Source organism: Lissotriton helveticus, chromosome 4_1 (genome assembly GCF_964261635.1).
Source record: "Lissotriton helveticus chromosome 4_1, aLisHel1.1, whole genome shotgun sequence".
Classification (NCBI taxonomy): Eukaryota; Metazoa; Chordata; class Amphibia; order Caudata; family Salamandridae; genus Lissotriton; species Lissotriton helveticus.
The window spans coordinates 371,156,530-371,444,887 of NC_136063.1; the positions used below are offsets into that span (position 1 = coordinate 371,156,530).

Here is a 288,358-nt window from a genome sequence, read left to right on the forward strand (position 1 = left end):
TGTTCGGGGCGCTGACCATACTTAAAATGCCAGCATACCGCTATTAATCAAACCCACCGACTATAACTCGGTACCACCCCGCATGCAGGCATGCAGTTACCCCTGAAAAAACATCATGCTTCAACCAGGGTGCTGGAAATACTCACCACTACTAAAAGAGCACCACCTACCCCCCATCTAGTTTCCGTGTGAATGCGCTTGATGTAAATGAGCTCTTAGTTGCTCAAGACAACCCGCCGGGCCTTCCTTCATGGCGCAGTGAACCGGCTATCAGTGATGACCTTTGAAATATGTGCGCCTTGTGCCGTGTGGTGTACAGGTTTCCCTGCAGTGTGCACTGTAATTAAAAGGAAGGGAAGGGGCAGGGGGCTTGCAGCGGCCTCAGCCTCCCCCCCCCCGTAATGCTCCCGATGCCTGTTTCTCCAGGCGGCCCCCAGCCGCTAATGCCGTTCAAATGCATTGTAACATTGTAGCCCCGCGCCTTATAGCCGGTCCCCGATCGTTTCAGAATACCACAAGCGAAGGATGCCGTGTGCTATACAGGTTACGCTACAGTGCTCGCTATAACTAAAAGGAAGGGAGGGGGCAGGGAACTTGCAGCGGCCTCGGACTCCCCCCCATTAAGCTCCTGATTCCTGTTCCTCCGGGCGGCCCCCGACCACTATTGGCACTCTGATGTATTTAAACATTGTAACCCCGTGCCTTGCAGCCGTTCGCCGATCGTTTTAAAACACCACGAGCGAAGGGTGCCGTGTGCTGCACAAGTTTCCCTTCAGTGCGCGCTGTGATTAAAAGGAAGGGAGGGGGCAGGGGACATGCAGCGGTCTCGGCCTCCCCCCCGTTATGCTCCCGATACCTGATTCTCCGGGCGGCCCCCCACCGTTATGACGACCTATTAAACAAAAACTTCATAAAACATTTTCCCCTTGTATCCTACGCTATTGTGAGGCCCTCTCACCTGCTGAAAGCGTGTGCGTCAGCTAATGCTTAACGCGGCTACCCCGCGTATAACTTTGTGCGACGCTCCTATCTGTTCGAGTGGACAAAGAGGGCGACATTATTGCCCCTTTGACTTTACAAACCCCTGCCAGTTTGTTACTCCCAGGGACCCCGTGTGACATGTTTCCGGTTGTGGGGTTTCCTGTGCTTGAGGCACCCACCCTCTTCCGGGTCTCCTGACCCGAAATGGGTTCCTAGCCATGTTCCTGCCCCTTGATGCCACTAAAGGCACCACGCCCCCTAAGTGGGGTGGTGCCCGTCAGTGCCTCTGCTCCAATTGGTAAACAAAGCGGTACAAAAGGGGGTGGTGATGGACGGAGCATCTGAACCAATCAAACACTCACACCCAGTCAACAGATCTGGGTTTAATCCATCACCGTTCTTTAGCCCACTCTGCCACCCCAGTTGAGACATGGCCATATACAAATCAGTCTGACCCTGTGACTCATGGGAACAGTCCAGCCCGAACTGCCGAGCCATGCCTTCCCTGGACCGGAAACAAGCTTCCTAGGACCGGTTTCTGGCATTTCAGCCGTCTTCAGCCAGGCTTGCTTGAATCCAGTGGCAAAGTGAGCAAGGGACTCACGTCTGAGCATACCCTGCCAACTTATGGCAAACAAAGCGGTACAAAAGGGGGTGGTGATGGACGGAGCATCTGAACCAATCAAACACTCACACCCAGTCAACAGATCTGGGTTTAATCCATCACCATTCTTTAGCCCGCTCTGCCACCCCAGTTCAGACATGGCCATATGCAAATCAGTCTGACCCTGTGCTTCATGGGAACAGACCAGCACGAACTGCCAAGCCATGCCTTCCCTGGACCGGAAACAAGCTTTCTAGGACCGGTTTCTGGCATTTCAGCCGTCTTCAGCCAGGCTTGCTTGAATCCAGTGGCAAAGGGAGCAAGGGACTCACGTCTGAGCATACCCTGCCAACTTATGGCAGGGACTCACGTCTGAGCATAACCTGCCAACTTATGGCGAACAAAGCGGTACAAAAGGGGGTGGTGATGGACGGAGCATCTGAACAATCAAACAATCACACCCATTCAACAGATCTGGGTTTAATCCATCACCATTCTTTAGCCCACTCTGCCTCCCTAGTTCAGACATGGCCATATGCAAATCAGTCTGATCCTGTGCCTCATGGGAACAGTCCAGCCCGAACTGCCAAGCCATGCCTTCCCTGGACCGGAAACAAGCTACCTAGGACCGGTTTCTGGCATTTCTGCCGTCTTCAGCCAGGCTTGCGTGAATCCAGTGGCAAAGTGAGCAAGGGACTCACGTCTGAGCATACCCTGCCAACTTATGGCAAACAAAGCAGTACAAAAGGGGGTTGGTGATGGACGGAGCATCTGAACCAATCAAACACTCACACCCAGTCAACAGATCTGGGTTTAATCCATCACCGTTCTTTAGCCCACTCTGCCACCCCAGTTCAGACATGGCCATATGCAAATCAGTCAGACCCTGTGCCTCATGGGAACAGTCCAGCCCGAACTGCCAAGCCATGCCTTCCCTGGACCGGAAACAAGCTTCCTAGGACCGGTTTCTGGCATTTCAGACATCTTCAGCCAGGCTTGCTTGAATCCAGTGGCAAAGGGAGCAAGGGACTCACGTCTGAGCATACCCTGCCAACTTATGGCGAACAAAGCGGTACAAAAGGGGGTTGGTGATGGACAGAGCATCTGAACCAATCAAACACTCACACCCAGTCAACAGATCTGGGTTTAATCCATCACCATTCTTTAGCCTACTCTGCCACCCTAGTTCAGACATGGCCATATGCAAATCAGTCTGACCCTGTGCCTCATGGGAACAGTCCAGCCCGAACTGCAAACCATGCCTTCCCTGGACCGGAAACAAGCTACCTAGGACCAGTTTCTGTCATTTCTGCCGTCTTCAGACAGGCTTGCTTGAATCCAGTGGCAAAGTGAGCAAGGGACTCACGTCTGAGCATACCCTGCCAACTTATGGCAAACAAAGCGGTACAAAAGGGGGTTGGTGACGGACGGAGCATCTGGACCAATCAAACACTCACACCCAGTCAACAGATCTGGGTTTAATCCATCACCGTTCTTTAGCCCACTCTGCCATCCCAGTTCAGACATGGCCATATGCAAATCAGTCTGACCCTATGCCTCATGGGAACAGTCCAGCCCGAACTGCCAAGCCATGTCTTCCCTGGACCGGAAACAAGCTTCCTAGGACCGGTTTCTGGCATTCAGCCGTCTTCAGTCAGGCTTGCTTGAATCCAGTGGCAAAGTGAGCAAGGGACTCACGTCTGAGGATACCCTGCCAACTTATGGCGAACAAAGCGGTACAAAAGGGGGTGGTGATGGACAGCATCTGAACCAATCAAACACTCACACCCTGTCAACAGATCTGGGTTTAATCCATCACCGTTCTTTAGCCCACTCTGCCACCACAGGTCAGACATGGCCATATGCAAATCAGTCTGACCCTGTGCCTCATGGGAACAGTCCAGCACAAACTGCCAAGCCAATGCTTCCCGGGACCGGAAACAAGCTTCCTAGTACTGGTTTCTGGTATTTCAGCCGTCTTCAGCCAGGCTTGCCTGAATCCAGTGGCAAAGTGAGCAAGGGACTCACGTCTGAGCATACCCTGCCAACTTATGGCGAACAAAGCGGTACAAAAGGGGGTGGTGATGGTCGGAGCATCTGAACCAATGAAACACTCACACCCAGTCAACAGATCTGGGTTTAATCCATCACCGTTCTTTAGCCCATCCTGCCACCCCAGTTCAGACATGGCCATATGCAAACCAGTCTGACCCTGTGCCCTATGGGAACAGTCCAGCCCGAACTGCCAAGCCATGCCTTCCCTGGACGGGAAACAAGCTTCCGAGGACCGGTTTCTGGCATTTCAGCCATCTTCAGCCAGGCTTGCTTGAATCCAGTTTTAAAGTGAGCAAGGGACTCACATCTGAGCATACCCTGCCAACTTATGGCAAACAAAGCGGTACAAAAGGGGGTTGGTGATGGACGGAGCATCTGAACCAATCAAACACTCACACCCAGTCAAAAGATCTGGGTTTAATCCATCACCGTTCTTTAGCCCACTCTGCCACCCCAGTTCAGACATGGCCATATGCAAATCAGTCAGACCCTGTGCCTCATGGGAACAGTCCAGCCCGAACTGCCAAGACATGCCTTCCCTGGACCGGAAACAAGCTTCCTAGGACCGGTTTCTGGCATTTCAGACATCTTCAGCCAGGCTTGCTTGAATCCAGTGGCAAAGGGAGCAAGGGACTCACGTCTGAGCATACCCTGCCAACTTATGGTGAACAAAGCGGTACAAAAGGGGGTTGGTGATGGACGGAGCATCTGAACCAATCAAACACTCACACCCAGTCAACAGATCTGGGTTTAATCCATCACCGTTCTTTAGCCCAATCTGCCACCCCAGTTCAGACATGGCCATATGCAAATCAGTCTGACCTTGTGCCTCATGGGAACAGTCCAGCCCGAACTGCCAAGCCATGCCTTTCCTGGACCGGAAACAAGCTTCCTAGGACCGGTTTCTGGCATTTCAGCCGTCTTCAGCCAGGCTTGCTTGAATCCAGTGGCAAAGTGAGCAAGGGACTCACGTCTGAGCATAACCTGCCAACTTATGGCGAACAAAGTGGTACAAAAGGGGGTGGTGATGGACGGAGCATCTGAACCAATCAAACACTCACACCCAGTCAACAGATCTGGGTTTAATCCATCACCATTCTTTAGCCTACTCTGCCACCCTAGTTCAGACATGGCCATATGCAAATCAGTCTGACCCTGTGCCTCATGGGAACAGTCCAGCCCGAACTGCAAACCATGCCTTCCCTGGACCGGAAACAAGCTACCTAGGACCGGTTTCTGTCATTTCTGCCGTCTTCAGACAGGCTTGCTTGAATCCAGTGGCAAAGTGAGCAAGGGACTCACGTCTGAGCATACCCTGCCAACTTATGGCAAACAAAGCGGTACAAAAGGGGGTTGGTGATGGACGGAGCATCTGGACCAATCAAACACTCACACCCAGTCAACAGATCTGGGTTTAATCCATCACCGTTCTTTAGCCCACTCTGCCACCCCAGTTCAGACATGGCCATATGCAAATCAGTCTGACCCTCTGCCTCATGGGAACAGTCCAGCCCGAACTGCCAAGCCATGCCTTCCCTGGACCGGAAACAAGCTTCCTAGGACCGGTTTCTGGCATTCAGCCGTCTTCAGCCAGGCTTGCTTGAATCCAGTGGTAAAGTGAGCAAGGGACTCACGTCTGAGGATACCCTGCCAACTTATGGCGAACAAAGCGGTACAAAAGGGGGTGGTGATGGACAGCATCTGAACCAATCAAACACTCACACTCTGTCAACAGATCTGGGTTTAATCCATCACCGTTCTTTAGCCCACTCTGCCACCCCAGGTCAGACATGGCCATATGCAAATCAGTCTGACCCTGTGCCTCATGGGAACAGTCCAGCACAAACTGCCAAGCCAATGCTTCCCGGGACCGGAAACAAGCTTCCTAGTACTGGTTTCTGGTATTTCAGCCGTCTTCAGCCAGGCTTGCCTGAATCCAGTGGCAAAGTGAGCAAGGGACTCACGTCTGAGCATACCCTGCCAACTTATGGCGAACAAAGCGGTACAAAAGGGGGTGGTGATGGTCGGAGCATCTGAACCAATGAAACACTCACACCCAGTCAACAGATCTGGGTTTAATCCATCACCGTTCTTTAGCCCATCCTGCCACCCCAGTTCAGACATGGCCATATGCAAATCAGTCTGACCCTGTGCCCTATGGGAACAGTCCAGCCCGAACTGCCAAGCCATGCCTTCCCTGGACGGGAAACAAGCTTCCGAGGACCGGTTTCTGGCATTTCAGCCATCTTCAGCCAGGCTTGCTTGAATCCAGTTTTAAAGTGAGCAAGGGACTCACATCTGAGCATACCCTGCCAACTTATGGCGCACAAAGCGCTACAAAAGGGGGTGGCGATGGACGGAGCATCTGAACCAATCAAACACTCACACCCAGTCAACAGATCTGCGTTTAATCCATCACCGTTTTTTAGCCCACTCTGCCACCCCAGTTCAGACATGGCCATAAGCAAATCAGTCTGACCCTGTGCTTCATAGGAATAGTCCAGCCCGAACTGCCAAGCTATGCCTTCCCTGGACCGAAATCAAGCTTCCTAGGACCGGTTTCTGGCATTTCAGCCATCTTCAGCCAGGCTTGCTTGAATCCAGTGGCAAAGTGAGCAAGGGACTCACGTCTGAGAATACCCTGCCAACTTATGGCGAACAAAGCGGTACAAAAGGGGGTGGTGATGGACGGAGCATCTGAACCAATCAAACACTCACACCCAGTCAACAGATCTGGGTTTAATCCATCACCGTTCTTTAGCCAACTCTGCCACCCCAGTTGAGACAAGGCCATATGCAAATCAGTCTGACCATGTGCCTCATGGGAACAGTCCAGCCCGAACTGCTAAGCCATGCCTTCCCTGGACCGGAAACAAGCTTCCTAGGACCGGTTTCTGGCATTTCAGCCGTCTTCAGCCAGGTTTGCTTGAATCCAGTGGCAAAGTGAGCAAGGGACTCACGTCTGAGCATACCCTGCCAACTTATGGCGAACAAAGCGGTACAAAAGGGGGTGGTGATGGACGGAGCATCTGAACCAATCAAACACTCACACCCAGTCAACAGATCTGGGTTTATTCCATCACTGTTCTTTAGCCCACTCTGCCACCCCAGTTCAGACATGGCCATATGCAAATCAGTCTGACCCTGTGCCTCATGGGAACAGTCCAGCCCGAACTGCTAAGCCATGCCTTCCCTGGACCTTAAACAAGCTGCCCAAGACCGGTTTCTGGCATTTTAGCCGTCTTCAGCCCAGCTTGCTTGAATCCAGTGGCAAAGTGAGCAAGGGACTCGCGTCTGAGCATACCCTGCCAACTTATGGCGTACAAAGTAGTACAAAAGGGGGTGGTGATGGACGGAGCATGTGAACCAATCAAACACTCACACCCAGTCAACAGATCTGGGTTTAATCCATCACCGTTCTTTAGCCAACTCTGCCACCCCAGTTCAGACATGGCCATAAGCAAATCAGTCTGACCCTGTGCTTCATAGGAATAGTCCAGCCCGAACTGCCAAGCTATGCCTTCCCTGGACCAGAAACAAGCTTCCGAGGACCGGTTTCTGGCATTTCAGCCGTCTTCAGCCCGGCTTGCTTGAATCCAGTGGCAAAGTGAGCAAGGGACTCACGTCTGAGCAGACCCTGCCAACTTATGGCGTACAAAGTGGTACAGTAGGGGGTGGTGATGAACGTAGCATCTGAACCAATCAAACACTCACACCCAGTCAACAGATCTGGTTATTTTAAACGCAGATCTGTTGACTGGGTGTGAGTGTTTTCTAAACCCAGATCTGTTGACTGGGTTTGATTGGTTCAGATGCTCCATCCATCACCACCCCCTTTTGTACCACTTTGTACGCCATAAATTGGCAGGGTATGCTCAGACGTAAGTCCCTTGCTCACTTTGCCACTGGATTTAAGCAAGCCTGGCTGAAGACGGCTGAAATGCCATAAACCGGTCTTCGGAAGCTTGTTTCCGGTCCAGGGAAGGCATGGCTTGGCAGTTCTGGCTGGACTGTTCCCATGAGGCAGAGTGTCAGACTGATTTGCATATGGCCATGTCTGAACTGGGGAGGCAGAGTGGGCTAAAGAACGGTGATGGATTAAACCCAGATTTGTTGACTGGGTGTGAGTGTTTGATTGGTTCAGATGCTACGTTCATCACCACCCCCTTTTGTACCACTTTGTACGCCATAAGTTGGCAGGGTATGCTCAGACGTGAGTCCCTTGCTCACTTTGCCACTGGATTCAAGCAAGCCGGGCTGAAGACGGCTGAAATGCCAGAAACCGGTCCTCGGAAGCTTGTTTCTGGTCCAGGGAAGGCATAGCTTGGCAGTTCGGGCTGGACTATTCCTATGAAGCACAGGGTCAGACTGATTTGCTTATGGCCATGGCCATTTTGTACCAATTGGTAAACAAGTAGGATGAGCTGTGAAACAAGGCAAAAAAGCTAACCCAACTCATAACATTAAGTGCTGCATAAAGTTTAAAACGAAGAGCAGGTTTGTGTTATCATTTGGACTTTTACTCAACAGTGCACAAGAAAATTTTCTAATGAGTCCCTCAGCACACCGTTTTACCGCAGTGTCTTCACATTTGAACGCAGGTTCACTTTGGGTGACTGGAAACGTCCCCAGACCCAAAGGATTGCAATGCAAGCCATCACATAATTCCGTTTTACTATTGTTACTATATTTAGTGAGGGGAACGCGTGCACTCTTTCGGCGAAAGTACATATCTGTTGCCCAATCAAATGCTGTAATCAAGCTGGAGCCAAAACACAACTCTCAGTAGTGCTTGTAAAAAATCGTTTTCTGGTTATCACATAAAGTCGAATGGCAACTGTGCTATAAAGCTAGACCTCGTAGTCCCTAATGCCAGAAAAGTAAAAAAACACAAACATTCTCTGTTCTCGAACGAAGGTTATGGAACCTTTTTCATATACATATCTGCCATGAACGCTCTATACTCGACAATAAAAAGCCAGTAAAACAGTGGGTCTTCGGCTGGACGGTTTTTGATAAAGGACAATTGTGTCTTTGATTGGTGCCTACATACGGTTAGGTCTGTTGAGTTTGTATACACATAATTTTTTTTACAAAAGTCATTAAACCATTGGACTTCTACTCCGGCTCTGTGCCACTCACCTGCATTTGCCCACCCCACTCTTCATCAGATACCACAAACGCGAATATCCCGTTGGCACGTGCTCGGAATATCATAGTCAGAGGGAGCTGTTAAGAAGGCTGTATGTCTCGGATTGGTGCACTGGCCCCACGTCACTGCAGGATCAGTGCTTCATGGTGAAGCTCATTTGCAGAAGGCCTCTGCATACATCACTGCTGGGTGTTATGAGCGTTCGGATGGGCCTTGCCACACTGTGCCACATCGATGCTCAGTAAGTCGTCGTAAATTCACCCTTATGTTACACCTCGGAGCCTCTGTATGTTGTTCCTTGAGTACAGTGCGGTATTCATACTTCTTAGTTTGCATATACAACTCAGTGGGTTTTTGATGCTTTCAGACGAATTATGCACGAGCACCTGTAACAAAGGGAGTTGGCGATACCCAAAGCAAACACAGATTCCTTGCCGTCGCGCACGTGACGGGTGCCAGGAGCAGTCCAATGATGGAGCGTGCCACCGCCGTGGTTGCATGGGCGAGGGCCTTCCGTTCCGTAGACAAGAATCCCAAGAAACACTTCATACAGGAGAAATGGGTCAGGACAAAGAATGTTTGTATCTGAAGTGTTAAAATGCGGGGGCGGGGGTGTTCCACGGGCTTCAGCCCAATCTCTCCTACATATGTATATACAGTGGTCAAAGTGGGCAGGAAAGGCAGGGCACGGCGTGCCCCTACTTCTTTAATTCTGTATATTCCGTTCCCCTACTTTTTTATTATGAACATGCGTCCCTGGACGTCAGAAAAATTCTGTTCGTGGACGGGCGAGGAGCAGAGAAGGAAAAGGTCTCTGTCTCTTACTTCCTGCCCAGACAAGACAAGGAAGGTGTCCGCTTCTGCTCTGCCGCTGGCAGCTGCCCCCTCTTTCTTACTCCTATTCCCTCTCCTTCTGTCTAACTCCTTCTCACTTTTCCAAAAATCATGAATCAAGAAATGGTTCTCACCGTCTCTTCCTGTCATCCATTTGTACCCCGGTGAAATGGATGCAAAAAAGAAAACCACTTTTGCTGGAAATGCCGTTTTGACATTTCTCTATTCCGAAGTGCAGCCTTGGAAATAAAATGTTCAAACTCTGAAAAATAATTAAATAAAGCAGGATGGAGTGTTCTTAAAGTGGCCAGACATTTGTTTTCAAAACCCAACACATTAGCGCCACTTGGCAGAGTTTGCCAGTAAAGCGCTACTTTTGTTTTCTTGTCTTTCTTTGAACAGCATTGTTTTCCTCCAGTACCTCCTACCTGGAGGCAGGGCCGGCGCTAGGCAGCTGCCCAGGGCCTGGCACTCTGCCTGCCAGGATGGGCCCCCCCACAATGGCCATTAATACCCCACTAGTCCTCGTGTATGTCTGCCGATCAGAGTGAAAAAATGCTGCATAAACGCGCTCATGGGAGGGGGCACCCCTCCTGGGGGGTCTAAGGGATGGTGTGGGAAGGCCTAGGGGAGGGTACACCTCTCAGGCAGCCAGTTCAGAGACTCGACAGGGCGCCCATTGTCAGCACTTTAGCCCACACAAGTTTAACTCAGCCCCCAAGCAATTCTCGCACCTTCAGTTTGAAATGGGCTGTACAAGAATTGCTTGGGGTGGCTGAGAAGAGGAGCTGCGGCCCAAGTGGAGTCTGCACAAAGCAGCTTCCCTGAGATCAGAAGGTGTCACTTATGTAGATTTCAGGGGCCTCCCACATTCCCTTTTGCCCAGGGCCCGGAAAATCCTAGGACCGGCCCTGCCTGGAGGTACTGCAATACCTGGTTGATGGGTGGATTGGAAAACGAAATGTGTACGGCGGCTTTGTATTAACAAATGTGGTCTTTTGAAACCATACTGCTTACGTTTTGCAAGCATATAAGCAGTGGACATTGAAATGGGTCCTTTCTGGGCCCTGTAGTTATGTCCTTAACTTTTCAGGCAAAAATGCTTGTTGATTTCTGAATAATGACTGTAAAAGTGTTAAGTTCACCATGTTCCTGCTTACATTTTACATGCTTTATTAAATCTTTCATTCCTTATGAGTGTTTGCTTTTTCCAGGATGTTACCTTTTCTTTTAGGCAGCATATTGCTCTTGCCTGGTGTGTAATTTGAATTGAGTCGCATCCAGTTATTTATAGCAGGTCAAATTGGATTGTAGCTGAAGGCAGTATGAGTTTCTCTCAGTGGGGCAGTATGGTGTTCAGTGAGTGAGCAGATGCAGCACTGGGGGCAGAGCTGCTAAATTTAGAACTGGGGAACCAGGTTCAGCCTTCATGAACAGTCCCCCAGACCACTCTCCTGAGGGAGCACATTCCCATGCCAGACCTTAGAAGGCACCAGAAAAGCCCTGGTGTGTTAGCACCAGCAGGTGGACCCTAGCAGTGGCAAGTGTGGGTTCACCTTGAAGGCTTGCCCACCACAAGCCATACTGAAGTTCACCTCCAGTCTTGTGGGCAGGCCTACGAAGTAGCAGACCATAGAGCAACAGTGACTCTGTCACTGAGGTCACAGGACCCCTGAGAAGAGCTGGCTCTAGGCCGGTGCGACATGTGAGACCGCAACGAGTGCTGACTTTGAGTGGGGGCGTCGTATACTATGGTTTTAAAAGCACTTGCTGCCTCCTTCCTGGCCGCCAGCAATTTTCGGCAATAATAATAATGTCATGATAACTCTGATGAATAAACTTCTTCCTAGAGCGAGAAAGGAGATTTGTCTAGTGGAAGTTTTGACTCATGGAAAGATAGCGCAGAGGGTTAATGTGCCTGCTGCAAAGAAAATGTACCAGGCCCATCACAAAGTGCACATATTGTAAATAGGTCAGTGGGTTACTGCTTTTGTCAGTGAGATCCTTTTGCTACTTGCAGTTTATAAGTTAAAATCCTAACAAAGAACGGTGAGCTATTAACTTTCATCTAAGAGCTGCATACAAACTGCAAGGTATAAACTAGAGCGTTATGGTTTTTTCCCTAAGCCTTTGATTATCCTAATGTTGCAAAAAGTGTTATTTTTGATACAAATCAATAATGATATTTAAAGAGAACCCCCAATCATGGTATTAAGTTTTAAATTCTGAGTTTATGTTTCTCCAGGCCAATCACTATTAAACTATACTGTCTACTAGTATGGTTATCATGTGACTCCTACACCTTGTAGTCCTTTGTCTTATGTAACATTTCCTATACAGTCATTTACACACGTAAAATTGATTGTCTCTGTGTATATTGCTGACGACAGAAACTCCAAGGCTCAGAAACAAATGGTTTGTGCTTCCACTTTTAAGCATTTTTGGGACATTCTGAGATTAAAATAAATTCACAAAGTGGAATATGTTTCTAATGTAGATAGCTCATATTAATCGTTAAATAATCAAGTGTATCCATTGGTTGAATTACATAACATAATAAGCTGTAACTGGTCAGTGAAATGCCACACAAATACTAAAGATTGGGATGTTTTGCGCATCCTGGCCACACCTCTAACTCCGCCCACTGATCCAATCCTCAGGTTATTCCCGCCCTCTGATTCTCCGCCCACAGTTCCCCTACTTTTTTTCCCCACTTCGACCACTGTGTATATATGGATGTCACACAATACCATCGAAATTAGAAATAAGGGCACAGACCAAATCATTCATTTTAAGGGTGAGATTGACTGAACAAATAAGGTAGAACAACCTGCAGCTTGCACCACAGTAACATCCATGCATCGTCGATGTAACTGCATTTGATTCATCACGAACTGCTCCTGGTCTGCAATTTGGCGGAAAAATATAATGCAGTGGAAACTCCTGTACGGTCCACCAGCCCGTTTCAACGTTTTGCTGAGCGAAGGGTAGGAGAGCATGTTAAAGTGTGAGCTGTCGCCGGGCCATCACAAGTCATCTCCCTACCGAGGAAGCAAAAGGACAGGATCTCCATTGGTTACAGTTAGAATCAGTGGAATGCATGTCATCGACCTCGGAAATATGAAAGGCAGAGCCAACCTTGCTAGATTCAAAACAGTGATTCGAAGGCTTGCAGAGACCTTGAGAACTCGCTTCCACATCTAAGCAGCTCAATAAAGTAATCTTATTTCCGCAGAAAATAGAATGAACACTGACTAGAATAAGTGATGCATTTTCAGTTGAGTTATCTAAATATTGTGAAATACACGCAGCCGGTGAGTTTTGCCGGAAATCCATACAGCTGCTGCTGGCTGTCATTTAAGACTTCGGTTTCTTTTTTTCTTTCAGATATGAAAAAAAATCTAAAAATGAATCTTTTCATAACACTTTTAGATTTCATCAAATTATTTAGTTTCGTTAGATCAACGTGCACTTAAGGGTACTGTCGGAGATAAATGTCAGATGTCACGACCTCACCATACCCTGGTACGAAATGACTTAATAATCACAGAACAGGTGAAGTGCGCTTGTGACACTGCAAAACGCCCCACAATTAATTCAACCGGACAAAACCTTCACATAATTATCGGGTTCTAATTTACACTTGTAAACATACATTTTCTCCTCACGCCATTACACTGCAGATTAATTATGCAATTAATTTGTGTTGGCAAAATATATGTGCCAGCTTCATAACCAGAAGCGGCTTGCCAGTGCAGAGGGATGCCAGAGGGATGCCAGTCTCGGGTACACATCTGCGCACTGATTTCTGATCAATTCTGTCAATAATACTTCTAAACATTTCTTGTGAGCTCTGGTACACATTGCCTGCCTCGGCGATGCATTCAGTCTGTTTCTGCGCTACGCCCCTCAAGTTACCCTTTTACAATTTGAATTAATAATGTAAAACACAATCTTGAATTAAATTACATGTGGCTTGTGTTAGGTGTCGTCTAAACACTCACGTTTAGCTGGGAACGGCCGTATTCTATCCTTTCATTCGTAAAATCTCCCCGTTTTTAATCCCAGTGCCTTTCCTCCGACGGCTCACGAAGAGCCGGACCTGACATTCATAAAGGACTACATCTCCCAGGGCGCCTTGGCTCCCGATGCTCGCCCCGCCCGCACAGTCCAGCACAGCCCATCCCAACTGCGAGAAGGAGAGGCAGACGCGGCGAGGAGCTCGCGGATTCATCCCAGGCTACAAGTGCTTCTCGCTCTGTCAGACTTTCACACCGCAGCACGTGACGGGCCGCCCTCTGCTGAATGAATGACAGCGCCTAGAAGAGGTAAGTGGTCCTCCGGATCAGAAATCAGTTCACAGATGTGTACCCGCTTGAGACTGGCATCCCTCTGCACTGGCAAGCCGCTTCTAGTTATGCAGCTGGTACATATATTTTGCCAACAGAAATTAAATTGCATAATTAATCTGCAGTGTAATGACGTCAGGAGAAAATGTTTGTTTACATGTGTAAAGTAGAATCCGATAATTATGTGAAGAGTTTGTCCAGTTTAATTAACTGTGGGACGTTTTGCGGTGTCACAAGCGCACTGCACCTGTTCTGTGATAATGACTATTAAATCATTTCGTACCAGGGTTTAGTGAGGTCGTGACATCTGACATTCATCTCCGACATTACTCTTAAGCATTCACCCCGCACACAGACCGCCAATTGTATTTATACTTGAAGTTTCCGCTGGCATTATTTGGATGTAGTAGTGACTGCTACTGCTGTCGTTGGATCACAATGTAATTATAAATGTTGTTCATCAACCCTGATATGTGCCTGTAAAGCACCCTTGCTCCTGGGGGTTATCACCCCCGCCGCTCTGCAGCCACGGTCCTATCAAGCAGAAGGGGGTGCCAACGCGAGCAGGGCATTCACTGCTCTTTGAAAAAGACACGAGGTCTTGCCCTGACCACTGCACACGCAGCCCTCGCTGTTACTAACATTCAGAACCTGCAATTATCCTATTTATTTTTTTCTGAATTCATCGTCTAATTGGTTCCCGAGTGAAAGCGTAATTGGGTGCCTCTGAGGTTCTCTGGCAGAATTCACAATTTGCAGTAATTTTTATACTTTCGTTTATTAGTGGCTGCTTGTGAGTTAGTTACTTTAAGTATAGCGTTCTAAGTTAAACCCCTGGATAGCTGTGCCACCCCACTACCGCGCCCCCCAGATGCGAGCACGAGTGAGAAGAAGGGGATACAGTTCCGGCTAGTAATGCAATAGTAAATCCAGTTACTGCTATGCTGGTTTGTCCGAAGTTTTGCTGTGTAATGTTAGGCCGTGTTATCCATTCACATTTGAATAGCGCTTATCACTATTGTTATGGCGTCGTAGCGCCTTCTCTGTTTGGGAACCATTTACACATATGCTTTAGGCTTTCTCTTATGCAATATATAGTATGTTGTAAATGTTGTTGATCAAGGGCACACAACTTGTAAAACCATCGTAGTGAATAGTTATTATTCAAATACAATAAGTCCAATAATAAAAAGACTCTATTAACATTAAAATCGTTGCCATTAGTATTTAAATATAAAAATTGGTGAGATGATAGCTATTTGACAGGAAGGTGAAGTGCTACGTTTCCTCGCCTCGCTGTGCTTGTCAGCACCTTGCAGATGATAAGAGCTTTGCAGATGTCTCTTTAGATATTTCTCATTTATCACGAGTGTTACATTGCATTTAATATTCCAATCGATCCTTCCATGCTTGGGCGTGATTTGTGTGGCGAAGCTCTACCCGCCTAAATTTTAAATGCCTTCTTTATATCTTGGAGTCAATTTCTCACTTGCTGTCCATGACTACTGACGGGAATAGTAAGGTGAAAATTCCCGCTGGAATGTGAAAAACGCGAGGGGTTTATCAAGCTGCTCAAGGTGATTACTATCGACAGCGAAGTTATTTTATTCTTTTTACCTCTCGAAATTTGGCTGAACAAACGTGAGCCAAAGCCGGCGTTATATGCTGATAATGAAATAAATTAAGCCAAGGCCACTGGTTCTGCCCTACACGAGCACCAACAGTTGAGTGCACTGATTTGGGACCACTTTGTTTGCGAATATATATATATATGTGTGTGTGTGTATATGTATATGCATAAATATGTGTATGTATGTAAATGTGTATGTACATATGTGTATATATTTATTTGTGTGTATATATGTATGTATATATAAATGCATACGTATATATACATATATTTATATAAAATATATATACACACATATATATTTTATGTATATATGTGTATATATATATATATATATATATATATATATATATATATATATATATATATTTGCATCACAATCCTTTCCAGTATGAAAGAAGGCGTCACACGAGGAATCTGCACCAGAAGGTTTATTGTGCATAAAGAACGACGCGTTTCAGCCTGTCGGCTTTCGTCAGGTTCAAAGGTCAGGCTGCAGCGTTGCCATTTTTAAAGACGTAACACATTGTAATCATAGAAACAGAAGACATACTTATCAAGTCCGCCATCAAACTTGTGTCACAACTGATTATAAATAAAGTTTTAGATACAATGCATAAATACTCAATGTATTTCCCAGAAAATATTCATAATACTACGTAAAACAATTATACATTGTAATAATAATATAAAGTGGCGGAAAGAATTTCAACAATTTCAAATTAATAGAAAATACATGTCATAAGGGCAAAGGTCCAATTCATAGCAAATGCATGTCTAAATGGCAAAGAGAGTATAAAGAATCCATTAAATACAAAATTATACCTCTATATATACATTTCTATCTATTCACATATGTACAATTGCATCCAACTGTAATGGAAAATTGACGTATTGGAGGTCGCGAGATCGTACCATCAGTAATTTATACGCAAGTGCTATAGTCACAAACACAGATGCCCAATATTGATGTAAACCACATTAACATATATATGAATCATAATATGCCGCCAAATGGCCTGATTGGTTCATCTGAGGATAAAGATCTCAGACAGTTGTTCAATCCAAGGAGACTACCGGCAAAGAACACTGGGCCAAATTAATGGATATCCTCAACATATAGCTCGACATGACATGGGATATGTTAGCCCTAGGTCCACTTGATAACCCAGATTTCTTTGACTTCAATTGATACAAAGCAGCAGAACATAGATCAATTACCTAGTGTATCAAAGTGGCAAATAGATAATATAAGTGAATTTGGACAAAAGTGCAAAATTAACAGTGCGATAAGAAAATTGATCAATGCAAAAATCAGAAATCTTCCATGGAACGGCGGGTCCAGCCGGTCCCACCTCCCCTAGATTTTAAGACACCTACGGTCTATAATCTGTCCCTAGTGGGAAATTATCGGCCACCGTAGAAATAGTACCTGAAAATACCCAAGAGCTTCACGGAGCATGTGCTCCAACTGGTGTCAGTAGTACCAAGGAAAATAAGTGCTATAGATTGCAAACACCCAATAACCCTATTCCCAATACTAAAATACATATTAATATATATTCACATACACAGAGACGGGGATAGCTAAGTCTATGTAGAGAATATACAGGACTGATCAGGGGAATGTCAAATCATACCCCTATATGTGTAGCTAGTTCTTCTTCTTCACTATTCATCCCAAAGGGGGCCATGGTATTGAGGTCAATTATGTACCTTGACTCAAGAATACGTAATTGCTTCTCTCTGTCACCCCTTCTGATATTTTTCAACACAGAATCCAGCCCTACATAGCTCAGGAGCTTGTTGTTGCTGTTGTGTGCACTGTAAAAGTGTCTTGCAACAGGATAGTTAAAATCCACAGAGTTGTGTTGCAGAGAGGTGTAAAAAGGCGCGTGGCCTTGGACCACCTCTCGGCAACACAGCTCTGTGGTGCTTATTGGAGGTACATGGTGGGCTAGTTGGCCCCCAGGGACCCTCAGGATTCTAGGGGAATTAATTCCCCAAATTAAAACCTGTCAGGGGCGCGTTTGCACCGTAGTGAAGGGAGGGGTCGGGCCTGGTGTTACATGTGTGTACTTGTACAATCACTCCACCAAAACCCAAGCACTTATAAATTCACCATGCACTCTCCTTGCAGTACTCTAATCATCCAGTCACTACCCATGCACTCATCTAACGGCCCATGCACTAACTCATGCACTGCTACAATACCCTGAGCAGTACCCATGCAGTCCAGCCATTGCCCTGTCACTACCCATGCACTCCTTTTATTTATTTATTTATTATTGCTATTTATTAAGCGCGAACGAAGACCCGTAGGCGTCTCGGCGCTAAACTAACTACGTTCATCTCCAAAAAGTATCGCCATAAGATTACTGGTTAAAAAGCCAGGTCTTTAGCCGCTTGCGAAAAAGAAAAAGCGAAGGACTTGTCCTAATTGAGTGTGGCAGTGTATTCCATAACTTGGGGGCCGAAACCAGAAATCGACGATCACCCCAAGAAACTGTTCTTGTACGTGGCACCACTAGTTGATCAGAGTGGTGGAACGGAGTTGTCTGGAGGGAGTATAGGGAATTAGTTGATCCTTGAGAAACTGCAGACTTTGGTTGTGAAGTGCTTTATAGACTATGCACAATGTCTTGAACTTGATTCTATTACGAATCGGCAGCCAATGATAGTTCTTTATTACATCTGAAATGGGTTTGTATTTAGGTGTTCTAGAAAGGCGTCTAGCAGCCGCGTTCTGTATGGTTTGCATTTTATTGGTCACGCGAATCTGAGCATTTAGAAATAAACCATTACAGTAGTCTAGGGAAGATAACACTAGGGAGCTTACTAGAGTTTTTCCAGCTGTGTCAGGTAAGAAAGGAAGAATTTTCCTTACTAATTTAAGTTTTTGACAAGCTATGGCTGCTATTTTATTGGCATGGGCCATAAAATAAAGGCCATCATCAAATGTCACTCCCAAGTTCCTCACCAGGGAAACCGGATTGGCAGGAAATCCTAAGGATGGGGGCCACCAAACTGAGGACCAGCCTGGCGAGAGAGGTCCGAAGATGACCACCTCCGTTTTCTCAGAGTTAAGCTTAAGACAATTGGAGGCCATCCAGTCTCCAATTGCTAGCATACCTCCTTGAAAACGTTCTGCCCACCTTGTTTCCATCGCTATTTATGGCCAGAACCAGCTGCGTGTCGTCTGCGTAGGAGGTTAGGCTCATCCCATAGGCTTTGATGAGTTTAGCCAGGTCCGACACATAGATATTAAACAGTGTCGGACTTAGGGATGAGCCTTGAGGAACTCCACATGGCAGAGACAACTGAGCCGATTGAAAAGATCCTAGGGTGACCAACTGAGTCCTCCCAGCCAGGAATGAGGTCAGCAAGTCTCTAGCCGCCAGTTGAATACCCATTTTTCCGACACAGTCGACCAAGATCTTATGGTCGACCGTGTCGAAAGCTGCGGATAAATCGAGCAGCACCAGGACAGCTGTTCCTCCCTGATCCCGCATGACTCTGATGTCGTCAGCTGCCTTAATTAGTGCTGTTTCCGTACCATGGAATTTTCTAAATCCGAATTGGGTACTGTCCAGCTGGTGATGTTTCTCAATAAAATCAGAGAGCTGTTGGTTCATGGCTTTTTCGGCTACTTTTGCTAGGAAAGGGAGGCTAACTATGGGTCGGTAATTCTTTAGCTCCTCCTTGTTCAAATTGGTTTTTTTTTACAGTGGTTTTAAAAGTTTTTTTTCAGTATATCAGGGTAAATCCCTGATCTAAACATGGAATTACATACCTGTGTGACCACCGTAACAATGGAGTCCATTACTGGAGGCAGGACTTTAAAAGGACAGGGGTCTAGGGCTGAACCCGTTTTAATAGATGTAATAATGTCCATTGTATGATCGTCCGTGAGGTCAGCAAATTGCGTTAGTAAAGATTCAGGAAGGATATTACCAATGGGATTTATGGTAACATCTGTTTTGGAGAAGAATGCTCGATACGTATCATTTACTTTTGCAAAAAAGAAGTGTGCAAGCGCATCGCAAAATAATTGAGAAGGTTTTGGGGCTAGATCAGGGGCATTTCCAGCAAGCTGTTTAGTGATCTCATAAAGTCGCTTACTGGAATTTTTCGCCTTCTCTATTTGTTCAGTGAAGAACTTCTTCTTTGCCTCAGCAATCATGGATTTATAGATTGCGAGCATTTCCTTGTAACCAGTTTTACTCTCCAAGCTATATGATTTCCGCCAGCGCCTTTCCCTGTTCCTACAGAGTTGTTTCTGTTTCCTTAAGTCGTCGGTAAACCATGGGGCCGAGGGAATAGCTATGTTTCTCGACAGAGTTTTAATGGGTACTAATGAGTGTGTAGCCTGCCCTAGCCAGTCATGATATTGCAGAATGGCGGCATTAGGGTCAATGGATAAGATAGGGTGAGTGCTATCCAGTAACTCTTTAAGGTCTGCTGTATTTATGTCTTTCCAGACTTTAAAGGAATCTGGTTTGGTGATGGTAGCCCTGTGAGTAGGGCTCTCCTTAACAGTAATTCTAGCTAAGATGGCATAATGGTCGGACCATGGCAAGGGGAGGATGTCTGTTATACGCAGGCCCTCTAGGTTTGAAAAAACGCCATCTAGTATATAGCCGGCCTCGTGGGTAGGGGAACTAACCAGTTGGTGAAGCCCTATCATTTCCATGTCTGTTAATAAGGAGCAGGTGTCTTTATCATCGCATTGATCTAAGTGGAAATTCCAATCGCCCATAACTGTGTAAGATTCTTCGGTTACCAAATATTCCAGTATCGAACCTAGGTTTGAGAGGAAGCCAGTGAGCACCATGTACTTATCCAATCACTCCGCCAAAACCCAGGCACTTATAAATTCACCATGCACTCTCCTTGCAGTACTCTAATCTTCCAGTCAGTACCCATGTACTCATGGAGGGACCCAGGCACTAACACATGCAGTGTTACAATCCCCTGTGCACTACCCTTGCAGACCTCTAACCACCTACACAGTACTGATTTACTCCTCCAATTACCCAGGTTGTACCCATGCACTCCAGAAATCCCTCTGTCGCTACCCATGCACTCCTCCAATCACCCATCCCCAGCATTATGTACTTATCCAATCACTCTGCCAAAAACCAAGCAGTTATAAAATCACCATACACTGTCCTTCCAGCACTCTAATCATCCAGTAACTACCCATGTACTCATGCAATGATCCAGGCACTAACTCATGGCAAATACAGAGGAGTTCATGTTCATTACAGGGGTACCCCAATGCATAGTGTTCCCTAGTGTATGTAGGAATGTTCACTGTATTCCAAGTGTCTTTTAGCATAGAACTGGCTCCAGTCCTGGTTAGTCAGAGTCAGTTACCACCAGTGCCCGTCACTAAAAAGTTGGGGGCACAGGAGGACTTTCCGCTCCTCTGTTGGTTTTTTCTGCACATCTCTTGCTTCTTCCTGCACTTTTCTTAGTCTTTCTGGACTTCTGTTGCATCTTTCTACATTTGTCTTTCTCCTTTCTGCGCTTTTCTTCCCCTTTATTCACATGTCCTTACTTTGTAGGCAGAGTTAGAAATTGGCATTTAAAAAAACCATTGACATTCACTGAAAAAACCATAGGTTTGAGGCACTTTATAGTTAGAAATGAGCATTTTAAAAACCTTAGAAGTTCACTGAAAAAAAACATAGGTTTCAGGGACGTTATAGTTAGTTGGACATTTCAGTCATGCAAAACCATAGAAATTCCCCCGTTAACTCACGCCCCCGCAATGCACTGCTGATGACGTCACATATTACATCATTCATGATGACGGTCACTGATGACATCTCAAATGACATCACTTATGACATCATCCACGTGAAAATCTGATATACTTCCTCACACTGTAATATAACCTTTGATACACCCAATGTACCAATTACTACATAAACACTCACTGATTTCTAAGTCTACATACACATCCACTCATTCACCCATAGAATCACTCATAGATGTAGTCATTCACCAATACAAATCTATCAAAAGCACTCATACATCTATACAGACACTCACACACCACCACTCAACCAGATTTACTAACACACATAGTCATGCAAAGAATCAATCACACTTCCAGTTACTGACCTATACAGTTATACACACACCACATCAGTTATTCAAACAGAAACAAATGCATACTTACTCTTTTCTACAATCACTGATACAAGTACACACTCATCCATGAAGCCACTCTCACAATCACTGACTTATGTATAGTCATTTATATATTTCAACTTTCACATACACTGCCTTTTATATATGTAGTTACTTGGAAATGTAACATTGAGGCATCCATTGTTTCACCAACACACCATACACACACTCACACTCATACAGCTGTTTCCACATGCACTCTTGAACCTGTACACACAGTGAATCTACCACTCAAACATCTATGCACAGACTCACCCACCTCCCACACACCCACACACACACCCAAGCACCCATTCAGATACTCAGACAACCAATCAATAACCCATATAGATCCTCATTTAGCTACTCACCAACCCATGCAACCGTTTTCACACCAACTGGCAAACTAAACTGTGTGAATGTCTGTATCAGTCACTAACTCGTGCATTTAGTAAGACACATGTAATTACTCACTTAAACAGTCACACACCTACTAAATCCTCCATCCAGGCACTTATACACCCACTCATTCTTCAATACACAATGGCATATATATAATACATATTTAAACTTTATAGAAACACACATTCACTGGATGATGTCATCAGTAATGTCATCAGTGATGTCAAGAAGCAGAGATCGGCCCGGGACCAGGGTTCAATTCCCGACGCGGCAGGGTCTTGGGTCAATGTCCGCGGACTCGATAATTCTCACCGAGGTGCCTACGCTAACCATTGGTCCCACTCTGCAACTCTGGGCAATAGCTTGCTTAATCTCCACTACGGCCCCATCAGCGCCGGGGATGCCTGGCTTCACCTTGGAGGTGCCCAGGAGGGACCATCTCACAGGGAAAGCCAGGACGGGTTCCCCAGCGGTATACAGCCCTTGGACACTCTGAGATGGAGTAACAGTGCGCTTTACAAGTATACTTACCCACCTACCATCAGTGATGTCATCAGTGATATCACTGGCCATGTCATTAATGATGTAATATGTGACGTCATCAGCAGTGCATTGCGGGGGCACGAGTTATAGTTAGCTGAACTAACTATAACGGGGGAATTTCTATGGTTTTGTATGAGTGAAATTTCCAACGAACTATAACGTCCCTCAAACCTATGGTTTTTTCAGTGAAAAAAAAAATATATATATATATATATATTTTAATCTGATGATTGATGTGTAGTGTACATGGCTAAACCATTGGTCCAGCATTGTGTATCATTATTTTGGCTTTGTTAATGCTTGCTTTCGTTTCTAATGTTTAAAATTTAAAAAAAAGTATGTTTGGGGAACAGCTCTGCCCAAACATTGGCTAAAATCAAAAATATTTTTTAACTTGCAAAAAGCATGCACTCTCTAGCGCTGACCTGCATCCTCATTGCTTTACCAGATAATTATACACTGATAAAGCAGGGCTGGGAATCAAAACCAGGAGGTGGAGTAGCAATTTCTTTTCAGGACGCTGTCAGAACAGAAATCCTTGATTCCTTACCCACCGACTTGGCAGAGATAGTTCTATTCAAAATAGAACCACCCTATTGCGGTACTTGGAAAAGGTGCGCTAGTTTACCATCCTCCCAGCATTAAAAAAAAGAGGTCAGTCATAAATTAGCAGAACAACTAGCACCATATGTACTGTCTACACAATTTATTCTCCTGATAGGGGACTTCAACAATCATGTTGACATTGCCACTGACACTGACATACCCATACTGATGTCCAATCTTGAAATGCTAGACCTGCATCTAACCAGGACCGGCACCACACATTTGTGAGGCCATACAGTGGACCTTATTTTTTCCACCTCCAAAATCTTTCAAGTTGACATCCCATCACCCCTAACCTGGATTGATCATTTTCAGATCAGTTTCCAGACCCTTACCATTACCCTCTCTTCAAAATCTACAGCCCAGACACACCCTAGATCAAGGCCATGGAAACAGATCACTTTGGAGTCTTTCTAATCAGCTTTCCTCAACTCTACGTTAGACAACATTAACAATATTAACTCGGCTTCAGCTCAGTTCCACAACACCTTCTCCCACACTCTACATACTGTTGCTCCCCATAAACAATATCCGCCCATTTTATGCAGACCTAATACTCCTTTGTATACTGATAAATTGAAAACTGACAAATCAAGCTGCAAAAGAATGGAACAAATATGGAGGGCATCAAAAACTAGCTATGACAAACAAGCATACACATTAGCACTAAGTGCATATCACTGCAAAATAAAGACAGCAGAAAGGCAATATTTTGTTAACTGGATATCCCAAGTAGGCAATTCCTCAAAGGAACTATTTAAAGTCTTAAACAACTTTACTTAACCCCAAGGTTGCTCCTCCGATTTTCCTGCCTCCCAGACAATCTGCGACACCTTGTCTAGCCACTTAAAAAAAAATAGACAACATCTGCCGTAGCTTTCCTTTCATGTCCAGTCTTTTAACATACTCCTGCACAATACACTGTTTTGGTAGCACTTGATAGGTTCAAGCCTATCTCTCAATTTCAGATGCTCAACTCATTAGCTGGAGTTAAATCCAATTCCCCCGAATTCGATCTCTGCCCTCTGCACACCATTGCTACCTCAATCCCTCTTTTTGCACCTGCCATCACAACCCTGTGTTACCAGACTCTGACCCTAGCCATAATTCCTCGGGTTTGGAAAGCAGCTCATGCCCACCTATCCTGAAAAAACCCAATGCAGATCCCAAGGAACCAATTGGCTGTCACCCCATAGCTCTTCTTCCTCTGCTGGGCAAAGTGATGGAGTCCTACATCAACAAACAGCTCTCCGTTTATTTAGAGAACTATATTTTGCTAGACGCCTCCAAATCAGGCTTCAGACCTTACCATAGTATCCAAACGGCGCTACTAGCGGTAGTAGATACAATCAGGCTATACCTGGATGCTGGCAAACCCACCATGCTGGTCTTGCTTGACCTGACAGTGGTGTGTGAAACCATCTCTTCTTCCATCTTGATACAGCATCGCTACCAGACTGGTATCCAGGGCACCACCCATGACTGCTTCAAAGATTTCCTTAAAGATAGTATCCAAACAGTGTCCATGGGCACTTAGCATCTCAAAATCATTTCCTTGAGCCCTACACTTTTTAACATTTATGTAGCCCTTCTACCCCCGTTAGTCAAGTACTGTAGGTTTGAAGTACTTTCTTATGCAGACGACACCCAGCTGGTCATCTCGTTTGGCCAGTACATTGAAAATGTCAAACAGAGATTTATCACTTGCATGAGAAAATTTGTCATCTGGATGTCCCTCGACTTTCTCCAATGAAATAGACACAAAACAAAGATCCTTCGGTTTGGCAGAGCCCACATCTACTGAATGGATGACTGGTGGGCGGCAGAGCTTGGCCCTTCCCCTTTGCCCAGTAGAACAGCCAGGAACTTGAATATATTATTAGATGACAAACTATCTATGAAAGAAACAGATTACTTCCAAATGCGGTACTTGCTTCAGCATACTGCACCTACTCAGGAAAATCTTTCGGTGGATTCCATTGAGCGCCTGTGAGACACTTACGCCAGCACTAATCTTTAGCCGCCTAGACTATGGTAATACCCTACTCCTTGCATCTATAGAATTCTTCGTATCCAAAATATAGGTGGTTGAAAACACAGCTGCCTGACTGGTCAACAACGTGCCTCCCTAGACACCTTCAGCCTCCTCACTCAGAGCCCTTCACTGGCTCCCCATTAGAAAGAAAGCATTGTTCAAGTTGCTTTGTCTGACTTACAAAACGGTGTCAGGATTAGAACTAAATTATTTACAGGGCATACTCACTTGTAGGTGTAGAAACTTTATTGTTTGATTAATAAAAATCATTACAATGGTAAACGTGCGAGCAATATAAAACGTGTATCATGAATAGTTATTAAAATATTTACATTTGGACCATCATAATGAAAATGAAGGATAACATTTCATCAGAGAAACAATTTAAAATCCTAAAAACCTTATTGGTAAAAGTAGTTGTAAACCTTAGTTCTCCATTCCGTTTTTTCCATCTATTCGAACCACATGCAGATGTTTGCTATTAAGAATTAACAATTAATAACTTTGATAATGTAGTTCAAAGTTTGTGGTGAGGATCCTGGGGTTGCAATCCATTTATGTAGTGAGCCCCCTGCATACAACGTTTCAGTGGATTCCAGAGATGCATACGAAGAACAGGTCAACTCTACACCGGGGCCATTGTCAGCTATTCTTGTGTAATACAGGGGACTATGCAAATCAGAAAGAATACATATGAGTGACCATTGGTGGCATACAGGGTCTCGCAGTTTGTACATTTTCTTGCTGTTCCTGTAGCAAACTTGGTGAACCTGATGTTAAGCTGTGGATTGTCCGGGTTCATTGATGCAAGAATAGCCTGACGGCGTATACGAATAGCAAGTTTGTTACATTTGTTCTTTAGCAATTTCCTACGGTCGTCATGAGCTGCAGGACAAAGGCATACCACATGCTTGATTGTTTCTGTACTGCTCCCGCATCCTCTGCACGTTACATTTGGATTTGTGCTTCACCATCTCGGCAAGTGATAAAGGAATGGCCATTCACCCATTCTGAGGGCCAAAAATCTTTTTTTCCACAGCACTGAGTAGGTACATGACAGGAGTGGACCCATGATCCCTGGCTTAAATCCTGATACAACTGTCCAGGCGTGATTACGTTCAACCAATTGTGCTCTGTCCGAGTGGAAGGACCAGAGATGGACGTTTCTTTTGATATGGGATTAAGTACCTGCTGTGATGGATTAGAAGCCCAGATTTCTTCTATATCGAGGAGTTGTAAAGAGTCCTGCAAGTAACGCCGGTGTGAGCTGCCGATTTGGCCAGCTGAACTTTCCAGCCACAGGAGGGCCTCCAGGTTTTCTTCTCTGGAGCTGCACAGCTTGTTGCACAGCCTGATGTAAGCTCCACGCCCTATTGCTTGGTGGTCTTGAAGACCAAATTCAAGACGTACTTGAGCGGGGGAGGAGGATTTAGGTAGGTCCAGGATCTGTTTAAATACTCTTGTTATTATTTTGTTCACGTGACTGTTGTCTTTCCCTTGCATGATCTCCTCGCTGTAGGTGAGGAAATTAATGATTTTTGCCTTCATTACAGTTATAAGTGGGGTTAGACTGGGACCTGTCAGACGTTTTGCAAGAGTCTTAAATGCCACCTGAATTGTCAGGGCTTTAGCTTCTGCCTCGTCTCTGTGTTTAGAGAATGTTCCCCTTCCGTCCAGGTGAACCCCCAAGTACTTATAAGAAATGGCTCTGTCAACGTTTTTGCCATTGTATTGCCATCCGCCACCTTGGTATTTCCTTTGCCCAAAGGTGATTGCCTTTGTCTTGGTTAGGTTCAGTTCCAGATGGTTTTCGATGGTGTATAAGGACAGCTGATCAAGGAGTCTCTGCAGGCCCACCCTGGAGTGACTAAGCAGGACCAAATCGTCCGCGTACAATAGGTTACTGACTCTTGTCCCAGCAAGTTTTGGAGGATGGGAGTTAACTTTGTCAAGTAACTCTGACAGATCGGAAATGAAGAGGTTGAAGAGTAGGGGCACCTGCACACAACCCTGCTTAACTCCAGGGGTTGTTTGTATTTTCCTAGAGAAGTGCGATCCATCCCCCAGTTTTATGCAAATCCATGTGTTGGAATGTAGTGCGATTATGGCTTGTAATAGCGTTGGTGGAATCCCCCATTTCTGCAGTTTGAGCCATAATCTGTTTCTGGGAACGCTGTCGAAGGCGGCCTTGAAATTGACAAAACAGCCATGCATCAGCGTTCCTGAGGTGGACACTTTATCCAACAAGACAGAGATTTTGCAATAGGTTTGTTATGGTGCCTGATTTTTGCACAAATCCTGTCTGGTTGAAGGGTATAAGATGTTTTTTTGCGGCCCAGGACGCCAGATCCTGAAGGAGCAAATTAGCATAGTATTTCGATTCCACGTCCAATAGGGTGATCATCCTGTAGTTTTTTCGGGTCGGATCTCTTGCCGCCTTTATAGATTGGGTGTATAATAGCTCCTTGCCACGATTCCGGCAAAACTGAGTTATTCCGGCAGTAGGAAAAAAGCTGAGCCAACTTGTTTGCCTAAAATTCTATGTCCTGTTTAAACAGAGACTGGGGTAGACCGTTTGGCCCTGGCGCTCCATCTGAGCGGCCCTCTGATATAGTTCGGGCGATTTTTCCCGTGATTGTTTCTAGGGTTATTGGAGCGCTTTGTGATTTTCTATGGGCTGTGGCAGAGATTTTGTGTCGGTTGTCGTTGATGCCCTTGTGTGTAATTCGGCGTGGATTCCTGGTGTCTTCACATCCATTATGCCTGATAATTGGCCAATTTTGGGTTGTAGAGCAATGACTGATGGTCTAACCAATGGGGTTTCTTTTTCTGGTTCGTCAAAATGACCCTGATAGGAATGTAAGACCCAAAAGTCACCTTTTTTTATGTCCCCGGCATATTCGAACATCTACATTTGGTGGTTGGGCTTTCTCCTATCTTGCTCTTTTCCACTGAAACAGGCTTCCTCTGTTTATCCCTGCATGCTCCAGTCTCTCAGGTTTTAAAAAACATCTCAACACCTGGTTGCTCTAATCAGCTGCCTCTTCACTTACCTGCTTGTCACAGTGCCAAGATGTCTCTTTGGGGCTGAGTCATTGCGGTATATGAAGAACCAGCGGCCAGATGTACGACTATTCCATTTTGGGTGTCACAAATTACATTTTTTTACCTTCCTCATCAATATTCATGAGGCAGGTCGCAATTTGATACCCAATGGCAATGGGCAAGAACACGGGTATGGTGGCCTGCTGGGGACAGCAGACCACACTGTCTGTGTTTGTTTTTAAATAAAGCACTTTTAGTTCTAATGCAGCCCATATTCCTGAAAAGAAAACTGGATGCATTTAAAAACAAAATGAACATTTTTCTCTATATTTTTTAAAGACAGTGAGTGGGACTACTGCCTGCTTTTACATTTTTTTCCGCATACATACACAAAGGAGAACCCGTCCCATTTACAATAGGCGTACAACCTACTTGAAGTAAGTAGTAACTGCGATTCATTTGTGACCACATTTGCGGTCACAAAACAATGTTGCATACCAGTGCAACTCACTTTTAGGACGGGATGCCCTTGGCACGCCCTTTCCTAATAGCGACTCGCAAACCCTATTTTGCACGTCGGTAATAGGTTACAGACTTGCAAAATAGGGTTTGTACATGCTACATCCCTTTTTAGTGGTTCCAAATGGCCCGATTTCTGGTTTGCAACTGCTAAAAATGGTCGTACATCTGCAAGATCCTATAAGTATAAAACTGGTATATTTTTAGTAAAATAAAAAGGTATTTGCCTAATATGACCTACAAATATGTTTTTTGCTGACCATTGTGCACAACTAATTTTATATGCACAAGTCAAGACTCATGCACACATATACGCCGTGATGATTCGGCATCCCAGTGTAATAATGCATTCACATACTTATGGCATGCCTGCCACAATTTGTTTTATTTTTCATTTAAAAGTAGTGGACGCCAACCATGGAATGGTAAATATAATATATAATTATATTTTAAATGTGTGTGAAGGTACATTTTGAAATGGGAGCACTCCAACAGCAAATTCCAACTTCTGAGCTTACCCGCCCCAAAAAATCTTTCTTTTAAAAGAAAGACAGCATCACAGCTGAGGACAGGAAAGCAACTGAGGGGTGATTCAGGGAAAAAGTCACCAAGAGGGATGGAGCAATGAGAAGTGGGGGAGGAAGAACAGAGAAGTTTGAAGCCAGGACGACAAGGGGTAAAAAATACAAAACAATTCAGGCAGGCAGTAGTAGGGGACAGATGTAAGGAACACTGAGCTTGGGATAGAAAGGGTAACCACACAAGAGTGAACAACAAACACATTACTTGCCTTTTGTAATGCTCTTTCTGGTGTATACTGCAGCGGCGACTCCTCCGCTATGGCAGAGAAGCGTCACCACCACTGCTTGCCAGCAGAGGGAAATATAAATAAAGTGATAATAACCCAGTATTATCATTATCTTTTTCTCTGGATGGATCGGAGTCTTTGGGGGCGGGGCCATGCCATGACAGGCATGGAAGGGGAGTGGTGGGCAGCACTACTCTCAGTGCACATGACGGTTTGGCCAGAGATTTAAGGATTTGGCCAGCCATCTTAGGACAGCCAAACCACCATGCACATCGACATCTCCGAACCCGAACTTTATTGCCAGGTGGCGAGAACAGCAGGCCAGGGCTACCAGTCTGTGGTAAATAAATAAATAATACCCTATTTTTGAATGAATAAATGAATAACAGATAGCTCAATAAATAAGAGTCAAGATTCGAGGTAGTAGGAGTTTGGCAGGTTTAATACAGCATAAGGACAGGAACAGGACCACCTGCACAGGAATAGGATGGCAGCTGCCGGGGACAGGATCGGGAATGACGGCGTAGCTTTTAATAACAGTATATGAGCATATATACATAACGCAAACACATAGCATTACATTGCAATAGGCGTAGCAGTGGGTGGAGCAATAGGCGTGACGCGTAGCAGCCGCGAAAGATAAGGGTGAAAAGAGGTGTAACAGGGCGTATACATAGACATGTGATGCAAACGTAACAGAATATGTCATGAATGGGGCGGAAACCATGGAGGGGGCTACCTAAGGAGCCGGGACCTCTAACCTGATGGTGCGCGCAAACTAGCAATGATGTATCACTAGGAGAAGCTGGGGGCTTCGAACTCTGTGCTAGGAGCAGAGACTGAAGTCTGGAGAGTCAGGGCGACATGTACCTAAGCAGTATCTAGTATCTGATGTTTAGGGAACATGTTGATATAAACTAGAAGTCAGGAGGGGAAAGGCTAACAGACACTAAGACTGGACCATGCATTATTCTACATGTAGTGCGTGATGAAGAATATTAAATGACCATTAATACAGTATTTCTCTAACGTGGGGCCGTAAAGGCTAGACAATGACGGTAACTATTGATGCGATTCAGTAGCTTAGGAATGCAGAGAAGGAGGGCTGTACTGATAACTCGAATCATAACATACTCTTGGCAGACTCAGAGGCAGGGCCAAGCTGAACCGGGCACTGCGAGGCAGGAAGTAAGTGAAGGGTCGAGGATACAGGTGGGGGTTGTATCGCTCCTCAGCGAGGCTTCAGGAGACAGGAGCCGAATCTGGTGTCCGGGCCCTTTTGAGGCCTAGAAACGGGGACTTTACAATGAAATAACGTGCACACTGAGAAACGTGGCAACGTAGCTTTACATAGGCCTGATATTTGTAGTATTCACGAGGACTGGAACTGACATACTAGAGGTGGACACAACTATAATTGCGTCTTGAATCGAACATGGGGAATACATATGCATATTTAATCATGCACACATAACATATGATGGATGACACGTAGGGACACAGAACATGGCAAAATTTACTTTTCCACATTCCCTCCTTGTCACTACGTTTCCATCAGGAAACATCAATATTCATGATACCATCTATCATTTCATACACTATCATTTGTTCGTCTCGAATTATCCTGGAACGGGATTTAGAACGGGGCTTGGGACTAGGAATACATGATGTAGCACAAATGCCGCAAATCGCAGGGCCACATTGTATACAGAGGCAGCAGCTGAATATGATCGCTACTGCAATACCTAGAAAGGACAAGACTTTCCATCCCCAGGCGGAAATTATATTCCAGAACCAACCGGACCATGTCCAGGTGCCTGGATCTTGGTGTAACAGATGGGCAATTTTATGGAGTCTGGTTATAGCTGAATAAACAGACGGCGCGTTATTTGGAATGAAAATGCAGCAACTAGATCCGATGACTCTACAGGCCCCGCCCCTATCGGCCAGTATGACGTCAAGGACGAGACGATTCTGTAAAACGACAAATCTCATAGCAGATTGCTCTTCAGTTAAGTTACCCAGAGCAGAGGCAGTCTCATTGACTACAGCTTCAAGGGTTCTGGTTAACCTACGGATTAGTTTACTATTCTGGATAGGTCCTATAAAGAAAAAGAAACCTCTATTGAAATCTGTATATTGTTCTAGAGCAGTTTCAGTATAATCGACAATTGGGGACTCCCTTCTATGTCTAATGTGGACTAGATGTGTGTTTCTATGGTAATCAGACGGGGCTAGGAAAACTGGTGGCAGTAGGAAGGCAATGTAACAGGTTCCCTCCCAATCGAGGGGCAGACGAACATATGCAGTTTGACCACAAATAAAATAAGAATGACGTGAAGCTTTGAAGATAGATTTCCCACTGTCACTATACTTGACAATAGTAGTACAATCACTATGTCCTACGTGTACGGAACCATTATTTCGGACACATAATTCGCCTTTGACTGGTAGTACTGAAATTGCAGGTAAATCTGGAGTGGAATCAGACTGAACATTCAGGACCATGAAATTCGAAGAATAATTACCTAAATTATACACTTCATTTTCTAGATCTAACCCGGTTCTGTGGGGGAGACCTTGCTTGTCTGGAAAACATGTACTGTTAAGAAAAGACATATCTGTTGAGGATGACGTTAACGTGGACCATGCTCCACACGAACCATTATGTGAAAACGGATAAGGAAAGAGTGGCAGAACTCCCTTCGGTGTCTGGAAAGGGGGGAGTCGACCACACACCCAACAATTAGTGGCATTGCTGGTCTGGTGTGAATAATGTAACATACGGATAAAAGAATTATTTCGCATAGGGAGGCGGTAAGAGAGTTCATGAGGAGGCAGATCACTAAACATATGCTCTACTGTAGCATTAGCAGACTTATTTACATGAGAAACTGGGAAACACAGGTAAAATGCATAACTGGTGCAGGAAATCATAATGCTGAGAAATAATATGAAACATAGAAAAATGATACATCGGATTGAGTTTTGACTAACTCTCTCACTATGGGGGTCTATTTTATACATGTCAGAAACAGTCTAACCGTTTCACCTAGGGGAGGACTTAGACAATCAAACTGGCTGACTTATTTTACTAGACCGGAGTTTCAACTTGTACTCCTGCTGCGGAGTATTCTCTAACGGGGAAGGGTTCGTAGCAATGTCTTTTGCGGGACAGTCCTTAAGAATAGTACTTTGGCAATCCTTCAAATCCTGGGAAATGTTCTTTGAGACGGGTTTCAGTCCATAAAACTTCTTTATATGTGAAAGGTGCACCCAGCCTTTGCGACCCTCCAACTTCACGGCTGTACGGGTGGCGAGGAGGACCTGTCGGGGCTCCTTCCAGCGTGGCTCCAGCGGACTTGAGCGGTCAAAATTCCGGACAAGGACCATGGATCCTGGAACGATTTCATGCGGTGCCACCTCGGTATTGTCTGGAAATGCGGCGGCAACCTGTGAACGACAAGAGTTGAGGGCAGACATCAAGGAAGCTAGGTAATCTGTCAGCATATTACTTGAAACATCGGTAATACTTCGGGGTCTAGGAGTACCCCACATGTTAGGGGGGCGGCCGAAAACGACCTCATACGGGGACAGACCTGATCTGGAATGTGCGACCATGCGCATATAGAACAAGGCAACTGGCAGAGCTACTAGCCAGTCCACACCTTTCTCTTTGCATACTTTGGCGATGCGGATTTTCAGAGTCTGGTTATGTCTCTCTACGAGACCGGCTGCTTCAGGATGGCGTACACAATGGAACTTCCACTGGTACCCTAACAAAAGGGAAACATGCTTCATCAACTCAGATGAGAATGGCTGGCCGTTGTCAGAATATACGACTCTAGGGAGTCCATAACGGGGGAAGAACTCACGAACCAACTGCTTGGCAGTGGTCGCGGCTGTGTAATCTGGGACTGGATATGCTTCTGTCCACCTGGACAAAGCGCATACAACTACAAGGACATACTTGAAACCTCGACATCGCTCCATCTGAATATAATCCATCTGGAGGACTTCAAAAGGGTGGTCAGGAGGCTGGAATCCACCTTGTTCCACCGGGACACTTTTACCTGGATTAAACTGACAACATATCATACAGGTACGGACTTTTTGCTTGGCTGCAGCTCGTAAATGCTTGTTGAACCAAATGTTCTGGATACTGTCTAACATAGCTTTTTCTCCTAAATGTGCTGGACTATGTGCGGTATTGATAATGACTTGAACCATAGAGTCGGGGAGAAACCATGTGGCTCTACCCTTCGTTAACCATCCTTGATCTGTCTGGACCCCTCCTTGTTCAGACCATTTCTTGATTTCATCGGGAGTAGCATGTAACTGGATATCTATGACATCTTGTGTAGGGTCCTTAACTGTCATGCATGTAGTCGGATCTGGAGTGTGTGTCATGTTAACTGGAATGTCTGGAGTCTGTGCTGTAAGCTTGGCTGTGCGATCTGCTAGATCGTTACCCTGGGAAATAGTGTCAGTAACTTTCGTATGTGCTTTGCACTTCATGATAGCAATGGATGTCGGTAAATGTATGGCATCTAACAGAGCTTGAATAAGGAGACCATGCTGAATCTTGGTTCCATGAGACGTCATGAAACCTCTCTCCTGCCAGAGCACTCCAAAGTCGTGTACGACTCCAAATGCGTAGCGCGAATCTGTGTAAACATTAACTTTCAAGTTCTTGGCGTGTAGGCAGGCTTGTGTCAGAGCAACTAGCTCTGCTGCTTGAGCGGACAGGGTGTCAATACGGTGTGTTTCAATAACCTCGGTGTCGGTAGTCACTGCATATGCGGCGACTAGTTCTCCTGTACTTGTTCTCATACATGAACCATCCACATAAAGTGTCAGGTCGGGATCTGGTAACGGAATATCTGTCAGATCTTGTCTTGGCTTTGTCGTAATGTTAACTACTTCCACACAGTCATGTGTGGCAGAATTCGAAGTAACTGATGGTAACAATGTAGCAGGATTTAAAACGTTGCAGCGTCTGATTTCTATGTGTGGCTGGAACAGTGTCAATTCATAACCTGTTAAACGTGCAATTGTCAAGTGCTGAGTCTGTGTTCGGTTTAAAAGAACTTCCACGGAGTGTGGAACTTGTACTTTCAGGGAGTGTCCTAAGACTATGGAATCACTTTGTCTGATAGCTAGTGCTGTGGCTGCAACTGACTTGAGGCACGCAGGCAGAGCCTGGGCTACAGGATCTAATGTGCTCGAAAAATAAGCACATGGCTTGTATTGTCCTGCTTGATCTTGTGTGAGAACAGATAATGCTGTACCTTCGCGTTCTGTGACGAAAAGTGTAAAAGGCTTACTGTAGTTTGGTGTAGCTAGAACTGGAGCTTGACATAGGGCTTTCTTTAACTCGTTGAAACTAAGTGTATGTTCAGATGTCCAAGGGAGGACAGTCGATACGGCTGCCTCCTGTGTCGTTAATTGTATCAGTGGCTTGGCTAGGAATGCATACTGAGGAATCCATTGTCTGCAATATGAAGTGAGGCCAATAAAAGCACGTACCTCCTTCTGGGTCTTGGGCTGAGGAAGACTCGCTATTAACTGGATACGGTCTGGTGTCAACTGCCTACCCCTCTTGGACAGTAAGTGTCCCAAGTAGACCACTTGCTGGACACAGAATTGAAGCTTAGAAGGGGACACCTTGTGCCCCATCTCGGCTAGGAAATACAAGACTGTAAGGGATGCTCGCTCGCAAGCACGTTCAGAACGGGCTGTGATCAGTAGATCATCGACATACTGGAGCAGGGCAGTGTCAGTTGGCATGTGAATGTTGTCTAGTTGTCTCTTGAGTGCTTGACTGTAAATACTAGGACTTTCTGTGAAACCTTGAGGAGCTCGTGTGAACATATAGCTCCTTCCATTTAAACAGAATCCGAAAAGAAACTGGCTGTCTGGATGAATGGGAACACTGAAAAACGCGTTCTTGAGGTCTATGACAGTGAAAAATGTGGCTTCAGAATCAATGGCTGTCAACAGGGAAGAGATATCTGGGACAACTGGGTACTGCGGAATAATACATTTATTAAGTTCTCGTAGGTCAATCACTAATCGATATACTGGGGGTGCATTTAGATCAGTACGTTTCATGACTGGAATGATCGGAGAATTGCATACATTGGAGTCAGTTTCTACAACTACTCCTTGAGCGATGAGCTCGTCAATAATTTTGGATAAGGCTGCTACAGCCTCAGGTGGCAATCTGTACTGTCTGATTCGTGGTAACACTACACCTGGCTTGAGAGTCACACGATGGGGTGTGATTTGCATGTAACCTACATCAGTTGGACCTTGCGCCCATAAATGCTGCGGAACATTGGACAATCTGGGATCAAAATCTCGTAATACATAGTGACCCTTAAAGTCACGTAGGAACAATCGTATTCCCTCTGGAGAACAGCATATAACTGCACCTAATTCTTTCAGTGTTTTAATGCCTAACAGATTTTCTGGACATGACTTAGTAAGTAACAGATCAGTGGTACGGGACAATGGACCTACTTCTAGAGTAACTGGCTTTGATATTTCATTTACGATAGGTTTTCCTGAAAATCCAAGGGAAACATTTCTTGAGCCTGAGAGCGGAGCCCCTGGAACTTCGGCGTGGCTAATTGTGGTCCTACTTGCCCCTGTATCAATCAAAAACTTTCTGTCTTTCCCTAATACTTGACTGTGGACATAGGGACCTTCTTGATCTACAGGTATCTCGATGAGAGGCAAGCCTACCTCCCTCTCTAGGCTGTTTCATGAATACTGCTGGTACTCTGGATACTCAGACTGTGCATACTGGTACATCTGCTGTGTAACATGCTGTGTTGCAGCGATGGGCTGCGGTGCGGTAACTGTCTGTGGTGCATTCTGTGGCTGAGGAATCTGTGAAACTTGTTCTTGTCTAGGCGGACGTGATCTTTCTTTAGTCTTACCGGTAGCTATGTTATGTTTCAGAACTGCACACTCATTTATAAAATGACCTGGCTGTTTACAATAATTGCAGTTCCCTTTAACGGGAGCTGCAGGATGACTGGCTTGATTTGGACCCCTCTTCTGACTGTCTTGAGGAACAGATTGTGCAACTAGTACTTTCATTTTCGTGTCTTTCATACGTTTTCTCTCGTGTTCTTGCTCTTCTCTGATTCTATTCTGGTGGTATTGGAGCATCTGCAACATCTGGGACGGGGTATTAGCTTGCCAGGTACTTTCGACTTTCAAAACTCGATTTTTAATTTGTGGGCTTGAATTCTCGACTAATTTAGTAACAAAAAGGTGAGGGTATGACTCACTACTTGTCTTGAGACCACTGTTGATGCTAAAACATTTCTCAAATCTAGAATAAAAATCACTAATGTCTTCATCCTGTTTCTGTTTACAGGCTGAGATTGCATCCCAGTCTTCTTTTCTAGTTGTCAATAACCTAGGCAAAACTTGTATTAATAATTCCGGTAATTCTTTACATTTCGCTCCAAGACCGGTACCTGGTACTCGTGCCTTATCTTCAGCTTCTAGAACTGCCCAATCGATCTTTTTCTCTCCCACCTCCCATTCTTTTTCCTTGAGCTTTTCATACACCCCTGCGGGCAGCAGAACTTTTAACATTTTAATTATATCTGGATACGTGTATTCTCCCATACGGAGCATGTCTTTTAATTCTCGATGGAACCCTGCTGGATCTTTATCATGACAGGGGATTAATTTCTTCATCTCTAGGAGTTCCATCTTTGTAATCGGAGTGTAAACAAACACTCGTTCTAGTTCGCCACCCGTTCCTCTAACTGGGTGGACTTCTCGTAACGGATTCTGTCTCTCCATGTAAAATGGTTTACTTTCTGGGGGTGAGACATGAACAAAATGCGGGTTCAAAAACGTTCTATATTTGTGACGCTGTTCTAGAATGACACTAATTAAATCGGTACCTAAACCTTTCCATCTATACTGGAGTAACTCGTTCAGGATATCATGTAACGGGCCTGGATCAGAGTGCTGACCCTCATACAATGTAATGAGGTGCTGAATCATATACATACCCGCCAGTCGTTGCTCGGCTGGGGGCATTTTCAGAAACATTTGTGCCACTATTTCGTCTGGAAAAGTGGTAGAATCAGTAATCCATCGGACTGCTGATCGGACTAGTTCTTGTTCATGCATAGTACTCAACTCACTGTAACCGATTCGTGATTTCAGAATGTGATCGGTAGCTTGGAATACTTGTTCTTGAGAACCTTGTTCTGGTGCTGGATGATGGAAAGTAGACTTGTGTTCTAGGCGTAAATGGCGATCTGGAAATCTAGATTTTCCTACATACGCTATTCTGTCGGGATTCTCGTCCTCTACCTCTTCAGTATCAGAGTTACTTTCTTTCTCGTTTACTTGTGCTGCTTTACGTTGTTCGTGTAACTTTATTATTTCTTTACGAATTTTCTTGTACATACTCTCCATAGCACTGATAGTCTTGTGCTTACCCTCGGCTATACTATTACTCCACTTCATCAGGGCTCTCATTTCGGCCTGATTTTTGGACGGGTAATCTTGTTCTCTTATTAGACAATTAATCAGAAACTTTAATATCATGAGCTGGGTCTCAGCTTTCCTTTGGGACATGACATCACTAATACTTTCTGGATCTTCCCCTGTACGGATGAAACGATATATTCTGTCTAGATCTTCCTTCATATCCGGTAGGGTGACTAGATACTCGGCCACATTCCTTACGCGTAATGAATATAAAACCATATCATCCTCGCCTGGGACTGGGTCATAGCAGCATTCGGCAAGGGATTTTCTTATTTCTGCAACAGACTGATGTCTGGGCGTACGTTGTGACGCTTGCATATGTAATTCGGCTGTCGTTAAACGCTTATGTGGCGGCGGGGTTTGAGGAGGACCTCCTCCTGCGGCCCCTAAACTAGAATCATCAACTGATGCTTTTCGTCTTTGCACCGCAGGAAGTTGAAATGCGGGCTGGACTTGTATGGCGGGCTGGACCGGGGGGACCGTAACAGGTACTCCGGTGTCTGGAGGAGCGGGAAGTGCCTGATTTACAGGGGCTGGCGGAGCGCGAACAGGATTTGCATATTCTGGGACTGTGTCGTCCAAATAGGACGAAATGAAAATATCAGCTGCGGTCTGTTTGTGACGTAGCTTGGTCGGAACTAATGGTGGCGGAAAGTTACTGGATGCCTCCGGGGTCGCTTTTGGCAGGCCCTCGGCAAGAAGAGGATACATACCCTTAATGAGGGCATGCCTCTGTCTGTCTGACTGTTCGGTTTTAACTTGTTCACCTATCTCGATTAATTCTTTTTCTTGTGCTCGTTCTGAGGATTCTCTACTTAATTCCGACTTTCTGATTTCTTTTTCGGTTCTTTTATGAGCTTCTTTGCGCCATAACTCGATGGCATCTTTCTGTGACTGTCTGGCTTTCTTTTTCCATAATGCCTCTTCTACTCGCATGATGCACTCGGCATCCCATGTACCCGATACGGGCCATCTATACTTTTCTTCCAACTGTTTGGTATACTCTACCCATAAATCTAGATATAGTATGGCACTTATGCCATGCTTCTGATACATAAAATGACCTGGACTGTCCCTAGGCGGAACCGGGACTGCTGCTTCCAGCAGACCCTTTCTGGTTTTTAACTGACGTAACTTAGAAAACAAGGGCATGACTGGACTGTAATCTAGACACAATACAATACACAATGAACACGATACTTATTCCCCATTCATACCACGACATTAAAATACATGAAGAACATTTAAAATAACAGTTCGAACAGAATACTACCTGGAATACGGAACACAGAATACATGAATTTTCTCGAGAACAGAACTGACTAGAACAGAAACCAGATGCACTGCTGAAACAGTACGAAACTTACCGGTCTCATAAAGAGACACGTCAGGACCGCATCCACCGAAGTGGACACTTCGTTTGTGGGTCTGTGTACCACCAACCCATGGACCAGAGTCAATTAAATTGACCCTGTCTAGATACTACCCCAGTAATGGTACTCACCGGGCAGCAAGAACGGAAGGCCTCAGACTGGACTGGACTGCTTCGACGACGGACGACGAACTTCGGACTTCAGTTACGGGTGGACCTCCGGATACCTCGGACCTTGGACTCTCGGCTTGGGCTCTGGTCGGGACTCGCCGCGTTCCTCCACCGTCTCGTTTGGATGCTGGACCGCCTCCTCCGTCTCCTCCGTGGGCCTGAGGGATACTTGAAGCAGAAATATCTGCCGGTGCGCAGAAGAGTTCCGTCACGACTGCAGAGGGTCAGGGGGTCGGCGTGGCTTCACCGACGCGTGGGGAAAGGGCAAGTCCCTATTCGGGCGCCATTATGTGGTAAATAAATAAATAATACCCTATTTTTGAATGAATAAATGAATAACAGATAGCTCAATAAATAAGAGTCAAGATTCGAGGTAGTAGGAGTTTGGCAGGTTTAATACAGCATAAGGACAGGAACAGGACCACCTGCACAGGAATAGGATGGCAGCTGCCGGGGACAGGATCGGGAATGACGGCGTAGCTTTTAATAACAGTATATGAGCATATATACATAACGCAAACACATAGCATTACATTGCAATAGGCGTAGCAGTGGGTGGAGCAATAGGCGTGACGCGTAGCAGCCGCGAAAGATAAGGGTGAAAAGAGGTGTAACAGGGCGTATACATAGACATGTGATGCAAACGTAACAGAATATGTCATGAATGGGGCGGAAACCATGGAGGGGGCTACCTAAGGAGCCGGGACCTCTAACCTGATGGTGCGCGCAAACTAGCAATGACGTATCACTAGGAGAAGCTGGGGGCTTCGAACTCTGTGCTAGGAGCAGAGACTGAAGTCTGGAGAGTCAGGGCGACATGTACCTAAGCAGTATCTAGTATCTGATGTTTAGGGAACATGTTGATATAAACTAGAAGTCAGGAGGGGAAAGGCTAACAGACACTAAGACTGGACCATGCATTATTCTACATGTAGTGCGTGATGAAGAATATTAAATGACCATTAATACAGTATTTCTCTAACGTGGGGCCGTAAAGGCTAGACAATGACGGTAACTATTGATGCGATTCAGTAGCTTAGGAATGCAGAGAAGGAGGGCTGTACTGATAACTCGAATCATAACATACTCTTGGCAGACTCAGAGGCAGGGCCAAGCTGAACCGGGCACTGCGAGGCAGGAAGTAAGTGAAGGGTCGAGGATACAGGTGGGGGTTGTATCGCTCCTCAGCGAGGCTTCAGGAGACAGGAGCCGAATCTGGTGTCCGGGCCCTTTTGAGGCCTAGAAACGGGGACTTTACAATGAAATAACGTGCACACTGAGAAACGTGGCAACGTAGCTTTACATAGGCCTGATATTTGTAGTATTCACGAGGACTGGAACTGACATACTAGAGGTGGACACAACTATAATTGCGTCTTGAATCGAACATGGGGAATACATATGCATATTTAATCATGCACACATAACATATGATGGATGACACGTAGGGACACAGAACATGGCAAAATTTACTTTTCCACAAGTCCACTCTGGAGTGGAAAACAAGCCCATTCAGGCCAATGCTTGCCAGAATGAGAGATTACCTGTGGAGAGTCTGGGAGCCTCAGCATATACACAGCAGGAAGGAGAAAAGCAGTAGAGTGGCGATCTGTGAGGACCAGATAAGTTATTTTCTTTTTTGTTGTTTATTTTGTCATCCGTCCATCCCCCACCCCAAACCCCTCCACCGCCCCATACCTCTCCCCCGCCTTGCCACTCTGCCACTAGATCAGCCACTACTGGTATGCTGTAACTGCAGATTGCTCACCCAGGGAGCCTTTTTCAGTGCTGCCCTTGTGTGCCTACAGGTGGTGCGCTGTGCCCCTTTTCAATGCCACTCTTCTCTGGAAGTGATGAATGGAGCTGCAGAAAAGCACCAAAAGGAATTATGTAGGCTACTCTGGACCCGTGATGGCCTGAACAACATCCTCGGATTGAGAACCACTCTGGCAAGTCACTAGAGTACCCATGGTCCTGCGTTTGGGATTGTCACATTAAGGAATATAAGCTTGATTTTATCAAATGGAAATGTAACCTTTACAATTATGCAATTATGCACTGGTCTTGACAGGGGCTATGGGCACAAGCACAGCCCAGCCTCCACTCGACCCCCCGGCCGCCCTATTAGGGCGCCAAGGAACAATGCTTCACCGATACCCCAACAGTTTCTTCTGGCACCCTCCTTCTCAACAGCCTCTTCTGGCCCTCGCCACCTCTGCCCACCAAAGTTATCCCCCAATCTCATTTCAAAATAGGGATCCACATGCAGGTTTAGATCCAGTAAGCCGGGTTTGTATGTTATGCCCTCTACCTGAAGGTTTTAATCATAATAGCTGAATTTAGGTGTGGGGATGGCGACCAGAAACATTAATTCAGTTTTGCTGGTATTCCAGCATCTAGATATGGTTGACTTGTCCTCAGACCTTTGCAGGGGTCACACTGGGAAGAGGTGACCTTTAACCAAGAAAAACATCTCAACATGGTGGTTCTTTATATTTTGGAAAACTATTCTTAGAATTGGTAGCTGTCTTGTTCCTTGCCATAACTGAAAGTCTTTAATACAATACAGACTGATAGGGTATTTTAATAAGTTGAGTTACTGGTACTAGTTCATGTAACATTGCGGGTGGCTTTGATAATGCAGTGTACAGTTGCTCAAAACAGGAGGTGATTCAGCATTATTCACAGGACGCCTTAGGCAAAGGGACTACCAAGCTCTTAGCATTAGTCTGTCTCTCATTGTGTCAGTGACAAGAGCCAGCCATGAAAATCAATAACAGTGACATTGTTTCTTGAGGAACCCCAAGACAAGTTACAGTATCTCATAACACTGTATTATTCATTATCTTGTAAGAAAGCATTTATGTGGGTGATCTCATAATAAAGCATCAATTTTGGTCTCTCAAAATTGCATTAATGCCAGTGACAGTTTGTCACAAGAGCCGTCAGTGCAACTTCATTTACCTCAGGGTGGCCTTAAGTAATAGGGTTAGGATTGTATAGTATCTGCAGTACCTGTGTGGCACCATGATCCCTTAATATTAATACACTCACTAGACACTGTAACTGCCAAAGCTCAGTGGACCCCAGACAATTGAGAACATCTCTGAAGTTCTCTGTAGTTCCCGTGACAGACAAGAAAAAGTAGATTTGTTATTGACCTTTTAAAATTTTTGTAATGTGGTTTTACTTGAGGCTGATGGATTAAATTGCACTCTGAGCTCCTGCAATGATTTTATTTGAAGTATCATGAACATTTTGTTTTACCAGTGGGAAGATTTGCCTTGAGGAACATATCTAGTAAATCTGCTTTTTGGTTTGACATGTTTGGCGCTTGTATTATGCCTGGAAAGCATATTGTACTTTATACTTCTTTTAAGGGGCAGTCTTCTTCCGAAGCTTTTACCTATTGGCTTGAGACATTATCAATCACAACATCGCTTAGCCTACAGAAGAATTTCAGTCTCGTCATTTTTCTAATGGCTGTTTGGTATGTCCTTCTATTTAATAGTAATGCATAAAGGGCTGTTTTACAGAAAGCAAATAGCCAGGTAGGTCTAAGGAACAAGCACTGACAGAAACATCTGAAATTTTTTTTGTTTTAGATTCTTTTGGCAGCACTAGTTGCTTTGTACCAAAACAACTAATTCAATAAGTGTTTTAAACAGGGAGTCTTTGAACTACTCTAAAATTGCATATGATATTAGCAAATAGGGAGTTTGTATGCAATTGCAAGTCTAAAGATATTTTAGTTGTCAGCTTTCCCGACCAGTCTCATTTTCTTACTACAGTCATTAATATCTAAATACCTTTCACATAGAGCAATATATGTATGCATGTACACACACACACACACACATATATATATACATACACATATGTACATATATTTTTATGTATTACCTACTGGCGGTCGCCAGTAGGTAGTTATAGTTAGGACCTATTTTCCATAGAAAATCCGCAACATTCTATTTGGAATAACTTTGGCGCTGGTTGAGGAATCTTTGTGAAATATTTAAAACTAGTGGGGCGCTCCGGTCTGCTTCTTTCCTGAAAGTCTCAGGGTGATTCCTGAAATGGGGGCTGAGAAAAATGGGAGGTCCCAAAACATGTTTTCCCCATGCAATGTTCCATAGGAACCGTTCATCGCGGCTACAGCTCGAACTGCTGAACGGAATTACACCAAATTTGGCACAGAGGTGGTCCTTGGTTCAGACTCGTGCCTTTTGCTTGAATTGTGTAAATCTATTCAGTAGTTCCTGAGACAATAACAGTTAAAAGTACATATATATCTATGGCTGCGGAGGACTCACGCATCCTGAGCGCACCCTAAGCGCACCGTCCCGATCACGCGCTGAATGCTAATTGGCTGTCAAGTGGTTGTCAACATTTGAAACCAGGAAGTGTTAGCAGCCATTTTGTGCCTCGGTAGAGGCGAGGGTCTAGAAATCAGTGGAATAAGTGTTCAAAATGTATAAAGGGGGCAGGTTGGAAATATTTTGACCCTCTAGACCTGCTAATGGGATCCCACAAGTAAAAAGTAAAGTAAATCCACATTTGTAAAGCGCACAATCACCCGTAAGGGTCTCTAGGCGCTGGGGGCCGTCGGGAAGATTAAGCAAGCTATTGCCCAGAGTCACATGGTGTTGGGCTAATCTGCCGCCGGTGCCGGGGATCGAACCGTGATCCCCAGATTCCGGAGTCAGTCGCCCTGGCCGCGGCGCCACACCTCTTCCAAGGACCCCTAGGGCCCCAAAAAAGTATTTTTTCTGGTTGAAAAAACTGAGAAATGTGCGCTGGGTGCATGGATTCCGCGAAAAAAAAAAAACGAATCGCGGGCTCCTGTGCTTGTTTAAAAATTAGCTACCTGGGGAGGTCAAATCCCGAGGTCCAAAATATTAAATTTGATGGTGGTCCAAGGGGACCCTGTAGCCCGGGGACCGCCATCCCTCGGTGCTACAAAATAAACAGGTGGGGGGGGGCTCAAAGGTACTCCCCATGTAAAATATTTGGGTAGGGGTGTTTAAAGGCCCTCTACAGCCCCGGGGACCGCTACTCTTCGGGGCTTGAAATAAATGGGTCACAGGGCTCAAAGGTTCCTCTAAGCCTCGGTGATCACCACCCTCCGGGCCTTTTTATATTGTGGGAAAGGGACCGCCTGGCCTCCACTCTCGAGCAGTCAAGGGACCGGGGGAACACCACTCCCCATGGCCAGCTCCGGCTGTGTATCGGGGTGCGTACCGCCAGGAAACTGCTGTTTGGTATGGCAGGGCGGGAGTCGAGGTTCCCGCTCTGTCAAAGAAAACTTGAGGGCATATTAACAAGGGCTATTTCATCGTATTTTAAAAAAAAGGCAAAAATGTGGTGAAAATTATATGGCCCTGTTTACTGTTTAGGCGTATATACAAGGTTGGGGATCGTGGGTGGAGCCCCAATGTCTCTATGGTCCTTCCCGCGTCCTTGTGAACCCGCCATTCCTTTTCCATACGGGGACCTGCTAATATGCAGTTCCCCATGGGGAACAGTAATCTGCTTTGCATTTTGAAAGAGTGAGCAGGTTTCCCTGTTCTCTCTTTCAAAATCCCAACCAAGGGGCATATTAGCAAAAACCTGGTTAAAATTATCGCCATTTTCGCAGCAGGAAACTGCCGCTAAAACGCAGATAATGGGCTTGCTAATATGCGATATAGATTTGCAATCGAAGCCCAGGTTAGATGCCCTGCACATCTAACCTGGGCTTGTATTGGAATTCTATAATGCATATTAGCAAGCCCATTATTGCCGTTTTAGCAGCAGTTTGCTGCCACTAAAGCAGCGATAATTTTAACCCCGTCCTTGTATATATGCCTCTAAGTTTTGGAATGTCGACAATCCCGTATTCCATTTAAGTAGCCACAAAGTAGTTAGTGAAGTACACACTGTGAAACATGAAGCAGCAGTTTGTGATTAGGATCGATAAAGAATTGCGCATTGTTGATTACTGAGTAGGCAAATTGTACATGGGGTTTTGTAACGCCAGTGGCTATTGCTCGCACTGTGTACTTCTTTTGTTGCTAATGTACACAGTATTCTGTCGTCTCTGTTTGCTTTCTCCTCTGTCACGTAGAGTACATTGGGTAAATATGTCGGGTTCTGTACAGCCAACACTTTTGAACCCTACCCCCAAACTGCTTACTGCCTGTCACTATAGTAACAGTTCATAGAATTCTTAATTGAGCACACAGGTCACAAGTTCAGTACACAATGTTGCTAATCCAAACAGCAAGTGTGCTTGACTTTTAAAACATTTCCATAGGAACCGTTAATCGCAGCTACAGCCTCTGGTAAAGAGTTAGCCCCAGGTATTACACTTCTAGTTATAAACATCATTCTTTTCTTAGTAAAACTTTGAGCCCCGTCAGTTATTCTTTTACAAATGAAGGGGTATCATTTTAACAGCTTCTTTGTAAATATGCCCCAAGTGTTAAAGTCACATGTGAATTGGGTGCGGAAGGGTACAGAGATCTTTTGTAGTATAGGAGATGGGCACCTTCCCAAGAAATATTTACTAATTGTTTGAGGAGTTCGAGGCAACTTAAGTCGGTGAATTGTCATACTCAGCATCTTCATTTTAATATGCAGGGTGTGCCTCTGCAGTCTCTGAAGCCTCGGTGGTGCTAGTCAAATGTTGTCAGAAGAACAAGACGTATACACTCAGTTATTTTTGTATTATCCTTTATTAAAGCAAAAATAAATAAACAGAAATGTGACTTTAATAGAAAAATATTATAAACAAAACGTGAGATGGACTCCAGTGGTAGCAGCGTAGGTAACCTGCAAAACAAAAATGAAATATAATTATGTGTGGTATGTCGAAGAGGTAAAAAAAGCTATTTCGAATGAAAGGATCATAGTGAAAATGGTAGGGAGGGTAGTGGGTGGAAGTGAGAAGGGGAGGCTGAGTTAAAAGTAGAGAGTCAGGAGGAGATAAAGCGTCTACTTATTGCACTCAGTCTTTAGTGTTTACTGTTCGTTATTCGTTTGTCTAGGACGCAGGGATCTGCGAGATAGAGTTTGGTTTAAGAAGTCCTTAAAATTAAATACATGAAGCCAGAGATCGCCGTTGTTTGATAATACACTCCTACATTATTACTTACTGGAAAATCGCTAGTATGCACCTGTGCACCCAGAGTGCTGCATCCCAGTCACTACCCCGCATTGTGCTCAATTGTAGGTCTTACACACTGAGGCTTCGAAGTTCACCTGCTACCACTGATGTGTCCCACGAGCAGGTCGTCACAATGGAACGGTGTCTTGATACTGTCATGAAAGGTGTTAGAATGCTCAGGGCATCATTGCAGGTGAGAGTTCCCGCTCATCTCCTCTCAGCCAATTAATTTATCTTTGTAAAGAGAGAATTACTTTAATGGTGGAAACATTTTCAGGTAAATGAATGTTTATTTTATACTTGGTAGAAAATAGGAGTTGAGTGCATCGTTCTTTTTGAAGTACGAATAATCGTTAGTGATAATCGTGGTTCAAAGGGGAGTTGGAAAGCACTAGAAAACACAAGGTTAAATTTTAATATATCATTTTAATGATAATATACATAGCAATAGAGCGTATACTAGAAGCTTAATGTTTGCGTTTAATGCAGTGGTGGGAGCCTGTGTCCATGTACACTCAGTAAGGAAGTAACTAAAGTGTCCTAAAAGCTAACGTCACATGCCTGTAGAGCAGCGGTTGTTGCTGGCTGATGTCTATAGTATGGTCCAGTAGGTCCTTAAAATTACATCGATGTAATTGAATGAGGTGAGAGATTACATCATTACGGCAACATCTCTTTTTCTCACATGCACATTCAGGGTAGTGCACCCCACCACTCCCGCAGAATCACCCTCAAGATGAGTCTGTAAGGCAGCGCTGCTTGTAGGATTAGGCCTATTTTATGTTATAGATGGTATTTAACCACTTGGATGCTAAGGTGTTTTATGGCTTTTAATGTAATTTCCATTGAAATCAATGGAAACTCCATGACGAGTTACCCTTGTCATTAGCATCCAAGTGGTTAAAATGAGACAGAGATGTGACTGAATGAGGTCAAAGATCACAGATTAACCTAACACTTGGCAATATTGCTTATTCGCACATGTGCAGTGTGCTTGATACAGCCCACCCCTCTCGTAGGCCCGCACTGAAGCGGTGTCTGTAGGGAAGTGCCTGTTGGCTCAAATCTACAGTATGATCCAGCAGGTCTTTACAATGATTTAGAGATGAGTCAGAATGAGGTGAGAGATCACGTCATTATGCAGGACAATATTGTTTGTTTGCAGCGCGTTTAATTGGAGGCATTGTGTATCTAGGCCACTCTGCTTACCTTTTGCAGAGCTCACAACTTGAATTCAGCTTTGGATCTATACTGCCGACAGTGTAAAATTCAGCCTTGATTTATTTATCTGCAGTGTGGACAGCAGCTTTCATAACTTGAAAAGAGAAAGAGAAACAGTGTGATAGAGAGGAGGAGAGAGAAAGAAAGACATTGAAAGTGTGAGAGAGAGAAAGTAATAGATGGAGCAGGAGAGGTAGTGTTGATACTGGAGAAACTATTCGTAGCTCACCTTTTTGCCTTCGGTGTGTGTCCAACCACTTGCTGGTTCATAGTGCACCCTCAAGTTTAGTGATCTGAAAGATAGTATAGAATTAGTAATTGCAGAGTACATACAACTGCACACATATATTTCAGCATTACGCCTTTGCACACCCAGGGTCCTGTATTACATAAACTCCCACTGCGAGGAGGTGTCTGTGCGCTCTTTTCCTCCAAGGGTGCCATACCCCATTGCACTTCCATTGCATAGCGGTTAGTTCTCATTATTGCGCACTCAGACTGCTGCACCCCATCCACTCCTAGTGTCCGGAGGTGAGTGCCCGTTCCTGCGCACCCAGACTGTTGCAACCTATCCACTCCCATTGCCCACAGGTGATTGTAAATTCCTACGCACTGACGTTGCTGTACACTATCCACTCTCCCCACCCAGAGCTGACTTCTCGTTGCTTCGGAAAGAAGCTTCTCTGCTCACCTTGTGCCACCGGCGTGTTTTAAAGAGGGTCCACCACGTGTCGAAGCAACATTCTCAGGCATTGTTAGGATGGCCACGCATCATCACAGATTCCTCAAACATTGAGCTTTGGAGGTGTTGGGGGGACGCCAATTTGTGAAACACAACCTGTTAGATAAAAAGGAAGATAAGATTAGGCATCATTTGTTCATCAAAGGAGAGAAGAAGAGAGAGTGAGAGAGTGACTCTGAAAAGAATGTTTGCATCTCACCTTTCTGTCACTGGTGTGTCTTCCACCACGTGCCGGGACATAGTGAACCCTGAAGCTCCACATCTAAAAGATAGTAAAAGAAAGATGTTATGATTGGTAATTGCCACTATCATAAAGTGGAGTAGAATAACAGAGCTCTTTCACACACCTTTCCTCCCCCATTAAAAATACAACCATTTGTACGGTTCCAATTTGTTTAATGGGCTTCGATTTATGAACAATTAGTAGAGTAGTAATGTTTTGCATCCGGTTATAGAAAACATAGGGTGCGCAGTCATACACGTGGTTTCAATCATCACGCCCATGTCTGGGCACAATAATTGAAACCTCATGTGCTATTGGAGTCTATTACGTGCAGCAAGCGCTTAATAGATACCAATATGTCATGGACGGAGCAATGCGCCCTTCCCTGGCCAATTGCGTGCAGTCTTTTAGAATAAGTCGCACACAAAGGCCAATGGTTTAGTACGGAAGGAAACAGACACGCATGAGTATGTGCGATTCATAGGTTAGGTTCATATCCCTGTTTTTTTATATAGAAAATGTTTTGCTACTTGAAAATGACTTGAGGTGCAGTGAGTTAGTGGTACCTGAAGAACTCAGCGATGATTCGTTGTTCGGGCGGGTCGCACTGGTACAATGTCTCTTGCTTACTGGAATGCTTCATGTGCAATAGCCATTCCACCAGAATCGTGAGCTCTCACAATGTAGATCGAAGGCAGTAGTCAGTATAGACATTGAGGAATGTTTTTTGTTGCATCCTTTAACAAAATCTGAGGACATAGAGTACAATTGTCTCTGCCTTAAAGAAAGCAAGGCTACATTTCATGCTGTCCGTAGTGTAGATCCAAAGCTGAATTCAAGTTGTGTACCCTGCTGTCCGCAGTGTAGATTGAAGGCAGTAGTCAGCACAGACATTGAGGAATGTTTTTTGTAAGATCCTTTAACAAAATCTGAAGACATATAGTACAATTGTCTCTGCCTTAAATAAAGCAAAGCTTGATTCAATGCTGTCCATAGTGTAGATCCAAAGCTGAATTCAAGTTGTGAACCCTGCTGTCCTCAGTGTACATCGAAGGCAGTACAGTTATAGACAAATTCTTTTTGTCACTTATTTTACCAAAATCTGAAGACATACAGTACAAATGTCTCTGCATTAAATAAATCAAGGCTGAATTCCTCACTGCACGTAGTGTAGATGCAAAGCTGAATTGAAGTTGTGAACTCTGCTCTAAGTAGTGTAGATCGAAGGCAGTAGTCAGCACAGTTATAGATAAATGCTTTTTGTCACATCCTTTAACAAAATCGGATGACATATAGTACAATTGTCTCTACATTAAATAAAGCAAGGCTTGATTCAATGTTGTCCGTAGTGTAGATCCAAAGCTGAATTCAAGTTGGGAACCCTGCTGTCCGCAGTGTAGATCGAAGGCAGTAGTCAATACAGACAGAAGTCTGCGGTGCTGTGGCGCTGAGTTCAGAATGGGCCTGTATTGAGGAGGCACGTGCTCATGGCGGCAGCCACGTGGCAGGGTGAGAACCTTCGCTGTGCCAGAGTCTTTTCTCTTTGCACAAGTGAACCACACCCATGGAGTAGCCTAATTATTTATACTCTTATGCTGGAGTTGCGTATGTTGGATCAGCCTACTCCACTTCTGCTTCCAGGAGGGGGGGGGTGGGAACAACACAGCTACATGACCGAGATATTCACCAGTGTCTGAGATAATATGGTTGCGTCCACTGTGCAGTACACTACATGTATCAATACTATATCTCCACATGGAAACGTTTTTTGTTCCTATAGTGAGTTGTGTATAGCATATCACCGGTACACTTGGGATTCTGTAAATTATTGTTGATGTGCGAATTCCCTCCCTTATACATAGTTGGTTGCCACATCTCTGAACATTCAGCTATTGTGCGGTTGAGAGCATATGGTATTTTGGGAATGTCCGTTGTCCTGTTTTGCGCTGCCTCTGAGGTAGTAGGGGGGAGGGATCCGGGGGGTGGTTGTGGTGGTGATGGCGCTGGGTGTTGTGATTTTGTTGGGTGTCGGATGTGCATGATTAGTACCTCTATCACATCTTTGTCTTTAAATATGGCTGTGAGTTGGGTGTAATTCACGCAGTAGACAGTCGACCTCCTTACACCAGTTAAATGTTGATGTTAATTTGTTACTGGTGAGTGGAGCTATCACCAGTTTTTTTAGTGGTTTGTGGCGATTTTGTTGGCGGAAGGAATCAATTGAAGAGTGGTGATATTTGCAGTTTTACTAGGTTGAGATTGGGATGATAATTAAAAATAAAGAAAAAAACTGATATGCTTAATGAATATTTTAATTAGAAATTAGCATTTAAAAAACCTTTGAAATTCACTGAAAAAAACATAGGTTTCAGGTATGTTATAGTTAGGAATTATCATTTAAAACACCTTAGAAATTCACCAAAAAAAACATACGTTTCAGGGGTGGTATAGTTAGCTGGACATTTGAATCATACAAAACCATTGAAATTCCTCTGTTATAGTTAGTTGTACTAATTGTAACTTTGGCGCCCGTAATCCACTGCTGATGATGTCACATATTACATCATTCATGACATGGTCAGTGACATCACTGATGACATCACTGATGACATCTCAAATGAAATCACTGAGATGACATGTCTGCAAACACGCCCTGTGGCGCGTTTTAAGTTGGGGAATTAATTCCTCTTCAATCCTGAGGGTCCCTGGGAGCCAACTAGCCCACCAGGTACCACCAGTATGCGCCAGAAAGCTGCGTTGCAGAGAGGTGTTCAGAGGCCACGCCCTTTTTTGTTAGACTCTGCAACGCAGCTACTTGTGGGACCCCCTAAGCAGGCCTAGGGGGGCTTTTTGTGTTTTGTGCACTTGTTTGACTGATTTCTTGTGCCTCGGTTCTACCGAGGCACAAGATGGCTGCCAACGCTTCCTGATTTCTGACTTTACAAACAAAAGGCATGTTTTTGTTTCTTTATTAACTTTGGCATTGTTTGCCATAGCTGCACAAAAATTCAGAAAATTATGTTCATTCTCTCTGGCTCCTTTATGGAAACTTGTATGCTGCTCCATCAAGCGGGGGCCCAAAAAACGGGGGTGGTGCCCAAAACATAAATTTCCCATGTTAATTGCCATAGGAAACTATGCTTTTCAATATAGAAACAACTGCAAGTTGGAATATTACCAACTTTGGCAGAAAGTTTAAACTTTACTTAGAAAGTGTGCTTTTCATTATTTGGTGTAAATCAGTTCAGTAGTTTTAAAAAAAATTGCATTTTAAGAGGTGCTTGGAGTGGTCATGAAGAGGTTGTTTAGCTGGAAATGTCAGTGCTATCTTAACTGTTATGTATTGTGGGTGATTGAGGAAAGTCTTGTGGTACTAAATATTGATAACAACTTGGATTCCATTGGCTAAAGGAGCCTTTTCTTCCTTCAGCCAATGTGATGCTGTAGTACCTCGGTACTGTGATACCCAGAAATGTACCGCAGTACCTCGCATTTACACTTGCTGGCCTCAACAGCTAAATACAATGTTATGGTGGTTATAACAGAATTCAGAGACTATGTCCTTATGGCCTGAATTTGTTTTTTTAATGGCATACGAGGGGCAGTGTAGGGGCACCCTAACCTCCAGGCACTTCTGGGGGAACCTAAATTGACCCTCCAGGGATCAAAATACATTTTAAAAAATGGGTAGCTCTTTTATGAGGTACTGTGATACTCTCACTATATCCATGACGCAACCTTTCACCCTATGGTACCGTGTTTCTGTAAAGGCTTTACCAAGGAAGCTTGCTTAGTACCAAAATACCGTAGCTTGCCGTACAGGTTCCACAAGAGTATCATGTGCCCCAAAAAATGCAAATTAAGTAAAAGGGTGATGACGATGAGGGTAGGGTGAATGTGGACGAAGGCTGTGCACCTCAAGGTTTGCCTGGACTCTAGGGTTGGGCAAAGGGTCTGGACAAAGGAAGGTACTGCAGCCCACTACGCATGGCCAAAGTCTGTGCACAGTAGTGGTTGGGTGCATGCAGGAGTTGGGAGCAGGACCTAAGTGAAGGCTAGGCCCTGTCGCCAATCCCCAAAGTGCATTGTCAAAGGGCATGTACAGCAGGGGTTGGCTTCATTTGAAGGGTTGACTCAAAAGGCCTAGAAACTTTCTGAAAAAATACAAAAGTTAAAGTGACGTTATAGGTAGGTATAGGAATGAGACAGGAGTTAATATTTAAAAAAAGAAAACACTAAAATTTGTCATTTAATGTTTAGTCAAAAACAGATAATTCCCACTTATATCGTGGACTGCTTATGACATCACATAGTACATTGTTTATGGCATGTTAGAATTAGGGGTGGGCGAAGAATTCCGCTCCATTAGCAGCGTTTGCTGAGTTTTTCCCACTCCATGCTCTGTGCGGAGTTCCAAACAGCTCAGCAAAGTGATGCAGAGCTGAGTTTGTTTCTCAAGCAGCCAGCCACCGGTAAGTTGGAGAGCGCTTGCGCAAAAAAAAGAATGCACTAGAATTCCTCCTGGTGAGATTTCTCATTGTGGGCGGTCACAGCAGGCCCTCTCAGGTTGAGCAATCTTCCATTCATGTTTAGGAAGCTGCCACTTGTGTAGAATATCTACTTGAGCAGCAGAAAGCAGCAGCACCTTCTGGTGCTATTCATAGTGCTGTTTGCGTTGATTTTTCAGCGCAGGTCAAACTCCTAGCACTAGAAATCAGTGTGAGCAGCGCAACTTAACAGACTCTGCTGATGGCGGAACTCAGTGGAGCATGGCAGAGTTTTTCTGGCACTTCGCAGAGTTCTGTGGAGAAAAAAATCTATTTGCGAACTCCATCCAGGCTTACTAAAAATAAAAAAGGGACAAGGATGTGAGTTGAATAGTGCTCACGGATGGGTGCAGAACTTGTCCAAAGGCCAGTGCATGATAGGAGCCGAAGGTATTGTTTTTGACTAAACTAACTGGTGTGTTTTAGTGTTTTTTGGGTCTCTTAACGTATGCTCATGTCTCATTCTGAAGCATAACTATAATGTCACTTAAACTACTGGTATTTTGTTTCTCCAGTTTTTCAGTGTTTTTAATAGCATAAGTGAATGTAAGTGAACACAATGTGGGTTGGGCATGCATAGCTCAAGTCTGTTTGTGTTAAGGATTTACCACATGGGTTGGACATGGCCTGGACAAAGGCCAGTTCATCTGGCTAACTGCCGATGTGCACAACTGAAGTCTGTGAGCAGTGGGGTGTGGCTGCACATGGGGGGGGGTGGGCAGTTAATCAAATTTAGAAAAGGATTGAAAATATTTCTATCCATTTTACATATAAATTACACAATGGCGCATTCAGCCCCAGGAACTCCATTACCTTGGGCCACTGTATTTTTTGAAAGGGTTGCCCTCGGCCACCCGTTCCCAAACCTTGAACAGTCCCTGGGGCTGCTAGTATACTTTGAAGGGAGGGGGGACCACGTGGCCCCCATTCCTGAGCCATTAATGGCGCCTGGTTCTCTATCCCCTGGGGCAAGCTCACATATTATGTCCTGCGGATCTCACACCCGGGACACAGCAGTTTCCCATTCCACACTGGCATCGCCTAGCCAGAGCATTTCTTAAACACCTGACAAACGGTAGCTAACACAAGGTCTCCTCCAAGCTGGCGGAAGGTTTAAAAATGCTCTTGTCAGCTGGAAGTAGACTTTTGATCTGTTTCCCTGCCTGCACTAATGGAAAAAAAGCAACAAATTGCTCCTGCTAGGAGGCAGCAACACAAATAGCAGCTTTCTGTGGGTGGGAGTAGTGTCTGCTCCCACAGCATGAAGGGAGCTGGTTGGGGCCACGGATTAACAGATTGAGCTCTGGGGGATGAGGTTCCCCGGACCAAAAACAGCCCAGGTTGAGGGGCCACATGTTTTTCCTTACAATTGCACATTGAAAAATGATCTGAAATCCTTGATGGAGGTGAATGCCTTATTGAATTATTGGAACACAATCTCTTCTGTAGTGACTGTCCAAGACAAGTGGTTTCTTTTTTTTGGTCTCCTGGTCTGAGAGCAGATACACAGTTCTCCCTTTACTGAAGCTTGCGAGTTCACGGTGCGGCGTTGCAGAGAAGTTAGAGGCAACTACGCCTGTTTTTTAACTTTTATTGCTATTGTTTTTTATTTGTACCGCTAAGACTAGAATCTTATTTTAAAAACTTACCTATATCAGGCAGACTTTGGGGGTGACCTCCTTCCTCCCACACAATCCTCCCACACACGCTCAGCTCCATTGCCGATCTCCTGAGTGCGGGCCCAACTGTGCGAGCGGACCCGCCATCTTAGGAGTTAGCAGTCCAGCTTTCGACGCTGGCGGTGCATAAAAACTGATGACGGCGCGAACGCGCGCACGCCGGCGTGCCAAAGGCAAGCCCGTCTGCGCCCGTCTGTGCTAAGGACGCGCCCAGCGCCTGCCACGCTTCCCCCTCCACTGGAAATCTCGAAGGTACGGTGGGTGGGTCTACCATAAGGTATTCTGGTGCTGAGCTACGTAATATAGGGGTTCAGGGTATAGGTACGGGGAGTATTAGACTTGAGGTAACAGCTCCACCGATTACAGATTTTGTGAGTAAAGACCTGCTTTCATGCGAGCTTTTGAGTGTAAGATCTTTACCTAAACATGGTGTGGAAATTCAATTGCTGTTGGAGCATCATGGTTTGGAGGTTCTGTTTTTGACGGAAACTTGGACTCGCCCGGACTGTTATGTTGACTCGGGTGTGGCTTGTCCACCCGGTTATAAATTCTGTCACAAACCTAGACTGAGCGGGAGAGGGGGGGGAATTGGGGTAATCTATAAGGACTCCTGGAATTTGGTCACCATCGATATCGATGAGATTGAAGGAATAGAACTTTTAGGCTTTGCCATTAAAAATGTCCATGCGTAAGTGTTAACAGGAATTATCGGTTATAGGTCTCCTGGGGTCTTTACGGGGCCTCAACAGCAGCTATTACTGGAGATCTTTACGAACCTGGTCGCTTCACATCAGAGAGTGGTTATACTAGGAGATTTTAACCTTTGGATGGCTCCCTCGATTCAGGGTATCTTAATGTTCTCCAGTTGTGTGAGGGCCTTGGCCTTTTTCAGCGGGTGGTAGAAGCAACCCATAAGTGAGGCCATATACTTGATCTGATTTTCTCTGAGGAGCATCTTCTTACTATCACGGAATTCTTACCTTTAGTTTGGTCGGACCATTTTTTAATTAAATTTGTAGTGGACATGGTCAAAAAGAACCATCGAACAAGTGGGGTCAGAAAAAATTATGTTGGTCGTGACTGGAAGGGGCTCTTATGCAAGCGAGGCTCAGTCCCGCTGTTTGCGGTAGATAACTGTTTTTCAGTTACCAAGCCAGTCGGCGAAAATTACACTTCTCTCTGCGCAAAGATCACAGCAGACCTGGATCTTCTAGCACCGTTGAAAAAGCATAGAACTAGAGGTAGTCCCTAGGCACCATGGTTCAATGATAACTTAAAACCTATGAAACTGGATTGTAAACAGGCGGAGAAAAAATGGAAAAGGGGCTACTCTGATTCAGATAAACAAATATGGAAATCTAAGATTGTGGGCTATAAAAAGGAGATAATCAGGGTTAAGGCAGAATATTTTTCAAATGTTATCCTTAATGCCCCCAATGCTTCCAAAAGTATTTTTAATATTTTAAATAATCTTACCAACCCGGAATGTACAAAAAAGCAGATACCTCCCTCCCAGGAATTGTGTAACAACGTAGCTAACTTTTTTCATCTTAAGATCAAAGCTATCATTGACGAGTTAGGGGAGGAGAATGAGCATGTGGTGCCTGAAACCACTGACTCTGTGGGTAGCGGCGATAAGGAGAAAGAGGTAAAGGTCGTTCCTATTGACCACCTAGATACTAAAAGTGATAACATTTTAATTAGGTTTGCTCCTTTGACCTTGGAAGAATTTTGTAAAGTAGCACAGGGCATTTCATCGGGCTCCCCCTTAGACCCCAAAGCTCATAAAATTTGGAAGACCTTTGAGACAGAGGTGTTTCCTACGCTTAGGTTAATCTGTAATCAGTCCCTTAATAGCGATGTAGTGCCGTTGCAGTGGAAACAAGCTCTAGTAACTCCTTTGCTTAAAAAGGCCTCTTTGGATCCAGAATGTCCCAAAAACTATAGGCCGATTTCACTTCTGCCCTTTCCGGCCAAAATTACGGAGAAAGTGGTCAGTAGGACCCTCTCGAATCATCTGGAGCAGCACAAACTGTTGGGGGAGGCTCAGTTCAGCTTCCGGACTGCCCATGGTACAGAGTCGGCCCTGGTGACCCGTGATGGATGAACTTCGGTCGTGGGCAGACAGGAATCAGGCAGCGGTTCTTATCCTGCTTGACCTGTCTGCCACGTTCGACACGGTCAACCATGGAATTTTGCTAAGCAGGCTGGAGAAGGTGGGGGTGAAGGGTTGCGCCTTGCAATGGTTCCACTCTTTTCTTACGGGTCGAACGCAGGCGGTGCCCTTTCCTCCCTATCGGTCAGAACTGATTAACATCACACATGGGGTACCTCAGGGCTCGGCAATCAGCCCGATTCACTTTAACATATATATTAAACCTTTGATTGCGGTTGTTAAGGAGCATAGGATTAACATCATAAATTACGCCGAGGACACGCAGCTTATTTTCTCACTGGAGGGAGAACAATCTACCTCTGTTGAGGAGTTCCATTGCTGTTTGTGTGACATGGCTCAGTGGCTGAAGGATAACTCATTGCAATTCCATGCCGGTAAGACGGAGGTACTCTTTTGCTCTGCGGACAGGATCCCCTCAGTGCGGCCTAGTAACTTCTGGCTTAGTGATATGTCAACTGTAGTGAGACCAGTGGGGAAGGTTCGTAACTTGGGCATTATGTTTAATAACAAGCTGGCCATGGAGGCTCAAGTCACCAGAACGGTGGGAAGCTGCCTGGTGATTATTAGGTCACTACGTAAAATTCTTCCTTTACTACCTTCTCAAGCACGGGCACTAGTTGTACAGAGTACAGTTTTGAGCAACTGGATTATTGTAATGCGCTTTTGCTTGAATCTCCCAAGTCTCATTTGGACAGACTTCTTAGAATTCAGTCTACCGCAGCTAAACTTGCTCTGGGCTGGCCTAGACGGTCTTCTTCCTCCAAGGCCCTGGCAGAATTACATTGGCTCCCGGTGGGACAGAGAATTCAGTTCAAGTCCCTCTGCCTAGTGTTCAAAGCCCTGCACGGGATGGGCCCGGTTGTGTTGCAGAGGAAATGTGAGTGGTATAATCCAGCTAGAAACCTTCGTTCCGCCTCGGCCAGATTAGTTACGGTTGCGAGGTTTAGGAAAGTCAGAACTGGGGGCAGAACCTTTACGGTTGCTGCGGCCAGGATTTGGAACGGACTTCCTTTGGAACTGAGACAGATCAGTGATCTCCTTCCTTTTAGAAGAAGGCTAAAAACGCTGCTGTTTCCGAAAGTTTAGCTGCTATACTGTCCTGTATTAGTTTGCCCTTGCCGCTCTGCTGTTCGCCTCTTGCCTTGTACTCCGAGTTTCTCAGCGCCAGGATGCCGTCAGGTGATAGCGCGCTTTACAAATGAAATAAATAAATAAATAAATAAATAATTGCTGCTAAGTAGGAAAACGCGCCAAATCAGCTACAAGCTCCACCTGTTTGGCCCTGCCCCTTCTACTTTAGTAGTAAGCAACTACATTCCTGCCATTTTGCAGGCTGCTGGACAGTGTGTTTAGTCAACAATGGCACATTGAAAAACTATCTGAAATCCTTGATGGAGGTGAATGCATTGTTGATTTAGTGGAGTGTAATGTTTTCTGTAGTGACTGTCCATGATGAGTGGGTTCTTTCTTGTTGTCTCTTGGTCTGAGAGCAGAGTCCATGGTTCTCACTTTTAATTGCTGCTGAGTATGAAAAGGCACCTAATCACATACATGTTCTACCCATTTTTGCCCCGAACCTTCCACGTTAGTAGTATGCAACTGTGTTCCCTTGATTTTTCAAAAAGGGGGTGGTGATGGACAGAGTATCTGAGTTAATCAGAACACTCCTACCCAGTCAACAGATCAGGGCTTGATTTTTCAGGCTGATGGACAGTGTGTTATCTTTACAACTGCACATTGAAAAAAAATCTGAAATCCTTGATGAAGGTGAATGTATCATTAATTTATTGAGGCGCAATCTGATCTTTAATTAGGGTTCAATCTGAGTGGAAGGCCATGAGCAGCATGGGTTGTTCACAGTGGATTATGTGCATGGCCTAGTCCTTCGGCCAACCCCACCACACACAGCCTAGGGCCTAGTACAGTGAGGTTAGACACCAGTAGCAAGTTTCACAAAATATCTGGCCCCATGGTTGACGGACTAGGATTAAAGTGTATTGTGGAGCTGGTCTTCCCCCAAACCTTTTGCCTTCCTCCTCCTTATTTGCTGATCTCATTTTTGCTTGTGTTTGGATTCAACACATTTTACCAATGTTGACCAGTGCTAAAATGCATGTGTCCAGCCCTCAAAACATGTTAACATTGGCCTATTCCAAATTGGTATACTGAATTTAATTATAAGTCCCTATATATAAGTTACCCAGGACCTGTAAATAAAATGCTTCTAATGGGCCTGCAGCACATATTGTGTCACTTACTTAAGTAGCTCTTGAAACTTGTGTAAGGCCTGCCATTGCAATCTGTGTGTGCAGTTTTTAACTGCCATTTAGACCTGGCAAAACAACAAAAAAATCCAGGCCCGAATCTTCCTTCTTAATGCATATAAGTCACCCCTAGGGTAGGCCGTAACCGCCCACTGGGCAGGGTGCAATGTATTATAAAAGTAGGATATGGATTTTTACGTTTTTCAGGTTCTGGTTGTGAAAAACTCTTAAATTAGTTTTTCACTACTGCAAGGCCTAGCTCTCCCATACAATAACTTTGGAGTTGCCTTATTACATTTAATAACATGTAATCTTTAAAAGGGTTGGTAACCAGTTCATGTTTGAGTTTGGTGTCTTTGGACTTGTAATGAAAAATCTGTTCTCATAGAAAAGTTGGATTTTAAATTACAATTTTGAAAATGGCATTTTAAAAAAGTTATGTAACAATAGCAATTCATTTTGCTGATAATTATTTAGTCGACACTATTTTTGAAAATGATCAAGTAACTTAATTTAATTTAATTTAATTTAATTTAAAATGCATTTGTAAAGCGCAGCGTTCACCCTACGGTTTCATGGCGCCATATAGAAGAGTCCAGCAACTCCAGGCAAGACAACCTGGTGCAGAGAAAGTGGGGATAGGATTACAGTGAAAAAGCCTGCTTAAACAAAAAAGTTTTTAGGTCTTTGCGGAAGGAAGAATAGTGGGTAGCAGATCGTAGATGGTCGGGTAGTGAGTTCCAAAAGGTGGGAGCCAGAGTTGAAAAGTTGGCTCCTCCCCACTTTTTCCGCTTGTAACGTGGGATTTGCAGAATGGACTTGGAAGAAGAGCGGAGCTCTCTGACCGGAACATATTCGTTGATCAGAGAGGAAATGAAGGCGGGGGCAGTGCCCTGGCGGGCCTGGAAAACCATACAGCCGGTTTTAAAAAGAGAGCGTTCCTTGATAGGGAGCCAATGAAGCTCTTTAAGGAGAGGTGTGGAGTGATGAAAGCGTGGGAGACCATACACCAAACGGGCCGCTTGGTTCTGAACCATCTGGAGTTTCCGCAGGCTGTATGCAGGAATGCCGTGGTATAGGGCATTGGCATAATCTAGCCGCGAAATCACCAGTGGGGACAAGATCAATTTAAGTGCTTGAGGGGAAAAGAAACGAGAAATAGTGCGAATAGTACGGAGAGTGAGGAAACAAGAAGAAACGACAGAACTAATTTGTGAGTGCAAAGTGAGCTGGTTGTTCAATTTGACACCCAAAGTTTTAACTGTGGAGGAGGGAGTGGGGGGGGGACCAAAAGAAGGGGGCCAGAAGAAAGAGTTCCAGGGACTGGACGAACCACCTGTGAGGACCAACTCGGTTTTGTCCGGGTTCAGCTTAAGATGGTTGTGGTTCATCCAGTCCCTGATGAAAATCATAGTAGAGTGAAAACTTGAAACAGAGAGAGAAGAGGAGGAGAGGTTAAAGATGAGCTGGAGGTCATCCGCATAGTTATATACGGTGACCTCCAGCTGCTGGAGTGCAAAGATTAAAGGAAAGATATAAAGATTGAATAGTAAGGGAGAAAGAGAGGAGCCCTGGGGGACACCACAAGTGACTTGGAGTGGGGTAGTTGTGAAATCCCCCAACCGAACCGCCTGGGTGCGGTCCCTCAGGAAAGAGGATATCCAGACCAGGACTGAGCCCTCGATTCCCGCCGCCCTGACACGTGAAAGCAAGATGGTATGGTCCACCGTGTCAAAGGCGGCTGAGAGGTCGAGGAGCACCAGAGCCTGATGTTTGTTGTAATCCATGCCCTCCCTGAGATTGTCCAGGACCGACACCACTACGGATTCGGTAGAATGCCTGGGACGGAAGCCGGCCTGACGAGCTGCTAGACCCCCGTTTGCTTCTACATAGGTGCTGAGTACCGAGGTGACATGGCGCTCAAGCACCTTACCCAAATAGGGCAGCAGAGAGATGGGGCGGTAGTTGGCTGAGATGGATGGGTCAGCGCCGGACTTCTTTAAGATGGGCACTATTGAGGCTGATTTAAGAGCGGGGATCACCACTCCTTGTGTGAGGGAACTATTAAGAAAGGTGATAGGGGGCTGAGGGCAAGTAGAATAGATATGTTGTAGGATTCGTGGTGGGCAAATGTCTGCCGGTGAACCGGACTTGACCTTGGGAAGAATCTCCAGGAATACTTCCTCAGTAAGGGGAGGGATTGAGGTAAGATGACACTGGACCGTGGGGGGGGAAGGGTCAACAAAAGTAGAGGAAGGAGGGGGGATGTTAGCCTTGATGGTTGCAATCTTGTCCAGAAAATAAGAGTTTAGTTGGTCACACAAGGACTGGGTCGGAGGAATTTGAGGTGAGGCCCTATCAGAATAAGCAAGGTTGTTAACTATACCGAAAATCTCCCTGGATTTATTTTCTGCTGTCAGAATTTTAGTGGAGAAATAGATGGTTGTGGCAGCTAGGATGGCTTTTTTATACTCAGTTAATAATGCTGAGTAGTGAACTTTTAATAAGGGGCAGTAGGTTCTTCTCCACTGCCTCTCTGCTTGCCGTACGGCTAGTTTATGCTTCTTTAGGTCGTCGTTGAACCACCTATTAGAATCTTTAGGTCGTCGAGTGGAGATTCGACGTAGTGGAGCAACCGAATCGCAACCTCCAGCCAGCCAGGTGTTGATCGCGATGGCTTGTGAGTTGGATGATAGACCGGTAAGGGTCGGAGATGAATTCTGAAGCAGGGAGGTCAGAGAGGGAAGATCAACTCGACTCCAGTTCCGCGCCCAGGTATTCTTGGCAAGCGGAGCCTTGGAGACGGAGTTGAGAATGAAAGAAAAAGAAATAAGGGCATGGTCAGACCAGGGACAGGGGGAAACAGACACCGGGGAAACAGAAAGGTTAAGGGACCAAACCTGGTCAAGTATATGACCATGAGAATGGGTGGGGACAGATATGTGAGGGACAAAGTTCAGGGAGAGGAGTGATTCAGTAAATTGTTTGGAGGAGGTGCACTCTAAAGGGTCCGAGGGCCAGTAATTAAAGTCACCTAGCACCAGGACCGAGGCATAGTTAACTGCCAAGGTGGCCAGTAGGTCTTGAAATGCTGGCAAGAACGACGATGAAGGCTGGGGTGGGCGGTACATTAAAAGGCATTTGATTGGAGGGGAAAAGGAAAGGGAGCGGACTACAATAAATTCGGTAGGGGGAATGGAAGGGAAGGAAAGGAGTTGAAAGTTAAAATCAGACCGAGCGATTAAAGCTACTCCACCACCCATCCTACCCGCAGGGCGGTCGGCGCGTAGAGCGACGTAGGAAGGGGGGAGGGCAGCTAAAAGAGTGGGGAAAGAAGAGTCGCAAAACCAGGTTTCGGTCAAGAGCAGTATGTCGGGCTTCTCGGAATCAAGCAGGACAAACAGCTCATGATGGTGTTTGACCGCTGACCTGGTGTTGAGCAGCAGGACGGATAATGAAGGAGTGGGAAGGGGGGGGTCAGGCAAGGAGGAGGGCAACGGCGACCGCATCGGCGGGAGGGCCGATGCTGGCGAGGATGAAGGGGCGAGCCCTAAAAAATCAATGTGGCAGCGGGCTGACTCTGAGAGTGGCCAATGGCCCTGAAGAGTAGTAAGCTCCTCAGCAGAGTATGAAGTCAATTTTGCTTGGAGACGTGCCCCTAGCCCCGTCCGGCCGCGGACGGGCGCAGACAGGCTTGCCTAATTTAATTATCTTGACTCTAATTGTAATTTAGTTAGCCTTTGTTTTTTTTTAAACATTATAAATATACAATTTTCATGTTCAATGAACATTAAAAAATCATTGTCAATATTTAACCCCTTCTGCGCTCCTGTCAGCCGTTGGCCGACGGGAGCACTTCCTCCCCAGTGCTGCCGTCGGCCACCACATAACAAAAACTATTTCACATTATATCTGTCATTAGTTTATTATTGAAGTCAGCTTACTACATTTAATACATTGTAATTTGCAAGTGGGAGCAGGTAACCAGTTAATGTTTGGTGTCTTTGGAATCGTAAAATCTTCTCTCATGGTAAAGTCAGATTTGAAATTACAATTTTGTAAATTGAACTTTTAGAAAGTTGGCATTTTTACGCGTTAGCCATTTAGTTTCTTTAGTCTGTTTCTGGGTCACATGACTGGGTGTAGCTGGCAGTTGAGCTTTATGTATTTCTCCTAGATAGCCACACACAATAGAAGAGCTTAAGTATGCCTTGATGGGCCAACACTGGCAGAATTGGTGTGCTGAGTTGGGCTCAGCTCTACTTACACTTCACTAGGCTGTGTCCTGTATCCACACAAAGGGCTACAGACCCTCTGTAGTCAGTCTGGAGTCAGTTCAGGGAAGGCAAGATACTTGGGGACTTCTAAGGAAATTTCTAGAGGTTTCTTGCGTCTTCCAGGGGGTGGGGGTGTATCAGGTATACATATAAGACTGTAGACACCACCTCCTCAGTACACTTCTGGACCTGTGGATACTCTGCCATGAAGAAGGACCACTGTGTTGCTGAAGGATTGCCACTCTTTTGGACTACAGCCTTACTGAACTACTTTGCTGGACTACTGACTTTCTGTGCTTGTGCCTGGGTGAGAAGTAATGAGCCGGCATCTGTTGAACCCAAGACTGCAGAGTGATTCCAAGGGCTAGTTGGCGGGCCTTCTGATTAGAGCCTCAGGGACGAAAGGCTCCAACAAGCTTGAACCTTGCAACTTGACTCTGCCATCTGTGAGTCTACCCGGCCAGGTGGTGTCCCCCAGTCTTGGAGCCTTGCAAGATGACTATGGTGCTCTGCCAGCCTCGGTGGATCCAGCAGAAGCAATGCATCTCCTCTGCTGTGTGGTGCAACCCCGAGGTGAACCGCTGCATTGCTGCTGCTGTTAGTATTGTACCCATGGAAAAAGCCCTAATTGCTTCCGCAGCCTCTTTGGAACTGCCGCTGCACGACACTTCTTTGGTAAAGGCCCTCATATCTCTCATGGATGGCAGCCTTAAATATGATGCCGGGCTCTGCATCACAACCTTGTAGCTCCACAGAACCAACGCATCACCCTGACTGCACAACATGTCTTTGGTGCTGTCCTTTGCATTTCAAGCCTACTCGGCCAGGATTCTTGACAACGACGCAAGACCTCAGATGACAGCCTCACCACACCTCAGAACTGATACATTGCTTCGGCTTGCTTGATGCATCTCATCTTTGCCGATCTGCGCAAAGCTTCGTAAACCAGGATTGAGGGTACTTTGTTCTAACTGGGTCCTTGTAGCTCCATCGCGGTCAGCCTGGACTTGTGACCTTGTTCTGGTCCGGCATAACCGGATATCCTCAGTTGGCGCTTTGTAGTTTTTGGCTCTATTTTGACTAACATTTTTAAAATTACATATCTGGTTCTACTGATTGCATTTGTGTAACTTTCGAACTGTTTTATTTATTGAAAATTATGTTTTTTATAAACTGGTGTGGGATCTTTTGTGGCGTGTTTTCACTATATTACTGTTTGAAGTGTTGCACAAATACTTTATACATTGCCTCTGAGTTAAGCCTAACTGCTCTGTGCCGATCTACCCGAGTTTTGAAGACAGTTTAATTTTAGGGTTTGCATGTGACTTTATCCTTGAAGAATTGTGGTTGCTTCTGAAGAAGGGTTTGCACGCTCCCTCAACCAGTAACCCAATTTCTTACAAGTATCATAAAAAAATAGAAATTTACAGAAAGAACGTTATAAAACATTGAGCTATGGTTCAGTCTCAAATGTGTAAAACCTCTCAAATTTACCAGTTATGGTTCACGGCTGACATTGTGCACACAATTTGGATGGAGTTACATGAAAACCCTGTAAGATTCAGCAGAGTTCTTAGAGTGAGCGGAATCAGCACGTCACACTGTTTGCGCAGATTTTTAGAGCTGGGATCTTGTTCCATGCTGCAAAATTTGAGCAAGTGACACCATGCAGCATGCCAGAAGGCGCTGCTTCTTTGCAGCCGCTTAAGTACATTTTCTACTCAATGAGCATCCGTCTCATTGAGAACTGTTGCGACCGCCCGTGTTGAGAAATTTTTCATCGGGTACTGTTCTAGCGCCTGAAAATTGTGCTAGTGGACAACAGTTCTCACTACCGTTGGTGAGCCACACACGAGAAAAAGATTTAGTGGTTGGCAGAATTTTGCCGGAACTAATCGTTAAAAATGTTACTCGAAGTGGGTAAAAATCCATTTAGTCCGCCGGCAGAGAGAAATTTTTCACCCACCCCAACTTTATTAGTTGAAAATGTTGTCACTAATATATTCACCTAACTATAACATTTGTTTTTTTTCAGTGAATTATAAGGATTTTTTTAATGGAAAGCAATATTTTATTACCATACGTAAAGCCACCCCCCTGGAGGGTTGTCGGCAGGGCCTACATCAAGCACCCCACACTGCAAACAGAGTTTGCCATGCACAGCAGGGGGTTGGTGACCGGGCCTGTCCAGAGACCAACTCACTAGAGGCAGCCATCCCCCACTGGCAGCCATCACCCGCAGCTCCCAGCTTTTAACACCATTTTTATAGGAACACAACAAGGGTTCAGGGCCTATGGGGCACCACTTGGAGTTCAGGGGCTTTCTCCAGCTGGATCTGGGTGCTGGTTCAGGTGGTTTGGAGCTTTTTATGTTCCTGAGACTCAGATCAGGAGGCCAGCAGACTAGACTTTGGTGTCAAACTGGGATCCTGGGTTCAAGATGAAATTGTAGGTCCAGTTCTTCTTCCACATGAAAGAGGGGAGCATGCAGCCGTTCAGCACAGCAGGGTGGTAGTTCCTTTAGGGCAGCAGTACAGCAGATTGACAGTCCATGTAGCAGCACGGCAGTCCTTCTTCCTGGTATCCGTAGGTCCAGAGGTGTTCTGAACAGTTGGTGTCTAAGCTCCTTCTTTTATGCACAGTTGTGCATTTGAAGTGGGGTGAAGTTTCTAGAGGCATGCCTTTGAAGTGCACAGATGCCCTGACTTTCTGGCCCTGGCTCCAGACTCAATGCAGGGTATGCGGCCCTTTGTGTGTGAACAGCACACATCCTAATCATGTGTAAGCGTGAGGCTGTGCCAAGATCCTCCTTCCCATCCTCCCTGGAAGATACATCTGATCACTAATGAGGTCCCAATACACAATGTCCAGCTGCCAGCCATTTTAGACTAATCAAGGACAGGCTGCATGCACAAAAAGAGCAGGACAATGCAAACTTCCTAAAGGCGGCATTTGCAAAGTTATAAAAATAAATTCAACGTTACCATTAAAGAAGAGGTATCATTACAAATCCATTGGTAAAAAACATCACAGATCTACTCCCTTTCAATCAGGAATTACAGCTTATAACGTGTAATAAGGAATCTCCAATGTTATCCTAAGAGAGGGATAGGCCTCACAGTAGTGAAAAATGAATCTGTGTATTTTTCACTACCAGGACATACAATACTTTAAAGTACATATCCTACCTATGATTACACAGCACTTTTCCCTATGGGCTACCTAATGCTTTCCTTAGGGGTAATAAAAGAGGAGTTTAAGGCTTAGGAAGGGTTCGCCTCTTGGAGTACTGGAAAAATTACAGCTGCTGCGTGTTTTTTTTCTCACAGTTAAGCTGGAGAGCCTGAGTGAGAAAGTCAAGTATTAGAACGCCTCCTGCTGAGATTTTTCAGCACGGGCATTCACGGCAAGTAGCAACCATTCACTTTGAGAAAGTTGCACCTCGAACAGAAAATATACTTGAGCAGCAGAAAGAAGCAGTGTACTGTGGCATGCCGTGTGGTGCCGTTTGCACTGATTTTACAGCATGGAACAAGCTCCCGGCACTTAAAATCTGTGCAAGCACGTGATGTGCTTATTCCTTCGCTCATGGAACTCCGTGGAATCTCATTGAGTTTATATGCAACTGCGGAAGTGAAACTCCGCAAGTTCCACCCACCCCTAGTTTTAAATGCCAAGTCCACATGGCAGTGTAAAATGCACACACAGGCCCTGCAATGGCATGCTGGAGAAATGTTTAAAGGGCTACTTGAGTGTGTAGCACAATACGTGCTGCAGGCCCACTCATAGCATTTAATTTACAGGCTCTGGGCACATATAGTGCATTTTACTAGGAACCTGATTCCTAAAGCAAACCAATAGCAAATCAGCAAAGTATGAGGCAAACAGGCAAAATGTTTGGGGGAAGACAACCCTAAGGCTGTCAGGTCTAACAAGATCTTCTAATAATAATAACAACACAGCATTTATAGAGCGCCTGGTTACACCTGCAGGTGTGTCCTGCGCTAGGAAGCAGTTTCACGCTGGAGCAAAGGGGAGAGCTGACTAAGTCCTGTAGAACCAGGTTTTCAGACCTTTTCAAAAGGACGATTCTGATTTCTCTGCTCTTTGCAGAGGTGGGAGTGTGTTCCTTCTTATGGCCGCCAGGAAGCCAAAAGAGCTTGCTCCCATCCTAGCCCTTTTTATCCTTGGGTTTTGAGCAGGTGAGCTCCTGTTGATCTTAACTGTCAGCTAGTATTGTAAGGGGTTAGAATATCACACAGATAGCTGGGGCTTTTCCCTTTTAAACTTAGGTGGCAGAACCACATGGACTTAAAAATAAAATAAATTTCCACTGGTAGCCAGTTCAGGAGTCAAGGGCTTTTGTCATTGAGGCACGCCTCAGTAGATTAAGCACTAGGCGAGCCGCTGCGTTCTGGATTTGTTGAAGGAGTTGCATGCAACATTTTGATGCACCCAGGTACAGAACGTTCCCATAATCCAATTGGGAGGTCACCAGGGCATGGACTATAGTTTTTCTTGCTGACACAGGGAGGATGTCTAAAGTTTTCCTTAGCATTTTGAGTGTGCCAAAGCATTTCCCAGCTACCTTTCTGTAGTGGGCTTCGAAGGATAGTTTTAGATCGAGCCACACTCTAAGATTCTTTACCTCTGATTTAGGCAAGGAGACCGGCCCAACCTCTGAGGGAGATTTCCCAATGATCATGACCTCCGTCTTACTCCCATTCAATTTTAGGCAGTTGTTTGACATCCATGAGACCAGATCATTTAGACAAGACGGGAACTGTGTTGCTGTCTCACCCGAGTCTTGAGCAAGGGTTACCACAAGCTGGGTGTCATCAGCATGTGACACCATAGAGATCTTATATTTGTCCCTAATATATGCCAATGGGCCGATGTACAGGTTAAATAGGGTGGGACTCAATATAGAACCTTGTGGAACCCCTTGGAGTAGTGGCAGGGTTTTGGATCTGTAAGGGTGTTGTGCCACCTGGAAACTCCGATCCTCTAGAAAGGACCGCATCCAATTAAGTGCTACCCCATCTAGTCCACAAACCCGGATATGCTGAAGGAGAAGGTTGTGGGAGACAGTATCAAAGGCGGCGCTTAGGTCCAGCAAGGCTAGGGCGACCGTCTGACCAGCGTCCACTTGTCTCCGTATGGACTCTGTTGCAAAGAGCAGTGCTATCTCAGTTGGGAAAGATGCTCTAAAACCTGATTGAGTAGGGTGAAGTAGCTTGTGTCTGTCAATATGAGCCATCAATTGCTTATTTACAACCTTCTCTATGATTTTGGAGATGTAGGGAAGTAGAGAGGTGGGCCGGAGATTGTCCAACAGCTCGGGCTGGCTGAGGGGTTTTTCTTTAAAGGTATGACAATCGTGTGCTTCCATGATTTAGGGACCTCCCCACATTTAAAAGATGCATCCAAAATTTGTTGTATGTAAGGGAGACTCAGTTCTATGCCCTCCTTTATTCGGCTAGGAGCAGCAGGATCGGCAGGGGAACCAGATTAGATTTTTAGAGCCGCTCCCTTGAGCTCTGTCTTGGGGGAGGCGGGAAATCCACACAGAGGGGTGAACCCTGGCTCAGTAGGTTTCCTAGATTGTCCAGTATGACCATTACGTACTTCTTCAGGGAAGAAGTTGTAAATACTGGATAGGAAAAAATCGTCAATCCTATTGCACCTCTCCTCAGAGCTGGTAGGGGTGAATATTGTCCTGTCGATAGATGAAATCTATTTAAGAGTTGCAAGCAATTCCTTGGATGCTTTTTCTGCCATTTCTATTTTCTCATTATAATACACTTTGCGTCTCTTTTTTAGTCGAGAGTGGTATTTGTTTTGAGCTATGTTATAGGCTTACTTCGATTCTTTGGAGAAGGCTACTCTCCATTTGCGTTCTAAGGGTTTTCAGCCCTGCTTTGTAATTTGCTATCAGGGTGCTGATTTCGACACTCTCTTCGGGGTCTTAGTGATCATGGGTGCCACCTCATCAAGTGCCTCTGTAATCCATGTCTCTACTAAGGTGTTAGCTGTATTAATGTCACTGCCTAATAGAGGAGGATTTTTTTGAAGCGCGTTGGAGAAACTCTCACAATTGAACCTAGCCCATTTCCTACGTGGGAAGTCAGAGTTGCTTTTATTTCAGGGTCGTGATTTAGGTAGAGGAATATGGAATACTATGAGTGGTGATCAGACCAAGGGACGGGGGTCAGTGGCTCGATCACCAGCCCTGTAAGGTTCGAGAAGAAGGGGTCTAACAAATGGCCCGCATGGTGAATTGATGCTGTAGATTTAAGTTATAATTGTAGGCAGGCCAGTTCCTTGCGTAAAACTTGCACCTCCGTCATCAGGTGATCCTCCATATGCAGGTTTAGATCACCTAGAACAGTAAAATTAGACTATTGAATGGCAAATTGGATGGTTACTTCCACAAGGTCAGTAATAAAAATTGGTTAGCGGCCCAGGTAGGCGGTAAATTAAGAGACCGCTCATGGTAAGGTAATTAGCCTTTTTGAAGGTGAAATGGGCTGCCTCTGCACTTTCTATTTGGACTTTGTCTAGTGCATTTAAGGGATAGGCGGAAGATGATGGCTATTCCTCCTCCGCGTCTAAATGGATGGTCTAGTTTGAGCATGCCATAGTCATTGGGAAGTGCTGCAAGTATGTTGGGGGCTGAGTCGGCACTAAGCCAGGCTTCAGAGAGAAACATGGCTTTGGGTTGATGGTCAGTGAGGAAATCATAGATTTAAATTTTGTGCTTGGCGAGGGACCTAAGGTTCACAAGGGCGAGATTCCTTGTATCTTGTGGAAATATTGGGTTACTTGTCTTGAAAGCAAAGGGACAGCTAGTACAATGTGGGGTTTCCTCATTAACGCACAATGAATGGTAACATGACCCAGCCAGAGGCCTTTCTAGTGCCCTCCGTGCACTCCCTGAATAATGTAGGGGCTGGTCTGGCCATAAACGGGCATAGTGTATGGCCCCTGCCCCTGCCCGGCGGCAGATGGGCGCAGACGGGCTTGCCTTTAGCACACCTTTGGCGCCCCGGCGGCGCGTCTGCTGCACCGCCGGCTCTGCACACTCTACTTATAGTGGAGGACCTGTCAACTCGTTTCCTCGCCGGAAGAGAGGCTGTCACCGGAAGGGAGTGGGAGGAGCTAACGACCCCCGCTCAATCTGCACTAATAGCCTTGGCGGACTGGGGTCTCAGCAGGAGAGGACGTGTGTGTAGGCAGACTGTGGTAAGTAAAAAATTACAAATGGATCTATTTATTGATTGAAATTGGCACTTCTCAGAAGGTTTGAATTATTCAAACCTTCTGAGAAGTGCCAATTTCAATTTGAAAGTGACATTAGTTTGGGTGCTACAGATTCCCAAATTTAATTATGTATTTGTATTTTTAATTGTGGAGGAAGGAAACATATAACCTAGTCTTTTGCGTGGTATCAGATTAGCATTCTTATTTGTTAAATGGGTTTCCTGAAGAAGAGCTACTTGCACTTTAATTTAGAGAAGTGGGTAATGACTCTTAATGGGATTACAAAGGCCTTTGACATTCCGAGAAATAACACATAAACTAGTCATGGCTCAAACCGGAGCTTAAGCTTTAAACATTGAAGCTAAAGTCTTATCTCCATTGAAGAAAAGAAATCCGTCTTATATTGTAGAAGCAAGAGAAAATCATTTACAAAGCGGAAGAGAATGGAGTAGAAAATGGGGCAGAGGTGAGCTTAGCCCTTTGATTTAGGCATGAATATAGGAGGAATAACCATATTGTAGAAGACTGATGTAGAGAAAATAATGAAAATGGAGAGTGGTGGACAATCTGAATTCGTAGTACACCCAAGAAAAGGAAAAAAATATTGCAAAAGATATAATAGGAGAAATAAGTATCGTAAGCACCACAAACATGGGTACTGTTAGTAGCTACCAAAAGCACATATCCCAACAAAGTATGAAGGAAACGATTATTCCTCAGGGTGTACAGCAATATATAATGACATGACAAAGATGTACATGCTCAGCATGAGCTTTCAACTTAAGTGAAGATCCACTAGCGGTATGGTTGCATCTTAGGTGGAGTTTAAGTGAGCATTAAAAACTAACATTTGTTGTACTGTCAGTTGGGCATTCACACACAGTTAATAATTGTGCTCTATAACTTTAGCGTGCCTCTGCACACGGGCGCATGGTTAGCCATTTCTGCCTCCCTCTGTATCCGTTCTCATTCTGACCTCCCTCAGTGTTTAAACCACCCACGTGACTTATGTTAGGTTATCTAGTCACGTGGATGGTTTTAACACTGAGGGAGGTCAGAATGAGAATGGGTATAGAAGGAGGCAGAAATGACAATGACAAGTGAGACGGTTACATTACCAGCTCATGAATATTATTTAAATCTGCAGGTACAGTGTCATGTATATAGTTTTGGTGTTGAAACAAAGGGGACGGTTGTGGTTTTTTTTCGGGTCTGGGTTGTTTGGTAATCAATTTTGAAAATTTGTGGCACGAACAAATCTGATTTTAGGGTGTGGGGACGGTTGTAACGCACGTCATTGATGAAGCAATCATTTTCATGTACAGTTGCATACGAGGGAATCAAAAGTTTTATCATAAAACATGGTAAACAGGTTAATAATGTTTTGATGATAAAGTTACGTATATATTGAAGAGATGACCATTGTGAAAAATACGTCACATTGATGTCTGTTTTTAACTTTGCTGCTACCCATAAGGTCTAAAGCACGAAATGCACTGGGTATAATGAAGCTATCAGGGACAACATAATCCCTCGTGCTACGGAGAAGGCCTGGATAGGCATTTCTAGAGCATTAGGAAAAATATGGGATGTACGAAGTCTTGAAATGGAAAAAGATGTGATGAAGTCATGGTATACATTTTGGATAAAAAGGATAAATAAACATTACTGAAGAGAATTGGAGTCTTCTAGATTTTGGCTGCTGTGCGACAGGTGTCTGGAAAGTAATGTGCGCTCCACCTGTATTCGGTATGCATATCTGCCAGGTGATGATGAACTTTTCTTGTAGTGTCTGAGGGGAAGTCTGACAAGGAGGTAATGAATGAATATTGATATGCCAATCAGCCACAATCTCTCAATAGCAGCATTCTCTTACTGAAATCTTGTGAGCCAGCCCGGTGCTCTAGAGGCACAATTATGTTGCTGTTTGCCAAGCTCCATTTGCCACATTTCCTGCACAGCCATACTGCTTTTCTGCCCTACAACTTGGAGTCTCAATGCTTTTTTCCACCCTTAGCATGGTGGGCAAAAGAGAAATGGGGACTGGGATAAGTCTGAAACACCCTATGAAGTCACAAATAAAAATTCCCCTGAAAACAGGATTTTGAGATGTGGAGCTTTATTTTCCATTGCACTGGTGTGACTGATATTTAAGGCTTGCAAAAAAACCAAACATTGGTAAGTGGATTAGGTTTCACCTTTGTGATTAATATTAAGCTGTTTTTTGTTGTATGTTGTAGCTAGCTGAGTAGTTTTAATATATAAGTTACAGAAAGTCCGTTAAAGTGTTTTTACTTGTTTATGTAAAAAAGACAATATATTGTGATATTATTAGTGGTATAGTGTGGGTAAGTAATAGCAAATTTTGAAAAATGAAAGAGGGAAATAATCGAATGAATTGATGTAATAGCAATATTATGTGTTTAGAGGAGTTCTGACAATTTCTGGACCCGGTGCCACTGCATCTGCTGCACCATTCAAATCATGCCCCTGGTGCCTGCAAGATAACTGCATGTGTGACTGCCTTTTTAGTTGTAAAATAATGCAATATTTGGTGTTTAGATGAGTTATGGCAACCTTTGGCCCCGTTGAAACTGCACCTGCTGCACAAGTCCAATCATGACCTATTGCCTATAGAGTAACAACTTGTAACTGCCTGTTTAGTAGTAAAATATTTCAATATTTTGTGTTTAGAGGGGGTCCTGGAGCTTTGGACCCTGCTGTCATTGCACCTGCTGCACCATTGAAATCATGACCCTAGTGCATGCAAGGTAACTGCACTTGTGACTGCCTGTTTAGCAGTAAAGTTTAGCAATATTCTGCGTTTAGTAGGGTCCCTAGAGATTTTGACCTCGGTGCTACTGCACCTGTTGCACCATTCAAAACAAGCCCCTTTTAACTGCAATGTAACTGCAATTGTGACTGCCTGTATAGTAGTAAAATATAGTAATATTAGTTGTTTAGAGGAGTTCTAACAACTTTTGGGCCCAGTGCTACTGCACCTGTGCACCATTCAAATCACAGCCCTGTTGTTCGCAAGGTTTCCTGTTTAGGAATGCAATATAGCAATATTAGGTATTTAGTGGGGTGGCGGGAGTTGTTTCTCCCGGTGCTACTGCACCTGCTGCGCTATTGAAATCATGACCCTTGTGCTTGCTGGATAACTGCACTTGCGACTGTCTACTTAGCTGTAAAATATAGCAATATTAGTTGTTTAGAGGAGTTCTAACAACTTTTGGACCCAGTGCCACTGCACTTGCTGCACCATTCAAATAATTACCCTGCTGCTTGCAAGATAACTGCACTTGTGACTGCCTGTTTAGTGGTAAAATATAGCAATAGTTGGCGTTTAGTGGAGTTATGACAACTTTTGGCCCTGGTGCCACTGCAATTGCTGCACCATTTAAATAAAGCCCCTTTCAATTGCAAGGTACCTGCAATTGTGACTGCATGTTTAGTAGAAAAATATACCAATATTAGGTGCTTAATGGAGCTCTGACAACTTTGGGCCCAGTGCCACTGCACCTGCTGCACCGTTGAATTCCTGACCCTGTTGTCTGCAAGGTAACTGCACTTGTGGCTGCCTGTTTAGTAGTAAAATATAGCATAGCTCTTGTTTATTAACTTTATTTTAACATGCAATGTTTATTTTCAACATTTAGAATTTGATCATAATGACCAAACGGATTACATTGAAAAAATCAATCCGATAATGCCTATAGAGTGCAAAGAAAGGTACTGTGCATGAATAGGAAGTGCCACAAACGTTCTACGGCTAAATGATCTGCTTTACACAACTAAGTAATACAAAGTTAGCATTCAGCATACTGTCAGAAGCTGTCGGCCTTTCTCCTGGGAAGAGAACTTATCTTGACAGTGAATGAGGCTTAAACAGTTTGAACAACTTAAGTAGAAGTATCGTAAATGCGTGAAGCCAGGGGAAGTTAACAAAAATGATTGAACATAGTAATACTGAAATGGGAATTGATAAGAGCCCCCTTTTAAGATATATTAAATACAAGAGATTTCACAAGCAGGCGAAACCTAAAAAGTAACTTGAAACAGCCAAGTGTGAAATTGCCTTGCTTTTGCTTCCAGGCGCAGACCTATTGGCTTTGAAATGCTTAATTTTGTTTGCAGCCCGCATGCACAGAGGCAAAAAAACGTTCACCAGAATAAAATTCTCTTGAGCACACTAGGGCACTTGGCTAGCAATTGATGCTCTACAGAGAAACTCACAAGAGACCATACAAAGGAACATGCACTGTTAACGGTCAGATAGATGACATGGAAAATAGCTGAGATGGTTACACAAAGTGGTAGAGATGTGTGTGTAACTGCTTTTCACACTATTGGCTCCTGATAATTACATAAGATATGCATTCACAGTCCTTGCCATTTGAACTGCCATTGCCAGCTTCCCAGAACAAGCTCTTTGTCGACTGAAAAACAGGCAGTCCTAGGAAGCTACACATAAAGCATACATCATTTTATAGGGCTGGGCGGAGTTCACGGAGTCGCACTCTGTGAAGCTCCGTGAAGTAACCCCAAAACTCTGCCGTGCTACATGGAGTTCTGCAAGCAGGCGGAGTAAGGTCACAAACATAATAAACTCCTTCACCCTGTGTAGCTGGATCATGTCACTCTTCTAAGCTCCGGCAGTGGCAACATACTGACCAATGACGGTGTGCAGTGAACTGCAAGCTGCATTCTCCGCCAGCCGGACCTACCCTTCTCCATCTTCCACTCCAAGTCCTCTGCAGATTCCACTCTGAGTCGGCGTCTCGTGACTCTCATCCCTCTCACCTCAGCTGAGCACCGCATTCAGCATTGCAACAAGAAGGAATGCACTCCTAAGTAATGATGACTCACCATGACGCAATGTGCATGCCAAACCGGGCCGGACTGGCCATAGCGGGCACCGGGCAATCCCCTGGTGCGCTGCATGGGTGGGGGCCAGTTTTGGGCCCCTGTGGGGCGTTCTTGTTACAGGGCCGTTTTTGCAGCATAGCTGCACAATCGGCCCTGTACCAAAATCGGGTGAAAACCGGCCCCGGCAAAGAGCTCAGCGGCAACTCCAACCCCCCTGAGTGGGAAGGGGGGGCCGGCCGAGCACTTTGCCAGGGCGGTTGTGGTTCCCAGTCTGGCCCTGATGCCAGATGGAACTCTCTTTTGCCATCACTAGATGCTGATCAGCCTGAGCCTGCAGGACTCGTAGCAGAAGATGGAGGAGGGTGGCTCCAGCTGGCGGAGGCTGCAGCCTGCAGTGCAGTCCACACCATCATTGGTAAGTGTATTACCACCGCAGGAGCTTCGATGGCCTAGTTTTGTCGTCCTTCTGTACTTTTTAGACAATGTATTTCTGTGATGTGGAAATCATGGGAGGCAATGAAGCATTGAGAGCGACTGGTTTTTATCATAAGGCTGCATTCTCACACTGCGCTTCTGAGTGCAGCTCCACTGTTTCTAAGCGCAGTTCTGATGGAGTACTAAATCACTCAGGCATGAACTACTGAACTTCAGATCACCTCATTTGTCAGGGGAGATAGGTTTTTTTAAGTGAACTTACTCTCAGGCAGGAGTGAGCACTGACGGGCGGGTAAATGCTGCTCCACTGGCGGTCTTAGCATTTATAAGCAGATTGCGGAGCTACAAAACTCTGCGAATTCCGCTGGTGGAGCAGAGTTTGCCACCCACCCCTATTATTGTATAAGTAATTTTATTAGATTTTTTAAACCCTTTCAAATTAACAAGGAAAATACTATCCTTACTCTCTCCTTCCCACTACAGCATAGTGTATATCTCATATACACTAGGTGAAGAAGGGATCCGGTACGAATAACATACAACATTACTTTTTTGGGGAAACGGCCAGTACAACGCGGCCGTTTCCACGAGTAACCATAACCACGCATGCATTACAACGCATGCGTGGTTCCATGGAAAGCCTTTACCACGCATACCTTTACTACGAGATACGTAGTAAAGGCATGTGTGCAAAAGGAAACCAAAAAAGGGGGGGCTTGGGGGGGTCTCCCACCACCCCAAAAACAAACATGGGTTAAATAAAGGGGGGTAAGGGGGGTCTCCCCCCCCAAAAAAGAAACTCACCTGATTCAGCAAGATGAACAATTGTGGGGGCAATCGGCCTCGTTAGAGGAAACGGAAAGACATTTCAGTTTCCTCTAAACGACGTGAAACGTCACCTCGGAAGGGCTTGGAGTGGAGAGGACGTGGAGAGGTAAGGAGGAATGAGGGGGTGGTTTCACAGGGAAAAAATATAAGGGTTCATTTACAGTGATAAGAGATATCCTTTAACATAAAAATGCCAATAACAGGCATAGTATCACAACGAAAAACGTTGTAAAAATATGCGTGTTAAAGGCATTTTCGTGGTAAAGGAGATGCGTGGGAAAGGAATTCCATTGTAACGCATGCATGGTAAAGGCATGCGTTGCAACGGAATTCGTTGTAACATCATACAACGACTTTTTGGGGCTATTGTGGGCAGAGCATGTGATAATGCAAATAGGAGCTGCTACATCTAAACCACTGCTACAAGAGGGGTGCTGAAAGACCAGTCTAACCTGGTCATCCTGAATCACATCTTCTTCAACTAAAATTTCAAGCACAGGCAAAGCTTACAGGCATTTGATACAGCATGCCAACCTATTTACTTTATCAGCTTATTTTGCCATCAAGTACACAGGAGTAATTTATTTTAAGAAAGCAATAGCTAAACGAATAGTTCTGCATCCAGTTTCAAATGCGTCTCCCATTGGCTTTGCCATGTGCTTGTTTAATTATGCATTGTTCTGATTATATTATGCAGTAAAACAGCTTAAAAATACGTCCAGCACACCTAATAATCAGTCAACAGTTTGTGTGACTAATGTTGCACTTTACGCCAGTTACAGGATTATTGCTAATGCCATTCACTCACAATTATAACAGATCTAATTACCTCCAGATCTTACCTGTAAAATTGAGTTTGCAAACCTGTATGGTAGCAGTATTATTGAGCACAAAAACTGTTGCGCCATTATTTTTGCAAATTATCTCTTATAATGCACTGCAAAAGTTATCATAGGTTGCAAAGACCAATGCTACATGCAAATGGTGTTTGCATGCATTATGTTTATTATTGAACACAGAATGAGCCCTAAATTTGCCACCTACTGTGATTTATGTTCACATAACAGTATGTTAAATAGGCACTAGCCATCTAGCAAACTCTCTAAGGTGTCTCCAGATGTTTTCAGTGCAAATCTTAGTGCGTAAAGTGAAGCAGCTCTGGCTGCACCATAATCTGTGCACTGTAGTGTGACTGCACGATGATCTGTGCAAGTGTGCAATCGTGTTTACTGAAGGCAACGACTCAGGCTTTAGCCATATATTTCATGCCCCTATGGCCGTTCATCGTGGAGGGTTTTGGGTTTCATTGTGTTCTCATAAGAGGCTCATTTCCTGTGTTTTGCACACTATGGGTTGATCTAATGCTGGTGAAACAGGTGGTCACTTGATGGCTCTGGTTCCCAAGCAAGGGCGCGTGGCCAACCAGCTGGTGCTCACTCCATATTCAAAGCAGGCGGTACTAATTGGTACCCCCATCCGACCAAACAATTCCTCCCTTATCATCGCTCGCATTAAGAGAGCGCGCCGGGGCGGCCATTCTTTCAGTCTGCTAGCCCCACAGATGTGGAACGCGCTTCCACTCTCACTTCGGGGAGCGACTAGTCTTTTGGATTTTAGGAGAGGTCTTAAAACCTGGTTGTTCACCCAGTAGGCCTCACTAGCTGCTCTTTCTTGTTTCTCTGTGTGTGTGTTGTCTTTTTGTGTTTTTTTTTAATTGCGTTATGTTATTCTGAATCTGTTCCCCTTACCCAAAGCGCCGGGACACTCTTTTTGAGTATCCGTTGCGCTATATTAAAAACATAAATAACATAACATAACATAACATTGTTCCTCTCATTGGCAGACTTCGACTTCTAGCAGATGACAACAGCTATCGCAGATTACCGGTGGATCCAACAGAAGATCTGAAAAGCGAGATAACATCGCTGGTGGAATTCGGAGAAACCGAGGGTTTTATATCTAAACAGGAGGCAAATTTCCTTTGCAACAGTGAAGGGAAAATCCCCTACTTCTATACCCTCCCCAAAATACATAAAAACAGGATACCACCGCCAGGTAGGCCAATTGTCTCTGGTCTGGGATCAGTCCTTGAACCGCTGTCGCAATTTTGCGACGTGTTTTTCAAAGCCATGGTGCAAAGAACTAGCACATACCTACAGGACACAAAGAGCCTTTTACAAATTCTAGATCAACTTACCGTGGACAATGACACCATCCTGGTGAGTTTTGACATTGAGAGCTTGTACACCAGCATCCCCCAGGATGCAACACTGGAAGTACTAGAAAGAGCTCTAGAGAAAGAAACTTGGACATCAAGAACACCAAAAAATGTTGTCCTCGAGTGTGCGAGGCTAGCACTGAAAAGGAATTATTTTGAGTTTGAAGGTCAAATATTCCTACAGACGGGTGGGACATCCATGGGCAGTTCTTTTGCTCCAAGCATAGCGGGTTTGTATGTATTTGATTTTGAAGAGAAATACATTCTCAGTGATACAAACCCCTATAGCTCCAATCTCCTAATATGGCGTAGGTACATCGACGATGTGCTAACCATTTGGAAAGGCTTAGAGGAATCACTAACCTCTTTCTTCAACTGGATAAACACCAGAGACAATCATCTAAAGTTCACATATGAAAAAAACAGTGACACCCTGGTCTTCCTAGACGTTAAAATCACAAAAAAAGATGGGAAGTTGACTACTATTACCCATTACAAACCGACTGCGAAAAACAACCTCCTCCGTTTTGAAAGCTTCCACCCCAGACCCCTACGCGAAAATTTACCATACGGGCAATACCTTAGAATCCGTAGGAACTGTAGTGAACTAGAAGACTACAAGAGACAAGCCAATGATCTCTCACAAAAACTTCAAAACCGAGGCTACCCAAACAGAATCCTCCAGAAAAGCCAGAAGCGAGCTCGTAATCAACCTCGCACAGCCCTTTTGGAACCGAAAGAAAGGGTCCCGGAAGAGATTCCCCTGACGTGTGTTACAACATATAACACAATATCTAATGATGTGTCAAGGATAATAAAAAAGCACTGGAACATTCTGAATACAGGCAACCTCAGATGGAACAAACCCTTATTTTCTTTTAAAAGGGCACGAAGCATAAAGGATGCAGTGGTCAATACCAGACCCTTAGCGGTACACCCAAGGAAAGAAACACAAACAAACCTATGGGGTCTACCGAAGGTAACTGGCCACTATAAATGCGGAAGTTGCAGTGTTTGCCCCTTTACCACAAATACAAAAACACTACTGCTGGAACCAAATAAAGTGTGGACAATCAGAGGGCAGACCAATTGCAATAGCGAGAACGTCATCTATAGATTGACATGCCCCTGTGACCTACATTATGTAGGAATGACCAGTAGGAAGATAAAACTACGCATCGGAGAGCACAGGAGCACCATCAGGTGCAGGAAGACAAATACAAAGCTCACTGAACATTTTTTGTCCATAGGTCACACTGACGATGACATTAAATGGACAATAATTGAACAAGTGCAACCTGGTACAAACTTGAACAAACGTTTATTTGAAAAGGAACAGAGGTGGGTCTACAAACTTTCCACGCATAAAACCGGTTTAAACGACAATATACCGTGGAATAATGTGTTGACATAAGAGGGTTCATCAGAATCCAGACTCCACCACACGGAATCACTATGTGCCCGTTTCTGTTTTATTTCATCAAAATTCTTTTTCAAAAAAGCGGTAATCCTGCCCGCTTTTCTCTGTCCTGATAGTATTCTCAGTATTCTCTGTAAAATAATACCTTGTAAATATGTCCCAATCTGAATCCGCGTTTGTGACCCCACAAACGCAAAAGAAACCCTAGAATTATGCATCAGCAAAACGAGCGCTGTTCGCCCGAGATCTCAACACATCGTTACCATAGCGATGTACACAATGACTCATTTGGGCAAGTCCGTTTACAGTGTTTACCAAAACATCGTGAGTGGCTATCACTAGATCATGTGCTCAACACACGTGACCCGGCCACGCCCAACTAGGAAGTGCTCACATTACCAGCATTCAGGTACCGGAGACACTCCACGGGGCACGCCGAGCAAGAACCAAGTAGGTTTTTCGGTCTGATGAACAGAAGCGACAAGTAAGTACACTTGATGGATCGTAATGCGGTAATGGTTGACCGCATTTTCTCTTGAGGCAATACTCGATTGTCAGCGCTCAATGACCACAGAGCTGACACTAGATACATGTTTTTTTACCTACAGGAGACGGAATCCTGTCAACTTGGTAACGCTGGTGCCCATGAAGCGATAGTTCTGCTTCTAAGCGTAAGCACAAAAAAACTAGCCGCCTCCATGCAATTGAGACGGTTCTTTGCACGACTGCTCACAAATGTTTGGGAGCCGTTCACATCGCAGCACGCTAATAGGTCACTCTCCCATTTACCGACCCCTGATTTTCACATATCCCAGACGCCAAAACCATATCGACACCCCTCATTTTGGCGCCTGCCCTTCGATTGAAAGGCACTACCCGGCAACTTATCACTGTAGTTCTGTTGCCACCCACGCAATAGATATGTTCTACTCACGATATTGATATGCTGGCATGATTCCACACGTGGATGTTACGATTGTGCTACTGACCATGGACATATGTGTTATATGTGGTATAATCCAATTTGTCTACCCCAGTGTGTGACCCCTTCCTGTTCTTTGTTTCCCTGTCTTTTCACAGGTTTTTTTCAAAAGAGAAAAACGCACCTTTTTTCACGAGATCACTATTTACGGTCTCTAAATTGAACTAGGGCAGGACGCTCCTTAGCGTGGGCGGACCACCCAGTTCAAATCACCACGGTCCTGACGAAAACCCTTGAATCCATGTATGGGTTGAAACATGTAGACCTTTTTAAACAATAGTTTTGTATATTCACATTCACATAGCACACTTTTGCTATTTTTATATATTTTAATACGACTTTTGACACCAAAGCCTTCCTAATTAGGCAAAGGTGCCACACTTTAATTTTACTAAGGGTTCAAGCACTCAAGAATAAAATACTTGAAGTGAGTAGTGTTGGCCCTTTTTAAACACAATTTTGATAGTCTTGAACACATAAAAAACGAAACCAGCTCCACTGTAATCAGGTGTCGCAGCACACCCTGTAGGCACTCGGCCTATGGGGTGGGACCCCGATGATGAAGCATGTCACCAACCAGGTTGGTGAGTGAGGGGTCTTCTATAAGGATATGCATTATCCAGCAACAGGTTGGGGCAAAATGTGCTGACCAGAGCATTTGTGCTCATTATTAGAGAGTTATTTCTCTCTACCAACGAGGGGTTACTCCTCTATTGTTTTTTCACTACACCCATGAAACCATCCTTTGTAGTGGAACGTATCACACAGCATACTAGGGAGTCAGTCCTCAATGTTGACTTTCCTGCACTTTTTGTAATATGGAGGATATATTTTTACATGTTATATTAGGTTTAATCCATATGCTCTCTTACTGTGAGAGAAATATAATTGTTGCTTCTAGAAAGCAGGCTGTCGGTGTTGTCTACTTGTGTGACCTTCTGAGAAACTCTGCAATAATGCTATATTTGGGTACGCTGATGTAAGCTTTTGTTGACCAAAATTGTTAAGTAACATTGATGTTAAGATGAATGCCCGCATCTTGTCAGCTAACCTCAGTCCGGGTCTAACTAAACTACGGCATTAAATTGAACATGGAACTATTCCAGATTAAGCTCCCAGTAACCATACATCAGTAGTAACGGCTAATGAAACACACGCCACTCCAGGGACTATCATTCAATGCAGATAATGCTTTTTAGAGGATCTCCTGGCCTTATCTGCAATGGATCATTAGGGAAATGGGGATTGGCGAAAACTCTAGAGAAGCATTAAAGAGTTTTATGAATCCCAATCTGCTACAATCAATACAAATCTGTAAATTAGCCAAATATTTCTACTGAAATTGGACAAATGACAAGACTGTCCGACGTAACTCCTCTCTTGGCTGTATTCACATAAGCATAACTTGCTAAATTTTGGGTGTAAAGAATAGCTAATAACAATATTTTCATTTGCTAAATTGTTGACTAAGAGAGATAGCTTGTAAAGATCATTTTATTTGTGACGTTATTTTAACATGTGTTCTCATCATTAACAGCTGATTAGGCAACAGCCTCAGACCCTACCCTTTATGGAAGATATTGTGAAACTGTTCAAGAGCTATTCCAATGGACATTTTGCTACAATGTAAATTCTTGTTATATTCTTGTTTCATAATATCCTAGGGATGTTCCAAATGTTTGGAAAAATATAACTAAGGCATATTAAAGAAGCATTCACCTGAGGTTATCAAAAATCCCTGAGAATCTTCTAGAAAATGCTCTAGTGACTGGACAGTGGAAGTGTGACAAGAAAAAAAACCTGTGCATACATTAGAGGTCTCAAGTGATGGACAAAGTGCAATGTCTGGTAGATTCTCAAAGAGTTGGCTCACCCATTGTGCCATGTAAGTGCAGGCCCACATCTTCCCCATGCCACTCCAAGAGTTTGTAGCTGCGCTTTATTGCCTGTATCTCAAAGAGGTAAACTGCACACTCCACCTGCAGCCCATCACACCTGCATAGTATCTATACTTCAAAACACTAGTACACACTAGGTTGTTAGAGAGGAGGAGTCTGAAAGTGCACTTCATAGGTAGCAGAACAATCACAGTATGCTACTTTTAGAAAACAGTAAGAGGCGCTGCATCAGAATTGCGATGCAGGATCAGCACTGTGAATCACAGTGTCTGCGTGATCCAGGGCTTGCCATGAGGTAACAACAAGGCTCTGGAGGAAAAGTTGAGGAGGAATACGAGAGGGAGATGAGGCAGCCCATGATACACGCAGCTGGTCGTCACATGTTGAGAGAAATCCAGTTTGGGATGCCGTGGGCCCCAACTGAATCATAGGCGTCTGTCATATTTTTTAGGGAGGGTTTTCAAGCAATGGACCTCGCAATTGGGGACAATGTACGCTTTTAAGAACTCGACGGTCAGGGCTACCAGGCACTTGTCTGGACAGGATGAAGGCAACTCCGGTCTCTAGGGACTCCCTGAATCATCTCTCTTTCCCCTAATACAACGCTTCATCCTAGAGTCCACCTGATTTACAGCACCCGCAAATTTGATCAGATCGCTCCTTGTCTCTTCTGTCTTCGCCGGCGCCACGGTACTACTGTCTTGAAACTCTCGTTCATGGCCAATAACGAGCAATCCCAGGTGTCTTTCCTAAAGCTCTGAATCTACATCTTTTCAATTCTTCATATCCTAAACACTTCAGTTTCATTCCTTTTCTGTACTGTTCTCAAAGACATATGCATGCTTTTCATTTCTTTACTTTGCACTTTTTTCTTTCTCCTCGCCTTGCAGTCCTGTCGTTGTTTGTTTTTGTTTTCTTTTTTTATCAACACATACGTTATTCTTACTGTACGTTTGCATTTAACCAATGCTTCCACTGCCCATGGGCTAGAAGTTACTTAATAAACTATATAATATAAAGAAATTTTTAAAAGACGGGGAAGTTTACGTGGTGCGTTTTTAATTATTTGCATTAACATTTAGGAGTAATATGTTCACAATAAAAAAAAAATCCTTTTGTACGTTCATAATGCATTGAAGTATGTCATCGAATTAACGTTTGCAATACTAATAAGGGTAATTATGATAAATGCTGCTGTCGAATTGATGCATATTTCTTACAAGGATGCTCTTGCTGACAAAGGAAACATGAAATGATAGAGTGGGAAAGAGAAAACTGTACTCAGTACACTGTCCCTACCCTTAAAGTCTTCAGTTGAATATGCAAGTGTATTCCCACAGCATGCTTCTTTTTTTTTGGGTGGTGGGTGGGTTTAGGGGCACTTTTCCTCAGGCGCCTGAGGTAGCTCAGCTGTCATCAACAGGAGCTTAAGCACAGTTCTTTTTTTTATATAGAGAATTGAAAAAAAATAGCTTGATTGATTAATCTATCGATTAATGCTAATGGTTTCAGCATTCTACTGCGAGGTTGGAGGCCCATTTAACGACGGTGGACCTCGTTTGTTAAAGGCTCCAGCTGGGAGATTTATGGAGCAACCAAGGCAACCGCATAAATTCCGTCAATCTGATTCTAGGCTGCAATATTCGACAGTATAAAATGAATTCGTCTAATAAATGAAACGTGCCTCTTGTTCATGAAATTCATGTCATCTTTAAAGCCTTGATTCGTCGGGGCATTCCAATGTTCCAGGCCAAGCACAAATGACTGCTTCACCCACGAAACATTACAACTGTGTAAAAAGAATGCTATCGCGAACGCCCAATTAGCAATCCTTACTAAATAAGGTATCAACTAATAATAAACCAAAGCAGCGCTCCACGTCTGCTGACGCTTGCATCCATGCCATGAGATGCGGATGTGTGCTAAGGGGTGAGCTGTTGAGTTTCCCCTCTTAAGCCATGCTGCTCTCCTGGCTTACTTTTATTAGCAGCTTATTGAAGGAGCCTTATGTGCTGTAATACCAAGAGGGGCATGACTGGCAGCTTTGCTACAGCCTGGCGTCCTGTTAACCGAGGAGCTCCGTGGCTCTCCAGGAAGGAGGAGAAGGGAAATGTACTCGTTCGTAATTTAGGAATGTTATTTAGCGACAAACATTACTTCAAAGCCTCTATGGCCCTCTGGGCTTTAAAGCAGGCGTAAGACACCAAGAAACGGGTTGTGTGCCTTGAGCTGTGCACCCCTAGATAGCTCCTGGGTTGGCTCCTGGATCACTGTCCCTGGCCACAACTCAAACTCCCCAGTGGAAGAGGCTGAGAATGAAGATTCAATGTGTCTTGCTGGTCCTACCATGTCACTTTAACACCAAGTAAGAGAGGTAAGGAGGTAGGGAGGTAGGTAGAGCGGACTGGCTACCGGGCAGTTAGGAATGCTGCTGAGCTGGGGGGTGATTTCGTTAATGGGGTCCTGCATGATCTAAACGAAATTCGTTTTGCTTTCAGTATTGCGCAGCACACGCAGGTCTCCATGGACGAAATCAGCCTCCACTGCAGTAAAATCAGGCAGCAGCTCGGCAGCATTCCTAACTGCCCGGTAGCCAGTCCGGCCCTGATCACACTTACTGTGAACATCTAGTGGCTTGCAAGAGCACGCTTAGGCCCTTATGTACTAAACTATTTTGGCTCCGATTCAAAATACCACAGCCTTTCCGACTCCAAAATGTCCTTTTTCTATTCTCAAACCCCAAACAGCGATTTGGTAAGATGTCACTGAATCTTATGGAATCACAATTTGGGTTTTGGAATAGATACTGAATCGGTATTTGGAAAAGGTGTGTTAAGGGCGTCCCTTCCAGATACCACCCCCCAGATTCATCAAGAACACATTTTGCTAATCCTTAATAGCGAAAAATACCGAATCGGTATTAAGGAATAGCAAAATGCTATGCATCAAGAAATCACAAAAAAAATTGCGATTTCTAATAATTCCTTAATTGCTAAGATTTATTTGCTTCTGTTAGTCAGAGTCCCACTTTCGGTTGTTCGGATCATTTGGTGGTATTGTCTCAGGGCGAATTTGAACATGCCCCTGCCTACATTGCCCTGGCTCAGTCTTCAGTTGTGTTTCAGTTGCTTGCTCTGCTGTTTATCAGCTTGAGTAGCTCCATGTACCAACTGAATTGTGATCTAGATCTCATTTCATTGCTGTGTTTGAGAGGGGGCAGAGAGTCAGCACATGAGCTGATCCAATTGCTGAAAATCTTGATGGCTTTAGGGAGGCTATTGCTGTGTTTGGGTTGGTGGTTGTTGAGAACAGCATTCCATTCCTTGACAGTGATGCTGTTCCACGTTTGGCAGGCTGGTCTGATGGTTGTGCATGTGTGTTTGACCAGGACAGTAATGCTGAACTTGATAAGGATATGGTCTGACCAACAGACTAGTATGGGCTCGTTGACTCGAATGTTGTCAAATGTGGTGAAAAAAGGGTATAGGAGATGTCTGCTGATGTTGGTAGGTCCCTTTACTCATTGAAACAGGGCTAGGCCTGCAAGGTCTTCATTGAGTGCCTTTGAGTTGGCCTTAGTAAACAAGCAACAGGAGTATAACCCATATACCAGTTTGAGAATTAACAACGTCTCAACCGGTTTCATTTAGGAGGACAAATATTTATGTATGTACAAGACATTACAGAAAGGAAGAGGGAGACTCATGGTGTTTTTTAGAAGGTGCTCATGGCAACATATATTTAGAGTAGCAAAAATAATTAGAACAGTTGTATCAGCACTGTATGTATAAATGCAGGGACAACTCAAAAAGTACTTGGTGCACTACTGGGCTCGTGACTTACAAAAGTGACGGCGCAGGTGAAGGAGCAGCGGAAGGCGCAAAGTGACAAGGTGAAAACTTGGACTGTTCATAGAATTACATCGCAATTTAATACAACATTTTATGTAAAACATAGTTAAATATGCGCCATGGATTGCGCTGAATGGTCGACGGCGTTTCAATCCTATTTAATCAGGATCATCTTCAGGACCGGGTTGTCAATGAAGAGGTGCGTAAGGGATTCAATCCGAGGCCAGGAAACAGCTACGGTGAGCTCTGAGCCGCCACAGTCGTGTGCGGCGGGTCCGGTGACTATTTGAGTTGGCGTTCGCATCAGTGTGGTCTTCCAGGTGGTAGTTCAGGTCTCTGAGTAGGGTGTTATTGCAAGCCTCGAGGACAAGTGGTGTGGCAAAGTCAGTGATGGTGTTGGTGAAGTTGGTGCATGTTCCCATTGGTCCGCACATAAAAGTGCCTCTTAGGGTGAAGTTGGCTGTAATGTGGAGCTTGAATGACAGGTGTTTCATATTGGAGGGTGGCACATCTGTGGAATTGGTGCAGTTGGTGGTGTTATTATGGATGATGGCAATTTTGCCTGCAGGCTTGTGAAGTCTGTCTTGCCTCGTTATCTTGTAACCAGTGGGGATGGCTGTGATTATGTCCGGTGCCGATGCAGGTTTCAGCCAGGATTCTGTGAATAAATGTTGGTCTGGAGCATTGTGAGGCAGCAGGTCCCAGATCTCTGTGGCATGTTTGGTGAGTGAGCAGGTGTTGAGGAGCATAAGTCTGAGTGTGGAGTGTTGTGTGAGTATTTGCAGGACACTATGAGTGTGAAAGAGAGGGGTATTGGGTGCTGTTGTTACAGGTGTGGTGAAAGTTGGGGTGTTGGAAAGCCCATGAAAACTTGCAGGAAGCACAAGAGAATGCTCCCTTAGTGTTGTGCTGTGGAGTGAGGCTGCAGCATGTGGAATGTCTGTCAGGGATGAGGGCACAGAGGGTCGCAGTAGAGTAGCAGCAAAAACGTGGAGTACCAGGGTTCCTGGCACTGGACACAGTCCAGATGCACACAGGCACAGACGGGCTTGCCTTTGGCCCATCTGTGCTGTGTCCACCATTAAATAGGTCCTCAGAGATCACTTTCCAGCGCAGGTGTATGATGGGAAATTCAGTGATGTCTCTTCCTGTGCAGATGAATGATAGAAAATCCAGTGATGTCACTTCCTGTGCAGATAGATAATGGAGCTAGGGAGGTGTTGCTTAACATAATGCAGGAGCATGAAATGGGGGACATAAGGCAATTCAGATATAGCTCTGTCGGAACATATACATATTATTCTGCTGTTCATGGATCTGCCTAAAGACTTCATTTTTGGATGTAGTACATACTTAGATCATCTCACCAATGATAATATCCTTGGACATACCGAATTTCACATAAACACAAAGACTGTGGAGGTTTCAGCTAACTGTGCTGCAGGATAGTGTGATGAGAGAGTAGATCTAAGAGGCTATCATCACATATTTTGACGCAAAGAAGGGCAAGGAAGACACTCATGGAATGGTATGAGGCGTTCAAGACTGTGGTAGGGGGAAATGCTTATCCAAGGGAAATGCTTATCCCCTCTTTTTTCTGTGGATCTTGTTTCTCATGATCGCTAATAACTCCTGTATTGAATTTGTAACCTCTCTGTAACTAATGTGATTATTTTTGTAATTTGTAACACGATGTTGCCTTATGTTAAGCGCTAGAGCTAGTTTTTTGGCTGATGCCCGGTGGAGCTACCTGATAGCTATAGAGGAGATGGCCCCCTTTGGCCGTCACCTACCCAGCAGGACTTTGGGCAGACTTTCCTTCATCTCGCCTTCGCATTCTCTCTCCCACCCCTCTACCCAACCCCCTTTCCCCTTCTATCCTCCATTTGTTTTTCATCCCCTATGCTTTTAAAATGTTTTTCAATTGAGATCTAGCTATTTGGCCGATGCCCGGTGCAGCTACCTGATAGCTATAGAGGAGATGGGCTTTGGACTTCCCCCTCGGCCGTCACGTACCCTGCTGGACTTTGGGCAGACTCTCCCTTGTCTCTCCACCCTATTTCCTCCTACCCCTTTACCCTACTCCCTCTCCCTTATAAGCTCCATTTATCTCGTCTTTACACACTTGAAATGTTTTCTAGTAACTGATGTAATATTGTAACTGTGTAGAACCCTATGTAAAGCACTCTGATACCTCCGGGTCTAGCCAGCGCTATATAAAACTCAAATAAATAAATAAATACAAGGGACATGGTATACCCAGATCAATTTGCAACAAACTAAATGAGCTAAAAAGAAACAAAGCTTTAGAAAATTCATACCATGTGCATAATCGTCCTGAGTTGTTGCTTGAAGTACATACAAAACTCCAGGAATTTCTACGATCTATAGGAAGAGACCCCGCCCGTGACATATTCTGCCCAGGCTACTTCCACCTCAAAGTGCCTCTACAGACCATACCCAAATTAACACAGTGGATGGTTTTCCAACATATCACTTTTTTGCATTATATCTCAGCACAATGAGCCAGTACTTAGCTACAGCTACTTTGGTGTGTGTGAAGATAACTGTGAGGGAGGTGTTGTGCTCATAATTTACCATAGAAGAAATTTAAAAAACCCACCAGTAGAAGGTTGAAGAAAGCGAAAGCCCATGGTAGCGAAAGACGACTGATACAACTTAATTTTAAAGATTTTCTATTCATTTGTAGCCTTAGAGCCACTTCATAGCAACTCTACCTTAAATCATTCCTGCTCAAGATATGCCAGAATCTTTGTAGATTGGACTCTGTTAGACCTGTCAGCCTTAGGGTGGTCTCCCCTACATTTTTGCCCTTTTTGCCTCCCATTTTTATCCTATATTTTGTTGGACTTAGGACTCTGGGCGCCTCACCACTGCTAAACAGTGCTGAGGTGCAGGTGCTCTCCCCTAAAACCTCGTGAGGCTGGCATATCTGCCACAAGCCACTGCTACTGCAGTAAGGCTAATCCTCCATAGGCTAATATTGGGAACCTCTCCTTATGGAATAACTTCTGACAGGGACCTAATAAGTCTATCATGTTTAGTCTTGTTGGACTCGGGGCGGGGAACCCTTTCCAATGATATATAGGGTTTGGGCATTACTACGCTAGGGATCCCACTTTTATAAAGGGGACATTTTCCTGCCTACATTTAGATTAGGCTGCAGACTCCCCCCACCCCTCTGCATACTGATAGCCTGCCTGGGTTGGGAGGTGGGAGTGGTGATTCACACCTTCTTCCCTGGGATGAGCTGTGATGGGCTGACCACTGTAGCCTTAACGGCCTGTCTCTCGTCACTGTGACAGCTAGGTCAGGGAAGGCAGGGAACATACCAGAACTCCTTGGACTCTTCCAGAAGCCCCTGCCCCCAGACCCTTCCAGAGACTTCCACCACTTTCTAGCCCCTAGACTAAAAAGATATATAAGGGAGGGTCCTGGCCTCACATTCTTGTTACACTGCTGGACCTGGAAGAATCCCTGCTGGAGTGAGGACTGCTGCGCAAGAGGATTGCCACTGGGAAGGAGGCTGACTGCTCCAAGGAACTGCTGCCCCACAACCTGCTGAGCTGCCCTACTGTCTGCTGATCCTGCCCTGCATGGGAGACTGCAACATCACCAACAGAGTGTCCCCACAACATCCCAAAGGAACTACTTTTCTTTGAACAACATTTTAAAAAGTCTTCAACCTTTTAAAGATTGCCTTTTTGGGACTGCACCCTTTTTAAGCTAAAGGAAACTACATGTACTTGGACCACAGCGTTTTAAAGACTGCCCTTTGGAACAGCAACAACACTCTGAAGATTTGCCCTGCAACGCTGTGCCTGCCCTCAGCACTACTTGCCCCGTGATCCTCCCGAGGGCTCTGTGATTGCCTCTGCTTCTGGCGCAAGCCGTCTGAAACTGGCCCTGAGGTCACTGCCACTGGGACCGGAGCGCGCTGTGTAGCGCTGAGAAGCGAAGCATTGTGTGGCAGGAGGCTCCGTCGTTGCCCCGGACTTGGAGGCACTGTTAAGCGCTGTGCTAAAGGAGCGCTGTGTGGCTGTGACCCCCACCCGTGCAGGGCCTGCTGAGCCCGAGGCCCCCTGAGGGAGAGGAGCCTCGCACCCGCGCCCGCAACCACCACCCCAGGTAACGCCTCAGTGCAACCAGGCTGCTGCGAGGGGGCGGGGTGCGGGTTGGCCGGGTACCTGGAGTGTGAGCTTTGTGCTTGGCTGGGAACCGTCCTTCACTGACCGGCCTACGGGGGCATAATTACTTGGTAATTGACACTGGGGCATTTTTTAGCATTACCAGCAGCGCCTGGGCAGCCGCACTTCCTACGCTGGGAGCATCATTTCTATGAGAGGCACACTTATTACGCTACAAGGGAACTTTGGCCTAAGAACCTTCCCCCAGTGAATTTTGACCATAAGAACCTACCTCAAGTGAACTTTTGCCATCCTAGGACACTGTGAGAAAGACATTACCAGCAGGAGCCCTTGGCACACCTGAGCTTTTGGTGATTTGATCAGGCCTGGGAACTGGATTCATTCTTATTGATTATTGATCTTGCTTGGAAACTGGAATCCTTTTTACTATTGATCTTGCCTGGAGCTGGATTTACCTGCTTTTGGTTCTCGCATATCTTTTAGATAAAATAAATTCTTATTCTTATACAAAACTGGTGTGGTGTTCCTTTTGTGAGTGTTTTTACTGTGTCATCGCCGTTGTGTGTTGCACAAATACTTTACACATTGCCTCTGAAGTTACGCCTTCGCTGCTCTGCGCCAAGCTACCAGGTCGGAAGCGGTGGTCCCTACTTGGACTAGGGTGCATACCCCTGCCAACTAGAGACCCCGGTTCTAACATTGGTGATCCAGCGGTGGGATAGGACTTGTGCTTGTGTAACACCACGCAGCGACGCAGTGTACACCGCAACCCTACACCTGACTCTACTGAATTTTTGTCTACCCTCTCCAATTGGCATTTTTGAATTTTTTAAAAAATTCTCCCTGACTGGCTGCTCTTTTTAAAAGTCCTTTTGCCTAAGTCCCATTTGGTTTTCTCTACAAACGTCTGAGGCCCTACCTAGCAAGATGGAATTCGAGCTGGCCAATCTGGAAGTTTACACAGTGGCACAACTCAAGGAATTCTGCGAGGAGAAAGGGGTGCCCTTCAAGCGAAGCGCCAAGAAGGCAGAGCTTCAGAAAGCCTTGAGAGCATGGGTAACAGCCCACCCAGAAGGAGATGGGGACGGGCAAGGACCAGAGCACAACATCACGGGAAACCTTGACCTACTGCACTTGGCGGGAAATGGTAATTTGTTACCAGGTAGAGGGGTACCTTCCAGGGCAGGCAGTAGTGTGTCAGTGAAGAGCCTGTCCTCAGAGGACCTGGAGGACAGGAGGGAGGAGAGACAGCTCAAGTTGGAGCTTGCCAAGCTGGAGAGAGAGCGGGAAAGAGAAAGGTGGGCCATGGAGCAGGATCGCGAGAACAAGCGACTGGCTATGCGGGAAAAAGAACTTGCCCATGAGCTCAGCCTGAAGGAACTGGAAATCCGGGCCCTAGAAGTAGGGGCCAACAGCAACAAGAATGGTGGCAGCGTACCTATGGAGGCTTCACGTGAGTCCAGGGTCTTTATGCCTAAAGATGTGATGGCCAGTTTTAAGGTGGGGGATAATATTGATAAGTGGTTAGCCGCCTATGAGGTGTCTTTAAGAGCCCATGGGGTCCCAGAGAGTTATTGGGGGGGGGTGGTTTGTATAAGTACCTACCTCCAGATGTTAGGGACACCCTCCTTTACCTAGAGAAGGAAGACCGGACTAATTATTCTGTCATGAAAGCCGCATTGCTTAAGAGGTTCGGTCTTACCCCTGAGAGGTATAGGCAGAGGTTTAGGAATAGCCACAAACTTCCCACACAGAACTGGGTAGACTTCCTGGACTACGCGAGTAAAGCTTTAGATGGCTGGGTGCGGGGCAGCAATGTGCATGACTATGAAGGGTTGTATGACTTGTTTTTAAGAGAGCACCGTCTAGAGAAATGTTTTCCAGAGCTGCGCCAACACCTGGTTGACCGCAAGTTGACCAATCCTAGGAAGCTTGCGGAGGAGGCGGACACCTGGGTCAGTACCAGGGTGTCCAACAAGGGTTCTGGGGGGGACTCCCAAAGGGGTGGTCAGGGTTCCCCCAGAGGAAAGAGGGGGGAGACAAAAAGAAAGAGTTCTCCCAAGGCCCCCAAAATAATTCACAAGGGAAAGGGTCTGGGTCCCAGCCCCAATCTGGCCACCAGAAGCCCACTTATCCTGACAAAGGTCAGCAGCCCAGAATTGTCCGGTACTACGAGTGTGGTGAACTTGGACACTACAAGGGGGATCCCAAGTGTCGCAAGAGAGCACCACAGCGCACTGGAGGTAAAAACCCCGGGGTGGCTAGTGTAGCGCTTGGGGAGGAGCTGTCCCTAGCTGATGGGAGTGAGGGGGCAGGGCTTGTCCTAGTGTCTTTGGGAGACAGTGAAATGGTTCCAAAGATCCATGTGCCCTCCAATACTACCAAGTATAGGCAGTGGGTCACCCTCAATGGTCGGGGGGTGGAGGCCCTGAGGGACACAGGTGCCAGCATGACTATGGTAAGGAGTCAGCTGGTGTCCCCAGAGCAAATAATTCCCGATGCAGTCCATCCAGTTGTGATGGCTGACAACAGGGGGGGTCACCATCCCATAGCACAGGTTCCATTTGAGTGGGGAGGGGTTTCAGGCCTTTTAAGAGTTGCTGTGAGCCCTACCATGCCAGTGGACTGTCTGTTAGGGAAGGACCTAGAGCATACTGCCTGGAAGGAGGTAGAGCTCAAAGCGCATGTGGAGATGCTGGGGTTGCCGGAGTGGATTTGTGCTACCACACGGTCTATGGCTGCCCGGAAAGGGAGTCAGCCAGGGCTGGAGCCTGGAAAAATGGCTCAGCCAGCTGCTAAGAAAGGGAGGAGCCCGAGGGCGTGGGAAGCTCGCCCCGGGGCAGTCACCCCGTGAGATGGATGGGGCACCTGAGGAGGTTGCACCGGAGTCCACGGAGGGGGGCGTTGCTCCTTTGGGGGACCTACCTACCCCTGCAGGGTGGCAGGTGGAAGGAGGGCCCACCAGGGAGGAGTTTTGCTGGGCACAGAAGGAGTGTCCTACCCTTGAGGGCATGAGGCGACAGGCCGAAGCCCAAGCAGCAGGCAATGCCTCCGCGAAGTATCATATTTACTGGCAGGATGGGCTCCTTTACAGTGAGCTCAAGGCTCCTGTGCATGGGTCATCAAGGGCCTTAGTGGTCCCCCAGTGCTACAGGGCCTTTCTTTTGGAATTGGCTCATGAGATCCCATTGGCAGGACACTTGGGCCAAGACAAGACCTTTGCTAGGCTTGTCCCACATTTTTATTGGCCGCAGATGAGGATCTCCTCAGATACATTCTGCAGGACCTGTCTGACCTGCCAAGCTAGTGGGAAAACAGGGACTAAGCTGAAGGCTCCCCTGGAACCGCTGCCTGTCGTTAGCACCCCCTTTGAGAGGGTGGGCATCGACATTGTTGGGCCTATGGATCCATCGACTTCTTCTGTTCACAGGTTTATCCTGGTTCTGGTGGACCACGCCACCCGGTACCCAGAGGCTATTCCTCTGAGAACCATCACTGCACCTGCAGTGGCACGGGCCCTGATGGGGATTTTTACCAGAGTGGGTTTTCCCAAAGAGGTGGTGTCCGACAGGGGTACCAATTTTATGTCTGCCTACATGCAAGCCATGTGGAAGGAGTGTGGGGTTACCTATAAGTTCTCCACCCCTTACCACCCCCAGACCAATGGTCTTGTGGAGAGATTTAACAAGACCCTAAAGGGCATGATCAGGAGTCTGCCTGAGGGCCTGAGGAAAAAGTGGGACATCCTCTTGCCCTGTTTGCTGTTTTCCTACAGGGAGGTACCGCAGAAGGGGGTGGGTTTCAGCCCCTTCGAGCTCCTGTACGGTCACCCTGTTAGGGGACCTCTCAGTTTAGTGAAGGATGGGTGGGAGAAGACTCCAAGGAGGCTTCCCCAGGATGTAGTGAGCTACATGCTGGCCTTCCGTAGCCAAATGGCTAAGTTGTGGAAACAAGCTTCTGACAACTTAGAGGCCAGCCAGGTGGTAATGAAGGAATGGTACGACCAGAATTCTCACCCTGTGGAGCCAAAACCTGGACAGAAGGTGTGGGTCATGGAGCCTGGAGAGCTTAGTGCCCTCCAGGATCGCTGGACAGGCCCTTATGAGATATTGGAGAAGAAGGGCAAGGCCACTTACCTAGTGGACCTTAAGACCCCCAGGCAGCCCCACAGGGTGCTACACGCCAACCGCCTCAAACCCCACCATGAGAGGTCTGAGCTCACCTTACTGATGGTGACTGATGGGGCCGAGGAAGAGGAAAGTGAACCTCTCCCGGACCTCTTTGCTTCCAAAGAGAAGGATGGATTGGTGGAGGGAGTGGTCCTCTCACCATCCTTGACTCCTGAGCAACAGAGGGACTGTCGCCAGGTCCTGGGGCAGTTCGCCTCAGTGTTCTCTCTTATCCCTGGGATTACCCACCTGTGTATCCATGATGTGGACACAGGAGACAGCCCCCCTGTCAAGTCCAAGTCTTACAGGTTGTCAGATAAGGTGAAGGCCAGCATCCAGAGTGAGGTCACTAAGATGCTGTAGTTGGGGGTGATAGATCCCTCCAACAGCCCTTGGTCCAGTCCGGTGGTTCTGGTACCAAAAGCTGCCCCACCGGGCACCACACCAGAACTTAGGTTCTGTGTGGATTACAGGGGACTGAACTCTGTGACCAAGACTGACGCTCATCCTATCCCGAGGGCGGATGAGCTCATTGACAGGCTGGGGGCTGCCCGATACCTGAGTACCTTTGACCTCACGTCAGGGTACTGGCAGATCGCCCTAACAGATGGAGCTAAAGAGAGGTCCGCCTTTTCCACCCCAGAGGGCCACTACTAGTTCAGAGTGATGCCCTTTGGACTGAAAAACGCTCCTGCCACCTTCCAGCGGCTGGTGAACCGGGTCCTCTCCGGTTTAGAGGCCTTCTCTGCTGCCTACCTGGACGACATAGCTGTCTTCAGTAGCAGCTGGGAGGACCATCTGGGTCACCTCCAGGAAGTTCTTCAGACTCTGCAGCAGCAGGCCTGACTATTAAAGCTAGCAAATGCCAGATAGGGCAGGGGTCGGTAGTCTACCTGGGACACTTGGTGGGCGGGGGCAAAGTGCAACCCCTACAGGCCAAGATAGAAACCATCCTGGCCTGGGAGCCTCCCAAAACACAAACTGAGGTCAGGGCATTTATGGGCCTCTCAGGTTACTACCGCAGATTTGTCAAGGGCTATGGCACCATTGTGGCCCCCTTGACTGAGCTAACCTCTAAGAAATACCCTAGGAAAGTGATCTGGACAGAGGCTTGCCAAAAAGCCTTTGACTCTGTAAAGCAGGCCATGTGCACCGCTCCTGTGCTCAGGGCCCCTGACTTCTCCAAAGAGTTCATTGTCCAAACGGACGCCTCAGAGCATGGCATAGGGGCGGTACTTTCACAACTCAATGAGGAGGGAAGGGACCAACCAGTAGCCTTCATCTCCAGGAGGCTGCTCCCCCGAGAACAGCGGTGGAGTGCGATAGAGAGAGAAGCCTTCGCGGTGGTCTGGGCTGTGAAGAAGCTGAGGCCATACTTGTTTGGCTCCCACTTCCTGATTCAGACTGACCACCGGCCCCTCAGGTGGCTCATGCAAATGAGGGGCGAGAATCCCAAAATGTTGAGGTGGTCCATTTCTCTACAGGGGATGGACTTCAGGGTGGAACATAGACCCGGAGTAGACCACGCCAATGCTGACGGTCTCTCTCGGTTTTTCCGCCTTAGTGATGAGAACTCCCTGGAGGTTGGGTAGTTCTCCCCACTTTTCAGCTGGGGGGGGGGACACGTGTTAGACCTGTCAGCCTTAGGGTGGTCTCCCCTACATTTTTGCCCTTTTTGCCTCCCATTTTTATCCTATATTTTGTTGGACTTAGGACTCTGGGCACCTCACCACTGCTAAACAGTGCTGAGGTGCAGGTGCTCTCCCCTAAAACCTCGTGAGGCTGGCATATCTGCCACAAGCCACTGCTACTGCAGTAAGGCTAATCCTCCATAGGCTAATATTGGGAACCTCTCCTTATGGAATAACTTCTGACAGGGACCTAATAAGTCTATCATGTTTGGTCTTGTTGGACTCGGGGCGGGGAACCCTTTCCAATGATATATAGGGTTTGGGCATTACTACGCTAGGGATCCCACTTTTATAAAGGGGACCTTTTCCTGCCTACACTTAGATTAGGCTGCAGACTCCCCCCTCCCCTCTGCATACTGATAGCCTGCCTGGGTTGGGAGGTGGGAGTGGTGATTCACACCTTCTTCCCTGGGATGAGCTGTGATGGGCTGCCCACTGTAGCCTTAACGGCCTGTCTCTCGTCACTGTGACAGCTAGGTCAGGGAAGGCAGGGAACATACCAGTACTCCCTGGACTCTTCCAGAAGCCCCTGCCCCCAGACCCTTCCAGAGACTTCCACCACTTTCTAGCCCCTAGACTAAAAAGATATATAAGGGAGGGTCCTGGCCTCACATTCTTGTTACACTGCTGGACCTGGAAGAATCCCTGCTGGAGTGAGGACTGCTGCGCAAGAGGATTGCCACTGGGAAGGAGGCTGACTGCTCCAAGGAACTGCTGCCCCACAACCTGCTGAGCTGCCCTACTGTCTGCTCATCCTGCCCTGCACGGGAGACTGCAACATCACCAACAGAGTGTCTCCACAACATCCCAAAGGAACTACTTTTCTTTGAACAACATTTTAAAGAGTCTTCAACCTTTTAAAGATTGCCTTTTTGGGACTGCACCCTTTTTAAGCTAAAGGAAACTACGTGTACTTAGTTAATTAATTAATAATTGTGTGTCTTGTAAAGCGCACTGCTACCCGCACCGCAGGCCTCGTATCGCTATAGACCGCTGGGGAACCGGTCCTGGCTTTCCCTGTGAGATAGTCCCTCCTGGGAGTCTCCAAGGTGAAACCAGGCATCCCCGGCGTTTGTGAGGGGCCGTTGTGGAGATGAGGCAAGCTTAATGCCCAGAGTAGCCGAGTGTGATCCCTGGTTAGAGTAGGCACCGAGGTGAGAATTATCGAGTCCGCTGACCTTGGTCCAAGACCCTGCCGCGTCGGGAATCGAACCCTGGTCCCAGGCCGTTCTCTACTCTCGGGTCTGCCGCCTCTAACCAGTGAGCCACACCACTCCACCTGGACTTGGACCACAGCGTTTTAAAGACTGCCCTTTGGAACAGCAACAACACTCTCAAGATTTGCCCTGCAACGCTGTGCCTGCCCTCAGCACTACTTGCCCCGTGATCCTCCCGAGGGCTATGTGATTGCCTCTGCTTCTGGCGCAAGCCATCTGAAACTGGCCCTGAGGTCACTGCCACTGAGACCGGAGCGTGCTGTGTAGCGCTGAGAAGCGAAGCACTGTGTGGCAGGAGGCTCCGTCGTTGCCCCGGACTTGGAGGCACTGTTAAGCGCTGTGCTAAAGGAGCGCTGTGTGGCCGTGACCCCCACCCGTGCAGGGCCTGCTGAGCCCGAGGCCCCCTGGGGGAGAGGAGCCTCGCACCCTCGCCCGCAACCACCACCCCAGGTAACGCCTCAGTGCAACCAGGCTGCTGCGAGGGGGCGGGGTGCGGGTTGGCTGGGTACCTGGAGTGTGAGCTTTGTGCTTGGCTGGGAACCGTCCTTCACTGACCGGCCTACGGGGGCATAATTACTTGGTAATTGACACTGGGGCATTTTTTAGCATTACCAGCAGCGCCTGGGCAGCCGCACTTCCTACGCTGGGAGCATCATTTCTATGAGAGGCACACTTATTACGCTACAAGGGAACTTTGGCCTAAGAACCTTCCCCCAGTGAATTTTGACCATAAGAACCTACCTCAAGTGAACTTTTGCCATCCAAGGACACTGTGAGAAAGACATTACCAGCAGGAGCCCTTGGCACACCTGAGCTTTTGGTGATTTGATCAGGCCTGGGAACTGGATTCATTCTTATTGATTATTGATCTTGCTTGGAAACTGGAATCCTTTTTATTATTGATCTTGCCTGGAGCTGGATTTACCAGCTTTTGGTTCTCGCATATTTTTTAGATAAAAGAAATTCTTATTCTTATACAAAACTGGTGTGGTGTTCCTTTTGTGAGTGTTTTTACTTTGTCATCGCCGTTGTGTGTTGCACAAATACTTTACACATTGCCTCTGAAGTTACGCCTTCGCTGCTCTGCGCCAAGCTACCAGGTCGGAAGCGGTGGTCCCTACTTGGACTAGGGTGCATACCCCTGCCAACTAGAGACCCCGGTTCTAACAGACTCACATTAACTTGTAAGGGGAGGGGATGTAGTCTAACTGCTAGGGCAGTCGATCTCAAATCTGGGCAACCAGTTTCGAGTGTCTGCAATGAAGCTCAACTTCCTGTGATGCTGGGCAAATCACCTAATCTCCCCATGCCTAACAAAAATGAATGTGCCCTTGTGCAACGCAACTGGTGCTCATGTAAAGCACTCTGATACCTTTTGGTCAAGTTCGCACTATATAAAACTATACGTCTCATTTGGTTAATTATATGTAAATATTTTTACTTCATAGGTGTATGTACCACACTGTGGGGGTTGTGCCTTCTGCGATTCTCAGTGAAAGATGCACTAACCGTGCAGTCTTGATTGGTTAGTATCATAATTTATTTTCCTTGTCTCTTCTATGTGCTACATGTTTTAATTACTTCACTACTTCCAGCCCACTTTAGTGTTTACTATTGCCTATGTTATATTATTCATCTGGTAAATTGACCGTCCATTATACCTACACCCTTTACACTGCATTACTTCTTACGTCTTTCATGTATTACTAGGAACTCCTTGGAAGACTTACAATTATTGCTGTGATCAATATTTCTAGTTTGAATGTCAGCTGTCTCTTGTTCTGTATTGTCTTTAATTTTGTATTCTTACTTTCATGTTCATCTTTGGGTTTTTTTGTTTGCCATTTTTACTTAGCTGTGTCTTGGGCCAATATCAACTACGTCCTAAGAATAGTATCCGATTAACTTGTGATCGAAAGGCCGCCTACTGTTCACATATGGCTCGTCCTTACAATTGTATCTGTTAACAGGCTGTGCATATGTCTCATGATACTTCACATACGGGAACTTGAACACATGCTTCGCTAAGCTTGAGCACTGAGCACTTTCCTCGCCCCACGGATAACTATCACAAATTGATTTTGACTGGTTGTGTTCTGATTAATTAGCAATGCAAAGATTATCTTTAAAAGAAAATCATCATCTATTCTTTATTAGTAATACCATAGAGTCCACTGTTCTTAAAATGCACATCGGTGACATATTTCTACATTTTCACCTAACAGAAAATTCTACATGTGGGAATGTCAAAGCTTTTGTAAATCTGTGGCCCACATAGATGCTCCAATGAAACTGGACACATTTCTGATTTATTTTTGCCTTGTGTTGAAAGTCAACCGGGAACCAAATATCCTAAGTCATTTCATTTTAAAGGTGTATTAAAATAAATGGCCTACTACTACAATTCTGACGGATAAGCTGAAAGGATTACTTCAGCTAAATTCCTGATAAACTCCTACTTTCCAGGTGACCTAGAATCCTGTACCAGACCAAGGTCGAGGACAAGCAGAAAGCTGTGTGAACGCCTAAGGGAGTGCGGGCAGGTTCTATTTCCCTTAGTCAGTCCTGCTCTCATGGAGGAGAGAGCAGTGAAAGGTGAAAGGGTCTGAAAAATGATGTGGTGAGCTAGATTCGTCTAAGATTCAGATTACAGGCAGGTATTTTAATATTTCAAGGAACAGGCCTTGATTTATAGATTTTTGCGAGGTATTTACTTTGAATTGTGGTTTAGGTTTCGAAATATATATAAACTACAACAAATACCAATGCAATAGATGGATGTGCTGATGCGCTGGTGTAAACTCCTAATAATTGTCAGTGTTTTATCGAAAAGGAATAATTGTGTGAAAATCGGTTGTATGTCAGAGTTTATATATATATATATATATATATATGTGTGTGTGTGTGTGTATATATATATATATATAAATATATATTATATATTATAAATAGAGATTACTCCCACATGGACTGGACTCACGTAATATTAACATTGCAGGTTTTTCACACTCAGGTTGCTGTCTGATCATTTGCATGGGGCTCAAGACCAATGAGTGATTTCCGAAACACGTAGAGCCAATATGATGTAAAGCAGAGTATACAAAGAGGCTGCAGTCTTCACTTTTAAGAAGGCAAGTTCTCGGAGGGACATATTCATGTGGGTAAACTTTTGTTTATATATATACTAGCTTACCCGTCGCGCATTGCTGCAATCTCCGAAGAAAGTAAATTCAAGGAAATTCGTTATGAAAACATTCAATTTACGTTCTGACATTTTTATTGAAACTTATTCATTTTAATATGGAAAACATTTCAAAGTGTCGATTTAATTCTATTTATTTATTCGAGTGCTTGTGGATACACGATTTTTTGTTTTTCCGTCTGGTGCGTACATCAGTATTCGAAAGATTATGAGGGCCCTGGGGGGGGCGATATTTAAAAAAATGTTATGCCAGAAACCTTCGCGGGAGTGTACTCAACAACTTCCCAAAGTTTCCTGGCAATCGGATGAATGCTGTTTTAATTCTTTTTATTTATTCGAGTGCTTGTGGATACACGATCTTTTGTTATTCCGTCTTGTGCGTACATCAGTATTCGAAAGATTATGAGGGCCCTGGGGGGGGGGCGATATTTAAAAAAATGTTATGCCAGAAACCTTCGCGGGAGTGTACTCAACAACTTCTCAAAGTTTCATGGCGATCGGATGAATGGTGTAGTAATGCATACAGGACAAACAGACAGACAGACAGACATACTTTCTTTTTTATATATATAGAATATATATATACATATATATATTCACTGAAAAAACCACAGGTTTCAGGGACGATATAGTTGGTTGGACATTTCATTCGGACAGAACCAGAGAAATTCGGATGTTATAGTTAGTTGAGCTAACTATAACTCGCGCCCCCACAATGCACTGCTGATGACGTCACATATTACATCATTCATGACATGGTCAGTGACATCACTGATGACATCACTGATGACATCTCAAATGACATGGAGTGGGAGGCATAGTGGAGGCTCAGTAGGGAGAGAAAGGCGACAATGGTGGGGGAAAGAGCTAAGAGAAGCAAGACAACTGAAAAATAGAGGAGACAAAAAGAGCAGGACAGAAGCAGAGTTGAGAAAGAAGGGAGTGTACAGAACAGATAATCAGAGCTAGAGAGGGCAGGGGCGAGTAGACACACACAAGAATGAAAGTAGATGGATGGTTAGAATTGTAAAAGGGGATCATGAGCCTAGAGATACAGTGGAGAAAGGGGAGTAAAATGTATAAATTAGTGAAGAGAGAAGATGACGGAAAAAAGGAGAGGTGATACAAAAGGGCTACAGTAATACAGGAGAAATGAGGGAGCAGGGTAAGGACTAAATACAGTGCTGAATAGAAATATGAGTTGAGAGTGGTCAAACTTTGATGCTGGTGAATCCAATTCACTAATTTTTATTACATGTGCTACTCTTCTGTATAGACCCATGAAGAAGTACAAAGTGCCAATATTTTACTGTGACATAATTTACATGCTTTCACCTTCATCAATAGTCCAGCTTGTTTACTCAGCGCAATGCAGCAAGACAACTTGAACTTGCTGTGCTGTGTGAAAGGGAGAGGGCAGGAATGCGCTATATTTACCAATATATGGGGCATTCTTGCTCTCTGTTCGAGCTGGTGCATAGTCTGCTGCCTACTGCCAATGCAGGCCCCCTTACGCTATGGTGCAAGGATGCTGCATCGCAGGCAGTATTATTTTTGTGCAGGAAGGGACACCTTACTGCACAAAAACAAACCTCAGAGATTTAGTTAAGTGTGGTGCATTCTGCAACCCACTTAGGAAGAGGAAAGAATGATGAGAAATAAATATATTTCTCCTCATTGCACCTCTGGTGGGAAGGTGTAGCATGTTGACGCATTCCCAGGTTTACCAGTGTTGGTAAATATGTGAATGCACCAAAATCTATTGGTGGTTGCATGGAAACACCCATGCTCCACCCATGGAATGCCTTTCCAGGGCAGAGTAACGCAAGGCAGTGACTTGAGTTGTCCTGCGTTGATCCAGATTTACCAAGCAAAACAGGACCTGGCAGGTATTAAGTTTCAACTTCAAGTAAAATCAGTCTTAACCGCAATATGACTCATCAGCTACACCTCCGAAGTGATTATTGCTATTCATGGTATCCCAATTAAAAACAATGTTGAAGCAGCTAAGTTAACCTTAGCTGGGAAGCTGCCTACTGCATTATTAAAGATAACTCTTGCCTCCTCCGTTATTATGGCAGGTTCATCTGTGGCCTATGTTTTTGTTTGAACTAAACTATTCAGAACCACAGTGGTTGTATGTCACAATATTTACTTCAGTATCGACCTGCAGCAATATCAAGGTATTTTGAATCTTGCTACCGGCTCCTGGGCTCCTCTGCCTTGAGACTTGCTCTGCCAAATGATGCCAAATGCAGTCCTGGGCCCTTGAAAGTGAGTGAGTGGTGCTGCAGCATTTGATCAGTATTCCGACATGGAGTACCCCGCCAAGAGCACGCACGAATTCGAGCAGCGACACACCGTGATTTTTTAGTATCGGTACGCAGTGGAGGATAAGTGGCTTGGAGGAACTTTCTTGAGCTCCCAAGTTGAACATACAGGACATTTGCCCTACAGAAGTGGACCTTTCATTTATTGTGCAGGGATCACCATGCTCATATTTGCTTTGTTTTTTCAGTGACAATACGGAAGTCCTTAAGAGGAGCTCCTACTGTATTTTGTACAAATCAAAGACACCTGGATTCTGAAGTATTTGTTTACTGCTTTTCCCTCTAGATTGCCATTTCTTGTCTCCCAAATAAATGGGCCGAAACGCGCCGACCTTTCATCATGGAGGAATCCGATAGATTATGATTAATGCATAAAAGATTGTGATTGCAAGTTTTTTTGTACCAAGCGGAGGATTAATTTAGTCCCTCGAGTGTGTAATGGCCAACCTCCCTCTTTTTCTGAATGCTTTTTTTAAAATTACGTGCTCTGTTTATTTTCCGCATCCGTATGTAATGACAACTGGTGGGAAGGATTGGTTATTTGTATATGTATGTTCATGTTTTCTTGTATGTTTTCTTGTATGTATTTTCATGTATGTTTAGTGGTATAAAACAGATAAAATATATGCTTTGATAACTATTTTTGGCTTGTGTATTAGATTAGTATAAAAGAAGAAAAAAGTGTAGAGATTGAGGATTCATTCATAGGGACTAATTTTTTTTCCCTATAGAAGTATATGTGTATTTGTTCCTCTGCATCACTGTCTGTTTCCAAAATGTATTTGTCACCCAGATGCAAAAGGAGTACCAGGGAAAACCCCAATTTTTACCATGAGCAGCCATGAAACCAATGTATCAACTTCAAAGTGTCATTCGGAATCAGTGCATCCCTGCCAAACCAATGCATTGTCGCTGCTTGCACCGAAGCCATGGACATCACTCGTTGAGTGAGCAATGTTATGACCTCGACTTATGCTGACCCAATTTTGCTGACACATCACCTTCGGATCACTGCTGCTGCATGAGTCTCAGACACTGCATCACTGATGTCTGTGATGCACCGTCCCAGACTCCGACACATTACTGGTTCGGCATGGTTCTAACCGGCACATCGCCTTCAGCCCATTGGTTCGACATCAATGCCTTGAAACCGATTAACAGGATTCTTGATATCGAATTTGCCCAACCTCAGAACTAACGCATTACCTACAACAGTGATGCATCACCTCTGGAATGCAATGCTTCGTTCCTGAGCATCAAACATTCAAGGTACTGTCAGTGGATCTGTATGACTCCTGTATCCGGCCCATGCTCCATCGTGGTCAAACTGAACTTTTGGATTTGCCCTGATCAAGTGCGACCAGATAGCCCAAGTTGGAGTTTTTGACTTCTAAGCACTGCATTTTGATTTCATATTGCAACAATTCATAGCTTGTCTTGAGTATAGTGGATTTTTTTTATTTTGGTCTTGTTTTACACAGATAAATATTGGCTATTTTTCTAAATCGGCGTGCAGTACTTTTTGGATGTTTTCACTGTGTTAGTGTGAGTGTGTATGTGTGTGTGTGAGCGCACAAATATATTACACATTGCCTCTTTAATTTAGCCTAACTGCTCTGTTCCAAGCTGCCAGAGAGTAAGCACAGGTAAACTTTTAGTGTGTACCACACTTACCCTGACTAGGATTGTGATTCCTACTTGGACAGGCTGCATACCTCTGCCAATCAGAAACCCAATTTCTAACATGTGTGATGATCTTTCGAACACAATACTGTGACAACCCACTCGACCCAACCAAAGCAACTAGTACCTAACATTTAGTGCGGAGTAAGGATTCATAAAACACTCCACCAATTGCTAAAAATGTAAACAATGTTTGTGCAAATATCGTAGCTGAAGCCACAGTATTCACTACTTTGTTAGAATAGGAATACATAATAATATTGGAGTGAAAATTACTTTTTATTCGGTCACTGGATTAACAAAGACATTGTCAGAAACAGATATGACTTTTAAGTGAAGAATGCATAGAATTCACTTACCATGCATCCTTTGCTTCCAGAGTGGGTATGTGTTGGACTTGGCCTTTTTGTAGGGTCATCCCAGAACTTTTTGCCTTCCTCCTGTATTTTTTCTGACCTGTTGTAGGTGGTTTTCAACTCTGGGCACTTTATCACTGCTGATTAGTGTTAAAGTGCATGTGCTCTCTATGGAAAACTTGGTAAAATTGGTCTACACCTGTTTGACATATTTAATTTACCAGTCAGCCACTTGTACTGTGGTATCTCATATAGCCAGGTCCAGTAAATTAAATGATACTGGTGGGCTTTCAGCGCTGCTTGCACCATCCACCAAAGTAGCCTTTCAAACCTGTCTCAGGCATCTGCCACTGCAGGGCCTGCACGCGCAGTTTACTCCTGCTGTGAAGTGGCACATAAAGTGGTTGCCACATCCGTGTCTCGTGTTATTACATATCAGTAACCCCTAAGGTAGGCCCTAGCTAGCCCTATGAGCAGGTTGCTGTGTAGGTAAAAGGTAGGACATGTGCCTTAACTGTGTGGCATGTCCTTGTAGTGACAAACAGCCTATTTGGGGTTTCACTGCTGTGAGGCTGCTTTCCCAAAGGGATGAATTGGGGATTCCCTGATATGTGCTTCAGTGATATTTCCTGACATGACAGGGGTAGCATGATCAAGTTTGGTATGTTTGGAATAGTGGTGATAAATGCTGTGTAGTGGTGTTACCAGATTTATTATCCCTATTTCAGAAATGCCGCTATTAGAAGCAGTACAAAAGAGGGTGGTGATGGACGGAGCATCTAACCAATCAAACACTCACACCCAGCCAACAGATCTGGGTTTAATCCATCACTGTTTTTTAGCCCCCTCTGCCACCCCAGTTCAGACATGGCCATATGCAAATCAGTCTGACCCTGTGCCTCATGGGAACAGTCCAGCCCGAACTGCCAAGCCATGCCTTCCCTGGACCGGAATCAAGCTTCCTAGGACCGGTTTCTGGCATTTCAGCCGTCTTCAGCCAGGCTTGCTTGAATCCAGTGGCAAAGTGAGCAAGGGACTCAAGTCTAAACATACCCTGCCAACTTATGGCGAACAAAGCGGTACAAAAGGAGGTGGTGATAGACGGAGCATCTGAACCAATCAAACACTCACACCCAGTCAACAGATCTGGGTTTAATCCATCACCGTTCTTTAGCCCACTCTGCCACCCCAGTTCAGACATGGCCTTAAGCAAATCAGTCTGACCCTGTGCCTCATGGGAACAGTCCAGTCCGAACTGCCAAGCCATGCCTTCTCTGGACCGGAATCAAGCTTCCTAAGACTGGTTTCTGGCATTTCTGCCGTCTTCAGCCAGGCTTGCTTGAATCCAGTGGCAAAGTGAGCAAGGGACTCATGTCTGAGCATACCCTGCCAACTTATGAGTGGGCTTAAGAACGGTGATGGATTAAACCCAGATCTGTTGAGTGGGTGTGAGTGTTCGATTGGTTCAGATGCTCCGTCCATCACCACCCCCTTTTGTACTGCTTTGTTCGCCATAAATTGGCAGGGTATGCTCAGACGTGAGTCCCTTGCTCACTTTGTCTCTGGATTCAAGCAAGCCTGGCTGAAGATGGCTGGAATGCCAGAAACCGGTCCTAGGAAGCTTGTTTCCAGTCCACGGAAGGCATAGCTTGGCAGTTTGGGCTGGACTGTTCCCATGAGGCACAGGGTCAGACTGATTTGCATATGGCCATGTCTGAACTGGGGTGGCAGAGTGGGCTAAAGAACGGTGATGGATTAAACTCAGATCTGTTGACTGGTGTGAGTGTTTGATTTGTTCGGATGCTCCGTCCCTCACCACCCCCTTTTGTACCGCTATTAGAAGCAGGCATTTCTGTGTGCTAATTGTCTTTGTGCCTGACTGTTGTGTATTGACTGTCTGGCTTTGGAGTGACAGGGCCTGGGAAGGTGCAGTGGCTCCAGAGAGTATAGATTGGTCAGTGCTAGGCTGAATAGGCCTGGTCTGCATTTGGAGTGTTGGGAGGAGTAGCAGCTGCACCAGCACCTGAATAGGGCTGTGCCTGCCTTCCACGTTGATGGCCATGCCCCCCTGTTGTGTGTCTGGGGCCAGGGCTTACACTTACAATGGGGAGTGTTGTGCACTAACAAAGTGCCCCCCTAGAACTGTTTTGGACTGGGCTCGGACCTCTGCCAGCAGAGCACGAAGATGTTATGCACTATAAGTATTGGGGCTGTGTCCCCATGGGAGTTGAGCTAGCTGGGAAAAGTAAAAGACTGTGTGGGATGTGCGACCGACAGGATTCTGAACTGCCAGGAGGAAACGCCTTGGTACTAACCAATTCTTGTGGGGGCTGAGATAAGGATTGTCCCTGTGCCCTGAAACCCTTGTGCTGGCCCACCTGGCTGCACCCTGTTACCACGTCCCCAGTGCTCTCCCAGGAGGGCAAACTTGTGCGCTTTTAATCATAAGGCTTGTGGCCCTGAACCGAAGTTTTGGGGGCACACTCTGACCAGCTTTGCTGAGCCCCAGGTGTTGGCTTGTGCCTCTGTAAACAGTGTGAAGAGCATCCAAGAGCATCCTTTCTTTTGTGACCTAAAGGATCGTATGTTGAGCGCTTTACTCTTTCAACTAGGAGGAGCATTGTTTCTCTGCTCCCTGGATAGTTCCTTTCGAGAAGCGCAGCTTTCACTAGAGCCCGTGCCAAGGGAAGCAGAGAAACTGCAGGGAAGTAAGTGCCTGGTGAGCACTATATACTTCTGTCCCCTGACCCCAAGGTGTGGGCATTCTGCGCCATAAAAGAAAGAAGGAGCACGGACTGCTCATGGTCGCCCCTTGCGACAAAATCCTCCCTTCAACAGCCCCTTCCTGAGGCCGATAGAGAGAGAGAGGGAGGCGTGGCCGCTCGTCAGCGAGCCTGCGTAAAGCCACTGTGCCATTGCTACGCACCACAAGGACGCCTGAGGACCGCGAGGCAGCCCCACCCAGCAGGACGCCATGCCGGTACCCAGGAGCCTCACATACCCGCATTGTCCCCTGCCTTGAAATTGCAGGAGGATTATCAGTGTTCTGACCCGAGCGGTCTTAGCATTGCATTGCGGCACTCCTCACACTTAGGAGCACATATCCCCGAATTCTTGGGCCTAATACAAGTGGGTCACCTTGAATGGAATCCTTTACCGCATTACAGGGAATATGAGCACAGGTGCTTTTCGGCCCTACGCACCCGACCTGGTGGTTCACCAGAATTACCATAACCCGGCTAATAGGAGCAGAGTAGTTTCCCATGCCCTAGGGTTGCTGGCTGTAGTTCTGTTTCTATCCCATAAACGGTGGTACTTCCTGCTTCAGTCATACATGGTGTTATGCATATGTGGGCAGGATGTATTTGTGGAAGGTGCAAATGATAAATAACTCCTATGGTGCACTGCTGATGAGTTCTATGAGTAAGGTGCTTTGCTATGTACCATTATTTTGGTTATGCCTCATATTGTGCCCTACTTATGGTACATGTGCCATACTGTGATGTGTGATGCCCTGATGTGATTATGATTTATGTTTACAATGCCAGGGTTGCACTACCTACACAGTGAGGGGATGTGTTGATAATGTGTACATGCTGCAGGTGTTTACTATGGTGCACTGCTAATTATGTTTTGCCTATGCTAAGTGCACTCCTACCAGTAGCTACTGGTCCCTAACTGTACTGTTTATATGACAGTGGCCCGATTGGCCTATTGGTGTAATCCCTGTAAAGTCATAAAGTGCCTGGTAGCACAGTGTATATATGTGATGATGTTCTAATGTGTTTTATGGATAATTCAAAGGCTATTTGTATATAACCTTGTGTGGAGTTTCTTTTGTGGTGTGCCTAGTGTGTAGCTGATGTGTGAGTGTGTTGTGCAAACGCTTTACACATTGCTTCTAGGATAAGCCTGACTGCTCTACCAAGCTACCAAGGTGGTGAGCAGAGTGTATTGTCTTACATTAATCTACATAAGCATAAGTGGTTATGTGACATTGCTTAGAATGTGGAATTCCTAGGTTGCCATGGAAGGCTGAGCATTTGGTCAGATGGCAGTTGCCAGTCTTCAGTGTTGGATGGGGTCTCTGTCTTCTCAGTTCTAGCCACAAAATGAGGTGTGCTGCATTTATCTAAAACACCAAAAGCTACAGTGTACAGTGTGCTTTATAAAAAAGCAATAACTAAGAACTGATATAACTGTAGGCATGTGCTTTTTAGCACGTCACATCTGTGTGCGACGGCAGGCCCTGCTGTATTTCTTAATCTTACATAAAGCCAAAATTGATCTTATTCGATTTTGAGTAAAAGGCTTCTATGATTTGTCATCCCCTGTTGGCAAATCTAATGTGCTTCTGAAATTACTTGGGAAGATCAGAACCGATAAATCTATTCTGGTATGTCAGGCACTTACGACATTATATCCAGCGGATGCAATATTGTTTCTAGCATACATAATAAACTGCTGGTGATTAAATTGGGGTTGAAGTGCGTTCTGTCTCCCATGGGCATTTTTCTGAAAGGCCTTCCTTGCACTGGATTAAGAAAGCAGGACTTTAAGATTTCTAAATCAAGGATGCTTCGACCTTGACATGGCACTGATCGATACCTCCCTAATAAGTATTAAGGGCACTCTGCTAAAGCTATTGATACTTATATTTCTGGTAGTCTGTCTGAGAAATTGCGTGGGTTCTCTGGGTGCTGTGATAGGTAGAAATGAAATAATTTCCCCGTATGGCTCTGAAAGTGTTTAGTATTTACCACACTCAAGAAATATCCTTACCCTGGCGTTAGGTATTTACTCGTAAATAGTTGGATACCTCCCATCCCAAGATTTTCACTTGGAAAGAAGGGATAGCATTTGAAATTGGTTTTCTTATGGAGCTAAAGTCTGCATTTATCGCACAGCTAGGAATTCAGAGCTATGCTCCTAATCCAGTTTGGATAGGTCTCGGGATTTAACACCTCCACATAGTCAGGGCCTATGTCTTGTGTTAGAGTAGGTGGCACATTTTTGATGATGGGGCTATTGCTGTATTGTGCTTCATGGTGGAATACAATGTGTTTCTTTCCATCTTCACTAGTACAACGTGTCTGCATGTCCACGTGGTACGTTGCATCTCTATTTGCATGGCAAAGGGACCATGTTGGAGGGATTATTTCTAGTATATTGACTGATTTGGCATGTGTAATATTTGCTGGCATTGCAACACAAGGCCTTTCAACACTCAGAAGCATCCTTGAGTTATCAGCACCATGCTTTTGAGAGAAGGGTTGACTTCCGCTTGACATGCTCTGCCGTTTCAATAGTTCTCGCTTAGGATGGGAGGTAGTAGAAGACACACATGCAGCCCAGTTAAGCCAGTTGCAAGAGGCCATGGATAGAATTGCCTAGAGAAGCCAGTGGCAAGGCCGTAGGGTTCAGTAGTGGGAACAGCAAAGGAATAACACTGAACTACAAGACCAGGGTTCTGAACGGTTTGAAAGCCTGATCTATTAGTGCAGACATGACATGACTGGTAGAGGCATGAAATGCAGAAACATTTTCAGGCATTAACTCAGTCAGTAGGAGAATGAGGGCTTGAATTATAAGGACTAGAACCTCTGCTCAGTTTTGACCACAGTGAGTATATCCAAGTAATCTCTGTCCAACAACATGTTCGAGAGATGCATCCCTGCCCAGCAACAGAGCAGCAGTGGCTTTTTCGCTAAGGGAGAGGAGCGGCGTCCCACTGCTCTTTGAGCAGTGTAAAAAGGAAAAATAAAATCATAATAAAACAATTTTATTATAATTTTCTTTTTTTCATATTAAGGCAGTTTTACGGGGCAACCAGCAGGAGGAGGATTGGCTGGTTCAGGGAAGTAGGCATGGCGGTTTGGCCAGTCATCTTGGGCTGGCCAAACAGTCATGCGCATGTTCTCCACTTGTTTTGTATTGCACAGTCTGGGTGGAGAACATGCACAGAATCCCACTCCCTGCCTGAGCACCGAACCAGGCCACTCAGACCAATCACAATGCCACTGTCATGCTGGTGACAGCAGTGTCATGACTGGCTAGGGGAATCTGGGAGCCTGGGTGCTGCCGGGAGCCAGGAACAGAGAAAGAACGTAGGAGAGGTGGCGTCTCGCGTTCGGCAGGTAAGTCGTCTTTTTTGTTCTAAACCCTCCACCCTCCCACCAATATTCCCTAGCAGCCGTCACTGCGACAGACATAACACAAGGTGGGTAGAGGTAATCTATTTAATGGGCCTCCTCGGGGAAAAGTTTTTTAATCATAACCATTTTTAAAGGTTGAGTTAATAGTGGAGCATGTGTTTTGGGTGTGGAGACCCCTTATAATTAAGGTTTATGTAGAGGAAGCAGATTGGGTAGCATTTTTCGATGCCACACTTCCTCAAAATGTAACATGGCCACCTTCGGTCTTTGAATCTTATCAGAACATCTGGAATATCACAAAATACATCTGGGTCTGACAGCTGGCTAATCACAGCTCTGCTTTCTTCTCTGAGATACACATGACTCGATGGCTTCATGTACAGGAGGTGGATTTTATCATTTGGGTGTGTCTGCTAGTAGTAGGTTGCTGTTGTATGCACTTCATACTTGAAACACGCATAACCAACAAACACTACATACCCAACTTTAAAATCTGATAATCAAAGTGAGTGAAACACAACGTTCGATGCAGAGGATGCCTAAATTTTAAAGATGCAGATTCCACCACCTGTAACACACCAATGACTCCTGAATTGCCTTGGTCTTGTTAACACATAATGCTGCAGGAACAGGCGAAGTCCCATAGGACCCAATTAAACAAACGTATTTACCAATGTGTGAAAGTGTGGCCTACTCTTAGAAAAAGTAATACATCATGAATGCATACTTTTCCTGCAATCCACAAAGCATAATCATAGTGGACATTTTTCATAGTGGATTCCAGAGGGGAAAGTGGGGGAGAGGTGCTCTTTTGCTCCCTTTTATGAGCAGCTGTCCCATTAACACATATTTACCTCCAGCACTGGCTATCCATACTAAGGCAACATTTCCAGCCAGCATAGCAGACAAAGCCAATAAGTCTGGCTTTAAAGGAATGTTGTATGGTAATGTGAAGCATTGACAGTAGGTAGCATGTGAATTGATATGTATTTGTGTGGAAGCAAAGAGCTTTAAAATAATATTGGTGTGGGGTAAATGGTTAGGGAACCATTGAAGTGTCAAGCCAGGCCTAAAATATCCATGTATGTTAATGACTGTCCTCCTCCCTTCTGTGGTGCTGCCAGAGATAAACAACGTAAATGATCTAGTTTTATCAGACACTTTAATGGTAATATCATTTCATGTGTGTAACACCGAAAGTTCTAGTTCAGGCAGCTGGATAAATAAACAAAATGATCACAGCTGTGTAAGGCTAAGTACTTTTGTGTACAAGCACACGTGTTTCCCAATAAAAAACATGTACTCCTGCCTCCCAATGTGTAGGCTGTGTCAACGCCTCTCTCCTAGTGATTCTCACATGTGTTTGCCAGCAGCTGCAGTGTCAAAAGGTACTCTCTTGCCCATGAAATGGATGGCAAGCCTTGGTTGCCGTCGCATGAGCTATTTGTCAGAATTATTTTTGACGAAGTTTGAAGCACACTGATTTTGGTTTTTCACTCTAAACAGTCAATGAGCTTCACATGTAGGGGCCGATTTCTATGTTGGACAGACCGGAGTCTGTCCAACATAGATTCGGTTGTGGGACTGACCGACCTCCAGATGGCAGTCCCAAACCAGCAATTAGGATGCAGCTGAACACTGCTCGGTATCAATCCTATTGTTTACAATGGGTGCATGTATTCTGACCAGAATGCATGCTTGCATTGCAAAGAGACGAGGTGCAGTTCAGCCCTGCACCCCATGGCAGGCTCCTCAAGGTGCCTGCCACAGGGGGAAGGGATCAATAGGGAGACACCATAGGTGCCCCCTCGGTTGCCATCGTAGGCAGTGCACCCATGGGGGCCATGCTGGAGGCCCCCAAAGTGGACTTCAGACAGCCTTTCTGTGTCGGTAAGGCCGGCACAGAAAGGCTGTTGAAATCTGACATCGTAATCCTTCGGGTGGAAAGAGCCGCGCTTGGGATTGCAGGGGGGTTTAGAATGGCAGATGGGCTTTCCGAACCCGTCAGAAGCCAATCGAAATCCGGTTCAGATTCCTTTCCAACCTACTCCATCCAAATGGGTTTTGTCGGAAACTAATCTGAACAGACAATTACGATGCCATAGGAACGGCTCTGAACAAGGGTCCGAGCCATTTTTCTATGGCATTGTAATCAGCCCCTAAATATACAAGAATATTGATTTGTTGCATTTTAAGAAATCGCTACCTGCAGACAGCCCAAAGTCTGTTATATTTGTGTAGGCTGTCAAGTGCTTTACTGATAAGAGTGCTGCATAAACCATTAAAAAACCATCTTATTGCTTGGTGATGTTCAACTATCATTTTGTGCTTTAAGACTGAATTTGTAAAGCATGGAATTCTTGTTGCACCCATTGTGTCTCCCCACAAATTGCACATGACATGCCTCTTTTCAAGGGTCCTCAGTTATGCTTTCTGAGCCATGCACATTTAGAAACAGCCCCTTCCTTTCTCATCCTAGTTGAAGCACTAAGATCCAAACCATTAAATGCAAACAACTCGGTGGGCGACCTCGACTTTGACTATCACGTTCTTCCCTAATTTAGAAGCGTTTTGAAATGGCTGAAAATATATATTTATTGATATACGGAAAATCAGGTAAGAGGCTTAATTTGTCCTGCATGCTCGGGTCACTGTGGCGTATTGCACAAGCCATTGGATCCGGACATCTCACTTGGGTTGTTAGTAGCTTAGCATACCTCTGAGGAATCATACTGTCTCCTCCCAGAGCTGAGTCAAAGATGTGCCTACCTGTATCCAAAAGATTTAACTTGAGTTCAATATTTCGTTGGGTACACAATGTTTCTATATTGCTGCACCTACCTTTCGTAGTTGTATACAGTACCATGTACTTGTTGCATAGTTTTTTCTTCGTTTGTTTACTAACTTCTCCATATCAACTTTCACCTGTGCGATTTTTCTTTTTGCTGCATATAGCCACAATTCCTTGCTTTGTACACACGCATGCTTGCTTTGTGCCTCAATCAATCAATCAATCAATCAAAGACATTTATATAGCACACAGTTGCTTTATTGGAAGAGAGACTGGATCAGGAGATAGCAGTGCAGAGGGGACTAGCCTTTATATAAAAAAGAAAGGTTTCTTATTCTTTTTTGAGGATGGGTACAAAGACAACCATTTCGGGAGTGCCTTCTACAGTTTGGACATTATAGACATACAGGATCTGCCTCCCCGTCTTGACGCAAATAAGTTTGGTACCTGCAACAGTGGAAGGTTGTTTGACCTGTCCGATCAGCCTTTCTAAATCCACAGTGAAGGGCTGCCTACATGCAAACATTGTGACTCTTCTTAGACCCTGCTGAATTCAGCTCTCACTCACCCCTGAACCTGGGCTTGGGATCATTGGTGGGATTACTTTGGATCAGAGTCTTTCTCTTGGATGACTGGTTAGAAATAACCCATGTTGCTTTCCCTTCCACTAACATCTAGCACCAAGGAATACCATCGTAAATATCAGATCTGATTTTTACCCACTGCAAACCAATCAGGGCTAAGGTCAGAACGCAGTGGGACGGTTGATTTTATCTTATTGATCTGTAAGTGATATCCCTCACAAACCCTAGCTACAGTACTTCTACTGAGGAAGGGACATACTTGTATCTAAAATAATCTATTCATTTCCTTTTGGAAAAGTCCTGGAAAAAAGCACCTTCTTCTGGAGCTATGGAATCTTTGTCGGAGGTCCAACTAAATAAGACTAAATAAATAGTACAGTTGAAACCAAAACAGTTGCCATGAGTAGGTTAAAGACAGGAGGATAACAATGCAAGTAAATGCATTAAATAACAATGTTACAAAGGGACAAAATCCGAGCTAGAATATGGAATGATTTTGCAACTCTGTACCTAAATCTATCCATCACCAGTTGAGTAATGACTAACTTGCTGATTTTGGAACATGGGGTCCCAGGTTCTAATGGGGATTTCAGTACTTTATTTAAAACAACGTGATTCTGACTCATGTAATGTCCCTGCGTCTTCGGATGTCACCATATGCAACGTAATAGTCTATAAGATTTGTAAATCTCTTCTTGACATAGTCAGTGTTATTCTCGCTTCCCATTAATGCACAGGTTGTATTGCTCCTCAGCTAAATTAGTGTCTATGCGTGCATACCCATTTTTCATTCATTGTTGTTTTTCTAAACTATGTTGCATGGAACAAAACGAAAAAGCACCTCTTAGCGTACTCCTGCCTTTGCTGTGACTCCCAAACTGTCCAGGTAAAAACTGGAATATTTCACAAGTGCCCATTTACCACGGTCTTTCAGAGATCATGCTTTTTTGGTAAGTAACAGTCAACATTTGGCTGTAAAATGCTGTATTTGACAGTATTGTTTCAAAGTGTTCTTAGCAGGAGAAGTTCCCACAACCCCCTTCGAGGACGGTGGACTTGCTCACAGTTATACAGCTTTAGGCATTATATATGCAGGCACTGGATCAGGTGAGTGGTGAAGAGTTTTTCAGCATCGTGGCCAAAATGGATAATCAGTACGTAGGTGAAGAGCCTTCGCTGAGAATAGGTTGTCTCCTTGCCTCTTGCAGTATGTTTCTCAGCACCCAGAGCTTCCTGCCACCTCAGAGTAGGTGTCCGATGGGCTGGTAACATTAATTATATCTAAAGATATGTTGATTCCTGGCATCTTAAGGTGATACCGAATATTTTTATGGTGCCTCTGATTGTCGTGGAAAGCCAGTGAAGGTGTCAAGAGAACACCAACTTTGTATTCTCCCAACTTACTTTTCACTTCATAAGATTATAGATGCAATTCTGAGCCATTTGAAAAAGGGTAAATTGCCCACATCTCAAATTAGAATATGTCAATTCTATGCTGATTTAGGCATAGATGATTAAAGCTGTAACAGTATGCAGGTGCATTTAGGTCACTGCCTTAGCCCGCTGTGCTGAGAAAGAGTGGACCAGGCCCTCCCCTTTGGCTGTGTGCTCTGCTCTTCTCCACAATGGATAAGCATCAATTAAATACTGTATCTGGCGAAGTTAATCGCCCTCATGCTGGTCTGAATATTATGACGCTCCTTACATCTGCAGTGGGGACCATCACAGAGGAAATCAATGCAGTGGAGCTAGAACTTGGTTTAATTTATCCAGGCCTCCCATCAAGGTGAGGTTGGTGTCACTACCCATGACATTTCTTCCTCTCTTGTAACAAGAGGTCCTCCTATCTCTTCTGGCTTTCAGGATACTCCAGCTCCTGGCTCACACGATTTGTTAACTGCTGCCGAAGTGCCTGCAGCTGTAGGTGCTTCCTCAGCTGTTCCTTTTCATTCTACAAGAAAATACGATCTTCCCGTGCCCTTTGACTAAGTTGGTTAATCAGGCTTCTTCTGGCCGGCCCTCAGATTGTCTTTTTACCGATGATTGCTGTGAATTATTTATTGATTGACTCATGAATAGACTATTTATGAGTATCTGGTGGCCCACTCTTTCTCATACTATAAACAGAGACTTTTAAGGATTGAAGATGGTGTCCTTAAACATTCGGACCAATTTAAGGCCCCTTTTATTAATGGTGTATCAGGGGCTTTTTAACCTGTTATTCAACTGCCTGATGAGAATACTTCCCCTGTTGTCTCCGTAACACATGCTCCATCCACCGGCATGACATCCCTATCTAATGCTCCTTACCCTTCTGACTCCACCCTATTGGTCCATAGTTCACATTCGAGTGTAGATGCTTGGGGTTTAAATAACTCTGCGTAATCAGTTTTCTCAGAAGCCTACTAACCTCATTCCCCATGTTTCTTGTAAGTGATCTTGCTTGGTACCACCTATTGCACAAAATTACCCTCCGACTGAGTACATCAGCAAAGGGGACAGCCCTTTCCATGGTACATGGCCCTGTGTCCCAGAGTTTTGGTCTTCCTCCAGATGCCACTCCTTATGTTCTCTGTTAGATTTGGGGGTCTCTAGTTGGCACAGGTAGGTACTTGTGACAAATAGGGACCCTTGCCTCTAGTTAGGGTAAGGGGGTACACTCCGAAAATAGCCCCTGCTCACCACCTTGATAGCTTGGCACAAGCAGACAGGCTTATCTCAGAGGCAGTGTGTAAAGCATTTGTGAACACATACAGTAATCAAGTGACAACACTACAGATGGACAGCACACAGGGTGAACAGCATTAGTACGCGGCTATTACACTGCATTCCATTACTTCACAAGCATTACAACGCATGCAATGTAACAAAGCGTAGCCTTTAGTACGCAAGTTGTTACATCGCATGCTTTGTAATGATATCCCAGCCATGCAAATATACACGTTTCCTTTTATTTAATATTATTTCATGTGAGTGGCAGTTGAAAAGGATTCGGCAGTATGCGGCTGTAGAAATGAAATGCCATTATTGTTCTCCGCGTGCATTCTGTTTGTTGTAATTGTCTGTTTATGTGTACAGTGTGCTTCGTCGATTAATGTACGCAGTGTCCATTGTTCGCATTTGCTGCCACATAATCAAATAAAATGTAACTAAAATATAAATTTTTTCTTAAAAGCAGTATTATGCAGATCGATCCGTGTGTGTGTGTGTGTGGGTGTGTTTGTTTATTGGAAACAATATGTCTGTAGTTCGAGAAAGAGGCATACAACGGCATTTGCAATTTGTTAATAAACCAGGTACATGTTATTTAGTCGTAATTTGTGTTTATTGTCATTACAGTGAGTCCGCTTTACAATTGTGCATACAGCAGAGCCCAGGGGCTCAAGTGATTCAACTTGAAGTGCTTTTAATCACCTGTTGATGTGCCACGAGTGACTAAACACTTATGAACCCTCTTCCATGTCATTCCCTCTAACCCCCTAATGCCACTCGCAAATACCACTCCCCACAAAAAACTCGCAAAGGTCGGCTCTGCACACAAACACAAACACAAACTTGCACGGACACACACAGAGACACCTCAGCACTTACTGTGTGTGTTTGAGGATGCCACCTTCCATGCAAGAAAGGGCACTGGCTACGTCGTCACTCAGTAGATTGGGAATATCTCACATGGAATAAGGTAAAGATTCGAGCTGTTTCCCAAATTTGTTTTTATTACATTTCTAAGCAGTTGCGAAATAAAAAAATGTGCACTAAAAATGTGTGTAGTAATGGTATTTGCGAAGTTAAAACTTCGTACTGAAAGCATGCGAACTGTTGGTTTGCGTAGTAACGAGTCATATTCCCACACAGGTTTATTTAAAAAATAAGTATTCTTTATATAGACTCATTACAAAACCACAAACGTCACAAATCCACAATACTGTACTTAAAATGGTAGAACTAGCTTAGTGCTCGTTAGGTCTTAAAGTGCGACACTTTGAGTCAATTTACCTTATGCGACATACAGGGCAACAAAAGTGTTGCAGGAAAGGTGATGCCGTAGTCCCTTACACACAAGGACGATGATGCTTTGAAGATCCGGTGCAAAGAAATAAAGATGGCGCTTTCTCCTTGATGCAACATGCTTTCCGGTGATGCGGCGTCATCTGCCACAACGTCGATCCTCCTCTCCGGCAATGCGAGATGCTTTACATGATGCAACCAGCAACAGACCCTGCGACACGCTTCCCAGTGATGCGGTGGCATCTGCTGCGACGTTGATCCTCTCTCCTGGTGATGCGATTAGCTTCCACAACGATGCGAGCCATGACAGGCCCTGCGACACTCTTCCCGGTGATGCGGTGGCGTCAGCTGCGACGTCGATCCTCTTCTCCTGTGACACGCTTCCCAGTGATGCGCCGGCGTCTGCTGTGACGTCGGTCCTCTTCTCCGGCGATGCAATGCGCTTCGTGTTGTGAAGCGGCAGTGGCAGTTCCGCGACACACTTACTGTTCATGAGTCGAGCTTCCAGCTCCTTGCGACACACAAATCCTCAAAAAGTCCAGCACAACTGCTGAGAACTCTTGGGGAGCGGGTGGGTGAAGTATGTTGTCCCTGGGACTTCAGCCGGAGTCAAGCTCTGTTCCAAGCTCTTGGAGATCGTTACAATTTGATGAAAAGTACAGAAAGTTACTTTCTCCTTTCTTTGGCAGTCAGGCAACCACTGCAGGCCAATCCCCCAAGCAGCACTTCAGCTTAGGGATAGTCTCTCCTCAGTCTCTCTGGTTCCACTCCTCAGCAAAGGTTTCTTCTTGTTGTCCAAAAGTGATCTAATTTCTTGGGATCAGGATCCCAATACTTATACCCCAAAATCATTTGTCCTCTGAGGGCAGAGGGGCCTTTGCCTAGTCCAGGAGCACTCAGTTTACATGACTCCCTCTTTCCTTTCACAGGGCAGGGCAGAGACACAGACGCCCCACAGGAGGTGGAGGCAGCATTGTGGAGGGAAGGCACAGCCCTGGATCAGTCTCTTGACATGATTCCTTCTCTCCTTCTCCAGTACAGGGCAGAGACATCAGACGCACCACAGGAGGTGGAGCCAGCATTGTGGAGGAAAGGCACAGCCCTATTCAGGTCCCAGGTGCAACTCCTCCCCCCATCTAGATGCAGATCTCTCTATTCACCACTGGGCTGACTCACACTGTCTCCTGGAATCCCCCAGCCCTTTCACTCAAACTCCAGACAAGGAATACACAACCTAGCAGAGGCAGGCTTGGATAGTTAGGCAAGAAAATACATACTTTCTAAAAGTGGTATTTTCAAACACAGAATGTCAAAACCAACTTTACTAAAAGATGCATTTTATCATTCTGAGCCCAGGCATACTAAACTTGAATTTCTACCTAGTTCCCTGAGTTAGTTAGGATTATAAGATGTAATAATCTAACTGCCCATTCTGGCCTATGGAGAACAGGTAGCCTTGCAATAGTGAAAAACGAAAATGGCTGTAATTCACTATTAGGACATGCCACACACCAGGACATGTCCTACCTTATACTTACAGAACACCCTGGCCTTGGGCCTACCATAGGGGTGTCTGATATTTAGAAGAGGGAAGGTTTAGGGACTGGCAAGTGGGTGCACTTGCCCAGTCAGCACAGCAGTACCAGACTGCACGCAGGTTCTGCAATGGCAGACCTGAGACACACCTTTACAGGCTGCTTCTGTGGGTGGCACAACCAGTGCTGCAAGCTCACTAGCAGCATTTGATTTACAATCCCTGGGCACACTCAGTGCACTGTACTAGGGTCTGACCAGTAAACCAAATCAGCCAATCATGGAATCACTAATCCATACATCAATTTAAAATAGGGAGCACTTGCACTGTGGCACTGGACAGCAGTGGCTCAATGCCCAAAGCATCTAATACCAGCAAAAACACATGAGGCAACAGGAAAAATGGAAGGGAGACCCACGCCAAGGTGCCAGGTCTAACACGTGTCCCCTCTAGCTGAAACACGGGGAGAAGTACCCTACCTTCTGGGAGTTCTCATCACTAAGGCAGACAAATCTGGACAGCCCATCAGCATTGCCGTGTTCTGTACCAGGGCGGTGTTCCACCATGAAATCCATCCCCTGTAGGGAAATGGACCACCTCAACAGCTTTGGATTCTCATCCTTCATCTGCATCAACCATCTGAGGGGCCTATGGTCTGTCTGAACACGGAAGTGGGTCCCAAACAGGTATGGTCTCAGCTTCTTTAGTGCTCAGACCACAGCAAATGCCTCATGTTCAATAGCACTCCACCTCTGTTCCCGTGGAAGTACCCTCCTACTGATGAAGGCTACAGGTTGATCTAGGCCCTCCTCATTCATATGTGACAAAACAGACCCCACACTATGTTCTGAAGCTTCTGTCTGAAAGATAAACTCTCTTGAGAAGTTGGGTGCCAGGAGAATGGGCACCATGCACATGGCAGCTTTCAGGGCCTCAAAAGCTTTCTGACAGGTGTCAGTCCAAATCACTTTCCTGGGCTGCTTCCTGGAAGTCAGCTCTGTCAAGGGTGCAACAATGTTGCCATACCCCTTGACAAACCTCCTGTAATACCCAGTGAGTCCTAAAAAGGCTCTCACCTCTGTCTGAGTTTTGGGGGGCTCCCAAGCCAGGATGGTATCATTTTTGGGCTGTAGGGGTGCCACCTGGCCGCTCCCAAACTGCTGTCCCAAGTACACCACGGAACGCTGCCCGATCTGGCACTTACTTGCCTTGATCGTGAGGCCTGCCTTCCTCAGTGCCAATAACACTTCCCACAGGTGTCGCAGATGTTCTTCCCAACTGGCACTGGACACTGCGATGTTATCCAGGTAGGCAGCACTGAACTCGTCCAGTCCAGCTAACACCTGGTTGACCAACCTCTGGACGGTGGCAGGGGTTTTCTTCATCCCAAAGGGCATAACCCATACTGGAAGTGCCCATCTGGTGTAAAGAATGCTGACCTCTTGTTTGCCCCATCAGTCAAGGTGATCTGCCAGTACCCAGATGTTAGGTCAAACATGGTGAGGTTCGTGCAGCCCCTAGCCGATCAATGAGCTCATCGTCATCAGCTCTGGGGATGGGGTGCGCGTCCGTCCTCGTGACTGAATTGAGCCCTCAGTAGTCCACCAGAGTTCTGGCGTGGCACCCGGTGTGGAAGACTGGGGGACCAAGAAAACTGGGCTGGCCCAAGGACTGTTAGAGTACTCAATCACCCCTAACACAAGCATCTTTGAAACCTCCTCTTTGATGCAAGCTCTCACCCTGTCAATCACCCTGTAAGATTTGTGCTTCACAGGAAGACTATCCCCAGTTTCTACATCATGGATGCACCAATCAGCGACACTGGGAACCAGGGAGAACAGATCAGAAAACTGTCCCAGCAACTGGTGGCAGTCATTCTGTTGCTCAGTGGTCAGGGTGGAAGAGAGGTATACACCATCCACTGACCCATCTTGCTCTGTTGCGGACAGGAGGTCAAGAAGAGGCTCGGTCTCCTCCTCCATCCCAGCATCTCTTGCTAGGAGCATGCCCACTTCAGACCTCTCCAAATGGGGCTTAAGGCAGTTGACATGCAGGACCCTCAAGGGGTTCCTGGCAGACCACAAGTCCACCAAGTAGGTAACAGGACTTTTGCGCTCCACAACCTCAAATGGTCCAGTCCACTTATCCTGGAGTGCCCAGGGCTCCACTGGGGCCATGGCTCATACGTTCTGACCATGCTGAAGCTCTACCAGAGTGGCATTCTTGCCGTACCACTGCTTCATCTCCTCCTGACTGGCTTCCAGATTTCCCTCAGCACGTTGTCTGAAATGCCTAATCTTGTTCCTGAAGGCCAGCATGTAGCTATATACATCCTGGGGAGGTTTGCTGGGAGATTGTTCCCAGCCTTCCTTGACCAGACTCAGAGGTCCTCTCACTGGGTGGTCATAGAGAATCTCAAAGGGACTGAACCCTGAGATTTCTGTGGCACCTCACGGTGCGCAAACAACAGGCATGGTAGGATGTCCCACTTACGCCTCATAGGTTCCTCAAGACCCATAATCATGCCTTTCAGGGTTCGGTTGAATCTCTCAACCAACCTATTTCCTTGGGGGTGGTAAGGAGCGGTGAACTTGTACGTTCACTGCAGTCCTGCCACAGGGACTTCCTATACTTGGAAATGAAGTTGGTTCCCCGGTCAGACACAACCTCTTTAGGTAATCCCACTCTGAAGAAAATTCCCATCAGTGCTAGTCCCACCATGGGGGCTGTCACTGTCCTCAGAGGTATGGCTTCCAGGTACCGGGTGGCATGGTCCACCAAGACCAGGACGAACTTGTTGCCCATGGCTGTCTTGGGGTGCAGTGGCCCCACAATGTCAATACCAACCCGCTCAACGGGTGTGCTGACCACAGGGAATGGCTGTAGAGGAGCCTTCTGCTTCCTCCCACCCTTTCCACTTGCCTGGCAAGTCTGATATGTCTTGCAATGAGTGTCTGAACTCTTGCGCATTTGGGGCCAATGAAAGTGGGTGACAAGCCTCTCAAAGGTCTTGTCCTTCCCCAAATGTCCTGCCAATGGCACATCATGAGCCATCCCCAGTAGGAAGCGTCTGAAGCACTGGGGTACCACGAGCACACAGGCTGACCCAGGCTCAGCAACCTTAGGCTCACTATACAGGAGACCATTCTCCCAGTATATCCAATGTGATCCAGAGTGATTACCTGCTGCCTGGCTTGCAGCCTGTTGCCGAAAACCCACAAGAGAAGGGCATTAACTCTGCTCCTTGCAGAATTCCTCCCTGGAGGGTCCTCCTTTCTGCTGCCAATAGGTCAGCTCAGACAGGTCCCCCAGTTCAGCTACCTGTTCCCCTGTAGGCTCCAGGGCATCCCCCTCAGGGTCTACCTCCTCCTGGACCATGGGAACTTCGGGTGCCAGTTTCCCGCACCCCCTGCCTCTTCTTTCTAAGGCCTCTTCCTCTTCCCTCTTCCTCTTCCTGAGCCTCCCTCTCAGGCTCCAGGTCCTCTTGAGCACCCCTACGGGCTGCCATTGACCGTGTGGTCACACACGCCCAGTCAGGCAGACTCACCATCTCCAAGTGAGTACTCCGTTCCACCTTTCCCCAAGGTGATCTCTTCAAATCATTCCCCAACAAACAGTTAACAGGCATGGCGGACCTCACAGTTACCTGAAGAGTACTAGAGACCCCCCAACTCAAAGGGAACCTGAGCCACTGGACAATGGCTCTCTGTGTTCTATGTGGAGTGGTGTGGCTCACTTGTTAGAGGCGGCAGACCCGCAAGTAGAGAATGGCCCGGGACCAGGGTTCAATTCCCGACGCCGCAGGGTCGTGGACCAGGGTCAGTGGACTTGATAATTCTTGCCTCGGTGCCTACTCTAACCAGGGATCACACTAGGCAACTCTGGGAATTAGCTTGCCTCATCTCTACAATGGCCCCCCACATTCACCGGGGATGCCTGGTTTCACCTTGGAGATACCCAGTAGGGACCATCTCACAGGGATAGCCAGGACGGGTTCCCCAGCGGTCTACAGCGCCACAATGCCTCAGGGCAGCAGTGCGCTTTACAAGACACATACATTTACATTTACATTTACATTTACATTTGTGTTGTCGGCGGCAACAACTCGGCAAAATGCATGAGGGACAATCTGCTCTTGAGACACCAGGTGACACTTGACAGCTGTCACACTGGCTCCTGTATCACTAAGAGCTTCCACCTTATGGCCATTGATGGTCACCCACTGCCCATATTTCTTAGTGTTGTTGGGGAGTTCGGTCCCTGGGACCACCTCACAGTCTCCTAAAGGGAAATGTGTCATCTCTGTGTGACCCCACCCACCTTGGACACCAATCTCCTCCCCCAAGGCTGCACTCACCATCTGCTGGGGTGGAGCACCAGGGGGTGCTGTCTTTCCAAATATGCGGCACCTGGAGTCATTAGCATTATGACTCAGGTCCCCACACTTGTAACACTTCAGGGGTCCCTGGTGAACAGGATTACCTGTCGGGCCCCTTGCTTTCTCTCAGGGGGAGGCTGAGAACCTTTCCCTTGGTTCACTTGGGAATTTCTTTGGGGCCCTTCATGGAACTCCTTCTGTTTACCCTTGTCCCCCCACTCTTCTGCTGGGGACCTTGCCCACCTTTGGCTGAGTCTCCCATGTGACCCTTGTTGGCCAGGGTGCTCACCCAGTGGTCAGCCTCTCCAGCAAGCTTCCTAGGGTTAGTCAGCTTACTATCAATCAGGTGCTGGCGCAGCTCTGGAAAACAATTACTAGACAAGTGCTCCCTTGCAATCAAATCAAAGAGCTCCTGAAAATCATTAATTTTGCTGCCCTTCACCCAACCATCCAATGCTCTGCAAAAGAAAGTGACATATTCCACCCAGGTACTGCTTGCTATCTTCTTGCAATTCCTGAACGTCTGTCTATAGAGTTCAATGGTCAAACCATACCTAGACATTAATGCATCTTTCATGTGGCTATAAGAATTATGGACCTCAGAAGGCAAGTCTAACAGTGTGTCTCACCCCTCACTAAGGAACCGCCCCCACAACCCCGCTTCCCAATCTCTCTCAGGGACCCGGTGGGAAGACATGGCTACCTCATAGGCTCTGAACAACTGCGCAATATCATCATTCTTATAAAATTATTTCACCACATCATTAGGAATATACACCCTAGCTTCTACAGGCACTGACAATGTGCGGCCACCAGAGGAAGTAATCTCTAAGCTCTTGACCTTCAATTCCAACTCCCTCAAAACCTTTTCAAGTTCAAACTGCATTTTCTTTTCTTCCAGGGCTAATTTCCAAGTTTGCAACTCAAATTCTAACTGCCCATTTAGTTTGAGCTTGGTCAGCTCCATTTCATGCATCCTACTCTCTTTCCTGTCCTCCAAATCTTCTGGAGACAGTCCTCTGGCAGAAACACTGCTACCTGCTGGGGAGGGTGCTCTCCGTTCCCCTGGACCCAATGGCCCCTCTAGCTGCCCATCTGCATTCTCAGCCCCTTCCTCAGGGGTATTCCTTGCTTCGACCCAGGCCCTCACCGCCTTTTGGAACTCCTCCTTCTTGGAGAGACCGGTCATTGAAACTTTGAATCTTCTGCAGAAATGCTTAAGCAGCTTTAAGTTGTAGCATTCTAGTCTCTCCTCTTCCCAATCACAATCAACAGATCCTATGGATTCTGCTTTCTCCATAATAGTTAAACTTGGCGAAAATAGAAAATACCAAAAAGAAATCTACCAAAAGTATGTGGTTGTGTTTGGGTCTGCACTCACTAGTAGTGTTCACCAATCACTGTACTTGAGTCACAAATGCAAGTCCAGAATCCTCACCGCTGACCACCAATGTTAGATTTGGGGTCTCTAGTTGGCACAGGTAGGTACTTGTGACAAATAGGGACCCTTGCCTCTAGTCAGGGTAAGGGGGTACACTCCTAAAATAACCCTTGCTCACCCCCTTGGTAGCTTGGCACGAGCAGACAGGCTTATCACAGAGTCAGTGTGTAAAGCATTTCTGAACACATACAGTAATCAAGTGACAACACTACAGATGGACACCACACAGGTTTTATATCAAAAATAAGTATTCTTTATATAGACTTATCACAAGGCCACAAACGTCAAAAATCCAAAATACTGTACTTAAAATGGTAGAATTAGCTTAGTTCTCTTTAGATCTTAAAATGCGACACTTTGAGTCAATGTACCTTAAGTTGCGACACGCAGGGCAACAAAAGTGTTGCAGGTAAGGTTATGCGGTAGTCCCTTACAAGCAAGGACGGTGATGCGTTGAAGATCTGGTGCAAAGAAATAAAGATGGGGCTTTCTCCTTGATGCAACATGCTTCCCGTTGATGCGTCAGCATCTGCGGCGACATCGATCCTTTTCTCCGGCGATGCAAGATCCTTTACACGATGCGAGCCGCAACAGGCCCTGCGACACCCTTCCCAGTGATGTGGCGGCGTCTGCTGTTACGCTGATCCTCTCTCCTGGCATTGTGAGTTGCTTCCACAATGATGCGAGCCATGACAGGCCCTGCGACACTCTTCTCGGTGATGCGGCGGTTTCTGCTGCGACGTTGATCCTCTTCTCCGGCGATGAGCCGCGACAGGCCCTGCGACATGCTTCTCAGAGATGCGGCGAAGTCTGATGTGACGTCGATCCTCTTCTCCTGCAACGCGCTTCCCGGTGATGCGGCGGCGTCTGCTGCGCGTCAATCCTCTTTTCCGGCGATGCAAGGTGCTTTGTGTTGTGAAGCGGCAGTTCGGCGACACGCTTCCTGCTCAAAAAGACCAGGACAACTGCAGGCACTTCCAGAGAACTCTTGGGGAGCTGGTGGGTGAAGTCCGCTGTCCCTGAGACTTCAGCAGGGGGGAAGCTCTGTTCCAAGCCCTTGGAGATCCTTACAAGTTGATGAAAAGTACACAAAGTTCCTTTCTTCTTTCGTTGACAGTCAGGCAACCACTGCAGGCCAATCCCCAAGCAGCACTTCATCTTAGGGATAGTCTCTCTGGTTCCACTCCTCAGCAAAGGTTTCTTCTTGTTATCCAAAAGTAATCAAATTTCTTGGGATCAGGGTCCCAATACTTATACCCCAAAATCGTTTGTCCTCTGAGGGCAGAGGGGCCTTTGCCTAGTCCAAACCAGTTCTGGTCAGTCCTGGAGCACTGTGTTTACATGACTCCTTCTTTCCTTTCACATGGCAGGGCAGAGACATCAGACGCACCACAGGAGGTGAAACCAGCATTGTGGAGGAAAGACACAGCCCTATTCAGGTCCCAGGTGCAACTCCTTCCTCCCATCTAGATGAAGATCTCTCTATTCACCACTGGGCTGACTCACCTGTCTCCTGGAATCCCCCAGCCCTGTCACTCAAACTCCAGACAAGGAATACACAACCTAGCAGAGGCAGGCTTGGATAGTTAGTCAAGAAACTACCTACTTTCTGAAAGTAGTATTTTCAAACACAGAATGTCAAAACCAACTTTACTAAAAGAAGCATTTTATCATTCTGAGTCCAGGCATACTAAACTTGAATTTCTATCTAGTTCCCTGAGTCAGTTAGGATTATAAGATGTAATAATCTAACTGCCCATTCTGGCCTATGGAGAACAGATAGCCTTGCAATAGTGAAAAACGAAAATGGCTGTAATTCACTTTTAGGACATGCCACACACACCGGAGCATGTCCTGCCTTATACTTACAATGCACCCTGCCCTTGGGCCTACCATAGGAGTGTCTGATATGAAGAAAAGGGAAGGTTTAGGGACTGGCAAGTGGGTGCACTTGCCCAGTCAGCATGGCAGTACCAGACTGCACGCAGGTTCTGCAATGGCAGACCTGAGACACACCTTTACAGGCTGCTTCTGTGGGTGGCACAACCAGTGCTGCAAGCCCACTAGCAGCATTTGGTTTTCAAGCCCTGGGCACACTCAGTGCATTGTACTAGGGTCTGACCAGTAAACCAAATCAGCCAATCATGGAATCACTAATCCGTACATCAATTTACAATAGGGAGCACTTGCACTGTGGCACTGGACAACAGTGGCACAGTGTGCAAAGCATCTAACACCAGCAAAAACACATGAGGCAGCAGCAAAAATGGAAGGGAGACCCACGCCAAGGTGTCATGTCTAACATTCTCATATTGGCTAAAGTTCCACATCTGCCCTCAAATATTGTGCAGAACTATTTACAGCTAAAACATAAAGTGGTTTACCAGTAAACAAGCAGTTGGGGCACAGCATTCAAGTGTTTACGTCCATTAACATGGTAGGAGAGTCCTGTGGGTGGGTTCTCAAACCAGGTTTTTAGATGGTGATTGTGTTGTGAATAATTTTGATAACCCTAATACAGCTGACTTCTTGCTATATAATTTGGTGCCCTTTATCATGACATCTACTGGTGTTCTTCCATTTCCTTTAGGTTACTTCTACAGACCTCTCCTATTAAGCCTTTCAGACAACAGCATGGCTCAAGTTACTTCATTGTTCCATCTGTTTCCAACACAGGCCTTTGCTTGGTGTACTGTATCTTCTTTTAATAGCTATGTGCCCTTGAGTACCTTGCATGACAATGATGTGTTGCCCATTACTCATGATGAGAGCCTGTCGTCTAGTTTGGGAGGTAATCCCCTGCATTCTGAGTCTTCTGGCACCTTAACATTTTTAAGCTGGTTGAGACTTGAAAAGATCCTTAATTGTCTTATTTTGAAGGATTGTCTGTCCCTTGATCGAGCATCTAGTATAGCTTAGATATACTATGTTAAAGTGTGTTTTAGCAAATTTGGACAGCCTAAAAGTTTTAATATTCCTGATTGTATAGTTATTGGTGATGTTGCCAGGACTAACTTGACATTTATGTTTTGAAAGGTAAAATAGAGAGCTCTAATCGAAATCGATAGACTCTCTGTTAGAACCTATGTACTTTTACAAACCACTTTGGCATTGAAGCCTTACTTAGCCTTTGATATGCCAATTCACCATACATGTATTTTGATATGATTTACACTCAATTTAGTTCATCACCAGTTTGCTATCCCATGGGGGAATTCGTTTGATTCCACATTTGTCCCATGTCAATGTTACTATGTTTCCTCCCTGGACACACTGCAGTTTATTATGTTTTGTCCTTTTTGGAAACATCTTTGCAAGTCTTTTATTTACTCTTTGTTGGCTGAGAAGCACATTAAACAAATGTAACCTTCCGGTGGAAAATCTACTGTCAACAGTAGAGACCAGCAGAGAGCCGTGAACATGCCCCACAGAACCAGCCACAGAGCCAGCGAGTTGCAAGAGGAGCGGAGGAGAAAGCGCCTCGCTCGCTAGCTCGCTTTTAAAAGCTGTGGGGGAATCAAACCGCGGACGGGATACAGCGGTAAATAAACACCGTTAAAAACCAGCAGCGGCATCGCGGTGTAGGAAAAGTGCCGCATGTGTCCAGTTGCCACGACTGCCGCGGGTGCAGTAAAAACAGCAGCAAAGCAGAGTGCAGGCGCCGAGAGCCCCGCGATTGCTGCGGGCGGGGCTGAGAGCTGCGCCGTGGTTGCCTGGTGCGCCGCGAGTCCCCGTGAGTACTGCGGGAGGCTGCGGGAGGCTCAGCTCAGCACGGAGGGCACAGTGGGGAAGTGCAGCCAGTGAAGAGAGAAGAGAACTGCGTGAGCCGTGATGGGGCTCCGCCTTTGAAACAAGTGCTACAAAGAGTCGTGAGGAGGCTCTGCCTTGGCAGCCCTGCAGGAGGGTATGTGCAGTGGCGATCGCAGTGACCCCGAACCCCAGGGAGAAATTGGGGGAACGCTGTAAGTACGTGGAGAGTTGGCCGCGCCCCACCAGTGTGACTCACGAGGTTCGTCAGTGGGCGTGTCAGTGAAGGAGTGTGGCACAGCTTGTGTGCAGAGGCTACACGGGGAGCAGGCAGGCTGCCGAGGTCGAGGTCGTGCGCCGAGAGGTCTGAGCCAGTGTTAGTGCCGGAGCCTGAGTTAACCAGGGTGAGGCAGGAGCCGAGTGGAGCGGAGAACGGAGAGCGGCAGATTCCGGTAAGGCCGCTAGGGCTGCATAAGCTCACGCAAGGGGGTTTTGGGGCATAGGGGTCGACTGGGTCGACCGGGAGGAGGCAACCTCGCGCACCGCCGCCCTTCTTTCGATCGGGTGTGCGGGCGGTTTCCCGCCTGTCCCTCCCCCCACGAGACAGCGTTGATGCAGCCGCCTTATGCTGAGAGCTCATTGAGTTCTCTAGCTTGCTAGCTCTGCTGGCTGTGCTCCCTTGGTCCTCGAGGCATCCCGTGCTCGACTGTTTGGCTTTTTGGCGCTCCCTGACCTCTGGTCTGGTGCCGGCGGTGCCTTGTCTGTCCCGCAGCCTCTGCCCGCGGCCGCCCCTCCTTCTGCTGGCCGCTTATTTGACTTGCGAACGTGAGTTCGCCAGCCCTTGGGCTGCTCCCCTTGCACTTGTCCTGAGCCGGCTGCCACCTGACCCCCTAGCCCGGCGCCCGCCTGCTTACCGCTGCTGGCCTACCCCGTCTCTAGGTCTCGAGGTGTGAGCCCCTTCTCTCAGGGGGCCGCACTGCACGCAACCACCAGTGACCTAGAGAGGAGTGGTGAGTCAGAGTGGTGTCTACGGGCACGGGCAGGAGAGGGTGGTGGGTTGGTTGGGCAGGATGAAGTGAGCAGGGGGGTGCCATCCGCTGCAGATAGATACAGCCATACAGTGAGCAGCCACGCAGTGTATGCCAACACAGTCACCCCTGAAGTGTGAAACTAGAAAACCGTCCTCCAACAATCCTGTCCCTGTACCAAAGCAGCAGCGGAGCCGGATCTGTGATCAGTCAAAAGAGCCCTAAGCCAAGACCACTCCGGTGCAATGAGATCTGGAAAAGAAAGAAAGTACACTGCACCCAAGCGAAGGAAGTCCAAGCAACCAGACGCAGATGGGGCACAAGCCCACGCCAACCATACACTAAAACCTCAAAAACCTAAAAGCCTAACTCTACGGGACTTTTTTAGAAAGACTCCATCAAAAACCGCAGAACTAATACAATCATTAGAGCAACACCCGCAAACCTTGGAGGTAATCACTTCTACAATCTTGGACCACTCAGGGTTCGACCGCCAAGTACCTGCGCAGAACTGGGCATTAGAGACGATGCCAGCAAAAGAGCCGCCAGAGGTCTATATTTTTGGGTCTACTCGTACTAACCATAATAGGGAAAACACCCAAACTGTTCCTTTTCAACCAGGCAGGCCCTTCACGTCTCTGGCAGATGACAATGGGCCCTCCCATCTACCGCAATTACAGCTGGAAGACACCATGTGCCCAGCAGAGGCCTACCCTGTGCCGCTACAAATCTCACAATCTTCCGTCATTGGACCGGTGTCCTTGACCCCGTCTAAGCCATCTACGGGCCTCCCCCAGCAAACAATGACGGTGCAAATCCACGGGCAAGCTGGGCCTGTGCAACCCAACGGCAGTCATCCATTTTTAACCTCGCTAACCCCACCAATAACAAAAATACCAGTAGCACCAACAGACTTGAGCCCTCTATACAAGTTATTCTCGCCTTCTGGCCAAACAAGGACTCCATGTCAAAGTCAATCAGCGCAGCTGGCTGCAAATGACCAACTCATGTCGGATTTGTCCCTCTTTTTTAAGACCACCCCAAATTCCCCAAGCCCGAGCCTCATTCCGAATGAAAAACCTAACACTGAAGAGGTCACTATAACTAGTATCTGGCCACAATTATTACAGACTCTCCAACAAACTGTGACCGCACTCAACTACCACTCAGTAAAACTAGAGGTGCAGGTAGACTTACTAAATACCCTGGCACTTTTTACGTCAGGGATTGACGGCAAATTAGACAAACTGAACTCGCTAATTTTAAGGGCGCAAGCATTTGCGAACTTTGTCCAACCAACATGCTGCTGCTCCCCAATCATTGACTCCCTTTCCCTGCTTCCAGATTGCCTTTCCACCATCATCAGGGAAGTAAAGCAGCTAAGGGGAGGAAACGTGTTAGCCGAATTGCAACTCCCCAAACATCAAGAACTGGACAAACCCTCGGAGGACCTTGGAAACAAAAATACAAAAACAAAGGAAGAAGAAGTGGACACCACAGGAACAATCAATCGCCCATCACCGATAAACGGTCACCCTCAGAGCGCTTCAATAAAACACCGATGATTAAAAATGGCCCCCTCCTGTCACCAATTGGGCTAACAATCCAGCATGCCCAATCTGAGGATGGGCGAAACAACAGTTCTGCTTCTTTGCCCGTTCCATCAGTCCCGGCCCCCCGGGGACTATTCCTCCTTGCAGCAAGAGAGAGCGAAAGCGTCAACGCAAAGCCAGAATCAATATCAGGGCGAATCCCAACTTGGCCCATCAGGATCTCTTTCCCATTTTGTCGATAGCCGAAAATAAAAAACCTCCTATAGAAACCAGCACAGTGGAACCAACGACAAACCCAATAATAACCCCCAACGGAGCCGCTCTGGATTTACCAACCCAAGAACTGGCGAGGAGTCCTCAGAGTCAAAGAACACTAACAATTGCCCTGGCAGCGACAGCAGATGGCAGCGATCCCGTAATAAACACAGGGGTGAGCCCAGCCAGGTCAAGTAACACCGGGCACGAGACAGCGGCAGGAAAATCTCAGCCTTTTACGTCTCTCCCCCTTTCTGGGAATGTAAACACAACGCTAAAACTAAGTTTTACTAAAACTATCTGTAATGACACACCTACCCGGATCAGTCACACTTCACAATTAAAACGGGTCCCCCCCAACCACCACAGCAGTTACATAAAAACAGATCAGATGCAATAATCGAAAAACCGGTCTCCAGACCCACAAGTGCACCAGAGCCGCGAAGCGAGGACCTATCGTATCATCGGATTTTATTAGCCCCTGAATACAAATCCAAGGTGCGGCACGACATTCTTAACAGATCAAATCTGTTGAAATTAGTGGAGGGTATACTGGGGCTAGCAGGTCTGGACACGAATAGCATCGAATCCATTGAATTCCTTCCCCCACGAGGAAACCAACCCTCTGAGGTCACCGTTGTAACTTTTGTACAGGGAGGCTGGGCAGGAGCCTTTCTTGAACATAAGGCCATACTGCGGAACTGGGGAATTAGAGTGTACCCTTACTCAACGCCAGGGTATCCAATCACGCTGCTATCCAGAGCGACCACACCCAGCAAGTCGGCCCCCACCAAAAACACAGAGCATGGGAGGCCGATCTCTGTTTTAAAAAATGCCTCGGGGTCGGATACAGAACTTAAATGTCCCGAAATAGCGGCGAGAAACGAAGAACTAGACCACGTCTGGGGATGGCTGTCAGCAGTACTGGTCTTAAAACACCCAAACTGACCAGCGGCGGCTGGGACACCTGCAGAAACACACAATGCATCCAAATCATTCCTCCCAGCAGGGGCACCACAGCACAAAGCGGATAATAGCAAAGGGGGGCCACTCTTTTCACTGTGCTCATGGAATATCAGCGGCCTACACCAAAAAACCTTAAACGAAGACACCATTGCTTTCCTGGGGGAACGCGTGGCAGTTGCTTTACAGGAAACCTGGGAACCAGAGGGCCGCTCTATAGAAGGATTTATCGAATATCGGAAACCGGCACTTAGGGACAGCCGCTTCGGCCACCCCAAAGGCGGGCTGTCCACATACATATCCAATAACCTAAAAGGCGAATTCAGTCAACTTTATTTGAAAGAAGACTGACTACTGGGGGTCAAAATTAACTTGCGGAGCAGACAGCGATTACTCTTGCTTATAAATGTGTACATTAACCCCAACACCCGCACAAAAAAAGACCACCTGGCCAGACCCTGTGAAATTATGAATGATATAGCCACAGAATATCCCAACATGGACCGCATTATCACAGGGGACTTTAATACAAACCTATTTCAGGGGAACACAGCTGACTCAGAAGGACCCAACATGACCAGCATTATTGAGGCTATCCCCCAATCCAAACCTCCTGTGCAAGTTTCTAATATATTAGGCGAGGTCACCGTGATGAGACTCTACAACGCAGGTTACCTGGTGGTGAATGGAAGATCGGCCAGCGACTCCCCCCCAAACTGGACCTGGTCAAATGGAAGAAAAATGTCCTACTTGGACTTTACTATTTGCAATTCGGAATTCCTGTTTAATCTGGATCGCTTCTCCGTCCTGCCAAGGTCCGAAAGCGACCACAGGCCGTTGGTTATCTCCTTCACCACAAATTTAGTTCTCCATAAAAAGGCACCATTTACTTACAAAGGAATATATTCCGATAATTTAAAACGCCTGAAATGGAGTGAGTCCAATTGTCAGAGCATTTTAAGAACAAGCAAGGATTTTATCATGTGTGTTGCAGATCAAGTGGCTTCCCCAACAGTAATATGGTCGCAGTTATGTGCACATCTGATCAGTACTTATCCAGTGATAAGGCAGGGCCCAAATCATACTCCACGAGTAGGAGCAATAGCCCTCCCCATCATAAAATCACTAAAAAGAATGAGAAACAACGCACTGAGGTTGCTATCAAAATTTCCAGGGAACAGCAGCTTTCTCGTTACATACCGTCACGCCCAAAAGGCACTTAGGAGGGCAGTCGCCCAAGAGAAAAGGGCCCAGGAATCTCAATTCTGGGTCAAACTGGTATGGGAAAGCAAGCAAAAGAACTCAAGGAAATTCTGGTCACTCGTCAACTGCACCGATCCAAACATAACATCGTTTGGATCAGCGAACATTCAGGAAGCAGACTGGATTTCATACTTAACAGAGCATTTCCAGGCACAAGACCACCCTGACCGCCCTGGATCAACATGGGTTTTTGACACTGGCATGGGTGCAGCACTGAATACCCCACCCGATTCAATGCAGGGGCTTACCACACTTGATGAATTGTCTGAAGAAAGAGTAGCTAAAGCACTGACAAAAGGGAGACAAGATGGAGCACCGGGTCCGAATGGCCTGCCACAAAGGCTATTCAAGTCCGACGTCCCCTTCTGGTCTATGGTGCTATCAAACCTCTTTAATTACACCTTGAGCTCTCATATAATTCCGGACTCTTGGAGAGGTGCTATCATTCATCCTATTTATAAAGCTGGAGCACGAGGCAACCCGAACAATTACAGACTAATCGCCCTGCTGGATATAGAGGCAAAGCACTTTGCAGGCCTCATTTTGGAGGATCTTAGAAAATGGGCAAAGGACAACAATCTGATTCCCCTGAATCAAACAGGGTTCGTTCCCAACTCAGGTACAATGACAAATCTATTGACAATCTCCACCATCATTGACAAAGCTCTTTCAAGCTCCAGGTCGATTTTTTGCTGCTTTGTTGATTTCAAAGCAGCATTTGACAGGGTGCCCAGGGCAGCACTCTGGCAAAAACTGAGGCAGTGGGGAATCCCAGACAACATTCTGAATCCAATTATCCTGCTGTATTCCAACACATGGGTTCGAGTGAAGTTAGGGTCTGGCTCACATCTCTCCCGGAAAATCTCGACCTCTCGTGGTGTCAAACAGGGATGCGTGCTGGCCCCCCTCCTCTTCAACCTATTCATTGCTGACCTGTCAAGCACTCTAGAGAAGGTAATCAGCCATCCACCCAAAGTAGGATGTACGGCACTATGTAATCTCTTATATGCCGACGACCTGGCACTATTCAGTCTCACCAGAGTGGGGCTACAAAGACTCCTTGATGCCTTAATGCAATACACGGCTAACAACCAGTTAGAAATTAACATGAAAAAAAACATGATTGTCCCGTTTGGCAAAAAACGCTACAGCGGTGGAGGCTGGTCGATAGATAAAGAAAGTCTCTCAATCTGCCAATGCTACAAATACTTAGGGGTCCATCTCGACTCCAGGGGCAGTTTAACCAAACAGAACACTGTGATTGCAGCCAAGGCTCCAGCTTTATTGGTATCCTTGGCTAAGTTATCGAGGAGACTCTCAGGCCCCACTGTCTTGCCCTTACTGGAAGGGCTCAGAGCAAAGATCGGGCCCACACTTTCGTATGGCATAGAGATTTTCAAGGGTAAAATGAATAATACCTTAAATAAACGTACAACCAAACTCTACAAGAAATTGCTTCACTTGCCGAGTTCTTCCTCGCCAGCACAGGTCAGACTAGAGCTGGGGTTAATTAATTATGAAGCCTCCAATGTTGGCTCATATCTTAAGCTGATCCACAAATTAGGACAGGCAGAAGCAGGTACCCTGGAATTCCTAGTTTGGAAGGAAATCAGTGTGAACAACCCGGGGGGATCATTTGGCCGCCTCCTAAATGACCACATTCAACAAATGTCTGCTGCGGATCTCTGGGCTCTTAATCCAAGCCAGACTGTTTTTAAAAACACAATTAAAAAATGTATAAGATTGAAATCCCTGATCATGGACAAAACCCTTCTTGCGAAACATAGTCATGGTTGGGCAGTAGCCAACTCTTATAAACGACTATCCCCGGCCAATTACCTTTCGGCAACATTTTCTCATTATCTAAAGCGATGCCTGATCGCCCTTAGATTGGGAGACTGGCGTTTCCTTCAAAATCTCCCAGTATGGCGCCGAAAAAGGGTCGATCTAATGTGCAGAGGGTGTGGGGCAGCAAATGAAACCATTCTGCACGTGCTTTGTATATGCCATCTCTTTATTATTCAACGCAGACGCCTACTCAGGCCAGAATGGAACAGGCTGGGAGTCCAGACTTGTAGGCACGCCCTTATTGCTGCTCTGTCTTTAGAGAACACTGTTTTAAATATAAAATTGGCCAAATTCGTTCAGCAAGTTTACAGTATTTTAGAAAAATTGGAAACGGCTAAGGCTCCGCTGACTGTGTAGAATGATATGTATTTTAACTTCATCTGCTTTGTCCGGGAGTGTTAATTTTTAAATTGATACGTCGCAGTAAGCACTGATAAGAAAGGCCAAATTTTATTTGCTTTTTCTACTCTTTTAATCTGTAAAATTGTACTTAATGTTTTGGAAGAATCTTTTAAAGATATGTTTTTATATATCTAAATAAAGAAATTATTACTTAAATGTAACCTTTCTTCTATTATTTACATTTTCTATCTGATGTGCTTACTTGTATTTATCTGTCTTGGTTTTTGATCAGGAGCAGTCCAACTAAGAATATTTTTATTTAGTGATTGATACATTTTATTTATAATTGCTGTCTTTTATGGTTTTATCTTTTCAAATCTGATTACAAATTATATGATGATGACTAAAACACTTACATAATGTATAGTTGTAAAGTTTGTATTCCATAATTCACAACAATGTGCATGATTCGTGTATCAGTATTTCTTTTATTTTGCAGTTATAAATTCTCCTTCGAAATGGTATTCAACTGGTTGCTGTCTCCTATAATGTTCTTTTTTTAGTTTGTCTTGTGTTTATTTGGAGAATTGGGCTTTAAACTTTTAGACTGCACACTTTGGTTTTTCTCATTCTAATGTAAGCAAAGTGTGTTTGTAACCTGTACCTTACATGATCTTTCATGTATTCCTAGCAAGTTTTGCAACATAAATTATTTGGAATGTGAGGGCCGGCCAAACATTCATGCACACTTACATAGTGCCCACTGCTCTTCCCCCTGCTCAGAGCACAGCAGATCTACCGCCCAGCCACGATGCCACAGCAGGAACAAATAAAATGCTAATAACTTTGAGTTATTGTCATTCTATTTTTCCTTTTTTTTTTTTTATTTAAAAACTTTTATTGGCATACAAAAATCATACAAAAATATATATTTATAGGTGGAGCGTACAATAGCGGTTTTTTCTATAACAGTCCATTTGTGGATGCGCGCTCTTATCGTTTGTTTTCCCTCAATTACAAGAAGGGAAGGAAGAGAAAAAGAGAAAGAGGGGGAGAGGGGCGGGGGGTTTACTGGGGTTTCCTCAGGTGGTCATCGAGTGGGCGCCACATGTGTAGTTTGGCGTTGTGTTCTTTCGAGAAGTTGCCTGTGATGTTGTCTGCTCCTCTCAGGAAAGTGACCCAATTAATCCATGTTTTAAAGTTTGCTTTGGCTGTGTTCTTCCAGTTCGTTAGGATTATTTTAAGGGCTGCTGTGAGGAGTAGGTCTAGGAGTTCTCTCTCTTCTCTACTTTTTAGGTTCGCGGTTAGGTGTTCTGTCGCCAGGCTTACGATGCTGATTGTTAGGTCGGTTTTGAGCATATCGTTCAAGAAGGTGTTGATCTGTGTCCAGAACCTCTTGACTTTCACGCAGGTGAAGATGAGGTGTTCAAGGGTGCCTTCTTCTTTCTGGCAGTTCCAGCATTTGCCTGATTCTGCGATGCCGACCTTGTGGAGCCTGGATGGCGTCCAGTAGGCCTTGTGGAGTAGCCAATACTTTGTTTGCGCTAGTTGTGGGGTGACTTTGTTTGTTGTCGCTGAGCTCCACATTTTTGCCCGTTCTATTTCATTCAGTTGCCTGCCCAGGAGCGTCTCCCATGCGTTAGTGGCTTTCTTGTTCTGCGCCAGCGTGGAGGGGCTTAGGAGCTTGTAGATCTTTGCAGTTTGGTGACCTGCTGAGTTGAGGAGTTGCAGGTACTTGATGATGCCTGGCTCCCCTCTGCGTAAGTTCGCTTTCGTTATTGCTGTCTTGATCTTTAGGAAGTTGTAGAGCTCTTGGTTTGGGAGGTCGTGTAGCTGCTGTAGGTTCTGGAACGTCAGCGGTCCTTGCTTGGTTTCTGTCTGGTTGGGTAGGCTAATGCCTTTCTCGATCCATATGTCATTGTGCAATGTCGCTCCATGATAGGTTACTTTTGTGTTGAACCAGATAGATTCCCATGCTGTGTTTTTCAGCTTCTGCGCCATGCGTCTGTCTACTTTCATCAGTGCCTCCCTCGTGTGTTTCAGTATGGCGTTGGACTTTAGTGGGTGCCGGTTTGCTGTTAGAAGGGCTATTGGCTTGAGCCCTCCCAGGATGTCTTGTTCGACCTCTAGCCATACTGGTTTGTATGTTTGTGTGCCGTCTATCCAGGCAATACCCTGTCTCGCCAGGCATGCCGTTTGGTATGTTTTGAAGTTCGCCAGGTTGAGGCCTCCAAGGTCCCTTGTCAGTCTTAGTTTTTGTAGGCTTATCCTTGGTTTTTTGTTTTTCCATAGGAAGATGTTTATGAGTTGGTCTAGTTTTTTGTGGAATGTCTCTGTCATTGGGAGTGGCAGCATTGTTAGCGTGTAGTTTATCGCCGGGGTTATCATCATTTTGATGGTTTCAATTCATCCCCACCAGCTTATGTATTTTGGCGACCATAGCTCCAGCCTTTCTTTTATTTTTTTCAGTGTAAGGTCCTCGTTATGTTGTAGCGTTGATGTGAGGTCTCTTCCAAAGTGGAGTCCTAGATATTTTAGTGGTTTCGTCTGCCATGCCAGTCCGGATTCGCCTAGGACCTCTCTTGTGGTATGGACATTCATTGGCTTGCACTCCGATTTCTCCTTGTTGAGTTTGTAGCCTGAGGCTTCCGCGTATTCTCCTATTGTGGCCATGAGCGCTTTTATTGACGTGGAGGGGTTTGCTGTTGTGATTAGGATGTCATCTGCGTACGCCGCTAGTTTGACAGTCTTCTTCTTGATCTTGACGCCTGTTATACCTGTGTTGTCCCTTATTCTGGCTAGCAGGTGTTCTAGAGCGAGCAAGAAGAGGCCGGGGGAGAAGGGGCATCCTTGTCTGGTGCCTCTTCCCAGCGTGAGCGTTTCGGATGCACTCCCGTTTACCACTATTTTTGCTTTCGGTTTGTTGTAGAGGGCCATGACCATTGCCGTGTATTTTTCCCCCAGTCTGAAACTTCCCATGCAGTTTCTCAAGAAGGGCCACGAGACTCTGTCAAAGGCCTTCTCCGCATCCAGCGCTATCATGACTGCTTGTTCATTGCTACTTGCTGTGTGGTTGATTAGGTGGCACAGTAGCCTTGTGTTGTCCTGCGATAGTCTGTTTTTAATGTATCCCACTTGTGAGGTGTGGATGATGTCTGGCAGGATTCTGTTTAGTCTATTGGCTAAGACCTTCGCGTAGATTTTGCAGTCGACATTTATTAGCGAGATTGGTCTGTAGTTCTGGGGATATTGTGGGTCTTTCCCCTCCTTGGGGATTATGGTGATATTGGCCTCGCACATGGACTCCGTCATCTTCCCGTTCTGTTTTGTAGAACGCTGCGGAGTATCCATCTGGTCCTGGCGCTTTGTTCTGTTTCAGTTGGCTTATGGCTGTTCCAATCTCTTCTTCCGTTATGTCGGCTTCGAGCGACTCCCTCTCCTCCTCCTTGAGTTTTGGCAGATTGGTGTCATTGAGCAGATCTAGTCCTGCATCTTTGCTCAGGGTCTGGTCCTCAGTGAACAGCTCTTGGTAGAATTGTCTGAAGACTTCTAGTATTCCTTTGTTAGTTGTTTGGGACTTGTTCGTTCGATCTGTTATTGCTGCTATCGTGTGCTGCCTCTGTTTTGCCTTTAGGTACGATGCCAGCTGTTTCCCTGCTTTGTTTGCTGCGCATAGGTTGACTGATTTGAACTTCGTTAGCCAGGACCCTGCCCTCTCGCTTAAGATCTTGTTCAGTTCGTATTTCTTTTTTGTGAGCAGGGTGAGCGTGTTCTTGTCTGTTATGTTTGCGCAGTGACCTCTCTCCAGTGCTGTTATCTCCTCCTCAAGCTCGAAGATTTTCTTGTTTCTGCTTCTGTTCATCCTGGATTTGATGTTTATTAGTTTCCCCCTTAGTGTCGCTTTGAGGGCGTCCCATATGATGTCCTTCCCTACTTCGCCATTGTCGTTGTGCTCGAGGTATTCTTTAATTGTGGCTTCAATTTCTTTAACGTTCTCTCTGTTCTGGAGGATGTCGTCGTTAAGCCTCCAACTCCTCATTGGGTTTTCGTTGTGTTTGCCACTTAGAGTGAGTGTTATGTGAGCGTGATCCGAGATGGTAATTGGAGCTATCTCCGTTTCTTCTATGAGGTGCGTGTGCGTGTTGGACATCAGTATGTAGTCAATCCTGCTGTAGGAGTTGTGTGGGTGTGAGTAGAAGGTGTACTCGTGCGCTATCGGGTGTTGAAGCCTCCATGGGTCTGCTAGGTGCTGTTTGATGTACAGGTCTTTCAGGGTGTTGTTGTTGTTGTTGGAGTTATGGCTCGGTCTGTTTGGGTGCCTGTCTGTTGCCTGGTCCATTGTCTTGTTCATGTCCCCGGCTGTGATCTGGAGGTCTTCTTGGGGCAGGCCGGATAGTTTGCTGTCCACTCCCTGCCAAAATTGTTTGTCTTCAGAGTTGGGGCCGTATATATTGACCATGTGAATTCTGTCGCTCCCTCTCTGGACACTCGTTATTAGCATGCGGCCGTCCTCGTCTGCGTCCGTTGTTTGTGTTGTTAGGTTGGCCCTCTTGCTCAGGATCGTTATAACTCCTCTTTTTTTCCCCTTTGCTGGCGAGCAGAGTACTTCCCCTATCCATCTAGCTCTGAGTTGCTTTGCTTCTTCTTCTGAGAGCTTGGTCTCTTGCAGCATGTATACGTCTCCCTTTAGTTTGGCCAGGTGTTCTAGTATTTTCCTTCGTTTGACCGGGTGGTTCAGTCCTTTAACGTTCATGGACACTATCTTCAGGTCAGTGGACAGGCCAGCTTTTGTTGGGTCTATCATGGTGGTCTGGTGTTGTCGCTGGTGCTTTGCGTTTTGCAGCCCCCCCCAGGGGATTGGATGGGAATAGAAAGAGGGAAAAGGTATAGGATGTATGTAGAGAAAGGCAAGAGTAGAGGTAATTTGTTCATTACACAAATGGTGGCTATACCATGTACTGTCATGTCCGCCAGCTTCACTCCCCCCCCCTGCCCGCCCACCTCCCCCCCTCCCCCCCTCCCCCCCTCCCCCCGTCAGTAGTAAACCGGGTGTGCGACAGCAAGGGTCCTCACACTCCCCCCCCCCCAAGTCCTTGCTAAGTCTCTGTTGTTGGGCTGGCCCCCAGCCCTTACGGTTACTTTGTTCGATCGGGTACTGGCTAAAAAGGATATGGTAGTTGGTGTTCTGCCCCTTCTTTCCGTGGCTGCGGTGGCTCTGCTGAGGTAGCTGCGGTTGCTCTTGTTGTGCGATTGTCTGAGGTAGATTTGTTCGTTAAGTTCAGAGTCTCGGTGCCTGGTTGCGCATGCGTGTTACACAAAACATTCCTTTCCTATTCGCCCCCTTCGTGTGTTTCGTCCGAGGATGCCCTTTGCTTTGCCCCGGGGCTTGGTAGCTCCATTTCTTCTGGTTCCGGGCCTTGTAGATATCTGTGTAGGTCGTTGGGGTCATCGAAGATTCTGCTTCCGTGCCTATCTGTCACTTTCATTTTGGACGGGCCCGCAAAGGTGAAGGCAATGTTCTTTTTCCGCAGGTGGTCCCTCTGGGCTAGGAAGCCTTTCCTCGCCTCAACTGTTAGTTTGGAGAAGTCTTGGGTGATTGTTACTTTGCTTCCGTTTACCAGCATCGGACGGCCCTTCCTGGCTACAGCAAAGATCGCATCAGTTTGATTTTCTCTTAGGGGTTTGCATATTATAGGTCTAGGGGCGTTGCTGTTCGCTTGCTTTCTGGCCGGTATGCGATATGCTTTGGTGATCTCGAGCGGTTTGTCGAAGCTGAGTCTGGTGAGTTTGGGTATTAGAGACTCCAGCATCAGGGCGCATGCCCCCGGTGTATCTTCCTCCTCTTCGGGCACTCCCAAGAGTCTTATGTTCCCCTTGCGGCTCCTGTCCTCTTGCTCCGCCATGGCTTTTTGTAGCGCCGTTGTTCTCTTTATCACCAGCCCCAGGTCCTTATGTGTTATGTTGGCATTGTCCTCCAGCCGGCCTATCCTTTTCTCTGCCTCGTCTATTCTGCCATTGGCTCTGCTTTGCTCAGCTCTGATCGCTATTAACTCCATCTGGATGCTGTCTACTGTCTTTTTCGTGGCCTTTGCCAGCTCGTTTCCTTCTGTTATTTTCTTCAGGAGCATGTCTAGCGTGATTGTACCGTCCCCCTGGCTATTGCGCTCCTTGCTCGGGGAGGCTGGAGTTTCATTCTTGCTTTTTTTCAAGTCGTTTGTGCCCTGTTTCCCGTCTCTGCCTGCCATGGCTTCGGTACCTCCTTTGGCCTGGTTAGTCTTGGGTTTCCCTTCTGTTGGCGGCTGTCTTGTGGCGGCTTTGTTTCCCCCCTTCCCTTCCTTGTTCCTCAGGGTGCTTATTGCTGTTAGGGGGTTGTCCCTGAACCTGGGTGGCCACTTGACCACTCTAGTTTTTGTCCTGTACTCCGCCAGCCTCTTGCGGTTCCACCCCTTGTCTTCTTGCCTTTTTTCCGCTTTCCCCCGGCTTCTGCTCTGGTGGCTCTGCCCCCTCTACCGCTTTCTTTTGTTGGGCGTTCGCTGGGGGGTGTGGGGCCTGGCTGTGGCTTGGTGTTCCCACGGCTCTCTGGGCCTCCCCTTTCACCCCTTGGTTCTGCGTCCGCCTTCGCTGTTTGGGGTTATTGACGTGCGTGCCTGTGGCTCAGCGTCTGCTGTCCATGCACTGCCGCTGCATCCGCCTTCGCAGTTTCGCAGTTTTGGGTGGTTACTCGCTGTTTGGGGGTGTTATTCCCTCTCTGGTGTCACTTTGCGCTTGGTTAGTGGCCCTTCCCCTTCTTCCTCCGGTGCTCGCGCGGGGGCCTTCTGGGTGCGCTCCCTGCTTTCGCCTTCTTCAAGATGGCCGCCCGCTCCCTTCAGCACCTCTCTTCTAAAATGGCCGCCGCTTTCTGTGCCACACCCTCGTTGTTGCAGCGGTGCCCCCCTCCGGACTCTGCTGTTTGTCTCCCCCTCCGCTGTGCGTGCTCTGGTGGGTTGCACTACCGCCCCCCACACCTCTCCCAGCCGACTCGGTGGCGGGCCCTTCGCTTCCCAGCTGCCGCTTCTCTTTGGGCCTCTTCCGCCCTTCCTGTTGCTCGTTTCTCCTGCTCGCCTCACGCTCACTCTGCGGCCTTCCCTCGTGGCTCGGAGTGTTCCGCTTAGGGAACGAGGCTCCCTTGCGTAGTGGACGCCTTCAGATTTGCCCACTCCAAGATGGCCGCTTCGTTGCCCTATTCCCACTCCAAAATGGCCGCCTCGTTTCCTCGTCTGTGGCGCTTGGGGGGGAGGGGGGGTTGTTCTTCTCACCGCTTTGCCTACGGTGTCGGCGGTGGCTTCTCCTCCCTTCTATGGGCCGGGGGGGTGCGCGCCTGGGGGCGGGTGCTCTTACTTGGTTGCTCGGTGGCTCTGTTTACTTCTTCTCCGAGGTGGCCGCCATCTTGCGCCCGCTCTCCTCCTCTCGGCTGGCTTCTCTTTTCACTTTATTTTCCTGCTTCCCGGTGGCGGCTCCTCGATTTGGCTTGCTCTCGTGGTGCTCCTTTCATTCATGCACCCTTAGTTTTCGTTGTTGTGGTGCTTCTCAGCTTTTTTCCTTCCTTGCTCGCCGTTCTTTAGACTTGGGGGTCGGGAGCTCCGGACTCAGGTCTGCTCCCTCCTTGCCATCCAAGCCACGCCTATTTTTCCTTTTTTTAATTGCGAAAAGCAGTGGGACGACGTGGAGGAGTTGCCACTGGAAGCCACTGAAGTAACAAAGATGCCATGGGCCCTGGTACTAGCAAGAAAGCTGGACCACTAGTTAGGTGTTAAAATGTAGCCGTAAATTTGAGTTCAGTGGGCCCCTAAAAATGCTTGTCTAGTGCAGCTGCGCCTTCTGCACTTTTCATAGCCGCATCCTTGATGAAACTTTAACTACAGGTGAAAATAATAGACCAAGAGAGATGTCAACATTTAGCGTCAGACACAACCATTCCACCTAGAGTACGAACGCACACAGGTCCAGGCTGAGGCACACCACCTAATCCACCATTACGCCCCCCACCCCCTTCCTCCCCACTACCTCTCTATGAGCTTTTAGGTACAGGCGCCACCAATGCGTTAGGAATACTAACACACAGGCAGGTCAAGGCTGAGGCACACTACCTAGTCTATCATGATGTTACCATCCTTCCCACTGTGCAGTCTTTTTTTCATAGGCCTTTAGGCATCTTAGTAACAACACAACATCACACAGCTCAACGTTAATTGCAGTATGGCAGAACAACCCTTTGCTTGGCTTTTGCAGATTTATCGTTTATGCTCGATTATTGCGTAGCAGGAAAAACTGAATGTGGATTTTGTTTTATACGCCTGTTTTTCTACCATTTTACAAATGGTAATGTCTAATGGCACATAGATGCTAAAAAAACAAAAACAAATCTGTAGCCGGATGAATTCATAGGAAAAAGAAACGCCAGTTGGAGAATAACAAACACACGCACCACATCCGTCTGTCATTAGCTTTGCACTGTGTCTCCTTTTCTCTTTGTAATAAACATTAATGGCAAAAAAAACAACCTTCGTTAATTATCACTCTAATGAATGCATTAGAGTGATGCATTCTTCTGGCTCTGCACTCCAATGAACAGATTTAAATTTGCCTAAGAAATTGCTTAAAGCAAGCCGGCGAACTATGACTGTCTTTAGTTTTAAGCGCATTATTGGGCATTACTTTAAGTGGATAAACATGTATCCATTATTGTTTGTGACTTGTGCCTCCTAAACAATTTCACAAGAGCAAGGATGCCGAGCTGAAGCTTACTCCTGTACCATCATTACTTTATCAATAATCATGATGATTATATTTGGCAATAAATAGGAAATTAGGTTATACTTTAAATGATTATTAATGCTTTGGTAGAAATGCCACCAAGGTAATTGAATAAAAGATCCCAGCGGTAGGTGCTGTCTCCGGTTACACGCCTCCATTAAACAAGGGGCTCTCGCGCCATACACAAGACAGGTCAGGGGGGTCACGCTTCCGGCTTCTATCAATTTGCGGTCACGTCATTTTATCCCTCTTCTAATCAATTTGTTTTCATCCACACATCCGGTTAGAGTGTTCCTGCAGCTGCGAGTGTGGCCGCTCCTTATCACCGCATCCTCTCTGCAAGGCACAATCAGAAGCAATCCTCTTTGAGTGCAGTATCCTGGACTTGTGTGTGGACCCTAAAGGATGTTCTGAAGTTAATCTACCTGCGATTACGTTTAATTCCCCTATCCTATTTTGTGGGCTTTAACAGATAAATATACACTGCATGTGTATGTTTTATTCTGAAAGCAGCATCTCTAGATTTGTCGTTTATTCTCCACGTGAGACATCTAGGAACATCAACAACAGTAATAATAGTTTATTATTATCATTAATAATATTAATGTTGATATGATCATACTAATAATGTTGTCTCCTTTTATGTAGCACTCACTGTTTTGCAATTTCATGTCATAGAACTATTGGTGCCCATTTAATATGCCCAAATCTTTTTGTTTTCATCACCTGGTTTTGAAATGTTTACTTTGGGTTAGTCTCACTACATGTGCCTCACCCACAGTAATCACATGGCAAATAGACTGCATGTGTTTACTGCTAGTGTCTGTCTTTGAAGATAATGCTGCTGCAACACAGCTAGGGAAAGGGGCACTTGGCTTGTTACACATGAACCCATGTGCACATGTGTGTGGGCTACGCATGTGAAATTACTGTTGTGTGCAGCCCGGTAATTGCGCACAGGAAGCCTGGTGCAGAGGAGACTCTGCAGGGTTAGATATTGACCGTGGTAGGCTTTATAATATTAGTGGAGACAAGTATTACTCTGCCTCAGCTCAGGATCAGAGACAATTTGTTTTGGCACTATGCTGGCTGCAAGTTAACTACATTTCTCCCCAGCAGAGAGAACAAAGGCCACCCCACTTTAAAGGAGTAATTAACAGTTATTCCCTCAACTCCTGAGGAGAAAGGGGTGAGGAAGAAAATATGCATATGTACCTGTCACACTGTACGAGGGCTGGAGTCAGGCAGACTCTTTGAACAAGGGAGTGAGCCCAAACAGATGGAGCTAGCACAGGAAGAGGGCTCTTTTTTTGAAGTTTTGATGGCCTGCCGTGGATGATGCCATCTTGAACTGTCCTAGCATGCTGAGCAGGAGGGTTTGGACAGGGATGAAGAAGTGATGTGGCACCCTTGGATTGTCTTTAGGTGTCTGGCTTCTAGAATCTTTCACCTCCATTGAAAAACTCATGTACAAGGGCGAGAGAGGGCTGCCTGTGCTTTTTGCTGCTGGATCCATGGACTGTGTCAGTCATGGACAACTGGGAGGAGAAACCAACTGATGCCCAAAAGGACTAAGGACTTTGTCACAGTTGACCCCAGGACCAGCGGGTCTCTCCCCCCTAACATTTCTTGAAGACCAGTTAGGGGACAGATCTGCACCCAGAGACAAAGACCAGGAGGAAAGCCAGTGAAAGGAGTCAGTGGAATCTGCTTCTTGCATGGTAAAACACTTTTTATAGAGTTTGTCATTAGTAGTAAAACAAGCCCAGCACATTCCAAATCAGCCCAACAGGCCCGAGTTATGGCCTTTTCAAGGTGGTGACCTTTGAGCCCCTGTGTGAGCCAAGGAGTGCATTGGCCTCCACCCATCTCAAAATTATTCCTAGGGTGGGCCAGGGCCCGGGGGTCAGCGTGAGAAAAAATACATTATTTGGGAGGGAGGGGATGTTCTTGAGGCCCACTTCTCTTTTCAAATTATGACTTCATGGGCACAAATGTTCCAAGAGGCCGACACAAACGGAAACTGGGGGGTGGGTCTGCCTCCCCCCTAAGAAATAAAAAAGGGGCCTGGGTTCCCATCTCTGGACCCCCACTGCCAATGGTCTCGCTCCTACTCCCTGTGAATGGGGAGAGCGAAGTGGCAACTCCATAACAAACTCCTTGCAGAGTGGGCAGGGTAGAAGCCTGCTGCCGGCTCCCTCACCTGCATCACGGAGTGCTGGCCAGGTGTGGAGCCAGCTCGGGCAGCCAGGAGTGGGCTCCACAAACTTCCTTCTCCAAGGAGGAAAAGCCCGGTGCCCAAAGGTTACCAGACACCACAGGAAAAGACATAGAAAAACACAAGGAAAGCTATTCGTCTCTCCCTCTTACAGCAGGATCGCCACTAATTAAAATATTTACTGCTCCTTAGTGAAGCACCCCATAATTCCCTGTGGGGCTTTTTTTATTTGCATATTTTTTTTGCCGGGTGGTGAACTCAGGATGGCAGGTGCAAAAACGTACATTTTGATGGGCAGAATGCAAAGCAATGTCATACACTCAGGATGGCCGGGGCACCACCAAAACAATAAAGACGTATTTCAAGAGCTGCAGGAGTTATAGTGACCCCCACCCGCAAGCTTTTCTAAAACTGACCCTGTGTTTGCTGTGTCAAAGAAATGATGACCTCTCAGGATTTTCACCTTATGTTTAAAGTACCCCCAAGATCGAAGCTTTTTCTTTTCAGCTGAGAGTGCAGTGTTGTTTAGGGGTCGTTATCTAGCTGTATTTTAGGTGGTTTGAATATGGAGTTCAGTGGGTCCCTAGGGGGTGTATTTTATGGCTGTGATTTATGTGGCGAGAAAGTACATAATAAGGATACAGACACATGCTATGTGAATTCAACATGTTTAATTGATATAATCCTGCTGACAGATATTTTTGATCATGTTGAAATACTTCATTGACATCAGTAATTGCATTTATACCTGTTCGTTGATGACAGTGAAATTATAGTAGTTCTAACGTGTATTATCTGTCCTTTAATTTGATGAACCTTGATGCAGCCAATAGGCTTGCTATATTAAAGAGGATACCCTCCTTTATTGTGTTGTGCTATCTGGTATAGGTGGGGGTGGGGTACTGTGATTTTAGTGGTCAGGATCAATGGGGGTGATTTCAGAATGTCACCTCAGGTATTTGCCATCTTCCTTGTTTATAAGTTTGTAAACTGATGCAAGGTATTTGGAATTATGTGTGTAATAAATGTACTTTACCTTTTCTAAAGAAAGAGCACTGACTAAACAATCATTTATTGAGTGTTTTTATTGTGTGCCAGCTAATGCTGAATATTAACCCATACCATCTCCCCTGAGTAGGCCTTGGACAGCTCTGCATCACTACCCGGAGAGTCAAGCACATCAACGGGGTGCCTGGTGTGGCCCTATTGCTGCAACAGGGCTCACATCCTGCACAACTGATGACCCAATTTCCGACAACTGTAATGAACTATTATGCAGTATAATGGGCTGCATGTGTATGGTACTACAAGAGTATTGTTTTATTGCTTCCATAATAGTGTGCACACTGTGCATACTGGCCCAACATCCTCTCAGGCTGTTCTAAAACAGAAGTCATCTAAGCTGGGAGGTTGGGTGAAAATTAAAGCCTACACTTTTGAGTAACCTTACACTTCTAAATGGTGAATAGCAAAAAGTTTTAAAGTTCTTCAAAAGTGTTAGAGTACTTTTACTTATGGTAAATTTACTACTACCAGTTAATCTTTGTAGGGTCCTCAGTTTTTGGAAAAGGCCTGGGCTGCTTTCAGAGTGGGAAGCCACACTCATGATATGAGATGTGATTGAGCTCCCAAGTGGTTTCAAGTAAATTCAGAGAAAAACAAAACAGGGAAATCCTGTTATGATGACGCTTGTAAGTTGTGCCAGTTTCCGTGTATCTTTCCTAAGAAATATTGTTCATAAGGCTGATTAACCTAGCCTGATGCATGCCTTTTATAGCAACAAATAATGTTCTGCAGGTTTGTTTCCTGTGACTGCTCTTCATCGTGCTTTCATTTCTCTTGTAACCCCCCTTCTTATTTTCCTGTTGGTCTTCTTTAATAAGGCATTATTAGGAGGCTTCTCTTCAAGCCCCTTTTTAAGTCTAGCATTAGCCAACACCTTTTAAGTGTACTAAAATTATACTACATTAAACCAAGCTTCTCCATCTTTTGGCCTGCTGTTGTGTCATCCATTAAAGCATACAGCATGGGGCAATGGGTCAGGCCACCTCAGACATTAGCTAACCTCACTGTGAGTGACGGCATTCTACTCTTTCACAAGGATCACATTGGCGTTCAAAGTAGTTCCCTTCAATTCCAGGCGTGCCAAATGTTAACTCCTCCGTTTTAATGTCTTCAAGCCGCTGATGTACCAAGAGTCGGATGTATATGCCTATACATGCTCAATGGGGCTGGTTGATGTCAGTATGCCCTAATTCTTGACTTCAGTAATGGGTGCTGAAAATCTGTATCAGAAATAAAGTTTATGCTATTCCTAAATGGTTAGATATCAGAGTCAGGGAAATGCTACCAACTTGACCTTGAGGGTTCTAAGTTGGGAGTCCATATATTGGATTTTAATGCCCTCACACGCCCTTTCAGGTGTCATCCTTCATCATCTGGGCTACTCCTTATTGTGTCGGTGGTGCAATACACAGTGGACTCCCTATAGTAGGGGTGCTTTCGCAGAGATCTTTTTCCAATCGCCATTTGGTGAAGTAGGGGTGAGGGGCCAGAGATGTGTAGATGTATATGATGGTTAAGTGGTTTAAAATAGGACTGGGAGTACCCGTGAGATCAACCTTTATTCTTTAGGTCTCCTACCCTAAGTAAAAAAAAATAATAATAGGGCGCTCCCCTAAGCTTAATGTCTTGGTTTCAGCGTCCCTATTGGTGAATGAAGGTCAACATGTTTCCCGCTCAGTGTCTATTCTACGTGCGATTCTTCAGGACCGAAACAGTGAAGACTATCTACACTTTATGGTTCATGACATGGATTCATACTCACATCAACCGTATATCTACCTGTTGTAGTGTACCTGTCAAGTCTGGAACCACCCAATTCAGTAGACTAACCAGGCTTCAATAGTACATGGTAGGTCAGACATGAGACCTTCTCATGTACTCAGGGTTGTGCGACGTCCCCGTAGACTGTCGACCTACCCACTCCTACCGGGTCCCATAGGTCTATATCTTGCTAAAATACAGTGCATCATCATTTATATGCCACGGTTCTGGTACACATGTTCAGCTTTGATCAAAGTATGCTTTTGCTTTAATTTTCTTGAACTATTTCTGTCCAAATCTAATCACTATGGCAGACCTTATAGGTGCCACCATCAAATCTGATCTGTGTTGGTGTTATGTGTCTCGAATAATCATAACTCTACAGCTCAGCAGCTATATGATGTTTCCAATCCCTATACAAAAAACGGAACCCTTTTCATTACCAAACCACACTTTGGCCATAAGACCTTTGCTGCCACTGACTACCACATACCAATATAAATGTATGAACTAATGAGTGCAATCATTCTTCAGACATAAAACCTGTCACCAACCTCAGCTCCTTCCTGGAAAGATTAAAGGGGAGGAGGGTTCCAAAATGCATTTCCCTCACAACAGCAATACTACAGAAATGGCTGAATGAAAGTACACCACATTTGCAGAAAGATACATCTTGGTCCATTTTGTGGTTTGGTTTAAACCTGTCGAGTAGATTTTGAGAAATAAAGGCTCAGTGCTGATGTATATATCACATTGCAGATTCACTGCGGACCCGCAATGGAGGATCTCTGCACCCTGCCCACGCAGTGATGCATGACTAACCCCCGTGGATCTGTGAAACCACAAGGCTGATCGTGGGATAATATCAACTGGTCACAACCTGAAGAAAATGTAGCAGCCGCCATCGTAGAGCTTGGGGACTTGGACGCCATGTCCTAGAAATTTTCATTATAAAACATATAAGGGGGCAGCGTAGGGGCACCCTGACTCCCTAGGCCATGTGGAGGGGGTCCCAAAAGGACGTTCCTACCCGCTCCTAGGTAAAAATAAATCCTTGTTTTATGGATCTGTGGTTGGACATCTCACTATACATTTAAAAAAAATGCAAATCTGCTGAGAAAAGTACAAGTTAAAGTGACATTATATTTAGGAACTGTAATAATATCATTCTTTACATTAACAAAAACCTAAGAAATTCACTGAAAAAAGAAAGGCTAAATGGACATTATAGTTAGGTGAAAATACCATTTAAAATAAAGAAAACCACTGAAATGCACGTGTGCCCTAAAGTAACTAGAATTCATGCTCTCGCCACGCACTGCTAAATACTTCACATATTAAATCACTCATAACATGTTCTATGATATCATTGATAACATCGCTGTAATATCTGAAATTACGTCATTGATAGCAACACTGTGCGTGGTTAAAGTTACTTTAAAGCACAAGTATAATTATATACATGGTTTAGTTGGAGTGCAACTCCTTATATGGAGTATTGTACAATACCACCAACACTCTAATGGCCTGATTACAATGCAATTCGGACCACAACCATCAGCTTGGCAGTTGCAGTTGGAAACGCATCTACTGCTGCGGTCCGACTGGCGCATTAGGATTTGTACGGTAGTCGGAGGGACAGACCGACACAATATGATGGTCGGTCAAAATCTCCTCATAATCCCGTAAGGATGGCATTTTCGTCGTTGGGATTATGATGTTGGTTTCAGACAGCCTTTCCATGTCAGCCTTTCTGATATGGAAAGTCTGTCAGAAAGTGACTTTACAGGCCCCTAGCTGGGTGCCTTCCCCCCTGGTCCTCCGAATGTGGCCCTGAGGGTACATCTACGGTGCCCTCCCTTAACATCCTGCCTGCCACTCGGTGCAGGGATGTTTAAAAACGTCAATTTTTCAATGGAAGCTTATGCTGCAGGCGGTTTTGGCTTGCCGTACAAGCTCCCATTGAAGTAAATGGAAGCTTGCGACTGCACACCGCCGAACTGAGGTCGGCCGGTTCCCTAACCCCAGCAGCGTCGATCGGAGACAACTCTGACCAACATCGTATTCAGGCCCTAAATGTGCTCAGGTCAAATGTATGCTTTACAGCACCGTTTTTAAGAATTGGATTTACACAGCGCCATCCACTCTGAACTAGAAAACTGAGAAAACCTTTTGACATTTTTCAGCAAAGTCTTTAAGCACAGGATAGCAAGTAATATCTTTACACCCATTAACCGAGAAAAAGGGAGGGGTTCTAAAACTCATTTTCCCTACAACAGCAATACCGCAAAAATTGCAGAATGAAAAAAGCAGGATAATTACAGATGTATTTTACCATTTTAGGTACAGTATTACAGTTGTGAACTATTTAAAATGTTTAAAAAGTATCACAGATTAAAACACATTCCACCCTACTTCTGTAAAAAATCCAACCTACAAAAATATTACAACAAAAAAACATAATAGAATAAGTATATATTTAGAAACACTTATCACACTAGCCAACTAGCTACAAAGTATTACTGAAAGTTATCTAGAAAACAAATACTAAACAATATTTAAAATTATTTAATAAATATTAAATAGCAATAATTATATAAAAAACTAATTCATGGGGGAGGAGCCTAGCTCGCGACCGAGATGGCCGCGTTTTAGCTCGGCTCCGTTCAACCACCTGTTTTTCTTCGATTATCCTGTATTTCTCCTGCCCCGGGAAGCCCTCCTTGCGGTGTTTCGGTACCGCGGGCACTTTGCGGACACTTACCCGTTGCTCCGGTGCTCCTGGGTGCTGTCGATCCTGTGCGGTGGTCCCGCTCGGAGCCTTCGGGGCGGACTGGCCTGGACCTCCTGGCAGCGACGGGACGTGACGGAGCGCGATGGTCGGCCCTTGCTGGCGCTGTGGATCTGGTTGCGGGGGCTGATGTGCGAATAGGCCGGCTGTGCCCGCTGGCGAACCCGACTGGCCTGGGCCTAGGGGCGCGGACGCTGCCTCCTGCGGGAGAGCCTCCTCATTTATCCGGCTTGGTCCCCCCTTTGTTCCCCGGCCCGGCCATTTTGAATTTTCCGCCCGGGCTCGGAGAACAGGGCCGGCGGCACGAGGGGGCCGCCGAACATCCTTCTTCTGGTGGGTCTCCTTCCTGCCTTGGGGCGCCCCGCCGCAGTTCGGCTGACCTCCTTTTGCTTTGGTGTTGCTCCGGCCGGGGCCCCCGACGACCGAGGGCTTGCTGGGCTCCTAAGATGGCGGCCGACCCTGGGAGTCCCTGCCGGGCCTGGGCGAGCACTGGGGGCCCGCCACACGGCCCGGATGCCGGATCTTGTGAAGGGTTTCCTGCACTTCAAGTTGTCCTGGATGCACTATACTCCTGGCGGACTTCCGTGGCTGCGCCTGTTTCCCCTGTGGAGGCGGACCCACTTTTTGATTTATGCGGGCCCCCGTCGTTGGATTTTGCTTCCTTGTTGCAGGGTACGGCTGGTGTGCTCCTGGTCTCTGTGCCTCCGGCGGAGACCGCATCCTTGAATTGGAGACTCTCCGACGCCCTTCGTCGTCCTGCTTTGTTGCCTCGGCCGCTGGTCTGCGGTCCGTTTACATCCTGTCCAGGCCTCGATGATCCTTTCTGTTTCTCATCGCGTCGGCTCCCCGGCCGGGGCGCCTGTGCCGACCCAGCTGGGCTTGCCTCATTGGACTTTTCCATAGAACTGTGCCTGCGGTGCGAAGATTGTGCCGTAACTTTTTTATATTCTCCGTATTTTCTTTCACGTTTCTCCTCAGGACTGCCGCTGGATTTCCTCCTGAACCCTGTGTCCCTCGTCGTTTGGACTTTGTTTGTTTGGATGATTACAACCTTGGACAAAAGCGGACAGGGCTGAAGTGACTTATTATATGCGGTAGTCTTATTTTTGATCTATGACCGACATGTGCTGTTGTGATGTTGCGTAACTTCGTGGGACTCCTGAAACTTATCCTGATGTCGTTTTAACTTCCTGTGGGCTCTGCCTCTCTCCTTTTCACAGGTGGTGGGATGGTTGCAGATAATACTGTTTTTTGCCCTCTCCCGTGTGTGATGTTCCTTCCTTTCCCTGGCCCCTCTTTTTTGCCTTTGTTTCTACCTTGTTTCTTTCTCCTATATTTCGGGTTCTATTTAGGGCGACAGGCACGCTGCTGGGGGGTTGGCCGTAGCCTTCTGCAGGGGTGTAGGGTGGGCTTGTGGGGTGGGTGGGGGGGTCTGTTGCTGTTTTTGGGGGATCTTTTTCCTCCTTTCTTCTCCCTTTTTGGTTCTATGGCCCTTGTGTATCCCTTCTTTCGGGGCTCTGTCTCGTCGTCTGTCCCCCTGGTGTCTTTCTGCGGTATTTTTCCGGTATCACGATGATTCTGATTTGCTGGGTGTGTTTTCTGTATTTTCAATGTCTATTTGTACCGGGTTATTGTTTTCCTGTTTCGTCGCCCGGGGGCGGGTGTTTGGATAAGAGTCCCTTCCTTTCCTTCTTCCCCCTTCCTTTCCCCCCCCCCCTTATGCGGGGTTCCTTTCTTTTATTGGGGGTCCGTTTCGTATTGTTCTTGTATTTGGGTCCTTTTCTGTACTGTTCGGTGGGACAGGTGGTAGCTGCGGTGGGCGGGCGTTGGACGATGTGTGCGATGGCCTTTCCTCATGTCTGTTGGTTTGACCGGTGCTTATTGGTATGCCTATTTCGTATTTGCTTCTCCTGTGTTTTTTACGATTATTGTATTGCTGCCCGCCGCGGCCCCGCCCCTTTGGTTTGTCTCTCGGCCCGCCATACTCCTGTACTCCCTAACCCGTCCTTTAAAAATATGAAAACTACCTTTCTAATTCTTATCTCCTGTGATTGCTCTAAGATGCTTGTTATTTCTCCTGTTTCTTTGCCTTTGTATACTGTGATACTCTGTGCATTGCTCCTGACATTCGGCTCTGTGGTGGCCAGCCCGGTGGGTTGTAGGCCCGTATTTGTGAGCTCTTTCTGTACAATAAAGGTTTTCGAAAAAAAAAAAAAAAAAAAAACTAATTCATGGTACATAAAGTGATCTAATATTAGCACCTAAATAATTCACATAAATAATAACCCAATCAACCAGTTAAAATAGTTTAAATAAATAAATTATCAATAAACAGCTATAAATTATATATTAAAAAGCTTCTTACCCATATCCTTATAAGCTCAACAATCCATCAATAAATGAAGAAAATAAAAATGAAATAAAAAACACTTCTTTAGGAATGTTACAAATACAAAAAAAACTTTTCGAAAATAATTACGCATATTTAACATTAACATGGTAAATTATAACACAATGTAACAAAACATAACAAAATACTCAAAAATATCACATACAACTTCATTGAAAAACATATTGAAATTTTTTTATTTTTTATTCTTCCCTGTGATATTGTATGCAGTGATATTCTTGTATGTTTGCCATGATATTTCTTTACAACAACATCTAGTAAATAATAATGAGTTTGTGCACCAATGGGAACAACTGGGACTCTTGCCGTTGGTGTGGACACCATGTGCTTGAGTGCAGACCTCTGTAACCTATTTTTATCTGACAATGACACCTCAAACACTATGGGGGGCAGATGCCATTTAAAGGACAACAGTTTTCTGCATTTTTGGGGAAAAAGAGTCCTTAACACGAGGCTACTGCTGGAGGGTGGGGGGGAATCAAATGGCTTAGTTCACAAATGTCCTCAAATTGAAATGTTTGTGGCCGATACATGTCTGCTGGGCTAGCCTGTCTTGCAAATACCTGGTGGGAGGAATCAGTAATATATTTGTAGCAGTTGTGCTACAGGGCAAAATTGTGTGCAACCCATGAGAATATTGTAGGGAAGTGGGTTTTTAGTAGTTGCAGGTATTCTCCTTTAGCTAGTAATAATACAACAATCAACAATAGGTCCACTCAAGTCTCAATTAATTAATCCTTGCTCAACCCTTGTAGCTTGACAAACGAGCAGTCAGGCTTAACTTAGGAGACAGGTATGTGTAAAGCATTTAATATTTCCAAAACAGTAAATAAGTAAATTAAACAACACAATAAAAGTACAATCCTAATTCATAACAATAGAGAATATTTTTAACTTTAAATGGCACTAAAATGACAAACATCCCATGTAGAGAACCAGAGATATGAATATTCAAAGAATACACCAAAAATTATTCATTCTAGCTCCAAAAAGCTTAAAGTGCCAATCACAACTATCTAGTAGCACTGAACTGGGACACAGTCAACATTTTAGTCTGACCATGATGGAGCACTGGTCGGATAGGCTGAGTGCTAGGTCCCAGTCAAAAGTTTACTTTCAGACTTAATTTTTATTTTTTAATTGATTTTTATAGAGTGCAGTGCACAGCAGATAACAATAGAGCCCATACTGTGTAATGTACACATATGATAATGTAGCATGATAAATTTTTGGCATTTTAAAGCAAGGGGCGTGTGCATTAGATTATTAGGCTACACTAAGTACTACCAAGTGGACTCCTACTGTGCAGGGAAAAAGAGGAGGGGGAAGAGGGAGGCTATGGGAGTGAAAATGATAAAGAGAATAACAATCCAACAACGTGAGAGTTCTACAGTCTGAGTTATACACATTAATGCATGCTAAAGCTGTTCGTATTCATATCACAAATGTATTGATGAACAGTGCCACAAGGCTATACGGGTGTGCGTCCCTGCTAATTGAGGGAAGGCATGCAGACCCATTGGGCAGGGCTCGCCACGGCAAGAGGTTTGCATTTTCAGGTGGCCATGTGTTGAGAGGGGTCTGTCCCGGGGGGGGATACATGTTGAGTAATGTTGGGAATAAATAACAGTACATGTAAGGATGGTCACCATGGTGTTGTCCGTTACTACGGCATGACTGATTGTCTTTGTTGTTCAATGTGTTCAGGATGGGCGTACATCCGTTTTGGCTTCAATTGCGAGCAAATATGCCTTCCATCCCTGACCCCGTGCGAGGGTCGCCTCTCATGCATAGTGCTCAAAGAGTGTGTGTCTCCACTTTGGATGTCCACAATATATGAAGCCAGCCCCAAATCTCCGGAGGAGCAAGGGATTTCCAAGCCATAGATATGTTTCGTTTAAACAGAACAAAGGCCAGGGCAATAAACCAATGCAAGTGTTTGTCACCCTTCTCCCAGGGGCGAATATGCAGGAATCAGGGGTGGGGATGAGAGGGCGCGTTGGCAGTTCCATTACTGTGGATGTAACTTCCTTCCACACCTGTGCTAATTGCAAGCAAACCCATACCATAGGCATGAAGTCCGCATTCTGCAATTTGCTATGGGGACATGCCAGGGAGAGTGCCTGGAGCATACAGTGAATGCGGTTCGGGGAGAGATAGGTGTGGTGAATGTAGTTAAACTGGTATGTGGGATATATTCTTGGTCAGCTTTAAGACCCTGGCACAGGCTGTGGCAATCAGTGTTTGTTGTAGCGCTGCATTCCATTTGGTACAAGCTCTTGTGGCATGATCAGGAGGGGTAGTATTGAGGGCAGTGTACGAAAACGAGACAGCATGATGTGTGTTGTCAGACATCAACAATGTATCTATCTATGTATCAATATATGTATCTATATGTATGTATGTCTCAACATCCTGCCTTCTTTTTACAAGATAGCAACCTTAAGATTAAGATGTCATTCATTCCAAAATTGCCCTCTTATCCTAAATCTGGACAGCCCACTGTGAACACTCCAGTATATTATTGACCAATCTCTATAATTATGCTGCTCAGTACCTAAGCCTTTCTGAGTAGCCCGCAGGCCCACATTTCTATACACCAGAACAGATTTTTTACTAGGCTGGACAAAATCGCACAGGTGTCTTTCCTTGTACTTATCTCTCATCCCAGGTTTGACAATCACCCTCACATTTTCCTCTTTTCCTCTTGATTTGTCTTTTTCTCACCATTAGATGGTTCCATGCTCACTGTTGATCTTGTGCTGCTACTAAAGGCCGTTAGAGCAAGGAGAAAGTAATTTTCAAGGCAGCAATCTGGTTGGATTATGTAATCAAAGATTGAAAAACACCAATGAAAAAATAAATTAATAAAAATACATTTTAAAATACGAAATGTTGTCTGAACACTGGTTTCCATAATGATGGCGACTCAAAATGTGCATACAATGCTTAACAATAGAATATTGCACCAAAACTTTGAAGTTTCAAAGACAAGGTGAGAGTTTGAATAAGTGGTTGTAACAAGTGAAGGATCTGCATGTACGTCCAATAGAAAATAAAGCTTAGCGAAAAGGTGGTACTAAAAGTCGGTAGCATAATAGTGGCACAACCAAATGACCTCCAAATGCCACAGTAGTCTTGCAAACTGTAGTAAGAAAGTTGCCAGTTACGCCATCTCTGCGGAGTTACATTTCCCGCTTGTGGAATCTGCACTCCAGTGGTCCACACTGGCGGTATGAGGAGTATTCAATAATTATCATACTTATTTGCAGAACTTGTGCTAAATAGATAACCCTTCATTAGAAGCAACTCACACACCCACACAAAATGTATATATCACAGACTTTCCAAATTGAAGTGTTTCCTACAAGCACTTTCAAAATGCATGGTTATTTTAAAGTTCCTGCCGAAATTACCAAGAGAGGGACAAGAATTTAGCGAAGTTTGCCAATGCAGATTTCAGGGATAGGGTGGACTGTCACACGTGGGTTGCTGCAGGATAGAAGCTTAATAAACTTCTGAAATGTGGCATATGCGCATCATTAAGTACAGCCTGGTCCAGGATTGAAAAAAGTCCTGCTTTGCAGGACATAGGGTTCGTAACTAGTTGTAGCTGGCAGAATATACGTTCTGGTACAAAAGTGTCTAGCATCCGAGGTACGGTACATTGTGAGGGAACAGCCTGTTATGTAACAAAAAAATTGCAGTACGACAATTCAGTGATTTTGGCTAGCGAGAAAAGGAGTGTGACTCTCCAGATCAATATACTATACATATAGTTAGGGGGGGCAGCGCAACATAAAAGTTAAATGAGCTCATGAAGACCAAGATTTTAGGTGAAATATAATTGATGGGACAACTAAAATTTAGAAGAGCAGCCTACCTTTGCTTCAGATACAACCTAGCAACCTCTCACTCAGTAGAAATCTATCAACTTATAAAACCAATCTGTCTGTGTGCCGAGCATGTAAACTTCATCCCGGAGAAATTAACTGAACAAGGCATTAGCACACTTTCACCAATCTATTCAAGCATCTGACTTCAAGAGAAGGAAAATATAGAGGTCTGTTCTCCGTGCTCCTTTATCACTGTGATCTGAGCTACCACATTCAATCCCCAAACCTGGATTTTCAGTATATACTGATGAAAGTTCGCTGATCTGCTCTGAGAAAATTACTTTTTCCATTATTCAAACTTTGTGACGCAATCCTTTATTGAACACATCGTAGAAATACTAAATCCTTTGGAATTTCTTCAAACGTTTCATATTTCCTCAATTCTAGTTTTAGACAGCATTGTCTGATGACCCAGGTACCCGGGCATCACAGGGAAATAATGTGTCTGTATGTATGTATGTATGTATCTATGTATTCAGATAGAGCACTTAGCAAGTTGGGAAGCAGCAGAAAACTCAGACTCATGCTTTTCAGTTCCTTCAAATTGAACTGCAGTGGAGTATAAAATAACAGATCTACTTCTTCCCCCCACACTCTTCATTTGAAATGCATCCATGCCATTCCGAGCGCTCTTTCTTTGGGATCTGCTGGTCTCAGAATTGTTGATCTACTCATGACTATGTGGTAATATTAAAATAAATGTTCAAATCTTTTAGCCTAACTTGGTATATTCTACAATTGAATTTGCTCCTTAGAGATAAATCATATATATGTTTTGGGTAAATGTACTGGTGCTTGTGTATGTCACAAACATGCCCTGGAGCTGCTAGAGTCCTACATTTGACAAAATGTTATTATGTGATTAGCTTAATTTTAGTGTGGCTTCTCACATTCTGGGTTGGACGATTCCTCTCACAGAGAGCCACCTTTCAAACATCAGGCATTGACAGGTTGAATTGAATGAACTCCAAGTAAACTGCAATCAGTTTCCTGTCCCTTTCCTCACTAAAGAATTGGATACCAATTTATTTTAAAAAGTTATCTTAATTCCAAATCAAAACATTTTACACCCTAATTTTGCATTAAGCTTACTAGATCATATGTGATTGACTACTGTTATCCCTTCATTCCTTGTTTAGTACATAGTTGTAAGAGAGAAAACGAAAAACAATCTCATTGCACCTCATTTGTGATTTGTATATTAGCTTTGAGTAATTTATCTTAAGTGTGAAATTCGTCATGAGTCTGAGTTTTCTTCTGTTGTGTTCCTTACACAACAAGCAAATTAATTTGCATTCGAGTCTTGTAGTTTATACGTATACTTAAATGACATGGCTGTTGGTGATAAGGTACATCTGTTAAGGCAACTTACTTATTGTTTAATAGCTTCTCTCCTCTTCCATTCTTATCTTTTATTGATTTAACAATGTACTATTGCAGTTAACAGCATAAGAAGATTTTAAATGATTCATTTATTGCTCTCAAATACTCAAATCTGGGTAAATCTAGCTCTAATTCTGATAACGGGTTATAAGGCAATCTACTTGTTAAGTTGAGGGAGAAAAAAACAATACATTGAATGTTACAATATTTTACCTTTATAAAATCACATCTCATGCACTAATCTCATACAAATGTAATACATGCTTTATGTCATTGTTTTCAGGTCTTCCAAAGAATGGATTAGCTTGATCTTCCGGTTCATGAGTCAATATCCTGGTTTCCATGGAGCTTCTGTACATCACGAAAGACAACAGAACACCTGATGTATGCAACAACGTGGACTGGAATGAAAATGCCTCCGTTGGGGACAATGGGCGACATACAGCAGATAAATCAATGTGCTGTCATGAAAGCCGCTGCGCAGCTGCACAAATGGCACAACCATGGAATGTTTACTCTCCAGTGGCATCTCTTGACCAGCCAGACATTTCTCATATCCAGTCAGTAAAGAGGAAAGTCTGTTGCTCTGAAGAACTCGAGACTTCCTTCATACATGTGGATGAAAATGTCAATCTAGAATTCAGAAGCCCATCCCTATCTTTGCGTGATGGCCAAACCCCAGAGCACTGCCATGACTCACAGAGAGCAATCCAACCAGCTGGGACTCACGACCCCTCCATCTTGTCTGATGATGAAACTGTGTCAGATTCGTCAGGAAAATCAATAGATTATGGCTTCATCAGTGCGGTGACGTTTCTAGTGACTGGGATTTTGCTTGTCATCATATCCTACATTGTACCAAGGGATGTAAAGGTGGATCCGAATTCCATTCCAGCAAGAGAAATGGAGCGGCTTGAGAAAGAGAGCGCACGAGTGGGCGCTCACCTGGATAGATGTGTGATTGCAGGACTATGCCTCTTAACGCTGGGTGGAGTAGTGCTCTCAACCCTATTAATGGTCTCTATGTGGAAAGGTGAATTGTATCGGAGGAACCGGTTTGCATCCTCCAAGGAATCAGCAAAAATATATGGATCTTTTAACTTTAGAATGAAATCTCCCTCACAGGAAAACACCCTTGAGTTAACATTGGTCGAAGAAGATGTGCTTGCCTTAGAGAACTAATAAACCTATCGGATTTTTCATGAGTTTGAACTGGACCACCCTAGGATACAAACAATAAAAAATGCTGATTGCTTTATCGGTTCTAATACTTTTTGACATTAAGATTGTACACAATTTACATTACTGAATATTTTATCATATTGATATTTTTGTTTGGTAAGAAGCAGACTGAGAATTAAATACTATTGACATTTCTGTTCCTGTTGGACTTTAGTTAGTTTTACACCTTTTTGATTAGGGGCGTGTTTGTTAGGTGTCCATCATGCAAATTCCATTAATGTATTTTATAAATTGAAAATGAGTATGCATGTAATAAGCTGACAAGCAGTGAATTGATACTCACATATATACATAGTTACATATGCTTCGTGACAATCTGATGGCATTTCATGTTGTGCGAAATGTTTACTGTCCTGAAATTTGACTCTCAATGTACAGTATTCTCCTTCAGATTTGAGATATTATTGACCTCAACCTTAACACTTGTAGAACACTAAGATCTTTTAGATTCTCTGAGCAACATATTTCATCTATTTGCCTAACCTGGTGTATTAGAAATCATGGGGCTATGGTATGCTTCCAGGAATGTACAGGTGTAAAAAAGTAATTTTATGAAGTGTTATAATAAGTAACAGTGATTATCGAATAAACAGAAAGTCATTGAATCTCCTAGAGAAAAAAAACATATTTTTCACATTTCGAAAATTCCATCTAATTTTATAATATATATACATTTCTAAATTTGAAACCTTTTCTTTATTGATCTCTGTGACCGATAGGAAGAAATAGCATTCTTTAAGCTATGTATACTAAAATATTAAAACAATAAAGTGAATCTTTCAACTAATTAGTAAAATTTCAATGTTTACAACATTAATATAATTTCTATGTATTTAATAAACTCTCCTGCCTGTTCACACTCCTACCTTTTCACAAGAACTTGCTTTAGACAGTCTAGATCTAGATCAACTGTAAGCCTTATAATAAATGGGAACCTCGGCACCAAACATTATGCAACAAATATTCAAAGCATCAAAAAAGATAACGAAGTGCAGCAATAAACATTACCCACAAAACCTTAACACAGACACCTACCATTATGTCAAAATGATATACAAATTAATAATAAGCCCTTTTTTCACAACAGACATTTGCACCTGCTTTAGAGCAAAATCACAATCCATCACTATAACAAACAATAGATAAGTTAAGACATTGCAGTCTGGACACACCTAAACAAGCAATCAAACACAAGAAAGACAGCATTTACAGCATGTGTATGATTTCAAGTAACCTATAAGAGGTAAAAGAACTCCTCTAATGACTAAAAAATACAACATCCAAACCACGGGTCTACCCAAACTGTGCATATGGACCCACTATCCGTAACCTCCAAGGTGAAAAAATGTGAGATTATGAGTCTTCAGGCGCACACATTTTTCTAACACCACCACCAGAACCTATAGATTTCCTACATCAGACCGAGTGCCTTCACCAAGGGATCAAGCTTCACGCAGACAAACAGCGAAAGAGGGGTAATGGTGCGTACCTCACAAGGCAATAAAAACTACTTACAAAAGATGACGCTCATGAAACCCACACAATAACTAACTAGATAAGTCCTCAAGAATGACTAAATAGCAGGGCGTATCCTTTCCAGATCACAATATGTTCAGCATATGTAAATCAACCTTTCTAAAAAATAAGAGATTCAGACAGATTACTCCCACAACCAAAATGAACCATTTGTGACTGCTACACCAAAGAGCCCAACACAACAAAGTGATGGCCAGGATGCTTAAATTAATCTTTGTCACTAGTGGTCACCCAAGGCCTCATTCCTGTCTATTGTTTTTCACCTACAGTGCCACATTAGACAGAGACCAACCAAAGGCAAATTGACCACAGGCTAGGTGCTGTCCAGTACACAAGCAAACCCAGATAGGTTTGTTTACTCCTTTGTAAGGCTACCTGCTGTCCATCATGCATTTTGCCCACTGTACCACTCCAAACAAGTAGCTGCCTAGTGAAAATCAGACTTTGTCCTGCTCGATTACAAACTCTCCAGCCCAAACTGCCCCATCAGCTCCATTTCGACAAGAACACCAGCACTAGGTTTTCTGTATTCCTGGCTAGTGTACCTGACCTAGAGCTTCATGCTGGCTACAAGCAACATAGCTGATACAATAGTAAATAAAATAAAAGAGGTGCATGCGTTGCCAGTGCTGATGCATACAAAGGAATTAAGGTAAGCTTAAAATCACTAAATATTTGGCCCACTGTCATTGAGTGCATCTTAGAAGTCATTTTGCCGGTTTCACTAACTCACATGATACCCCTGGCCATTTCTTCTCAGTTCTATATATATTTGGACTCTAGTGCCCCTTGTAGTTGTGTGAGAAGGGATTGTTTTTCCTTCAGTGTTCTCCTTTACTGAAATTGTTGTTATATGTCACTCTTCATGTTCTGTTGATTTTCGTGGCTTAGTTGCACCTCAATTTTCCATCAACTCTTTAACATTGTATTGTGATGTTTGAAGTTAGAGTAGGGGGGCCACCTCCCTCCAGGTCATTACAGACACTGTTTCTTGTCCTGGAATTTTGTGCAATGTACTTGAGCATTCTGAGTATTGTAGTCTTGTTATGCATCCCTTGAACTATTTAGACTAACAATTGAAAATAATGATTTTTAGGTGAAAAGTTCAGGACTGGAGGCAGTGTCAGTAATGAGCAGAAGGGAGGTGATCACCCTAACTCAGTACTAATATATATGTGTTCCGCAGCATATCTGTTCACTGAAATATTTCAGTAAATGACTGAGCGAGGCAATTGATGCCAACTGAGATGTGGCCACTGTGGTAACCTGTGCTGCACAGCACAGTTGTTTACATTCTAAGATTGAAAGAATAATCTTGCCAATGTAACCTTACTGGGTTGATAACTTCAGTCAAGTTAATCAGTTTTTCTAAAATACTTTTTAAGTTTCTGCATTCCTGGAACTGTATGATTTTGAGCTAAAATGTAGATTATGTGTTCAGTGAAATTTCTTTTATCGATTTGAACACTGTTGACATTATTGATCAGCATTTTTAATAATTTCTCCCTCATACTAGTGGTTACAGACAATGCTTCATGCAGTCCTTTTTGATGCAGTTATATCTTTCTGAAGGCTTACATGGACACAAAATATTGCATCTAAGATGTACATGCAGTCAGTTTTGCGCCAAATTGCCTAACATTTCTTGCTGTTTGTCAGGGTCAGACTTGTGTACCTTTCATTCCCACCTACTGGCAAAGGGGATAAGATGGATATGTGGAATGTGTCGTGGTGAGAGGATCTGTTCGGTGGCCTCATCTCGTCGCCAGTATATGTCATGGAGAAGGAACAGGAACGTGGCTAAGGGGAAGGTTTCATATATATTTATTACACTTCAAGTACAAAGCAAGAAGCCACCGCTGTGCTCTCATCACTTCAATGATCATACAGTAGAACCTTACCTATATCAGCACCAGCGGTTGAATTTCCATAACCAGCATTCCACTGGCAGCATTCTCAGGTACAGAAACCATAACTGAATGTTGTGTGTCTGTATCCAAAGCTACAATAGGCGAAATTAAAAAACTATTCACATTTGTGTAGATTTGGCTCACACATGTAAAACAGTTAAATAGTCTTTTTCAGGAGCTCAAACTACAGGGCAGAGCTTCATCGGCGAGAGCTCTGTGAGGCCCGCGGCGTAAACTGTTCTAATTGCATATGAATACACGGCTGTGGATCATGACGGAGTGATGACTGTAGTTGGAAGACACACAGAGCAAGCCCTGGTCACTAGAAAACCTGTGCTAAGATGGGGGACAAGGACGTGAGTGGCGGTGTGGCCCCTGACGAATGCCATTGGGGCACCCTACTGAGAGGCCTTACACAGGGCTTTAACTGGGCCAGGTCCTGCCAGTGTTCAGCACCGGCAGTTCTAAAATGCAGGTGCCGAGTTGGGTCCCTATCGGGATCTTCATTTTCACCCTCACTCTCAGGGTGAAAAAAGAATCTTACCTCACCCTTTATTGCCGTACGATATACAATGAAGGCATAGTTGTTGCTAATTTTATGTTTTTTTTAGATAAATAATTTTTATTTAAAAGAAAGAACACAGAAAGACAAATATAATATTTCGTTCAGAAGAATAAATATGCACCAAAAAGTTACAGTAATACGATCTATTAAGAGTAAGATACATATATGGAATCAGAAGATTGCATATACTTGTACAAATACTCCTAAAACTACTAATATTGAAAACATAGCAATTATAGAGCTGAACCTTGTATTAGAATGCTGTGCACTTGAAGAAATAGGAAAACTATAATATGTATTGATTTTTATTATAAGAAGAAAGAAAGAGGGGGAGAAATATGAAAGAAAAGGAGATAGTAAAAAGAAGGGAATAGATAAACGGAAAGAAAAAGAAAAAGAAGAGACTGAATAGAAAAGAGAAAATTATAAGGAAGATGAATGTGAAGACATATAAGTAGTGAACAGTAGCCATAATAGATCAGATGTAATATTTAGATAGATAGAAGCTTGAGATACTGAAGGAATTCTATGTTCATCACATATTAAATTCCACCAGAGTAAAAAGGATAATTTAGAATTGCGATTCTCCTATTAACATGACCAGAGAATCTGGATTTCATTAAAGACACGGAGGCTAACATTATGCATTAATCCTTTAATGCAACTCACAAACAAACGCTTACATCACAAAGAATAAGAACCAGAATGAAGTGACATCATGGCAACAATATAAGGCATGAGCCAGAGAAGAGCTGCCTCTTTTAAATGCAAACAAACATCGGATCAAGCTGCAATCTGGAAGAAGTGTGCTGCAAACGTTGGAAACAAGGAAGGAAGTGAAGGAAAATCCATGGAGATCCATCAATTAGAATTATCTGAAAATAAAGTGAAGAACATCAAAGAAAAGAACAGAGTAGCCAATAAATATTGAACATTAAGAGGGGATAACATGAGATAACAAAAGCATCATCAAACATAAACATGAGATAACAAAAGCAACATCAAATGTAAACAATATAACACAAAGAAAAAATCAACGAATAAATTCTCCGTCCAAGGGAGGGACGGAAGGGATAATGTTAGCCTCCGTGTCTTTAATGAAATCCAGATTCTCTGGTCATGTTAATAGGAGAATCGCAATTTCATTACAAGACAGGAGGCTACATTATGCATGTTGGTAGCCTTGAATAACAACATTAGAAACATGTTCAATAGGCTTACAATAATGATGAGCAAAAGTAGAGGCATTAGACCAATCAGCAGCCTTAAGGATAGCATCCAACTTACCACCAGACCAGTATGATTTGCTGGCCATTGCGCTTCTGAGAGAATGAGCTTGAAATTTTGAAAGGTCGATACCAGCAAAGTTCATAGCCAATTTAACCCACCTGGCAATAGAGCAGGGTGAGATGGGTTTAAAGGGTTTCACATAAGAAACAAGAAGTTGATTGGCATCAGGAGGACGAAGGTCTTTCATCCTAAAATCGTATTCCTTCATGCAATCAACTACACAGAGTTTTTTGCAATAATCAAAACGAGGATAGAAAATAGAGTCAGACATGGTTTTAGTTCTCCTAAAGATTTCAAATATAACACCAAACATGTCATAGCATCTGTTAGAGACATCCAGAGCTTTGACGTCGGAGACTCTCCGACAGGAAATTAAGCACAAGAGAGAGGCAAGTTTAATTGAGAAACATTTCCTATTAAGAAGAGAATTGTCAGGCCAAGAGCAAAAAAGGTCAAGTAGAAGTTTAACATTCCATACAGATTGGTATTTAGGGCGAGGAGGCCTTTTTAGCCTAATACTTTTAAGAACTCTACAAATGATGACGTTCTTACCTACCGTTTTACCGTTGACAAGAGAATGTCCTGCGGAAATTGCAGATCTAAAACAATTAATTGGTCTATAGGAGAGACCATTGTCGAAAAGTTCCACCAGAAAATTAACTATATCAACGATAGGTGCCTCCATGGGATCCAAGTTCCTCTCCAAGCACCAACGAGACCATTTTCTCCAGATGTTATTATATCTGTAGTGAGTTCCTGGTGCCCACGATTCTCCGAGGAGAGTGAGAGCAGATGACGAAAGTCCGACAATTCGTTAGATTGCCTGACACTTTCCAGGCAAGAAGGTTCAAACTCCCTGAAAGAACCAGGTGGTGATCTTCTCCGTTTGCGTTTATGAGCAGACCTTTTGTTGCAGGAATCAGGAAGGGAATGTCGCAAGAACGTTCCAGAGCTGTGGGGAACCACGCTTGAGAGGGCCAGAAAGTGGTCACCAGGATTAGTGAGCACTGTTCCTGCCTCACTTTCTGCAGAACCCGTTGGATCATAGCGAACGGGGGAAAGGTGTAAGGTCGGTGAGGAGCCCAAGACTGGAGGAAGGCGTTCACAGCCAGAGCGCCCGGGTCTGGCATTCAGCTGAAATACTGAGGGAGTTGAAAAGTCAACCAGCTGGCTAAGAGGTCCACATCGAAAGGGCCCCTGAAAAGGGACAGGGAATTGAAAACGTTCACGTCGAGTTTCCAATCACTGAAGTCTTGAAGGAATCTTGAGTTCCAATCCGCTGATAGATTCGATTTCCCAGGAAGATATTCTGCCCTCAGAGAAATCTTGTGTTCCAAACAGAACATCCAAAGTTCCTTGCCAGATCGGATTGGTCCGCAGACCTCGTTCCACCGAGTCGGTTGATATAAGAGACTGCGGACACGTTGTCCATTTTCAAAAGAACGGATGTGCCCTAAAGAGAGTGTCCGAAACTCATTAGGGCATAGAGACCGACCGTCATTTCTAAGAAGTTTATATGGTGGGATGACTCTGACTGAGACCATACCCCTCCACTGTCTTCGTCCAGGAGACATGCCCCCCAACCATGAAGGCTGGTGTCTGACTCCAAGACAAAGTCCAGAGTCGAACCGAAGATAGCCCTCCCATTCTAGGCGTCCAAATTGTCCAGCCATGAAGAGAGTTCCAATCTCGCTTGGTGATCTAAGGAAACAAGGTCCCCTTACCATAAACCGGACCTGAGGGCATTGGCTTTCACTCTCTGGAGAGCACAGTAGTTGAGGGGTCCTGGGAAGATAGCTTGGATCGAAGAAGAAAGTAGACCCAGGAGTCTGGCCAACTGTCGGAGAGTGAGGGATTGCTGTCTCAGAGCAAACCTGATCTCCTTCCGAATTTTGGCGATTTTCTTTTTGGGGAGTAAGAGAAGACATCTGGAGGTATCCACAGTGAAACCTAGGAACTCTAGAGATTTGGAAGGAGAAAGAATGCATTTTTCCCGCTTTATAATGACGCCAAGGTCCTGTAAGAGGTTCATGGTGATCTTGAGATCTTCCAATATTTGGGAATGAGTTTGAGACATGATGAGGATGTCTTCTAAGTAGATAATAAGTCGAATACCTCTTGCTCTCAGGATGGATACGATCATTCTCATGACCTTGGTGAAGCACCAAGGGGCGGATGAGAGGCCGAAAGGAAGTGCATGAAACTGAAATAGGTGACCGTCCCAAATGAATTAGAGAAAGGGTTGATGTTCTATTGCTATAGCTATGGTAAAATAGGCGTCTTTAAAGTCCAATTTGACCATCCAATCTTCCTGAAGGAGAAGATCCCTGAGAAGATGGATGCCCTCCATCTTGAAGTGTCGATAAACAAGGTATTTGTTTACCTCCCGAAGGTTTATCATTGGTATCCAACCTTTGTCCTTCTTTTCGACTAAGAAGAGGGTACTTACAAATTTTCATTGAGACAAAGGCACCTCGATAATGGCACCTTTCTGGAGCATAGAGGAAACTTCCTCTTTGACAATTGCTAGATGTTCTAAAGGAAGATCCAGAGGTCTGGGTGCAACGGTCTGACATGGGATGTCTACAAAGTCTATTCTGAATCCCCGGACTGTCTCGAGGACCCACGGGTCTTGCGTAAATCTTTTCCAAACATGATAGAAGTCTTTGAGTCTCCCCCTGACCCTGGGAGGGGAAGGAGAGGTAAAAGCACTTACTTTGAGTGTTGATGCTTGAAGCTCCACGGGAGGGGAAGCCTCTGCCACGGGAACCTCATCCTCTCTGTGGATAAAATTGTCGGTTGTAGGGGTAGAAGCTACCAGTGGCACCTCTTCCTCTACTGGATGAGAAGGGCCGGAAGCTTCCGCGGCCGGAAGAACGGCCCCTTCTTCCGGCCTGTCCACAAAGGTTTTAGGGAAGACGCGTCTCATATTATTCTGGGCTTTATCCAAAGCGGTGAAAGTTGCAACATACTTTCCAATGGTCTTAATCATGTCCTCTCCGAAGAGGAGACCTTTGGGTTTACTTGAAGGTTCTTTCTCTGCAAGATCACCTAATTTGGGATTAATCCTATTAAGGATAGATTTTCTTCTCTCGATATTGAGACCAGAGTTGGCATTACCTAGAAGTACGATCGCCCTCTGACTCCAGCCCCTAATTAGATTAATGTCGAGGGGTGAATTTGAAATATGTGATTCCTCAGCCAAGTCGAGTATTCTAGTAAGGGGTCCAAGAATATCGAGAAGGCGATCTTGACAAGCCTTAAGGGCCCTTTCAAGGCCTTTTCTGGGATTTTTCCCAATTTAAATAAAAATGTTATGAGGTCAGGATCGAGATTGGGGGTCTGGCAGACCTTGTCTTCGATACATGGCCTAGGGCATTCTGAGCGCATGGTATTACGTGTTTCTCTCTAGAGAGAGTTCCTCCACAATTTGGTAACGAACTTGGCGACATGTTCGTGTGGGAACCATCTAGAACTGTTAGGACGGGAGATGTTGTTGGGGGAGAACATCTCTCCACCAAGGGGATCAAGAATTGCGTCTTTAGAGGAAGGGGAAGAGTCAACCTCAGAAAGGGCATTAAGATCTAAGTCGTCTAGATCGTGATCATTAAGGTCAAGTACGAACTCATCATAAGGGTCAATGAAGACTTCTTCTTCATCAGAATTTGAGTCAGAGTCAACACGTGCACTATCAACAATTGTGCCGCTGAGGACACCCGCCAAATCTGTGCCGCTAGGGACACCCATCCTGTTTGTGCCGCGAGGGGCACCAATATCTCTTGAGGCGCTATGGCCTCCCATAGTGCGTGAGGTGCTAGGACCTCCCAGGTCAAGTGGGGTAGTAAGACCTCCAGTAGTGCCTTCATAGTGTTTGACTTTCTTATGAGCTTTAGAGTATGCAGATTCTGGATCACGAGAAGTGTCGCCATCATTAAACAATGGTCTTTTATGCGACATCACCTCTTTAAGTGTGTCCAGCATACATGACCTCTTCTCTTTCTTCAGAAAGTTCTTAAAAGAATCACTAGTGTGGCTAAGGAAGCTAGCAACCGCATCGTCTGATTCCATGTCAGACATAACCCCAGTTAATGTATGGTTAAATAAAGTATATAAGTATTTATATTTATTCTAAATAATATATATATAAGTATTGTTTTTGATAATTTAAACTGAAGATAAGAAGGTACAATAAAATCAACTAATATAGGTAATTTATATTAATTTAAACAAAATATATATTTGTGTTAATTTAAGGTAAAAGGCCTTCTTTCTAGTGTCTAATAAATCATCTCCCTCTTTTTTATATATTTTTTTAAGTCTAATAATATGAAAGGTAGCAAATGCGTTAATTTATTTACAAGCGCGTTTAGATGTCATGTGAAGGGGTTTCCTTTCCGACGATCCTAACAGCTGACCGGCAGGCAGAGGGGAGAATCGGGAGAAGCGCAACGGACGTGCTCGAGCACGCCTATGTGAGGAATGAACCTGGGGAGGCGGGGGGCGTAACGCCGCCGCTGCCAGGGTTCATTCCTCAGGAGGGACAGCAACAAGAAGGGGAGAGAGACGCGCTCGCGATGAACGCGAGCGCGTCGCGAAATGGCCTTGAAACGCGTCACGAAATGTCCTAAAAATGATGAAAGAAGCCTTACAGAGAACAGTAAGGTAAAGCACATATCTTAAAGACATGTATTAAGCGCATTAATAAATTAACGCTTAAGGGGACAATGAGTGTATTTAGGAGAGCTCGACGAAAGAGAGCCACACACGCTAACGTCAAAGGGTGTTAGGTGGGTGAGGACGACAACCATAAATTGGAAGTCGGGGTGGGGGAGGTGAGCAGGGAAGGAGCTGTAAAAAGCTTGATAAAGGTCAGAAATAAACCTTAAGTTTATCACACAGTCCCAGTTATTTGATATAGGCAATCATAAATCATTAGACAAAGAGACAATAAATAATTTCCAAGTATTTTTTAGCTGAAATTAGGTATGTAGAAGAGGGCGGGAGGGAGGCGGGTCCACGGAGCGTGCGTAGTGTTGCCTACTACACCTACTTTGCAAAGTGCCAAGTAGGCAACACTACGTACACTCCGTGGGCGTCGCGTAGCATTGCGCCCAGGGTTAATTACTAGCCATGGTGCAGAGAGAGAAAAAAATAATATAGAAACTTGAACAAAGCAAAGCAAATTTGCCCACACAACGAGTAAACTGCCAGAGGTGTGTGAAAAGCGCAGCAGGAGTGCAAATGACAACAATAAGAATCTGCAAATTAGGTGGGCAGATCACCGAAAGTGTAGAAAAATCCACACAATAGGTTAGATCTTGGTCGTAAAGAGATGCGATGTGACACACAGCAGGTGTGTGGATCACCAATGCGCAAAGAAACACGAAGTGCCAAACAGCTGGTGTGCGGATCACTGATGCTGTAGCCTGGATGCTGGTGTAGAAAAAAGTATCGCACAACAGGTCTGGCAATCACCGAAGAAAAATGCTGAACACAGCATACGAGTGGAAACACAGAGAAATCAGCAACCAAGATGGTGCCCGAATGTGTTACAAAAGCTCGTACTGCCAAACAGCCAATGAGAGGAGGTGCCAAGAGGTTCGTGCAGTGGCTCCAACAGCTGTGTGACAACACAACCTGAAGCACAAAGGGGAGGCAGCTCGAGGAAAGACAATGCCAGGCGAGGCCAAACACGTGGTGCAGCGGCTCCCACAGCCGTGTGACGACACAAGCTGCAGCGCAACGGGAAGGCTGCTTGAGAGAAAACAATTCCAGGCCACGCAGGATGGGAGTGCGAGGACTCACTAGAACCAATGGCGGTTGGCGCAGGTATGCAGAACAAATTGCGGTTGGCGTAGGTACGCAGAAGTAATCAAAGCTAGGGCCTGACAGTAAAATAAATTGAAACTGGCCCATCTGAGTCACGAAGCAATCGCAGGGCACATTAAACAGCCAGTGGGTTCACAAAGGCGGGTCTTAGCAAGGAAAAAGAATAACCTTCGCACTTGCCCCCACCACCCCTCTATGCATCCATTACACCATCATACTGTGTTCCCATCATGCTAACCCCATAATAACCACAGACACATATTCTCTCTTGTTGTGGTCATTTGTTGGCCGCAGTTTTATTTTTTGGGATACAAACAGTAAAATTAGACATCATTTTGGTGTTTGCTTGTTTCAGTCTCTTCGACCCTTACGGATCGCTCCTTTGCTTGCCTTTGGTTGGATTTGTGCTCCCCTTGAAAGGGGGAGAGGGGTAGCGTCAGTCCCCGGAGCTAGGCCCTAACTCGCTACCTTCCGGTTCCGATTGTGCCCTGCCATCCGGCAGGGGCTGGGCTGCGAGCGCCGTCTCCGTTTTGCTACCCCCCTTTCTCCGGTAAGCCACCTCACCCAGCCGTGCGGCATCTGAGTGGTCTTACCCTCTGGCCTTCTAGCCAGGTCTCCCAGCCGTGAGGCATCCCAAGGTTAGTGTTCTTTTCCTGGCACACCGCCCTCCGGTGTGCATGAATGTGAGAAGTTGGCCTGGTATATGCTGCTCACTAGTTCTAGTGATCACCTTGTACCATGCCAAGCAACCCTTATGATGATTGGTTGTAAGTCAACCTGATAGACCAGCTATCCTAGTGGTAGCATGGACAAAGCAGTCTTAGGCTAAACTCTGTAAAGGCATGTGAAGCAAGCTGTTTTACCATACGCAATCCCTTCGAATACCAAATGAAAGGACGCCACACAGATATATATTGAAAATATATATAGATTTATTTACTACAAATATCCCCTATACTCTTTATGAGCACAGAAGCAAATGCGTTAAAACAAAACACAGTTTAAATATACAAAAGTTGCACTTTATGGATGAGCCCTAGGGGCCACCTACACCATATACTAAAATAGTGGTATAAGAACCACTATGGGGGAAGGAAAGAGGCCTAGGGCCTGGGGAATCACTGGAGCTGTTCGGGACTAACAGTGATGAAGTCGGGAAAGGCCCGCGGGACTCGGGTGCAGTGCTTAAAGCGCACGCATGCACCAATGCAATGTCAATGGTGCGTAAAAGTTACAAAGTTAGTGTTTAAGGAACCTTCCGATGGACCTACAAGGACAAAACTTTAGACCTAGGCACTAGAGGTGTATACCAGTGTGGGAACACTGGCGTTGCTGAGTTACCTCACCCACAGGAAGCGGGTGCACAGGTGCGAAGTTGTGTCGGGTTTCGTCACGCCGGTTGATGGTGCCTGAAGATGAAGATGCTGCAGGCGGCTCGTGGAGGAGAGTTCCGGTGGATCCAAGGGTGGATCTGAAGAGGTGAAGACCTGAAAGCAGAGGGGACAATGTTCAAAGTCACTAGCCAGTGACTACCGTGGAACTAGGATGGAACCAGGCAATGTCGGGTGCAAACAGGTGAAGAAGTGAAGATTGTCTCTGCAGCCACGTGGACACGAAGAGGTCAAGGACGTCCAGGCGCTGGTCACAAACTGTCCTACGAAGGCTCTTGCTGATGGCAGTGTCGGCTTCTTGATCGGAGCAAACAGGCCTTGGCTAATGCAAGCCACGCAGGAATCGATGCAAGCTTCTCACTCGGACCAGCAAGGTCAGAGCGGGTGCTCCTTTTCAGGAGACCAAGAGCCAGTCTGGAGCAACCAGACCAGCAGTGTTGTTTGTAGTTTTCGTCGCCAAGATGGCCGCTAGCCACGTGGCAAGTGGCCGGGATGGCGCATCAAGTGGCAAAGTGCACAAGGGCCCCACGCAGATCGTGGAGATGCTGGGGGGCTGATCTTCGGTGCATATGCTGCTCGGTATTGGGGCTTCTCAAACCCCAAAGCACAGCGTCGAGGGTGCCTCGGGTGCTGCGCAGTCAGCTTCTCGGGGGTCTTTCAAGGGGTCCGGTCCCACGTCTCTCGGTGCCTCCATGGGTCTCTTCTTTTCAGGGACTGTGGATCGGGCTCTGAGATGTCTGGGCTCGGGCTCCGGCGGGAGGCGGCGGCAAAGCAGACGTCGAATTGCTGGTTGGTGCCTGTATTCACAGGGTGGTCACTCCTTGGCCACAAGGGAGATTCTCTTCAGTCTTCTGTGCAGCAGAATGTCGAAGTCCAGTTTTCTTCTTAGTTTCAAGTCGAGTTCAGGATGATCTGAAGTCTTGGCACACAGCTCCTGCTCTTATTCCAAATCTAGGGGCCGGATCACCTGCTAGGTCCCTCCTCCGGGTGGGACCAGGAAGGGGGGTGGTTACACCCCCTTTCCTTTGTCCAGCTTCGCGCCAAGACTGGGGCTGGAGAGCCCCAGCACCGGTTTGAACTGGCCTATGCACAGGGACACCTTGTGTGCCCCAGGCATGTCTGATTCTTTTCAGCCCTGTCCTACCCAATACACAAAATCCTGTCTGGGGTGGTGCTAGCACCTCCCAAGACAGGAAACCCTTTGTCCAAGCCTCCCTCGCTGGAAGGACTCCCAGCAGCAGGAGGTCAGACTTGTGTCTGTGGTGGCAGCATCCATTTTGTGATGCTAAGGCTCACGTTTAACTTTAACCGGGGTTCAGGTTAGGTACATGTCGTGTCCTTCTAAAAGGGTGGAATGCTACCCCCGTCACCAGAACTGGCGAGGGGGTAGTATTCCAATTCGTATGACACCTTACTCGACATGTTTTGATAAAGCCAAACCAAAGTTAGCATTTAACCGCGAGGTTCATAATGCACTTAAGAGTATATGGTATGGCAGTATCATGAAACAGCTAAAGGACTTGGTTCCGAAAGCTGCAGACAGGCTCAGCTCATGCCAGAGCACCATCTCACATATTTCCAAGCACTCTGCTACCAGGATTGATGAGGCCTTCCATAGGAGTGGCTGATAGGAACATATGTGTCCATTTTAGGTTAGGTATAGGCATACTATACCTAAGTAAGGGGTGGTTACACCGACTTACCCCAGCTGAGTCATCAGCCAGTTGTGTCAAATATGGAGGCCAGGCCAGGGGTGGCACAATACATGCTGCAGCCCCTGGTAGGCCTTGGAAGCACCTATGCCCTGGGTACCTGGGGTACACTGTTACAGGGGCCAATAAGGTGAACCAGTTCCAATTGGGTATGTACCTAAGGGACATGGAGTCAATTTTATGGAGAGAGCAATTTGCCTGGGGCCCTGAATAGCAGGATCTCAGGCCAACTAAAGTAAAAAACCAGCTAAACACCAGGCAAACAGTTTGGGGGTAACCATAGTCAGATATCCACCATCCTAAAATGATTACCAACCCTAATCCGCGTAGTTCTCCGCCACGCTTATCCCTATGCTACAGCCTGCGACATTGCTGTCCCTTCGGTGTGGGTGGGTGGGAATTTACGGTCTTCTGCTGCTCCCCCGCTCAGCCGTGGACATGGCGCTGCCTTGGGGGAGCAACCTTATATCCCCCCCTTGACCCCGTGCCCTTCTGAATGCCCCTTCCCTATTGGGGTGTTCATACCGCGCTCCCCCCTCCTATTGGCCCGCTGGCCCACCTACTGCCTGGAGGAGGGGGGTCTACCTGCTGTTCCCGCCCTGTGCTGGTAGCGCGCCAAAATCTGGCGCGCTACCTGCACTGACCTTGTTGGGGTGAGTGGGCATGGCGACCGTTTTGGCGCCGGCTCTCGAGCCCCCCCTTCGTGGGGGCAGCCTCTGCTCAAACCTTCGCACTTGCCCCCACCACCCCTCTATGCATCCATTACACCATCATACTGTGTTCCCATCATGCCAACCCCATAATAACCACAGACACATATTCTCTCTTGTTGTGGTCATTTGTTGGCCGCTGTTTTATTTTTTGGGATACAAACAGTAAAATTAGACATCATTTTGGTGTTTGCTTGTTTCAGTCTCTTCGACCCTTACGGATCGTTCCTTTGCTTGCCTTTGGTTGGATTTGTGCTCCCCTTGAAAGGGGGAGAGGGGTAGCGTCAGTCCCCGGAGCTAGGCCCTAACTCGCTACCTTCCGGTTCCAAATGTGCCCTGCCATCCGGCAGGGGCTGGGCTGCGAGCGCTGTCTCTGTTTTGCTACCCCCCTTTCTCCGGTAAGCCACCTCACCCAGCCGTGTGGCATCTGAAGGTGAGTGGTCTTACCCTCTGGCCTTCTAGCCAGGTCTCCCAGCCGTGAGGCATCCCAAGGTTAGTGTTCTTTTCCTGGCACACCGCCATCCGGTGTGCATGATTATCAACCCTAATCCGCGTAGTTTTCCGCCACGCTGAACGGGAGGCTCTCATCTCCCTTCGGCTCCCCCTCCGACTACGCCGTGTACTCTATACTTGCACCCGGCCAGCACCATAGCTCCCCAGAGATTACCCCAGAACAGGCCCATTCCCTCGCCGGACAGGTGCACGCCGTCTTTGCTGAATAGCTCGGGGCGACCGGTGTGGATGAGCCCATGCCTGACGAACACCAGGCCATTTACCCTGCAAAATGTACTCACTGCCATGTTCAGTTTCTTGCGGGAATTGTCCACCGCTTTCTGTGACTCTGCCCCGCGCCAGACTTGCCGGCCGATCACCTCCGACCACAAGATCGTTGATCCCCGGAATGACCTGGCTGCCTCTGTCAGGTCTCTCTGCACATTGTGGAGGAGCGCCCGCCTCCCTAGCTGTGCCAAGTCGGTGCCCCCCAGGTGTATTATCAGGACATCCGGGTGCCAGGCCGCGTCGACCCTCAGCTCCTCGAGTGCCGCTGCGAGCTGTTCCCATTTCATTCCCGGCCTGCCGAACCACCGGATGCACGTGTCCGCTGGTGCTCCTTTTATCATGCATCCCCCGTCCCGCCACCAGCTCTGCATTCGGGAGATGAATGAGTGCCCCACCACCCATACCAGGCGCAGTCTCCATCCTGTTAAAGGAAGGAAACAGTGTCACTCGTTGTACGCCCCTGTCCCGGTCTCCTGGCCCTGGTCATAGCAACTGTGGTCTCACATATGTCTTGTAGGCCCGTGACCTCCATCGGCCCACTTCCTTGATGCCTATTTCGGGCATCCCAAGCATTGCCACCATCGTGGCCGCCCCTATCCGGAATGAGTGGGACCCGAAGGCCGCCGGGCGCAGCCCTGCTTTGCCCAGTGCGTTGCGCATGACAGACGTAAATTGGAACCTGCTTAGCTGCGCGCCATCCCTGTGTTTAAATAAGGGGCCTTCCCCTGACGGGCGTACTGCCATGAAAGCCATTAAGCAGCAAACTGCAAAGCAGCCTTGGTCCTTGATGCACTGCAATCTAATCTTGGTTCCTTTCCCTGTTTGGTCGGTCTTTTACCATCTTAGCACGATCTCCACCCCGTTAGCTGTGGACGTTACGTCCCTTGCCTGTATGCATCTCTCTGCTGCCCCCCACCTTGTGGGGGCTACCAACTCGCTGATGCGGAAGGCCCCAAAGAAGGCGGTGGCAAAGGCCGCCCGTAAAAGCGCCAGCTCGAATTGGTCGGAGACTGCTCCCCCTAGGGCGCCAAAAAGCACACGCAGTCGTGTGAAGTCAATGGGGCGCCTTGTGTCCTTCCTTGGGCCTTCCTTCCTCTTCCACCCCTTCATTGCTGCCTTGATGTAATGGGATGCCACGGGGTTCTGGCCAGTCTCTATCCTTGCGAAGTGTGCCACCGCAGCTAAATGGGCCTGGGCCCATGACCTGGATTTTCCCACCCGGAATGCCCATTGGATGAAGTGTGCCGCTGCCCTGCGTGTTGCGCCCATGTCCTCTAAGGATGTGATCTCGCCCACCTTCATGACTGTCTCCAGGTACTTCTTGTACCTCCTGGCCGCTGTGGGAGTGAGTGCCTGTTGTACCAATTCCCTCAGGTCCGCCCTGCCAGTTTCCAAAGGGGCTCCGGAAACGGGGTCATGTACTGCTCCGCCCTGGGTGCCAGCTGCCTGAACCGCTCTGTCTGCTGCCTGGATAACGCATCTGCCACCTCGTTCTCCACCCCTGCGATGTGGCGTGCCCGCACCTCCATGTTTCCTTCCAGCTGTAATGCAACCAACCTACGCATTAGCCGCAGCGTGTCTGGGCACCTGGCAGACCCCTTGGTAATCGCCTGCACCACCCCTTTATTGTCGGATCACAGAGTTAGTTTCAAGTTCTGGAGTTGCTCGGCCCATACCGTCATGGCCACTATTATGGGAAATAGCTCAAGGAATGTGATGTTCTTGGTGATGCCCTGATTGTGCCAACTACTGGGCCATGCTTTTGCGCACCACCTGCCCCCCAGGATGGCCCCAAAGCCTTTGCTGCCGGATGCGTCCGTGTATAGCTCGATCTGTTGGTTGTCTAGCCAACCTTCCCGCCAAATGAGTGTGCCGTTAAAGTCCCTCAGGAAGGAGTCCCACATGCTCAAGTCCTTCCGGACTTCCGTGCTCAACCTGACGCGGTGGTGTTTTTTGGTGAGTCCCCGTGTCAACTGCGTCAATCGCCAGGCAAACACTTTGCCCGCAGGTATAACTCTGGTTGCAAAGTTCAGCTTGCCTATCAGCCCCTGTAGCTCCCTCAGTGTTGCCTTCTCCCTGCCGCATAGCTCTCTGATATCCTTCCTGAAATCTGCTACCTTGTCGGCCGGGAGCCTGGAGGTGCCCGCCCTGGAATCCAGCTCTATCCCTAAAAAGGTGATGGTGGTGGTTGGCCCTTCAGTTTTTTCCTTTGACAGGGGGATCCCTAGCTTTTCTGCTAGACCCATGAATGCCTCCAAGGTGCTCGCGCACTCGGTGGATTCAGCTGGGCCCGTAAATAAAAAATCGTCCAAATAGTGGAGCTTGCCCCCAGCCGGGTGTCTGTCGTGCAAGGCCCACTCCACAAAGGTGCTGAAGATTTCAAAGTAGGTGCAGGATATCGAGCATCCCATGGGCATGGCTTTGTCCACATAGATGTCCCCTTCCCACCTGAAACCTAGGAGGTTGAAGCTCTCTGGGTGTACTGGCAATAGGCAGAAAGCGGACTCAATGTCCGCTTTCGCCATCAGGGTCGCCCTCCCAGTCGCCCGCACTAGATCTATGGCGTCCTCCACTGTGGCGTAGCTAACAGAGCAGATGTCTGAGCTGATGCCATTGTTCACCGAAGCTCCCTCTGGGAATGAGAGGTGGTGGATGAGGCGGTATTGCCCCTCCTCCTTCTTGGGAACTATCCCTAGCGGGGAGATGACCAGACCTTTTGTCAGCTCTGGAGGTAGGGGGCCCTCTATCCTCCCTAATCTCTTCTCCTTCTCAATCTTCTTGGTGACTACCCCAGGCTGCATTGTTGTGGATTTCAGGTTTGTCTTGCTGCCTGCTGGGAGGGGACCTTGGAAAGGGATGGGAAAGCCTTCGCTAAAACCCCGCACTAGAATTGCTGCGTCTACCTTCCTGTGGTACCTGTTGGCCAGCCTGGTCAGTTCCATTGTTCTGATGGGTGACCTTGCTAATGCGCACCTCTGGAGTCCCCTTGTGTCCCCTGGGGCCCCGGTGCTCCCCTCTCATTTCTTGTTGTTCTTTCTGTCCCCTTTCTGCTCTTTTCGGTGTCGGCTACCCGCCGCTGGGTGGCCTCCCCCTCATGTCGTGCATGAGTGTTGGAATCTGCATGCAGCCCCGTATGTGCATTCGTTTGTTTCAAATTTCCAGCAAATCGCGGGTGATCAGGTGTGTTGTGTGGGTTTACCTGTGCCATACTGCCTGTGCCTCTGAAATGGCTTGCCCCTCCCCTTGTGGGCGTGCCCGCGAAAGGACTGCTCGCTTCTGCCGTACCATGTCTTGGCTTCCTTAGCAACCATCATTTTATGTATGAACCCTGACACGTCCTCTTCATTCCACTCCATTTCTGGGTAGGTCTGCATTTTCAACCTAAAACCTTTATCGTACTCCAACCACACCTCGCCAGGAAACTGCCTTTGCGCGTTGTGTATGCTTGACTCATATAACCACAGGTCCGCCGCGCAGCGCGGGAATTTCTCCACAATTATGCATGCCATAATTCTAAATGCGCCCAGCCAGTTGTCGAAGTTCCTCTCCTTCCTTTCCCTGCGCCTTTCTTTCCTGTCCTCCTCTTTCTTGTCGCATGTAGTCAGATCCAACCCCTCTAACTGTATTTCCAATAGCGAGAATATATCTATGAACTCCTTTCTCCATATTCTTTCCTTTACCGTGATGGGTATTAGGCTAGCCAGCCCTGTGGCTCTGGTGGTTAGCAGGGCGAGCCCTGGGGATGGTCACGCATACCCTTCTGCAGCCGGGGTGGGCTGGTTGCCGATGCCCCCTGCCCCCATTCCCCCATTGGTGACTCGCCTACTGCGCCGTCTTGGGGGGGGGCTGTGGCCTTGTAAGGCCGCCCTGCGTGCCCACCCCGGGTCGATTAGGTGCCATCTTCCTCCTCGTCTGTGACCTCCTCCACCTCTGTCGCCCTTGGTTGTGTCTGCCTACACCCTGCCGCAGCGCCCCGCGGGATTGCATTTAGGAACATTGGTGTCATTGCCTTAATACATTCTGCAACTATCGCGCTCAAATGCTCACCCGCTGCTGGTGTGTCCACGACCCTCTTGTCCGGTCCCGCCGCCGCCGTGGAAGGTCTAGGAGGCCAGGCCGTCTTTGGGGCTGCTGCTGTTGGTGTGTCCACAACCCTCCTGTCCGGTCCCGCCGCCGCTGTGTAAGGTCTGGGTGGCCGGGCTGTCTTTGGAGCTGCTGTCCTGTGTGCTGCCCCTTCCGCGAGCTTGGCTGGGAGCTTCCTCTGCCTCTTGCCTGGTGGTGGCTGGCTGCTCGGCCCTTCGCCCCCGTTGTCCAATAGGTGCGGTTCCAGCCAGCTCCTCCCGTGGACCGCCGATGCTTCCCTGACTCTCCGCAGGAGATCATCAAGGTCCTCCTGTTGCCGCTTTCCTCTTCCCCGTCTCGCCATGTTGCCTCCCTTTGCACCTCGCCGCTTGCCGGCTGTTCGGTCCTGCCTGGGCTTGCTTGCGTTTCCTTAGGTGCTGGGCAGGTGTCCCCTTTTTGCTCCTTGCTGCCCGCTGCCTGCCGTGCGCGGGCCTGTTCACCTTCTGTGTTGTGTTATACTGTGGGCTGCTGCCGCTATTCCCTGCACCAAGCTGTACCCTTCTGGCGGGGTGCTGCCGCCAAGCAATGCACCAACGTGTCCTCGGGCCGTGATGCCCGTTCTCCGCCTCGTGCCCCGTTAAAAGCTTTTGGGCGCGTTGCCACCAGTCGCGCACCCGGGCCGTACTCAACCCGCCCACCGCGCTCTCAGCTACGAGGTTCGGGACACGGCTTCCTGTTCCGGTCGGGGCCCTCCGTCGAGTTCCCCCGGCCGACCTTGGGGGTTTCGCGTTCCCTCCGAGTCCCGGCCCCGCTTACTGCCGAAAGATCGCTAGGGGGTGTGTGCTGCCGAGGCTTTGCAGGCTGCCGGGTGGGCTCCTGTGCTGTCCCTGCTGGTCCTTCCGCCGGCGGTTTCACTCTGCTCCGGCGCACCCTTGGACGCTGCCCCTTGGTCCTCGTCCCCCTGTCCGCGAGCCTGCTCGGGGTGAGCTCTGCCGTTCACTGGATGCCGGCCTCTTGCCCTGCCGTTTGCCTGGCTGGGCCGTGGCGTCCCGGTCGCCGCGTTTTTGGGCCTCCACTGCGACTATTCCTGGGCTTGGGCCTCGCTTCCGTGATCTGCTTCAGGTAGGAATTTCTGGCATTTCCGGTCTTCTGCTGCTCCCCCGCTCAGCCGTGGACATGGCGCTGCCTTGGGGGAGCAGCCTTATATCCCCCCTTGGCCCCGTGCCCTTCTGAATGCCCCTTCCCTATTGGGGTGTTCATACCGCGCTCCCCCCTCCTATTGGCCCGCTGGCCCACCTACTGCCTGGAGGGGGGGTCTACCTGCTGTTCCCACCCTGTGCTGGTAGCGCGCCAAAATCTGGCGCGCTACCTGCACTGACCTTGAGGGGGTGAGTGGGCATGGCGACCGTTATGGCGCCGGCTCTCGAGCCCCCCCTTCGTGGGGGCAGCCTCTGCTCGAACAGTCTCGGTGTGGTCAGAGTCAAACGAAACCTGCCCCACTCCTTGTACCAAAATGTAGTTTGAGGTTAGGCTGAAATGACAAACAGAGACGTAGTTTATTCCAAGAATAAGTCAAAGTAGGGAACCCGCTGCAATATAGCATGCAGGCTGACGAGCGGAGACAAACGGACTCATGCAAGGCAGCCAGAGCTCGGGATTCCAAGAAAATGAACCATGAAGAAATCAAGGTTCTGGACAGTACCAAAGAAACAGTGAAACATCAACATAAATACATAAGATACATACCACAGGAGGTGAACGCGTTTGTGTTTTGTGAAGTCGCAGTTTTTAATCAAAGTATTATAGCGGCGTAATGCGTCTCCTGCAAAGGATATCACGTAACATGCAGATGACAGATTTTTTTAAATGTAGATAGTAATGTGAGATACTGCTTTTAACACAGAGATCCTTTTGTCACATGCAGTTCATAAATTGTAATGCTTGTAATGTCGCACAGTGAGCTATGAAGGACACGTGACTCTTACACCTTGGAACCCTGTCTTGTGTAACTCATCTTGTACACTGACTTACACATGTAAAAGATTTATTGTCAATGTATAATGTGTATTTTACAGAAAGAGCTCTGACACTCTGCATTGGGTTGCGTAGTGCTATAAAAAAAATACAATAGGGCTGTGGAAATTGTTATTTGTGTAAATACTGGGACAGACCAACACACCTGACATTTTTACAGTGCATGGGACTCTTATATACAAGGACTGAAGAAAGGCAAAAGCGTGCCTCTCTTAAGTACCTGTGAAGAGATAACAAGCTGTGTGCCTTTGTTTTCCCTCCATGGCATTAACATTTCTGTGTGAGGTTCTAGGCAGGCCCAGTCAGGAGATTCAAACAAAAGGACGCCTGATGGCCCCTTAAGTTCGGCCCAGCTGGAGGTGAAAAAAAGCTCCCTTGCTGCATGCACATTGCTGCTGGGGATTGAAAGCAGACACCGAACAGGTGCTGCTGAATGTGTCCTGGCGTCTGAAAATTACACTGGGACATGTTCAGCATATTTCTGTGGGGCCAGGTTTGTGGCATGGTGTATGGCGTCCACCCTGTGAAAATAGTGGGTGGCACCATGTACCTGCTTTTGCCCCCGACTTGTGCCCTGCGGGTGAATGACTCTCACAGACATTCGTGATGTGTTGCAAAGCTGGTGCCTCCCACATCACATGCAGGCCCAGAATAGGAGTCTAGCCCACCAGAGAAGATTCTCATATACATATGAGGCTCAAGCATCTCGGATTGAATCTGAACTTTTATCACAAAGCTAGCCATATCTCCACCGAGCACTGTTCTGAACAACTCTTTTATTTACATTTTTGAGTAAGTATGCTTAATTTACTTTTCTATAAACTGTAATGGTTGGTACACACAAAATTCTCCTCTTTAAGATCACTTCACTGAATATGAAACACATTTCATACTTGATTGAGCATAAAAAGAATATGCAATAATTGGCCAGGAAAAAAATGGCCGTTGTGCTTTTGCATGAGGCGTCCACAGAAAAAGGCAAACAAAAAGGAACAGGATGGGAATAGCCTTGATATGTTAAACCTTTTATAAAATCTACTGCAACTTTCAAACACTTCTAAGTCACACCGAGTTACCATTCTTTTCAGGAATTCACTTCATTTAAAGTCTTGAAAACATGGAAAGATGCACAAGTCAGATAAGTATTTGTCAGAATCAAGATTAGGACAAGATATTTAACATTGGCTCCATATAGGTCCCTGATGTTACACCACACATACTCACACAGCCCTGCATTTTTTAAATACAGATTTTGGGTATTCAAAAGTAGTTACTGAGGGTGACTGGATCCTGACACTTGAGGCAGTCTTAACCAGAGTATTTTCTCTGTCAGTACCCTTTGGACAGATGTAGTGATGGGACCTGCCCTTAGGTGCTTTCTGCACCCCAGCCAGCAGGAATATACTTTCCTATCATTTGTCCACAGCTCCAGTTCAGAGGCTACTCTCTGACATCAGGCACAATACTACCTAATATCTTACCATGTAACATCCTGGAAGGTCGCATCTCTAACCATGCATTTGTCATATCGGCACAATACTGATTGGTTATTTCCAATTGAAGTTGTGGACAATGAGTACCTCCAAATTCAAATTACCAATGACAAATCACAACTCCGACCTCACTTACGAACATATATCAGTGACAACCAGAAACTCTGGGGCATATTATCAAGGGGGTTTATCTCCGCTTTTTTGGCTTTAAAAGCCAAGAAAGCGGAGATAAAATTATCTCCCTATTACCTAGCTGTCGCTAACACCAGTTAGCGACAGCTAGTAGGAGATAGCGACCATCTTGGGCCCCGCTTTGCATGTCAGTGATATTTATCACTAATGACATGCAAAGGGGGCGTGCCAAGATGTTAGCGACTGGAAACAGTCGCTAACATCGCTATCTCCTATTACCAACTTTTGGAGATATTCGCGCTACGCGCGAATATCTCCAAAAGCTAACACCTGCCCCTGAGCAGTTCTTAGCCATGTTATCCAATGGTAGGTGGATAATATGGCTAAGAGCATTAGCTCGGTAATGCATGAATATCGCGGACTTTTCAGCGATATTCATGCATTTCGGCCGATTTTTATCGCTTAGGAGATATACCTTGATAATAGCAAGGTTCCTAAGCGATAAAAATTGCCGCAGCTCGGCGATAAAAATATCGCCGCTAAACCAACATAGCGATAATTATCGCTAGTTGTTGGTAATATGCCCCTCTGTTTCTTTAACACTGTGGGCAGCAGGAAAAGCCACCTTACTATTGACTGTTAATGAAGAATAGCTCACTGATATGGAAGAAGGCAAAATCCAGACAGCACGACTTAAAGAAATTGAATAGAACCTTCACGAAACAATAAAATGACACACCGAGCAGATATGCCTCCAGTCTCTTAGAAAAGGAGAAATTTGTTCTTCACTCACTCCTCACTCACAAAGCTAAGTACACTTAACACTCAATTACAGACACTTCAAACAGGGTGAGAAATAAGCCACCTATTGGCCGTCCAACTGAAACAACAAGAAATCCAGACGATGATACATGCACTCCAGAACTGTGTTGCTACTCTTCACACATGACATTGTGGCTACCTTTGCCAAATTTCCTAAAAATCTGTATGAATCTAATGGCATAGATTCACTAGCTGCTGATGAAGAATTGTTTGTGAAATATCTATTACCTAACTTTTTGTGAGGGAGAAATCTCACTTCAGGAAATAGAAGAGGTCCTTTTCAAACTTCCTACTATCAAAGCCCCTCAGGAGTATGGATGCCCTCTGGAATTCTACAGAATCAGGGACTCACAAATAGCTGATCTAATACTCGCAGCCATGATTGAAACTGCACAGAAGGGCTCCTTACATGACTTCTCGAACCAAGCTTGATCTCCTTGATTCCCAAACTAAAGAAAGACCGCACCCTATGAATCTATTACCAACCAGTGTTGTAACTGGTTATTAATTTGAAGCTCATCACAAAGACGTTGGCAAATCAAGACACCAATTGAAAATATTTTCCCACTTGCTGTGGTCCTCCAAGGAATCCTGTGAACCCGAATCATCCTCTCCTTCGATGTGGAAAAAGATTTAGAGTGAGTGCAGTGGCGTTGTCTCTTTTAATCTATGGAAACATTCAGTTTGAGAAGTTCCTCTATTTCAATGGTGAACTGGCTCAACAACAATCCCACAGCTAACAGCCACATCACATGCAGAGGTCTTATATCAGACCATTCACAATACAGAGAGGTACACGAAAGAGTTGTCCCCTATTCCCCTTGCTGTTCCTATTCACTGGCCATTGCAATTAGGCACACATCAGCAATTCGGGGATTGCAAATGCCACCAGGGATATGAAAGCTATACTATGTGTAGACAATAACATGCTTACTATTGCTTACCAATGTAGCATCCATCCAGGTTCAGAAGCAACCAAATGATTACGTCACACATGGTGCTCTATAATACAAATCCTTATTCTTCAGCATGCAACCGTTAATTGAACGTTATGCATCGTAGACTTTATTGACCACATCCAGACACACCCACATATCTCCCAACAGATACTTAACTATTTAAGGAGCCCGCCTAGGATCACAAGGGTTGTACTGCACATTATCACTTGATACTACATCGCCCCCTTTCTTAAATAAAAAATACTGACAACATATCGTCGAGGCTCTCACACCAATCTCACACCAATCTTCCAGATCTAGTTGTATGAGATGAACGAGGTGCACTGAAAAATGGGATGCTAGCTGTAGATTCGGATGCTTGACTTGGGCAATCAGGTGGGCTTGTTTTACTCATGAGTTCTGGAGCCGATGAACATTGATGCAGATGTTTGAAATGGGATGAATCTCTCGTAATAAATTTTCCAGAACATTAATTGATCACCATTTATCCTTTACTTGTCACAACTCTCAATGGATCAGCATCAAACGGAGCATCAGTCTTGTTGTTTCCATTTTTGGTTGACTATGACTTGGTCTCCTTCATCGAAAACCATGTCACTAGCACATCTGTGCTTATTTGCATAGAACTTCATCTTTATTTTGCAAGAAGCATCCGTGACACGAATCTCATCAGTGTCTGGTACTCGGCTCATGTGTTTGCTTTGTACCAATGGCTCATCCAAACAGCAAGGTGACAGGGCTTTCACCTGTTGAAGAATGTGGAGTTGACAATAGGATTGAAGGGCTGGAGATAAAGTTGACTTGAGATCGATTTCTATTATCAAGTGCAGCGCACTGAACCACTTTCTACAGGGTTCCCATACATCATTCAACACCATTTGCCTGTGTTCAGAGAGACATGCTTTTCTGTTGCTTGACATTCAAATGACTAAAAAAGTTCTTGAACTCTCTTTTATTGAAGGGCAGACTGTTTTCAGATTTGAGGATGGAGGGAACACCCCACGCTGCAAAAATCTAACTCAGTCCCTCAACGACTTCATGTGTGATCGATGATATATTTTCCACTAAGGGAAAACTTGAGCACTCATCATAACTACTATGAGATGATGGCCATTGTTCAAAGGTCCAAAGAAATCAACTGCAATTTTCAACCACGCTTCTTTAGGAAGATGAGACATATTTAGTGGATGCTGTGTTGTTTTGGGAGACAAGCAGTTACACAGGTGACATGCTTTCAGTTCCTTCTCAACTTGTACGTCAAGGTGAGGAAACCACACTCTGCCTCTGAGGCTTCTTGATGGCTACAATGCCACGATGAACTTTGTGGGGCAGTTCAATAACTTGTTGTCCCAAACTCTCAGGTATGACAATTCTCTAACCTCTTAATGGGATACATACTTGAGTGACAGAAATGTCTTCCTGTACATTCTTGAACCTTTGAAATTCAACGTCATCTATGAGAGGTAGAGTATGTCTTCACCATGATTGTACTGCAATTATATCCTTGAGTGTGCAAATGTCTTTATCTGTATAGGTTGCAGCAAGGATCTACTCAATGGATAGAGCTGCAGGGGTGCTGGACTTTACTCTGAAATTAATTTATGTTTCAGTTGCTTTAAATGTTGCACTGTGATGCTTTAACAGCACTCCTGCAAAGTAATCTGTGAGGTTGTGATCCTTCTCCAGTGTAATCATACTCTTGCAAACTCAATCCCCACATCTTGACGTGAAAGGGCAATCTTGGCTTTCGGATTTCTAAAAATGATGACCAACACCCGGTAGTCAGTGGCAAGCGTAAAATGCTTCCCTTACAGAAATACAAGAATACTTTCACAAGTGCTCACTACAGCCAAGCTCTCTTTTTCTGGCTGAGATTAGACATATTCAGTCTAAATAGGCTTTGGCTCGCATATGCCACTATGTGTCTCTGAGCATTTGGATGTCTGTTGTGTTGTGCAAAGATTGCTCCTAACCCCACCGGGCTTGCATCTACAACAATCTCAGTATGTTACTTTGGATCAGAGTAAGCCATTTCATTCCATTTGCAATATAGTGTTTGATTTTCTTGAAACGTTGATCACATTAGGAGAATCAATGGAAGACAACATTCTTCTTCATCAACTCTCTTAAAGGGGCACTTACTGTGGCATAAGCACAAATGTATCTGGAGCAAAAGCTGGCCATGCCTAAGAAGGATCGCAGCACGGTTGCATTGTGCGGGGGCTGATGGATGACAATGCTTGTACTTATGCCCAACGAATTTGAGTTTGATTTTGTGAAACTGACACTTTTCTACATTTAACGTGAGACTTGCATCAGTGAGCAAACAACATACTTGCACAAACACTTTGTCATGTTTCTTTCATGTGGCCCTAAACACTAATAAATAATTACTGTAGTTAAAAGCATGTGTGACAAGTTGAATTACTTGGTGAATGATATCCTGAAAGATTTCTGCAGCCAACAACATAACAAAACTGAGTCTTTTGCTTCCGAGCAAACCAACATGAGTTAAAAAAGTAGTAACGTATCTACAGTTCTCTTCCAGCTAGAGTTGATGGTATCCTTTCTTCAAATTAAGATGGGAGAAGACTTTGGCATAATTCAGCTGTGTAATCATATCCGCTATGAGTTGACTTGGATGTCTTTCTCTCTCAATTCCCTTGTTGGCCTGGGGCATATCAACACAAATGTGCACTACACCTTCACTGTCCTTTTTTAGCACTACCACCATGGGCAAAACCCAAGGGATCTCACCGGTAGAGTGTTTAATGATGTTATGCTTTGGTAATGCTTCCAGTTCTTTCTCAACCACCTCCTGTAAATGAAAATCAATCATACGGTGTGGCTGAGCAACAGTACGAATGCCCTAATGAATATGAAGTTGCACCTTCATTATCTTTATTTTCACTAGTCCATGAAAAAACAACTGGAATCGACTTACTATTTCAGAATGTGCATTGCGGTTGCAGTTGATGGATATCAGTCCCTTGTCAGTAGACATGCATTCAATGAAGTACCTGAAAGAACATAAATTGCTGCTTGACTTTCAGATGGTGTAAAAGCAGCCAACGTGTACACCTTTGTTTTTGATGGCATTAGACATGGTATCAGAGACATATTTTTTGCCAGCATGATATTGATCGATGTACCCCTGTCTATAATGAAAGTTGTATGGCTGCAATTCACCTTTAGCGTGATCTTGAGGCATTGGCCAAATTAGTTAGATTGCTTCACGTGGTGATCTCTCTTTGAATTGTGTTCTTCTTTGCAGGCAGCCAATCCTACATGTTCATGTTTTTCTGCGGTCGACACCACCATTGCACATCCATCATCTTTACTGTTGCTTGACGATGATGCTGAAGAACTTTTGGAAGACGACTTTGATGACGATCAACTTCATTTAAGCTCTATTTGCCATAATAGATGTTGCCATTTGGCCTTGTGAGCATTGCTCGAATGCTTCTGGAACTTTCTGGCACCCATTTTCTCATCTCGTTGTGATGCACTTAGTTTCTCTTTTGCTTTGTAGACCATTAGAAAATGGTTTTCTCTCCCACAGCCTTTGCATAGCTGTCCAAGGGTGGGGCATTTACCTGTATGGTAATGATAATTCATACCAGAAACATAATTTATTTTTCTTTGAAGACATCGTCTTCTGAGCCTCCACTTCGTGCTTCTGCTTACTCTTCATTAGACATGTTGATTCATTCTGGGTTGTTCCATCTTCCATATCAGCATCCTGACGATCTGCACATTTCTCATCTCTTGCAGACACCCAGACACAACAAAATACCTCCCAACTGATTATAAACCTTTGAAAGGAGTCCGCCTGGAACCACAACACTCCCTTGTTAAATAGGCACCAGGAAATGTTTGAAAATGTTTGCACCAGAGCTCTAAAAGCAAGGGGACCTCCAGTGAAATGACCTGTCTTTGCAGTTCTACAGCATCAGAATGATTTTCAGATTCATTTGCCTTAAAGACTCCAGCATCTCTGAAAAAATGACAAATTCCTTTCTATTTTGGGATTTAGAAAAGGTTTGGGGTGTTAGCAGGACTAACCAGGGCAGTAACACATGCCCTTGCAGCCCCAGCGGTGTAGGGAGGGGGCGGGGTCCAAGCTCCTGATTGAGCCCAGAGGGAACCCCTCCACGTGTCTTTCAGGGAGGTCCCCTCGAGTTTCGTTACGCTAGTGGGACTAACCTGTTGCAGTTCAAGGGCTGCTGCTACAATTTCTGATTTATCGCATGGGAAAACAGCTTTTTCTTTAAAAGAATTTACAAAAATCCTTTTCAGATTAGGGCTTTGAAAGTTTTTTTTACTTTTTGACCTCCATACTTTAACTAAAACCTATGCACTTGGTGTATTTGACCAGGCTCTGCCTCTGTTGGCCTCAAATCGTTCCATGCATACAATCCAATTGAATTATATCCTGGTAACAATGGATAGCAAACCTCTGTTCTTGGAAACTACACTCTGTGAATTTGGCAATTCGATGCAAAACTATGGCCAAGAGCCAAGAAAAGCAATGGTGCTTGAATTAATTAAAACCCTGCTTTTCCTGCACCATAACTACCACAGTGATTTGTACACCCCTTTTTTGAACATTTAACAAGTTGGTAAAATCCCCCCCCCCAACTTGTTAAATGTTAAAAAAAAAAAAAAAACGTTGTTCTGAAGATGGGGTATTGAAATAGCTGTGTATTTGAAAGAATTTATAATAATCTGAAGACAAAATATTAAATTTAGCTTGGAGATTCGAGAAAGAGATAAGTTCATCATTATACCATAAATCATTAATAGAATTAATACCTTGTTTGCTCCATTTTATCATAGTTTGATCTCTAAATATTTCAGGCAATAGATGTTTAGATGCCAGGGGGGTATATCTAAGGATTTTCGAAATCCCCAAATGTCGCTTAATAATCTTCCATGCCCGATATGCTGCAATTACAGTCTTGAATTTAACTTTCTTAAAGTAACTAGGTTCGATGTTTTTGAGAAAGCAGCGACGAGCTTCTGACCCTAAAGAAAATTCATAAATGGAGGGGAAGTGTGCTTCATAAATTGGTGCTTTTATGCCAATAATTAGTGATTTAATAAACTGCAATATTGATGTTAAGTAATAAAATAAGAAATGTGGTGTACTCCAGCCTCCTCTGTTCTTAGGAAGAGTCAATTTTTTAAATGCTCTACGGTGACGTTTATATCCCCATAAGAATTTTCCGCCATTCTCTCAAGCTGTTTAAAAAATTCTATAGGAAATTCAAGAGGTATAGTTCGAAAAAGGTATAGAAATCTTGGAACTATTAGCATTTTTAATACATTATTTCTGCCATGTAAGGACAGATGTAAATGATTTATCCATTCTAGAGTAGAATTTGCTTTTTTAATGATGGGGGTAAAATTAAGCTTGGGTATATCAGAAATTGGAGTTATAATTTTTATTCCTAAATATGTTGCAGTGGATACTATGTTAGGGTGTGTCGGTGGATTTTGACCTACAAATAAAACTTGAGTTTTTGAGGAGTTTAATTTGTAGCCTGAAAAAGCACCGAACTCTTTCGCTATCTCGTCAATTTTTGAAGTAGTCTTTAAGATATCAGTGGTAGTCACTACCACGTCATCAGCATATGCTAATGCCCTATACGAAATCCCTGCCACCTCCACAGGTTATATGTCTTCCTCTTGATTAAGTTTGTTAAGATATATATCTATATAAATAGAAAATAACAGTGGAGATGATGGGCACCCCTGACGGGTACCGCGGAAAATAGAAAATGGACTAGACCTACAAGATCCGATTTTAATGTATGATGATGGTGATAGATATAGGGTTTTCAAAGCCTTAATCATTTTTGGACCAAAGCCTTTCAAAGCCAGAATATCCCATAAATAAGGCCAGGCCATCCTGTCGAATGCCTTCTCGGCATCCAACAGGGTGATTCCAATAGATGTATTATTAGTTTGAGCCCAATCCATCAAAGCAATTATTCTTCGGACATGATCCGCAGTGTCTGTATATGGGATGAACCCATGCTGCCACCATGAAACGATAGATGATATTACTGTTGACATGCGAGTGGCTAAAATCTTGGAGAAAATCTTGCTGTCGGCATTTATTAAAGAGATCGGTCTAAAGGACGCTGGATTTAGGGGAGGCTTATCTTTTTTAAGAAAAGCCATCAATGTGGATTGACTCCACGAGGCTGGTGGGCATCATCTCTGAGCTTCCTGAAATGTCAATATAAGATCTTCTTTTATTACATTTCTGAATATCCTAAAAAATTCGAGAGGGATACCATCAGGACCCATAGCTTTTCCCATAGCCAAAGAAAGTATCGCCGATTCAATTTCATCCCATGTAATATCTTTTTCGAGAGATTTTGATTGTAACTCATTTAATTTTGTGAGATTATTTTCTCCTATAAAATTTAGCAGTGTATCATGAGAGTATACCATATTATCACTTTTATATAGTTGAGAAAAAAATTGTCTAAACACCTCAAGAATTTGATCCGGATCATCATGAATCTGGCCTGTTTCATCTTGAATTGCACTAATAAAATTTAAAGTTTCTTTCTCTCTCATTTATTTGCAAGTATTTTTCCCGAATTTTCACCCATTTCATAGATCTTAGAACGAAACGTAGCTAGTTGTTCCGCCAATTTCATTGAAAAGATTTCATGAATCTTAGCCTTATGTATATCTAGTGTAGTTTCAATTTGATCAGTATCCTGATGTTTAAAGATAGCTTTAGCAAGTTTCTCCTCCCATTCTCGTACTCGATCAAAATTCATTTCTATTTTTTCCTTAATAATTTTTTGGTTTTTAATTGAGTAAGAGAGTGTTTCCGTTTTTTAATTAAGTAAGAGAGTGTTTCCTATTTTACCTATTTAACGTTTAGGGCTTCAGAAAATACCTTTGATTGAAGCTTTATTTATTAAAAGGAAAATAGGTTTTCTATATAATTTACTGATTTCATCATACTCAGATGATTTATCTATAGTTCAGGAACATTGGGCAGAAGAACTGGGAGTGACAAATGTATTGATAGAAGATTCTATTGATCTAGCTAATTCTATTCTACTTACGGGTAGATCCCGTACTCAACATTATATGGTTCTTTATGACCTATATCACACCCCTGAGAAAATTTCTAAATGGGGAGCATCCACAGGTACCGCATGCAAGAGATGCACATTAGAAGCTGCGGATGCAACCCACATGTTCTTCTCCTGCCCGATGCTCACGTCAGTATTAAACCAGATACAGACTTGTTTATCTTTAATTTTCAAATGTAACATTATCCTCACAGCTGAGATTGTTATGCTAGGTATCTCTTCTAATAACATTTCTGAAGATCAAAAAAAACTATTATTTATATGTATGTCGGTCTATCGTGCCTGTATTACTCAGGAATGGATTAGTCCAGATCCGTTACAATTTCATATTTGGAGAGCTCGGCTATTAGCAAAGTATAATTTAGAACAGGCAATTTATGTTGTGAAAGGACGTGCTAAAAAATTAAGGGGGGAAAAATCTGGGATCCAATTTATCAATGGATACAGAAAGAATCGTGAAATTATCCTTTATATTTTTTCTTTATCTTTTTTGATCTTCTTTTGTTTAAATGTACTTACTAAACAGGTTATTTATTTTGTCTTTTTTAAGATATGAGTATATGGTGAAATTTAATATACTTTGCTTTTTGTGTGTTTTAACCTGTATATCCTGGTGGCTATGTTTCGATATCTCTCTTTTCAATGTGAATTATGTATCTGTTTTTGCTTGCAATAAAAATTTAGAAAATTAAAAAAAAACAAGTTGGTAAAATCAAAAGAGCACAACATTTGGACCTTATAACACTATAACCATGGAAACGTACGTCAACATGACATGTACAGCTATTAAAGATGGGCTGCAAATACATTTTGATATTGACTGTACCAATGATAACTGACTATCAGTGTTGGAAACTGTAAAGAAAGACATTTTGTGCATGCTCACTAACCCCCCCCCCCCATTTTGTCACTGAAGCTGCAGTATTTTGACTCTGTTGTCATGGGGTCCTGCTAACCAGGACCCAGTGCATGTGCTTTGACCCCAAAACATGCATACAATGTACTAATCCCTGATTGGCATATTTAACTTACCTTGAACTCTCTAGTATACATTAAACAGTGTACCCCGGACCTGGACCTGTAAGATAAATGTAACTAGCAGCAATTATTGTACTACAACTGAAGAAACAAAGCAAATCATATCTTCAGAGCTGCTGCCAAAAAGTCACCTGGCAGCCTGCTCAGAGGGGTAAATGGATCCTAAGAGAGGAAAAGAAGGGACCTTAGTTGGGACGAGGTGTGACCTCCTCTTGACAGGATAGCCTGAAGGACGTGCCCATCACTTTCATCCTTTTTTCAGAGGTAGATGCAACTCACACCTAGGCCTGCTTCTGCCATTGCCCAAGTTGAGAAAGTGGCACCAATTCCAATGGTGGAAAACCTGCTCCAGCATTGGTTTGCATAAGGGAGTTCCTAATTTCTCTAGCCACACTTCAGGGAATGCCCAAAACTCTGATTACGGGAAGAAAGGTGCGCCCATGCTGGAGTTTGGCAGTGCAGGGGACTGTGAGATCTTTTGGCCAAACCCCCAGGGAATTAGGCCACAGTAGGCAGGGTTGCCTCTAGGAACATTGTCCCTATTGTACAGGATGTTTCCACCACTCAGAATCTACTACCATGCATAAAAGTAAAACCTCTGGATACCTTTTTCAGACTTCTGCTGGACCAGAGGAAGACAGTAGGACTGCACCTGCTGAACCATTTGGACATTAGAAAGAATACTGCACCCACTGGAACCTGTGGAAAAAAAAAACAAGGGCTGGACCTTCTCCCACTTGAACCCAGGACAGAAGAGTCAACTACAAGGGATAGTCAGCAAGCCTCCTGTTAAGCTAAAGGGACACAAAAGCTGCAAGAAGTCCACCTTCCCTAAGAGATCATCTGATAAGCTCCAGCTAGACTTGCCCTGGATTGTGCTGATAGCTTCCCTTGGACTGAGTCCTGAAGCCTAAGTGGTGTTCCTAAGGTCCTGGGGCCCTTGGATAAGTGTTAGAATGTACTTCTCCCCTCCAGCCTAACCTAAAGGCTGGGACTAACAATCCTTTTTAAAGAGTTTTTTCTAAAAGAACCAGAGGTCCTTTGCTGGATCGTCCTACTAAAAGAAATTTGACATCCAGAAAAGATTCTACGCCAGAACGTAGGGGACTTAATTTGCACCAAAGCTGAGTACCAACCTGCTGACATTAATGCCTCCCTGAGCCTCATCTTTGGACCTTGCCCGATCAGAGTTTTCCAGTTGTCGGACTCAGAATCTTCCAACTTTCCACCAATGGAGGGGCTGCCACTGAGGCCCTGCACGGCACAAAAAAAACTTAGGGCCTGATTTATATTCTGACAGACGGAGTATCCTCCATTGGCCTGGAGGAGGACTTTATGTCCATCAGGCTGACAATACTCTGCCTGCCATATTTATAACTGACCATCTAGCAGGCGGTCACTTGTAAAGGTTTTGGAATGAACCGCTGTTGCAATAGTTCCTGTCAATACAATTTACTGTTTGCTGCAGGGCTACATTGGAGGGACACAGCCCTGCAGCAAACAGTATTCTTTTTTTCTTTTCAAAAAGAAGTTCCCGAAAGTAGATTTTTAATTAAAATAAAAAAGTAATTCTTACCTTGACATCGGAGGCTTCTCGCTTGACGAGGGTAACATTAGAATGGTTTAACTGTTACTTACCGCCAGGTTTCACCTGGCAGTAAGGAACGGTAAACAATTATTACTTGTCCCCCGTCTAATTCGGGTAAATGAACATGTAGCCATTTCTCTGAAGGCCCTTACTCCCCAGGACTGTCTGAGGGAATTAGTCTCCCCCATATTTAACCCTATGGTCCACCAGCATGTAAATGCAGTGGGTGGATCACTAAATTGGCGGGGAGGGTACTCTGTCACTGCCACAAAGGAGTACCCTCTCTGTCAATCTATAAGTCAGGCACTTCAGCAGAAAGTAAAGTTACCACTGGACCAAATCTTGACCTTGTATCTAACCTGTGTTCCATTGCAGCTGGTTTTAACTTTTGACTTTGACCCAGTCTTGTACGAGCATATACAAGCGGTGGGCTCTTTGTTATTTTTGGCACTAGAAACATCTAAAGCTTTATAAAATCATATCTCCAGTTCCGTTACATGAAAAATGTGTTAATTTTGTAGCAAATTGAAGATTAACATTTATACATTTTTTATGAATTGGATGAGATTTTTATTGTGTTGTATATTCTACTTATTAACTGTTTTGTCTACTGATAAATGCATTGTACATTTCTCCTACTTTAAATCTGTCTGCTCTGTGCAGAAGCTACCAAAAGGTTACATTTTTTGAGACCTTTATGGGCCTAGTAAGGAATAGTGCAATTTCTGCTTGAAGAGGACTTCTATCCATTTCAACTAATTTTCCATGTTCTCACAGAAACATATGGCTCAGGCCAGGCTACAAAAATACTCCATGATTGGTACTGGACCCAATCCTGACATCCAGTAGTCCAAGTGTAGAAAAAATAAGTTGATTTATTAGGATGTTAAGATCCACGATGTAATAAAGAGCACCACCATGAGCAGCCTACCTGCTGTTCAGCCCATCTTTCAACTGCCTCTCTCACATCCAACATTATGTGGCATCATCACAAACCAACATTCCATACCACAGACACACTGCCTAAGCAGCAGTTACAACTGCCAATCAGGCTTTCGGACCACTCTAACACACTTCAAGTGTCAACAATGCCCACCTCTCCAACAAGAAGAAAGATCCCTATATCTTTGTTCTGTTTGATCTCCCTGCAGCCTTTGACACATTAGATCACGCAGCTGTGATTAATACCCTTAAAACGCACATGGAATTTTGAGCCACTATCTTCAAATGCTTCCCATCTACCCATATCAAGCAGAGGTAACTCGCATAACTAGGTTCCACAAGATCACAGACACTTATCACTGGCCCTTTCTTCCATCTTCTTTAAACTCTTCATGGAACCTCTAATATCCATTTTTGCAGACAACCTGGCAGCAGCATTAACATTAATCAATTAAAAGATTATACCCAATTCTACCTAAAAATATCCTCACCCAATAAAATACAGAATCCCAAATACTGCCTCAAACTTATCCAATAAAGTAACTTTCTGAAGATAATCCCCACAATGATTCAAGTTCAAGTTCTAGAATTTGTATAGCCCACTACTCACCCAGAGGGTCTCAAGGCGCTTTAGGGCGGGAGGTGATTTACTTATCGAATATCCAGGTTTTTAGTTGTTTTCTGAAGGAGAGGTGGTTCTGAGTGAGGCGGAGGTGGGTGGGGAGAGAATTCCAGGTCTTTGCCGCTAAGTAGGAGAAGGATCTTCCACCCATGGTGGATCTGTGGATGCGCGGAATTGCGGCGAGGGCTTGATTGGACGATCGTAGTTGGCGGGAGGGGGTGTAGAAGGATAGACGCGTGTTGAGGCATTCGGGTCCTAGGTCGTAGAGGGCTTTGTGTGCGTGGGTGAGAAGACGGAACGTTATTCTCTTGTTGACAGGGAGCCAGTGGAGGTCTTTCAGGTGGTTGGAAATGTGAGCTTGCCGAGGGATGTCTAAAATGAGTCTGGCTGAGGCGTTTTGTATGCGTTGGAGTTTTTTCTGAAGTTTGGCTGTGGTTCCGGCGTAAAGGGTGTTGCCGTAATCCAGTCGGCTTGTGACCAGTGCGTGGGTGACTGTCTTTCTTGTTTCGGTGGGGATCCAACAGAAGATTTTTTTGAGCATTCGTAAGATGTTGAAGCAGGATGATGATGCGGCGTTGACTTGTCTGGTCATCGAGAGGGAGGAGTCAAGGATGAAGCCAAGGTTACGTGCGTGGTCCGTAGGTGTGGGTGCGGTTTCGAGGGCCGGTGGCCACCAGGAGTCGTCCAAGGCAGAGGGGGATGATCCTAAGATGAGGACTTCTGTTTTGTCCGAGTTTAGTTTTAGACGACTGTTCTTCATCCACTCGGCTACTTCTTTCATTCCTCTGTGTAAGTTGGTTTTGGCGGTGTTTGGGTCTTTGGTGAGGGAGAGGATCAGCTGGGTGTCGTCCGCGTAGGAGATGATGTTGAGGTTATGCTGGCGCGCGATGGATGCGAGGGGGCTCATGTATACGTTGAAGAGGGTGGGGCTGGGAGATGATCCTTGTGGTACGCCGCAGATGACTTCGGTGGCCTCTGATTTGAAAGGGGGGAGGCGGACTCTCTGGGTTCTTCCGGAGAGGAACGATATGATCCAGTCCAATGCCTTTCCTTGTACTCCGATGTTGCTGAGGCGTTGTATGAGGGTGCTATGACAGACTGTGTCGAAGGCTGCGGAGAGGTCAAGTAAGATGAGAGCAACTGTTTCTCCGTTGTCCAATAGTGTCCGGATGTCATCTGTTGCTGCGATGAGGGCGGTTTCGGTGCTGTGTTTGGCTCGGAATCCTGATTGAGAGGAGTCGAGGGATTTGTTGTATTCGAGGAAGGTGGCGAGCTGACGGTTGACGGCTTTTTTGATGACTTTGGCGGGGAATGGGAGGAGCGAGATGGGGCGGTAGTTCTTAAGTTCATTTGGGTCAGCCGTGGGTTTCTTCAGAAGGGCGCTGAGTTCGGCGTGTTTCCAGATTTCCGGGAAGGTGGCGGAGTTGAGGAAGCAGTTGATGACATCTCGGAGATGGGGTGCGATGATGGAATCTGCTTTGTTGAAGATGTGGTGGGGACAAGGGTCGGTTGGCGATCCTGAGTGGATGGAGTTCATCAGGCGGATGGTGTCTTCAGTGGTGATTGGGTTCCAGGCGCAAAGGTTATTGGAGGGTGTTGTTGGTTCGGAGGTGGGTGGAGTGGGCTGGTCTTCGGATTGGTTTTGAAAGCTGTTGTGTATTTCGGCGATTTTGTTGTGGAAAAATGAAGATAAAGAGTCGCAGAGATCTTGCGAGGGGGTGATGTCGTTATTGCCTGCGGAGGGGTTAGTGAATTCTTTGACGATGTTGAATAGTTCCTTGCTGTTTGGGGCATTGTTGTCAAGTCGATCCTTGAATGCTGATTTCTTGGTGGATCGGATGAGTTGGTGGTGCTTGCGGGTGGCGTTCTTGAAGGAGGCCAGGTTGACAGAGGTAGGGTTTTTTCTCCAGGTTTTCTCGAGGGTACGACAGAGCTTCTTGGATTTCTTAAGGTCATCGTTGAACCAGGGGGCTTTTTTGCTACCTTGCTTGATTTGATGATTTTTCCAGGCTGCCAGTTCGTTGGCGCTGTGGGTGATCCATTGAGTGAGGTCGGTGGCAGCTTGGTTTGGGTCCGATGAATTGGTAGGGGGGTTTTGTTGAAGCGACGAGAAAAGCTGGTCGGAGGTGATTTTGTTCCAGTTTCTTCGGGGAATTGGTTGTGGGGTGTTGTGGGTCTTGGTCTTTTTGTAGGTGAAGTGGACGCAGCTGTGGTCAGTCCAATGGAGGGCAGTGGTGTGATCGAAGGAGATGTGTTTGCTGGAGGTGAAGATAGCGTCAAGCGTGTGTCCGGCAGAGTGGGTGGGGGTGTTAACGAGTTGTTTGAGTCCAAGATTGGCCAGGTTGTCCAGGAGGGTGGTGGTGTTGTTGTCGTTTTTCTTGTCCAGGTGGAAGTTGAGGTCTCCTAGTAGAATGTAGTCCTCGGAGGTGAGGGCGTGTGGGCTGATGAAGTCAGCGATGTCTTCACTGAATTGTGAGCGGGGTCCTGGGGGTCTGTAGATGAGGGTGCCTCTGAGTGTGGTTTTGGGGTCGGTGTGAATTTGGAAGTGAAGGTGCTCGGCGGTAGCGAGGTTATCGTCCGGACTGGTCGTGATGCGAATGGTGTTCTTATGGACGATGGCGATACCTCCTCCTGTTTGGTTGATGCGATCCTTTCGGATGATTTTGTAGGTCTCCGGGATGGCTATGGAGATGTCGGGGGCTGATGAGGCGTTCATCCATGTTTCTGTGAGGAAGGCGACGTCCGGTGAAGTAGTGTCGAGTAGGTTCCAGAGTTCGATGGAGTGTCTATGGACTGAGCGGGTGTTGATCAGGATGCACTTTAGGTGGTTTTTGTTCGTGCTTTGTTTGGGGTTAGTGGTTGTGATCTGGTTCCTGATGCAGTCGAACTTGCGTGGCAGGTGAAGGATCCATGGGTGTTTCCTGGGGCGGCTTGGAAGCAGTTTGGGAATCGGCCGGGGTTAAGTGCTGAGAGGGTAGCTGCGTCGTATGTTAGGCGGGTGGAGTGGGTCTTGCGGGGGCCAGGGGGTCTGGCGCTGGGCGCGGTCCAGGCGCGGACAGGCGTAGACAGGCTTACCTTTGGCACACCTTCGGCGCGCATAGGGCGCTTCCGCTGCGCGTGAACGCTGCGCGCAAGATCATCTGTCATATGTGGATAGTGGAAGGGGAGGGGCGAGGGGGGATCAGCTGGGAGGCGGGAGCGGGGTGGAGCTCAGGGCAGGGAGGCACAGCCACAACAACCAAAATGGCAGCAAGCAATATTGATTCAGGATTGGGGCACACTCGTAAATAGCGCTATGCAGACGGTAATGGCGCCGGCACAATCAGGCACGAGTCTGCAGGCAGCACAGCACAAATACTTATTATTGTGAAAGCGCACCTTGGCAGTCAAGCGCTACGATCAATTTTAAAACAGTGATAATTTAATGATAAACAGGCGGGGCAGTCTAGCGCTACGAACTATGTGAAATAATTAATTAATCTGGCTAAAGCGAGCAAGGCGAGTTGAGCACTTAGCAGTCTGGCGGTGGGCGTTGCGATACCAGGCGATGCAGGGAGCAGCGTGTGGAGCGACCTCTTCTGCTGGGAGCAGGACGGTCACGGAATGATTGAATCCCTCCTTTTTGGCAAAAGCACCTCACAACCTCCGATTCAAACCTGTCTCTATAACACAAACATCTGAGACTTCACTTACTCAGCTATTAGGCCAAAGAAAATCTCTGGGATTTACCCTCAATACAAACATCTGATTGAAAGAAAATCACTTTAAGGAAGTTCTCAACCGCTTGGTTTCAACTCTCTCCCTTAAAAACAGTGAAGATGTGTTTCCCAGAAGATACTTTAGAAAAACCGTACAAGTCTTAGTTCTCTCACATCTGTAGCAAGGCAAACCCTACTCAACTCTCTCTGCAATACCACTGTAGCACCAAAAACACCTGCCCTGGCTCCCACTTCCAGTCCAAATTATCTTCAATACAAGCGGAATCACTACTAAAGCCATCACCAAAAAGACTCCAGCGGATCTAGAAAACAAACTAGTCTTGTCTGAGGGAGAATGGCAGATCAAGAGAATGAATTCATCTAGACTGGAGATGAAACATTGCCGAAAAGAAAAAAATTGGAAGGTAAGCTCTTTCTATTCATGCTTCCCAGATGGATCTGCAACACCATAGCTATTAACAATAATACGGTGAAACCTCCATATTTGAGCAGGAATCATCTGTTTTAGTTCATAGAGCGTTTTGGTCAACAAAAAAGATCTAGAAATTTGGGAAAAGGGATCCTGTGTGCCTTTTGAAATGCAGCCTGAAGAGAGCTGACATTATTCTTTTAATGGGGTGTCCAATGATAAAACAGTTTTGGGCTAATGTAAGCAGGAGTATAATTCAGATCCTTCGAGTATACATTAAGGTAAGCCTTGGATTAATAATGTTTGGGAAAATGGAAGAAGTTGTGAAATTGAGCTAAAGGAACAGTAAACTGGTGTTCTAACTGATCCTGTTAGTAAGGAGGGAGATCTGCAGGAAGTGAGTTGCAAAAGACCCTCCCTACCAAATCTAAGTGGCAAAATGCAGCAATATACACATTGAAACTGGAAACCTCCCCTAACCTTTGAAGACGATCCAATGTTTGAAGGTCACTGGTTACATGGCCTGGGGAAAACATAGTGAAAAAGGTGACATTAAAGTCCTATGACTACACCAGTCCTTGAAGTTGGATGACTAAGTTTGTAAAAAAAGTTTGATAACATCTTCCAGGCTTGAAGGCCTAGGGCCGCAAATGAAGATACAGTGTGGCACCACAGGGGCTGTAGGTTTACAGCTGGAAGTAAAAATATGAAGATTGAGGACTGTAAAAAAATCCCTATCGACATCAGATCATCACCTACTTTCTACAAATCAAAAAAAGCAGAAGACACACCTCTTCAGGTAGCACTACCCCTAACCCTACAGTTTTCTCTTGAGCTTCCCTCAATAGTTGTCATGGCCATGACCACTATTCAATGCTCGGTGGCTCTTAAGCTAGGTTTGCACTCCAAAAATGCCAACACATATATATATATAAATAAATTTACCGGCATCACTCCGTTTCAACTTTGGTGTGTGAAAAAAGACGCTTTTGACTTTTAGCTCCTAGGACAGGCATAAGAAAAGGATGCAATATACTGATGAGAAATTGCAACACGCTAAAACTAGTTTGTGCACAAAGTCGCATAATTATATTCCATGCACATCGTGCTTGATTGTCATAATATGTCACCAGCAATATTGTCTGACACAAATAACATTTACAAAATGATTTTCCAATTAGTTGTAGGTTTTGTATTAAGTTGTATATATAGTTTATTGTTCAATTACTTAAAATCGTTACAATATACTGTCTTTATAAAAAAGAACCAAGTTAAAATCCTGTAAATGTTATTACAAACTGGTAGAACATAAAACCTTAAAATTAGTATCATCACTGACTGTAAAGTGCAAATGCATTAGACTTAAAAGAACATGTTGTCAAAGTCTCTCTTGCTTCTTAGCTAAATGGTTCCTTTCTGTGTCTCTATATAATAATGCAGCAAGGCGGCTCGGATTAATTCTATAAATTTCCCCAGCCGCGCTGCTGTTTGAGCTGTTTTCGCAGAGAAACACAAATCAGAGACTTCACTGCATCGTACAAGACCATGGGCTCTGCAGATTGGAAGAACTAGTCGGTGCCTCTCACTGGCTAACTTAGGGCAACAGCACAGCAGATGGAGCCAGGATTCACGATGGTAATTACAAAGTCGACATGTGACTAAATTGTCCTGCCTGGCCCAGGCTTGGTTAAAATCCACAATAGGCAGTGCCAGAAGTCTCATGTAAGTATTTTTTTTCTGGGCCAGGACTGACAGCGCTTGCTCAAAATAAGGCCGTAGTTTGCCCACTTTATGGGAGGTGCCAGTGCTAGGAGATTGGATTGATGGTGTGAGCTGTCCAGATCTCTTTCATATGATATTTTCTTGGCTTGTCTATTAGGTGATCTTTTCCATGCGGCAACTGGGATGTTTGAGTTGTGCAAATTTTGCACATCTATTCCAACAATTTTGTGGCTGCTGTCAACTGCACCTGCCATGGGGATCTGCCTTCTTCAAAAATTGTTTTAATTTGCATTTTTAAGGATGTTACTGGAGCTCGCAAGGTGCTAATGTAATACTTGACTGTGTCCCCTAAGCAGGTAATGTCCGGACGGGTAAGTCCCAGCTCCAACCTTACTCTGGCTTTCCTGGCCTGTCGTGGGATGCCTAATACCTTCTTGTATGCAGAGATTTGGTGGCTCGTAAGGAATTTAGTAAAAGCACCAGGAAAGACTAGGTGGCCGTAATTGAGGGAGGGCACTACTTTTGCTTTTAAGACTTTCAAAATAGGTTCTGCAGTTGGGCTGTGTAGTCTTTGATTGAGATTTCTCAAGCTACAGATAATGCTGGGCCCCTTACTTCTCAAATATTTCAAATGGGCTGAGGGATTGGCCCTTTCCGATATCCTGAGACCCAAATAATTATAGCTTTTGCAAGTTCTGATTTGCAACTCACCTAGGCGCCATAGAGCTGTCTTCTTTCGATGGTACTTCCCAATGATTATTATCATGGTCTTCTCCTGATTCACCAGGAGGTTGTTCTTTAGATTAAATCTATGCACCGCTTCTAAGGCTTTCTGTAGACCTATCTTTGTGTGATCCATAATAACAATGTCATCAGCATATTGGAGGACTTGGAGCCTCACATTCCCCAGCCTTGCTGTTAATAGATTTGCCCCCTCCAGGGCTTTTCCCAGATCGGCTGTGTAGATATGAAAGAGTAAAAGGACACAAATATTCCTATTCTTGACTGCTTCCCTGTTTTAGAGCTTCAGGCTTCGCTTGACCTCTTGTCCAACTTGAAATCTGGCTCTCCACTAGACCCTTGCCCTGCCAAGTGTCTTGCGACCTTGGCGCCTGCTCTTAACTCTATTATCAATCCCATGATTAATCTATCTTTGAGCTCGGGAAAAGTCCCCTCATCTTGGAAGCAGGCCCTTGTTCTCCCCCTTATTAAAAAGCCGAATGCAGATGCCAAATTGCACTCCAACTACAGGCCAATCTCCTTGTTGCCCGCTCTGGCCAAAATAGCGGAAAAGCATGCACATACCACCTTAACCAGCTTTCTAGAGGTTAATTCCTTATTACATCAGTCTCAGTCTGGGTTTAGATCTAACCTGAGTACAGAAACCGCTCTACTCGAGGTGACGGAGGCTGTTAAGGAAACCCGTGACAGGGGTGGAAAGGCCTTGCTCATCATGCTTGATCTGTCGGCAGCCTTCGACACCGTTCCCCACGACCTTCTCCTGACAAGACTCTGGGAGATTGGCCTGAGGGGAACGGTGTTCGAATGGTTTCAATCCTTTCTGGCCGACCGCAGACAAACGATCTGGGCCCCCCCCTTCGCCGCCCCTATGCCGCAGCTTGAGGTTGGGGTCCCGCAGGGCTCCATACTCAGCCCCTCCCTTTTTAACATCTTTATGTCCCCTTTGGCGGCCCGGGTGGAGGAGCTAGGAGCTCAGATCGTGTCCTATGCGGATGATACGCAGCTCCTGTTCACTTGTGACAAGGGCTGTGATTTCGATGCAGTGGCCATCCGGAATTGTCTGGAGTTTGTATTTGATTGGTTCGGTAAAAGCAGCCTCAAATGCAACTCAGACAAATCCGAGATATTGTTTTTTGGTTTGTCTTGCAGACTCAAGATGAAGGCACTGGTGGCCTGCGAACATGTTCCCCCCTGCCAGCGATTCTGTTACAGCTAAGAACCTGGGCATGTTGGTTGATAACACTCTTTCCTTCACGGCCCAGGTAGCTGGCCTGACGGGGAAGTGCTTTGCCATATTAAGGATGATAAGAAAGTTTCTGCCGTTTCTATCTTTGGAGCACAAGAAGATTACGGTGCAGGCCCTGATAGGGTCACGCCTGGACTATGCTAACATCCTTTACCTGGGTCTTCCTGAATATCTGCTGACCCGCCTGCAGATAGTCCAAAATTCTGCAGCCAGGGCAATCTTTGGTCTTACCAGAAGGGCCAGGGCAAGCAACCTCCTTGTGACTCTGCACTGGCTGCCGATTCGGAAGCGCGACGCTTTTAAGACCTTAACTACAGCCTTTAAGGCGCTTCACAATTTCGGCGCTGGTTATTTGCAGAAAAGGGTCAACTTCTATCTACCATCTAGACCCTTGAGGTCGGCTGCCCAGGCCAATGCCATCGTGCCGGCAGTGAGACGTGTGCGCTGTGGAGGTCGCTCTTTTAGCTACCTTGCCCCCCGTCTCTGGAACACTCTGCCCCTGACGCTGCGAAAGTGCTCCAATTTGTTTGCTTTTAGAAAGGGACTTGAAACCTATCTTTTTGCTCTGTAAGCTGTTTTGTGGTGTTCAATGCCGTAGGGCTGTTTTTTTGTTTGTTGCTGGTGTTTGTGTGAGGATCTATAGCGCCGGGACGCTCTTTGAGCAGGTGAGCGCTCTACAAAACCCCCAGTAACATAACATAACATAACAAAGGGCCAGAATGCACCCTTGTTTCAGGCCATTGTTGGTTAAAACCTTGTTTGTTACGGACGTTTGGCTGATTTTGATGCGTACCCAGGTCCCCTCATGCAGGGCAATTATTGCCTTTAAAAGCTTTTGTGGTATGGCACAGTTGCTAAGTTTTTCCCATAGCGTTCCGCAGTCAAGTACTAGAATATTATCTATGGTGGAACTCTGGGGCCTAAAACCAGACTGGAAGAAAGGAAGGATGTTATGATCTTTTGCCCAGGTTTCTAGTTCCTTTAACAGTAATCTGGCATATGCTTTTGCTTCAATGTCTAATAGAGCGTCCAGCCGATAATTTTCAGGTTTCGTGCGATCCCCTTTTTTATGAATCAGAACGAGTATTGAGCCTTTCCACGAGGCTGGAACTGTAGAAGTGGCAAACGCGTGCTTAAAAAGTGGTGTTAACTGATCCGCCCAAAATCCATGGGAGGCTTTAAGCACTGCTGCTGGGACTCCATTAGGACCGGGGGCCCCATCTGACCTCATTTTTTTAATCAGATTGGTAATCTCGACCTTGGTAATAACAGGCATTTTGTCCTTATTATGAGGTTCTGGGGTACTTTGTTGTACTTGGATTTCAGTCATATTCTGCTGTGTCGTATACAGTTGCTTTGCGTGTTTGACCCACTCAGCGGCTCCCACCCAGTTTTCTTTGCTTTGGTCAGTGTGGCTCTGTTGTTTGATGTATCTCCAGAGTTGGATATGACCCTTTTCCCTAAGCAGATTATAAATTTTCAGCCACTCTGCCTCAATTTTCTTTGAACGTAATTCCCATATTTTCTTCCTGTGTTCCCAACAAAGCACTTTTATTTCCGATATGTGGGAATTTGTGGTGCCTGTTCTTCTTGCCTTCAAGGCCTTTGAGTGGTTCCGTTTGGTCTGCGCTAGGGCCCTTGGTTTTAATTGTGATCGCTGGCTTTGTGGATAGGAGTCCTGTGCTATAGGGCTCCCAGTATCTCATCCGAGAATTTTTTTCAATTCATCAAGGAGTCCTTTCCAGAGCTCCAATGGGGATGCAATACTTCTGTCTATTAGACTTGACTCTTTGTATCTGATCCACTCCAAGAGCTTTGGGCCTATATTTGTGGTCCATTTTATTCTTCTCAAAACATCGTGGTGCTCTACTCCAGTTGAAGCTCCTAATATTTCCAGTTTTTTTGCAGGTTTCCCATTTAGCTCAAGGGATACCCTCAGAGGTCTATGGTCACTCTCGTCCCTGTTTTCCACTTCAAAGTTTTTGAAGTAGGTTAACAGGTTATCCGAAATAAAGATGTAATCAATTGTTGACTTGTTCCTGAAGGTGGGAAGAGAATGCCAGAGAGGGTCCACAGCTTTTTTGATGGTGTGGGCGTAAAAAGGAGCCACTGCAGAGGAGCCGATTTTAAGTTATTTGTAGGTTTTCCTGTTGCGTGCCCCAATTCCCTGGTGCTCATGTCCCCAATGATAATTGGAAAACGTGAAGCATATTATTTATTAGGTGGTCCATTTCTCTTGTCAATGTTTTTTAATACTAGCTTTTTTTGCTGAGTGGCGTGGTTGACATAGCAGTTGATTAACAAAAGGCGAATTGAGATGTTATTATTTTTGATACCTCCGATCAATACTGTTCGCAAATTGGAAATGTGTGTTATTACTGATATTACCTCTATTTTATGAGCATGATTAATGAAAATTGAGAGCCCACCAGATGCTCTGCCAAAGATGTTACGTTTTGTAGCTGCAGCTTTAAATTAAAAAAAACCTGGGATACTTAGGGGTTCAGTGGCCCACGTCTCTTGTAGGATAAGAATGTCATTTGCTTGAAGATACGTAAGTGCTGCGTTACAGGTAAGCAATCTTTTTAGCCCTGCAACATTCCAGGATATGATGGACAAGTGTGTAAGGTTTCCCGGTGTTCTATTCTTATTCAAGTGACAAGCAGCATTTGTTATATTAGAAGTGCCGTCGTGGGGGCAGGCCTCCACTGCCTTGCGTGCCGCTCTCCTTTTGAACACTGTAGTGGACTGACCTTTGATCAATTGAACTTGTTATCCTATAGGCTTTATAAGATCTTGAATCCGCGGCTAGCTTTTCCCTGGTAGTTTACTTGCTGTCCCCCTTAACACCGAGTATACCTCCTGCGTTGGCGATGATACTACTAATACGTGTGGGTATTTCTCTGGTATGGGGAAAGCTACGTCAATGCCCCAATCGGCCAGTTGTGCTATTTCTTCGGCTGTGAGCCCCACCTGGGCCTGGTGACACAGCCCTATTGATGTTGATTACTAGAAAGGCGCAGGAGTTTAACCCACTCTAGGTCGCTTGAGTGTATTTCAGTGAGAGTCGGAATGTGCTTAAATAGTCTAAGTATGTTGCCCCTATTAAGAATATCATGTTGGCCTTTAATGACATATCTAGGGGTAAGAATCACCTTGTGCCTGGTTTTACTGACTGGGTTTGCTTTTGGCTTGGTACTTAAATCCATCTGTAAGCTACTTAAGTTACAATTTGGGCCAGGGTTCCGTTGACGTGGTTCTGGTCGGTGAGATGAATTTTGGTTTGACTGATGAACTTGTTCACCTAGTCTCTGAGAGCCTATTGATATAAGTCCCTGAGATGTATTGTCCCTAGTATCGGTTCCTTGAATATTGTTTGAACATACTAGACTGCTTAGCTCTAGCTTCTTGATGTTTAGTATGTTAGGTAATTGTGCTTTTATTGCCGAGCCTGATGGGCTATGCAAGACTCCCACGGAGGGGAGTTGGCTGTGCCGAGCTATCGGCCTCCTTCTTGGTTGATGCTGTAATTGTTGAATTGCTTGGAACGTAGTTTTTTGTAAAAATCGGATAGAGTTGTATTTTGTCGTTATTAACTTGTAGATTTTGAAAGTAAGCTGGTGGTAAAAAGGTGAGTTTTTTTAATGCCTTGCCCTTTTTCACTTGTTTCTTTAGTTTTTTCTTTGCCCTCCTTGAGAGATGCTATTCCTTCTTTATCTGTATGGGGGTGTTGCCCTCCAAATGCCTCCCTGGGCTGGAATTACAGCTGGGTAAATTGGTGAGAAGTTTAGTAGATACTAAAGGTCCTTGTGTCTCAGGCATTGTTAGTAGATTGCCCGTGTTGATTTCAGCTGCATTACCCAGTGGGCTGTCCGTGTTTGAGGTAGGAGAGATGTTACTCTTGTTCATCAGGCCCTTTGTACATCCTGTTTGAGCTTTTAATGAATCAACCAAGCCTTTTAAAATTTCTGGAAGTATTGCCCATGTGTCCATTAAAGTTGTGCATGAACAAGTGCACGTCTGGTCGTTCTGATTATCACTGAGCATGTTCTCTATGAAGGCCACCTTATTGCTCAGTTCCACTAATCGTTCAGCGATGGTGGATAGAAGATCTATTCGCAACTCCATTTTGTTTGATTGCCAGAGTAATGCCCTGGCCATAGTGTGAACTGTTTCACCAGCAGCGGTTGATTCTGGGTCGTTAATGAAACTGCCATCATTTTGATTACTTTGTGTGGAGGAAAGGGAACCCTGAGATACATTGACCATTCTAAAGAGTTTTGGAGTAAGCTCCAATGTACTTTGTATCTTTGATTCCAAATTTTGGAGAAATAAGGGTGATAAATATCCCAGGTTTTGCAACCGCTCGGACTCTCCTGCCTTAGATGGACCAAATCCTGTGGATACAAGTTGTGGTGACTGAACGGGGGACTGCAGGCTAGGTTGTTGCTGACAGTATACTTGTGCTGTCACAACCTGCTCGTAGATTCTTTGAGTTAGTGGAGTACCGTCACTCTGTGGGTCACTTGCGTGTCTGTGTTTCTTTCCTAGGGGACTACTCCACCCCGAGTAAGATTGAGACTGACGTCTTTCGATGTCTAAACTTCTCTGTGCTTTTGTTGCTGGGAGCTTGTTGCTGGAAAGGTTCCTTATAATATGGTTCATTCCATTACTGGGCTTGGCTCTCCCTAGTTGGTCTGGCTGGGCAGGAACTCTCTCATTATTGGAAGGACGTTTATGTAAAATTGAGCTATAAGACCTGCCGATGGAGATTTTAAAAAAGATTTTTTGTAAGGGACAATGGTCGGTGAACTTCTTAGTATTCTGGGTGATGTTTTAGTCAGGGAAACTGACTTTGCAAGGATGTTTTCCCGCTGCTGAGTGATTTTTCCTTTTATTTTTTTTGTCATTCTTCAATAATGGTGCTCAGTTCTCAGTGGCCGTACAATAACCCCAATGTATTAGACTTGAGCCGGCTCCTTAGAGATTGGAATTTGATTTGTTCTAAGGGCAACAAACCATTATAAGCAAGCGCAACTCTGGTGTGCAAGTCTTAAAGGTGCTCCCGGCTCCAACTGAGCACCAAGCTGCGCAATGAAGAAGATATTAAACTCTTTATGTGTTGTGAGAGTCTTTGTAGTGCTCCTGGCTCCCCCTTACAAAAACTAGAAGTCAATAATGCAGGCTCAACTGCTACAAGCTGTCGCATTTTAGAGCGGGGCCTGCAAGCTATGATACGCCCCACCAACAGCAAAATTAGCCTTGCAACCAGCTAAAAAAATGCTACTTCCAATCATTGCGGTATTAATAAATAATCTGCACCTTGATTTCCAGAGGCAAGTGCAGTATTCGCGGCTCCTTTCTAGTGCGGTACAGCTGGGGGATAACACTTGGCTCTGACTCGAAGGCCCTTGCTCTCAACAGGCATGGAGGTGCAACCGACCCCCGCCTCTCCTCACCTCCGCTTGCGGTTCCCGCGGCTACTCTCCACCGCCGTGGTCCTCACGTCTCCCGCAGGTGCCTCCTTCCACTCCTTCACTCAGTCATTGAACGCCACTGTACGCCCATGGGACGGACAAACAATACTCCCGGTATTTGTTAGTTCTTATCCGGAAGATGCCTGGCTCTAATGGCACAGCAACCTCTATGCTCCTCCCTTTGCTGCTCAGACCAGACGCTCCCCCACCGAGGACTGGGACAAGCGACCCGGACAGAAGCTGTAGCCGCCACCACCGCTACTTGCTACCGGCTACTGTTTGCTACAGCTCACGGACGCGGTCTGCAGATCGCCGAGCACGCCAAACTCCTGCTTGTTTCCGGTCACTCTGCTTTCACTGCACTCTGCCGATGCAATACTAGCCGTGCTCTGATCGTGAGCCCAGTATTTCTGGTGCGCAATATAGAATGGGTCCTGTGCCGCCTCCACTCCTGGCCGGGTCCCTCTGCTGGAAACAGGAAGGATAGGTTTTGTATTATTAAATCGATACTGGGCAATATTACCTAGTACTCAAAATTTTTGTCAGACCATAGTGAGTCCGGAATATACTTGTTCCATCCTCAAAATACTACCAAATACAATACAAGCTACATAAAGAACACACATGAAAGCTGGCATCTCTGCAGGTATTTTGTACTACAGTGTTATTTATGTTGAGTCACTTGTTAGGAAAATCGAATCAAGGTATGCACTCAAATACAAAAGGTTCATGAGCCACCAGGTCAACACTGTTACCGATTTCGCCTGAGAAGCAAGTTATACTCTTGCAAACTTGGGTGTCGATTCCGATCCGGTAAAAAGCGCTCCGATTTGCAGTTCGGAGCGTTTTTCCCCGTACGAATAGCACCCGTAGGCGTCCCCGTACGATTCAGCAAGTACGATCACAAATAAATGCGTGGCTCCGTACGACTCGTACAAAACACCGTACAAATCGAAAATCCTTACGATTTGCAGTCGGCTGACGCACCACGCAGCGTCCGTACGTAAATAGACCGCGCCTTCCGACCCAGGAAGTACGATCCGTGTCGAACACACTCCGTACGGCTCTTTTGCTACGAGAGCTCTAAACTACCGTAAACCCACACTCCGGCAAACCCGGCACCCGGTACACGACAAGCAAGACATGAACGCCATCGTCCGTGTCATCCCTATCCTGTACGCCCACCACCTCGTATATAGAAACCGACGACGGCGCAGAAGGTGAGTACAACGAACTCCAACATACCTGTACGTGTTGCCATACGAGCACATCTCCATTGCACGACTGTCATGTCTGGGTACGTTGCACCACACACTCCCGCACAACACCAGTGTCATACGGAGACGTACCGCACCTACGTCATCGACTACGGGGTACGGTACGTCACCGCACCCCACCAGGGTTATACGTGCCGCATGTACGTCATCCAGCTCGGGGTACGGTACGTCACCGCACAACACCAGTGTCATACGGAGACGTACCGCACCTACGTCATCGACTTCGGGGTACGGTACGTCACCGCACCCCACCAGTGTTATACGTGCCGCATGTACGTCATCCAGCTCGGGTACGGTACGTCACCGCACAACACCAGTGTCATACGGAGATGTACCGCACCTACGTCATCGACTTCGGGGTACGGTACGTCACCGCACTCCACCAGTGTTATACGTGCCGCATGTACGTCATCGAGCTCGATGTACGACATCCAGCTCGGGGTACGGTATGTCACCGCACAACACCAGGGTACTACGGAGACGTACCGCACCTACGTCATCGACTTCGGGGTACGGAACGTCACCGCACTCCACCAGTGTTATACGTGCCACATGTACGTCATCGAGCTCGATGTACGTCATCCAGCTCGGGGTACGGTATGTCACCGCACATCACTAGTGTAATACGGAGAGGTACGGCACCTACGTCATCGACTTTGGGGTACGGTACGTCACCGCACTCCACCAGTGTTATACGTGCCGCATGTACGTCATCGAGCTCGATGTACGTCATCCAGCTCACCGCACAACACCAGTGCAATAGACGTGTGGGACATACGTCTGCTAAGTAATTGTATGTGTAAGTATGAGAGTGTGTGTCTGAGACCCCCCCCCCCTGGCCACCTGTGCCCAGCATCAGAGTGTGTGTATGGCTAAACCCCCCCCCACTGCCCACCACTGCCCAGCATCAGAGTGCCCACCACTGCCCAGCATCAGAGTGCCCACCACTGCCCAGCATCAGAGTGCCCACCACTGCCCAGCATCAGAGTGCCCACCACTGCCCAGCATCAGAGTGCCCACCACTGCCCAGCATCAGAGTGCCCAGCATCAGAGTGCCCAGCATCAGAGTGCCCACCACTGCCCAGCATCAGAGTGCCCACCACTGCCCAGCATCAGAGTGCCCACCACTGCCCAGCATCAGAGTGCCCACCACTGCCCAGCATCAGAGTGCCCACCACTGCCCAGCATCAGAGTGCCCACCACTGCCCCGCATCTGAGTGCCCAGCATCAGAGTGCCCAGCATCAGAGTGCCCACCACTGCCCAGCATCAGAGTGCCCACCACTGCCCAGCATCAGAGTGCCCACCACTGCCCAGCATCAGAGTGCCCACCACTGCCCAGCATCAGAGTGCCCAGCATCAGAGTGCCCAGCATCAGAGTGCCCAGCATCAGAGTGCCCACCACTGCCCAGCATCAGAGTGCCCACCACTGCCCAGCATCAGAGTGCCCAGCATCAGAGTGCCCAGCATCAGAGTGCCCACCACTGCCCAGCATCAGAGTGCCCACCACTGCCCAGCATCAGAGTGCCCACCACTGCCCAGCATCAGAGTGCCCACCACTGCCCCGCATCAGAGTGCCCAGCATCAGAGTGCCCTGCATCAGAGTGCCCACCACTGCCCAGCATCAGAGTGCCCACCACTGCCCAGCATCAGAGTGCCCACCACTGCCCAGCATCAGAGTGCCCAGCATCAGAGTGCCCAGCATCAGAGTGCCCACCACTGCCCAGCATCAGAGTGCCCACCACTGCCCAGCATCAGAGTGCCCACCACTGCCCAGCATCAGAGTGCCCACCACTGCCCAGCATCAGAGTGCCCAGCATCAGAGTGCCCAGCATCAGAGTGCCCACCACTGCCCAGCATCAGAGTGCCCACCACTGCCCAGCATCAGAGTGCCCACCACTGCCCAGCATCAGAGTGCCCACCACTGCCCCGCATCAGAGTGCCCAGCATCAGAGTGCCCAGCATCAGAGTGCCCACCACTGCCCAGCATCAGAGTGCCCACCACTGCCCAGCATCAGAGTGCCCACCACTGCCCAGCATCAGAGTGCCCACCACTGCCCAGCATCAGAGTGCCCACCACTGCCCAGCATCAGAGTGCCCAGCATCAGAGTGCCCAGCATCAGAGTGCCCACCACTGCCCAGCATCAGAGTGCCCACCACTGCCCAGCATCAGAGTGCCCACCACTGCCCCGCATCAGAGTGCCCACCACTGCCCAGCATCAGAGTGCCCACCACTGCCCCGCATCAGAGTGCCCAGCATCAGAGTGCCCACCACTGCCCAGCATCAGAGTGCCCACCACTGCCCAGCATCAGAGTGCCCACCACTGCCCAGCATCAGAGTGCCCACCACTGCCCAGCATCAGAGTGCCCAGCATCAGAGTGCCCAGCATCAGAGTGCCCACCACTGCCCAGCATCAGAGTGCCCACCACTGCCCAGCATCAGAGTGCCCACCACTGCCCAGCATCAGAGTGCCCAGCATCAGAGTGCCCAGCATCAGAGTGCCCACCACTGCCCAGCATCAGAGTGCCCACCACTGCCCAGCATCAGAGTGCCCACCACTGCCCAGCATCAGAGTGCCCACCACTGCCCAGCATCAGAGTGCCCACCACTGCCCAGCATCAGAGTGCCCACCACTGCCCCGCATCAGAGTGCCCAGCATCAGAGTGCCCAGCATCAGAGTGCCCACCACTGCCCAGCATCAGAGTGCCCACCACTGCCCAGCATCAGAGTGCCCACCACTGCCCAGCATCAGAGTGCCCACCACTGCCCAGCATCAGAGTGCCCACCACTTCCCAGCATCAGAGTGCCCAGCATCAGAGTGCCCAGCATCAGAGTGCCCACCACTGCCCAGCATCAGAGTGCCCACCACTGCCCAGCATCAGAGTGCCCACCACTGCCCAGCATCAGAGTGCCCACCACTGCCCAGCATCAGAGTGCCCACCACTGCCCAGCATCAGAGTGCCCACCACTGCCCCGCATCAGAGTGCCCACCACTGCCCCGCATCAGAGTGCCCAGCATCAGAGTGCCCACCACTGCCCACCACTGCCCAGCATCAGAGTGCCCACCACTGCCCAGCATCAGAGTGCCCACCACTGCCCAGCATCAGAGTGCCCAGCATCAGAGTGCCCAGCATCAGAGTGCCCACCACTGCCCAGCATCAGAGTGCCCACCACTGCCCAGCATCAGAGTGCCCACCACTGCCCAGCATCAGAGTGCCCACCACTGCCCAGCATCAGAGTGCCCAGCACTGCCCAGCATCAGAGTGCCCACCACTGCCCAGCATCAGAGTGCCCAGCATCAGAGTGCCCAGCATCAGAGTGCCCACCACTGCCCAGCATCAGAGTGCCCACCACTGCCCAGCATCAGAGTGCCCACCACTGCCCAGCATCAGAGTGCCCACCACTGCCCCGCATCAGAGTGCCCAGCATCAGAGTGCCCAGCATCAGAGTGCCCACCACTGCCCAGCATCAGAGTGCCCACCACTGCCCAGCATCAGAGTGCCCACCACTGCCCAGCATCAGAGTGCCCACCACTGCCCAGCATCAGAGTGCCCACCACTGCCCAGCATCAGAGTGCCCACCACTTCCCAGCATCAGAGTGCCCAGCATCAGAGTGCCCAGCATCAGAGTGCCCACCACTGCCCAGCATCAGAGTGCCCACCACTGCCCAGCATCAGAGTGCCCACCACTGCCCAGCATCAGAGTGCCCACCACTGCCCAGCATCAGAGTGCCCACCACTGCCCCGCATCAGAGTGCCCACCACTGCCCAGCATCAGAGTGCCCACCACTGCCCCGCATCAGAGTGCCCAGCATCAGAGTGCCCACCACTGCCCACCACTGCCCAGCATCAGAGTGCCCACCACTGCCCAGCATCAGAGTGCCCACCACTGCCCAGCATCAGAGTGCCCACCACTGCCCAGCATCAGAGTGCCCACCACTGCCCAGCATCAGAGTGCCCAGCATCTGAGTGCCCAGCATCAGAGTGCCCACCACTGCCCAGCATCAGAGTGCCCACCAGTGCCCAGCATCAGAGTGCCCACCACTGCCCAGCATCAGAGTGCCCACCACTGCCCAGCATCAGAGTGCCCAGCATCAGAGTGCCCAGCATCAGAGTGCCCACCACTGCCCAGCATCAGAGTGCCCACCACTGCCCAGCATCAGAGTGCCCACCACTGCCCAGCATCAGAGTGCCCACCACTGCCCAGCTCGTACATCATAAACATACCATTGTCAACCTCATTACCCTCAGGAGATAGACACATTTTAGTAGACCTAAATGTGAACATCACACCAGCTCCCAGGCACCCAGCAGTCACAGACATCATCACACAAACTACAAATCTGAAAAGAAAAAATCAGCTTTATTCAGCGGAATCACAAAAGAAAAGCAAATGAGAGTCCTCGCTCATTAAAGGCCAATGGCCAGTCCAATAGAGTCTCAGCAATAGCTTGTGCCTCCATGGGTGTCATCTCACCCAAACATGCCTGCACATGGCGTTTAATCAGCTGTGCTGACTACGGGGGCACCATCTGTGGAATTCTCCGGCACCGCATGGACAGGAGAGGGAAGGACAGGTGGAGTGGGTGCAGGTGTAGTGGATTCATCCACACTGGTTGGGGCATCGCCGAAAGTAGATTCAAAAACCTGGCTGCACACCTCAGCCAGGGCGGAAAAACTACCACCTGAACCCGGGGACACATTGGGGGTGGAGGTACAGGGCTGTGAGTCAGTCCTACTGGGTGTGTGGATGTGTGTGTGAGGTGTCTCCCCTCTCCCTGTGGGTGTGCCTACTTGCCCTTGAGACTGTGTGCGTGGAGCTTTGAGCTTCTTATGCTGTGTGTGTGCGCTGGGTGTGTCTGACCTGTGGCGTGTGCGTGTATGCTGTGTAGGTATGTGAGAGGCAGAGGTGGATGGCTCCGAAGGATGGGGGGGGGGCAGATGCTGCTGGGTGTACATAGCTGCCGTCAGCGTTGATTCAATGGCAGCCACACTCCGACGCAGATCAGACATGGCTGATGACATGCCCTCCATGAACGACACCACCTGTGTAATCAGTTGTGTATGTCCATGGAGGACAGACAGCATGGATGCCTGACCTACTGCAATCTGCCGGAGTAGGTCCACTGTCTCAGCACTGAGGGCAGCAGGGGACACAGGGGCAGGGGCTGCGGTGCCGGGAACAAAGGAGACACGGGGGCTAGCACGGACCCTAGGCACACCAAGGAGTGGGAGGTTGGAGATGGGACTGGAGGAGGGGAGGGCAGCCAAAGATGTATGAGTGACCATTGCTGCATATTCCCCCCCTCCTGAGAGTCTGTCTCGGATTCGTCGGCATGGTACGATGTGTCAGTCACATGTCGTGCGGCCTGTAGACTCTCCTCCCACTCTGTGCCACTGCCTCCCTCTGACACCTCCCAGCAGGTGGCACTGTCGGTGTGTCCCTCCGCCTGGTCCGCGCCTCTGTCTCCTCCAGATTCAGATGATGATGCTGTGAGCAAGGAGAAGAATTAAAACATATCAGTCACCTGTACACATCAGACATATCAGCTGCAAATCATATGGCCTCTTTCGTCAACATGGCATGCATCATGAGTCACATGACACATAACTCTTCATAATGACAATTCTACTTGTGGAGAAATGTCAGAGACACACAGCTCAATGTAAGGTAGGAGACAAGGTATAGGCAAGGAAAATACTTGTATGAGAGACACAATCATGAGCCACTGCCTGACAACAGGATAGCTGATGATGCATAACAGTTCATTACCCAACCCTGCCACCCAAATCAAGACCTGGTCATGTTTGATTAGCTTTGACTCTGTGCCACATTAGAAAAGTCCTGGGCAAACTGCCATGTGATGCCATCCTGGGACCTGAAACAAGTCTTCCATCACCTCACACTGCCATCACCGCTTTGTACATCCAATGTCACATTGTGTGGGAAACCATCAATACTATGTACAAAGAACATGCCACAGATGGAGAGAATATGCACACACGCACTGCCCAGTGTGAGTATGCAGAAGTCCAAAATATAGCACATGTACATTGTGCACCTGCAGCTAACACAAGATAATTAGAAAGTGTACCATGGACAAAGGCCACTGAGGCTGACTTGTGCACAAAACACTTGTTGAGACTCAAGAACAGTGCCACAATATGAAGAAGGGCAGACATAGTGCACATGTGGTGCTACATTTAAGGTACGAACAGGTGTCACATACCCCCCTACAACATGAAGATGTGCAAAGGAAGATGCAACTTGAGACACTGCACCATAGGAGTACATGTCAAAAACAAGCATTAGCCAAAGCAAACCTCTACTGTGGAGTAGGGCAAGGCATGTAAAGAAGCAGCTGCTGACAGAGGGACAATCGAATTCCAATGCATGAACTGCCTGTCTGACTACACCACTCAAACTATGGGAGTGTGACCATGCCGTAGAGCTCTTCAGGTACCATTTCTCACACACATGACTACAAACAGACATGTACCTACCCCCTTCGTGCTGCTGTCCCTCCTGCAACTGCCTATGGAGGTCTGGGAACACCACTTCCAGGACCCGGAGCATGTTGGGGGTGAGTTGCCGGCTGCCGCCATGCCGGCGTGGAGCTTCCAGCTTCAGCTGGACTCGGGCGATGCGGCGGCTCCAGCACCGGATGTCCTGCCACCTCTTCTTTATGTTTCGAAGCCTCCTGCGAGGCCCCCCCTCTCTCCGGACAGCCCTGGCGATGTCCACCCAGATTTCACCCTTCTCATAGGCAGATACCTGTCACAAATGTAAAGTTACAGAACATCAGTATACCTGGTGCATGTTCCCAAGACACCCATATGTCCACAAAATACATGATGACAATAGGGCAACGTATGGCACACACATTAGCATCATTGTCCAGGAGTATGTGGCCTGTGTGCTAACAAAACTGCTTAGCATGACATAGTAAATCTACAGATTACATGAGGGCTGTAAAACACTCTTTGAGCATGACACTCACTGAACAAGATATGCTATATCTGGGTGCAATGCAGCACGTGACATGCTGTCACACACCACACTACAACAAATAACTCTCTTCTAACAACACTGTGCACCCTGGCACTCACTCACAACAACATTGCATCCATCCAGTATTACTACACAGTGGCTATGATGTCACACACACAACAGGTGCACACTCCAAGGTATTGCACACATCACTCACCTGATCCTCTGGTCTCCCATACAGCTTGCTGAAGTTGGGCAGGAGGGCATCCAGAAGGGCCTTGTTCTCACCATCACTGAATGCAGGTGCCCTCTCCATGTTCAGCTAATCAGGGCCAGAGGATTCAGAGACAGCAGCTGTGGTTAGCACACCAATGTTGTGCAGGCAAGTGCCCTCCCACAGCCACATGCTGCCTTATATCTGTGCTGCAGAGGGTCTGTGAGTCCAAGGAGTAGTGTGTGATAGGCCACCATATTTTGCATCCTATGTTCCATCCAATCACATCACACCTAAGCCCATGACACACATATGCATGGTTTGAAAATAGAGCCAGAGCTGAACAACAACTTTCGCAACATTGTATACTTTTTCCTAACTGAATCTTCCAGGACACCTGTAGGAGTGTAAAAAACTCCGTATCCATGACAACCTGGTTGCATTTGGAACAGTACACTGTTCCCCTAATTGATCCCTATGCATTTTTTAAAATCCACACACAAGTACGGTGACATTGCCATTGCTACACATTGAATGGTGTAACGATGCGTACACATGGCCGTACCATTGGGGTACGCTGAGCTCGCGTAGAGCCTAAAGGCGATAGGGAAACGATGCGTACACACGCCCGTACCATTGGGGTACGCTCAGCTCGCGTAGAGCCTAAAGGCGATAGGGAAACGATGCGTACACACGCCCGTACCATTGGGGTACGCTCAGCTCGCGTAGAGCCTAAAGGCGATAGGGAAACGATGCGTACACACGCCCGTACCATTGGGGTACATTGAGTCAGACATGGTCAAGTGAACGATTGTGTAGGCTGCGTCCCTGTCCACCTTCATGTCACCATTGGCAGAGTCACACTAGGAAATCACACAGCAGGGATGTAGTCTACACTCATGTCAACCATGTGGATGCATACATCAGCATGGCACACATACATCAGTATGTGCCAGGTTTGGCAGACATTGAAGAAGCACAGGGATTGTGACCCTGTGCCTCAGTTGATGTGTAAATAGCTTGCACAACATGTCATCATTCATGATGCACATGTGCATCACATGCATTCAACAATTTCAACACGATTAACGTCTGCAACATGTAGCGTGGCACATGAACACTCGAATGGGCCACAATTCAGTACAGGGAACTGCCACATGATGACAGGAACATGCCCACTGTCACAGAGGTGTCATAGCCGCACAGCATGACCCTGTGTGACCACGTCATGTGTGTGCCTTGTGCTACATTGTGCATGCTGTTAGCATATGCCATGAAGAGGTCAGTAAAGTATTACTCACCTCAGAATATCCACACATGTCATCCTGGACATGGCAATTTCCGTAATACCGTACACTTGTGTGTTGGTGTGTAATTCCTCTGGCTCTGCAAGTATCCTTGGCGTTGTGTCTGCCCTGATGACGTTATCTGAGTAGTCATATGTCACCTCTGCGTCCACACGTCAGGTCCTCTGTTTGTTTCTCAACACCAACGCAGGTCCGGTCTAAGTTAAAGCTTACACATTTTGTACCCTAAATCATTGTACTAACACTTCAGAACATTTACCTTTTATTGTCATACTCAAGACCGTGCCAATAGGGATGTCACTTACAAAGCCTGTGAGGAATGAAAAGGCCTCATGTTGGTGAGTGACCCTCACCGTCTGTGTCTCCACGGTTTTCACGTCAGGCACAACAACAAGAGCTGCTCCAATTGCGGGGAGCTGACATATGAATCCAGGTGTGATATGTCCCACAAGCCACTTAGACTCCAGCAGTTGGCACAGCAGCACAATAGCTCATGGTTGGGATGTAGGATCAGTGCATGTGTGTGGGTGTGGAGACATGTGAGCCCCTCATTAGTACATCATTCCCCAGGCGAAACTCGTCAGGTAAACAACAAAAGTCAGAGATGTGTAATTGCATTGACAAATAACCATGATGCAAGTGCAATGCTGCATGGGATTAGGGTGACGGCGACCACACGGCTCCATCAGAACAGCAGCCATCATAGCCAGCACCATGACCTACGGTCCCAGCCCTGCATGTGACACAGGAGGAGTAAGTGCACTTCCTCATGTCCATGATGTCCCTCACCCCGGCCAGTGACTCTGCATCAGCTTCTGGCCCACCGTACCCATCAGGGGGCAGTTGCGCCTCAGTTGATATGCCCCTGACGCCATCATTCGCTGAGTGACGGACGCAGGCGGTGCATACGTCCCAGAACCGCTGTGACAGACATGATCGGAATGTTCATCCAGGTCCCCGCTGGTGCAACTCACAACCTCACTGCCAGATCACCCCCAGGTGTCAGCCGTGGCGCCATTCTGGGGTGGTGCTGGCCCCGATAACACACACTGTACGGCTCCGCCGTGGTAACTGTGTGGCAGAACACCGCTCTTAATGCTGCATGGGAATGCAAACATCAATGAGCTGGCCACACCTCATTACAATTGGCGCTAATGAGTATTGGGAGGGTCAAGAAGACCCACTGGCACGTGAGTGTCAGTCCCAACACCACAGGACAGGTGGACTGGGGGATGCGAGTGTTGTGGACACCTAGCCAGACACAGGTGATGTCTCAACTCAAAAGATGTATTTGGATGATTTGGCAACGTTCAGTGTAGTGTTTATGTGGGCGGTTGTAACCATGGCCCTTCATCTCCCTGTTGTTGCGGTGAGGACCAACTTGTCACTCAGGTCCTTCAACTACACTAACGCTACGCTGAGCCTCTGCAGGCCTATCTTGATGAGAGTACTGTATGTATTTTTGCAAGCATGTACAGCCACGCAGCATGTTTGTCTGTACATAGGCACGTTGTCAGACCCCCACTGCCCTACCCGGACTGACCATGTTCCCTGTCCTACCACCCCATCCCAGGAAGCATCTGCATGCAGCCCTCAAAACCACAGAACACATTCACGTTACCTACGCTGTAGAGGGTATCCAAGAGGTACAGGCACTACGCAAAGATGTCATCATCCTCCCTGACTCTGGGAGTGATGTTTAGCTACTTGACATGCATCTTTGCCTGCTACCCACACTCTCTGTGGGATATGTTTGTGTAACAGCTGCCAGTGTATGCGTTGTAGGTACAGCCAAAACGTGGCCACGCCCTTGTCGGATGCCAATCAACAACACTACTTTTGTTCCGGTGTGGCCTGGATAGCCACCACTCACTGGTCAGATCAATGACACCCAGGGAGGCTAATTAGTCCTAAGCTATGTATGTATAGAAATGTGACACTTTGCTACTGCCTACTGTTCCTTACAGATATTGGTTTACAAAAGGTAAGTAACTAGTCCTTGAAAGTACTGTGCATCTGCTGTAGGAGCATCTATGTTGTGTCCTTGCTGTGATGGCAGGGTGACTAATGTACACACACCATGCCACGTGTGTAAATGACCCGTTCACATGTGTGATGGCATTACAGGCCGTCAGTGACAAATGTAATTATCATGCTGTATGATGATGGTCATGTAATTGTCACTGAAAGTACACACCACGACATGACTAAGGCTGAACAGTGCAAATGATTGCACATGTGGTGTGTGTGTGTATTGCAGTCTGCCCTCTGGGTGTGCAGACAACCTCCTACTGACATTGACATGACATGTCTCACTGACATGATACATTGTCATGGTCACTTAGACCTGTACATCTGAAGGCTTGTATGCATGTCACATCCATTCCACACACTACAGGTATTTACCTTCGCCACGGAGGAGTGTGTGGGAGCTGGCATCTGTGTGTATCCCACACCACACTCCAAATTGTCTACATCATTTGAAGAGGTGTTGCTTGTGCCATGTACATTGTTATAGTCTTAGTCAGACAGTTGTAGACATTTCCTTAAAATTGTGTCTTGCAGGGCACCCCCTCTGGAAAGGCCGTTGCCTGACTTGGAAGCCATGAGGGAGCGCAACTGCATCCGTCGATATCGCTTCGGCCGACAGTTGATCAAGGACCTGACGGGCAGGCTTGAGGCTCACCTACAACCACGCCACAGGTATCCAAGTGCACTGACACCCAAGGTGAAGGTGATGGCAGCCCTCCATTTCTTTGCCACAGGTACCTTCCAATTTACCATAGCTGATGTGGGAGGGATGTCTCAGACCATGTTTAGCCAGGTATTGAGTGATGTTTTGGGAGCAATGTTGCTCCACCTTGATGATTTCATTACATTCCCTACTCCAGAAGAGTTGACAGATGTCAAGGGGCAATTCTATGGCCTGGGCCGTATGCCACATGTAATTGGTGCAATTGATGGTACACATGTTACTCTTGTCCCACCACAGGCTCAGGAGCAAGCGTATCGCAACAGGAAGCACTACCACTCGATAAATGCCTTGGTGGTGTGTCTTGCCAACATGATTATCTCACATGTTTGTGCACGTTATCCAGGATCGTGCCACGATGCTTTCATCATGAGGCGTAGCAGGGTACCACAGATGATGCTGCAGCTGCACAACCACCGGGCATGTCTAGTTGGTGAGTATACACTGTGAGCTCTGTATGTCAGTATGTCACAACTTCATGATCTGCATCATATGATTGACTCTTGTACATGTTGTCAAATTGCAGGAGACGCTGGATATCCAAACATGCCGTGGCTAATGACTCCGCTACGCAACCCCAGGACAGCTGCAGACCAGCGTTACAACAATGCACATGTGAAGACCAGGCAGGTGATCGAACGGACCTTTGGACTCCTGAAGAGCCGCTTCAGGTGCCTGGACAAGACAGGCGGAGCCCTCCAATACAGCCCACGCAAGGTGTGTGACATCTTCACCGTGTGCTGCATGCTACACAACATGGCAGTGGAGAAGGCTGTGCCACTCTACCTGGATCCTGATGAGCTGGAACATCCGCCCGTTGAGGATGAAGGCCTTGGCCAGGATGCCAGTGATGAGGAGGGTGAAGATGATATCCGCGGTCACCTCATCCGCAACTTCTTTTCATGATGGTGAGTCCTTTCATCTTTTCAGTAAAAGATGGACTATAGAGTAGCATGGGTAGCATGCTATGTATGCAACAGACTGTAAGCAAGATCAATTGGATGTGTGTTGTGCTGTGTCACATGTTCAGTTGGAATGCTACACACATACGTGCTATGAGTGCACTCGGAATGTACAGGTGTCATACTACATCTGGCTATTCAACAGACATTGTCAAAATGACATTATACCGACCGTGACCCCTTGTGTGCCACTCTCATCCACAGCTCGCCCTGCCTGTTGTCCGTTGGGGTACATCGTGGTCATCCTGCTACTGCTCATTATGATTGCAACATCAGCCACATCAACGGAGCATGCTTGAACATGTGGAGGAGTCAATTTGGGTAAGGACTCATATGAGGCTGTTTAGCATTGGTATGTGTAGAAATGTGTGGTACATGTTCATGTGCATGTGGTGTCATCTTGCATACATGCTACTCCATTATGTACCTCATGACATGTATGGCCACTCCCATGACAGGATAGTCACCCCTTCTGTCATCTGTTGTACTTTGATACTCTGGTGAATGCATCAATGTGTGGAGACATTGCCACAGCAACATTGCACATACCATGGCATGACATTGTGTCAGAGGTCACAACCACGGACTCTGTGGGGGATTGCAGCCTCACTGTGTGCATTAGAATGTGACTGGATCCTCACCTCCAGCTTGTGGGCCAGTCCAGTGTGATTACCATGAAACCATGTGGTGTTGGTGTTGCCCAGTGTATGTTCCACATCTTAAGACAACTGTCCCGTGAATCAGTTAACATGGATGCATTGCCCCTTGCAGCAGTATATCATGTCACTGTCATGTCGTTACCTCAGTGCAGGTTGAGAATACTGCTACGCCAGCCTTCACAGTGAGTAGCCGTGATGTTTAGATGCACATGATGCCATGTATGTTTGGCATGACAAAGTAAAAAGTGTGAAAGATGCATATGTGAATTTCTGTGTAGCACCAGTGGAGTGCGGTCATTCACATGAATCTCTGGTCGCCGGCACCATGACTGTGCTATGGTAGGGTCTGATTATGTAGCTTGGATGGACATCACTTGCACTTAATATTTGTTGTACATGCATATCATGTTTAGCATTGTGATGCATACTTGCCACACCAAAAGACTGGCTACAGAGTGCCTTCATTGCATGTCGATCATTAACTTCCTCGTCATATGTGATACTAACAGCTGGAGTGGATTTGCTCAAGTTAGCTTACAGGGCCCTTATGGCTAACCAATATCACATACAGACTTTAGAGTTAGCGGTAGTTTGATTTCCATATGTTTCCATTTGTTACTGAGGTCTACCTCATCTGTGCCTGGGAATGTGTTTATACTACATAGATCTTTTTGCATGGGTGCTCACTTGTGAGCGTTACACATGACTCTAATGGATGACAGACTGTCCCAGTTTTTATGTGTCTGTGTCACAGCATCGAATCTGATGTGATGGCATGATTAATCATCATTATTTGTCACCAGACAGTACACTTCACAGGTGTGACTGGTACAGTGTAGCTAATGAGGTTTTTGAAGTGTCTGTGACATGAGAATGTTGTCCTAATGCTTAATTGCCTCTGTTTCAGGTCTCCCTCCCAGCAGTTCCCATCCTCTCCTTCCCTCGCCTGATCACCCTTTTGTGTCTGTTGTTTGTACTCAGACCAATGGGCTATTTGGAGGTGGAACCCTTAGAGCATCACACCAGTCTGATGAAGAAAGGTACGGCCAGTCGTTGACAGCCTTGTAGGTATTCGTAAAGCGGATTTACAGGTGACATCATGATTAGTGTAAATTGGACTTATTGACAATGCACATGTATGATTGTGATAGCTCCATGGGCTCACAATGTAGATTATCATGTTGTGCATGACGTCTGACTCCTACAGAATCTAGTGCCTGCTTGTGGCTCTACACACATGTCCGTCTAATGTGCACATATACTATTTTCAACTTAGTTACCTCATGCTTGTTAGGTGTGTAACTGTGTATTGTCCACATGCATGGGGTGGGTGAAGGCTATAATACTATGTTGTGTGTGAGGTAGATGTCTTTGTTGGTGCAGTTTGGATTTGAACACACTGGCTCTTGTATACACCTGCAGACGCTGTGTGTCTTGTGCCCCACTTGACCGTAAGGGCCCTGATCCACTGACTGTGATGTGTGGTGTTTACTGTGCCATTTAGTTGTCAGTGTTCCTGAGTGAGGCAGACACTCCTGCCTTCACATCCACATGTCACTTTGTGCATTGCGGCTGCCCTTGTGTTATGTGTTTGTTTATCAATTAGTCACACCCCTCCTGCCGTCATTTATTCACTCATTGCTGCAGCTGCATACACAGCCAACATGCAGCGCACACTATCCAGGAACACAGACACCTACAGGATGACCCTCCTTCCATCCATTAATAGAGCATGCTCCGGCCACCCTACACACAGACAACACCAGACATTCACCCTCGTGCTATGAAAATGCTGTGTACTCAGTCATAGCTGCTGCTATGCGTGTGTGTGCAACACATACTGGCACAACTATGCAGATTCACATGACATTGGGTCTACGTACCACCAGGTCATGTGGCGTGTCCAACACACACACACCTTACATAGGCACACTATTGTACAGTGTTAGCTTGTCAACACCACTAGATCCGAAAACTGTTAGCTTACAGTCACGTGCCAGAACACAACATGCTCACACCACTTCAACATTGCTGTCACAGTCAGTCAAGTTGGCACATGGGACACACACCATGACCCTGTCTCTTGGGTGTGGTGTGATTTGGCCGTTCCGGGGTTGGTATTTGTCTGGTGTGTGTTGTTTTTCTGTATGCGTTGCTCCCATTACAGTAGTATAGTACTTGTAGCTCCATAGGGGTAGGTCACCTAATCAGGTGTGCTTGTGTAGAGTGCTCCAGCCCATTGCCCACAGTCTGTCCTGCCACCGTCATCCTGTGCGGCATTAATCACATACACAGTAATGCATCATGCTGATGGTAGCTCACATACCTGAGGACACAGTTGTAGGTACTCCCTACATGGACTACTACTTTTGTGACACTGACATGTACTCCTCAAAGTGACTCTCCTGGGCCTGCCTGTGCTAGCTGTTTGGGATTCAATCCCCCCTCCAGCATTGACTGTCCCACACAGGTGTGTCTTACCATCCATGTATGTAGTTTGTGGAAATTTCTGACCAATGTGTGTCCTCACTCAGATTCTGATCCAAGTGTGTGGATGACTGCTGTTTGTTGTATACCTTGCATTTATGACATTTGCTGACACATATACATGTATGCTGTTTCAAAGATTACTCACCAAATGCGTATGATGTTTAAATTATTTATTGGGTGCTCTAGTGCATGAAACGTGAATAGGTGCTGTACAGAAAGGGGGGGAATCCAAAATTCACTGCTGGAGATGAGATGGCTTACTGTTTCAGTCAACAGAGTCCAGCCCACAGTGCCTGACATCATTGGGCAGACTGTGACCAGCAAGTCCTTGTGGGAGAGTCTTGTAGGGGATGCTGTTGCACCCAGGGGCTATATGCCAGGTCCAGTGTCCTGGGAGAAGTCCATGGGCCACAGGCCCTCAACGTCTTCGGCGTGGACGACCCGCCTTCCTTGGGGACCCTCATGTGCAGGCATGGACGGTGCATGGGACGCTACGTCAGAGGGTTCAACCTCCTCCCTCTCCTCCCTCCCTGTGGCTGGTGTTGCACTTTGCCGTGATGTTGCTGGCCTTGTGACACAGGGAGGGGGCTGCATGTTGGCAGCCATCTGACGTAGCACATGGACAATGTCCCTATGCGCCATCAAGAGCTGAGCCTGGTGTGCCTCCACCCGTCCATAATGCAGGTCTTGCCTGGCTATTTGCTCTGCCTGCTGTTCTTTGAGCTGGTTGAGGGTCTCCGCAAGCTGGTTTACCTCACTGGTGTCCCGCCGGTATGCCTCAAGGATGTTATCGAGTTCAGCCATACCGGTCCCTGCAGCTGACTGGCCAGATTCTCGCCTCCGCCTTGCGCCACTCCCACCACCCTGACCCACATGAGCACGGCCTGCGCTTGTGGGCACATCCGATCGACGGGCCCCCCGAGTGCTGGGAGGGTGGAGGTTGTCACCAACCTCAGGGGCGCCCGACAAAGGGTGTCCCTCATTTTCAGACTGGCTCGATTGTGAATCATGGGCAGGGCTCTGACCTGTCTGCTGGGATGTGGTGGGAATAGGTCCGGTGGTTGGCAGAGATGTAGCTGGTATAGTTGCTGCAGGGGTTTGGGATCCAGAGGAGCCAGGTTGGTTGGGGTCATCCACAGTGCGTTGAGGGACGGCGCTGGCGGTGGGGTCTGGGTCCTGCTGAGCCTGGGACTGGGATCCTTGGCCCCCCTGGCTGGGGGGGCGATCCGCACGTTGCCCTGTGTGTGGGAGAGAGAGAGACACTGTTAGGGCTATATCAAGTGACATGTAGTTTGGTTATCCATTATCAGCATCACTGTTCCACAAGCTATACATAGTTGACATTGTACAGTTGTGTATTTAGTGGTAGAAAAACACAATAGTACGATGGGGTATATACATTCTTCCAATCTCTTGACAATGACTGACACAGCCATTGCTGTGTCTTGTGTTGCCGGCACCACACGTGTAAAGAATTTGTAAGTTTCACGCAACATCCTGGATGTGGTGAAAAATCTTATGTGTGCGTCAAGCATGCACAGAGTTTAGATGCAGCATGTTGATGTAAGAGACAGAGCATCATTATTTAGCATGTCAGCTACTACTTTGGATGTCTTTTGCTGTTCCATACTGGCCAAACAATGCCAACACCGCTGGACCTGTACACCCACTTGGAGATCATGGCTTTAGAACTTGGCACTTCTCTGAGACGCATCACCTTGTCAATACCCATGTCCATGTTGGTGCTTATGTACATCCACAAAGGTAATGAGATGGGGCACTAGCTTTTTTAGAGGGCCACAATGGACTGGAGCTTCTGTTATGTGCATGTAAGAGTTGTATGCATATTCATATGAGTACGTGTTTTGTTGTGGTACATGGCAATTGGGACAGTGTTGCAATACAACGCCTGTCCCCCGGGGATGAGTTTCTGTAAGGGGTGTGTACAACAGGCCATGCTATTACTTTGTTTGCAAATTGCAAGCGTCCATTGTTCATGTTTTGGCTGTCCCCTCATGTGGCATGCTGCCATTATGTTGGATTTGTGTTTATGCACAGCATGTGTGACCTTGTCCTGATGTTTGTGTTGGCAATGAGCACAGGAGGGACTTGTGCTGCCTACACCTGTGCCCATTGTGTACTATAGAGCTTTCTGAGATGTGTGTCCTGACACAGTACAGTGTTGACAGCAAATGGTGGCTGTCTTACAGGCACATGGCAGATGCTTGCTGGTACTTGTGAGACATCCCTTAACATTCAGCTCTATGGAGTTTGTGAGGCCTGTGCAGTGCTTGTGTGCAACTGTGTGTGTGCCTCAGGGATGTGCGTTGAGGTGACCGAGGGACAAACACTGACTGATGGAGACAGAGGGAGAGGGCAACAGAGGGAGAGGGCCACAGAGGGAGAGGGCGACAGAGGGAGACAGAGGGCGACAGAGGGAGAGGGAGGGAGAGGGCCACAGAGGGCGACAGAGGGAGAGGGAGGGAGAGGGCCACAGAGGGAGACAGAGGGAGAGGGCCACAGAGGGAGACAGAGGGAGAGGGCGACAGAGGGAGACAGAGGGAGACAGAGGGAGAGGGCGACAGAGGGAGAGGGCGACAGAGGGAGAGGGCGACAGAGGGAGACAGAGGGCGACAGAGGGAGAGGGAGGGAGAGGGCCACAGAGGGAGACAGAGGGAGAGGGCCACAGAGGGAGACAGAGGGAGAGGGCGACAGAGGGAGACAGAGGGAGACAGAGGGAGAGGGCGACAGAGGGAGAGGGCGACAGAGGGAGAGGGCGACAGAGGGAGACAGAGGGCGACAGAGGGAGAGGGAGGGAGAGGGCCACAGAGGGAGACAGAGGGAGAGGGCCACAGAGGGAGACAGAGGGAGAGGGCGACAGAGGGAGACAGAGGGAGACAGAGGGAGAGGGCGACAGAGGGAGAGGGCGACAGAGGGAGAGGGCGACAGAGGGAGAGGGCGACAGAGGGAGAGGGAGGGAGAGGGCCACAGAGGGCGACAGAGGGAGAGGGCGACAGAGGGAGACAGAGGGCGACAGAGGGAGAGGGAGGGAGAGGGCCACAGAGGGAGACAGAGGGAGAGGGCGACAGAGGGAGACAGAGGGAGACAGAGGGAGAGGGAGACAGAGGGAGAGGGCCACAGAGGGAGACAGAGGGAGAGGGCGACAGAGGGAGACAGAGGGAGACAGAGGGAGAGGGCGACAGAGGGAGAGGGCGACAGAGGGAGAGGGCGACAGAGGGAGACAGAGGGCGACAGAGGGAGAGGGAGGGAGAGGGCCACAGAGGGAGACAGAGGGAGAGGGCCACAGAGGGAGACAGAGGGAGAGGGCGACAGAGGGAGACAGAGGGAGACAGAGGGAGAGGGCGACAGAGGGAGAGGGCGACAGAGGGAGAGGGCGACAGAGGGAGAGGGCGACAGAGGGAGAGGGCGACAGAGGGAGAGGGCGACAGAGGGAGAGGGCGACAGAGGGAGAGGGAGGGAGAGGGCCACAGAGGGCGACAGAGGGAGAGGGCGACAGAGGGAGACAGAGGGCGACAGAGGGAGAGGGAGGGAGAGGGCCACAGAGGGAGACAGAGGGAAGGGCGACAGAGGGAGACAGAGGGAGACAGAGGGAGAGGGAGACAGAGGGAGAGGGCCACAGAGGGAGACAGAGGGAGAGGGCGACAGAGACAGAGGGCGAGACAGGGATGGAGACAGGTAGATTTTGCTTGCTCTCTTGCTACACTGCCTTACTTTGTCACAAAATGATGCATCTCTGAAAGGTGTGTCAGCAAAATGTTAATATTTAGCAGCTGTGGTCTAGTATCTTGTGTGATCTTTACCTATCCCTGTGCATTGGGCATTATGCTTGTGTGTGTCCCTGGGACATATGGCATGAGAGCAGCCTCTTACCCTACACATTGCACCCTATGTGCCTCCCCCTTGCAACTACCACCATTTGGTTGTGTACTGCTTGGAGTCATGGCCACCCACCCCATGCTGCTGGGCACTGTTGTTAGTCTACCCATGTAAGTTGTGTTTTTTGTACACTCACCAGACTCAATGGCTCCTTCTATTCCATGTACTCCCACCGCTGGCAGTAGGACCATGACCTTCTCCTCCCAGGGCTGGTATACAGGAGGTCTGCGGGGACCACCGCCTCCAGTGTGGTGTGCATTGGCGTAATCCTGTGCCATCTTCTTCTTCACCATCCTCCGCAGATCGTACCACCTGGCCTGGCATTCTTCCCTGGTGCGCCTGATGGGTGCAACAGCATTGACCCGGTCTACAATCCTCTCCCACAGGCGTGTTCTTTCTGCCATGCTGGTCTGTCTGACCAATGCGCCAAACAGCTGTGGGTCCACTCTGATGACTTCATCAGTAAGTATCTCCATCTCCGGGTTGGTGAATTTAGGATTCTTGGGTGTGCTCATGGTGTGAGGTGTATGTGATTGAGGGTGTGATGGTGTGTATGGATGAGGGTGTGTGTTTGTGATAGTGAAGGAGGTGGTGTTGGTGTAGATGTGATAGGGTGTATGTGTGAAGGTATGTGGCTGGAATTGTTGGTGTGCTCTCTGTTTCCTCGCAAGCATGGGTATGTTGCAAAGGATGATGGGTTGTATGTGTGGTCCCTTTTATTGGTCAAATGGTGGGTGTGGCTTAATTTGAATTTTTGGTGTGGGTGTTATATGGGGTGGGTGTTGGCTTTGTCCTCTGTTTGGCTGCTTGGCTGTGACCAGGACATTGATTGTCAAAGGTGTGTACACAGGAGACATGTTCAGTGTGGTAGTGCGACTTGTTAGCAAGGTCCTTGTGGTCGTTTTGGTGTTGGCGTTATGTGTGCTTGCAGTACTTGTGCGTGCGAGTGAGTAGTACGGGCCCTTGGCGGGTGGGGGTGTTCGCGTAGGCTTGTTGGGGGGGGTGCGTGTCGTACTTGTGTGTGCGAGTGTGTAGTACGAGCCGTTGGCGGGTGGGGGTGTTCGCGTAGGCTTGGCCGAGGGGTGTGCGTGTCGTACTTGTGCGTGCGAGTGAGTAGTACGGGCCGTTGGCGGGTGGGGGTGTTCGCGTAGGCTTGGCCGAGGGGTGTGCGTGTCGTACTTGTGCGTGCGAGTGTGTAGTACGGGCCGTTGGCGGGTGGGGGTGTTCGCGTAGGCTTGGCCAAGGGGTGTGCGTGTCGTACTTGTGCGTGCGAGTGAGTAGTACGGGCCGTTGGCGGGTGGGGGTGTTCGCGTAGGCTTGGCCGAGGGGTGTGCGTGTCGTACTTGTGCGTGCGAGTGAGTTGTACGGGCCGTTGGCGGGTGGGGGTGTTCGCGTAGGCTTGTTGGGGGGGGTGTGTGTCGTACTTGTGCGTGCGAGTGTGTAGTACGGGCCGTTGGCGGGTGGGGGTGTTCGCGTAGGCTTGTTGGGGGGGGGTGCGTGTCGTACTTGTGCGTGCGAGTGTGTAGTACGGGCCGTTGGCGGGTGGGGGTGTTCGCGTAGGCTTGTTGGGGGGGGTGCGTGTCGTACTTGTGCGTGCGAGTGTGTAGTACGGGCCGTTGGCGGGTGGGGGTGTTCGCGTAGGCTTGGCCGAGGGGTGTGCGTGTCGTACTTGTGCGTGCAAGTGAGTAGTACGGGCCGTTGGCGGGTGGGGGTGTTCGCGTAGGCTTGGCCGAGGGGTGTGCGTGTCGTACTTGTGCGTGCGAGTGAGTAGTACGGGCCCTTGGCGGGTGGGGGTGTTCGCGTAGGCTTGTTGGGGGGGGGTGCGTGTCGTACTTGTGCGTGCGAGTGTGTAGTACGGGCCGTTGGCGGGTGGGGGTGTTCGCGTAGGCTTGGCCGAGGGGTGTGCGTGTCGTACTTGTGCGTGCGAGTGAGTAGTACGGGCCGTTGGCGGGTGGGGGTGTTCGCGTAGGCTTGGCCGAGGGGTGTGCGTGTCGTACTTGTGCGTGCCAGTGAGTAGTACGGGCCGTTGGCGGGTGGGGGTGTTCGCGTAGGCTTGGCCGAGGGGTGTGCGTGTCGTACTTGTGCGTGCGAGTGAGTAGTAGGGGCCGTTGGCGGGTGGGGGTGTTCGCGTAGGCTTGGCCGAGGGGTGTGCGTGTCGTACTTGTGCGTGCGAGTGAGTAGTAGGGGCCGTTGGCGGGTGGGGGTGTTCGCGTAGGCTTGGCCGAGGGGTGTGCGTGTCGTACTTGTGCGTGCCAGTGAGTAGTACGGGCCGTTGGCGGGTGGGGGTGTTCGCGTAGGCTTGGCCGAGGGGTGTGCGTGTAGTATGTATTGGTGGAGCTTGCAGTGAGGCGAATGTCCCATACGACTCAATGTTGAAGCGTGAATACTTAGGCCCGTACGTATCTCGCTCAGGCATGTCGTTCCGAATCGGAATAGTGAGTTTGTACGGACTGATTACGAATCGTACGGTGGTCTGCCCGAGGCTTATTCGTACGGGTATACGAATGTCAATCGTACGGATCTTAGCAAATCGTACGGAAATCAACGGTAACGGATCGGAATTCGCTGGTCGGACGGTAGTTTCCCAATCGTACGGAATCGGCTACGAATACGAATCGTAAGCCGGTTTTTTTTACCGGATCGGAATCGACCCCCAAATGTTTCAAAGTATTTTCATGTGAAAACTAAGGAGGAAGATGACGCGCATACAAAATGCCAGAGAGAAGTATATGAAGAGGAAGCAGCTTTAATACCCAGATATGTAAGATTTTTAAATGCACACATTTTGTCAACCCTAGAGTTAAAGGCTATGTCAGTCCTGTGCTGGGTATAGAGTCAAAATATCGAGTTTTTAATATCGACTAGACACAATATCGAGTAAAAAATATAGAATGGACATAATATCGACTAGACATAATATAGACAACAATAATATCGACTAGAACATTTTAATGTCGAATAGAATGGACATAATATCGAATCAAAAATATAGAATGGACATAATATCGACTAGACATAATATAGACAACAAAAATATCGAATTTAAGGTAAGTTAATATTATTTTTTATTTTTTGTGTAATATAATTCTGTAGCGGGTTGTGGGTTTATAGGGGAATAGTGTGGGAAGTAATTTAATTATAATTAATTAAATATGTAAATGTATTTATTGTTATTTATTTAGAATGAATTGTTAATTAATTATTAATTGGTAATTATTTAAAATATAATTGGTAATTAATTATAATTGATTAATTGACAAATATGTTAATTTTAGTAATTTATTTTCTGTAGCGGGTTGTGGGTTTATAGGGGAATAGGGTGGGAAGTAATTTAATTATAATAATTAAATATGTTAATGTATTTATTGTTAATTATTTTGAATTAATTGTTAATTAATTATTAATTAGTAAGTAATTAAAATATAATTGGTAAATAATTTTAATTGATTAATTGATAAATGTGTTAATTTTAGTAATTTATTTTCTGTAACGGGTTGTGGGTTTATAGGGGAATAGGGTGGAAAGTAATTTAATTGTAAGTAATTATATTAATTGCATTTTTTTTGTCTAATTTTAATTTATTTGTATATTGTAAATTAATTATTTGGTAATTGGTAAATAAATAGTATTAGTAGGTAATTTTTATTATTAGTTAATTTTTATTTGTAATTTTAATTGAATAATTAATATATTTTATACAATTTTAAAATAATTTAATTATTTTGTAATTGAAATTATTATTTATGTTATTTATAATTATATATGAAGTATTTACTTTCCCTACTATTGCACTCACTGGAGTGGGAATAGTAATTTTTACCCCTACGCTATCCAACGCTTTCCCTACTGTTGCACTCACTGGAGTGGGAATAGTAATTTTTACCCCTACGCTATCTAACGTTTTCCCTACTGTTGCACTCTCTGGAGTTGGAATAGTAATTTTTACTCCTACGCTATCCAACGCTTTCCCTACTGTTGCACTCTCTGGAGTAGGAATAGTAATTTTTACCCCTACGCTATCCAACGCGTTCCCTACTGTTGCACTCACTGGAGTGGGAATAGTAATTTTTACCCCTACGCTATCCAATGCTTTCCCTACTGTTGCACTCTCTGGAGTTGGAATAGTAATTTTTACCCCTACGCTATCCAACGCTTTCCCAACTGTTGCACTCACTGGAGTAGGAATAGTAATTTTTACTCCTACGCTATCCAACACTTTCCCTATTGTTGCACTCTCTGGAGTGGGAATACTTACTTAAACCCCTACGCTATCCAATGCTTTCCCTACTGTTGCACTCTCTGGAGTGGGAATAGTAATTTTTACCCCTACGCTATCCAATACTTTCCCTACTGTTGCTCTCTCTGGAGTGGTAATAGTAATTTTTACCCTCTCACTATCCTTCGCTTGCCCTACTGTTGCACTCTATGGAGTTGGAATAGTAATTTTTACCCCTACGCTATCCAACGCTTTCCCTACTGTTGCACTCACTGGAGTGGGAATAGTAATTTTTACCCTTATGCTATCCAATGCTTTCCCTACTGTTGCGCTCACTGTAGTGGGAATAGTAATTTTTAACCTTACGCTATCCAACGCTTTCCCTACTGTTGCGCTCTCTGGAGTGGGAATAGTAATCTTTATCCCTAGGCTATCCAACGCTTTCCCTACTGTTGCACTCTCTGGAGTGTGAATAGTAAATTTAACCCTCTCGCTATCCTACGTAAAAAATATTGTATATGTTTTGTTAATAATATGTATATATATATATATATATCTCCAAAACTTAGTTGCCCCCAATTCAGAGAAGCCACTTCAGGTAGGTTCAAATTTCTGTGTTTAATTTGAAGAGAGCTACAGAAACGCTGTGCTGAAATGTCTCCAAAATTAACAAAGCCTGACGCGTTTCATGCGCATAGCGCATTTCTTCAGAGGCAATCTTGGTCAGCTATTCACAGCATAGATTCTTTTTTTCTCACTTCTGACCTCGTGTCTTAAGGGCGTGGGCGCGCCCCCCAGGCATTCTGGTAAAAGTAGTTCATTGTTTTTCAAACTCGAGTGAGTTGCTCCTGGCAGCGAAATGGATCCAAATAATAAACCACAGTGGGCTGGGGACGACTTCAAACACCAGCGGTCTGTACAATGATGCTTTCTCCATCACGACCTTCCTGCCCTTTGCTGTGCTGCATCGACTGACGCCAGGTCTTGAGGAGTCTTCGGAAGGCGAGTAGGTCTTGGGTCTGCAGTAGGTGGGTAGGGAGGGTGTTCCAGGTCTTGGTGGCGAGGTAGGAGAAGGATATACCGCCGGAAGTTGTTCGTTGGATGCGGGGGACAGCGGCAAGGGTGAGGCTGGCGGAGCGAAGCTGGCAGGTGGGGGTTTAGAAGCTGAGTCTGCTGTTCAGGTAGGCTGGTCCGGCGTTGTGGAGTGCTTTGTGTGTGTGGGTGAGGAACTTGAAGGTGATCCTCTTGTGGACGGGGAGCCACAAGAGGTCTCTCAGGTGTGGGGTGATGTGGTTGCGGGCGGGGACGTTGACGATCGGTCGGGCGGAGGCGTTTCTGGATGCGTTGTAGTCGTCGTAGGTGTTTGGCTGGGATTCCTGCATAGAGTGCGTTGCCATAGTCCAGTCTGCTGCTGACGAGGGTCTGTGTCACCGTTCTTCTTGTTTCGGTCAGGATCCACTTGTAGATCCTGCGGAGCATGAGGAGGGTGTTGTAGCAGGAGGAGGAGACGGCGTTGACCTGTTTTGACATGGAGAGGGAGGAGTCAAGGATGAATCCTAGGTTGCGTGCGTGATCGGTGGGTGTCGGTGCTGTTCCCAGTGTGATCGGCCACCAGGAGTTGTCCCAGGCTGAGGGGGTGGGTCCGAGGATGAGTACCTCCATCTTGTCCGAGTTCAGCTTCAGACGGCTGTTCCTCATCCAGTCGGTGACGGCCTTCATTCCCTCGTGAAGGTTGGTTTTGGCGGTGTGCGGGTCCTTGGTGAGGGAGAGAATGAGCTGGGTGTAGTCGGCGTAGGAGATGATGTTGAGGTCGTGTTGGCGGGCCACTTGGGGGAGGGGGGCTATGTAGATGTTGAACAGCGTCGGGCTGAGGGATGAGCCCTGGGGGATGCCGCAGATGATGTCGGTGGCATCAGATCAGAAGGGCGGGAGGCGGACGCTCTGGGTTCTGTCGCAGAGGAAGGACGTGGTCCAGTTAAGGGCCTTCTCTTGGATTCCGGCTTCTAGGAGGCGTGTCTTTAGAGTGCAATGGCAGACCGTGTCGAAGGCGGCTGACAGGTCCAGGAGGATGAGGGCTGATGTTTCGCCGTTGTCTAGTTGGCGCCTGATGTCGTCTGTGGTGGCCATGAGGGCTGTACCTGTGCTGTGGTTTCGTCTGAACCCGGACTGGGACAGGTCCAAGATGTTGTTGTCTTCCAGGTGGCGGGCCAGTTGCATGTTGACGATTTTCTCGATGACCTTCCCCGGGAACGGGAGCAGGGAGATGGGCCGGAAGTTCTTGAGGTCCTTGGGGTCCGTCTTGGGCTTCTTGAGGAGGGCGTTGATTTTGGTGTGTTTCCAGCTTTCCGGGAATGTCGCTGTTTTGAAGGAGATGTTGATGACCTTCCATAGTTGGGGTGCGATGGCAGCGTCTTCTTTGTTGAATGCGTCGTGTTGGCACGGGTCTGACAGAGAGCCTGAGTGGATGGAGTTCATGACCTTGCGTGTCTCGTCGTCGTTGACGTTGGACCAGGAGGTCAGGCGGTTGGCGCTGGTGGTGTTCACAGGGGAGGTGGGGTCTGGCGTAGTCGTGGCGGTCATGGTGTTGAAGCTGACATGGATGTCAGCGATCTTGCAGTTTCAACAAAAGGGGGGATGAAGAGGGACAGTGTTTAAAGGGGTCCAGTGTACCTGTCCAGAGAACATGTAACACAAGGGATTGTACAAAGTTCCCCTAATAAAAAGTCTATAAAGGAGTCTCGCTCTCAGTGAAGGTAGTGGAGGAAAGGGAAGTATGGGACGCCACAGGGTCCCTTTTCGGAACTAAGAAACCTCATACAACTACAGGGCTGGATGACATGTCTCATTCAGCCCTTTGTGATGTTGTTTGCATCATCGGCTTCCTGCTCCTGCGTCAAGCCGGCGCTGCAATGCTTGACGGGTAACACCGTGTGTTACTCTCTGTCGGAGTTCTTTTGTTCCTTGCCGTAATATTCTGGTGTGTGAGGTACAAAAAACAGGTGAAGTAGTGAGCGGAATGTGAGTTAAAAAAAGTTGGGTAGTCCACTAAGAAAACTTTATTGGTGTGGCTAACCACTTTGTTAAAAAGTGAAAAGAGGGGTATAGAGGCCCAAGGTAACCATTAGTATGGCCTCATTTCAACCCTCCAACATGGTTGATCTTGCAGTGGAAGAAGATGGCTAGTGAGTTGCACAGTTCTTGTGAGGGCGGCATGTCGTTGGTAATGGCACTGGGGTTGGAGAGTTCCTTTACGATGCTGAAGAGCTCTTTGCTGTTGTGTGCGTTGTTATCCAAGCGCTCTTTGAAGGAGGATCTCTTGGCTAATCTGATGAGGTAGTGATGTCTGCGGGTGTCATCCTAGTTGGCTTAGTGGTTGTCCGGTGTGCATTCGTGGAGCCATATCTTCTCCAGTTTCCGGCTTGCGTGTTTGGAGGTCTACAGCCCGTCGGTGAACCAGGTGGCTCTCTTGCTGGCGTGGTTGTTGGTGGGTTTCTTGAGTGGGGTGAGGATGTTGGCACAGTCGTCGATCCACTGTCTGAGGTTGCGAGCTATGTACACCGCACTCATAGGCCCTGAGGTGGTAGGCCTGAGACATGTTTTACAGGGCTACTTAATATGTGACACAATCAGTGCTACAGGCCCACTAGAAGCAATTAATTTACAAGCCCTGGGCACATGTAGTACACTTTACTAGGGGCTTATAAGTAAATTAGATATGCCAATTGTCGATAAGTCAATTAAACCATGTTTAGGGAGTGAGCACATGCACTGTAGCTCAGCTTAGCAGTGGCATCGTGCCCAGAGGCTTAAAACCAACAAAACAAGGTCAGAAAAATTGGAGGCAATCAGGCAAAAAGTTTAGGGGAAGACCACCTAAAGGCTGAATAGCTTACAAAACATTCCCTGCAGGGGACACACTCCTTCTCTTACATATTTCACTAGTAAATAAAAGTGCAGCATACAACATAAGAAAATGTGGCACACACACATTTCTGTTGCAAAGTCCCAACCTCCTGAGCTATTGAAGTGAATCTTCATCTTACATAGTTTTCTTTAGCCACATGAACATTTTCCTGACATATGACGAACTAATTAGCAGCTATGTTCACGTAACACACAGAAGGAAAAGGTCGAAGAAGTGAAAGGACTTTTAAATTATTTCATTTAAATGCTAACCTGTAATTTATATAAATGTTTTGGTATTCAGATGGAATACGCAGCATTTGGATCGCAAAATTTAATTGAATTACCTTGAGACAATTAACAGGAGAAGTGAAAACTGCTCTAATTGTATCCCAACGGAAAGATGAAAAACTGAATTGGCCTCTCCGGGATCCAAAATGAGATCCCTACAGCTTAAGCAAATATATGCATCAAATGTGTTTACCCCTGAGCTATCTCACTAGAAAGAGATGTTTACTTCAAGTTTCTACTGAGATTTGTTCTGCCATGAGTATTTTTAAATATACAATTTCTTAGCTCTGAGATTTCATCACATTTTGCACATCAGGCAGGTTCGTCTTGCAGAGGCTTTTAGATATTCCACTATTCACATATATTAGTTAATGATGCACTTCCATCAAGAGGTGCTTTGCATGAACGTTGTGGATGTCCCAGTACTGTGATGCTATGGTGTGCCACAGTTTATGATGCAGGTGCACCAAGTCAGCTCTTTGTCTCAAAATCGTTGGACAAAGTCACACTGTTGGTCAGGACAGAGCTGGTTTGTGGGAACTCGGTATATGTGGGAACTTGAAGACCGGTGTGTATGTCTGTCATTTTGTTCTCCCTCTTTCTTTCCTCTAGATATCTCATGTTTTTACTTCTGCACTGACTGAAGCATTACTAGTCAGAACAACAGTGTTTTAAACTGAAAAAAACCCTGCTTTCATTTCACGTTGCCGTATCTGCTGCCTCCATTAAATGGAGTTTTTGCTCGCCTATATTCAGGGCCGGCTTTAGGGCAGTGCGATTGGTGCGGCCGCACTGGGCGCTGACCTGTGAAGGGGCGCTGTACTCAAGGGGAGCGCTGTGTTTAGCAATAACTTATGATTGGAGAGATGAGGGGCACTTTACCCGTGGTAGTGAGAGAATTTAAAGAGCCAGTCATGGGGTCAGTCATGGCATGTGACGGTGCCAAAAATGATTGTCGCACCGGGCGACACCAGCGCTAAAGCCTGCCCTGCCTATATTGTTGCAGCGTTGACCAGAATGCAGATGTCCGAGTTAGAAGGAATGCTTTATTTTGTCATGTTACAATGAGAACAGAGGAGGTGTTTTTCAAAGTGAATGTTTCCGGCAATGAATATGAACAACGGAGTCTCAATATGTTGCAGGAACTGGACTCTTAGGGCAAGATGTATGTACCTTTTTTAGCTTACAACCTGGACGATTAGCAGAATCGCCGTTTTGCGAACAGAAGAAAGGCTTCTTCCCAGATTGAGATTCAGTAACCTGTTACCTAATTCCAATTTGGGTTTGCGATTCGGTATTAGGAAGGGGCGTGTTTAGGGCGTCCCTTCCTAATACTGAATCACATCACTATGTATGAATGTTTTGTGACCGTAAATGCGGTCGCAAAACATTCGCATTTTACCACCTACTTGAAGTAGGTTGTAACCCATTCGTAAATGGGAGGGGACCCCTTCCCCTTTGTGAATGTCTGTAAATGCATTTTTTTAAGAGCAGGCAGTGGTCCCAGGGACCACAGCCTACTATTAAAAAATTAAAAGGAAACTCTTCATTTTTCTTTTCTAAGTGCAACCTGTTTTTCTTTAAGGAAAACAGGCTGCATTTAACAAAAATATATATATTGCCTTATTCGAAGGCAATCACTGACATAGTGGTCTACTGACTACAGCAGGCCACCATCCTCGTGATTTTAGCGATTCCTAGTGGGTCACAAATTGCGACCTACCTTATTAATATTTTTTTTTTTACAGAATTTTATATAGCACGAACTTGACCCGAATGGGGTAGCAGAGCGCTTTACATAGCACCTGTTGCATTACCTGAGGACACATTATTTTTGTTAGGCACGGGGAGATTAAGTGATTTGCCCAGAATCATGGGAAGTTTAGCGTCATTGCCAAGACTCAAACCTAAACCTAGTTTCCCCAGATTCGAGTTCGACCGACCTAGCCGTTATGGTAACTCCTCTCCGAGGTAGGTAATTTGGGACCCCCTAGGAATCACAGAAAGTGTTCAACACACTGCCATTTTACGATTTCCTAATTGCGAATCATTGTGATTCGCAATTAGGAAATCGCAAAATAGTATCGTCATACATCTGGCCCTTAATTCAGTTGCTGCGAAAAAAGTGCTATCAATAGCAAATTCGAGTGTACAGGTAATCTAGTTTGAAAAGCCCAGTGGTAAGTTTAGATCTTTACGATCTACAATTCTTTTTAGGAATCTGAAATAATTCTGCCTAAGGTTCACAGAGTGTCTAACAAGGTTTCCACCTCTTTGCTAGGAGTTCCTTTCGCTTATGTTCAATTTTTACCTCTGCTCGACCTGAGAAAGCAGCTCCCAAACAGGAGGGCCAAGTTTGGGAGGGAAGATTAGCCCCTGGCCTACCATAGACACCATGGCTCTTGAAAAGCCCTTCCAGTGTTTATATTGTTTTAGATTTAGGACAGATAGAGAACACTGGGGTCAAGCACTCAAGCAGCGCTACAGCGGCTAGGACTGGGAGTGGAAGACTCCTTTGAATTCAGAAGAGCTGGGCTCGGAGGGCAGAGAATGCACTTTGGTGACAGGGAAAGTTCAAAACAGTGCAACACATGATGGGCCATGTTTAATTCTATGGCGTGCGAGTCTATGGATAGATTTTTTCCTCAAAGCAGATCCATAACAAAGGAACCTTTTTACACTTATATAAAATGTGAAGGGGAAATCTGAAAATGATAGCCTCATTCAATCTGGGGTCATAACCAATAGCTGCCTGATTTCACCCTTCAGGGTGACCCACTCTCAAGATAGAACAGCCTAGAATAGATGAAGCAAAGACTTCTCTGCTTGATTCAGTAATCTGCTTATCTTTCTGACAGACAGCTTCGTACAGTGAAGACCTTGTCCTGAACAGTTTCAAGTACTGTCCCATGTGCCTTTTCCCTGAGGATAGCCTAACACCTACCCAAACCAGGTGTCACCAGTCAGGTAATCTAGCTAATAAAAAGGGCCAGGCGCAGGTGCCTTGGGCCAGTTATGTATCCACCACACTGGAGTCCGTGTCACGAATTTACTCAGCATGTCGGGCCCACAACATCACAGGCACATACATTGTTTTATCCTTAACTCATGTAGCACAGTGGATACCAGAATGCAAAGAACGAAACTTAGCGTGGGTGAGTTACTCATCATGTTTGGCTTGGGAGAATAAGATGAGATGCAGAACATCTTGCAATGGGGGGAGGCTAGGATGAAGTCCAGAGAGACCAACGGAGGACCTTCTATGAATTTCTCACTGAAACAGTGTTCACTTGCTAGGCAAGGATGCGTCTCTCAGTCAAGGGTTGGACTTTTCATAAGGCATTTGTTGCTTTCTTTTCTGCAGGAACACAAGTATCAGAACACGGAACAAGATTGGTTGTGGATGTGCCACAAATATCCGGCATGGAGCAATTTAGTATTACAGTGGACATACTGCAATGCTAAAGGGTGACGGGTACAAGGATTAGGAAATGTTCAGGAGGTAGGAGCAGTGGAAGGCAGCTTTTGTGGTGAGTTGGGGGGTAGTTAAGACAATAGTAAACTGGCAATTTTCCCTACACAATTGCAAATAGTAATCTCCACGCGTATTTAGGTGACAGGACAAATGAAGGGCACCTATGATAACTAGATATTTCACAAAACGGCAAACTCCTAACATGGCCCTGTAACCGCACCCTCAGATCAACCCTAACCCATGGACCACTCTTCTTTCATCCACCCTCTACTAGTTTGTGATGGTTTCACTATGTAAAACCGATTGCTCCTGCTTAGGAGACACAGTTAAAAAAAATCTCCAAGAAAATAATTAAACAAAAAAGAACTAATTTGATCTGTTCGTTCAAAATAAAATCAATGGTGCGAAAGGTGTAGGTTTCCATGAAGTGCTGTAACAAACTGCTTCGCTTCCCCATTCCAGGCCAGAATGCACTAGACAACATGCGGGACACATTGAATCGTGATGTCCCTCTTACTTTTTAAACGCTGCCTTGAAGCACCCGTTATGGGCTGCTAACCAGTCCAGATTAATGAAGAAGAAAGTGTTGCCATGTGAACAAGCGCCGCTTTAGAGCTGCCCAGATCCGGGATCTGTTAAGAGTAGCTTTTTCTTACAAAACTGAAAGCATGCTATAGGCGGGTGACCTTCAAACTGTTCAAATTTACCACAAAGAGCGGGAAAGAAAAGATGAACACTTTGCATCACTGCTGTCAATGGCGTATCTGTCATAAATGTCATTGCTTGTAATGTGCTTAGAGGACGTTCATTCATCGATAGAGTTTTAACATTCAGTGATGACATCGAAGCTTTGACTCTGGTGAGGCAGGGGCAGCTCCCCAGCAATGGCGGAGCAGCGTTGCCACACTGGCTCAGAACCGGTTGAAAAATAAAACGATACACTATCATCGTATTATTTGTCATTTGCTGGCTCTGAGCCAGCGTGTGCAGAGAGGGGCGGGGCTGGGGCCATGGGAGGGGAGTAGAGGACTGGTTTGTGCACTTATAAGTGCATGTGTGTGTTTGGCTGGCTGTCTCAGGCCGGCCAAACACACATGTGCACTTAGGTTTCTCCAACTTAGCTGTCTTGAACAGCTGGGTTGGAGAAAGAGCACAGACTCCCTGTACTGAGCAAAGCATCAAACCAGCCTGCTCAGGCCAAACCCAATGCAGCAGAACAGAGAGGCGCGAAGATCCATGTGGCTGGCAGCTTCATCAAAGTGTTTTTTTTATTATTATGTCCCCACGCTTCCCTCCGGTGCTCCCCTGGCCCCCCTCCAACCGCCTCACCACCTCTTCTTTATGTCGGCCCCCACCAGTGAATGGTTGTGGTCCTCAAAAATGATGACCTACACAAATATGGAGGGCAAAATATATGTGTGGAAAATATTGAGTTCCTATACATGAAATGTAAATTACCAAATTATCAATGAAAGTTCTACGATTGAAATATCGACTAGAAAGCATACTGTGTTTGTTACGAACATTCATAGTGAGCACATGCTAATTAAAAGGTCACCTTGTTATTAATACATCATGAGAAGCAAAAAAAGCCTTCGATTCATGCCAATACAATACTTCTGTGAAAACGGGAAATAATGTCCATATGAAATTCGATCGAAGCACTTATTCACAAAGGTAAACTTACACTTTTGTGCAAGTTTATGATTGCTTGGGGTTCACAAAGGTCTTATACAAGTAGTATCTTTATCACTGCGGAGTCTCTGCACATAAAAATATATTACTGTCCTATCTTTTTATGTGTGGAGACTCTGCAGTCGTAAAAATGCTACTAATAAATACCTTTGTAAATGACAAGCAATCGTAAACTTACAAAAAAAATATGTGTACCTTTCCGAATCAGGCTTTTAGTGAGATTAATAGAAGTAGACCTCTGAGTAAGTCTTAATGTTAACAAGAACAGAGATCTGGGGCAGGCCGCATGATTTTCCCCCTTTCAGAATGAGAGCCTACATGTTAATAAACAGCATAAAGAGAAAATGTGTATTAGCATAGATATATTTTGTCCTGATGGGCTGTGGCCCTGCCACAGTATATTGCTACCTATGCCTAACTGCGGTGACTAATGGGTCAGCAAGTCAGGAAGCAGCAAGTGTCACAAGACTCATGGTGACAGCCAAGCAGAAGTGCTGAGGAGTGTTCACAGGTAAGTAAATGGTATGTTGAGCTGACCTCTATGCTTTGCTATCATAGTGTGACCAATTCCAAGAGTAAGGATCAGCTTCTGCTGCATATGTGAAACCAGAACTCAGCACTCTCAATTGATGACGCACCAATAACTTTGACATCCCTGTGTGCATCCACACAGTGCACAGGCTCATTTCGGTGCTCTTGCATGACACAGTCTCACCAGCATCTGTGTGGAAAATACTTCAACACGTTATCATATTTCAGTAGGCATTTGAGACAAGACCCTTTTAAGCCTTACTGTGCACCTGCCCCTTGGTCAGGCTCGCGTTTTGATGCACTTTTGATCTGACTTCTGTAGGCTTTTGTGTGAAGTCACCACAGGTTCACACTCACTCTTTGATGATGCACAAAGGTGACCTATGCAAGCTGTTTGTGGAATCATTTTCAGACTGCAGATTGCTGCTTAAGCTTACTTGTATGATTATTCCCCACAAGCCTCAATTTTCAACCACCTTCAGCATGCAGGTCCTGCCTCCTGTACATACATTATATCTAAAAACATTGTGTGCAGCAAATATGTAATTTAGGTAGATTGGCAAGAGATATTTGCTATTTGTGAACTTCTGTATCTTTAGTGTGTTCATTCTTATGCTTGTTTTTATTGCTCCGCTATTTTATAAAGAGGAAGCTCTTTGATTGCTAGGAAAACATAGCATTGGGAACCAAAACAGCACAGCTTACGAAAGCAACTTTTTTATTTTAGTGGTACAAAAAAGAGGGTATACCCATTATAATCACTGGGACCTGGATGAATAGTAGTACAGACGTAGTGGGTCCCAGTGTGGAACCGTTTAGGAAAAAAGGAAGACTCAATAGAAACTTTGAAGGAAAGATAAAAACAATGTAGATTCAGTGTTATGTACTCACAATGAATCGATTCACAATATATGGTTCACAATTTAATGAAATCGCACACAGAGTTTGTTAATTCACAAACGACAGAACAGCAACAGTGCCCCAGGGAGGAGAGGGAGGGGTTTAAGTGCAAGGAGGGTGTGTGGGTTACTGGGAAAATAGGAAGAGAGTGCTGGTCAGCATGACCTGATTCATAAAATAATTACAATATATGTTGGCTTATGAATTCAACCACACTTTTCACATGAATGTTCAAGAAATTACATCATATGCCATCAAAGATAACCATTTGGGTCAATTCAACAATATGGTTGGTTGTTGGCAAAAAGAACGGTCGTCGACGTTGAGACGATTAAAACCCAGAAGGGGATTTTTACCGTGAATATCAATCTTCACAGTCTGAGATTGCATGGTAAAGGTGGGCCCGGAGGCTCCATGTGCGAGAAAGGGAAACAATCGGAAGAGGTCTTTAGTTTGACAATGCTAATCGATAACAGGGTAACAAATTACAGAGCGCGCCGCCTGGAATCGGTCAGCAACTGCCGTAAGAAAATGGAATTGTTCGTTATGGGCTGAATTGGTTGAATTAATGCCGCCTGTCACGGTCTGTAATCGCGTTCAGAAAACCGGGAATTCCGAGAACGCAGTAGTGTCAGTGACTCCGGTAGAAGCGTTTCTACAGGAGTGACTGACACTACTGCGGTTTGACGACCGTTCTTTTTGCCAACAACCAACCATATTGTTGAATTGTCCCAAATGGTTATCTTTGATGGCATATGATGTAATTTCTTGAACATTCATGTGAAAAGTGTGGTTGAATTCATAAGCCAACACGTATTTGAAATATTTTATGAATCGGGTCATGCTGACCAGCACTCTCTTCCTATTTTCCCAGTAACCCACACACCCTCCTTGCACTTAAACCCCTCCCTCTCCTCCCTGGGGCACTGTTGCTGTTCTGTCGTTTGTGAATTAACGAACTTTCTGTGCGATTTCATTAAATTGTGAACTATATATTGTGTATTGATTCATTGTGAGCACATAACACTGAATCTACATTGTTTTTATCTTTCCTTCAAAGTTTCTATTGTGTCTTCCTTTTTTCCTAAACGGTTCCACACTGGCACCCTGTACGTCTGTACTATTCTTATTTTAGTGGCAAACATTCTGAAATGACAAAATCCTATGGTCATTCAAGGGCAATTTGGCGAATTCATGTGCCTACTGCCGAGATTCTACTTACCTCAAGCAGGAAAATGAACACCACCACATATTTACCACAGTAGGTATGCTGCAATAATAATCCACTTTACATTACCAAATAGCGTAGTGCCTCACAAGTGTAATCCAAAAGCTTAGTCTGACCACAATGGAGCCGAGGTCAGATACAGGGGCTAGCCCTGGCCCACTGAAAAGTACATGTGATGCATCGTCAATGGACGTGAGAAGCAAAGGACGATGCGGTGTCGTACTGCTGGATCTCAGGCGATTTGTTGGTGTTGACGGGAAGGCGATGCGTCAGCCCTGAACTGCACAAAGTCAGAGAGGCATCGGAAACTGGAGATTATATGCCGTGCAGTTGCTGATACAAGGTCTGTGGTCCTCGCAGCATCGGAGATCTATCAGTATTGAGGGAGATGCACTAGCTTCGATTGGCACAACATTGTTAATGTGTCGATTTGGGCAGTTGCAGCACTTTATACCCACTTCCAACGACCCAATACTGGATTGGCACTACTTGGCTGGGCAGAACATGCAGCAAGAAAGTCCAGGTGCTGTTGCAGGGTGATGAAAAGTCTTTGATGTCCCTGAGGCTTCTAACAGTGGGCAAGCGTGCATGCCCTTGTAGTCATTCTGGGTTCAAGTGAGATGGGATCAGTCCTTTCTCAGCAGAGCAGAGAGTAGCAGGCAGCAGGGCAGCACAGCAGAAAAGCAGTTCTTCCAAAGCAGTAGTCCAACAGAGTGGCAGTCAATACAGCAGCACAGCAGTCCTTCCTCCTGGCAGAGTTTCTTCACATGTCCAATAGTGTCTGATTTGGTGGAGTCTGAGACCCACTACTTATACCCAGTTTTGCCTTTGAAGTGAAGGTGACTTGAAAGAGGGCTTTGAAGCGCACATAGGTCTTCCTATACAGCTCTGGCTCCACACTCAGTACAGGGAGGTATGCAGCCCTTTGCGTGAGAACAGGACACATCCTACTCAGGCGTAAGTGTCAGCTCATCCCTCCCATCCTGCCCAGGATGACCCATCAGGATTCGTATGGCCACTCATTCATGACTAAGCTCCCACTGTGTGTGGCTGTCTATAGGGAATGTACAAAGTCCAGCTGTCACCCACCCCAAACATGTATTGGAGGCAGGTTGTATGCACCCAGGGCTAAGAGGAGAAAAATGCCATCTTTCTAAAAGCGCCATTTTTAAAAGGGTAGTGATAACTTCACCTTTACCAGGAAAGAGGATTTATCATTACCATTCCAAACATATGAAACATGACAGAGATACTCATTCTCAATCAGGAATTACAGCTTATATGTGGAGAAGTGTGGCTCAGTGGTTAGAGGCGGCAGACCCGGAAGCTGAGATCAACCGTGGACCAGGGTTCGATTCCCCGCCTCGGCGGGTCTCGGGCTAAAAATTCCATGGACTCGACAATTCTCGCTCCGGTGCCTACTCGAATCACGGGGTCACACTCTGCAACTCTGGGCAATAGCTTGCTTAATCTCCACTACGGCCCCTCGCGGCGGGATGCCTGGCTTTCACCTTGTGGACACCCTGCCGGGGTTTCTCACAGGGGAATACCAGGACGGGTTCCCTAAGCAAGCGCCAGGATGCCCTTGGGTGACAGGTTTGCGCTATATAAGTACACCTACATTTACATTACATTTACATAACTGTAATAAGGATTTCCCAATGTTAACCTATCAAAGGGGTAGGCCTCACAGAACGAAAAATGAATATGGGTGTTTTTCATTTCTAGGACATGCAAAACGTAAAGATACATGACCTATATTTCAATTGCACAGCAGCCCAGCCTGCCCTATAGGCCTCCTAGGGCCTAACTTAGGGGTGATGTATATGTAACAAAAGGTGAATTTAAGGCTTGGTAAGGGGGTTTTAAATGCCAAGTCGATATGGCATTGTAGACTGCACACACAGGTTTTACATTGGCAAGCTTAAGACATGTTTTAAACTGCTAGTTGCGTGGGTGACAAAATCAGTGGTATAGGCCCACTAGTAGCATTTAATTTACAGGCCCTGGGCACAGGTAGTTCACTCTACTAGGGACTTATTGGTAAATTAAATATGCCAATTGTGAATAAGTCAATGAAACAATTGTTTATGGGAGAAGCACATTCACTTTAGAACTGGTTAGTAGTGGTAAAGTGCTCAGAGTCCTAAGGCCATTAATATCATTCATTAAAATTGAAGGCAAGCAGGCTAAAGGTTTGGGGGATGACCACCTGAACACTGTCAGGTCTAACAATACCCCAAAAAGCATAATTCAGAATTATTTTTGACTTGTTTACACTACTCAAAGGAAAAGCCATTCAATGTATATGTCGGCCTCCTTCACATCACATTTAAACTTTAAGAGGCAATATACCTCATTTCTACTTTTGAGGATTATCCTATAACTTGAAATATTATTATGATTTTGGAAATGCAGTTAGTAAATGTTTTTACATGTGTGTGTCATCAAACAGTTGACAGAACTCATATTTGACCTGTCCTATGCCCAGCAATTTCACATGCTCCTGTTATTTCAGATGAACAAATGTAAACATTGATCTTTTTGACAAATAAAAAAGTTGTAGATTTTAATAAAAACTTTTTCTCTTCCCTGATCATTTATTTTCTTTGAGAACACTAAATGCGGATAAAAATAAAACTAACATCAGCAAGACTCATTGTAGCATGTAGAACTCTGCTCTAGAGTTCTGGGGGTGGTGGAGCATCTTCCACATCCCTACATCCAGCACCACTGGCATGGGGTCGAAGGCAAAATCACTTCAGTAATTGAGTCTCATGCACTAAAAAAAGTGCATGCGAGTGCTAGATGAGTCAATGCTTTATTTTGCCAATTTTTTCTGTCCATTGTTTACCCTTTTTTCTCAGTCATTCTTATTGATTTAAACTATGGGGCATATTTACCAGCCCTGTGCGTCCCGTAACGTCACTTATTTTGATGTTCCGGTGGTGCACAGGGCATAGTCATATCTACAAGGCCATTTATAGCGACCCTGCGTGGCTTTTCATGGCCTTGTAGATTGGAGTAAGGCAAAGCAGTGCAAGACTGCCAACAGCACAGACATCCTTGCACCATGGTGCAAGGGTGCCTGCGTTGGTGCACGACTGCTAATTGTGTGCCAGCAGTGGCTGAAAGGACAGGAAGGAACTGTATCTTATTAATACAGTGCATTCCTGCGCTTATAAATTGTGTTGGCAGCACTGAAAAAAAACTTGCCCTACCCCAATTCCATGTAAATATGTCTATATGTCTTTAAGTTACAGTACTTGAAGGCTATTTAGAACTTCTTGTTTGCACCAATAAGAATCATTTTCAGGTAATGTGTATTGAAGAATATAGCATGTTAAAACGCATGCAATTACATGGCGTACTATTACAATGCGGTCGTTACAAGGACTGCATTGTTAGTACGCAATACCTTTACATTGCAAGCCATTACAACGACTTGCTGTAGTGGCCACACTGGACTTAGGAATAGTATTATGTACTATTCTTACTCCAGTTTGTGCAACCGCAGGGAAGGTGTTGGATTTCAAATCCAATACCTTAGCGCCCCCTACAGCAAGTCGTTGTAATGACTTGCGATGTAAAGGTATTGCGTACTAACTACGCAGTCGTTGTAATGACCGTGTTGTAAAAGCACTGCATTGTAACAACAGAGTTGCAAATTCTGTTTCCCCGTATTAAAGCTAAAAAGGGTTTCAACACCTGTGCTTGGTACAAGTGCATGGTAGAAGGCACCAATTCTATTCCAACTTACATTTTTTTTTATTGAAATTGTTATTATGAGCATATGGCTACTATGTTCAGGTGGAGGATTTTTTTATTATTTTTGTGGTATATGCTAGTAACAAGAAAGGGCCCAAGGCACCCTTGCTACACTACTGATTGCAATCAAGCCTTTACTCAAATGGCTGTTAGGAACAGCAAATATGTGACACCTTTCTACACATAGGAACTCATGAAAACTGTTGCCATCAAGTAGTGTGGTAGTATAGGTGTCAGAGTATGTACATTTCTTGTGTCGGACATTCATCCTCCAGTGTATTATGATTATGTACTGATATGTACTGATACATTTACTAATCAATCATTGGGACTGACGGGAATAATCACGTTTTGCAAGAATCCATGTGAAACATCTATGCAATAGTGCAATTCATTTGCTCTGATCCCTGATCTATCCACAAGATGCAGAGTATGCATTGCACTTGATAATAGAATTTCAATAACGTATATCAGCCTGCCAAACGTGAATTATTTCCACTATCAAGTGTTAATTTCACTAATAACCTAGAACGTATAACTTTGTAGCACACTCAGTCAGTAAGCAGAGTACTAAACAAACACAAAAAACAATGACTAAATCATGAAAGGAAAATAATCTCATCCTTGGAACCAAGAGGAATTGTTTCCTCTTGATTCTGACTCTGGTTTTTATATATTCACAAGACCACAATCGATGTCATGAAGTCAAAGTAATTGATTCAGTCCACTCCAAGATAAGTAAAAACTAATCTAATACTGGGCCTTGTTTGTGAAAGGGAAATTGGAAAACGACCAATTTCCTGAAAGACTAAGTAAGCCTTTTAAGCAAATATAACTTGATTGTCCATGGTAAGCTATGATTTCAGTGAAACCCACAGTGCAATGATGAAGGATTTTTTTTATAATTTGTTTTATCGAGATTATACGAAAAATGGAAATGAGACAACCTAGAAAAGCAGGTACAGATATGTTAATGCAAGCATTATAGAACGACGAATTGGTGCATAAAAGATACATAACTATTGGCTATAACAAATGATCGCATGGACAACTTAGTTTTCAAGCTTTGTTATCCTTCTTAAACAATGATGCTTTCTCTTGTCTGTCTACTCAATGTATGTAACCTCCCTTAAGTGAAGAATTTTTGTATGCTACTTCTGAGTCTGCCTTAGCCAATATTATCACATGACTTCTGGTCCTTGATTAACACCTCTGCTCATACTCTCCATTTTGCTACTTAGAGGTTTATTTATTAGAGGCTTTAGCTGATGAAGCGTTACTTTTTTTTAAGCTCTTGCAGTGCAAGTCCCTCAATCATATCTATGAGGTGGCTCAAAACCGCCCTGCATGGCTTTGCATGGCCTCATAGATATAAGGAGCAAGACACAGCAGCGCAAGTCGCTGCCTTGCCTTATGCTGCATCAAATTGTGCACCAGCACAGAAGGAAAGGACAGGAATGCACCAGATTTCATTAATACAGTGCATTCCTACCCTTTCACTGTGGTATAGGGCAGCGCAGCAGAAGACTTGTGGCGCTGCCCTAAATCAATTCCTCACAAATGAGGCTCTTAGATTTTAATTTTATGTTATCTGAATGATTCTGTCAAACACACCACTCTCTCTTTTGACTTACAAGTCAGAGAAATTTCAGTTGTTTTATTTTTCTTCAAAAAATCAATGATACCAATGATGCGTTGGAAGCATACTACGAACACCACTGTCTATAAGAGGGTATGTGCACATCAGAAGGGTGTTTAAATGGTGTGGTGAAATATCTCTCCCATGCATAGAATTGTGACGATTCTCAAGTGGACCCTGAAGAGTTACAGGCAAGTTAGCCAACAATTGTGGATGGGTCTCTTGGTGCCTCTATTGTCATCTGAGTAAGAAAGACTTGCCCCTTTATTTCAGAATGATTGCCCGAAACTCCTATTCAGGAGAAAGGCATTGACTGTGCATGCTTTCCGATGTGCCAATAGCTCATGAATGTGTCCAGGTGCTAGCGTGTTTGGTCTTGAGGAAAATCAGGCCAACATCTTTGGCTGCAGGTAAATTTGTGCCGGAACTGAATACCTGATGGTCTAATATTCAGTTGATGGAATCCTTAATACTCCTTGGGTCCCAGTTCATGATCATATTGGGGCTAAAAGCAAAAACAGATTGTATGAAATTTAGGTTTTTGATTGAGTGAGATGAAAACCCTACTGAAGCAACAACCACAGTCTTTGCCAGTGGTGGTTCGCCAAAGGAGTGCTGCGGGGAGGTGGGGCGGGGGGGTAGTGGGCTCCAACATACGATGGAACGGAGTAAACTAAGTAAATAAATAAATACAACTATTTACCTTGTGCGCGCTGCATCACAAACGCGGCAAGGCAGCCCACGCATTTTAAATAGTTTTATTCATTTATTTACTTAGTTTACTCTGTTCCGCTGTATGTCGGAGTCCACTTCCTCCATCAACCCTGGGACTTCCCCTCCGGCAGCACTCCCTCGGCGAGCCGCCACTGGCCTTTGCCAAGGTGAATCACAAAAGTCACTAAAGTAGCCTATGCTTAACCATATGGTACCATTGCACAAAAGCTGTCAGACTTAACTTAGAGGCCCTGTGTTAAGTATTTATTCAGCCCACAAACATTAATAAAGTAGAAGCACAACAGAAGAAAAGTCCCATATCAATTTAGAATAATATAGAATATTTTATTAATTAAAATGACACAAAAATGAATTCATTCCAGTTAGTAGAACTAGAGGTATGAAGTGTTAGAGTTTTTGCTGACATCTAGTGCCTAAATGATCCCAGCACCAACTGTGAGACTGAGGCAAAGTCAAAAGTTAAGGCTGACGGCGAAGGGGTGAGGTTTAGGTATAAGAGGTACACTGGACTTGGTCTTGGATTACCAGTGGACTTTTCTTTTGTAGAGAAGTCCAGGACAAGGTAGAATTCAACGGGAAAATAAGTCAGAGGAGGTGTTTTCATTACAAATGAGTGCTGAATAAGTTCTTGGTGAAGCCATTGAGGAAAGTGAGATAAAGACTTGAGCAGGATAAGTCATATTTTAAGGCCCAGAAGGTCATTATCGTTGATGGGGAGCCTGTTGGCATAAATCCTGGTGAAGAATTTTACTTTTAGACCTGGTATCCTTGTTGTGATTTCCCCCTTAGCTTTTTGCCTTTAGACCTCTAGTTTTTGCTGGCCTTAGCAGTCAGCACACTGCTAATGTGATTGAGCTTGCTACCATTGCAGAGTCTTTGTGGAAAGTTATAAACTGCCATTTCAACCTGGAAAAGTAAATCTTTTGCCAGGCACAAACCTTCGTTTTTAATACATAGAATGTGCCTCTAGTCTTGGCTTGGACAGACCCAAGGGCAGGGTGAAGTGTATTTAAAAAGCAGGGCATGTACTTTTCAGTTTTAAATGGGCTGGTAGTGAAAAACCCATAAATTAATTTTTCAATGCTGAAGGCCTATCTCTACAATAGGATAACATTGGAGTTAACTTATTACATTTTACAAGAGTAATTTCCAAATGGAAAGAGATAAGCAATTCATGGTTGGTGTCTTTGGGGTCACAATTTAAAAACCTAACGTATGGTAAAGTTTGATTTTAAAATGCAATTCTGAAAAAGGCACTTTTAGAAAGTTAGCCTTTTCTTGCCTTAGCCATTTTGTGCATGCATCTTGTTTCTGGGTCACATGACTGGGTGTAGCTGACAGTTGGGCCTTCTGTATTTCTCCTAAGCAGCTACACACAATGGGGAGTTTAAGTGTGACTGGATGAGCAATCACTGGCACGATGAGTGGAAGGAGCTGGGCCGAGCCCCAGTTACACTTGAATAGGATGTGTCCTCTCTATATACAAAGGGCTGCTTACTCCCCTCTCTGTGGCTAGTCTGGATCCAGGGCCAGGAAGGCAGGGCATCTGTGCACTTCAAATGCATGCCTCTAGAAGCCTCTCCCCATTTCAAATGCACAACTGTATAAAGGAAAGACTTTGGACGCCAACTCTTCTGTATACTCCTGGACCTATGGATACTCTGCCAGGAGGATCGCTGTGTTGTTACAAGGACTGCCTCTCTGCTGGACTACTGCTCTAAAGGAACTGATGCCCTGCTATGCTGACCTGCTCCTCTCTTTGCTGTGGAAGAAGAACTGCACCTGTAACTTCATTTAAACCCAGGACCCCAGAGTGACTCATAGAGCTAGTCTGTTGGCCTTTTGATCTGAGGCTCAGGGACATAAAGGTCTCCCCAACAAGGTCCTAGACCCAGGTTGTAGACCCAGCTGCTGCCAGTGAGTTCCTGATCCACAAGTGGTACCTCTCAGGTCCTGGACGCTTGGTGTTCCTCATGGGCTCCTGAGATCAAGCTTTTGGGATCTATGCAACTGGGAGCAGGCCAGTTTACACTGCAACGATGCTGCTCACACCGACAATCATCATGAGCCGCCACTAGCCCATCACTTCACACAGCAAGCATCAATTGTCCATGCAGGACAACCAACACAAAGCTCCAGCCTCCCCATCCTTAGGGTGTTAAGTTTTTTCAGGGTTAAGCCCAAGTAAAAACTACCCGGCCTGGGTCAAAGGTACAGCACGTTTGCATAACGTGGTCGGAGTAGTTTAAAAATTCAAATATACATCACAGTGTAAACCAAAAAACATATCACCATAGATCATAAGCAATTAAAAAAACAAGTATTTAATTTTAGCAGCCACATTGAATGCAATTCTTAGTCAAAGCATTAATGGGTCGATGTGCTCATAGGTGTAGGAGGCATGTAGGGAAGATTAGGGAGGTGGTAGTGAGTAGGTAGGTGAAGGACAGGGTAAAGATGTTTGTGACATAGATACAATACAAAATATGTATAAATGAGCCTTTCCAGCCTATTAAAGGTCAGTTAGTTCCTATATACATTGCTCATAGGTACTTACGCCAGAGAGCTGTTTGATCCACAATTTTGAAGGTCTGCATCAAATATAGATATGGAGTGTCCTATCAACTTGACACAGCATACAGGGGAGCAGGTGCCTCGTATTTTTTTTACATGTGTGATAGCAAAGTATCCTAACACTTTATTTAAACTTGTTTTTTCTCTGGTGTTGTCAGCTACTTTGTCTCTCAGGTCTGTGCAATTCCAAATATTGCTCATTACTAAATTAGAATATTTCGTGTAGGCATACTGCATATGATTCACTTGAAAGCAGGGACTGAATTTGTGTTGTTAGAAACCAGCTATGGATGTCCAAGTTCAAGAAGAAATGGATCAATCACTGACAGTGGTGCTGCTGTGCCGTGAACGTATGGTTTAGTGCTTCGATACAGTGTGGCTTCTGGAGCAAAACGAACATTGGTGTCTGTTATATAGGCCAGTGTATCATCATGACATTCAACCTGTGGTCTGCTGTCTGCTGCGCCTGTACGAATTTAGACTAGATTTGTGTCTCGGTTTGCCAATGGGAGTTTTTTGTGACATGAATGTACTGTTGGCTCCCTTGGATGCCCATTTGACCTGTTGTCCCTATTGTATACCAATTCTGCTTAATACTTTTTTTGAAGTATCCAGGAATTCATCTGGTCCTAGTGCTATGGCATTGGAAATGCACCAGCGTGCAATCCTTACCTCTGTGGCTGCAGTGGCAACAGGCTGGAAACTTACTTGCTCAATTGACTTGCTTGGGCCTTCACCATTGGTACCTCTTACTGCATTTGCTGGCAACATCAATGATGCTCTACCATTGGGCACACAACGTTGTAGTTAACTCTTTGGTGGGGGGGTGGGGGGTGAGACCAGTTTGCAAATCTCATGAAACGTTCTACCTACACAAGCTAACTAGACATGTTAGCTGTACCGGTTTTTATGTTAGAATTTATTTCAGTGTGCTGAGACTTCCACGCAACCTGACTGTCATTAGCAAACACCTGACATGCTTAGTTGCTATCTGCTTTCTGACTCATTCTGCATGTTTTGTAGTTCATATGGCTGAACACAAGCACTAGATTTTGAAGGGAATTTGTAAGCATTTGCTTTGATAATATGCTATTTTCCAGTTGCTTATTGATGCCGCCCAATTGAGTGAGCTGCAGCTATCATGTATGTCTGTCATATCAACATTTCTGTACATATTTGTGAGACTTACAAGGCCTCTTATTGACAGTATGGAGGTACCATTTAGGGCTGTGAAACATACATAGAATCAATTGGTAAATTATTTAATTAAATGTACTTTTATCATCTCAGTTTAAAAAAAAATGATTTTTTGGCTAACACTTGGATAATGACTACGAGAACAGTTGTATGATGTGAGTCCAGTTAACATACATGGGCTGATATGTATGTGTGCTGGACCATAACAAATGGTGCATTATTTGTATCCTGAAAGTATGTTTAAAAAAATTGCACTTTGGAACTATTTCACTTCGCATAGACCTATGCATTTGGGCCAGACAAGTCTGTGTTGAAATTGATTATTAGCATTGAACAGAAATGTTTTCGTGTAGTTGTCAAGTGATCCATTTTGTAAAAACTCATGGACATCAGTGGGCATCATTGGATTGATTAGAAATAATCTTTTTTGTGTCAGCATGTACACATTTTTACCTGTTTGAATTTACTGATCATATGTGCACACGGACTACGTATTCTGTCATTGCATTTGTATAATGAATACATTTTGGAATACAGTTTTACACACAGTGATTGTCTGCTATAACCTGACTTTGGTAACATGCTTCACATGCAGTGAAAAATGTTTTAGTTGATTACAGAGTCAAGTACATATGTCTGCTTCTGTTTTCATGTGATATGTCTGATTGGCCAACATATGAATGCCATATATGAGTAGTCTCTGTAACTGTGACTCATACGAATGTATGCATTATGCCTTCTCATGGTAGTAGTCAGTATGCACCCCACTGTTAGGCTGTATGGTCAAGGTGTATGTCGAGTGTCAGGTGAGTACAGTGTGTATGCTAACATGTTCACGTCTCTTCCCCTTTATGAAAATCCAATATTGTGGGGTCTGCACATGTAAGCCACAGCAGTGTACAATGCTAAGGGACCTGCATTACATGCATTAGTAGGCTGTGTTAGCCAGTGTGTTACACCACAAGGGTGAAGTTTATTGCAACTTATTTTTACAGATTGTGTCTACAGTTGGAGATGGAGTTTAAATTGTGTGCAGTGCCAATGTTGTGTTGTGAGAGTACACAGATGTGCTTTCAGTTTAATCATTTTAGCATTTATAGAGTTTGCTAATTGTATTTGGTGTTACAATCGCTTTCTTCATGTCTTGAGTGCATACAGGATGATGCCAATCAGAAGAAGACATTATGAAAAGCCATCGCCCGAAAAGTGAGGTCCGTGGGGACCTATCGCTGTTGCAGCGCCCACTACAAGGAAAGATGGGAGGACATACGATGCTCAAGTCCAGATGGGGCACCCCTCCCCAGGTCATAGAGGTGCTCGCCGGAAATTGATTCCCCTCGAGGGCCATATCCTGGCGGTGGTCTACCCAGAGCTTGATAGGTTGTTGAAGGCCCAAAAGCAGCTACAAGGGGGTTAGTATTGTGCATAGTTTGACAGTGTGCTTAAACTATTTCCTCCTGTCACAGGCAGTAGTTTTCTTTCAGGTGATGTAGGTGAGTGTAGGTGTGGGATGACTTTTATTCAAGCATGTATGGGTAGTGACACTGCAACCATACTGTTCTTATAATGCATGTGTCCCAGATCCCAAGAGGAGTGTAGTTAAATGACGTATTTTGTACTTGTAGTGATACCTGGATCAATGATGTGTCATGTCACCTACAAATGTATGATGTGATGTGTGTATTCGATCTCCCACACAGACCATGTGTGCTGTCATATTTTGTTGCTCACACAATACTGTGTATGTATTTTCAAGAAAATTTCTTACATGTGAGATTGCATGCATTGTACACAGGAATCAAGGTAAGACACGTAATTGGACCGATAATCTGTTGTAAATCTGCATACAAGTGTTCATGCGTATATTGTAAAAAATTGTGCAAGACACTGAAATACTATTGCATCAATATTCATGATGGATGCGAGTTTAGAGCGGAATTAAGAGGCCATAATTGGGGAGTTACATCTTTTTGTATACCTTGCAATAGGTGCAGTTTGAGTGAAGACAATGAGTTGGGCGTGGTTAAGGAGTTAAAAACCACAAGCTTAAGCGGGAGAAGGATAGGAGTAACATTTTGGGAGTGGAGTTGAGAACGATATGTTCGGAGTTAAGAAAGGTACGTTAACACATTGTATACTCAATGGTAATAACAACGGTTATAAAGATGCAGTCTCTTGGGCTTCTGTCTATTGAAAATCGTGCATGCTGACAGTATAGATTGTTATTTAGAGTGCAATAATTAAGAATAGCGTAACTCGGTAAACCGATTCAGTAGCAAAATTCGATGGCGTTTTTATACGCTTATAGAGGGAAAATGCTGTTCATGGGAGGGACAATACGGTGTTAGAATGGGGCGCTGTAAAAAAACTCAGTGATGTATATTGATATGTGGGAATAAGTACACGGTGTTAACGGCAATACATTTGATTTTAACTTCACAGATAAGAACCCCTGACGAAGAGCCGTAACGGCTTGAAATGTATTGGGTCAAATACTCGTATCCATTTTTTGAAACAAGGGATTTTAACATGCTGTATTAAAGGCGTTTGGGCATTATACATGCACTTGAAAATTGAAATCAACTTGTTTTGAACAATCAAACAAAGGAACAATAAAAATTGATGATATAAACTGAAAACAGTGGATTAATGTGGATTAAATTTGGTTCACGATGAAGTTGTTTTGTTGGGCCACTTGCTCAGACTGTATTTGTTACCCTGATGGTGTCATTGATAGCCTGAGCTGTGTTTCCTACTGCTCAACGGTTATGGCATTGTATAGCTTGGCTTTTGATGTGAGCAATGTGTGTGAGCTTACTTCAACATTGGGACAGGGGACTTTTTTTCAACTTTGAGGAGCTTTCACTACAGATGTGTGCTTAAATGTACAACTGGAGTTTGGATGCGTGCATAGTGACAGGGTCATTTTGAGTGACGCATCCTATTCTGAGTAAGATGAACAAGGCATCATGGCAGTTGTAGTCATTTCACTGAGAAACAAAATATATATTTTTAAATCTTGCAAAGGAGGACTGGAACAGGACATTGAAATTGAATAAATAGTTTCACAGTTGTGTGCTATATAGATTAGTGTGTAATTTTTTAGGTGGATGTATGGTGTATCACTCCCTCATTAATACTAAAAATGAAACCTACCTGTTTGGAGATCTCCAGAGTCAGGCTAGTGATCTCCAAATGTAATAGAAAGGAACAGGCAGACAAAGACCACCACATGTATGCTAGTAAATAATAATATTTTGTAGAATGCACTACAAAATGCTGGTTGTCAGTAAAGCGCTATGGAATTAACAACCGGCAAAAGGGAGGTATAAAAAATTCTGCATTTAATTGTCGCAGCAAAAACTCAGGTAGATCCAGATGGGAATGTTGTGATATCTTAAAGAATGTCTATTCAGTCTGCCCAGAAGGATTGTTATTAAACCTACTTGATTAGAAGCCTCAGATTTACTAAGAGACCAGAAGACCTTGATCTTCCTTTGGATCCCTCTAACACTGCTTTTCTTCTACCTCCTAGTGTGTTCTGTTCTTCTTCAATAAAGCTGTGGCAAGAATGTTTGAAAACCTACACTGAAAACTGTCTGTGGCATCCAAGTATTTATTATAACCCATTTCCACTCACCCATCCCTCCCAGGTATCTAGAGGAAGGCTCAACCCTAACTGTGGTGTGATCAGGATATGCGTGGGACAATAAAATTAATTTACTGCAACCCGGAATTTCTTTGATAGCAGTTTTTGGATGGAGGTTTGAGCATGGTCAAAAGAGGTGACTGTTAGAACTGTCATCCTTAGTGGGGATCTTCAGACAAACTTCACTCCTCTTGTTTCTGAAGTGCGTTTTTCTTGGCATTAGGACTCTGTGCACTTTACCATTGTTAACCTGTGCTAACATGCTTGTACTCTCTCCTTAAAGCATGGTACAATCAGCTTACACCTGATTGCATATTAAATTTACTCCCCCCTATATGGCACTACATGTACCCATGGCATCTTAAATTAAATGTTACTCGAAGGCCTACAGCACTCAGTGTGCCACATATTTAAGTAGCACTGTAAAACCTACCTCAGGCCTGCCCTCCTGTGTGAGCTACAGGGTCATAATAAGCTCCAAAGACCTTGAATCTTGCACCTGCTGGAGTGACTCCTATCCCCCCAAGTGATGCCTTCCAGGTTCTAGACTCTTGGAAGGGGTGCCAGAGGTACTGCTATTGCCTAACCCTAAATGTTAGGACTTAGAAAATATGTTCATTAAAAAGAGCAAAAAAACGACACAAGACCAGGACCTAAAAGCCAGATGATTAGATCCACTCTGGTGAAGATGCACTGCTAGTTGGTCTGACTTAATTGTAGCTCCGACTACCTTCTTCCCCACAGAAGCACATCCTGTTCAGTGGGACCTCCTTGCAACAATATTCAGTCTAGTGGAGTCCTCTTTGGCTACTACTTGCAGCTATGCCCGCTGGAGGTTTTCAGCTTCAAGGAAATTGTCTAAATCCAAAGGTAAAAATGTTCAAGAGGCTGGATGGCAGCAGGCTTCCTATCGACGATGACCTCCTTGTCTTGGAAATGTACCTTTTCCTGCTTGGAGTTTTAACCCATCATCTGTATCCGATTCCCCAAGACTTTGTCTAGCGGCTCCCCAATGATAACGATGCCTCCTTGGACACAGCATGTTGCCTTGACCTACAACTCTCCCTCCCACTGGAATTTTCTTTAGAATTTCTTCTCAGTCTGAAGGTAAACTGATACTGGTCCTAAACCACCTTGTGCACCCAGACCACGCTCCACTAAGGTCAAGCTTAACCTTTGACTTTCCCTAGTCTCAGGAGACTACATACCAGTAGTTGAAACTTTGATCTTTAGGCGCTAGATTTCACATAAAAACTTTGAAGATTCATAACACTGGCTCTACCAATTGGATGTAATTCAATAAAGTGTAATTTTGCTTACTGAAATGTTCTCCTTTGTTCTAAATTGGTGTGGGGTTTTCCTTTAGTTGTGTTTTCATTGTATTACTGTTTGAGTGCTACATACATACATAACACTGTTCCCCTAAGTAAAACCTGATTGCTTTTATGCCATGCTATCAGAGGGTTAAGCACAGGTTAATTTAGTGACTTTTTTTGTTCACCTTCAGAACCCAATTCCTTACAGTGACCTCCTTGCATTTATAATTCGAATTATGTAAAGAGAAGTGCAATGAAAGACCTCTCTCCTCCTATGATGACAATAACTTGGGCTGCAAAGATTCTGAGTGTCTCGTAGCAATGTAAGGAATATCTACACTCATCAATTTATGCAAATCCCTTCTATTTTGAATAAGTCTCCTTGCTAAAAACTTGTTTACAGCCTGACCACACAGATACAAATGTTTTTCACAGAGCCCACTTAGAGGCACAGGACCAGCAGAGAGAGGGAACTAGGCTTTTAAACGAAGAAGAGATGTAGAGATGGGCACATAATAGATGTTGTGCAAAGCATGACTTTTGGGATATTATGATGTGGGGGTAATGTATTGCTTTGGAAGTGTAATATGTTAAAAAGATATTAGCTTATGCAGTGTAGTATTACAGTAATTAAAGTTGGTTGTGGGGTTGCTAGTGCAGTAGTGGTGGTTTGGACATAGTAATTCAGTGCTGGGGTAGAGGTGCAATGAAGTGGTTGGTAGAGGGACAATGTGGTGCTAGGAGAGAAAACTGTGGAATGGATTGGAGTGTGGGAGGTAGTAGTGGTACTACAGGGTGTTATTCATTGGCAATGCTGTGGGGAGCATCATAGTTTTCTTTGGTGTAGTTCATTGTTGTGAATGGAAGAATAAAGATGTGTTACATGTAGTGCTATGTTGTGAGTCGGTAGTATCAATTGAAACTGTGAATACCTTTTTTGCCTGGTCGCCCCTATTTTTTGTGGAATGATGCTTCTGTTTTTTTACTTAAACCATGTTGAATTTGGTTATACTCCATATTGGCAAATCTAAACTACTTATACGTTCGTAGAATGTGGTGCAAATTTTACCCAGTGCCTGTAAGTTAAATGCCACTTGGGACTGCACCTCCTATTGTACATCCACTAAAGTGACAGTGTAAACATGGTATCAGGCCTACCATTGTTGCCTGACAATGGCAGTTTAAAAACTGTAATGGGTCTGCACTGTTCCTTTCCTTGGACAGTGTCTACCCCATGCACCACTGCTAGTACCAAAAGGGTTTTCCCTGTTTGTTTTGTTCTGTTTAGTTTGAGTTCCTCCTCAAAATTGTAATATCCTGTTATATAATGTACATGGCAACAATCATTCCTCAAATTTTTTCAAGATAATCTTCCATTCAATTTCACTTTTATTCATTTGCTGAAAATTTCGTAATGCGCTTATGGAATATGTTTTTCATGACGAGTATTATATCAATCTCCAATGCATTGGAGACCTTAATTGGTCCTTAATCACTAGTTATTTCAAAGAAAAAAAATATAAAAAAAAAAAACAAAAGGAACGTAAATAAAGCAAATTCTATGTAATTATACAGTAACATTTTGAACTCATTATTAATCTTTTATACTTTCTGTATAAATATCTTTAAGGTGCAAATAAATAAATAAATTCACACATAAAGTACATCATGTGAATCTGTCATCCAATGTCAAATGTGGCTGGTGTTCCCAAAGCTCGTCACAACCATATGTGACTTAATTCAATACACTCCAGACAATTCTTTTTTATTAGCAGCTTTTTTCTAAACATGAAGTAAGCTTTGTTTAAATTCGGGACTATTGGCTGATCCCTTCCCAAAATCAATAATCAATTGTATCGCTGTCAAGACATGGCTCAAGATCATCACAATGTCTAAAGTATGCTTACCTTTTATGTCATGAAACATCCTCTTGTTTGGTCTACTGCGCATTAGATGGATGGATATGGGTCCTTTCAGAATCACCCTTATGACTGTGGTAAAAACATACCCTCAGAATTACCGCTTGGTGAATAGATATGGCATGGTGAACCATCGCCATGTTTGCTACCTATTTATGTCCCTGGGATCTTTGGTTATCGAAAGAGGACTAACCAATTCTCTCATTGGTGTTCTTTTTGCAATTGTACCTGTCAAAATAACCCCTTCTGATGATCAGGACACTTCCTTTTAAATATTTATAAGCTACCCTTATGCATGCCTTCTAGCCCTCAAGGCAGGGTGCCTGGTATTCAAAAGTAGAAAATGTAATAATTCAAAGTTAACATGTTATTACACTGATTAGTACTCAAAAAGCTACTTACACCAAAGTAAGACTGTCCGTTCCATAGCGAATCATTGGGGTGCCCTATTGCATTTAATAATGCTATCTTCAATTAGTAAACAAATAGAAATGTTGTTATAGGACTTCTATTTATTAAAAGTCCAAATCATTGATGTAGTCCGATTTTTAAAAAAGATTAAGGAAATGAACTTTTAGACTGTTCCTTTTTTCTCTGCCTGAGGCATTAGCCTCTAGCTACAGCTCTCTGAGTGTCCAAGCCTTAAATAGGGTGTGAAAACTGCCCAGAAAGCAGATACAAAGGCCTGGGAGGCTGACCAATAGAAATGCCTGAACACTTGATTAACTTCAACAGTGACTCCCTTCCACAGGCATATGCCATATGACACTTGCACTGGTATACTTCTTCCCCCAGACAGGCAAGCTATATTTCCAGTGGGGAGGAAACTATCCCCAGAACTAGTTTTAGGTGATCAAGGAGGAGGAGACTGGCCATTACTCTGACCACAAATCTCGGTGGGCACCCAGGCTCTTTACAAGGGGAGAAGGGTTTCTCCATATTGGAATTAGGCAGAGAAGGGCACCATGGGACTGTTTACAGCAGGGCACACAGGAACTGGTGTGCAAATGGGTAGAGTTACCCCTGGGAACTTTTTCCCTATTGCTGAGGGATGGGCCAGGAGTCATCCCCACCCACCTACAGGCTAATCTATGCCAGGAATGAATGTGGCATCCCCTGGCACCATCCTCAGAACAACCTGGACCTCTGGAATAACAGAAGAAAGACTGCAGCTGCTGTTTGAGACCCAGGGCAAAGCAGTGAACTGCTAAGCTACAAGGTCACAATTAACTAACAAAAATAATTTTTCTGAAGAGCCTAGCTGACCAGTTCCAACTGGACCTGAACTGGACATGGCTGGTGGCTTCTTCTTGAGTGAGTCTTCACCCTCCCAGTGTGGTTCCTAGGTCCTCTGACCCTTGGCTATGTTAAAGTCTACTCCGCCTAACATCCTGAAATACCTAAGCTTATAGTCCTTTTAGCTCAATAGACCTCCGGAGGACCAAAACAAACCTGCCAAGTCGATCTGATGAATGTGATTTGTCACTGGGATGAGGTTTCTCCTGCTTAGAGCTCTTCCTCTGTACCATATAAATTTCAACATGGATCTTGTCGAGAAGTTGTCAAGCTTCACTTAGCTGTCTTCAGATACAGCCTGCAGTCTTCTCCAATGAAGTAATCTGAGCTTCAAAAAAGTGACAACGTCCAAACATGTAAAACTTGACCAGGCAACAGCATCAAAAGTATCAGGCAGGTGAGAGGACTTCTCTGGGGGGCAAATTTAAATTTATCTACTCAGCTTTTCCAACTTAAACCGACAGCTTCAGTGAGATTTCATCCACTGCCTATCCAACACTGTGGAGCCCTTGTCAGATCAAGCCTGATACCTTGCTCTATTGAGGACTTTGAATTCCATTTTCATGATTTTCATGATTAAGCGTGAAAGTAAAACCTCTGACCAGGTTTAAACTGGTTGTGGTATCCAACCTGCACTCCATCGCAGTAGACCTCAATTAAGCCTAGGTCTCATTCTGCCATGACCAGTTGTCCTGAATTGGCACTTTACTCTTTTTTTGCCACTATATTTTTTTAAACTTTAAAAATTAATATCTTTTTTCCATTCCTATTATTGCATTTTGCTAATTAAATTGTCCTCCATTTATTATAAACACAGTTGGATTTGTATTATTTTGTGTGTGTTTTTGACTTTTTTGCTTCTAAATGCTTGACACATTTTTTTTTAGTTAAGCTGGTCTGCTGTCTGTCATAGCTACCAGGGATTGATCTCTTGTTTTAACTACTAAAACCTTTACTAGACATGACAAGATTCTGACATTATTACTTGTGGTGGACTCATATCCACCCCAAATAATAATCTACTTTTTCACAAGTGCTGACACTTTAGTTACACCACAACAGGCTTTGGTTTGCTCTGAACATTTTGAAACAGTTGCAAACATCACTGGTAGCTTGTTGTGGGATGCTCATATCGCCCCTGCATAACTACTAACATGGGTGGACTGGAAACTGTCAGTGTAAATTTACTCTTTACAAAAGCTAGGCTAAGACAGTGAGTTTCAATATCTAGCAGTGAGGCAGCTGCTCTGCTACTTACAAAGCCCTGACCCAGAATCAGACCGTCTCTAACTGATATACAAGTGGGTGCCATGCTAACGTGCAGTCAACTTGGATGGAAGAGGCCCCTTTCCGTCTAACCTGCTGCCCCTATAAGAGCAAATCTTCACACTGGCTATCAGGCTCTTCATCCTCAGGAACATCACACAAGCAAAAGCCTACCATATGCTGCTCAACCTCTGCCTTTCAACAGAACAGAGGATGAGAGTGCCCAGTTGAGGTAAATGGAGTAAGGGAATATGGAGGGAATTCTGGAATGAGAAGGTCTCATGATGTTGCAGTTAAAGCGATGCTACTTTCATCTGAGTCCACTTAAACCTGTACTTAAAGGAAATAGCTAATACTTACACCGAGTGATTATGTTAACTGCTGCTATCACCCAGGGCTTTTCTAAATAACTTAAGAACCTAAATAGAATGTATTCACATTACCAAAGTACATTACAAAAGTCTGTTCATTATGCAAGTGGCAAGCAAACTTGCATCATATTTACATGGAGTACTTGTTTTGGCACAATATCCTTTTACAGTTGTTTCAGCATAAATGTGTGGCATATGTAAGATCACATATGTTCCCTCAGAAGTATGAAAGAAATAAGTAGGGAAAGTTCAAGCCCGGATTTCTATTTTTACTACATTGTTAACCATTTGTTTTGCACATGCATTAAACATGCATTTCTCCACTTTGTTTCTTGATGCAGTCATACAATAGGAACTGTCTTTATGTGAAAACGGGGACCTTATAGTGATAGAATGCTAACAGATTGAAACAGCATACAGCACTGCAGTATTGTTACAATTTAAGGGAGATTCTGACTTAGAGTCATTTAGTCACAATACCACTGATCAAGGCATTTCCCTGGTGGGGCGCCAGGGTGGGGGCCGGTTTTGGGCCCCTGGGGGATATTTTTGTTATGAGGCCGGCAATATGGGCCCCAGGAATAGAATCTACTGAAACTGGCCGTGTCAAACAGCACCCCCCCACCGGGGCAGTCCGAACAGATTGCCAGGGCTAGTTTTGGTTCCCAGTCCGACCCTCTCACTCATAGATTTCACTGCGCCACTCCTACGAACCTTCCTTGCGGGGAACATTTCACCCTGCGTATATTATACCTGACGCAGGTATACTGTAGCGCTGGGGTTTACGAAGCTACGCATCTTCATAAATATGGCGCAACATGGCGCATTATTTACGCCGCCGCTGCGTCACACAACAGCAGCGCAAAAGTCCTGCAGGAGTTCATAAATAAGCCCTCAAATGCCTGAGCCTGCACTTCCTCTTGCACTAAGCAGGGTTACTTTTGCAATGATATGTTGTAGGTGTAATCTTGCAATACGCATTGTGATCAGAGCAGGGCTATGCTTCCTGTGCCAGGCACTGCTACTCGTTTATCTAAAATAGCCCATGGTAAGCATTCTATTTAAGATGGCAAGCAAGTCAAACATTGAATTCATGCATTTCTTGCACTTGCTAATGACCGTATTTTACGTTTTTTCAGGCTAGTGAGGTTTGCAGCATACCATATTGTCAAGTACAACGTTACTATATTAACTACCTCGTTGTTTAAAGTGGAATAACCATGCTTGTTAGTCTAATAAAATAAACATTATCTTTGTGTCTCAGCACTGGAGTGACAGTAATGCTCCTGCAGGGTGGTACTACTGTAATGAAGAAGTGAAAAGAGAAGCCCTGCTGAAATGTCAAATTGATTGTCTATTTACAAAGAAATCCGAAGTGATTGTCACCAACGAAATAGAAAGCCCTGCTGATTGCTGGGTTGCACAACTTCATTAACTTCATTCCTCGTTCTGACAGTCACCCTTCAGCAGGGATGGCTGAAGACTTTTAAATGTAGAGATTCCCACTGGCCAACATTTCTGCCTGTCCCAATCAGGAAACAGCTGCTTGTAGGCCTTAGTGCCAGTCGGGAAAGCAATCAACAGTTGCCTTAAATAATGCCTGCTTATGTGCTTGAAATGTGTTTAATACTATACCCTTCTCAAACACCTGCATCATCAAGGCTTCAATAAAAATCTTGTTTGACGATAAAGACACCTCAACACACAGTGGAAATATTTCTAGTGTACTCGTGTCTCCCGTTTTCATGCCTTACATAGGGGCTCATTAGGATGGCGGACGGAAGGACGACCGCTGTCCTTGAGTAGGCGGAAAAAGCCTTTTTTCTGTCCGCCTGCCGCAGACACTCCGTCCGCCATATTAGGATGGGAAACACTCTCAAATTTCCGTACACGGCGGAAGAGCACGCACCGCCGCGGCAGTACACCCGACCCCGCGGGGGACGCACCCAATCCAGACACACCGCCGTACGGAATGACGTGTCCGACCGTCCCCCAAATCACGATGGCGGAAAACACACATAAAATCATTGCGGAAAAACAACCTGCCTGAACACGGCGGAATCACCACAGCAGAGATACACACCACAAGCAGATCGCAGTCATGGACCCAGCGCTGCACGCATTTCCGATACTCTTCGTGCTCCACCACCAACAAGTCATGGACCATCATCGACGACGACGCAGGTACGCCAACTCACCAATAGCTGACGGAAGGGGAGTACCTGCCAGGGCTGTGACGTTGGAAGGGGGAGTGGCTTGTCACAGGAAATACATTGCCGATCGCACACAAATATACACAATTGAAGTACACAACCAGGAATGACAACGACATACCACAAAACATGATTTATTATCTTTATTCAATATAATAGGTGGATAACATCAGAATATCCAAGAGCATCGGCATTGTGTACAACAGATCATGTACATCATTGGCATCACATGAGAGGGGGTAAGTGCATCAGCAGTCCATTGCACAGAACAGCTACATCATTGGCAGCATATGAGAGGGGATACGTGCATCAGCAGTCCATTGCACAGAACAGCTACATCACAGGCAGCATATGAGAGGGGCTAAGTGCATCAGCAGTCCATTGCACAGAACAGCAACATCATTGGCATCACATGAGAGGGGATAAGTGCATCAGCAGTCCATTGCACAGAACAGCTACATTACAGGCAGCATATGAGAGGGGGTAAGTGCATCCACAGTCCATTGCACAGAACAGCAACATCATTGGCATCACATGAGAGGGGATAAGTGCATCAGCAGTCCATTGCACAGAACAGCTACATTACAGGCAGCATAAGAGAGGGGGTAAGTGCATCCACAGTCCATTGCACAGAACAGCAACATCATTGGCATCACATGAGAGGGGATAAGTGTATCAGCAGTCCATTGCACAGAACAGCTACATCATTTGCAGCATATGAGAGGGGCTAAGTGCATCAACAGTCCATTGCACAGAACAGCTACATCATTGGCATCACATGAGAGGGGATAAGTGCATCAACAGTCCATTGCACAGAACAGCTACATCACAGGCAGCACATGAGAGGGGCTAAGTGCATCAGCAGTCCATTGCACAGAACAGCAACATCATTGGCATCACATGAGAGGGGATAAGTGCATCAGCAGTCCTTTGCACAGAACAGCTACATCACAGGCAGCATATGAGAGGGGGTAAGTGCATCAGCAGTCCATTGCACAGAACAGCAACATCATTGGCATCACATGAGAGGGGTTACGTGCATCAGCAGTCCATTGCACAGAACAGCTACATCACAGGCAGCATATGAGAGGGGGTAAGTGCATCAGCAGTCCATTGCACAGAACAGCTACATCACAGGCAGCATATGAGAGGGGGTAAGTGCATCAGCAGTCCATTGCACAGAACAGCAACATCAGAGGCAGCATATGAGAGGGCAGAATGCAGTATCAGAACAGCAACAGGGCATTGTGGACAACACAGCAGGTACATCAGAGGCAGCACGTGAGAGGGCAGAATGCAGTATCAGAACAGCAACAGGGCATTGTGCCCAACACAGCAGGTACATCAGAGGCAGCACGTGAGAGGGCAGAATGCAGTATCAGAACTGCAACAGGGCATTGTGGACAACACAGCAGGTACATCAGAGGCAGCAAATGAGAGGGCAGAATGCAGTATCAGAACAGCAACAGGGCATTGTGGACAACACAGCAGGTACATCAGAGGCTGCACGTGAGAGGGCAGAATGCAGTATCAGAACAGCAACAGGGCATTGTGCCCAACACAGCAGGTACATCAGAGGCAGCATGTGAGAGGGCAGAATGCAGTATCAGAACAGCAACAGGGCATTGTGCTCAACACAGCAGGTACATCAGAGGCAGCACGTGAGAGGCCAGAATGCAGTATCAGAACAGCAACAGGGCATTGTGGACAACACAGCAGGTACATCAGAGGCAGCAAATGAGAGGGCAGAATGCAGTATCAGAACAGCAACAGGGCATTGTGGACAACACAGCAGGTACATCAGAGGCAGTAAATGAGAGGGCAGAATGCAGTATCAGAACAGCAACAGGGCATTGTGCCCCACACAGCAGGTACATCAGAGGCAGCACGTGAGAGGGCAGAATGCAGTATCAGAACATCAACAGGGCATTGTGCCCAACACAGCAGGTACATCAGAGGCAGCATGTGAGGGGGCAGAATGCACTATCAGAACAGCAACAGGGCATTATGGACAACACAGCAGGTACATCAGAGGCAGTAAATGAGAGGGCAGAATGCAGTATCAGAACAGCAACAGGGCATTGTGCCCAACACAGCAGGTACATCACTGGCTACCCAAGTACGTGTGTCAAGCGACCCGTCACAAGGACAATAATAATATCTAGGTGGTTACATTCGTCAATCTACACACAAGGTGAAATGACATCTGAGTGATGGCAACTAAACCTCACACCACAGAATCTGGTGGACTGCTTGAACTACTCGCCTCGGACACACCGCCAGCACCAGCAACAGGAGTGTGAGACACAGCCACAGCTGTAGTGACTGACACATGAGCCATAGACCCAGACACACCGCCAGCACCAGAAACAGGTGTGTGAGACACAGCCACAGATCTACTGACTGACACATGAGCCATAGACCCAGACACACTGCCCGGACATATCCCTGTACATTGACCAACAAATACCATGCCTGCATCTGACACATGTGAGTGAACTGCAGCTGAGCCACTAGGACCACTGAAATGATGAGCCACAGAGCTGTATGGGCCAGGAGGCAGGGTGGCTCTGGGAGCTGGGGACAGCTGTACTTGAGCGACATTGGGGTGGTGATGTCTCAGTGGTGTGTGTCTCTGTTTATTTGTGAAACGTAGGGGCACCCCAGACATGCCTGGACTGGTAAGTGGAGTGGCATCACCAGACATCAAAGGTGTATCATGTGCTTGTGGTGGTCTGCTCTCTGGGGACGTGCTGGACCCTGCCTGCCATTTGCTGTGGGCCTGCCTTCTGCCCTCTGCATCATGTGTAATGGGGGATGCAACAACAGTGTACTCCTTCCTCTGCTTCTGAGGGGCGTGGATGGGAGTAGAGGTATGGGGGGACTCCACCGCTGACACATGTGTTGTACGTTCCTTAAACATCAGCCTCAGTGCAGCCAGGGGTGATATATGCCTGTCCTTGATGGAGCTCGTGTCTATTGGAGAATCCCTTGACCTGAGATGTGGCTTAGCCGTAGGAGGTGTCCTGTCTCTGGAATGTCCCTGATCCCTGGGTGGTGCCCTGTCCCTGGGTGCAGACTTGTCCATTGTAGTGTCCCTCTCCTTTGAAGCTACCTTGCCCTTGGGAGTGTCCCTGCTCCAGGGAGGTGCACTATCCTTGGTAGTGTCCTTGCCCTTGGGAGTGTCCCTGCTCTTGGGAGGTTCCCTTTCCTTGGATGTGTCCTTGTCCTTGGGAGTGTCCCTGCTCTTGGGAGGTGCCCTTTCCTTGGAAGTGTCCTTGTCCTTGGGAGTGTCCCTGCTCTTGGGAGGTGCCCTTTCCTTGGTAGTGTCCTTGTCCTTGGGAGTGTCCCTGCTCTTGGGAGGTGCCCTTTCCTTGGTAGTGTCCTTGTCCTTGGGAGTGTCCCTGCTCCTGGGAGGTGCCCTTTCCTTGGTAGTGTCATTGTCCTTGGGAGTGTCCCTGCTCTTGGGAGGTGGCCTTGGCTTGGGAGTCCCTTTGGTGGGGGATGGCTGTGTAGCATGTGAATCCATTTCCACAAACACCCCTAGATGATCCTGTGTGTCAACTCCAGTGTTGATCCGGATAAAGATATCACAGTCCTAGGGGATGGTGTCTGTGCCCTCCGTGCCCTGCCTTGCTGCCTGTGGCTGCTCCTAGTGTAATAACCTAAATAAGAGGCCTGGTCTGATGACTCACTCTCCCCTGTGTGTTTTCAAAAGGAGGGAGAGCGTGATCCAAGTGGATCGGTTGGGGCGTGATTACCACTCAAAGGGAGTGGAAGGTCCATCCTCAGTCCGTGCCCTCAGTCGACATTTTATTCAAGAAAGTTGGACACTCTCCCCTGTAACATCAAGTGGTGTGGATGGTGGAACAGAAGTAGCACCCTGTGTATGCGACTGTACAATGGCTGAGGACACAGTGTTTGCCAATGAATGAACTGTTCTGTAGAGACCAGCAACATCGCGATGCATCCCCTCCATGAATGCCACCACCTGCCCCAACTTCCTATCGTGGTCTTGGAATGCATTGATCGTGTTGGTCTGCCCTACACACAGCTGCGCAGCAGATCAACAGCCTCTGCACAAAGTGATCTTTGTGTCACAGGGGCAGCGGTTCCTGCACCGAAGGCGACTCTGCTCCCACTCCTCTGGCGAGCACGAGCAGTACATGTTGCAGTGGGTGGCAGTGTGGGCCCTGTGTGCTGTGTCCCGACTGAAGGTGTTGATTGCCCACTCCCTGTCTGTTGATACGGACAGAGGGGTCCAGGACTGAAAGAATGATTTATATAGATTATAGAAATTTAAATAGACATTCCAAAAGAATCGGGTTACAATGTTTTAATTCACAAAGCACCTACATTAACCATTTCATGGTTACTCAGTTTTGGAAAAAATTACTATTCATTCAGTTCAAAAAACTTTTTAGTGCCCACATTGGAAAGGGAGGGGAGTGCTGTGAGGGATTTTGGTGAACGAAAGTGAAATGCAAAACAGTAATCAATTTTTTACACCATTGGTCCGTAATCATATATACATTCTACACTGGTCTCCCTGAATCGGAGCCACATTGGAAATTAATTTGTCACTGTTTTATTACAAAACAATATCTCCTTATCAGGCTGTATGAATCCTAAATGACCATAGGAGTAAGAACAAGAAGATGGTCTACGTTTCGACCCTATGTCGGTGTAGGGTAGTTCGCCCTTACAAACGGGTCTTCATCAGGACAGGGGGGCGGTGGGCATGCCTCCTAGGGTAAGAAACAAAAATGGGGAAGAGCTCAGAAAGGGTATTAAAATCCCAGAATACCTAGGCGGGGTTCCCGCTTGGTCAGAACATTGGGAATACACTGTTAAAGGGACTGCCATGATCCTTAACACATTTACCTTGGAAAGAAGAGGACCGATGATTGGGCCATCCAGTTGCGTTCAAATCACCTTGATAAATATCTGGTTGCAAGAAGGATTATAATTAGAATAAATGTTGATGGGACTGAATAGTTACCATATAATAGGTGATTTTCGAAAGACTTACTCTGTGTAAGATTTACCTCCGGTCCTGTTTAAGGTACATCGGGGTGGGGGTCTATGGATCGTATCTGGGAAGAAACAAACAAAAGGGCGCGCCCTCTTAGGTACTTGATCAAGACGGATTTTGAATTATGATCAGTACTGCTTGGTTCCTGTACTATCCACGTGGCGGGCTTACCTTCTCATGGAAATTATTCGCATCGGCAAAGTCTCGAGGCTGACAGTTCAAGCGGCTCTCGTAACCAGGAAGTTAAAGCCGGGGGCGTGGTTACGTATATGTTAGGAAGTGCTGACACTAAAAACGGACTACTTCCACAGTTGCCGGGGAACCAAGGACGCTATAATGGATCCCTTGGACATCAGCAAAGGCGTGACAACGTTCCTAATTAAAAGACCGGACAGAGTTACTAGTGATGTAGATTGATTTGCAAACGAGGCGCTGGAAAGACAGACAAATCTGTGACATTACACATTATACATTAAACATTATTGGTGTTCCTGACTGGCACGATGTTCTAAACAGAAATAATCGCCAGCAATACAATTACTCGTACTTGACCGTCATGTGGGTAAGATCCCCTATATGCATGTACCTACCACACATGGTGGTAAAAATGTATTCTCATGTTCATAGCACATTTGAGTAGGCATGTACCTACCGTGCAAGGTGGTAAAATGCACATCTATTTCTCATAACGTTATTCTTTTTGCACACTAATACGATGGATAAAATGTTTTTTTTTTAAACGTAAAGAGAAAGTTCATAAAGATGTATTAGAGGTTAGTACGTAAAGTGAAAGTATTCAAAGAACAGCTAATTGTGCAAAACTGCTCTCAGACTCGTTTAAGCCATTCTGTACTGAATCAAATAACTGTATCCATTTCAATTCCCTGACGTTGAGAATCGGGGCGATGTTGCCTCCTCTTGGACCAAGTTTCACTTGTTCGAGTACAATCCACCTTAGGGTGTCCGATGAGTGGTTCTCTTTTATACAGTGTTCGACTAGTGGTGCACCAGCCACTTTACACCTGACACGGCTGCAATGTTGAAGGAAACGCATTTTTATGCGTTGTTGAGTCTGGCCAACGTAAATCAGATCACAGGGACATATAATGCAGTAATTTACGTCTGCAGTGTACAGTTGGTATGAGTTTTCATTTTTATACGGTGATGTTTGAAAATGAATTCCTTAGTTTGGATGGCAGATGCACATGCCTTGCAACTTCCACATTTGAAATGACCCAAGATGGGAGGAAGGTTCCAGAGTGAAGTGATAGTGGGTGCCGACATATTATCCAAAAATGAGCATACCACATGGTCACGGACGTTCTTAGCCTTCTTGAAGGAATGCAAGGGTGGACACTCACACCCTACTTCTTCCGATATCATTGTCCAATGTTTATTCACAGCTTTTTTAATCTCGTTGCTCTTTGTCGAGAAAGTAGTTACGCATATTAGACGTTCCACTTCATTGTTGATGCGTTCATTAGGTTGAAGTAATGTCTCTTGGGGATTGAACCACGCTCTCTTGCGAGCCTTCTTGGTCAAGCGTTTAGGGTATCCACGTTCTATGAGACGGTCCATCAAGTTTTCAGACTGTTCCATGTAATCCTCCTTTTTACTGCAATTTCGTCTAATCCTTAGAAATTGTCCGAAGGGCAGATTGTCCCTCAGACTTCTCGGATGGTGACTAGAATACTGAAGTAGAGAGTTGCGTACATGCCTACTCAAATGTGCTATGAACATGAGAATGCATTTTTACCACCATGTGTGGTAGGTACATGCATATAGGGGATCTTACCCACATGACGGTCAAGTACGAGTAATTGTATTGCTGGCGATTATTTCTGTTTAGAACATCGTGCCTGTCAGGAACACCAATAATGTTTAATGTATAATGTGTAATGTCACAGATTTGTCTGTCTTTCCAGCGCCTCGTTTGCAAATCAATCTACATCACTAGTAACTCTGTCCGGTCTTTTAATTAGGAACGTTGTCACGCCTTTGCTGATGTCCAAGGGATCCATTATAGCGTCCTTGGTTCCCCGGCAACTTTGGAAGTAGTCCGTTTTTAGTGTCAGCACTTCCTAACATATACGTAACCATGCCCCCCGGCTTTAACTTCCTGGTTACGAGAGCCGCTTGAACTGTCAGCCTCGAGACTTTGCCGATGCGAATAATTTCCATGAGAAGGTAAGCCCGCCACGTGGATAGTACAGGAACCAAGCAGTACTGATCATAATTCAAAATCCGTCTTCATCAAGTACCTAAGAGGGCGCGCCCTTTTGTTTCTTTCTTCCCAGATACGATCCATAGACCCCCACCCCGATGTACCTTAAACAGGACCGGAGGTAAATCTTACACAGAGTAAGTCTTTCGAAAATCACCTATTATATGGCAACTATTCAGTCCCATCAACATTTATTCTAATTATAATCCTTCTTGCAACCAGATATTTATCAAGGTGGTTTGAACGATGGCCCAATCATCGGTCCTCTTCTTTCCAAGGTAAATGTGTTAAGGATCATGGCAGTCCCTTTAACAGTGTATTCCCAATGTTCTGACCAAGCGGGAACCCCGCCTAGGTATTCTGGGATTTTAATACCCTCTCTGAGCTCTTCCCCATTTTTGTTTCTTACCCTAGGAGGCATGCCCACCGCCCCCCTGTCCTGATGAAGACCCGTTTGTAAGGGCGAACTACCCTAAACCGACATAGGGTCGAAACGTAGACCATCTTCTTGTTCTTACTCCTATGGTCATTTAGGATTCATACAGCCTGATAAGGAGATATTGTTTTGTAATAAAACAATGACAAATTAATTTCCAATGTGGCTCCGATTCAGGGAGACCAGTGTAGAATGTATATATGATTACGGACCAATGGTGTAAAAAATTGATTACTGTTTTGCATTTCACTTTCGTTCACCAAAATCCCTCACAGCACTCCCCTCCCTTTCCAATGTGGGCACTAAAAAGTTTTTTGAACTGAATGAATAGTAATTTTTTCCAAAACTGAGTAACCATGAAATGGTTAATGTAGGTGCTTTGTGAATTAAAACATTGTAACCCGATTCTTTTGGAATGTCTATTTAAATTTCTATAATCTATATAAATCATTCTTTCAGTCCGGGACCCCTCTGTCCGTATCAACAATTACCCAGGTCCCAGGGACTCTATTGGGTGTAACCCTGTTGTCTGTAGCATACTTCGTGCAGACGCCTGTCTGCGAGGTTTCTTCCTTGTGTACATATTTTATGAATACTTGGGCTATCGTTTAGCTATCACAGAATGGTAGACAAAGACATTCTCACTTACACTGAGGACTACATACAAAAACTTCTTCATGATCCTGCTAATAATTTCCTATCTCTGAATATACCGTCAATTGATTTCACTCTGAATGACAAGATCGGTAAACTGGAGCGTTTGGAGAAAAAGCTAATTAGAACGAAATTACATGGACATTTCCTAGCACAGTGCTTACAGTCCAACATCATTCCGGCTGGATTACAAGTCAAGGTAGAACCTGCGATATTTGTGGACATCCCAAAATTCAGGGAGGGTTTTAGTTTTGTCGCTAACAACTGCTCAAGACACTGGATGGTGTTGGGGATTGAGACAGCGTCAGAGCAAGTCCAAGTTCTCACCAAACAGATATCCAATTTAAGAGCTGAAATTGCTGTTGACGGAACACTCACCAATTCCAAAGAAGCGTTGACAAAATTGGTTGCCACACTCCAGGACTTTGAAACCACCACTATCAAAAAGAAATTAGAGAAGCTTGCACGTGACGTGCGACTATATGATAAAAAGAAGACATACCCTTACCTACAGGAGGAATATTACCGCCAAGACCCCCAAGGACGTTTTACCAACCGTGGACGTGGAGGCTTTAGAGGAAGAAGGAACTACACAACGTTCTCTGACTCATCCTACAGCTCCGGAGAGGACTCTGAACAAGCAGGCCCAAGTGGAAATTACGGATATCAAGATTCATATGGTCCAGCATACCCTCCGACTTTTTTAGGACGAGGAGGATGGAGACCACCACGAGGGAGAGGCAACAATTGGAACAGAGGGCCTGGCAGGGGCCAACAGAACGTGGAAGCAACCTGGGACATCGGAAGAGGGAGAGGTGTGAAACAAGTACATTTTCCCCAGGAAGAGCATGGAGAGAGATCCACCCGCCGGAAGAACTACAGGTGGTGAGACCTGTTAACAACCCTGTAATTAATATTTCATCTTACAACCTAAAGGAAGAGGAAATCAAAGTACTTAGTCGTGGCCTATCGTTCGTACCAACAGCCCTTCCAAATGTGTTCACAACTGTCGCTGAATTGCACAAATTTTTCCGAAAAATCCGACTGAGATATTTTTTTAAGGACAAACCATCGAAGCCCACGGGGTCCACTACAGGTCTTCGAACACCATCGACCTTTGTGCCTCCGACCTATGCAATGACCAACAGAATTCTGGCATATGAGAGCCTGGTTCTTCAAGATGTAAAGAAAATCCTCAATGAGAAGAAGTATACGAAGTACAACATCAGTAAAGCTGAGAGACTTGCTTTATCATCTCTAAAGGATAACAAGAATGTCATAGTCAAGCCTGCTGACAAAGGTGGCGCTATTGTCGTCCAAGATATGGTGAACTATAAGGAAGAGATAATGAGACAGTTAGAGGATGGTAACAGTTATAGAAAATTACCTGGTGATCCTTCCAAGGACCTTGCAGCTGAAATCCAAAGAGTCACCAAAGATGGCTTGGAACAGGGTTTCCTGTCGGAGCAAGAATACCATTACTTGAACCAAAAAAATCCCCGCATACCGACCATCTATACTTTGCCCAAAGTCCATAAGAACTTGAGGACCCATCCTGGACGACCTATTGTGTCAGGATGTGGCTCAATATTGGAACCTTTATGCCAATATATTGATTTTTTTCTGAAGCCACTGGCGGAACAAACTGAAACATATCTGCGGGATACCACACACGCAATCAACCTAATGGACGGACGTCCATTTAACCGTGATGAACAACTCCTGGCCACCTGCGATATTGTGTCACTTTACACAAGCATTCCCCAGGAAGAAGCACTGGTGGTGGCTGCTATGGCTTTGGACAGACGTGAAGCACCGACACGTGTTCCTACTGCCTTCATCATCCTGCTGTTAAAAATTGCAATGATGCGGAATTTCTTCCTATTCCAGAATTGTTTCTACCGACAGACAAAGGGAGTGGCAATGGGGGCGGCCTACGCCCCAGACTTAGCAATAATCTTTATGTCCACCTTTAAAACCACTTTTATTCTTAATGACTAAAATCCATTCAGGTCTAACATATTAATATGGAGGCGGTATATCGACGATATCCTCTTTGTCTGGGCCGGTACAGAGACTGAAATCACAGATTTTTTCACTTATCTCAACAATAAATCTCTGGATATCCAGTTCACTATCCAATTTGATAAAACCAAAATTGACTTCCTGGATCTTTCAATCATTGCTGAAGATGGAGCCTTGCATACGACCCTTTTCAGAAAATCTGCGGAACGCAACTCTCTACTTCAGTATTCTAGTCACCATCCGAGAAGTCTGAGGGACAATCTGCCCTTCGGACAATTTCTAAGGATTAGACGAAATTGCAGTAAAAAGGAGGATTACATGGAACAGTCTGAAAACTTGATGGACCGTCTCATAGAACGTGGATACCCTAAACGCTTGACCAAGAAGGCTCGCAAGAGAGCGTGGTTCAATCCCCAAAAGACATTACTTCAACCTAATGAACGCATCAACAATGAAGTGGAACGTCTAATATGCGTAACTACTTTCTCGACAAAGAGCAACGAGATTAAAAAAGCTGTGAATAAACATTGGACAATGATATCGGAAGATGTAGGGTGTGAGTGTCCACCCTTGCATTCCTTCAAGAAGGCTAAGAACGTCCGTGACCATGTGGTATGCTCATTTTTGGATAATATGTCGGCACCCACTATCAATTCACTCTGAAACCTTCCTCCCATCTTGGGTCATTTCAAATGTGGAAGTTGCAAGGCATGTGCATCTGCCATCCAAACTAAGGAATTCATTTTCAAACATCACCGTATAAAAATGAAAACTCATACCAACTGTAACACTGCAGACGTAATTTACTGCATTATATGTCCCTGTGATCTGATTTACATTGGCCAGACTCAACAACGCATAAAAATGCGTTTCCTTCAACATTGCAGCCGTGTCAGGTGTAAAGTGGCTGGTGCACCACTAGTCGAACACTGTATAAAAGAGAACCACTCATCGGACACCCTAAGGTGGATTGTACTCGAATAAGTGAAACTTGGTCCAAGAGGAGGCAACATCGCCCCGATTCTCAACGTCAGGGAATTGAAATGGATACAGTTATTTGATTCAGTACAGAATGGCTTAAACAAGTCTGAGAGCAGTTTTGCACAATTAGCTGTTCTTTGAATACTTTCACTTTACATACTAACCTCTAATACATCTTTACGAACTTTCTCTTTACGGTTTAAAAAAAAAACATTTTATCCATCTTATTAGTGTGCAAAAAGAATAACGTTATGAGAAATAGATGTGCATTTTACCACCTTGCACGGTAGGTACATGCCTACTCAAATGTGCTATGAACATGAGAATGCATTTTTACCACCATGTGTGGTAGGTACATGCATATAGGGGATCTTACCCACATGACGGTCAAGTACGAGTAATTGTATTGCTGGCGATTATTTCTGTTTAGAACATCGTGCCTGTCAGGAACACCAATAATGTTTAATGTATAATGTGTAATGTCACAGATTTGTCTGTCTTTCCAGCGCCTCGTTTGCAAATCAATCTACATCACTAGTAACTCTGTCCGGTCTTTTAATTAGGAACGTTGTCACACCTTTGCTGATGTCCAAGGGATCCATTATAGCGTCCTTGGTTCCCCGGCAACTGTGGAAGTAGTCCGTTTTTAGTGTCAGCACTTCCTAACATATACGTAACCACGCCCCCGGCTTTAACTTCCTGGTTACGAGAGCCGCTTGAACTGTCAGCCTCGAGACTTTGCCGATGCGAATAATTTCCATGAGAAGGTAAGCCCGCCACGTGGATAGTACAGGAACCAAGCAGTACTGATCATAATTCAAAATCCGTCTTGATCAAGTACCTAAGAGGGCGCACCCTTTTGTTTGTTTCTTCCCAGATACGATCCATAGACCCCCACCCCGATGTACCTTAAACAGGACCGGAGGTAAATCTTACACAGAGTAAGTCTTTAGAAAATCACCTATTATATGGCAACTATTCAGTCCCATCAACATTTATTCTAATTATAATCCTCCTTGCAACCAGATATTTATCAAGGTGATTTGAACGCAACTGGATGGCCCAATCATCGGTCCTCTTCTTTCCAAGGTAAATGTGTTAAGGATCATGGCAGTCCCTTTAACAGTGTATTCCCAATGTTCTGACCAAGCGGGAACCCCGCCTAGGTATTCTGGGATTTTAATACCCTTTCTGAGCTCTTCCCCATTTTTGTTTCTTACCCTAGGAGGCATGCCCACCGCCCCCCTGTCCTGATGAAGACCCGTTTGTAAGGGCGCACTACCCTACACCGACATAGGGTCGAAACGTAGACCATCTTCTTGTTCTTACTCCTATGGTCATTTAGGATTCATACAGCCTGATAAGGAGATATTGTTTTGTAATAAAACAGTGACAAATTAATTTCCAATGTGGCTCCGATTCAGGGAGACCAGTGTAGAATGTATATATGATTACGGACCAATGGTGTAAAAAATTGATTACTGTTTTGCATTTCACTTTCGTTCACCAAACTCCCTCACAGCACTCCCCTCCCTTTCCAATGTGGGCACTAAAAAGTTTTTTGAACTGAATGAATAGTAATTTTTTCCAAAACTGAGTAACCATGAAATGGTTAATGTAGGTGCTTTGTGAATTAAAACATTGCAACCTGATTCTTTTGGAATGTCTATTTAAATTTCTATAATCTATATAAATCATTCTTTCAGTCCGGGACCCCTCTGTCCGTATCAACAATTACCCAGGTCCCAGGGACTCTATTGGGTGTAACCCTGTTGTCTGTAGCACACTCCCTGTCTGTGACAACAGTGCGGACTCACCAAAACTTTCTGAGGATGAGGGCGATGGTGTCTCCACATGTGAGTCCTCAGGGACGGTTCGGTCCCCCTCTCCGTGGCTGCCATCTTCAGTGTCAGTCTGCGTGTGTGTCATCTCGGATCCTGATGCATTACCACCACTCATCTCCGTCGTCTGTGTCTCAGTGCCCTCGGGCAAAGCTGAAAGAGAGAGGGAAGAAATGTTAACCTAAGTGACACACTCACGTACTGAAGGTTTCAAAGTCACACCGTTCCTTACAGTCGATTGACATGTAGCACCCATCCTGTACACGAACCACCCCTACCACACATCCAAACATCATAGATCCGTGGGTGTCTCTGAAACCTGTACATCATACAAACAGGGCAAGTGCATGCAGACCACCACACATGTCATGCCATGGGACACCAGACCTCAACGGCATGTCCTGGACCCCTCAAATACTAATCAACTGGCATGTCCACCTGGCAGACATGGGTGCTACAGCTCACTCTGCTAATGACACCAACATGCAATGTATGCTACAGATACGCACCACGGATGTCACTACTGTGTATAAGCACGGATACATGCATTCACGTACAAGTTACAGACACATACAGTCTGCTTACCGCTTGTTTGCTGTTGATCCCCTCTCAGCTGGGCGGACAGGTCAGGATGCGTCACAGCAATGATACGTTGCATTAGAGGGGTCATGGTGCGTCGTTCATGGCGGCCTGTTCTTGGAATGATCCCCAGTGTCATCTCCGCAACGTTCTTTTTGAGCCTGGATATGTCATCCCAGCGCTTGTGGCAGTGTGTGTATCGTCTATTGCACACCCCCACTGCTCGTACACCACGTGCTATGGTCTTCCACACGGCCTTGCAAAGGTGCAGCTTCACCTACCAGGATGGGAGACAAGAGGGGAACGTCAGTGGACTGTTTGACAATCATATACATTGCAGAAACACGTATCTTCATGCAGCCATGCGCAGTACAACACATGTGAAGGTCCCACAGCACACCGCCAAGCTTGCAGAAGCAAGGAGTCAGTGACCACCTCATGCTCACCTACATGTTCCCCACTTCACTTACCACCTGTCCGGGGGCACCGTAGAGTCAAGTCAAGTCAAGTCAATTAATTTATATAGCGCGCTACATACCCTGAGGGTCGCAAGGCGCTTGAAGAAGGGTGGGGAATTACATGTCGAATATCCAGGTTTTAAGTTGCTTTCTGAATGCTAGGTGGTTCTGAGTGAGGCGAAGGTGAATGGGACGTGAGTTCCAGGTTTTAGCCGCCAGGTAGGAGAAGGATCTTCCTCCCATGGTGGTTTTGTTGATGCGAGGTACAGCAGCAAGGGCTTGGTTGGAAGAGCGTAGCTGGCGGGAGGGGGTGTAGAAGGAAAGTCGTGTGTTGAGGCATTCGGGTCCAAGTTCGTAAAGTGCTTTGTGTGCGTGGGTTAGGAGGCGGAATGTTATCCTCTTATTGACGGGGAGCCAGTGGAGGTTTTTCAGGTGACCCGAAATGTGGTCTTTATGCGGGATGTCTAGTATGAGTCTGGCTGATGCGTTCTGGATGCGTTGGAGTTTTTTCTGAAGTTTTGCGGTGCTACCGGCGTATAGGGTGTTTGCGTAGTCCAGGCGGCTTGTAACCAGTGCGTTGGTGACCGTTTTCCTAGTTTCGGTGGGGATCCAGCAAAATGTTTTTTTGAGCATGCGAAGAGTGTTGAAGCAAAATGATGAAACGGCGTTGACTTGTCTGGTCATCGAGAGTGAGGAGTCCAGGATGACGCCCAGGTTCCGTACGTGGTTCGTCGGGATGGGTGCTTTTCCAAGAGCTTCTGGCCACCAAGAGTTGTCCCAGGCGGAGGGGGAGGTACCTAAGATAAGGACTTCTGTTTTGTCTGAATTCAGTTTCAGACGGCTGTGCTTCATCCACTCGGCTACTTCTTTCATTCCTTCATGTAGGTTGGTTTTGGCGGTGTTAGGGTCTTTGGTGAGTGAGAGGATCAGTTGAGTGTCATCAGCGTAGGAGATGATGTTGAGGTTGTGTTGGCGTGCGATGGCCGCGAGGGGGCTCATGTATACATTGAAGAGGGTGGGGCTGAGTGAGGATTCTTGTGGCACGCCGCAAATGACTTCAGTGGCCTCTGACTTGAATGGTGGGAGGCGGACTCTCTGAGTTCTTCCGGCAAGGAACGAGGTGATCCATTCCATTGCTTTTCCTTGGATTCCGATGTTTCTGAGGCGTTGTAGCAGGGTGCTATGACAGACTGTGTCGAAGGCTGCGGAGAGGTCGAGGAGGATGAGGGCGACTGTGTCTCAATTTTCCATTAGAGTTCGAATGTCGTCTGTTGCTGCGATGAGTGCGGTCTCAGTGCTGTGCTTGGCTCGGAAGCCGGACTGTGAGGAGTCGAGGGATTTGTTGGTTTCGAGGAAGGCGGCGAGTTGGTTGTTGACAGCTTTCTCGATGACTTTGTCCGGGAATGGAAGGAG

General features: G+C 45.9%; 1 protein-coding gene across 3 annotated transcripts; it reads left to right on the plus strand.

The window, feature by feature from the left end:
- Positions 1 to 13,827: 13,827 nt before the first annotated feature.
- TMEM74 (transmembrane protein 74) lies at positions 13,828 to 165,076 on the plus strand. 3 transcript variants are annotated; one of them, XR_013610048.1, is made up of 3 exons: positions 13,830 to 13,954; positions 100,556 to 100,632; positions 102,121 to 102,239. XR_013610048.1 is itself a non-coding variant. In XM_078685573.1 (3 exons), the coding sequence occupies exon 3, from the start codon at positions 163,228 to 163,230 to the stop codon at positions 164,065 to 164,067; it is 840 nt and encodes a 279-aa protein (XP_078541699.1). In that variant the 5' UTR covers positions 13,830 to 13,954; positions 100,556 to 100,632; positions 163,169 to 163,227; the 3' UTR covers positions 164,068 to 165,076. The 3 variants fall into 3 exon arrangements, 2 of the variants coding, with proteins under 2 accessions (XP_078541700.1, XP_078541699.1); XM_078685573.1 differs by lacking the exon at positions 102,121 to 102,239 and adding an exon at positions 163,169 to 165,076; XM_078685574.1 differs by lacking the exons at positions 100,556 to 100,632; positions 102,121 to 102,239 and adding an exon at positions 163,169 to 165,076 and having other exon boundaries at positions 13,828 to 13,954.
- The last annotated feature ends 123,282 nt before the right edge of the window (positions 165,077 to 288,358 follow it).

Bases quoted from the DNA above. Each gene is read 5' to 3' on its own strand.
- TMEM74 (XM_078685574.1), top strand. From the start codon at position 163,228: ATGGAGCTTCTGTACATCACGAAAGACAACAGAACACCTGATGTATGC.